Raw genomic sequence first — 288,358 nt, forward strand, 5'->3', positions numbered from 1 at the left:
ATTTAGCGGATTTCTGGAAGCTGCAATCTGAGGCTGCAGTAGAAAACCCAGTGGTGTTTTTCTTGGACTTTGTTCACACCAAATTGTGCTGGATTCTGAGGAGAATGTCAGTGAATAAGGAGTAACACATTTTATCACCCAAATACCATGAAACTTGTCTATTTGTAGTACATTTCTCATGAAATCAAGCAGCACAGACTGGCACTCTGGTTAAAAACCAGTCATCATCACTCTGACATTGGCAGTCGGTCAAGCATTTGGTTCAGCTCCAGACAGCCTCATGACATCAGCCTTCTTGGCTTCCACTGAAGGTGAAACCACCAGAGGTGAAAAATACAACTCAGGCATCTGGGCTGTGAGGACAGATGAGCCTTTTAAGATTCTCACAACGCAACATCCCAGTGACATTTATTGTCATTCAAGTCAGCAAGACTGAGCACAATGTGTTTCCAAGAGAGACAGGGGGAAGTTGTTTTCGTTGTTTTAGTCAGTGAGAGATTGTGTTCTCATCTGGACTGACGTCGGTGCCAGATGTGATTACATTGCTTTTGGTAGTGGCAGATTCGGGCCACCAACCTGTGACTCCCTGTGATTAGGAATTAATTCTGGCTGTCCTTGTAGCTGCACGGCCAATTGACTGCAAGACAAAGAGATGAGATGATTTTTTTTTGTTGTATCTGCGTCAGACGAATCAAGGACACTTGCTCATCATTTGTTCAGTTCTATTATTATGTTCTATTAACGTCTCATTATTGTCAGCATAACTTCAAAAAACCTCATGGTGAAGCTTCAGCTTCTCACTGATGTCATGTTACTTTCGTAGTTTAGCTAGCGTGAATGGGCGGGACATCATGAGAGACTCCGCCTTCAATGTTTGTGCTGAAAAGTGACCACAACCTTCTGCACCGAGTCATTGGGACAAACCATTCTCACGCTGAGACGTCAAGTAAGGACTCTCTTCAAGTGAGTTTTGTGTCCAATGTTCACAATGAAGTCAGCCTTCCACGCTGTCCATGTGGACACACAGGAGTTTCAATAGAGTCAAAAGTTCCCCTTCCCATGTGACGTTCCACAGGGAGGGTACTACAAATTTGACGTCACTTGGCATATATAGTACCGTATGCGGCTCCCCACCCTGAATGACGTGCAGTAGAAGTTTGAGGTGCCTTATTTACCAAGTGACTCGTATACAGAGCGAGACCATGCCATCCAATGTCTAACTCTAAACCCAACCACTGTCTTTCTTTCACGAGACACGCTACCTACGGCATCAGAATATGACGCAGAAGGTGGACATGTCCATCAATTGAAAGTCTAACTTGTCAACATGTCATGCTGAAGTCTAACTTCATAGGAGGCAAAAGGAACTTGAATTTCATGCCTTGGAAGTGAGAGAGGGTTGGTCTGTGTGCATACCACTTTGGTGAAGGTGGATGAACCCTCATCATGCAACTCCTACTGTACTTCTCTGCTGGGCACAGTGAAGGAACACAGATGAGATAGGGTGAAGACTGAATAGTTACTATAGCTAAGAATACTGTACCACAGAAATTAATGATATGTACTTGAGTAGACTTGATCGTTGTTAGCCATTTCATACCTTTCCAGAGACCAGAAGCAGTTCCTATAGAAGCTACGATTGAGGAACCCAAACTTGTTCAAGGATCTTAAGTTCCTTGGAATGTCTTTGCTTGGTACTTCTTTTTAGGCCCCTTGACTTCCTTCAAAAAAGGAAACCTTTCAAGCTAATGGCAGAACTCCAAAATTGCGGGAGGAAACCATAAGCATGGAGGTGCTACCAGATCACTTCCGCCCACCTGGTGTCCACTACTACTGCCACGCGATGATGTCACATCAGGCAAGTTGTGATCGTATTTTTTTGAAAAAGATTTCATGAGTAAATTAAACTTCCAATGAAGAATTTGATGGCACCTGCAACATTCATATGAGCAAAGCCAACAAAGCCTTCTTAGATACAGCCAGGACACAGTCCACAGCCGGAAGAAAGTGAATCGTTTTATTTTTTTCCCCGAAGCACCCCTGCGCGTAAGGTTCAGTTCCATTGTTCTCTCCGTCATGACCAAAAGCTACAGGAGAGAGATTTAATCTGAAAATGTCTGGCAGAAACATGTTCACTTTTCTGTGGCAGTGGGAAACAAGTAGTCGATCTTATGAAGCTGCATCTCTACAGAGCCACACAGAGCATCAGAATGATCAAAAGAAATAGGGACGGATGTCCAACCGAATGAGGGCCGTGTGGTCAGAAAGGCAGCAGCCTTGTTTGGAGAAAAGGCAAAAGAAACTGGCACAAAAGAGCTGTACAGGCAGTGCAACTCAGTCATTAACCTAACCTCCCACTGTGGAGGCCAAGCTGAAGGTTGACACATGGTTAACATCAATAACCCTGTCAGGAATTGCTCGGCTAATCAGGGCGACTCTTCATTCCCCACCCAGGTATTGATAAGATTTCGTCAGGGAGTAGTTGGAGTTTGAAGAGGTAGTGCAGGAGGCGGAGCTCATTCCAGAGCAAGCGTGTAAATCATCTCTTCCCACTTCTCATCTGAAATTCTCAGTTGCCGGAAATGTGTGTTCTAGCATCCATTATTAGTGCAGTATTCCAACACCCTTTTTTTTTTTCACACAGAAGGTGCGGCTCTCACTGCCTTAGAGGGAACCTAACAATTTTTTCTCTTGTTTAGTGGTTGTGACATTTCAGATTGAAATGCCAGACCAGGTTCATACAGGTGAATGAACGATCAGTCTCTTTCTGGTTGCATACCTTGCATTGATCTTGCTCAGAAACCCAAACAATCCATGGCTTGCCCATCGTTCCACTTTTCAAGGTCCGGTCTAGAATGGGGTCACATGACCCTGCACTCTGTCATGAAGGTGCCCTGCCAATATCTTCCAGAGTGATCACTCCACGTCAGAATCTTAATCGAAGGTCCTCCTGATCCACCACAGGACGGTGGAGACGGTGACGAAGAACCAATGGGTGAAGAATGACCTGAATCACTTGAACTGCTGACCCCTGGTGGACAACACCACGCTAAGAAGAATTGGGTGCCAAGCATGACACTGTGATCTCAAATCATGACACTATATCTTGCAGGAAAAGCAGCTTCATCTGGTCTTGCGAGTTGAATATACTCCCAAGAAGAATGTGCTTGTCTAAAGTCGCCTCTGCCCAGTTAGGGGTGATGCACTTGCAGAATAGGTTTTCATTCTGACGCCAACTTCCAAAGAAAGCGATTGAAAATGACACCTAAATGAACACCAGCTGGTGATTGACGCTGATAGATTTGAACGTTTCAATAAACTCAAACTTCATTTGGACTTCTGTTTAAATGTGCGTCATTGGTAGAAGCTTTCATCACCACCTAACCCCAAATCCAGGTCAGTTTGCAGTGAATAAACGTCATGATGATGTTTAATTCACAGTCTCATCTGTGTTTTGTTGTCCGTGTAAACAAGCACTGTCCAAAAGGAGCTCTAATTTAGACTCCACCTGGAGGCTCTTGAGAAAATGAGGTCACACTTTCCATCTGTGGCACTGATGTTTGAACGCTGACATTTCTGGATGAAAAAAAAAGGCGAGTTGTGAGGATGAGAAATGTCAGCGCGGAATCAACGGCAAATAAAAATGCAGAGCGTCTGACTTCCCCACCACGTCGGACATATTGGATGGCTTCCCTTGTCGTCTTTGTTATCGCCAGATTCTCTCCCCCTGCAGGATTTTAATGGTGCTATAAAAGAGCTCTATTAGGTGATTGTGCTTGTGAGGAAGAAATAGATATCATGTGCGAGGTCACAGTTAACAGCTGAGGTGTGACAAGTGTGTGTCTCAGCTCGACGGGCGATAAAACAAACCTTTTAAAAACGAGACAACTAGAAAATGGATTTTTAAAACTGTCGTACATGTAACTATTATGTTTCATAATTTCTCTTTTTTCGATTTATGATTCAAAACAGGGGTGAAATACAGTCGCAGGGCCAGCAGCTAAAGTGAAGAGGTCCCCAGAAACCTGAGTCAGCACCTAAGTTTCAGTGGTTTGACTATCTTTTGACTGAAATGAGTGAGTCCTTGTGGTGGTATGTTGAATTTCAGCAGTCGGTTTTGCCGGTCAAGAGCAAGGTCATCTGGAGTCATGTACTGTGATGCCCTGATTTCTAATAGTTTAAAGAATTCTTGGACTCCTCTTGATGTGGAGGAGCCGTGGTTCAAGTTTAAGTTCCACCCAGATAGACATAGAAAATGTGAATATATTCCGTTATGATTAAATGAATTGTCAGTCCGTGTTTTATTTTGAAAGCGTGGTCGGAAGTCTCACCCGCAGCACTGCGCCTTGACAGTGTAACATTGACCCACTTCGAGAGTGTTTGAATGGGCAGCGCGGGGAGCGCAGAGGACACGCGTGGAGTCAGGGGTCCCCGCCTGTCCAGCTCGCTCCCGCACTTCCACACCATCATGCTGGACACGTTCCCACACCATGAATCCCGCCAACGAGACCAGGACTGAGAGGAGCGCGGAACCCTATCTGTTCGCGCTCGGCACCTATAAACTTCTGGCGTTCACTATCGGAACCATCGGCGTGTTCGGCTTCTGCAACAACATCGTGGTCATCGCACTTTACTGCAAATTCAAGCGGCTGCGGACCCCGACGAACCTGCTGCTGGTCAACATCAGCCTGAGCGACCTGCTGGTGTCCGTCATCGGGATAAACTTTACGTTCGTTTCGTGCGTCAAGGGAGGATGGATCTGGAGCCGGGCGACCTGCGTCTGGGACGGATTCAGCAACAGCTTATTCGGTAAAACGCACAACTCATATTTATGATTGGTATGATGATCGTATACAAACTACTTCAACTAAATAGCGCAGACACACATTTTAAACAATGCGCATCTCATAACGATGGAATGAAATGTAGGTCAGTGTGAATATTGAGCGTCTATTATTGTGTTTTTTAAACGACAGTCCGCTGTCTGTTGCCAACCCTGAAATTAGATTTCTAATCTTCCAATTTGTCATCGAAGGCGACACACGCGCATCGGCACGCGCGCGCGCGCTTTGGCACACTGAAACGCACAAGGATGAGACAGTATATCATTATCGAGTAATAACTGTGGAATTAACTGAGGATTGTTTTTCCACTGAAAGACAGTAAACAAACCCTGCCCTCGTGTTTCCTCCGTTTACAGATGGATCATTTATGAGGGTCAAGTCTTGGCAAGCACACAAACATAAAAATGGAACAAGCTGGCTCTGGTTGAAACTGTGTGAAACCTACTCATCCCATGCATAATATCACAGATATTATGCAACTGATAATCATGATACGTTTACACAAAGCTACTAAAGAAGTTACAAGCAACGGAATATTTATCATTTATAATTCATCAGACTGTGTTTTTGGCTGTGTGTTTTCAACGTTCATGCTTGTGCGTTTGAAACACCAGCACCGATGCCTGTCCTCTATGAAACTGTGACAGTCTTGGACACTGCTGATCTATTCACAACTCATGCTAGCAATCTGTATATGTTTCACATCAGACATCAGAACTTCTGAGCTAAAATGTGTGGCAGTGGGGAATGTTCAGTGTTGGTTGTTTTACTGCCCCAGGGAGAAGCATTGGGCTGTGGCCACTCAAAAATGCATTTTTTCCTATCCAGTCTTTTACCCCTGATCTTATAAAGAATGTTTTCATTCTGGAAAAAGCTCCACACAATATCTACCTGGCCTGTATTTGGCGTTGTTTCTGGGTACATTTTTAGGTGCACGTCCCTCCTTTTATGAGGAAGTGCACATGTGGTGAGTGTCGATGGTACGGTTATCAGGTGCAACATTTCCTGAATATTGAGGTGGACGATTTGTGTGACTGCGTGCCGGGCAGTGCTGCTGCTTTCTGTGTATTTTGATCTTATTCGGCAACGTTATGGCAGAAAACAGAGTGAAAAGGTGGGTGTTTGACATCAAAAATGTTCTTGAAGGTGCTAAGACAGATTATACCTGAAGCGCTGTAACTTATATCACATATTACTAGTTTAATATTTGGATTTGTTGGTGTAGAAATACTAACCGCTGACTTGCGCCAGCTAGTGGAGAAGATATTTTACTGATCCAGTTCAGAATGTTCTGAGATACTGGGGCAAATGAGCTTGGCAGCTCTAAATATAGTGCATGCTTGTGGTGGTCTAAAGTCAGGTAGTGGTGTTTAAGATGAGTCAGTGCCGTCGGTTGGGATAAATTCCATAGTCTCTAGTGGGCCGTGTTGCGAAGCTCAACGGGCTGTATATGGCCCACGGGGCATGGCTTGCCCGTGGCGGCTTTAAACGATAACTTGACCTGTCAGACCAATGACGTCATGGCCTCCTTGTTGGGTTTGTCTTGTGCTTCCACAGTGACAGCATTTCCTGGTCTCACTGTGACTGACACAATCCTCCATGTACCACTTCTGCTGTGCTCACACCTCGTCATCGCACCGACCGCCTCGGCCCTTTTTCCAGTTCTCAGAGCCGCGGCGCTCTGCAGCAGAAACGTGTGAATGAGAGCTCAGGGGTCACCGACTGGTGCCCCTCCTCAGGGAAGGAGGACGGAGGCGCGGTAATGAGCTCATTAGACGACACTCATTTGAAAGCGAACGCACAGATGTGAAGGCTGGACGTGTCCTCTAAAGGACGCTGGCTTGATCTCGCATGAGACGTCATGAGCGAGACCGACGTTGCAGTGGAATGTTTCGCCAGCTCTCTGACATTGTCCTGTGGATGAGCGGACAAACCCGGGATATGTGAAGAGGCGAATTCAAATTCCAGCGGCGCTGCGTCCCCAGAGTCTGGCTGCGCCTGCTTTGTCATTCACAGCGCGTGCTCCTGATGGGATCTGAGCTCAGGACATCTGAGGAGGGTCCACACGTGTGCTCGGATGCCTGTTTGGTTAGTCAACACTCACTTCTGTGGCCTCTTTTGCAATGACAAATCGTTCCTGCTCGCACCTTCGCTCCTGGCCCACAAACACACCTCAGACAGGAGCCAACCGAAATAATCCCTGACAGTGGTGTCCGTGCACGTCCATCTGAAGCTGCCTCGCCTGCGCAAGTTCCATCGACACGCTGATTAAAGTGGAGATGAGCGAACGACAACAGCTCAGTGTTCAAGGATAAACACACAATGTAGAAAAACAAGCAGTGACACTTTATTGAACACCTGGCAGGATTGATCTGTAGGGACGTCATACTCAGTCATCCATGTGCTGCCTCCATCATTCTGGACCAGTGAGGGAGACGCAAATGTTTGATGTCTCTTGTGCTGTTTCTGGGCAAAAGTATTTATTTCTTTCCTCTAGATTTTTGTCTGTATTCTTTTGTTTTGGTAGTTACATATCGCCAAAAGTAGAAGAAGATTTGCTTGATGCCATGTCTGGTTCCATCCCTCAGAGGTGCGATCAGCACACTGACTTGTGAATTCCAGCAACAATCTGCTTCACTTCTGTTTCACTTTTTTGTCCGGCCGACTTCAGAGTTTTCATCTTCAGATTTGCATACTACAAATGTTGCCGCCCAAAATATGCTGCAGTGTTATCCATATCATTTGACGCCTAAATCGCATTTAACATCCCTTTTGAGATTTGACTGTTTTTGTCAATACATACTTATTTTCAGGTTTATCTCCTCACTTGTGTTTATTTCTGCACGTTTTTGTTGCATTTTGTTCATGTTTCAGTTTTCTATCTGTCTGCTTGTGGTTGGGGCGGCAGAGTGGAGGCACTGTTTTTCCATTTTTTTCATTGGTTTTCATTATCGTGGGACGCCATAATTGAAATTGAATTTGTATTGCGCAGCCATAAAACACTCATCCCTGCTGTTCAATATTCAGCCTCATAATTGTCTGTGTTTTACTATTCCACCATAGGGGAAACATTGTTTTAAATGGAATATTCAATCCATGATGGGGAAAATAATTTGACTGTTCTTAATGAACAAGCTTGAGTATGTAGTGTTGAAGTGTTATTTGACTTGTTATATTTGTGGTACTACAGATGTGGGTTTTTTCTAGCTGATATTTGGGCCAAACGGTCAAAGATCATGTAGAAGTCTTGGAAAAGTCATGAAGTGAAGAAGTGACCCCTGTGGTTGAGAGAAAACCATCTGAAATTCAGGTTTCAGAAAAGCTCGAGGGAGTCTGAGCACCAGCTGCTGCTCTCTGTCAATCTTCAACATTCTCTCAGCGTTTGATGATGGTGCTCTCTGACCACAGTGACACTGAGTAGCCACTGACCCAGATCCTGAGCTTGTACTCTCTCACTCCAGGCATCGTGTCCATCATGACGCTGGCGGCTCTGGCCTATGAGCGCTACATCCGGGTGGTGCACGCTCAAGTGGTGGACTTCACCTGGGCTTGGCGGGCCATCGCCCACATCTGGCTCTACTCTCTGGCCTGGACAGGGGCGCCCCTGTTGGGATGGAACCGGTACACGCTGGAGATCCACCAGCTGGGCTGCTCGCTGGACTGGGCTTCCAAGGACCCCAACGATGCGTCTTTTATTCTCTTCTTCCTGCTGGCCTGCTTCTTCGTCCCCGTGGGCATCATGATCTACTGCTACGGCAACATTCTGTACACGGTCAAAATGGTGAGACGCATAAGACTTGAAGACTTGAATCTGACCAGAGTCATGCTTTAGTGATGCGCAACATAAATGTTCTCAGGCAGATTCAGTTTAGTTTGTGTGAGATTTTAGCTCTTTCTAGAATCTAGTAGTGAATCCCAAAATCAATGACAGTGGTTACGATTGTCTCCATCTTGACTTTTCACTCTTTCTTAATGGTATCGGATGCCTTCTGGCAATATGGTTGACTCATGTTCACATCATGTTATTAATCATTAACGTCCTCAGGAACTTTCTATAGCCGTCGATTATTTTCCATTTACCATTTACTAAAGGGGAAACGCGACGTGCGAGTAGCTGCTCATGTGCACCTGGGAGGAAGGAGGTGAAAAATATAGGGTGCCCTCGAGGCATCCTGCCAAAAAGGAAGTCCTTCCTTCCTAAAGATTGTTTTCAAAATGTCAGTTTTTGAAGTATCAGAAGTAATGAAATACTTTGCTAAGCCCCTCCCCCTCACAAACCTCTCAGGTACCGGTGAATACGGTACGGCTTCACCTCCTGGCGGTAAATGGCTCACGCATGTGCAGCCGTCATTTTAGGTAAAAGTACAGTGAAATAAGCGAATAAATCTTCCAATAGAACAAGTGAAAAAACATATGTAAGATTGTTTTGTCTTAAAAGAAGTCCCTCCATCTTGCTGAAATGTCTCGTACAAGTGAATGTATCTTGAATTAAGCTGGAGATTTTGACTACAAACTTGGTAAGATTTAGAGTTTTGATTGTGAGCTGGCAACACTGGTTGGAAGCTTTCATCTCATGTGCGCATTATAAACCAAAAGAAAGTGTGGCAGACATAACAGATGACAGGGAGCTTGTCCCAGCGAATGGATTGGATCATTTAGCTGGCGATATTTCAGATTCAAGATTGCAGATGAATTGCAACACCATTTCTGTAAAGCTGCCGCTAGTAAATTCCGTCCCTCGGTGGGAGCACAAGAGATCTTTTCTACTATTTGCAGGAGGAGAATGCAAAACTGAAAGATGTTTCTTGTGTCGCTCCTCCAGTCTCTAATCGATCTCAAAACACTGCTCCCAGCAAGTGTCATTGTCAGCCAAACACAAATGATTCACATGTGCAGCTTGTCCATATGACAGACACCAGCACATTCCATTTACGCCATTTTTTATTTTGGTAATGACTTCCAATATTCTCAATCCATTTAACTGCATCACTCTTGTTTGATTCCTACAGACTTTCCGTCCTTTAACTGTGCAGCTGTAATTGTTTTACCCTTTTGTTTTCATTCGCATTACCTTGCTCTTGCGATAGCAGCCACGTCGGACATGTCTGTTATGGACGTCATTTATTGGAACTGCATTCTAACAGGTTTTGAATGCCTTTAAATAACATGGTTTGTGAGATACTGCTTGTTATCAGGTAATTATCACCCAGCCTGAAACACGTTGCTTGCATTAAAGCTGTGACTCTGTTGCCTGAAGCGTGTCGCACACACCGCTCCCATATAGCTGCTCAACACTTTGTCACATGTAACTGCTTCCTGTCTTACAGTGGGGTGTCCCATTTTCGAAACAAGCCGTCCATAGGAATTCTGACATACACTGATGTTTAGATTTTTCTTTCCACACTATTGTTGTTTTTAGCATTATAGTGTTAGCTTGTTCTGCAGCGCCTTCTCCGCCAGGGAGAGTAATGAATCTTGTTCAATGTTCATTTGAAATTCCACCAAAATGCAATTGATTCAATGATGGTTAACAAAGTTTCAAGTGAAATAGGATTCTTCCATTTTGCTGACAGACAGAAACAAAGACAACCAAATAGCCTCTGTGGTGGAGGGAAAAGGGTTTCTGTGCTGCGCAACACTGGGTGTATTACTGGAGACAGGCTTCACTTAAGCTAACTCTGGCTTTTATTGAGAAGAAACTGGTGGACCTGCGCTGACCGACGGCCGCCCTCCTCCGTGCGTTCAATTACTGCCTCTATTATCGCCACCTACCTGCAGGCGTGTCCTGAGCCGCCAGAATCGTGTTAGCCTCAAATCCCTCTGTCAACGAGCGTTCGCGTAAATGTTTTTCAACAAGCGGTGCTGATTAAAATGAATATTTCTAATCTCCGTCGATGTAATTAGTCCCTTTGTGGCGGCGGGCAGATGGTGTTTGAGCAGGAAACTGCAAATATCAGACCAGACTGGGCCGAGCTTAAGCTCCTTCATCCTGTGAAAACCCGCTCACCTCCAAACTGCCGGTCAAAATCCACAAAAGAGCTCAGCAGTCGGAGAAGAGCTTCATCCTGACTGCGAGGCATTATTCATGCGCTACAGTGAGTAATGTCAGAACTCTAAACCTCCTCAGAGTTCTCGTGGCCCACATCTGGAATCATGGAGATTGATGGAAAAATCAAGTCCAAACACTCTTTGAACTAGCCTTTCCTCTACAGTCTCCTGCCCCAGTCCAGACAAGAAGGAGTCCGAAGTTCTTCCAATATTTATTCAGTGACTTACCTGAGATTTATAAGCCAGGAATGTTTTATGGGTTTGTTCACCACGGCTGTGCTGCGGTGTCCTCATCGCTCCTGGTTCCACGTGACCAGATTCCAAAATACCTCCAGAGAAGTGGATAAAAACACTTTGATGCATCAACCTTAAAAGGAAATCTAAATAACTCAAACATTATGCTTCGAATAGAGACGTCTTACATCTTTATTTATCCACCCATCCATCCGCATTGTCTGGTCGTGGGGTAAAGAGGCCCAGACTTCATTCCAGAACAAAACTTCCTCCATGTGTTCTCCATGCTGACTGTGAAACTAAAACTCGCCCTGGGTCTGCCCCGGGTCCTCCTCCAATTTGGATTTAAAGGAGACATCTTGGAGACCCTTGTCCTCCCCTTCCAAACCAAGAACTCCTCTACCTGACAGACCTCTTCACGGGTCTAGGCAGGAGGACCATGGTCTTGGATGGAGAGGAGTCTCCCCTTCATCAAGGCACCTGTGTTGTATTGCCTTGGAAGAGTATAAATGTTAAATATGTCTTAATTCTTGGTTCTCCAGCTGCGCTCCATCCAGGACCTCCAGACCGTGCAGGTCATCAAGATCCTTCGCTACGAGAAGAAAGTGGCCGCCATGTTCCTCCTCATGATCACCTGCTTCCTGGTGTGCTGGACGCCGTACGCCGTGGTGTCCATGATGGAGGCCTTCGGGAGGAAGAGCATGATCTCCCCCACTGTGGCCATCATCCCCTCCTTCTTCGCCAAGTCCAGCACGGCCTACAACCCGCTCATCTACGTCTTCATGAGCCGGAAGGTTGGTGTTCACAGTGTGGTGTTGAACAGCTTTGTTGACAGACGGGCGTCAAGGCTTAAACCCGCCGTCTTTTTCCCACAGTTTCGCCGCTGCTTGCTGCAGCTGCTCTGCTCCCGCCTCTCCTGGCCGCAGCACAGCTTCAAAGAGCGCCCCCTGGCTTCGGCGGAGCGGCCCATCAGACCCATTGTGGTCTCCGACGGCTGCAGTAGCCGCAACAGGCCCAAAAAGAGGGTGACGTTCAACTCGTCCTCCATCGTTTTCATCATCACCAGCGACGACCTGCAGCGGCTGGACGTGCCCTCCAAGAGCAGCGAGTCCACGCGGCTGAACGTCATTCAAGTGAGGCCGCTGTGATCGGCCGCGACTGGACTTCTCACCTCCTGCCTCAGTGTGCTCGACACGTGCGGTCGAGCCCGTACGATTCCGTCTGACCTCCCTCTGCCTTGCTTAGCTTCTACAAACACGGGCGCATTCACAAGCTCCAAAATCCCAAGTACATTTGTAGATTTGAAGATGAGCTTAGAGAGCTCCTTCCTGCACAGTAGATATAGATCCAACTGTACCGTTTCAAATATTAGGTGCTAAGATGTAGAGTAGTTTGTAAAGTTTCTATGACAATATTCAAACTCATGAAAGTAGCAGCTCCAAATCTAATCAGATATGACCTCATCAATACTGGCAAAGAGCCATATTACTGTCGCACAAGGTTCCCAAATATGTAAATATTAGTTTCACTTCATAGCAGCCGTGTTTGTAAATTTCCATGAGTAGAGAACCTGTGAGGCTCTTTTCGATTAGATCGAGAAAAACTGTGGAAAATATATTTTTTTATTTAGTCGATTATTTTTTGTCAAAGTTATTTTGCACTTTTTAACCCTTTTTAAATTTAATTTAAATCAATTAATTTATCGGTTGCTCTTATCCACTTTTTGATAATAATTTTGATTTTTTTCAGAATTGTTTTGTGTTTATTTATCAGTAATGTTTAACAAACATTGTATTATAAGATTATTATTATTGCAACATTAATAATTGATAAGAAACTGAATTTTTATGATGACAGTGTTTTCAAAATGTATTCAATGTTTTTTTTAATTTTGATAAATTATATATATAAATGTTAAAATAAAGTAAATTTTGAATTGTATACAATTAACTTGCAATTTGTATTTTAAACTGAATATTTGTGTTCTGTTATTGTAATATCAACATCCAAAATGTTCATGTCAACATGAATCCATACAATGTAGAAAGCAAAAATAATATTTTAGGAGACGATAAAAACATTTTTCTTTTGGTCAGAAAACAAGGTATAACAATGTGCAATAAGGTAATAAATAATTTAACCAATTTAAGTGGAATCTACAACTAATGCACAGCTCTGTATTTGTTTTATGGTGTTATAGATTTCCTCCATCTGTTTTATTGCTTTTGTAGCATTTGCTTCCAAATCACAATCCGCAAGATCAGAGTGAAGGAAACACGTATTTTCTTCAGTCTGAGATTGTCGTTTTTATTAGGAATGAATGTGTCACCTCGGTTTCAATGAGACGGCGCCTCCTGGTGGGTTGTCCTAAACCAAACCTTCTCCCATCTTGGTGATGGTCCTCACGTCCACTTTCACCACATACATGAACGTTGTTATCTTCCTCTTCGTCATCTCCAACCTTCTTGGTGCAACTTTGTCTCCAAGCTTCTCCACATATGACCCTCTGATATACTCATTCCTGGCTCCCAATAGTCGCGCCAATGTATGGATCACCCATTAAAGCCTCTCAACAAGGTGGCGCCAAATGCTATCTGTTACTTCCGTTTACCTGTCTACTTGATTTTGCTCACTATGATGGCAAATCAAGTCCAATCTTTCAGACCTTAAGTTTGGACGACAAATCGCTTGTGAAAGTGCCCTTATTGTATATACTCTGTCAGCTGCAGCCTCAACCCAAAACCTCAGTATCACAGTCTTTTCCTGATGGTACAATCGAAGCAGGCAGTATGAGAGTCCTCATCTGCCGCCAGTTGTTGTGATCTAGAAGTACATGTGATGATGTAGTAGCCCACTTGTGAAGCATATTTAGCACGTGTGTGACAACCGTAGGCCGAGTAGCTGGAGGGCGGCGGGAGTTTTTCGTGTGGTTGGTACCCAACTGTGTGGGATATAAGCCTTAGCTCACTAGCCATATTAACCAGAGACGGTCTTTGCTGTGGACGGATTCAATAAAGAGATATTTTATCTACCTAGCTGGTGTGACGTGCCTCATTTCAGCTGACCGAGAGCAGTTTGGCGGAATTATACATAAGAGGTGTAATGAGACGAGAGGAGAGAAGTCCCGGTGAGATGCTGTCAGCTATGAATAGATGTGATGAATGGATTCCCAGAGCTGTTCAAATCTTAATGAGTGTGGACATGTGTGTGACCAAGAGTGGCAGCTGTGTTGATGCCGCTTCTCTTGAAAGGTCTACCAGCCCTGTTTTGGCTGGTTTGACCCATTTAGCTACTTTAGAGTGGCCACAAGCAAAGACTCAAGAAATTTTTAATCCATCAAATTGGACCGACTTCTAGGGGGGGTAACTAGGGGGAGGCCGCGGGGTGGACCCGGGACTCGCTGAAGACAATGTATCTCAAGAAAGACCTCAGTTTTCCTGCTGAAACATCAAACAGCTTGAAACATCTGAGCCATATTTTCAAGTACATTGATAGCACATGAAAGAAACGTACTTTGTCCCAAACGTTGGTATACTTGCCCTTCCTTGTGAAAAAATGAAATAAATAAACAAATTCCTGAAATATTGATCTTTCCAGGTTTAAGAGCCTTCACAACATCATTATAAAATCCGATGTTTTTGGAATTTTATTTCCCATTTACTGTATGTTACTTTTGATAAGACGACTGACTTCATTAAAAACCAACACAATAGATTATATAAGGTGAGAATATCCTTTATTAATCTCACAAGTTCACTTTACTGGGACGCAAGTACTTGGCAGCGAGATGGAGTTGTGGTCAATGCTTCAGCCTCAAGGTAATCTGGTTGTTGGATGAACTTTTGGATTGAATTTCTTTATTCTGTCAGTTTTTTTTCGACATAGTTCGCTCCAAATGACTGAATAAAGTAGGAAGGCTACGTTATTATAATGTGCCTTTGCTGAATGTAGGTATACTTGACCTTCCCTGTAAATACCAGTTGTTTGTATTTGCTTTGAAATAAACAGTAATGTTGCATCAGCATTACTCATCTTTTCATCTTAACATGATCAAACTGTATGATTCCGACAGACACAACCACCGGAAGTGGATTTCTTCCCGTCTTGGTTTAACACGCAGCTCTGACACACTAGCTTGTCCACGCCGAAGTAAAAAGTTGTAACTATTTTTCCAAGAAACACTTTACTCCTGACACAGTTGTTTGGTAAACTTGGTTTGTGCCAACGTTGGAGTTGTTTTCCGCCTCAGTGGGTGACAGACAAAGTTGAAATCCTGCTCCACAGTTTCTCAGCCGAGGCGTTGAGTTTGCTGAGATCGGGTGGATTCTTCACCAGCACGATGGAACCTCCCACGACGGACGCAGCAGCGCAGAGCAGCAGGCCTTTGTTGATCACCTGCCGAGGACGTTCGTATTCATTCATTGTTGCTTTATCCTAGGTATATTGAATTGTTTTTTAAATAAATTGTGCATTTTGTGCATTTTATTTTTTCATGTTCATGTTCTACTTCTGTGTTTCATATTGAATATTTAACATCACACTCAAACATATTCCGTTTACAGACATTAGGCTTCCATGGTGTAAGCTGAGCTGAAGCGTCACCTTAACATATACATGTAACCAGTGCCACTGCAAACTACTAACTTAGTGATAGTAACTAACCTAGAAACAACAAACATTTAAAAATGTATTTTGATGGGAAGCTACTATATTAGCTTCCCATCAAAATACATTTTATTTGCAAATAGAAACTCCACCCTGGTTCACTTCAAATTCCAAGATGCCTGAAGGGAATAGACCGTATCACCCTCTTTCTGTGGTAGGCAAGGCATGAACACAGTAAGTAGATTTAATGTAAAATATTGATAATAATCAGCCTAAAATATATGCGTCATCGCAAAGATTTCGAAAGCACAGAAACCCATCGTACAAGTCTCATAATGTACAGAAACAGTTTAGGTTGGTTTATTGAGTTGGTCACCGCTGTTTGAGAGTAAATAAATAGCTCTGGTTTCCTCCCCAAACAGGTGCAGTGTTGCCCGAGTACAGCAGAGTTTGAGTTCCAGATGACCACGCCAACACTGATCTGGCCATGTACAACTACATAGAGTAATAACTTAGTAATAGTAGTAACTAACCTAGAAATTACAAACATTTAAAACGTTATTTTGATGGGAAGCTACTGTATTAGTGTATGAGATTTGTGCAGCACACACAGTAGAAACTCCACCCTGGTTCACTCCAAATTCCAAGTCGGCTCAATGGAATAGACCTTATCACCCTGTTGCTGTGGTGCTGCAGCACGAACCATTACTCCACCGTGCTGCTTCTTTTCACTCTAATTAACAACACATTGTGGAGTCCTCTCATCGTGCTCAATGCAAAGTGTATTGATTCCCTCGCAGTTTTGTTTCTGTGCGTGAAACTCAATCCAGGACTTTCTCAGAATGTGATCTGTAACTCTCCACCAACACCCGGACACTCAGAGCCGGCAAAATGCATTTTTAATGGGATGAAGATTCTCCTAATCAGACTCTTAGGACCAGGCTGCGTCATTCGGAGGAGTCGGAAACACCTCGACGCGTCGGCCTGCTTCCCTCTCAGGCTGCATTTTCATCCAATTCCAGTCAGTTGGAAACGACTCACATGAAGCGGTTAAACCCTGCCTTGAGTCTGACAGTGAGTCAGTAGCAGAGAAAACCTCACTTCCAGACATGCAGTTCTTAATATCAATGAATAAGCAACTATTTGAAATTCGAAAACAATAATTTTGTCTTATTATTGTTTTATTCTTATTTAACCGAGGCCTTAAAACGTCTTTTTTATATTATGTTCTCTATTTAAATATATTGCCTGTTAATGCGCATGTCCTTATTTGTCAGACCACATTTGTTATTGTGTAAATAATTTTTCTCCCTTTCTTTAAGCAGAAATTGTCATTTTTATTTTCTTCCTACAAATTTGAATTTTGGCTAAAGGAAAAATGTCTTTTTCATTTTATATATCACCTACATCATACTGGTAATTTTTTTTTTTCAAATACATTTAAATATTACAAATATTTAATGTATTTTTGTTATTATTATTATTATTATTATTATTTGAGGTTTTAATTGAAAGGTGCATTATTTTGCATAAAAGCTCTGATTAAATTATATTATTTATTATATTATATTTAAATATATTTATTATTTATATTCCAAGTATTCATTTCAGTTTAAACATTTTTAAATGAGCAAAAATGAAACAGAAAAATACAAAAAGAGACTCATTGTTTTCCTAAAACTTACTTTCTCCAGCTACTTACAGTCATTCACTAAACCACATCTTGTGCCATCAATTGGAGCTTAAACATGAACTGTTTTCTTTTTTATATAGTTTATTCCTCAACTTAGAAGAAGAGTCTACATGAAATCCGCACTCTCACTCACTTTGTCCTGCCAGTGCCAGCGATCCACCGCCTCATGGTACCTTGTCCTGGTGAATGTGACCTGAGCACAGAGTGGAGGAGTTTCAGGTGAATACAAAGGCCAGCGACATGTTCACGGACCACTCACCATGGTGTAGAGAGGAATGATGGTCTTGGGCATGAGAAAGTGAAGCAGGTTATCCACGTGCTTTCGGAATAAGAACCACTTTGAGTTGACGTGAGCGCGCATCTGGAAAACACGCACCTTGTGTTAATGAACTGAACCATCTGCGTGGCGACTTAATGGGAGAAAAACGGCAGAGAGAATGAATCTGAAAGTGCTGATGGACGTCATCCACCTGTCAGACATGACAGAGCGTCAACATCTGCGAGTAATTGATGCGTACCAGAACAGAAACACAGACACAAACTCTGGATTAATCGCTTTAATTCACTGTCACCGCCGGAGTTCTAGCTGTCATTTCACTGAGAGAGGAGGAAGTTTGCACGCACCACCAGAGAGATCAGTTAAAGACGTGATAAACAAAGTACCCAGTACCTCTATGTAGTTGTACATGGCCAGATCGGCGATGGCGTGGTCATCTGGAACTCGAACTCTGCTGTACTCGGGCAACACTGCACCTGTTTGGGGAGGAAACCAGAGCTATTCATGTAGTCTTGAACAGCGGTGATCAACTCAATAAACAGAATTTAAGTTTTTGGACTCATTTGAAACCATTTAATCATGAACACATCTGGATCTAAACTCAGACTGTTGCAGTACATTATGAGACTTGCACGATGGGTTTGTGTGCTTACTGAAATCTTCCTTGAACTGCTCCATGATTTCATCAAAGACGATACAGTCCTCGAAGCCCTGCGTCAAACACAGATATTTTAGGCTGGTTATTATCGATATTTTACATTACATCTACTTACTGCGTTCATGCCTTGGCCATAGAAGGGCACCACGGCGTGCGCTGCATCACCCATGAGGACACACTTGTCGCCGATGTGGTATGGAGAGCACTTGACGGAAACCATGGCCTGTGCAGGCAACCTGAAGAAATCCCTCCTGAGAGCATCGCTGCGGCACAAACGGGAACAAATAACTTAGAGAGTAATTGTGTTTTTCACTTTCACTTAAACCATCTGTCTCATGTGAAGAAGAAGAAAGAGTCCTTGATGCGCTCTGCACTTAAGAACAGCCAGACGGAGGAATGAAAGCACTTGTTTATGCCTGAACGCTCACAGTAAATTCCTGCAAAGTGAGGGAAAGAGTCAATGAAAGCCTTCAAGCGTTTTCACGTCTTCTCTATCTCGGCATCGCTTCACCTCGAATTAAAAAGCTGCAGCACATGTAACACTGCAATTTCACACTTCACAGGCGACGGCCGCGAATACGGCCGAGTCGACGGGATGGAAACGTTTGGAGTTGGCAGGTTTGGCCGAAGTAGATACTGGCCAGAGAGAGGGAGAGAGTCACTCACGCTCCGATCAGCGGAACCGTGTCGGGGAAGTATTTTTGGAAGAAATCCATGACCTCATCTCCCGTGGTGATCTTCTCGAAATCATCAAAGGGCATGAAGAGAGTGCAGGTGAATGTCTTGTCCTGGAAATGGAAGTAAACACAGAGCATTTGTGGTCAAAGACTCCTGAACATCAACACATCTGATGTGATTAAAAATACATTTGTTCCCAGCATCGGTTGGGAGGAATCCCCAGGGCAGACCCGGCGATACTGTATCCCTCTCAGTTGACCTGAAAACAAAACTGAAGAGAAGCCTGGACCTCTTTATTTCAACTGCTGCCCCTGCGACCAGGTCTCGGATAAGCGCCCGAATATCATTACATTCATTTCCATCTATAGTATGAACTTGTTGCCCTGTGACCTATTTCTCACCAAAATGATGTATCATTAGATTCAATCCCCATTACACTGGAATAGTGGGTCTAAGATGGAGACGACAAATTTGAATTTCCACCGTGCTTTATATGATCCACAAATAAAGCTAGCTAAAATAATGTACCGCAACATCGACAAAAGGTTGTAATCTGAGACGATCTGACTGATCCTTCTATGGTTGAATATCTAAATGAGGTGCAAGTTCGTGGGGGACACCGCAGTGTACTTGTACTTGACAGGTTTGGTTCATCGAACCCATGATGCGAAACTACGGTTGTTCTGCAGTTGGCTATATTAGAGATATCTATTCAGAAGTTCAAAACATAAAGTGTGTTTATTGGTATGGAAGTATATCTGCGCCATCAGATATTGAATATGAATTACTACTATTGAATTTTTGGCAGTATTGAAAACACAGTTTGAATTTTAAATGATGTCAAATTTCAAAAACTGCATTGGGATTGTTGGGGTCCAACAGTATTAACAAATGACATTTGAATATTGAGCTCAAAATGTGCATACACTAAATACATGTTTAAGGTGAGCAACCACGACAGTGAGACATTAAATCCTGATGCAAAAAGCGTCTTCTTTTTTTTTACTGTGGATGCTTGACAACACAGCCATTAACAAGAAAAATGCTGAGCAAGCGTTTCTACATAAAGGGAAATGTGTCCCAAAAATGAGATTGTTTATACCTAACGTTATGCTTACAGGAAGTGTTGCATACTATAACTTCTGCTCTCCACTGTTCATCCTTCCCAATTTTTCGAGGTCATATAGTTTGTTTTACCATAATGAGAATGCAGCTTTGTCCCCTGCAGCTCACCCTCTCTTTTCTCCAACCAGCCCCAAGCCAGCAGCAGGTGTTGTTTCTGTGGTTCCTGTCAATATTCTTCTATTTTTGGTGGTTTGTTGGTCAGTTTTAGTACTCAGGGTTTTTGTCCCTTTTGTCTTTGTGTTTTGTTTGTGTTAAATCCCTCAATTTAAGTTACATTTTCTGAATTAAGTTCTATGTAAAGAACTTTTTTGTTTGCTCGCTGTTTGAAAATGTAATGTGGTCATCTTCGTAACCGTAAATAAATAAATAAAGAGATAAATAAGATAAATTCTATGAAGATGAGGACAAAAAAGATGATGCAGCTTATCCATCAAAGCACATAAATCCAAGTGATGTATTATAGCAACTGGCATCTTGAACAACACATACCTGTACTGTATCATCGGATATCTTTAAGTCCACCATCTTCTAAAATGTTGCATGTAATTCAATAAAGCCTCAATATCTTCCTATGATTTAATATTTCACCCTTAGTATCCGACCGGTCTGTTTCAAATCTGTGCTCAAACACTTTTTTCTCTAGCATTGACTCATCATTCTTTCTATAATGTGGCACCTTGCTTGAGGTGTTGCCATGGTGAATGGTGTAACCATTGTATTCTTAGAATTGTGTCCACTGTATTTGTGCGGCGTTGGCTGGCGACAGTCGAAGTCGTGATTTCAGTTGGATGTCTCCAGTTCAGATGCTATTTTAACAGCAGAAGTCACATGTACAAAGTGCACACGCAACTTCCGATTGGACACTCGCTTTCCGAACTCAGCGTTCTGACAATACATTTTCCTCTCAATAATATTTTTTTGGTCTTTCCCATCGTGTCCCACTGAATCTGTTGGCCAAATGATGCCAAACCAGATGCATAAGGGTTTTCGGCTTTACGAGGTCGTGCCTGTGCAGTACCATGAATTACGTTAGTATTTGCATCAGTATTATGCATTAGCTCATAGATTCAGGAGTTAACTTCCACAGCCCTTATTATTGTTTCATGTGAAGCGATATAACCAGTGTGCAAAACTGAATCATCCTTGAAAGTGCTGACTGTTTGGGCCATTATGACCATTTCTGAATTTCAGGTTTTATCTGTAGTTTATGGTGAACATTGCTAGTGACGGCCCCATGAAATACGATCAAGGGCGAACGGCCTCTGGCATGACTTTTCATATATATATATTCCTGACTTGTCAGTCCAAAATACTTGGACATGAGTGAAAGCAGATTCTTTCGATCTCCCTTTCTTCTCCACCCCTTTTACCACTTTCATGTTGGTCTTTGTTGTGGGCTCGAATCAATAGCTCAACCCCACCTGAGACGACCCCGCCGTCCCATTTGAAAGTGTTTTATCGCAAACATCACTAAGTCGTCCGCTGGGACCTTGAAAGGCTGTTTCTGTTACCATGGTGCCCAGAGGAGCTGGAGTGTTTGTTCTGAGGAAGTGGGGCAGAGCCTGCCAGCGCAAACGCACTCCAAAGTCAGCTGTCTTAACCTGGACTCACAGCAGACCAGCAGCGGCGCCGGCGCTGAGTCAGCCAAGCCCGAGGAAATCATTGCAGGATTAAAGAGGACAGGAGTGGCAGCGAGCCTGCTGACAAAAGAGACACGGAGTGATGGGACACGAAGAGAAACTGCTGCGTGGAAGTAGGTTGAGCCCCAGGACTGGGTCGGATGTTTGATGACTAAGACTCCACCGGCTGAGGAGAGTCTGCAAATGAGGCTAATTACCTGGACAAGGACTCCTCGGAGGTCAATCAAGGCTTTGAGATGTGCAGTAATTCATTTCCCGCTTACAGTGTGAAAAGAGAAAAGTCCATAGAAAACAAATAAATGCAGGAAAATGTTGGGGGTGGGAGTCGATTAAAAAAATGAATCTACTTAATTCGAGAATTTTTGATGAATTAATCTCAATTAATCGCAGTTCAATGCAATAAGAATATTTGCCACAAGAAGCCACATTTTTCTATTTGAATGGATTTGGTATATTACTGAAGCAAATGATGGCCCATCTACATATAAGCAACAAAATATTCATATTTAAAATATTTTGCATCAGTTTGACAATAGCACGATAAATCACCATGGCGGCTATATTCAAGTTTTTATATCACCTTATTTAAACTAAAGCTCCTTTAATGTCTTGAAAATATTTGTATAAGAATTTCAATTTTTTTAGAATTTCAAGTACATTCAGAGTAGTGGAAACCCTGGACATTGTGTAGTGAAAAACCTCCCTGAACAAAAGCAAACAGATGCTTTTGTTTGCTTTTGTTCAGGGATTCCTCCATGTTTGTTGTTGTTGTTCTCATCCTAGCTGCCACATGTCTTTGGACCAATATAAACCAGTCCAAAGAGGATGAATGGATGAAAGTAACGGTGAAGGCAAATAGAACCAGAGATGGAAACAGAGGTCTTGGGACCAGCAGGTAAATAGCAAGGAGATGAAGCAGCGCAGGAAGCAAACTGCCGACCAAGGGAGCGCTGACATGAGGACAGGCCAAGCTTTCAGGTACACTCGTGCCCAGGACTCTTGAGAAGCCCTATCAGGTGAGATGCTCAGGACACTGCCATGCAGAACTACCTAGGAACCCAATGACCCATAAAAAGTTCACCCCTTACCCCTACCCGGCTTGATCGCAAGTGTCAGGTTGCCGCCCATCTAACACCCTTGATGTCTGTTCACAATCTCTGAACGCTGCTGCAACCTCCACCTAATACTGGCCTTTGGTCCAGTTTTTCACGTTTGACTTGCCCTTCCTTGTACTGGTCACATGGTTGTGACCCCATCATGGAATATTCGATTAAGACCACTTACCAGATTAGGCAGAGCGATCATCATGAATGTGTTCCGTGGCCAGATGTGTAGGAAATTCGGCTTCATAGCAAACTAGAAGGTAAAAAGAAAGTTAAGACTATACCAACACCGGGCAGCGGACGGTGGACTCACCTCTCCATCAATGGGGGGCATGGTGAGCTCCATGTAGCCGTGAGGGATATAGGTCTGACTGTAGTTGAAGCGGCTGCGGCGCATGAACTGCTTGCGGATGGCGGAGAACGCTCCATCACAGCCAACTATCAGGTCCGCTTGGATCTTCTCTGTAGACCCGTCTGACCTGAGGAACATAGCAGCAGTATGAATTATAAACTCCAGTGTCAGAGCTACTTTGCTTCGACACAGCACTATAAATAATTGAAGTTTTATTGTTAATATCTCTGGCCAGACTTTCAGAGGGCAAATGTGTTTTGCAATGTTGGTCCTTAAAACTGAGACTGCCTGTTAAATATTTCATTGTGATAAACATTCAGGTATTAGAACTGTGACCCAGGCGAGTATGAACTTTGTGAGCCCAGTTGGAACGTGGTCACGGCTCTTAAACTGATGACGTTTTTAAAACACCTGACTGCAACAATCACAATTATGATGTCAACAAGAAAAGCACTGAAACAGCGCGTACCTCTGCCAAGGAGCTCATTTCACTTAACTTAAATAAAAAGCGCAGTGTACAATTAAACAAATAAAACAAGTGAAAGATTCAAGAATTGTTTTGGAAATATTTTTAGTGGAACTTAAACTTGGGCGATATGGAGGGAAAGTCAATAGGCCACATGGCCATGAGGTTAGCAACCAAAAATAACGTTGAACTAGCAAAGCACTTGTTGCACCAGCGTCTGCTAAAAAATTATATTTAAAGAACTGATGACAGAGAAACTTAATTCTCTGACCGAGACCCGAACAAAGGGCCATAGTGGTGAGTGCTCCTGTGAGTCTAGAGACCTTTAAAGTGCTTACCTTGTGCACTGTACGCCTGAATTGATGGCTAAGAAATGATCCAAAAAAATGTAATCATTTGTTCCTTTTCCCATTTTACACATTTCATGAAATCTGCCCATGATCCAGTCAGGTGAAAGATTGTAGTAAACAGTGCAAATACGCTCAACCACTGGCGCACAAGCAGCCTTCAGAAGCCATTACACATTTCCATCAGAACCTTCAACCCATCATCCTCATTTCCTGAAAATAACAATTTAAATAAATTAAAGCCAAATCATTTTGCTAACTGACAGAGATAGAAAACTTCTGATATAGAAAACAATTGTTGCCGCACCTTTTATTACTACGTAAGGACTAAAATTAATATTCACACCTAGTGTTTTTGTAGTCCTGTCTGCCAGTACAGTGTGTGCTTCTCATGTAAAAGCGACATTGGCGTCACACAGGTCTGACAGTCAAGTTTGCGCAGCAGGAGAGACGAGCTTTCCTCCCTTCATGGTTGATGAAACACCTAGAAATGTGTGAGGGTTTTTGCCTCTTATATAGAGTAGCTTCGTGAGATATTTTTACGCTCGACATCCTCTTACCAGGTAAAGAATATACCAGAAGGAACATGAGTGAGAGACATCAAGAGGGTCATTAGATGGACCTTAAAAATTCATATAGAAAGTATGTTATATATTTATAAGCAAGACACCGGATGGAGAGTTTTCATAAACTTATTTACTTCCAACCTTCTTTCTGAGATTTTCCTCGACTTGGGGCACTTGTTCAGTCTTTAAGTCAATGAAAAAGCACTTCTTTGTCCATTTACTTTTCGGAATAGAAAGTCACGAGGAGCTGGTGGGGAGCTGAGTTGTGTGTGCTTCGTGTGCTTGAGAGAGAAAGATGGTGGAAGTGATGGCTTTCAAAGTGAGAAGCAAATCCAGACAGAAATGTGACTGAGACAAATCTCTCCACTTCTTAAAGGCTTTGTGAAAATCTGCATATATGAGTTCATGGGGAAAAAAAGAGTCATCATCTGCTCAACAACCAACATGTTTCCAACTGAGGACTTGATCGTCTCCAACACGTCACAAATGTACAATGCCAGGTTTAGTTGTTTGTCTGCAGTAAAACCTATCTGCTGGTAAATGGTGCTAAGAAAAAGCAATCTTTTCAAGTCAAGCAGGGTGAAGCCGAACATCAGTCACTGCTGAACCCCATTGACTTAAACAACTCAGCAGCTCATGAGACTGAGACACCAAGAAAGAAGTGAGATACAATCTAAATTGCCCAGCACCCACAGACCTTTTCCGGTCACAAGGACAACGCAATCTCATATTTTAACTTCTGCAGTATTGAACTTTTCTATCTCTTCCATTGGCTTGATGCCCGATCCCCTATTGAGCGGCAGCTAACATCCAGATGCTTTGAGATTTCCATACCATCAATGGTGTTCGGGTCCGGGGGCAGCTAAGTAAATGATGGCGCAGAGAGTGCTGCAGATGGGTCTTTTGCTAGAACGCACTTTTTCTGTTTCATTATACAAGACACATCTCATTCTAGTTGAACTAGGGGCATGTCATTTAACAAAACTTCAGTCCCACAAGCTCTTTCCTCTGACAAAGGCAGATGAGATGTTTAAAGGCAAAGTGCTCAAGGTGACCTCCATCATCCAAAGGCCTAACACAGTTTCCCCGTTTGGTTAGCGACTCCAAACCCTTCTTTAAATCTTCCTCACTTTTCAGGCTGTTGAACTGACGCCACTGTTTCACCTCTTGCAAGGTGGGCAGTACAGTCACCAGCAAACTTGGCAATGGAGGTCAAGCAATGTTGAAGACTCTAGACTCTAGAGCAGGGGTGGCCAACCAGTCAGACTCTAGGAGCCACATTGTTTTACTGCTGAAAAGAGCCACATCCTGCAAATATGTCAGGCTATAAGGTTCACCTGAACAGCTGGTGACTGTTCATGTGATTTAGTGGCAGTATAGCGGTTGAGGACACATCCCTGTGTGTCACAAGGTTGCTGGTTTGTGTCCGGCGTAGGTCTCTCTTGTCCAAGTCTGAGGACCGCGACTCACATCAGCATGGAACGTGCTCCTAGGCGATGTTTATGTTTCAGGTTAAATGCAAGTCAAAGTCTTTGAGCAACATTTGGATATTTCGCTGGAATAGCTCTTACTTTTTCGTCTTATTTCCTGTATAAACAATCATCTCAATAGCAACTTGACCAAAAACGCACCCAGTTCGGCGGCTGATTTGGTGAAGAGCCGCATGAAACTGGGGAAAGAGCCGCGGGTTGGCGAGACCTCCTCTAGAGGAAGGGCTGGAATTAACATATGAATAAATGGCTGGCAGCATTTCAATTACAGCATAAGAGCCACTATGTCACAACCTGCCTATTCAGCATTCATGCAGGTGATAATGTTGACTGCGGCGTCTCTGTCACACAACTGGACCTCACACCAGAGCTGGTCATCACGGAGGGAGAGCTGCTGTCACTGGACCATCAGCCTCTGGGTGAGCCTTTCATAAAAAGAAGCCGCCGAGAACAAACATGAGCGGCTCAGCCTCAGGGAGGGAAATATCCTCGCTGCCACGCGCTCCACTGACTTTTGGATTCCAGGCACACGCGTCGCACTCGGGATTCTGATGAAATTAACGTGCATTAAAGTGTTTTCGCACGTCTGCACACTGACTCATCCTTTCATCCCCGAGCTTCACCGGGGATTTTATAGAGAACGCGGCGACACAAAGGCCAGTTTTTACAAATTGTGGGTAAGCGAAAACTTAATTAGGCAAACTGTGATTCAGGTGTAACAGGTGTTACCTTGTTAGCGCTTGTATTACACCGTCATGATGAGGCGAGGGGCTGTTTGGAATGGAAAACAAGCTCGCCATCACTCACCATGGAGACGGAGAACAGAGACGCTCTCCCTTCACAGGTCAGCTGTTTACCACCATGGCTGCCATCTTGTATTGAACATGCACAAGGTGACATGTTTATTTAAATGCAAGATTAACGGCAGTCAGATCAATGCGAGCAGAGGCACAACACAGAATCCAAATGAGCAAGTGTGTGTGTGTGTGTTTGTGTGTGTGAGCCTGCAAGTGCTAATGTGCGTCTAGCGCTGGTAACGATTTACCTGACAAAGGTCATCAGCCCTGTTTCTGCGCTCCAGTCCTGAAGCTTGTGATCAAAGTTCAGCTTCGTATTTGGATACCTCTCAGCCTCTGTGGGGAGAGGAGGTTAGAACAGGAGATTTTATAACAATCCATCAGGTCCTGTAACTGGTCTCTTTCCATTGAAACCAGACGACACTTTCGCATCAGCACAACATTGTTTTCTCTACATTGTGAAATGTTTCTCATCTCTTTTTTTGTGAAGAAAAACACCATTGGAACCAGACGACATTTTGCATCAGCACAAATGCAAAATTGTTTTCTTGTCATTGTTAAATTTCATCTTTTTTGTGAAGAAAAAAACACTAAGTCTTCTTCTTTGTTGCAAAACATAGGTTACTTTAATTTCATTGAAAGGGAGGCGGAAATGTGGAAGAAACTGTGCCAGAAGTGAATCACTGTTTCTATCTTCAGTAGAAAATAGATTTGTCGGTGAGAAATTAATGACACATGGAGCATGAAGGTGATGAATACAGGGTCATGACTAAATAATAAAATGTAATAGTTCTAGAAGGGTGTTTGTGGATGCTGTGGCATCGGCTCCTGTGGCATCCCGTTTTCCATAGTGACCTCAGGTACTTCTTAAGATATGCTCACACCAAACGCAACCTGGCAACACCTGACAAGTCGCTGGTCTCTTTGAAAAAAAGTCGATCAATCTGCTGGGGGTGGGTCTAAAGTCAGTGGAAAGCCCATGTATCGGAGAGGGAGAATTGTAGAGCTTCACCTCCGGTGGGAAAATACAATTATGACCACACCAACAGTGACTTCTCCTCCTTTTTAACTTCTTTTCATGATGTGTTTTCCTTCACTGCATGCAGCACTGCCCTACGACATGATGCCAGTGTTCAGATTTTTCAACACTGTCATATTGTTGTGTAACACATAATCGCAGCTCTTCATCGATTTTACATGTAAATAAGTGGCTTTTGTCTTGGAGTCACATTTTGTGTTATTGTATTATGTTATTGCTATTTCAGTGGCGACAAGATGGCAGCACTGTCGGGAAAAACAGATACACCAAAAAAAAATCATGAGTAATAAAAAGACAAGAATAGTAATAACAGCATTAAGCCAACAATCAAGGTCATCATTGGAAAAACTTTAGGAAAAACTGCCTTTTGTCCAAAGACAGACTTCAGTTATTATAGCATCCATCTTTTGACACATAAAATGGACAAATAGAATTTTAAAAATACACCCTGGACAAGCTCAACTCCCATGAGGCTACGTGGCAACAGTGGAGTAAGAAAATAAATCTTTATTGTAAGGCCACCCCAGTTGTCTGCACTCTCATCACTGCAGCTTTAAAACAGAACAGTCCAAACACATTGTAGTGTTACAAGCTCTTAATTCAAGAAATAATAATATGCATGTCAGCTGAGTCATGATCTAATACCATCTTAAAAGGCGGGTCATTACAATTCACCATCTGCTCTTTTACCAGTTTAGACAAGATGCCATAGACGACTCTCAACTCTTTGTTAGAGTCAGGGATTTTGATGCACCTTTTTGCTTCACCTTCATAATATTACATGTGGTTTCCTAGCTCTTCAAGAGAGGAATGACATGCAATTTGTCATGGACTTCTCACGACATTTGAAGGCCCACAAGTCCATCACACATCGCGACAAACCACTCTCATGGACTAATCTCAAAGCTCGTTTCAGAATCTTTTGAAGTGTGCGTCTGTGTACTCCGTCTGAGCATCTGCATACGAAAAGTTAAAAGACTGGAAAACAACCAAATCCGAGCAAAAAGGACCGCCAGCTGAGAGGAGCGGCTCTCGCCAAAACGCTCTGCAATCAGCGCGCACACACTGCTGTGCATCAAAGTTCTGAGCCTGATAACTCTCTAAATCTGCATGTGGGTATCTGGAGTCTGGATAGTCTCTGATAAGAGCCGTGCGCTTTACAATCTGCCACTTTCTGCGAAATCTAATTAAAGACACGCCTGTGCTGCCACACGTCTCCCAGCGAGCGCGCAGACACTTCATTAAATATCAGAGCCGATCCTTTTATCTGGTGCAGAGCGTCTCCTGATATCCCCCACATTCTCAAGTTTAAACACTGTTTAGTGCCCATCCATCCAGTGCGAGGCAGAGGCGGCTGCGTTTCAGACTTCAGAAGATTGAAAGGCAACACTTTAGATTGGGGAACACACATTGATAGATTCCACATAGATTGCAGGGTGAAATGTAGCCAGGATACACAAATGCTGTGAATACAACACAACAATAAATGTTCGTTCATCAAAGGTGTGACTGGTTGAAGCATTAGGAACTGGATTAACCGTGCAAAGGTAACAGCAAGAGATATTCTGAAGAGGTTAAGATTCAGAATGACACACAAAAATTGTTCTCACCTGTCAGCAGCTGCTTGTTCAGGTTGGCTCGGTCAATAGACAGGATGTACTGCAACACATGACAGCTATCAGAACAGCAGCATTTTTATCTGGTCTTGCTACATTATCCCTCCTTATTCCTGGTTCTACTGGGTCAATTCATGAGTGGCGCCCTCATCCAGCCATCTATAATCTTCTGGTCCCATTTAAGATGCACAAGAACCTTCTTTAGAATTTCAGAAGGTCTCTCTAAAGAGTCGCCATGGAGACATTCTGTCACCGTCTTCTCCCAGCTTTAGTTCAGGCTGAACAAAATTTCTCTTTATTGAAGAGCATGTAACTCAATATACCATCATGAGCTACAGCACCTGGAGCCTTGGAGTTGATCTAGTTTTTGCACATTGAAGTACCATTGAATTTATATACATTTTATGCTGACTAAACACATTGGAAGGTATGGTGGGCTGCCGAGAGTGACTGGGCCAAATGTAGCCCCTACGCCTTGAGTTTGACACCTGTGACCTGACCCAGATTCTGAGAGGTGGCTTTATCCGTGAACCTGTTTTGATCCTGGACTGTGTATAAACACTGTCGCCGTGTACGAGTTGTGCACAGGGTTCAACTGATGTTTCATCGGAGGGTGACAGTAGTCAAAACAAAGCTGGGGGAAAGACCATAAGACATGCTGATAAAGTGTCCGAGCCAAAGAGAAAACAGTCCTTATGTGATGTTTTATCATAAGACTCTACATTTGTAAGATCATCCTTAGATCTCCATATCCACTAAACCATGAACGTCTGAGTCAAAACTCGAAAACTATCCTCTTTAAAACGCTCAATTGTGTTTATGTGAGAGCATTTTAAACTGTATATATATTGCTCCTGACTGATCACTCACCTGTCCTTTCTTGCCGTACGGTATCGGTGACTGTTTCCCATTCAGGGCATGGATCATTCTGGCATGCATCGGGATTCCCTGAGACACAATCTGAACAAACACCTCTCTTCAAACATCATATATTCATTCACAACAGCGTGCTCACCTGGCACAGAAGGTACTTTGTCAGGCGTAAAGTGTGTAAAAAATGCATGGTTTCCACAGTGCAACAAATAAAACTGCTGACCCCAGCCAGCAGAATAAAAGCTCAGATGTCGAGCAGTCGAAGTCAGTTACTCAGGCATGGATACGCATTTCATATTGATTTCTGAGAAAGGTGTGCAGCCTGCACTCGTGTGTTGCAGATGGAGCGGCAGCGTACCTTCTCCTCCATCCCAACGTGCTTCAGTGACTGCCGGCCTCGGTAGGACAGAGCCAGGTTGATGCTTCTGCCGCGGACGACTTCAGCCCGTCGAATGTCTGACGAAGAACGGACGAAATATTGTTGAAGTATTGCTGATTTTGCTAGAGATTCTCAGGAAATTTAACACTGCATTACCTTCCCGAGTTTCAAAAACCTCCACTTTGAAACCTCTCTTGGAAAAAAAGCAGGCGTTCAGGGCTCCCACCTGGAATAGGATCAATGTCATTTCATAATTCGGTTGTATGGCTGAAATATACTTCCCCCAAAAAAGTATTGAGAGGAACATGCAAGGCAATAAAATATTGAACTTTTATTGGCTTCACATAAGTTTACAGTGGATTCCTTTCATGCCACTCATTTATCCACTCATCCATCTTCCACTTTAAAGTCGTGGGGGCAGCAGACAAAGTAAAGAGGTCCATGATTTCCCCTTCCATAAAACCCACCTTCAGCTCCGCAGGGGAATAACAAGGTGAGGACAAAATTCCGACCTGCCACAACCCACTTTTCTCAATGTGGGGGAGCAGCGGCTCTAATTTGAGTCTCTCCCAGGTTGCTGAGCTCCTCAGCTAAAATTGGAGATGGTGATCTGTTGGCTTTGATTTCGATTTTACCAGCAGGTATATGTGTTTATTGCTCTTGCAGGTCACATAAAATGACTTTTGTTGTGGTGTGTCATGCTCTCATGACTACTTCTGACCACCACGGCAGACACATTCAGATTCTGAAGAGTCTCAGTCATTGGGCTTCTGCACGGCTTGAGAGAAGAGATTAATAAATCTTTGTACCATTCATTATGATTGACATGTCGAGACCTGTCCAACGTGCTCTAATGTCTGTTTCCTTTTGTGTGTTCATTTCACTTTCATAGGAGCTGCATGACCTCAACATTACAACAGAAGGTCCAAAGGCCAAACAGAACAAACAAAAACCATGTTCTCCACAGGCCTGTACAGCCACATCAGAAGGGCCGTGTGACCCCGCACCCTCCACCAATCAACACCTTTAACCCTGGGGCCTCAGTCCAAGACTTTGACCCCTGAAAGACACACACTCTTACATGTTACTTACATATACAACAAGATAACATGCCATGTGAAACCTCAGGGGATCTGATAAAGTAATATCAATATATCCTGGCCCAACTATGTCAGGAAATGCATGTACTTCACACAATACTGTATCATGAAAGCCTCTTTTAGATCTGCCTACATTTAAATATCAAATGAGGCGCCTCGATCATGTTAAGGGTGAAATAAACAGTGAAATAATGCTTGTACAGATGCATGATTGAATCTGCTTTTAAACCTTTCACGGCCACATGTAATTGCTTTTTTGTGTCGCTGTAGTTACAAGTCACCAGATCAAAGTACAGTTGAGAAAAATACTTTCACTTCTGCCTTACCAATCCACCTCCTACTACCGCCACGACTCTCTCCTCCTTGGGTTTGGAAGTCTCCATGGTTCTGTTAAAGGGGGCTTCAGGTGGTCTTGTCTGCGGCTCCACTTTAGAATGACAGAGAGGAGAGGAGGGTAAACGTTAAAGATGGGAGGAGCAGTGCAAACACCCCGTCAGTCCTCCACTACAGGTCACATTATCAGGCTGGAATAAATCTCTGCACGTCACCCTCCACATTGTTCCATGTTTATCTCTTAACTGATTTGATTTTACAGCAGCAGCAGGTGAAATGGTATCATGACCCACATCCCAATATTTGTTTCTCCTCTGTCTGCTTTCATTTCCATATTGGCGCTTCCGCAAGTCCAAAATGAAGACAACCTACTCTCTCTAGTGGCTGCTCGATGTCAGTGGCAACATGGATCTAATATTTACCCTGAAATGAAATTGCACAGGTTTTCCATGTATGTCACATCATTTGCATTTAATTTAAAAATAATAACACTAATGAATAAAGCATATGAAAAAAAATCCATTTTGTATCCATTTCTTGGGGAAGATTCTTTTATTCTCTATTTTTAACAGGTCTTTTTTACCATCTCGTGTCTCATACCATTTTGGCGCCTATTACTCCCATTTCCAGGAATCTATTGAGGAAGCATTATAAAATTAATATAACAATAATAATAATTGTAACAATAATTGCAAAATTATTTTGAAATAAAAACAGCTGTCCCACATGTCTTGTGCATCCTACTTTGGTGACAATTACTCCAATTTCCTGCAAGCTATTGAAGAAATATTAGAAATATACTAGTTAAAATATCAATATTAAAATATTGAATGCTGTTCCCTGATATGTCTCATGTCAGTTTACAGTTTAACTTTGGACCCATATCCTGGAAGCTATTGAAGAAATATTACCAAAATATTAGAAATATACTAGTTAAAATATCATTTTTAAATATTGAATGCTGTTCCCTGATATGTCTCATGTCAGTTTACAGTCCTGGAAGCCATTGAAGAAATATTACCAAAATATTAGAAATATATTTATGATTGATTTATGATTCATGCTACACAATTACATTGACATATCAACTACTGTCTCCGATGTGTCTCATGTCTCTTCACACTTTACATTAACTTTGAACCCACCTGGACACATTTCCCGGAAGCAACTGAAGAAATAGTCGAAAAATATTAGTAAAATGTTCATCATAAAAACAGTAAGCCGAATAATGTAACATAAATGTGTAATGTGTGTTTTAATATTATGTAATGTGTTATTATATGTTATTATAATATATGTTATGATAATAAAATATTAATAGAATGCCCCCTGACAGTTCACAATATATTTGGCTCCTTCTGCATTTATTTTTTTGAAGAAACCTTACGAGGACAAAAATAAAGCTTCTGATTTGTGCATCTTTCCCTGAGATTCCACATTCATCCTCTGCTCTTGAGATTTGGCAGCGTCTGCGAGTTGACCTCCGCTATTCTGACCACAATGCACTGCTCTGTCCTGTTCTTCTTTGAGGTGTAAAGTATTTGCAAAAGTGCATTTCATAATGTTCAAGTATTTTTAATACAATAATGACCCCATATTCTCCCCACGACGCGTTTGGGTAAAGCCATTGAGACAAGACTGCCACTAGAGGGCAACAAAACCCTTTTCATTCACGGCAACACATGGTAAATTTAGGCCTAAATTAAATGAATCAGCAATATTGGACATAAATGACGCATAATATCCTTAGAACTTGTTCTGTAAAAATAATCTGTCAAAACAGATAAATAAAAGACGCACATTAGAATCACTTAAATGTACAATTTTATATCAGTTGGCATATGTTGATCGAATTTTGAGATTCAATCGTATTTTATCACAATTATTATTTTATTTTTATTAGAATCTCTGAGTTGGATTGAACAAAGATTTGAAACCAGAGCCGACTGTGTAAATCCTCAGGCAGGCATGTTAATCAACTCCAGAAACAATGACATGACATAATTCCAGAATATGGCAATATAATGATTTCAAATTCAATTAGAGATGGCCTAAAAATTGAAACAGTGTATTGTAAGTGCAATCACAGATATTCAACTTTGAATGGCGATCCAACAGTTCCAGAACCGACCTTGTGGGGCAACAATTTTATCTGTGCTCGATTAGCTGCGTCTGTCAAAGATGGACGGTTTGTTTTCCATGAGTGCAAAGTATGTTTAAGTGCATAAGCCGAACGGCCCAGTTTAGAAGATATCTCCATCCTGCCGACACCACGTTCTATTGCCACCAAAATTTTCGGTAAGTCCCACTTGGTGAAAGAAGGTTAACTAACGGTTTAGGTCATCGTGGAAGTCGGCTTGTGAAGCTAAGCTAAAGTAAAGCCTTTAGCATTGCTGCTAGTTAAGCTGAAGGCTTCACGTCTTTCATGCATTGTCCGTCGATACTATAATCCATTATTCCACAGGTATTTAGACTTGATACTGTTACGCATACGCTCAATTAAAATGGATATGCTTCATTTCATGTTTGTTTTCGATCTTAGGCTAGTTTTCGTTGAGCCGGATTAGTTGGTCTTCTAGGAATAAACAGCTTTTAAAATTGAGTTTTTTCCCTCTAAATGCAGGGTAACATTTGAACTTGACTATTTATTCCTCCGCTAAATTTCATGATATATATTTCTGAAATTGTTCATCACAAATCGACGAGCCATTATGTGTGTTTGTTGTTCAAATCGACAGCACATTATGGATTGTTCCGGGTTCGAGCCTTGCTGTGACTTGTTTGTATGGCCTGATTGGGTCAGTTTGCCCATCCCTGGCTCGTCACACGGCGCATAGGCGTTTCTGTTTAAACGGTTCCACCTGTTGTAATAAAGAGCAACGCGATCTCGATCTGAGCCTCTTGATAAACTGCTCATTTGAGTCAAACAAAGCCACATTATTGCTTTCTTTCCATTATCAGTTTACAAAGCTACTCAAAAATGGTCAACTAAAATCACCTTCGGGTTCGAGTTTAACTATCACATAACATGGCAGAATCTAACATTTGGCTTCAATTTCACTGAAAGTGATCTGAAGTTGAAATGCGATCTAACTGTCTCTGCCACTGCACGTTTTCCTTTTTGTAGTGCGATTAAAATCTCTCCCGCTACAGGCTGGTGTCTTCCCATCCACTCAAAATGACGGACCCAGCAGTGAAGAGGGTGATCAGTGACATCATTCGCTCTCCAGAGGACAAGCGGGTATATAGAGGATTGGAGTTCACCAATGGCATGAGGGCCATGCTCATCAGTGACCCAACAACAGATAAATCCTCCGCCGCTTTGGATGTTCACATAGGTATTTAAGCCAGTTTTGTGATGTGAAAGAGTATACAAGTCTGTGTCTAAGATGATTGTTATAACCTGTGCATTTCCTCCCAGACTGGCATTTGTTTCTACTGTCCAATGAGCTTCCTACCATTCTTTTAATTAAACACCTGCATTTTATTTTATTCGCTTTATTCGTGTGACTTGGAAGTTGCCCTTCAATTTTGTAAAATTGTTGTATTATAATGAAACTTGTGTTGGCAACAGGGTTAGATTAGATAAAGGTAACTTTAACGTGAAGGAAATGCTTCATTGAGATTGTCTTCTCTGTCCCCTCCCAGGGTCATTATCGGATCCTGCGAACATCTCAGGTCTGGCACACTTCTGCGAACACATGCTCTTTTTGGGAACAGAGAAGTATCCCAAGGAGAATGAATACAGCCAGTTCCTGAGTGAACATGCAGGCAGCTCCAATGCCTTCACCAGTGGAGAACATACAAACTATTACTTTGATGTGTCTCATGAGCATTTACAAGGAGCCCTTGATAGGTATTTCCCTTCCTTCCCTACCTTAATGTTGTTTAGTGCGATTAACAATTTTGTCTTGACATAAAGTCACTGTGGCCTATTATGTCTCTTTTTCTATCTGATCCAACCGCTTGAGTGATTTTTTGAGGTCCAGCCATTGGTCTGTGTCTGTCTCCTTGTGAATCCTGTAAAAACGACCACTCTACTGAAGTAGCGCGTTAGTGGTCAACAGTGATGACAGGTTCTGACCACACTAGCACCAAAACACATTAGCCTGGTGCCAGAGCTGTGTCCTTAGCTTTGCTGAGTCTCAGCTCACTTGTCAGCTGTGCTGCTGCGGGAAGCCGGTGTCAGAATGTAACCACTGGTGTAAGATTACCAATTTATAAATGGAGAGCCCTGGAGTAAGCACCTGTTTCTCATGGGCTGATTGTTCTCTTGTGTCAGTGAGTAGGCAGAGATATTTACTCAACTAAATACTTCACTTACTAAATATTTAACATTATATTTAAAAAAAGTCAAGGTGGATTTTGCTGATGCAATACACTTCAGTCCAAAATGCAACAAAATGTCCAACTTTATCAAATTATTCTACAGTTTGTTTTAGATTTATTTGTAGTCATTTTCATTCTGATTATTATTTTTCCTCGGACATGTAATTTGTTAATCAAAGTTGAAACCACAGGAAGTGGAACCTCCTTTGTCATAAACTTAAATTTGCCCCATTTCTTCATTTGCATGTCAGTTGCTCCCACCTGAATTTCATGCAAATGTCTATCATTTATGCCATGTTTTCTTTTCTACCTTTGGTTAAACCTCCTCCTCATGTTGAGTTTACCGCCACACACACTGAGAATCAAAAGTACTTTAATTTTAATATATATATATAATAAATCAACGTAGAATCTCTTACTGTGTCTTCTTTTGTTGCAGGTTTGCCCAGTTCTTTTTGTGCCCTCTGTTCGATGAGAGCTGTAAGGACAGAGAAGTGAACGCTGTAGACTCTGAGCACGAGAAGAACCTCATGAATGATGCCTGGAGACTGTTTCAGTTGGAGAAAGCAACTGGCAACCCAAACCATCCTTTTAGTAAATTCGGAACAGGTACTGCTCTTAGTACTGTTTCCTTATCTTTGTTACGTTGTTGTTGTTTTAAACATCCTTTTGCCAGTGAGGAGGGAAAAGCTGGTTCATTCATTCATAAGTCTTGATTAGGAATGATCAATCCAGAAATACACTCTCATTTGAAGTACTTTTAGTGAACCGTGGAAATGTTGTACACGTGTGAAGTCCCTGAATTATCTTGGTTTTTTTATCTCCAAGTCCTGCGTCAGTCGGTCTATTGAGTTTACTTTTCTTTTCAGGTAACAAGTTGACGCTCGAGACAAGACCATCTCAAGAAGGCATCGACGTCCGACAGGAGCTGCTGAAGTTTCACTCTACGTTCTATTCCTCAAATCTCATGGGACTGTGCGTGTTAGGTCGAGGTGAGTTTTCAGTGTCTAAGAAATCAAACAATCTGAATATAAAATGTTCAGTGTGGGACTCGATGAAAAATAGCAAATTTCATATGAATCAGTGTAAATATGAACATGATTTGATGATGTGAACTTTTTGCTGCATAAAGAGCTACATAAAGTTTTTTTTACTTAAATTTTCCATACATCACATGTTGTAATGTTGTAAGTCAGTGCCCTGAAGGATATTCCCTGTGGAATAAAGTTATTACACGAATGATCTGTTCCATTTGGATCAATTGTTTATTTTTCTGTAATTAATTGTTAAAGACGCACCTCAGTACATTTAGTTAATTGTCTGCGTTCCACTCACAAACAGTCCTTTATTATTCAGTCAGTGACTTGTTTTTTTCCATCTACAGAGTCATTAGACGAGTTGACCTCTATGGTTGTTAATCTGTTTGGAGCTGTGGAGAACAAGAACGTGCCTATCCCAGAATTCCCTGAGCATCCTTTCCAGGAAGAACATCTGAAAGTAAGCTCCTATTTAATCTTCACCGTGTCTCCTGAAGTCTATTTTTCCTCTACTCTCATCAAGCTAGTACATGAGGTCAGGTTCTCATCTTTGTTTGTTTGCATCCTCACAGCAATTCTACAAAGTTGTGCCTATCAAAGACATCAGGAACCTCTATGTGACGTTCCCCATCCCAGATCTGCAGAAGTACTACAAGTCAAACCCAGGACATTATCTGGGACACCTGATTGGTCATGAAGGACCAGGAAGTTTGTTGTCTGAGCTCAAATCTAAAGGTAGAACTCGAGCTTGAGCTCTATATTTTGTTAGTCTTAAAAATGGAAAATAAAGTTATTGAATGTTTATCTAGCACGTTCGGGTGAAATTCAGATCCTCAAAAGAGAGGAAATATTTAAGTATCAGCTGCTTACAAGTCCCTGTGTCTTTTCTGTCCAGGCTGGGTGAACACACTTGTCGGGGGGCAGAAAGAAGGTGCTAAAGGATTCATGTTCTTCATCATCAACGTGGACTTGACAGAGGAAGGACTCTGTAAATACTTTTATTTCCTTTAAAAGTCTTCAGATTTGTTTCTCAAAGGACATGTGTTTGTCACGGCAGTGCACGTGGAGGACATCATCTTCCACATGTTCCAGTACATCCAGAAGCTGCGGACAGAGGGGCCACAGGAGTGGGTCTTCGACGAGTGCAAGGTACTGGATAAACGTTTATCTCATTTTCATGCCGTGAATGGTGTTTATTTTAAGTTTCCAATTTTGTTTGTGTTTTCATGTCTGTTTTTATGAAATGTTGAAGTTGTGGTTCTTTTGAAGAGTTACTGGATGCTGTCAAAGTACTTTATTTTTCATAGCATTTGAAGCTGGTTTATCAAGGATGAAAATTTCAGTCTTACAAGTGAGAATTAGGCTTTATAGAACAGTAACGGAGAGATGAATGAGAGGAAGAGTCAGAGATTAAGATACTGAGGTTGGGTGTGACTGGAAAGGACAGTATCAGAAATGAGTACGTCGGAGGGACATGGGGAGAAGTTTGGTGACAAAGTTAAGGAGGCCAAATGGTTTAGGCACATGGAGAGGAGAGAGTGTTGGAGGTGAAGAAGAGGAAGTGAAAGTCATGAATGTGGTGTATGAGGACATGTACTGTATGTGTTACAAGAGGACGATCAAGATGGGCAAAGGCTGTCTTGCTAATATTTATGCCTCCTTGATGTTGTCCTGTAAATGCTCTGACTAAAGGTCCTTATCCACTCATGGGTGGTGACTCCTGTTCGCGGCTTGCAGGAGGCAGTGAGCATAAAACTTTCTCCTGCTGCCACTCACCCATCAAGATCACAATTATCACAGGTCTATTTAGAAGTGTTGCGACAACCTGGCCTTAGAGCAGGCACACACACTGTTGGTGAATAAACATTTACATCACACCAGTTCATATGTGAATTCAACCCAATACTTCTGTATTTTATGTGTCCGGTTCGAAGCGTGTTATGCAATCGTCATTCGCTCAATTTGAAACACACCACTCACCATGCTAATCGTCATTCATTTGTCTTTCCAGGATTTAAATAAAGTGGCGTTCAGGTTCAAGGATAAGGAGCGGCCGCGTGGATACACATCCAAAGTGGCTGGTTTGTTACACGTACGTACTCTTGTTTCCAGGGAAACGGAACACGCCTCATTACTTCCTCATCAGCTGTCGTCACCTGCTGCTGTGGAAAGATTTTGCACAGTCACGCTCTGAATTTACTTGCCACCATGTTAATGTGACCAACCCCTCGGTTTCCTCTGTATATAATGAAATATATTTAAAGTGCATACTTGTGTGTCACAGTACTATCCTCTGGAAGAGGTCCTGGCAGCCGAGTACCTGCTGGAGGACTTCAGGCCAGATCTGATCGAGATGGTACTGGACAAGCTGCAGCCACAGTTTGTCAGGTCAGTTAACAACCATCGTCCAGTGAGGAGTTTGCCACATAGTAGTGAAAGAGATATTTCAGACTGGCACGGTCGTCTTCAGGTTCGACAAGTGTGACTTTCACACCAGTTCATTTAATGAGATTCTCCTGTAGTGTCAAGCAAACAGCAGTTAAGATGACAAATGCTTCACGATTGACTGACAATGTACGTGCCAGTTCTGTTTTAGAGCTTTGACCTTGAGCTTGTGAGGATGCTGTTGCCTCTTGCAAGTCCAGTTCTGTATCGAGTCCAAGCTGGTGCCTGACCTTGTTCCATTTATCCTGGTTGTGTAGCAACTACAAAAAAAGTCCATGAACCAGTCCAAGTTTGATGGAGTTATTCTTGCTTCCAGAGTTGCTGTTGTGTCAAAGTCATTTGAAGGACAAACGGATAAAACAGAGGAGTGGTACGGCACGCAGTACAAACAGGAGGCCATTTCTGAAGAGACCATAAAGGTTAGATGGATTGCGGCTTCCATACACAGTGTTATGTTGCGCCATAAGAGCATAGGTTTTATCTCAAAGATCCTGCATGTTTTGGTTTTTAGAAATGGGCAAACGCAGACCTTAACGGCAAGTTCAAACTACCTATGAAGAATGAATTTATACCGACCAGCTTTGAGATCTACCCTCTGGAGAAAGACTCTCCTTGTGTCCCAACACTGATCAAGGCAAGTGCTGATCATTACTGTTTTGGTTGATATATTTTGTGATTTGATTCTCTTTATATAATCTTGTCTCTTTCTTGTAGGACACTGCAATGAGCAAGGTTTGGTTCAAGCAGGATGACAAGTTCTTCCTGCCCAAAGCCTGTCTGAACTTTGAGTTCTTTAGGTAAGTAACAGTTTTGTGCTTTGGTTTTCAAGTAAAGTGCTTTGTTTTGTTGGTGGTTCTAAGGTCAGTAGGTTGTGTTTTCTTGCTTACAAAGAGTCAGAGTAAACATGTTTTAGAGAGCCTGGTAACGTAGAGACTTTTAGATTCTGCAAAAGTGGAGATGTTTTCATTTACCACTGCGATTTTCTCTGCAGCCCGTTTGCGTATGTGGACCCGTTGCATTGTAACATGGCATATTTATACCTGGAGCTCCTCAAGGACTCCCTCAACGAGTATGCATATGCAGCCGAGCTAGCTGGCTTGAACTATGACCTCCAAAATACCGTCTATGGGATGTATGTAAGTATCGTCTCCCCATCGCCCTCTCGCTACATCCCTGACCCTTGATCTCTCATCACTTCTGCTGCGGCTCAGTCAGGTCTGCGCTGAGGGACACATCCGTCTCCACTTCAATGATATGGGCATTTCTCTTTCTCTTGTAATCGCTAAAATCAGATTTGTCATTGAAGAGTTCAGACCTGGCTGCTCCCCCGTCAGCTTTTGTTCTGTTTACATCTCCTTTTCATCCTTCATTGATCGGTTTTCTCTTTACCCGTCCACCTCCTGACAAACTGTTACCAACAGATGGAAGTGTTTATTTCCTCTTCCAGCCTAGTGGAGTTTTACTGTTCTTTGTTTTATTGCACGCGTGCCCTCGGGCTGCAGTCCAGTTAACACGTTCAGAGCGGTACAATCATCATAATGGCATAAAAATTCACGAGGCACCAGCTAAGTCACAAGGCTGCATATTCATACTCTTTTATCATTCTTGTTTGTGCTGTTTTGTCTCAATCTGAAAACGCCTCTTTGCAAACAACCTTTTTTTTTTTTCCCTTCCCCTCCCATCAGTCGCTACCTATACGCTGACCCCCTGCACTGCAACATGACCTACTTGTTACTCAGGTTACTGAAGGATGATTTAAAAGAGTATACATATGCAGCCCGCCTGGCCGGGCTGGTGTATGGCGTAGCCTCGGGGATGAATGCGATCCTCGTAAGTAAGCCGTGTGGAGGGAGGCGGGGGCATTGTGGAGCTGTGCGAGAGTTTGACACTGGCTTGATATAGAGGTGCTGCGATTTCTCATTCTCCAGCTAATGCTTTGGTGTGATTCACTTAAAAAAGTATAATACAAGCGTTGCCTGTTTGCTACTAATCATTTAAAGTGGTTTAGTGAAGGTGAGTGTAGTTATAATCCGTTGGCTGCATGAGCATCTGATTTGCTTTCTAACATTTAATGTGAAACTGAATCGCCCACGTTTGAATTTCTGTTTTTGTGAGGATCATAACCCTTTTCATCCAGCCTCTCACCCCAAACCTAACCACCCAAAACAAATAGCTGAACTTAACCAGGGCTCTTAACCAAACTTATACCCAATTGTAATGACCCAGTTATTTTGAGGTTTTAACCCTCAAAACCTAAAGAGGACTGGAATGTCCTCACAAATCAAATGTGCTCACAAGAATGGTTTCCTGTCAAAGATTGGTCCTCACAACAATACACGCATTAATATCACATGCATTAATTCAGCCACAATTGTCTAGTCAGCAAACCCAACAGAAGCCTCTCCTGGGTCACTGATTCACTCACTCATTTCATGAATAATGTTTTAATTGCTTGAATGTTTCAGAGGTATTTTAGTTGCGCAGCATGTTTATATTTTCTCATGTTTCCGCTCTGTCATGCTGGATTAACCCACTAACCTGGATTGGTTGTTGCAACACTAGCTGTGTGCAATTTTTCCGAGTCTGCAGAGGAATTGGGGCTGGCTCCCGTTTTGTCAAGGTTAACAGCGTTAGCAGAGATTAGCTTCCCAGGTGCTGTCGAAGGGCGGCGAGCGCTTGAGTGGGCTGAGTCAGGGAGCAGAGCTTCTGCTGAATCATGTTAGGAACTAAGGCCATTTCAGAATTGTGCTGTAAACAGCAACAATATCCTTGAAGTACCTATAATACTGCATGATTAAGTTATTATTTAGCTGGTGTTCATGAAAGCCTCCGTGACTTTCAGTCGTAAAAGTCATTTCTATTTCTCTCCAAATCTCTCTGTAAGTGACCTAACTAGAAATCTTCAAGTCCTACGGTGAAGTTTAACCGACCCTTGCCAGGAAAGACCTGGAAAATACAATGGAGAGAAAAGGCGAAAGGTTAATAATGTAAATGTTATAATGGTAATTTCTCTTGTTTTCATATTCGTATGTCCTTTCACTTAGAATGGAGGTGTCCTGCTTAAATTCTGCCTTCAACATTTACTGTACTTGTTTTTAAACGGTTGTGCATTCGAATCAATGAGCTGGATTGTTTCTGAACTGCAGTCCATCTGTCCTTGCAGCTCTCTGTCAAAGGTTACAATGATAAGCAGCACATCTTGCTGAAGAGGATTATTGAGAAGATGGCCACGTTCGAGATAGACGAGAAGCGCTTTGACATCATCAAGGAAGCGGTGAGTTCAAGGGTTTAGGGTCAGATCAATCTGCTGAGTGGTTCCTGCTGTATGTTTCTCAGGCTCAAACGGCCTCAATATTTGTGGACGAAACTGTAGTTACTTGTCTGATACGGTCACTCAAAACTCTTCCCTTTCAGTACATGAGGTCCTTGAACAACTTCCGAGCCGAGCAGCCGCACCAGCACGCCATGTACTACCTCCGTCTCCTGATGACTGAGGTCGCCTGGACCAAAGACGAGCTCCGAGAGGCTCTGGATGGTGAGACGCCACTGTTCGCCTCTGCTCCCTGCAGTCATGACAAGATTTCATTAGAGATGGAGGCGATGTCACTGAGGCGCTTCGGAGAGTTTTATTTATCCCTCCTTCATTGCTACACTTTTCCTCCTCTGGCGGTGTTCCTGCAAAAAGCCCTTTTTTAAATGCGGAGGTAGTCCTCCAGCGGCTGCCTCGGTCCCTCCCTCCCTCCCTGCAGTGATCCTTTAGTGGCAGACCGAGAGCTGAAGGGCAGACTGGTCTATTTTTAGCCGGCGCAGACTATCCTCTGATGAGATTCGATTAACCTGCAGGATGCGGGCCTGCAGCACCCTCGCCGGGGCCAAGTTATTCTCACTGATCAGTCTCCGCAGCGTCTCCTGGGCTGTGTGCATAAGTGCTCGTATAAATAGACATCACAGAGCTGCAGTGTTTGTGTATCTGCGATGAGGTTTAGTGCCAGAATCTGGGTCAGACATTGCTTGAATTCAAAAAGGGCCAGACGACGTTCAACTTGCGCATCTTTGAATGGGTGGGCATATTTTTGATGCATGTGAGATCAAAGGGCTGTAAACCTCAGTCTATGAATTATAGGTTTGCTTCAACAAGAGTTTTCTCGTAATTCTGGTTTGCAAAATATGAAACTGCAGTCAGCATAAAAAGAATGTGAGACACGTAATTCACACAAATATTTCAGTTCAAGTAAAAGCATGAGCAGTGGGAACCAGACTTGGTTATGAGTGTGGTGTTGTCCTGCAGTCACGTAACAATTTGCTCTTTTGTCTGAATTAAAAGGGGCAATATTTTATTTTGCAACTTGTATTAGTCATCTACACGAGTTTGAGCTACGAAAACTTTGTTGGACTTGGGGTGCTTTCTTTGTTCATCTCTCTTCGATTGACTTGCTTTTGTGTGCGTCCTTTATTCCAGATGTAACTCTCCCACGCCTCAAGGCCTTCATACCTCAGCTGTTGTCACGGTTACATATTGAAACCCTTCTCCATGGCAACATCACCAAGGAGGTTTGTCTGCACCGTCTTTGCTGAGAAATTGAATTCTGTTTCACTCCTCCACTGATGTCGTGATGTGGAGAGCCGTGGAACAATAGATGCCCCTCAGCTCGCCGGGGCTCCCAATCTTATCACCCAGCCAAATGCCAATTATTGGGCGCAATGAAATCTCATAATACAAGAGTCTCAAATGTCACGGCGCTCGCCTCTCCCTGGGATGATGATGTTTCAGCCCAGTGGGGCGGAAATGGCAGTCGGCCTGACGTCAGCACCGATGGTGGAGATGTGCACTGCTCCATTTCAGCTTTTCATATTGTTACGGTTGGTTTTTCGGATGAGTTTTGTTTTTTTCATTCAACTTTATTATCATAACACAAAAGTCTTTCTCATAAACCAAAGGTCCATGAACCAGAACAAGCAGTAGGACATGAACCTGAATGAAGTGAGGGCCCTTAACACATTTAATCTGCATTTGAAGGATTTACTTTTTGAAGCATGAATACTGATTCCTGCTCGAGGCCACTCTGGGTCCATGTGGAATTTGATGTTCTCCATGTGCTTGTGTGGGTTTCCTCCCACGGTCCAAAAACACCCAGTGGTTAACAGAGGGCTCTAAATTGTCTGTCGGTGTGAGTGCTTATGGAAGATGATTGTCCACTGCTCACAAAAAGCAGAACACTGGATGAAAATAATAAGATGTTCTGCAACTTCAAAAAACAAAGTGAGATGTTTAACTCGAGTGTTATCATATTGTTGAGCCGCTGCAAAAAAAAAAGCGGAGTGGAGTGTCACGCAGCCAATCAAGAAGAGATAAGAGGAACAGAGCGGCACATCATTTATTGAATTGGTGACCGAAGTAGAGATAGATTGAAGTAAATCTGCCTCCAATCCAAGCCATCCTCAAGGGTCCGTCTCTTTATATGGCCGAACTTCAGACATTACGATGTTTCTCTTGGGATTTTTCAGTGGCACAGCGAAAACCGTCATATTCATTTCCACCGTTTGTTTCGCTGGTTCCACTTCTTCTTAATACATTTGATCGCGTGAGATTGTTGGCAGAATGCGCAAAGAAATCCCTCAAATTAAAGATGAGTAGAAGTGGGATAGCAGTATGTTTTATTACCTAAAGTTAAAGTACTCAGCAATGAGGTCAGAAGGTCGCCACAAATATGTTAATGTGGAGAAAGTTGCCCTATGAATCCATGAAGGAAATCGATGTGAGCTGGGTTTATGTTCATGTGGCACAGTCACAGATCCGTTCTCCACCTGTCTTTGTTGCAGTCGGCCCTCGGTATGATGCAAATGGTGGAGGACACGCTGATCGAGCACGCTCACACCAAGCCCCTCCTGCCGAGCCAGCTCATCCGCTACAGAGAGGTGCAGGTTCCGGATGGTGAGTTCCTAATTTCCACCCCGCCACGCACACCTGTTTATTGCCAAACCATCATGAGTCAGTCTCCTCCGCGATGGTGCAGAAGAGTCGCCCATCTGCACTCAGGATATAACTGCTGCTGGGGGACCCTGAGTCACTCAGAGCTGATGGATGTCAGGAGATTTGAAGTAAAACAGGTTCATTGATGCCACAAAATAATATATAAACATTCGACATGCAATTCTGAAGGCGTTAATGAAATGAATAATAATAAATAAAACACTTGACTCTCTCATGAAATTTAAGTCCAGATGGGTCCAAAATAGTTTCCTGGCTCTGCATGACTTGAACATGACAAGTCCTTTTGAGCAGTTCATTTATTCCACACGGGGCTGGGCTCTTTCCTTCCTGCGCACCAAACCTCTAATCTTCCAATAAACACTGATCTGTTTTGGCGTCTCCTGGGTAAAATTTGGTTCTGGAAACTCGCTCAGAAGGTCATTTGACACCAACTTTGGGGAACATGTGCAACCGGCTCCTCTGTTTGTAGTTACGCAAGCAGTTGTTTTGGAAAAGAATAAAGCATCAGCTGGTGTTTCCCCCCTTCAGGCGGCTGGTACGTGTATCAGCAGAGGAACGAGGTGCACAACAACTGTGGCATCGAGATCTACTACCAGACCGACATGCAGACCACTCACGACAACATGCTGCTGGAGCTCTTCTGCCAGATCATCTCCGAGCCCTGCTTCAACACACTGAGAACCAAAGAACAACTTGGTGAGTCCCTGAAACTCTCCAGCGGATGAGACATGAAAAGTTTTTTTAAGAAAATATTGTGACACTTGGAATCAAACTGGTGTTAATAAGGGTAAAATAACAGTGAAAATAGATTACGATTCCTCTTTTGTTTCTGTCAAAATGACTGTATTCATTAAACACTGTCCTGGTGAAGTGCTGCAGTCTTTTTAAGTTGCTTCAGACCACAGATCTTCCTCTGCTGTCGTGGATGTGGCTTCTAATTAAAGTGGTGTCTACTCCTGTGAGAAAAGCTCCGTCACACTGGCTAGAACACCGAGTCTGAAGCCCATTCGTCTCCCTCTGCTGACCTCAGGCTACATCGTGTTCAGCGGCCCCAGACGGGCCAACGGCGTCCAGGGCCTGCGCTTCATCATCCAGTCAGAGAAGGCGCCTCACTACCTGGAGAGCCGCGTGGAGGCTTTCCTCTGCACCATGGAGAAGGCGGTGGAGGAGATGAACGAGGAAGCCTTCCAGAAACACATCCAGGCTCTCGCCATCCGCCGCCTGGACAAACCCAAGAAGCTGTCGGCCGAGTGCGCCAAGTACTGGGGCGAGATCATCTCTCAGCAGTACAACTTCGACAGAGGTGCGCTCGCTTCACACTCTTCCTTCTCCTCTGCTGTATTTACATAATTGACCCACTTTCTCCTCCAAAAAAGTTCCATGCAGCAGTGGAGGTTTTATCAATATTTAAAGGCTCCGCGGGGAGCTGCGTCTGTTGCTCAGGGTTGCATGAATCTGGATCGATATGGTGCTGAAAATCTGCAGCACACCTGGGTCTCCTGAGGGCCACAGTGAAGAATGGTGGCTTTTTTTAATCTCTGGTAAGACGCCCCGAGTGTAGAGGGATGGCATGCTGAGACGCCGCTGCTCTCTGATCCTAGCGCTTTGTAGCGGCCCAGGCAGATGTTGCTACTTGAAACAGTTTCCAGCTCTGCAGGTAGGGAGCAGCCGCTGAGAGGGCGTGATCAATTTAACAATATTATCAGTCACCGATCATGATCGGTGTGATTGGGGAATGCGATCACAACCTGTCATTGCCGATCACAACTGATCACGTGTGTCTCTGATAAAGCCCTGCTGGATGTGATGCGTCCGCTCCTCCCTTCTGGCGCCTCAGTAAGCAGCGGCATGTCTGCTGTGGAGCTTCTTTCAATCTGTCATGTAAAGTTTGCATCCTGCAGCACATGCACACATGGGAAATGCTGTGCAGGGAAGCACCTTCAAATTAAACACGCCATTGAAAGCGCCACAAGCGCACATGACGGAGAGTTTCCTGGGCTCATGAAAGTGAGACCGCTGGTTCCTCAGCAGCAGGCTGTTTGCGCAGCTGACGCTTAGCAACACCCGCCGGTCCGAGCGTGACATTCGGAATGACAAGAAATAATTATTCATTTCATCGAACTAGATGAGCAGCTTTTCTCGGGTGTCGTTCACACGGAGACAGAAATGACGGAGTCTGTCGCCGTTTTGGAGTCAGGCGCAGCGTTCGTGAGCCCCCTGAATCTGAAACTTCTGAAAATGTCCAGAGTGGAAACTTTCATACATGCTGTCTCGGAGTCCTGCTACAGTATGTCAATATTTCACAGGCATAGCACAGTCTCTAGAGAGTCACCTGCGGCGTCTCACGTTGAATTAAATGTTTTTCAGTTGTCCTTTTGACAGAATAGTTGCTGCATTCAGCAAGGTTTTTCAGTTTTTTGCTACCATGAAGAGGTATATAAAAACGTGTCTGAATTAAAATGAGTTAAAGTTCATGTTTTCACATCATGGACACAGAAGGTCTACAAATTCATTGTCAAACCATGTGATCTGTATCAGTAATTGGCAGCAAAAACCCTGATCGGAGCATCTCTATATATTATTATTTTTCTCTATTTGACTTGGCGTCAAATCTGGTTCTGGGCAGACAGAAGGTCCCGAAGAGTGCGATTGAAAGTCAGTTTCTAGATAAAGGAAATACAGACATTAAATAGTAAACACAATCAAGTCACACCAGTAGTAGAATCACAATGGATGAGAGCTGGTGTATCAGCATGGAACTGGGTCGGGACAAAAGCACATTGTGCCTCTCTTGGATGCAGTCATGGATGAGGGTTTCTGCTGAGTCATGAGTGTGTTTGTTTGTTTGTTTTTAACGCTGCCTCTTGTTCCTCTTTCAACCCAGATAACATCGAGGTGGCCTACCTGAAGACTCTGACCAAGGACAGTGTCATGCAGTTCTACAGGGTGAGCTTCGCCAAGTCTACACAGAAATCACACCTCAGACATTCATGAATTACAGTCTCTGCATTTGTCTGAGTAATGTGGGGCTAATGCCTCTGCTGTGTTTGTCTGGGAGGTTAATGGGATCTGCTGATGGGTGGGACGTGGACTCTGCATGGGAGCGAGGGATGTAGCATGTTTTACCGACAGTCGTGTTTGTTTTCTGCCCCCTCTATTTGACATAGAAACACATGTATTCCAATGTTGCCATTCAGCATGCTCCGAGGTCTCCTCCACTTCAGTGTCATGAAGCTCAAACCACTAAGATGAGCTGGAAATCCCTGCAGAGACCAGGGGTCAACTCACAGGCCATTAACAGAAAAAAATAATATCGATCTACTTACACGTAAACCAACCAAAACCTTGTGAAATGACATGAAACCATGTGATCATCGCAAAGATATTTGTCATGGAAAAGTCCAACCAGCAGCAGAAGCAGGTGCAAGTCATGTCCATCACATTTACTAGAGAAAAAAAAGAAAGAAATACACTTGATGCAAACAAATAATTTTATTTAAACTTCAAAGATGATAAAAAAAAAAAGTAAAGTGTAATTGAAAGTATGGGTTCTAAATTTTCAAAACTGCTTCAACAGGTGCTTTCATGTACAGCTTTTACTGTTTACTTTCTTTGTCATTTTTTTCCTTTACAAGAACTTCTCCATAGTTGGCAACTATCACAGATTTGCAGCTGTCAAGTCAGTGACACACTACTGCCACCATATGTGGCTCATGAATTAAAACTTTTTTGGAAACCAAAAAAAAAAACTTCAGCGGCCCACTAGGTGGCGCTCGCGGCCCAACCATGGACCCCAACCCTATGGTTAAGAAGCACTGAGGTGGGTGATGTCATTCATTCTGATGTCTGGAGTGAAAACCCGCTAGGAGGCGCTGAATGGTCATGCAGGAGGCCACTGTGGCGCCACCAGCTGGTGAGGCAGGTGACGTCTCTTTGCCATCCTCCGGTGATGTGAGACAGAGGCGGCCGGTCAAAGTCAGACGTGAGCTGCAGGCAGGATTCCCCAGGATCCATCGTGGCCCAGAGCCTTCATCAGTTTGGGCGTCATGACTCGGTGTATTGGCGGCCACGCGCCTCCGGAGCCTGTCAGTGACAAGAATGGGTCCATCAGAGCCCAGCTGAATCCAGCTCATGCATTTGTAAAGTGCCATCAGCACCACACCGTCTTCAGAGCCTCCTCCATTCACACAAGTCTGAAACAGATCTGTCGCGTATACAGACTCTATCTGCAGGTTTCCTGCTCTGTGCACTGGATCTGGAGAGTTGTACAGCCGCGCTGATATGTTCATTGTGTTGCTTTTCTTGAGTTTAGCAACCAAAAGAGAGAAAATGTAAGAATGGAACTAAAACATTTGGAGAAAAAAATCAGGGGGGATGGATCTTGCATGTACCAGGAAACTGTGTGTTGGTGTTTAAAGATGGCCGCTGTCCCGCAGGAGCGGCTGACCGTCGGTGCTCCGAAGAGACACAAGGTGTCGGTCCACGTTCTGTCCAGAGAGATGGACTCTTGTGAGTAGCTGACCCGCTTCTGTCAGAGCCCCAGTTCTGGTTCTGAGAGTGTCGCTGCATGTGCGTCTGCAGGTCCCATCGTCGGAGAGTTCCCTGCGCAGAATGACGTCAACCTGGCGCCCGCTCCATCTCTGCCTCAGGTAGCACACTGACACACTTGTGTTTCTGTCCCTTTCCCCGGCCTCTCACCCTAAACCTAACCATTCAAAACACGTAACCGTAAGAGGCGTAACCTTGTGGGGTCCAGCCATGTGTTCCGACAAAGTCATACAGTCCTCACAAGGATAGTGTCTTTGTCAAGAATTGGTCCCCACAAAGTAGGCTAAACAAGCGTGTACACTTTTTAAACTTTTGGATTTTTCTTGTAAATTATTCCCTCAAGGCCAAAACTATCCATTGAATATGTATTTTTATTACAATGTAATATTCATTTCCAACAAAAAAACTGAACAGTTTTGTTTGAATTTATTGCAGAATTGTTTTGGATCATAGTTCCATAGATGATTTTCTTTTTTTGTCTTGTAATGTTTATTCAGAACATTATTTTGTCCTTAATCCTTGTTTTTTTTTACATATGATTCTAAATATTTTTCAACCATGTTTTAAATATTTTTTTTAATTTTAAATGTGACAAGTGACCCTTGATTTATTTTAGCATTATAGATTTTTTAAAAAATAATTCCCTTTTTATTATTCATTTTTCTGAAGTTTTGGATTTTGAATCAATTTTATAATTTAATATGCAGTATATATAATTTGTTTTTACTTTAATACATTGTTTTCCATATTTGTACTTATTAAACTTATATGAGTCAAGATAAAATATTTTTATTTATCTCGCCTTTCTCCTTTCATTTTTTTTTCCCATTTTTTTTCTGTATATTTTTCACAAATAATCTCCCTTTCAGTCGCTTCATTTATTAGCCTTATTTATTTGGACAATTTTCCCAAATGGATATTTGATGATTCATGTGTAATATTTTGAAATATTGTTCAGTAAAAACTAACACGGAACTGGTGTGTGTCGCAGCCGTCGCTGGTCCAGGACATGACGGAGTTCAAGCGCAGCCTCCCGCTCTTCCCGCTGGTCAAACCTCACATCAACTTCATGGCGGCTAAACTGTGAGCGACAACTGGCCGCGGCGCTCGGATCGTCGGGACGACGGAGCGAGCGCGAGCAGGCACGTGCGTGTGTGTGTGCATGTGTGGCAGGCTGGAGCCACCAGAATCAAACGTGTTTGAATTTCAAGTTAGTCGTGGCCGTAGCAGTGAGGTGGGCGGCGGGCAGGGAGCGTCGCCGCCGCGCCGCCATGAAGGTTCACCCGTCGGCCTGGTAGCTCAACTGTGGAAATATTTTACTGAGACATTTTAACGGATGCATCCGAAGACGGTCTGCCTTATATTTATCCTTTTTTTAGTTTTCATCACCGCGCGGCAGCCGTTAAAACGCTGGAGCCTTTTAACTCCATCCTTAAATCCCGCCGTAGAATCTCAGGGTTTGACTTCAGTTTCACCCCCAAATGTTCCTTCTTCACCCCAAGAGGTTGCCCATATATGCACTTCTGTCACTCCAGCAATAAACCCGAGTCCAACAGCGCCCCCTGCTGAGTAGCAACCGGCGGCTCAAGATGATGTCAAAAGTTCATCGCTCACTTCTTCCCCCCCCATTTGACCGTCGCTCCAGCGTTTTAGCGTCTCACCGGGATCCACACTTTTAATGACGACTCGACAGGTTTTTATATTTTATTTGAACATGACTTGAGTCACAGGCCGCTGTCACCGATGTTTTAAGATTGTCTTGTGTTTAATAAAAGACTGAATGTAAAAAAAAAAAAAAAGTTTGTTTGACTCATGGGACGAGTCCACAGGAGCTGGCGTGTCCTAACAAGGAATCAAGCTCTCCGTTTCATGAAGTGGCTATTGCCGACTACACTGAAGCGTAACATTATGACCACATGCAGCGTTAAGCTTTTGCCTGATACTGATCTGACAACTAGTGATGGGCTTATGAGGCTTCGTGAAACGGTGTCCTCCTTTTCCCAGGCCACTAGATGGCACTCTCTGCTCAAAAAGCATTTTTAAATCGAGAGCGCCACCTACTGAGCTCTGAAAATGAGGACAGCGTTTCTTGGAGCCTCATAAGGCCATCACTACTGGCAACCACTGACCACTTCTGAAGGACAGTTGGTCTGTATTACAGTGTGATACTTCAGGGGTGTTTGTCCTCTTCAAACTGAGACGTGAACTGTTGTTTGGGGCGAGTCATTCTGATGACAGAGAGGAGTGAAACTTGTAGAATCCAACATTCAAAGTTCAGTTTTTGGCTGTCTGAGGTCCAGTGAAGTCCTCATGTAAAGGCCCTGGAGGAAGTCCTGACTCCAGTCCATAGCTTGGAGAAGACCGTCAACCTTCTCAAGGACACAGCTGTCAAGATTTTGGAGAACAGTTTGGTGTCTTGATATTGGGACCTGAATCCACATGGTGGTGGGGAAAGAACCTTGAATGCAACTGTAGCAGAGTCACACAAAATGTAGATCTTAGAACCGGAGCTCTTTGTTTCATCCTGAAACCCCTGACCAGCCGGACCCCAGAGTTGAAGTGGAACGCACCTCTAATCCAAGTCACGTGACCAAACACCAGCACAGCTTCTCCACTGGAGTGAAGCGGATCCCATCACAGCTCAGAATCTTTATTGATCATCAGGATACATTCCACAGTGAATCTCTGGCTCCAAAAGCAACGTTAGAAAACTCTCCACAACAACATGCGAGTGTCAGCGTCCGAGCGCGTCGGGTCAAAAGTGAAAGTTTGTGAGGACGGTGGAGGAGATGACAGTCTCTGGTTCTCACTCCTCAGGCTTCCTCCTGCTCCGGGAAGTTGAGGATCTTGCGATGGGCTTGTCTCAGGTACTGCTGCTGCTTGAAGTAAACTTTGAAGGCTCCTTTGATGGCCACGAACGCGATTCCTCCCTGAACACAGCAGCACACGAACGCGTCACGTGACGTCATACATTGGTGGCTGGCGCCGCACCCACCAGGATGGTCCGCTGCAGGTTGGAGTTGACGCTGCTGAACATGAGCTTCCCCACGATGGTGGCGATGGTGGGGAAGACCAGGGCGCCGCACAGGATCCGAGTGGCTGAGACATGGTCTGCCAGGGGACTGGCCTCGGCCGGGATCCGGGGGACCGGACAGCCGATCCCTGCAGGGAGACGGAACGTTGGGAATTATCAGTTCAGTGAGCGGCCATATTGGATCACACCACACCACAATGAGGATGATCCGACGAGTATCTTGGTCCATAGTTCAAGTCAACTGTTCAGAGACATGAGATACAGCAGCCATTTAACCCCTAAATAAAGCTGGCAGAGCAGCCTGTCAGACACCAGCGGCTTCTACCAGAGACCTGAAACATTGAGTTTCTCATCTCTACACTTAGTTCACTGTTCTATTGAAACATCAACAAATAATGATGTTGGAGACAAACTCCACTGAGAAGTTTCTTTCTTAAGTCTTACTCAAGCAATGGGGTGACTTGACTCTGAAACAGGACTCTCTTCGGAGCAGGAGGGGCAACTACACTGCTGTAAATATGTTAGCGTATTCCACACAAGGTGCGAATCGTGGGGTTTCATCTGGCGCCGGCAGCTCATTGGCCAGTGTGCAAGCGGTTCTGACCCGGGAAGATGGTGCTGAGGATCTGCAGCTTGTTGCTGTACTTCCTCCACAGCCGCAGCACGTAGTCCTCCCAGCGGATCATCTTCCCCAGGATCAGCATGACGGGGATGGTGGGCAGGCCGATGAGCAGGAAGAGGGGGTCGGCCCGCTCCATCACGTCCAGGCCCTCCTTGTGACCCACCACCTGCAGACCACGGGACGTCAGAGTCGGACCGCAGGGTGGGGGGATTCCGTCGCGGCTCTCTCTCACCTGCATGACGGTCACCGCTCCATAGGTGACGGCTGTCCAGTAGATGGAGCCCACCATGATGCCGGCGGCGGCGAAGGGTCCGGCTTTTGAGATGAGTCGGTCTGAGAGGTCCAGTACGTAGACCACAGGACCTGCAGGAGGGGAAGAGCAGAGTCAGGACCAAAGGAGGAAGACGGATGTGGGTCAGGGTGACCGCGGGAACAGGAAGCCCCGGCGTCGCAGGTCGCGCTCGCCCCGACACTTCCTGACCATGTGACGGAGCTCAGGTCAGCCGGTTCAGGTTTTAGTCCTTCAATCGCACTCTGTGTTGGAGAGTAAACCGCAGCACAAAGAGCTTTGGTTCCGTAAACTCTTCCACTCAGAAGCTGCTGCTGCTGAACAGCTGAGTCATCTAAACAGCATGAAAACCTCACGTCTCCTCCAGAAACACTCATTTAGCCTCAAAAAAAAAAAACTGTCATCACGTTGTTAAGTGAGCAAGAGCAGGGTGTGAGGTGAAAGCGCTGAGTCACTGCGTGTTGTGAAAGCTGCCGGAGCACTTTGGGACCACGTCAGCAGCCGACTGATGGATGGTCCTGTTCTCCGCCACTGGAGACTGCAGCACAAAGAGATCCAAAGGCTCTGACTCACGGGAGGCTCTGAGTCACGGCTCGCTGCCGTAACTTCATCTCTGGGATTCACTTCATATCTGGGGTCTGATCTGAAGAATACAAGGGCCTGGGTCAGCTCACGAGGGCAGCGCTCGGAGTGAAGAGGTCCGGAATACAAGGCCGACTCCTCGTGTCTCGGGTTTTCCAGCCATGTTTCCTCACTGCTGCCCGACTACCAGCCGGAGGGAAGTGGGTCGCCTCCTAATGTTTCTCTGGTCCAGTGGAAAAGTGACCACTGGCAGCAGATTTCACAATTAAGACCATTACAATGGATGGATGGAGAATAGAAGAGAGGGGGGAAAAGTGCAGCTCGAATTCCTCGGCTAAAGGCTCCGCATGCCGGGAAGGTTCCAGCTGGCACGGCGAGGCGCAAGGACACCGTGTCCTCGGCACCGTCTCTCCTGGCCAAGTCATCAGGACGGGCCGGATTTGCCGGGCGGAAAATCATCCGCGGCTTTCAGCGCTTCAGAGTCAAAGGTCGACAGAGAAAACAATCCAAATCTGCGTATATCTGGATCCACGGGCAGAAGAGGAGGACGGGACACAGGCCAGACAATGGCAGGGATGATTATTTCTGAGAAAACTGTTGCATCCTTTGTATCACCAGTTGAGTAGTTTCATCGCAACTTGGCTTCAGAACCGTCTTTACGGCACCAAACCAAACAGACAGAGGAGTTTAGATTTTTTTAACTCCAGTGTTTGATAGAACAAATGTCGCCCTGAACTGTCGTACCCCCAACTCTATTTTGTAGTCAGACACGTTGCACGTAGCGCTACTTTTGCAGCTCCAATAGTCCACTAATGCGAACATACAGTTGGTGAACCGCACTGTAACCGGGTCGGTCCAAGCACTCAGACATAGTGCAGAGGGAGGGGCTATGACATCATCGTCTGATTGTACAGTCAAAGACGGGTTGTTGATCCGCTCCTCAGCCCCAGTTTCAAAAAGTTACAGTTGCAGCGGATAAGGCCCGGCCCCACCTTCACACGGGTGGGTCTTTAAAACCTGCTTTCCACTGTCTCCTCACGGTGGCCATCGACTTCTCTCGAACCATGGACCACATTCCACATCTAGAAGCTTTCCAGCTTCTCACACAAGCACCTGGAAATTTCCACTGTCCACTGAACATCCTGATGCCACTCGAGTCACTTTCGGTGTTGAAACACGACACGTCTTGTTTGTATTCAAGAATACATCACAGGCATCTCACAACAGCTCTCTCTCTCTCTCTCTCCCACACACTGGCAGCACTCAGCCTCAGACTAGAGGAAGAGAAGGAAGCTGGTCCCGTCCGTCGCATGACTTGATCATTGCTCACCAGACTGTGTCTCTCTGCCTTACTCCAGGACACAAACACTTGTGAGCAGCTGATGTGGTGAACGGTCACGTAACACGTCCTGTGTGCTTTTGGAAAAAAAAAACATCAGCTGGCAGCTTTTGGAATGTAAAGTTTACAACCAAAGCACCTGGTCTTAAGAATGTCTATGCCACAACTCCAGATACTTTCTATTGATCAATACTTGACTTGATACATTTAAATTTACTACTGACGGCATCAAATCCCACCATTTCCATGAGGCTCATAAACCGTTTCTGCGAAAACAATTCCATACTTGTAGACCAATATGACTCTGAGACTTTCATTTAGAGTGACACTTGAGAGCTGAGGGCTGTGTCTCTTCAGTCCAGACTTCCCTTTAGAATGTTGCCTGGCAACCAGTCCGCAAGCACAGTTTCAGTGAATGACTTGTTTGACTTCTCTCCGATGTATATGGATGGGGGAGCGTCATGTGACCAAAGTGATTTACCAAATTCATGTCACTTTTCTACATTGACTTTACTGTTGACCATCTTCATCGCCTTCCTGAGTCGCCACTCGGTTGATCATCTCCCTGATATAAATGTGATTGAGGAAGCAGTTTCTGCTTATAGCATCACACTAACATACATGAACCTGTTTACCAGGCAAGCCTGGCCTCCTGCTGACTAACACTGATCTGTCAAACATCCTCTAGGGTAAAATGAACCAGAGAGTTTGTACGTAACAGACTGACCAGCTGAGGAATCACAGTTGTACAAGCTTCCAGAAAAATCCTTGCTGGTGTTTGGGACCAGCTCATGTCCCTGTCACAGTTGGGTGGGGGGGTTAATTGAGGTCACTGCTTCACAGAGCAGCCACCATCCAGGACCCTACTGCTCCCCATCAGAGCGAACAGAAATATTTACCCGATTCACCGCAGACCTGACGCCTGTGTGGAACACAATAAACTTGTATAGGAGAAATTCAGTCACTGCTTCTGGAGGGTTTTCACATGGCAACGTCAACATCACACGACAAACACAATCTCCACGATGACAATTCTGCATCTCACGAAAAATTCGATGAACAAGTGGCACTCGCTGCATTGGACTTAAACACGTGAACATGACGAGACCGTAACAGCGCGCCGCGCTCTCCAGCTCCGCGGCAGCCGACACCGGTGTGTGACAGTTGTGGAGAGTGTGGTGGACTTTGGTTCACCATTGTAGTTTTAAACGTATTTTTAATCCAGGGAACCTTTGATCATGACACTGGTCGACTCTGAGTCTCTGGATCCGTGTTTATTTTATTAGATGGAGTGGTCCTCATAAGTTCTCTGACGCGGTTGTCTGCCTTGGTTCACATCAACGCATGCAGGTCTCACGCTGTGCTGGTGAAAATAGTTGGATATTGGCGGTGGCGTCCTCTTCCGCGTCCCCATTAGGGTTCACTGATCGTGGACACACTCTCACAGGCAGCGCAAATGCTATGAGCCGGGATCAGTTAGGGACCATCAACAAATTCTAAAGCGGTCAAAGTATTAGTGAAATCTTCAATAAGGCCATGGAAAACAAGCATTTTAGGAGAGAGAATTGTGAAAAGTTTTTTCATAACACAAGACCAAGCACTGACAGTTTGTATCATGAGAATATGACTAAATGATCAAACTCCACTGATAAGTTTCATCGTGAAACAGATTCAAGAGAGACTGTAGTGTCCAACACATGGAATAGGATGAAACTGTATTTAGCGTGATCATTATCGTTACCACCAAATTCATCGCAATAACTTTTTTGGTCCATATCGCCCATCCCTAGTTGTCACCGTGACGTCATTGAAGGCAGCAGGAAACTCGTGCGCATGAGTGGGCAGGTGTAAGAAATGTCCTCTGAAGAGTTACAAACTATACCAGGTAGATAAGGAATGAACCAAAGTCAGGGGCTGAATTTGACACAACAATATCATTGGTAAATGACCACTGAAAGAAAGTTGCGACCTTGTGTTTTCAGTCCTTCTGAGGAAACACCAGCAACAATTGAAAGGCGTTTCATGTCACAAAGCTTCGACAGAGATCACTCTGCACCTGCTGCTTCTTAAAAAACACCAGGACACGGCTCCAGCAGCCAGGAAACGCTGAGTCACCAAACTAGCTCCAACAAAGTGCAGGAAATTCAATTAAAAAAAAGGGGAACTGTGTTTCAACTTTTCCTCAAAGGAGCTATTGTGCGTCTGAAGTCTCAACTTTCGTCAGCGCTAGAGACTTATGAGCGAGGCAACTGTGATATTGGTGAGGCCAAACCTACCCAGTTTAGGAAAGACAATGAGGTATTCTGCGTTGCACTGAGGGCAGGCCACCCGCGCTGTACTGTTGCCCCGCTGCTTCTCGTCCACCCAGCGCTGCAGGCAGGATTGGTGGACCCACTTTGTTGAGCCGCGGCAGCGACATGGACGCACCCACTCTGCAGTGCGGTCGTCCTCGTCTGTGGCGAAGCAGACCCAGCAGCTCCTAGGAGGACAGTGAAGAATGAACATGGCTTATAGAGATTGTACAGTAAACACATTCCTAGTAAGCTTGAGGTTGCTTCACCACCTCTCCCCTCATAGCTACACCTGTCTGCCGGTAGCAGTATTACTCAGCACGTTTTGACTGTGCTTAAATCTATCTGGCAAGTACATTGTCCGCAGTCAGGAACGTCGTCTGTTTGCGCAACTAGCTGCTTCACTGGTCCCCAAGTCACGCTCAATACCAACTGGATGTGACATCCATCAGTAGACTTGGGCTTCAACCACCTTCACTCCGGTCCAGTTTCAGGCAGTTAGTCCCAGAGATGTGGGACGCGAGTCAAGGGACTCAAGTCGCCAGATTATGGACTTGTGACATGCTTGACAAATAGTGGCAAATGCCTCGACTTGACTTGCTACTCATGACTTGAGACTTGACTTGCATGCAATGACTCGACAAGTTATTGCTTTCTTAGTTATTGAGGGAATCATTAAAAACATTCGAATGTACGGATGTGAGCCAACCTGGCAACCTGACTGTACGATCATGTGACGTGCACATCAATCTCGCACAGGGAGAATTAATATTTTATTTACATTTCTCTCTATCTGAGCTGTTGTTCATTCTTATATGCAGTGTTTTTTTGCACTTGTGCATTGAAATAATTTTGCAAATTAAAGTTAACACGGCTGTCATGCAGCTTATGATAATTTAATAACTTGACCTGAGCAAAGCTCTGACTTGACTCAACCGTCACAAAAAAAAAAAGACTTGACTCAAGACTTGCACATGTGTGACTTACTCCCACCTCTGGTTAGTTCTCAGGGGCAATATTAGAGGATGACGTTCAGTGGCGGCCATTTTAAATCCCTAACAGTCCTCCTTAAAAGCCAAAGAACACATCGACTGTTGAAAATCTCAGTGCCAAGGCACTGGGAGAACCTGGTGGACCTCTTAAGTTACAAGGGTTGACCATTTGGCACTGAGCCCTAAGGAGTGGTCTCAGAACATCTAGCTAGATCAACTATTGACTGTTGAATCGGAAGGTCCCAACATCGCCCCTAATCACTCGGCAGTCAGGTGACTACCTTTGTCCGTCTATTCTCTGTGTGAAAATGTAGTTGTTTTGTGGATGCAAGATTATATCACAATGGTTTTGACAACTCTGGAATACTGTTGAGCTCACGTTGCTTGGTGGGTTGGGCTGAGTGCAATGAATGAATGAGATTCCCGGTCAAGACACTTCCTTTTTGCCGTGAGGCAAACCAAATTCTTGAATTATGGAAGATGTTTTATAAATCTATTGTGTATTGTTTTTAAATTAAGAAATGTGCAAACGCGCCGGGCGGCAGCAACACCTCAAGGCACCCACAGGAAGTCAAGAAAGCCTGGGACCAATCGGCTAAGCCGACAGGCAAGAGTCCAGGAAGCTGAAGCAGGGAGTGTTATACAGGCCTTCCATCTGAACCAGGCCAGGAAATGACTGAGTTAACTTCGAGAAGCAGCAACTGTTGAGCAGGATTGGGGTGTTTGAATGTTCAAAGAACTCAAAGAAACTCTTTAACAACATGTTTACATAGTGGAACTGGCTGATATGCCTCCCTCTCAGAATGTGAGATATGTCTGGAATGGGAGCGCTCTCGCTCAGACACGATACCAAATGAAGACTCAAGAGGAGCTAAACAATGTATGCCAACATTTTTCATTGCTGGGAGTCCATGATCACTGTTTCTCTGGGAGTGAGCAGGATGGATAGGATCAGGAAGCAGTAGATCAGAGGGACATGTCAGGTGTTTAGGAGACCAAGTCAGAGAGGCTAGATGGAGATGGTTTGGACATGTACAGAGGAGCCAGTACATTGGTAGATGAAGATGTTGAGGTTGGAACTGCCAGGCAGAAGGTGGAGAGGAAGGCCAAAGAGGAGATGGATGGAGGTGGTGAAGGAGGACATGAGGTTTGTAGGTTTGAGAGAAGAGGAAGCAGAGGACAGGGGGAGATGGAGGAAGTTGATCCACTGTGGCCACCTCTGAAGGGAGAAGCCGAAAGAAGAAGAAGAAAAAGAAAAAGAAGAAGAAAAAGAAGAAGAAGCAGAAGGACATTGGAACTGCCAGGCAGAAGGTGGAGAGGAAGGCCAAAGAGGAGATTGATGGAGGTGGTGAAGGAGGACATGAGGTTTGTAGGTTTGAGAGAAGAGGAAGCAGAGGACAGGGTTAGATGGAGGAAGATGATCCACTGTGAAGGGAGGAGCCAAAAAAAAGAACAAAAGAAGAAGGAAGTCGATAAAAACTGGCATTCTATGAAGACGTAGAGTCTTCTTTAAGGTGCAGGACATGAATCTAATAGCAGGCTCAATATAGTTCACCGTGTACATCTCCAGCCCCCCTGCTGTTTTAGTTGAATTATAAATGTGAAATGTATTCGCTCTTCCTGTTATCAGTTTCCGTGGCCACCAGAGAGAGCTGAGGTCCCAAACGTACGTAACTTTGCTGCAATTTCTCTTTCTTCTTTGGCTAATGAATAAAACACTACAATGCTGGAGATGTGTTTAGCTCTCGGGTGACAACAACAAACTAACAAAACAGACAAGAGGAGGAAATGTTCTCACGCTTTCACACTTGACTCTTTCAGGAAGTATTTAAAGGATCGCGACAAAGTTAATAGCCACCTGCATCAGGCAGCACTACATGTGAGCACAGAACAATGGATGTCACTCTGAGCCGAAGACAAAACTGTTTCCTTCACTCTAGCATCTCCGATTCCAGTAACCCAGCTCCACACCATGACAGGACCAAATAGGAGAGCTCCGAAACGTTAGCCTCACTGCGAAACCCTAGTAGAGATGAGCCTCCGGCGAGCACACACTCCAAAAGTTAGCAAGATTTCATGGCAATCTGTTGGGTTGTATCCCGTCATGTGAACATATCCAGCTCAACTTTAAATTATGACCAGTAAGGAGCTCTTAGCGTGTTTAAAAGAATCCACTCAAAAATGTTCCTTTTCATTGACCTAAAAACAAAAAAGAAAAAAACAATTTCCAACTTCACTATAGATTTGAAAACACAAACATGTGCTGTGATGTCTAAATAGTTCTCAACCAAGTCAGGCTCCAAGAAGCTCAACACCCAAGTAAAAAAGGATCTTTTCACCCAGCTTTGGTCATGTGACTCTGGGAAAACTGGAGGTCTCCGAGTACAAATGTCAAGACGAAGCAGATCCCAGCCCACAAAGACCATAAAGAGAGGTTAATAAACGCCAGAGAGGTTGACGGACCACACTTCATTCATGTTCTCATCCACCCCATGTGGAGTGTGTGGCCACGCTGAGCAGTTAGGCATGATCCAGCCTGAAGTGTAAGAGCTGTAATTTTCAGGGAGAGAACAGGGTTGACCGAGTCACAAGGTAACAAAGTCGCTTGAATGCTGCACAGAGCAACAAGATGACATGCGTAGCTCATGGTTACGCGAGGGTCACATTGGGGTCGGTCGACCACATCTTGTGAAACTTTGTAAAATGTGCTGAGCGCAGATATGAACCCTGAGACTACAATCGACGTGATGACGTGCACTGACCTGCTATCAGCTCCACGAACACAACTGGGGTCACGCGGGCTACAGCAGAACTAAGCTAACAAGTGCCTCCCCCCCCCCACAATTCTACCGTGCCACACAAGGTAAAGCAAGCTCAACGGCCAAAGTTTAATATTGACAGAGTCGGGTCATACAGTGACAAACGCCTTGTAGCGCTCCACTGCTCACGCCGGGACCACGATAAGAGGCTCCGACCTTTCTTGAACCAACATACAGGAGTGCTACTTTGATTTGGCTGCCACATTTCCACGCCAATCATTCCGGCAGTGAAACCAGTAAACCTTTATAATTGAGGGTGTGAGAAAAGCATTAACAAGCTATCAATCAATAAGAACATTCCAGCAAATTATAGAGCGCAAACTAGTCATTCAGCCTGGTGCTAATATCGTCTGTAATTGAGGGGAGTGTTGCCTGAGAAACTTCCAAATTTGAGAAACCATACAGACCATCTTTCTTCCCGTTGTTAGGATGGCAAACACCAGTCCAAGATAATCGCTGGTTTCATTTCAGGATTCAGATCATGAATTGTTTTTGTGAAGCTGACATAAACCAGTTTGACCTTCAATTTGAGTGACAAATAAAACACACATCAAGAATGACACAGAACACCCACGCAGAAGAACGTATGTACAGACTGGGAAGGATTTACCCAAAGATGCTTTGTTTACAGTTTAGTATGAGATGGAGACAAAACAGGTAAGAGACAACAGCCCTAAAAGAAAGGAGGCATCACAAGATCATCATTCCATGAGCATGAGGTGCCTGGTTTGACTCTATGACTCAACAACTTACCCACAAGTGACATGTTTCCCCGGTGAACGTCACCTAAAATGTTGTGTGCAGAGCAGTCTAACTCATAATATTGACTCATTCAAATTCAAACAGAAATAAGCTTCAGCCTAAGAAGCCGGTGTTTGATTTGTGCAGCATAACGCTGTGTCATTCAACACAGGGCAGTATTAAACACACACACACATTACCTCTAATGGGATCTCCCAGTTTAACAAAGGGTAAAATGAATACTGAGAACGTGTTCACAGCGGCACATAAAAAACGTCACTGCTTATGGATGTGTATGTCTGTGTGTACTTGTTTATTTGTCCTTGTGTGGACCAATCCCTGACAAAGCACTTCCTTGCCGGTTCCCACGAGGTAAAGCCGCAATTTGAGGATGAGTACTTCAAAATAACTGGGTCATTATAATTGGGTTTTAGTTTGGTTCTGTTAAGAAGGGTCCTGGTTTAGGAAAGCCACTTGTTTTGGCTGGTCAGGTTTAGGGTGGGAGGCCGGGGAAAGGGTTATAGCAAGGAGAAACCTAAGATAGAGATACAAACATAAATATGTGCGGCAGGGCGGCTACAACTACGACAGCTGCTGAGGCTTCGGTACCACCGGGACAACAAACTATACAAACCACATTTTCAGCAGTTAAAAGTTTCAAAACAGCACTTAACACTATACAAGTGTTAACTATTTACAACACTACAATCAGAAGAGTCTCACGTCAACCAGTACATAACATATACCAACAAGTTCACCAACTGTTTAAGTTGTGAAAAGTCAACTGTCAATATGGCAATAATTAAACACACACCTAGTGTTTTACGACAATCTACAGATAGTTTTCTGTTAATAATAATAACCGGGGATGTGTGTTGGGTCAACAAGACATTGACAGGTTCACTATTAGTTAAGATAGTAGGTGAACTATCTAAAATAGTCGTCAGTTGCAGACCCAGTGTGTGTGTATATAGAGAATGTATGTGGGTTGGATGGGACAGTGTTACATGATTGTTGTGCATGATGTTGTACTTGAGGAACAGCGTTTACATGATCAGAATTTTTGTACAGGTTGAGTCAAGACAAGACATGATGGAAGATTTTGTGAGAGCCTTTTGGGCTTCCATTTTAATTTACCTCGACCGTGGATCAAGGATCAGAACTGTCAGTAAAAGACAGTAAAGCTTTAACTGGATCGTGTTTACACGAGATATGTTTGCTCAAGCTGCCAAGTTGACACGAAGATTATGTTGTCATATGTCTGTTTGAGTGACTCCACAACTTCTGGGAACATTTTGGATCCACTCACAAAAGCTGGACTAAATAGGGGGTTTGTGTAAACGCTCGTTGTTTACACTATCCACACCAGCACGAGTGTCAGTTAGAGGGTTAAAAGTCGAACTTGATAGTCAATGTCGTGTCAACTCAAAAAAGGCGGTCAACTTTCTGTATGCGGCCACTTGACACAACGAAACTAATGTTTCCGGTGCTGGACGTTAACCGCCAAGTTCGACGCGGTAGAACCAGTGTTGCTCACAGAAGTTGAGGTGTTCCCAAACAGGTGATTTGCTAACTGTTACTGCGTTATATGCAGCCGTGGCAGAAGGTTTCAGAAGACACAACATTTGGATTTAACTGGGATGATTAATAAAGACTTGAATGTCCGCCATCGCTCATAAAACATGAGCTAACTTTCTACTTCGCTGACCGATCGTGATTTTAGCACTAGCACCTACGTCGATGCTAATAGCAAGTTAGCTTGAAACTTGAAACTCACCTGTCCAGATTCTGTTGCATGGCCACCGCCGTCTCTTCCGCCATGTCCTACGTGAAGGGAGCTCGATTTAAACACAGTTTTTCCGCAGAAACGTGGCTCACCGGTGCAACATATGAGAGATAGAAAGCAGCAGCGGAGCTAACGTTACCGCTACAACAGCACAGGCCTCCTTGTTGACACGGGGCGTCCGCTGCAGACGACGCGATCACTGGGTCCGGAACTGTTCCTCGGCCATGGCGGATAGTCTGTCAAACCTAAACCTTGGTTGTTCTAAAACCACTTTCTTCGCTGAGAATGCTCTTGTCTACCTTCAACATCAGTGTGACCGCTTGACTCCATTGACAGTCAAACTCCTGACGTAACGTTTAAGAGCTCAGCTGTGCACTGTGACGCCATCACAACAACGCCCGGCCTCATGGGAAGTGTAGTTTTATTTCAAACGCCGCTTTAAACACTCTGTGCATACATACGTAGCTTCCCTGTATACGACGCAAAATGTATTTGATTTAATTTAAAGCTCAAACCACAAGGTTTTCAGTCAGTGTTGAGTTTTGCTTTTTGCAGTTTGTGAGAGGAATTGGATAAAAGGCGTGATCACTGAACTTTTGCATGTTTTGTTTTTGCGCAAAACAATGTCTTTGTGTTTTAGATTAGACGTTTTTTTTTATTTGTATCAACAATGCTGTTATCGATAATAATGCCGCAGTAACTATAATATGTCAGACGGAAATCTCAATAGAATTTCCTGTCCTGCACTGTTTGTACGATCTAGCACTACGCATGAAGGAAGCCTGAGGTGGCTCAGGCACCTTTCAGAGTGTTTACACTAGGAGGTGAGGTGTTCAAGCCACTCATCAAACATTTTTGTATTATTGAACAATCTGTAGTGGTAAATTAAACATTTATATGGTCTCTGTGTTGCTCTGTCTCCTTTGCCTGCACAGCAAAATACAATAAACCATCTGGTTTTCACCTTAAAATGTACCTCTGTTTGAAACATTTCAGATTCAAATTTATTGCCATGGTCAGTGGGGATCCCACCAACTAGGAAAGTGTTTTGGAATAAAAATTAAAAAAAGGCTATTCACGAATTCAACAGTCTGAAAAGCACCTAATGCTGTATGTGATTCATGTAACCATTAATCTTTTTATTAGCAGGTGATTATTTTGTTTCATTTATTTATTTATTTTTGTTCATTATTGCACAATTTACCAAGACACTTTCCTCGGTGAGATCCTCACTAACAATGGCAATAAAGCTGATTCTGACAGTTGTCAACATAAAACCATGTCGTGGTTTGACTTTGATATACACTCTAGGCGTCTTTGTCTGTTCACTCTTTTGATAAGCACTTGGAGCAGCATACAGTACTCGACCCCCTCGTCTTATCTCACTGCAGCAGCTTCGCCTTCCGACGAGAGCAGAGAGTTCACTACAACTACCAGCAGCCTCTGCGCCATCATCCATGCGCCGCAGTCAATCAGCTGTTGAAGCAACTGCTGACTGTCTCGGCACCAGCTCGTTTGTCAAACCCAAACCCCGGCGAGGCGAGCAGGAATATCGCTGCTTTCAGAGTCCACAAAGGGGGAACGATAAAGGTAATGCAACTTGACTTTCCGCGCCATCGCTCGTGCTGCGTTGTGCGTGTCGTTTGGTCGCTTTTTGGAGCCGCACACATATGGATTAAAGAGGGGGATTCGCGACATGAAAGGCACCGGGAGACTCGATCAGTCGCTGGATGGGTAAAGGTCATGTTTTTGGTGTTGTGTTGAGGCAAAAGGGCAGGTGTGTGGGTGTGGGGTGGTGGTGCTGTGGGCTGCCGATAGTGCTGTTTGGTGACCTTGGAAGGAAAAAACAACAACATGGATTAAGCAGCCAGTGTGTTCACCCTCGTCTCCACGAATCGCCTTTTAAACTGTTAATAGTATATTTGTCATTACACTGCTGTGCCATGACACCGGCCGTTTGCTTGCCGTTTTACTACTTTTAAGGCCTGGCTGGGTGTTAGCTGCAGGGTGATCTCCTTATCAACACTTTACAGCCTTTAACAACTTAATTCTTACTTAACGTTTAAAGGTTTGTTTAATAAAAACGCTACAACGTGGGTGACCCTCGTTAATACGCACCTGCTGACTTGTTAATAAATGTAATAAATGTAATGCGATGCGAGTAACTCAAGTAATCCTTCGTTCGGACTTGAAAATTCCTCTTTAATGTATAATATTTATGTAGTATATCGCCGTTTTAGTTCTGTGGGTGGGAGAAGTGCTGACTACAGTGCGGGACTCTGCCTCAAAATGCGCAAAATGTACTGTGTTGCAAGGTATTTGTACTCGTTTTGATCGTGATAGCTTTTAATATTTCGATGATTCCTTCGTAAAAGTAGTTATTGGTGCGCGTCGAAGCGCATATAAGTGCGTCACCGGAGCGTGTTATTTCTGGAAGTTGTGTTAAAAACGTATCTAATAGTGGTAGAAGGTAACCTTGTTGAAGGACAGCTGTATTTACTGACGTATGCAAATGAAGGCAGGGGAGGTCCCTGAGCAAAACACACATGAAATCAGGTTCACATCGCAGCTCTTGCGTGGAAGGAGAGAAGCCGAGACGTGGCGTGTTTTTTTTCTTGGATTTTTTAGTTCTTACTCGTCTCTTCGGATAAATGGGAGATCGCGTCTTGTTGTGCGGTTACCTGCTCCCTCTGACGTCATAGCACGATAGCGTTATAAGAGCTCCGTGTTTCCACTCGTTGCAGCTCAGCAAACCATGCAGGATGATTTACTGATGGACAAAAACAAAGCCCAACCTCACCATCAGCCAGATCAATTAGACCCTCCTCCTTCCACCCCGACCCCGTCACTGGAGCCGTCTTCCTCTTCGTCGGGATCCGAGAGCCCTTCGACGAGCAGCAGCAGCAGCAGCAGCAGCAAGGAGAAAGTGGCCATGGAGTCGCCGATCCTGCCCGGGTTGAACTTCCACCAGCAGCCGCAGGACGCCAGCAGCGGCTCCCTCTCCTCTCCTTCCTCTTCGTTCGGCAGCACTTGGTCCACGGGGAGCGCCAACGCCGTGGACGACAGCTTTTTCCAGGGAATACCGTCGGTGAACGGGACCATGCTGTTCCCAAACTTTCCCCATCCTGTCAACCCCGTTTTCGGGGCCAATTTCTCCCCTCAGATGGGTCTGGCTCCCCAGTCCCAGCAGCAGCAGCAGCAGCAGCAGCACAGACGGTCCCCTGTCAGTACCGGCCAGGGCCCCTTCCCCCAGAGAAACGCTTATCAGACCATCATCAACAACAGCAAGGGCTCTTCTTCTGCTGCTGCTGCTGCGTCCTCGGCTTGGAATAACCACCAAAACGCCGCCTGGAGCTCGGCAGCCTCCAACCCCTGGAGCGGACTACAGGCGGGTCGAGACCCGCGCCGAGGAGTCGGGATGCCGTCACCTCTAAACCCGATCTCGCCGATGAAAAAGCCCTATTCGAGTAATGTCATCGCGCCCCCCAAATTCCCGAGGCCAGGTCCGCTCCCGACCAAGCCGTGGATGGATGACGGCGCCTTCAGGAACGACAACAACGTCATGCCTTTTCAGGTGAGACTCATTCACTTGCACTTAGCTTTACCTGCTGCCACACTTTGAGTTGACGTGTGCGGAGGACGGGTTTACAATGAAAAAAAAAACAAACTCAGTTTACTGATAGGTGTGATTTGACTTGAAATATACAACTCCGCTTCCCCTGATTTTATTATTAATAGATAAATGAATATCAATTACTTCGCGTCTTTCCCAAATAAATATTAATTCTTTCTAACGTCGAAATTGAGGTAATAGTTCCACAGTACCTGAACTTCCCACAGTTACTCGTATCCTATTGGACGGGGGTGGAAAGTGGGCGGGCTAAGCACCAGGAAGCGGAAGTCGTTGTTTATTAGTTTTTAATCTTGAAATGTGAAATGCTACGTTGTTCGTTTTTCAAGTAAAATAAACATTTTACACACTGGCCCACGTGTGAAGCGCAAACAAAATAGAAAAAAAAATGGATAAAAAATGAATCAAAGAATGATTTCAAGAACGGCAGTTTCCTGTTTTTATATCACACGTCATTTTGTGTCACTTTTTCACTAAAAAATAAATGAAAAATTGATGCGATAAAGTACTCTTACTGGTAATGTTTGGAAGCAAGTCATAGGTCAAAATGCGGTTTTAAAAAAGTCACAAATTGGGTTTAAAAATGGTTCCTTTTATGTGTAGAGAATTTGTTTACCTGACAGAAATGGTTCTAATGTAAATTTAAATTTATGGAATAATAATCTAATCTAATCTAGTACTGAATGAGTCAAGCGTATGTTGCGCTACCTAGAAATGCTACACCACCGATGATGATGTCAGTGCTGCTGGGTGGTGGAGGAAATCTAAAGTGACCCGGGCACTCCAGCCTGTGGAGGGGAAAATAATTGTGCACGTCAGTCAGCCCGTCTTTATTCTCCTTCCTCCGCCGCAAGGTTGGATGTCTTCCTCTCGACTTGGCCAGCAGCTTGAAGTATCACCAGGGGACTGGGTCAGGAGGTCACCCCCCCCGTCTGTAGTGTTGTGCGTTTACTGAAGTGAAAGTGTGACAAACAAAGACGACGGTGAAAAGTGGCTTCACTGTGGCACTTGTGGGTTCTACTTGAGAACTTCTCATTTTAATAAAATTCTGAGTAAAACCCGTCCAGAAAATAAGCTACACCAATTACCGGTTCAAAGACAAATAATGATTGAACAACTTTCCGAGCTGTGGACCTGGCTAGACTTATCTTGTCCGGAATACCTCCAGAAATTGGTCGTAACATGCAAACAGGCATGTGTAACCGACAAGTGCAAGACAAATTAGATAACCATCTAACATGTCAGAATCTGTTCCCGTCTTGAGTCATGTCATGGCTCTGCTCAGTCCACATGCAAGGATGTGATGTTGAAATACTGTATATCTGTTGATCTCAAAAGTTCCCCACAGGTGAAATCCAATTTAATCTAACTTCTCTCCGTTTATCGCAACTACGGCGTTACGATAAAACCTCCTGTCTGTCATAAAAAAAGCTACCAAGAGGTTATACTAACTCTCAGTTAGCTAACTCTGTCTGTCTGTGATGAAGTGAGACTTGTACTCATACTTGTGCTTGACGTTTTTAACTTCAGTAGGAAGTTCTCTGACCCTCTTTGAACAACTCACAATGCAGACAGACCAAGAAAGTGAGCCACAATCTGATAACAGCTGTAGTCTAATCTGTCGCAGCAGCTTGACCAGTCTGGGGGACATAAGTTTAAGGATTGTTATTTCAGGCTAGCAGTTTTGCTGTGGGAAGGGTTTTTCTTCTGGCAACTGCAAGATGCTGCTTTTTTTTTTTGGAATGTCCTGTCCAGGCTGGAGAAGAGATCCTTCTATAGCAGGTGAAACTGAAGTATCTTGAAGTCTTGTTCAAGAGAGAGGGCAGCAGTGTCGTCTGAAAGAACAATGTCTCAGATTCAAGCATTTGAATCTACTTTTAACCTCCAAGTGTCTTGAATTGAATTGAAAAGAAAATCAAGTTGCCCTTCTTGAAACGTCTCACCTTGAAATCATGGCGCTAAACTTCAATTTTGGATTCAAAAAAGCATGCTGTCTAACCCTGCTATTTTAAAGGTGAAAATGGATGAGCTGGGGTCAGCCGTGGTGGCAGCCTACTGCTAATGAAGGCATGTTTCAAATGACATCATCCTGAAGAAGCTTCAAGAGAAACTGACCCATATGCTTTGTACTAATGTGCAAAATATGGAAAACCAGCTAAAATACAATTTACTCAAGAGCTTCTTGTGATGCTGAATGAGAAGGCAAATTGTGCGATGTCATCCTCACACGGAGCTGCGGGACAATAACAGCCATAATTGGTGAAGAGTTATCACCAGCGTGTGAGGTCAGGGTGCCACATGTCAACCTTCTTGTTTACTGAAGGGAAGCAAAGTGCTGAGCCAGGCAGCAGGCGCTGCATGCACGGCACCGCCCTGTCACGTGGCCGTGGTTGACAGGTGACACTTGTTGTCATTCCACACAGGAGTATCCTTCAGATTGTACCATCCGCTCGGCGTCCACATGCTGGTCCGTGGCTGTCTGTGGCTGAGAGAGTGCGGAATGTGAGGAATTCAACTTAACATGTCAGCGTGAGGCTTAAGACAGCAGGTCACATGACAGTCTGGGAGAGATTTGAAATGATGATGGGCGTTGCGATACCTGCCTCTGGGATCACAATCGCTGCGTGTTGAGCGCTTAAGCTTTGCAGTTTCACGGATGACCTGCGAGTCAGGGAGCTGCCTCATGGTCATGCAAAACAGGAGGTTGTTGAGGGTGTAACCAGGATGACTCAGGGTTGAAAGTGAATGTGGTTAAGCTTGTTTCTAGAGTCAGTCGTCCAGGAATCCCTGAATGTGTTGCCTTGACCTCTAAACCTTGGCAGGGTGTTGAATGAACCCAATTCTATAAGATGAGATGCCTTAACTTACACATTCAGAAAATAATATCGTCAGCTTTACTTCCCTTAAAAGCTCTACTGATTTTAAATGTGGAAACTTAGACATGAATGTGTCATTTTTACTGTAATTTCCGTACTGTTGAGCACACCTGAATATAAGCCGCACCCACCGTATTAAATACGAAAATAGAGGGTTACCCCAGGAGGGTTGGAGAAGGTTTCTGGAGAGGGGTGCTGCCCCGTGATCGGACTGAAGTACACAGTACAAGTAACATCCGACTTCCGACCGGGATCGGTTCCAACCAACCGGTCGTAAGTCAGATTGGACGTAAGTGGAATGCCATTCAAAATAGCCGACGCGAGGGTTATAGGTGCAAATGTAGTGGTGGGCATCTGCTGAACATGGTCGTAAGTAGGGGTGGATGCAAGTCGAGCAGGTCGTAAGTCGGATGTTACTTGTACTAGCAGTAAAATATGTAAAAAATGGACACCCAGTTTTTTTCAGCAGGACGCCCTAAATGTCCCATTATTATTACCTGCATATTGCCCTACTCGTAGTGTCATCACACTGGTTTCCATGTAATCAAAACTCACCGATTCTCAACCAAACCTTCAACAATCGTTTCCAAACCTAACGCAAAGCTATTTAATCTGAGGCATATTTTGGCTTTTTTTGGCACGAAGCCTGGAGTGGAAGGGAAAGAATCATTATAAAAATATGTTAAGTCAGTCATCAGCGTTGCGTGTTGGGAGGGGAATGGATTGGGGGCGGGGCTTTGCACACCCCGTTTCACAATCCTAGCTAAAAGCCTTTTAGCAGGACACTTGAAGCAGAAGTTCCTAAAAACTTTCCTTGACGTAGCGCTGTTATAAACTCAGTTGTTCCGCTTCTTTGTGTGGGAACGTGTTTCCAATGAACCATTCCAAGCCGGTCCCAGATTTCAGTCCTGCCTCAATGAGCTAACGTTCATTCACTGCTACACAAGTGAACCGTGCCCGGTCAGTCATCTACAGTGCGCTCTGTGACCTCCCCCCGCCCCACAATAAGCGTCAGCGTGGAGCTGATGGGGGTGAGGGGACGAACACATCAGCACTTCATCTGTTTACTGTTCACACTAAGCGAGCAGATTTTTATCTATGTGGCGCTGTCGGCGTCAGAGTCGGGGGAATAACTGTTTTGAATGCTCAGCCGAACGGGCAACAATAGCGCTGGCGTGCAAACAATGCGGCCGTGGCCGGGGCAGCGGATACAGGACGCAGCTGCCGAACCGGCAGCCTCCAGCTCCACGAGGCCTCACCTTTGGCATACATGTCACTTTCATGAATTGAATCACACATGCTGGAAGCCTTTCATTCAGGGAGTGATGCCTCGGCTTTGAGGTCTTAGTTGTAGTATTGGTGATGCAGTTTCAAGTCATTGTACAGTGCATTCCGGCTACGCCTCAATGTGAAACTCGCTCAGTGTGTGCGGCGCAGTCTGTGTTGTAGCTGGAATTCTTTTGACTGGAATTTTCATGGAGATATTTTAAGCTGCTCCTTGATGGTGCTTCAGTGAGTCATGGCTGTCTCTTATGAGCCTTGATTTTCCAGTTCCATATTGGAAGGAAGATGTGAATGGTGTGGGAAATACATACTTATTTTCTTGCTCAGGAGACTCAAAATTTCCTGCGAAATTGGTCAGCAGCTCGTAGTCCCGCCGTTTCATGTGGAACAGTGGCAAAAAAAATGCAAACGTCTAATTTAAATTACATTTTAACCACGCCTTCCTCTCTGTCATCATGTTTTGTCATGTGTTTAATCTGCATTAGGTCGTCATCTAGATTCCTCTTTTGGCCATACCATACCACATTTATCTGTAAAGCACTCAAACAACACAAGCTCATCACCAAGTACTGTAGAGACCTTAAAATCCCGATAAAACAAAGATTGAAAATAATACATAAAGGCTGCAGAACCCATTAAGACTAACACACGAATCAAAATCTACTACGTAAAGTCGCCGCCCTGTTAAATACACTTTGGTCAGGGGTTTCTTCAGTGGTACAAAATGGAGCAGCATGTCCCTCCGTATTTTGTTCAACCGAATCTCCAACCCCTCTGAACATCCTGTTGTTTTTCTGTCTTGCAGGAACGGAACCGGCCCTTTGATGCGTTCAGCTTGCACTCTTTGGAGAATTCCTTAATGGATATGATCAGGACTGACCACGACAAAGGTAAACCGGTGACTAGGAGTGTCCGCTTTCCTTACATGTCCTTGCCTTCCGTCGCAGCGAAAACAAACATGCTTCAGTGTAGTTCACCGCCAGGAGCCTGTCTTTTTATGTCTCCATTTGATAGTGAGCACAATCCATTCTTAGTACTTTGACCTTCTACCGGGTAATATACTATCAAAGCGGCGAAGCAACATTGTATGGAACATAAAGTGACTCGTGGCTTTCGAGGTATGTTTGTGGCGTGAGGTCATTTCATTTAACCTGCTGTTCATGAAGGCGTTGTTGAAGGAAAACTGACTTGACTGACTTTTGAACCGTGTGGAGTGGTGTAGTTGAGACCACTTAACCCCAGACTGAGTCAACCAAACTGAACTCGGTTCCCATTTGCCAAGGCTTCAGAACTCCATTTCCAACCAACTCCGAAGACTTTATTGATACACATGCATCTGTTTTAGACGGATTCTGTTTGCTAATGGATGGACAGAAGCTCTTGAAGCAGAACTTATTGATCATTTATGTTGCATTAAGAGCTTTTAACACGAAGAGTCAAAGCTCTCTTCCCATCACATCTCACATCAAGGTTCACTAATGGAAAAAACAGCAAACTTTCTTGTGGTGGTATGTCAAAGACTTCATTGATCTGAACTTGAATAAAACTGAGAGTGTCAACTCATCACGATCCTTCCATCTTGTCGTTGAGTTGCCGCTAATATTCTGCCGTATAACTTTTAAGCACCACCGCCATCTTCAGAGGAACCTTTCCTCCAGTGCGTGCACTGAAATAGCCCCATCACAAACCAATGAGTAATGCAGTTGTAATGCCACCAGGCTGCCGGACTGGCTCTCGAGCATCCTAACCTAACCCTAACCCTACAGCCAACCAGTTTGCAATTCTCTGGTTTCATTTTGGAGACTTTATGGCTCGGTATGAAAATGAATCAGCGGTTAATGACTCATTTTCTCCCAATATTTACTCATGAAGAACAAGCCAGATGGCCTGTCAACACAAGTGGCTGATAAAGAATGCACTCAAGCATCTTCATCTTTATGACACAAGCATCAATTCAAAGTCACAGACCACCCGCGGAGAGGTTTCAAAACAGCCGGCTGTACTGGTTCCCCACTGCGCTGAGGTATCATGCATACCTGCTCTTCTTGACCTTTTTAGTGATGCTAAAACCGAGGCGTGAGGCGACCCCACCCATGGGGACCCACTTCTGTGAGGGTCAGTGTATAGGGTGGGGCCATTGTTATTTAAGTCGCGGTGCGTGTTTCATGTCCCCCCCCCACCCTGACAGTTTTAAAAGCTTTCGACTCTTGTGTGAGAAAAACAAGGGCCACGAGGGACGCCTGAACAAACGGACCCTTTCTGCAGCCGCACACACACACTCTCACACGCGGTCCGACATACTTTGGCATGTTATTCTTGAACTGGGTCAGCTGAGCGAGGCACCCCATACTCTTCCTTTATCCCTGGAAAAACAACATCAGCTTGACAACCGCTCACATGATCTGCTCAAACACTTCCACGCTGTACCAGTATGAACTCATTTTAGCGTCTCCACACATCCTCACTTGTGTCTTACAGTTAGCCGTGTAATCTTCCACGCCTCAAACATCCCAGTCACAGTTATCAGTAACCACTTGAGGTACTTGAAATCTCCTAATACGACCCTAGAGATGTGGCCGAGCTGAGATCCCACTTTATCCTCATGATCTCTCCACTCAGCAGCTGTGACTCACATGACTTTAGTCAGACAGCAGTTCTAATTGCAATTTGATTTGCCTCTTTAGCGACGTGAAATCGGTGCATATTCACATTGTTGGATCCTTGACATGTCTGGAGGACATTATTCTCCTAGGAACTCGCTGTTTTCATGGATGTGAGGAGCGCTGTTTTGCTACTGAGCTCAACTTGATGCAGCATTCCTGGCAGCACTATTGAATCTCTGTGATGCTCTTATATTTTCACCAACCGAGGAAGGACAGCGCCACCACAATAAATGCTTGAAGAAGTGTGGTAACCTAATAACCTAACTTTATTGACATCCAATGCTGACACAGAAGCCTCTAGCCTGTGCGTTTGACCATGAGGTGCTATGTATACCAAGTGACATGAACGTGAATTTCCAGCGCGACACCTAAAGGTCACCCACCCCGTGGCACCGTCCCAGTTGTGCTCAGAACTGGAAAATTCCCAGTTACACCTCCTCGGTGATGTCGCCCGATATTGGATTTCCCAGTGGGAGAATCCTCACCACCCCGAACATGCAGTCCAAGATGGCATCGCCGATCATAAACAGGAAGTTTCGAATCACAGCTAAGGAAGCAAACCTGCGAATTTGTGTTTCCTCTTCCTCCTGCCGGTTTTCTACTTGCAAATGAAGCCAGTATTTATCAGGACCTTGCTTGTATCTGATTCATGGCACGTGTGAGGTTAACCTTTGTGGACATCACTATCTTCTTTTACAACTTTGATAAGTGGAATACACTGATCTCGGCTCTGGCGTCATTCCCAGCTCCCAATTCCAAGATAACTAGAATGCAGTGGAATACCTAATGCCTTACGTCTTTTTACATGAGGCGCTGCCTATGGCCACAGAATGTGTCATGAAAAGTGGATTCTAATGTGTGAAACTCTCCCTACACACATAAAGATCATGACCGCTGACTGTTGAGAGGCGGTATTTGGGACAAATGAACCCACCACAGACACGAGGATCCTCTTGTTGGATCTCCTTGTAGGAGTTAAGAGAATCTGGTGTTAGTCAGGAAGGGGCAAACTCTGAACAAAAACCCGAATTATCCTTATGTGTGTGGCCCCCTTTAGGAATCGGCATGTGTTGTGTCGGTGGGTCACTAAAATGTTCCCTTTTTTTGTGTAAGAGCACTCAATAGATAAAGGGCAACTCTTCATTGTCTGTCACATTGTTTGTATTCTTCAACTACCTCCGGTTTGGTCCCAATGGCACATTATGAGCAGAAGACCTCGAGCTGCAGATACAGCCGATGGAAAGTTCCAACGATCGCTGTGATAACTCTTAGATATTTGTCACTTATTCTCAATAACGTAGAAGCGTTGTGCAGCACAACATTGACCCCACAACAAACACAACCATCTTCATTCCTACGGTAGCTGAGGAAGTGCTCTTGTTCTGGTTCAAAGCAAAGTCACTCAAGCAAACTTTTGGCCCATAGTTCATTGCTTTAGACTGTTGGGCCAAAGTGAGGCCGACAAGCTGGATTTGACCCATTTCCAAACACACAATCGACTCCTCCTGAGAGGCGGCGGGATGTCCCTGCTCTTGAAACAGCCAGTAATGACAGTTTTCAGATAACAGCAAGTGCTGGTTGGCCGTGTTAAAAGTTGCCTCCTTAAACAGCGCTGTCCGACTTTGTTTTGGTGGAAAATCCTGCAAGCATGACTGAGCTAATTCAGTCCAGGCAACAGGACAAGTCTCGGCTTGTTTTGACTATTAAAAAACACATCCATCCTGAACTCACAAGCCTGGCAATACTATCGCGAGCGTCAGTGCCAAGCGGTGCGTGAGGCTGCTCCGGATTCAGGGAACGTCTGTGCGTTCTGTGCGGTGCTGGTTTTACTGAAGGTTGGATAGCGGTTTGATAACGCTGTGGTGTAATCTGTGTGTAAATTCAGTGGGGCGCTGGAGTTCAGCGGGGGCTGGTGCAAGTAGGCCACGGTGACAAAAACACAAAATCATTCCCTCAGCAGGTTCTCTCTCAAACTTTCCATTCATCTGTCAGGTGCGTGAAATACACTTTCCTCCCAGGGCTTATTGTAATCTTATTTTTCTGTCGCCCTAAACCTGTGAGAAGCGTTCATTAGTTTATCGGGGAATGGTCGGGCAGCTTAGAGGCACCCCACTGACGTGTTTTTAGTTTCACAGAGGCTAATATTTCCACACTTTGCTGTGGAAGGTGTTGGCACACCCCCTCTCCTTTCATAACTCCAGCGCAGGCTTTCACCTCCACTTGTTATTGGGGCTTTAGTGTGAACAGAAGCAGAGAAAACAAGCGAGTTTGAGGTCTAACCCAGGAATCGAATTAGTTCATTGGGGTGGGATCCTCCCGGTGTTGTATGGCCTTCATTCATCCAGTCATTCCCGCTACCTATATCCAGCTAGTTTTGCCTAGAGCCGAGAAACACCCTGCGCAGCAGTGATGTGCTAATGTGCTGATCTTTTTTTTACTTCAAGTAGCTGCATTTCAGCCCTGAGAGTTGGAGGGCGTTCGCTGATATTGCGTGACTTCAGTCGTGCTTGTTTACACAGTTATGCTCCACGAATGGCCACCTGTCTGCATCATAATACAATTCATGGTAATATATGGAAGCAAAATCTCATTGAGTTGGGCATGGTTGACGTCATGTCCCTTTAAAAGTGTCCTTTATCCAAGAGTCCAGCTACTCCCAACAACTAGACTCCCTTCATTTTCTGGAGTCTCACTCAGGGATGAGGCGAGTGCTGACTTCACTTTCCAGCAACCCTTGTTCAAGGCTTGTTCTGCTTCCGTACGCCTCCCTTTTCAATGCATTAGACTCTGTTTGTTTCCTTAAGCTCTTGTGGGGTCAGCAGCCACGGTCCCTTCACCCTGAAACATTACAAGGAAAATAGTTGAAAATAGACAATAAGGTCTTCTGGATATGCCTTAACTTGACTTGCTTACGAGATGCTAAACCTCAGATGTTTCCGCTGGATTCTCTCGATGCACAGGAGCCACTCTGGGGGCCAAGCTATGAAGAAACAGCTCACTGTGGACACCCTGCGCAGCAGTGGTGTGCTAATGTGCTAATCTCATTTTTACCTCAGGTAGCTGCATTTCAGCCCAGAGAGTTGGAGGGGGTTGAGAATTGAGGAAATGTCACCATAACAGCGGCGGTAGTAACAGCGTCTCAGGGCCCCTCCAGACCTGCCACTCAACTCCTGGAGGGAGCAGATGGCACAAGCTCAGAGCTATTTTAAGGCAATAGGAAGACAACTGTCCCCCTCTGTCACCCTGAGTGACTAACTGGCTCTGAAAGGCAAGCGAAGGCCGCAGTGTTTGTTGCGACTTCTGCCCTCGCATCAGCAGCTCTGGTGGCGAATGTGTTCTCTGACAACATCCTCTTTCCCCGTGGGTCAATAATTGATCAGTGTCTGCGGACCAAACATGACCAGGTTCAGTGGAGGGAAGAGAAACTTTTGGGTGATCATAAAGACTTTTAACTAGAACAGGAGATTTGATGTCGTGATAGGGACGTGCGTGGTGAAGAACAGATGCTCTCCTGTAGAATTGTTTGTCTGGTGGCACATGTGAGGGCAGGCTCCATAATGCCACGCATGCTCACGCGAACCGACAGTATGTAAGTATTTATGTAAAGGCCTGACTGTGTTTGCCCTTGAGCCCGGCCGTTTCCTCGATTCTCACTGGCTGCCCTCTCATCCTCCCCCCAGCCGGCCGGTGCGGTTCCCAACCAGGTATAACTGGTAGCACCATCCACTCTTGTTTGCGATCCAGGAGGGGGGCCTCAATCTGTCCCACCGTTTCCTGGCTTAATGCAAAGCTTGACTTTTTTTTTCGTTGCTCAATGCGTCTGGTCTTTATTTCAAAGTCCACGTCTCCTCCAGGAGCACCTGCCTTTCACAACTCTGAACACTCCAGTCCGCTCTGAATCTGAAGATGAAGACACGATTGCGAAATGAGAAGGATCATTGTTCAGACAGACCTCCGCTCTGGCTTAAACAAAGGGCTTAGGAAGACTTTATCAATACATGGGGCTCAACACAGTTATTGCTCGACACGTGAATGAGCTTTGAGGTTTTGAGATGACTCATTCTAGAAGCTTCCTTTAGTCATCAGCCCCGCAAACAATATCTTCAAATTGATTTAAAGAGTCACTGACACGGCTCTGGAACTATGTAAAAATATTTACCATAAAGCTGTTGAGAATAAAATGATACATATTCCGTGCGGTGTTGCCAGAAACCTGCCTCGGTTACATGACATGAATCTGCTCCTGTCGCATCTCATAGATGCAGGGAGACTAGCTCTTCAGCTTCAGTGTCAGAGAAGAGATGCTGAACCGTTGCGTGGTGGCTCAGTGTTCTATGCCTCTTCTTCTCCCCAAAAGATGTAGAGCCTCATGAGGAATGGGTGAAGTGACTTAAAAGAACGGGTGGCGACTGTCAGCTGTGTTTCGGAGCCATCATTTCGCTGCCTGTGGAGGAACCTTTTGACCCGAAAGTTCCCATCAAAAGGATTCTGCAACAAAATAAATGTAAAATAACAGTAACATATCATCAAAGTATCAGTGCTAAAACTGTCGTAGAAAAGAATAAATCCCTCTGTTTGTTTATTTAGTATAACACAGTGTTTTTTTCATTTTTATTTGATCATTCACTGTTTTTTAGCCGACCAATGCCCCTTCACCCTGAAACGTTACAAGGAAAATAGTTAAAAAACAGATAATAAAGTCTTCTGGATATGCTTTAACTCGACTTGCTTACGAGATGCTAAATCTGAGATGTTTCAGCTGAATTCTCTCGATCCTCTCTGAGGGCCAAGCTATCAAGAAACAGCTCACTGTGGACAGAACACGTGATGTGAGACTCTCCCTCCCATTTATTTATTTAAAAGAAGGGTTTCTATTAAACTCGATATTGGCCTGATCCCGGCGAATACCTTGCGTCTCCTCCTAAAGTCGTCTTGTATGCGTCTGTCTGCCGGTGTGTCTAAACCAGCCGGTGTAGGCGGATTTTGACATGGGGCCCTGTTTGAGGTGGTGAGGGATGAAGGGCGTGCCGTGCCTGTGTGGCTGCAACTGTTAATGATGTTGACTGTGAGGCCGGGGGAAAAAAAAAACCTTGTCCAGGCAGGGTGTTTGTATCTCAGTTTTGGTGGTGAAGCAGGAGATAACCACGGCGCTTCCTCTGGGCGACGCCACACCCGCCCACTCCCTGAGCCAGCGCTGACAGATGGGCCCTTGTGACACGCAGACATTGTCACCGCAGCAGAATGCACACTCTGTTGGATTCCAAACCTTTCAGCTTCATTGTTTGCGTGTGTGTATGCATATGAGCCGCGTGACAACAGAGGAGCCAGTGTTTTCATCATCTCCTCTGCCGCGCTAATAGCTTCAGCAAATGTGTTGTTTTCCCGTTTCAAGTAAATGTTGCAACACTGAATGTCTCCCATCTATCATGTTTTATCTTCAATATATTTACGTTTCCCCCCCCCCGACAGGACGAATGGGCATTAACTTTCATCATCCAGGAGCCGATCACATCATGCCACTGAACAGTAAGTCATGCTCATTTTACACTGTCGCTTATGGACGCTTTAAACTGGATTTTTCCTTCTAGTATTTCCATCCACTTTCTCAGGGAAGGCTTTGTTAATGGCTTTAGTGATGCATGTTGTCACTATCTTTCACTTTCTGTTCTCTTTCATTCTATGTTGAACTCAAACCAGGTTTCAAATTCAACATGAGGCTCCAATCTCCAAAGAAAGTTTGGTTTCATAGTTGGATTTGTGGCTTTTCTACCCCCGGAATTAGGACAGACCAGGTGTCAAACTCCTGGCCTGCAGACTGTGTTTGACCCCGGTATTCGGGCCGCAACGATTATTTTCGTTGGCGACTCATCTATTCATTATTTTGTCGATGAGTCGACTAATCGCGATGACCTTTGTTTGGGCCTAAAATTTCTTAAACCAACCACTGTAATACTCCAGACACAATACATTATTAAACAAGTATATTAAAATTGTGACACATCATCCAGGAACATGTATGAACCCTGTGAAGCATGAAGCATGAAACAGTGGACAGAGAGCTCCAGTTCTTTAAAACTGAGGTCTTTACTGGTCCTTGAGAAGAATTTAAAATCGTCACTCTCTGTTGAAGCGCAGATGTGACGTGTGTGACATCATTAAAAACAAATCAATATCCTACAGGTTAGCATCGTGCTAACCGATATGCTAGCTTTTAGCTCAAGCTCAAGACCAAACACGGAACACTCTTTCATCATTCTACCATGGTGTCTGAATGACAACCAGTTCTCGATGCCCATCCTGCGGCTCATGTGTGTTTACACCGACAGCGACACGACACATTGACGCACAGATTTTGACGTCAACAAATTGTTGTTGTCGACGTTATCGATGATAATTCCATGTGGTCCTCAACGCTCCTGAAATCTCAAACAAATGACCCTCTCAGGAAAATCCTCCAAACGCGCTCACATCAAGCCTCATGAGGCACTGCAACAGTCAAAGAGCGCTTCTAGTTAGTTGAAGTCCATATCTGCTTTTTTAACAGAAAGCGACTGAGACCATAGACACTGTGCATGGGACCAGAAAGGACGTGTGAGGCCATGTGATTAGCAACAGTCAGCAAACACGTATCATGTCCCGACATGTGCCACTTCACACATGGAGCGTTGTGTACTTTGTTATCAGCCTTGAGGGGGTTAAGGTGTAGCTCAGCGAGGCTCAGTTGTTGCCCCTCTGCTAGATAAAAATATGTTCCGCAAGTCAGGTGAGATTTCCCACTCGTCGTTTCAGGATTCTGAGGGAGGGTCAATGACTTGCAGGAGTCTTCCAGTCACCCTACTCCTTGCTTTATATTTAAACCCGCGTGCCTTCGGTTTGGTTTGCTTGTTTTAACGGTGACGTCTCCAGCCGCTTCTCAGCATGTGTTGAGTTTCAATGTGGAATGGCTGGTCAGCCACTTCAGGCTCCGGACATCAGGTGTTACTGCGATATTACATCCTGGAGCCTCCTAAAGTCGTCTTGTATGCGTCTGTCTGCCGGTGTGTCTAAACCAGCCGGTGTAGGCGGATTTTGACATGGGGCCCTGTTTGAGGTGGTGAGGGATGAAGGGCGTGCCGTGCCTGTGTGGCTGCAACTGTTAATGATGTTGACTGTGAGGCCGGGGGAAAAAAAAAACCTTGTCCAGGCAGGGTGTTTGTATCTCAGTTTTGGTGGTGAAGCAGGAGATAACCACGGCGCTTCCTCTGGGCGACGCCACACCCGCCCACTCCCTGAGCCAGCGCTGACAGATGGGCCCTTGTGACACGCAGACATTGTCACCGCAGCAGAATGCACACTCTGTTGGATTCCAAACCTTTCAGCTTCATTGTTTGCGTGTGTGTATGCATATGAGCCGCGTGACAACAGAGGAGCCAGTGTTTTCATCATCTCCTCTGCCGCGCTAATAGCTTCAGCAAATGTGTTGTTTTCCCGTTTCAAGTAAATGTTGCAACACTGAATGTCTCCCATCTATCATGTTTTATCTTCAATATATTTACGTTTCCCCCCCCCCGACAGGACGAATGGGCATTAACTTTCATCATCCAGGAGCCGATCACATCATGCCACTGAACAGTAAGTCATGCTCATTTTACACTGTCGCTTATGGACGCTTTAAACTGGATTTTTCCTTCTAGTATTTCCATCCACTTTCTCAGGGAAGGCTTTGTTAATGGCTTTAGTGATGCATGTTGTCACTATCTTTCACTTTCTGTTCTCTTTCATTCTATGTTGAACTCAAACCAGGTTTCAAATTCAACATGAGGCTCCAATCTCCAAAGAAAGTTTGGTTTCATAGTTGGATTTGTGGCTTTTCTACCCCCGGAATTAGGACAGACCAGGTGTCAAACTCCTGGCCTGCAGACTGTGTTTGACCCCGGTATTCGGGCCGCAACGATTATTTTCGTTGGCGACTCATCTATTCATTATTTTGTCGATGAGTCGACTAATCGCGATGACCTTTGTTTGGGCCTAAAATTTCTTAAACCAACCACTGTAATACTCCAGACACAATACATTATTAAACAAGTATATTAAAATTGTGACACATCATCCAGGAACATGTATGAACCCTGTGAAGCATGAAGCATGAAACAGTGGACAGAGAGCTCCAGTTCTTTAAAACTGAGGTCTTTACTGGTCCTTGAGAAGAATTTAAAATCGTCACTCTCTGTTGAAGCGCAGATGTGACGTGTGTGACATCATTAAAAACAAATCAATATCCTACAGGTTAGCATCGTGCTAACCGATATGCTAGCTTTTAGCTCAAGCTCAAGACCAAACACGGAACACTCTTTCATCATTCTACCATGGTGTCTGAATGACAACCAGTTCTCGATGCCCATCCTGCGGCTCATGTGTGTTTACACCGACAGCGACACGACACATTGACGCACAGATTTTGACGTCAACAAATTGTTGTTGTCGACGTTATCGATGATAATTCCATGTGGTCCTCAACGCTCCTGAAATCTCAAACAAATGACCCTCTCAGGAAAATCCTCCAAACGCGCTCACATCAAGCCTCATGAGGCACTGCAACAGTCAAAGAGCGCTTCTAGTTAGTTGAAGTCCATATCTGCTTTTTTAACAGAAAGCGACTGAGACCATAGACACTGTGCATGGGACCAGAAAGGACGTGTGAGGCCATGTGATTAGCAACAGTCAGCAAACACGTATCATGTCCCGACATGTGCCACTTCACACATGGAGCGTTGTGTACTTTGTTATCAGCCTTGAGGGGGTTAAGGTGTAGCTCAGCGAGGCTCAGTTGTTGCCCCTCTGCTAGATAAAAATATGTTCCGCAAGTCAGGTGAGATTTCCCACTCGTCGTTTCAGGATTCTGAGGGAGGGTCAATGACTTGCAGGAGTCTTCCAGTCACCCTACTCCTTGCTTTATATTTAAACCCGCGTGCCTTCGGTTTGGTTTGCTTGTTTTAACGGTGACGTCTCCAGCCGCTTCTCAGCATGTGTTGAGTTTCAATGTGGAATGGCTGGTCAGCCACTTCAGGCTCCGGACATCAGGTGTTACTGCGATATTACATCCTGGAGCCTTCAGTGCTCTTTGCACGGCGACTGCTTACACCCGGAATAACTGATAAATCGTCTAAAAAGGAGCTGTTGACCATGTGGTGTCGAAGGAATTTGCCCACCATAGGCTTTGCAGAACCGTGGCTTCCCTGACACCGTAAACCCGGACAGACCTCTCACCACAGTTGACCCGTAAATAGAGCTCCCCAAAATACTGCAGCGTGCCAGATTAGAATTCCCTCAGTGTCCCAGCGCCTGTTGACGTTGAAGTGAGGTTCCTGCCACACTAACGCGGGGCTCAGTGCTGCCCCCTGCAGGATGGGGCCAATTGAAAGCCACATTAAATGTATGAGCATTTGGTAAGGATTTTATCATTGTTAAATCGTTGAAATTGTGAGTATTACTAGCTGTTGTCGCAGCAGTAGTATATTTTTCAATTCATCTAAAATGTGAATATTAGATCAGCATTACTTCATCTTATTAGTATAATACTCTTAAAAGTAAAACACAAATGTGTCACAAAACAAAAGAATAAAATAACAAATTTTAGTTTGATATTGGTAAGTTGTCTGGAAAAAAAAAACGTCCCATGATCAAATAAAGAAAAAAAAAAATCTATTTTTAGAACCTTAGCTATTAAATCTTAATCCAGCAAAACCGTCACTGAAAGAATAACAAGCTGCTCACAGCGGCACTTTCTTTTTGCTTCCATCCGTCTTCATTGTCGGGAAAGGCGTCGTGTTTGAAGTAAAACTGTGGTGTCATGGGATTACAGCAAGACAAGCGCGCCTCTGCCAGCATCTCCCAGGATCTGTCACAACCGCACAGATAAGGATACAACTGAAACTCTGAGCTTCTTCATCAGCTTTGTGGCTCCAGGCTGCGTAACTTCCCTGATGGGGGTGAGAAGGAAAGTGTCCCCACTCTTTGAAGAGCCGCGGTGCCCGGAGGAATCTGCTTTTAAACTCACTTAAAAGTCTCCTTCTTCGCCCTCTCCCGTTGCCTCTCTGAGGCCCGGTTTCCTCTGGTCCCCCTCGTTGCTAGGTGACGCGTCTCTGCACCCCGTTTCTCCCCAAAATGGAGCTCCATGTAATGAAAAGTTAAAGAGGCGAGCGGACAATTTATTCCAGGACAGATAGCGGGGCACAGCAAGACCCTCATGGAACCTTATTAGTGTTGGAAGCTGGAGTCTCTCCTTGGAGACTGATCGGTTTCCCTCTCCTGCTGAGTGTGAAGCTACACTAGCTGTGTGTTTTGAGGAAAGGTTCCGATGAGAGTGAAGTGTCTGAATCTCACGTGGAAGAAGAGCTGACCTCGGCCTCGGCGCTTGCCCTGGGGCTGCAGCCGCCCACTTTACCGTCCTGCGTGGGAAGTTTCCACCGGCTGCCGGGGGCTGCGCTCAGAACCTCTTAATATTTCACCGCGGCCGTGACGATAGCTAACCGGGCCGGCCCTGAGCGCCGCGTGCACCCGCTTCATGGCCTCATTTGCCAATGTTCGCAGAAGATTAGCACGGACGCGAGCCACCGCCGGCTCATTGAGCCCAGATTACCATCTCCGGCGATGAGGCGTCGCATTATGCTGCTAGATATCTCGACCGTGTCGGCGGATAAGACCTCACCGTGCCTGGGCAACTGATGCAGGAGGTCGGCTGCCAGACGTGAATCATCTCCAACAATTCTCTTGCCTCATTGTTGTCCGTCTTAGAGAGGATCCTGGTTTGATTTCTCCAAAGTCCATGTGTGACTCTTCCTTCTGTGTGTTCCTGCTCTGACCCTCTGTCTCCCCTCTGTCTCCCTCCTCTCTGTTCTGATGACCAGCTCGAAGTTTTGGCCGCAGACGAGGTAACGTGTTGCACTGACTGACAGGGTTCTGCTTGATATCTTACTTAATGATATTGTAATAAAAACTGAATTATATGATCACCCAGAGCAGTGTTTTTCAACCTTCTTCTAAACTTCTAGAAACAATCCCCACCAAAGGAACCTGGGCCAAAGCGCACTTGTGCTTAAAAAATAAAAATTATTTGTGAAAAACTGTAGCTACTGACACTCACACTTGCCAGGATATTTGCAGAAACAAATTGCAGAAAATGTATTTGTTTCAAATGTGTCCAGAAAGAGGCGGGCAATATGGTGACATATACTGTGATTTATTTATTTATTTACTTACTTTAAATAACGGTTTAGATTTTTATATAGTTTTTAGCATTATTTTCCTGAACTTGCTTCATAAAAACAATGATTCTTTCTCTCCTCACATTTTGGAGCACATTTATTTTGTTGTGCAGTTTTTCGCCAACTTTGAAACCACAAAGCAAACTTTGACAGTCCATGAGTATCAATGAATTTTAGAAGTGAAACGCCAGGTTAGCTCTGTTAGCTCTGTGATGCAGACAGTCTTTGGCCTGGTGGCGGCTCCGACAAGGATCCCTCCCTCCCTCCCTCCATGGTTCTGTGGTGAAAGTGTGTGGTCAAGTTAGAGGCGCATCAGCTTTTAAAACAGCTGGAAGTTGCGCATGTGAGCGGCTTCTTGGCTGTGAGTGTGTGGGAAGAGGAGCGCCGCGCACCACAGCAGCGCTGCTTTGACTGACGGACAGATCAGCGCATCAACACACTGGAGCTCTACAGTAGAGTGGAGAGAAAGAATGTCACAGAATCCATGTGATCTCCTCACCTTGGTTGCTCCTCGACACCTTCTCATTGCCATGATTTAATGTCATCATATCGCCCGCCTCTGTCTCCAGACACATGAGGTGAAACTGGATCATTTCCCCACGACACACCTGACACCACCCCGGTTGAAAAACGCTGAACTAGAGAAGCACTTGGCAAGCGCATACCTCCGCCAAGCAGCTTCAGTCCACCCCCCTCAACACCATCTCCTAAAGACAAAATATCCTTCTAAATATTTCCTGGATATTACTTGTCAAGTTATTTGGAACGCGAACAGTTAAACCAACGCTGACGAAAACATAACCTGCATGGCAGAGATAAAAACATGGTCGTGTGGACGCAGCCACTGACCAGTGTTTTCTTTTTTTTTGTCTCAATGGAGCTACTGAGACTTGATGGATGAGAGAAATGTGCATGGAGAGGAAATGGTTTCAAGTGTAGTGTGGCACCTTGCTTGACCCTCACCTGCCTCTCTCAGGTCGCTCCTGCCTTTTCCCCTTCGAAGACGGTTTCCTGGACGACGGCCACGGAGACCCGTCTCTGACGCCGGGCCTGAACTCTCCCACCCGGTGTCAGAACGGCGAGCGGATGGAGCGCTACTCCCGGAAAGTCTTCGTCGGGGGTCTGCCGCCCGATATAGACGAAGGTAAATGAAAAACGGTTTGGCCGGTTGTCAAGGACCCTGAACGCATCATCTCAGCTCAAAGTTCTGAATCGCACAAGTGATAAATCACGGTGAAAATCATAAAACGAAAATGTGATCCGATCCACTTGGTTGCTGCCGTGTCTTTGCTTTTAAGCGTCACTGTTTTCACACGCTTCTCTGGAAACATCAGCTTAGTAAAAGCCTCCGCGCCAGATGAGGGCTGATGTGTTCAGGTGCTGTCTGAGTGAGTCATGTATAATACATAGGAAGGAATTTGATATTTATGATTGATTTGGGAGCCTCTTCCTGAACATCTGATCTCAATCATGTTGTTGATACCAGACAAAGTCACATGACCACACAACCACAAGCGTTTTATGGACATGACTGTAAGAGAGGTCACATGATCTGTGCACTTTGGATTGAAATCTGTCTTCCTCGCTGACCCTCCGCAGAAGAGATCACCAACAGCTTCCGTCGCTATGGTCACCTGGTGGTGGACTGGCCGCACAAGGCGGAGAGCAAATCCTACTTCCCACCTAAAGGTAACGGCACCAGTAAACCTGAGCTCTGCGCCTCACTTTACAACCAAGTTCTTGCTCATGTGGAGTGGATGTTTGTATGAGAAGCCTCCGGCTGTGATCCTCACACATGGACCACCGGTGAAGTGTGCTGGTTTCTGGTGTTATTGTTTATATATATGGTATTTATATAGGTCCCAGGGGATTTTTGAAATGTATATATATACTTTTCACTTTTGCATCAAAGGCGAGTAGTAATATTAAAATATTATGCTTCATTAGATTAAAAAAAAATTCAAATCAAAGTTATGTTTTATGGTGAAATATAAAATTTTGACTTGTATATAAATATTATGTATAGATATGATATTAAGTGCGATACATACGTGAAACATCTCAGATTTATAATACACTTTCACACCCTCTTAAAAATATTCATTCATTATTCTGTATAATATATATATCTTTTTTTCCCAATGAAGATTTATTGTCTTTTAATACCTTTTAAAATATTTATATTACCAAGGACATTAAAATTAATAATTGCGTATTGTACCACTTTTATGTTTTTTTTGTTATTATGCTTTTGTAAAAAATTATTTATATTTGTACTTAATGCTCACTCTGGAACTACAACACCATATTTATTTATTTTATATATGTGCTTACCTGTATTCCATATATATGCATATTCTATGTATAATTCAACTTCAGATTTAATTTATCCATGTATTTTTTTGTTCCTCAAATTGTTATTTTGATATAGAATTTAATATATGATAAATGAAATTCTTCATTTTTATGATTTACCTCACTATAATTTAAGTAAAAACACCGTCGAAATAAATATTTAAATTTGAGCAGCTAGTCGTGTTCTGCCTTATTTTTATATGCAATCGTGTTTTTATTTCTGTTTTTCGTCAGAATGACATGAATCATTTTACGATGAAGAACAGCCTCGCGAGCGTCTGCTGCGGCCTCTGGGAGGATATTTGCTGCTTCAGAGCAGCAGCCCTGAGTCTAATCTTTCCCCGGCTGCTTACATCACTAGCTCTTGGCTCGACGGCTCTTCTGTGCAACATTACGAGCGTGGAAATAACAGACATTCTTCATGCAGATGGTAGCGCCGTGCGTTTGGAGGAACTCTGAAAGCCTCCGCCGGGCTCTCCAACCCCCCCGCTTGTTCTCATTTTTCTATATTGGAAGGATTATTTTGAATAGCTTTTGGCTCTACTTAGGCCTGCAGCCGGCAGCCGAAAAAAAAAAAAAAAAAAAAGAAACATCCTTTTAGGGGAATGAATGAGCTTACAGCAGCTGGAGGATGCAGACACGGGAGAGGAGGAGACATGTGGAACTAATCGCAGAACTCATATCCATGTCATCGTATGCGTCCAACTTGACTCCCTGAAACACACAGAAGGGAAATTGCTCCGATCTTTTGGGGCTGCAGCTCCGCCTCTGTTTGTGAACTTGCACTTTAAGACAAGACTGCTGAATGTGTTGAACACCAGCATCAGGCTCAGCGGTGGCGAAAACTCTGCGCCTCTAGTGGCCTGGTCTCGCTCGACCACGCGCTAGCTAAGACTTCCGGGTCCAGATTGGGCCCTCGAGCCAAGAGTTTAACAGGTTGAGATGAAAGTTCCAGAATTCCCATCTCCAGACGGGTCCCTTATCTTGAGGAGCACCGTGGTCGATATTTCTAGTGAGTCCTAGATCTAACCCTCACACCTCACGAAGGCCGATCCGATTTTCAAGGAGCAGCGGCTCTACTTTGAGTCTCTTGATGATTCTATAGTTTAGTTAGTTAAGATACAGAAACAGATGAGGGCGGATTGTTGATGCTCATTTTTTTGGTCCCCATTATTTTCTGATAGTGACATCATCACCCAATGATGGCATATAAATGGGTGCACACACATTTTGGCCACAGTGTGTCAGTGGGAGTACAGGTGTTAGTCAAGCTACGTATAAAAGATCGCAATTTATTTATTTATTTTTTGCTAAAACTCACCCCGACGGACCGGAAATGGACCCAAGTCCCATCCAAAAGAGGTCAAACATCGCTATACTGCACAGTTAAAATACAACTACCAACCAGACATATGTAGCCCTGCCTTACCCGGCTATGTACATGGAGCTCAGAGCATCAACATCAGTCAGCTCACAATAACTCTTTTATTGGGGGAAATAAATACACTTTCACACCCTCTTAAAAATATTTTCATTATGCTGTATGATATAAAAAAAAATTCTCAATGAAGATTTTTTGTCTTTTATTACCCTTTAAAATATTTATATTACCAAGGACGTTGAAATGTCATGTTCCAGTTTTAAGGTTTTTTGTTATTATGCTTTTGTAAAAATGTGTTTATATTTAAATGTCTATTTTATACTTCATGCTCACTCTGGAATTACGAAACCATATTTAATTTTTTTTAATTTTATTTGTGCTCTCCTGTTTTCCAGATATATGAATTTTCTATGTATAAAGAAATAAGAAATACATTTCATTTATCAATGTATTTTTTTCTTGCTCAAGTGATTCATTTAGCTTTATGTGTATGTTAATATGATAGAATATAGAATTTAATATATGATAAACGAAATTGTATACAAATTCCAAACTTAATTTTTATGGTTTGCATCACTATAATTTAACTAAAAACTATGTCTGAACTAATTTGTAGCTTTAAATGTAAATCGGTTCAGTCCTGCTCACTAGGTTGCAGCAACGTCGGTCTGTAGTGCACCTTGTGGTGGTACAGTTGGCGCTGCATGGGTTTTTAGAGCTGCAGACTAAGCGAATAAACCCAACACATTGTGAATGAGATGGACTCACATCCACTCTCTACTACTGTGTTGTGTGGCCGATTATCGTGGGCTTTTCTTTCCACTCTTTTATTGAGGGGGAAATAAAGAGACTGGGCTCGGCCTTGAGTTTAGAGCCCCTCTGTTTTCCGTGAAGTCACTTAGCGACTGCGCTGCGAACTGATGGGTCGGCGTGACGCGGCGGCAGCCCCAGCTTTTATGGCGTTTGCGGTGTGTAATGGAGCGTGGCACGACAGGAAGTGGCTGTCTTGCACCACCTCCTCTGAAGCACCTGTCTCCTCCCGTTTCTATTTGAACTCTGGCTTCCTGCTCTGGCTCTCCTTCTGTCTGAGCCGTCCGCCTCTCTGTCGCCTTCCCTCTTTCCTGCCTCCAGTGATGGTACACTCTGTTCTCTCCTCCGAGCTGCACTAAGCTGCCGACCGGCGCTGACGCGTCATGCTTTACTTCTCACTGATGACGACCTCAATTCAGCGACCGTTGGAGGATGGTTTCGGAGAGGAAGAGGAAGTGATGGATAGTGATGGAGGGATAGACTGAGGGAAGGACGGACTTTCTTGAAGAGGAAGGTGACACTGGAGAGTTGAAATCTCAACAATTTAGTGGCTTTTAGGTTTAAAATGTCATCATTTATTTTGCTAAATGATTAAAAGTGAAAAGTATCTTTATAAAAGTAGAACAGAAACGGTGTGTTGCTGCTCCGTGAGGAGTGAAAGCAGCATTTAGTTATAATGAAAAAAACAAGTCAGTTATATCACATAAAATGGAAACATAAGATACAAGACAAGTTGACTGAACTTCATCTGTCTGCTTAAATTACAAATCTATATTTTTGTGTTTTTATTTTTAATTCTTTGCTTGTAGTTGTACTCTACCATCGGATTTAAAAATCAGAATAATCCTTTTTCTGTGGTAAGGATTCACTTCAAAGTAACATGTACACTCACATGCTTTGTGTCACTACCCTTGTGGGGACCTCTTATTGCCATAACCCTTTCCCCAGCCTCTCACCCTAAACCTAACCCTCCAGAACAAAGGGCTCACCTTAACCAGGACTCTGAACCAAACTTAAAGTCAATTACAATGACCTTTTTTGTTTTGAAATTTTCACCCTCAAACTGAGGCGTAACCACGTGGGGACTGGCAAAAGGTCCACACACGAGAATGTGTTTCCAAGAATTGGTCCCCACAGGTATAGCTACACAAGTACACACACACACACACGCACATATGCTCAAGCTGTGTCTCACTGGGCGACAGCTGTTGAACACACTCTCACTTATGCCTTCTGATTCACCTGCTTTTCCACTTCGTCTTTGTTGGGCTTTTCCTTTGATGCTCTTTTCCATCACACACACACACACACACTTCGTCCGCATACCACAGTTGACTGGTTCTGCTGCCGACTCAGGTTGTTCTCTTCTTTCCCCTCAGAAAACATGGCAGTTGCACATTTTCCATTTCCATGCGACTATGTGTTTGTCAGGTACTGAGTTTTTAATTCCATGACCTGGTGGCCGCTGGCACTTTGGAAAACAGTGACAGTAAAACAGTCGGAGAGGTGAAGAAGTCGAGGCAAAAATCAAGATTTTTTTTAACGTTAAATGACGAACATGGCGTTTCTGCTGTCCGCCTCATAAGATCAAGCAAGGACGGTCATAAAATACCGTCTCCCTACTCGTGGACCTCACTGGTGGTCTTCTTCACCTGTGACATTCTCCCTGTCACATTTTTTGTGCCCAAACTTTCCACAGTTTTCATCTGGCGATGTGAACCCTCGTGGTGAGACTGTGAAACGTGCGTTAAAGTTCCGGGCTCATAAATCGGAGCCACTTTTCCTCCTCGACCCTGGAGCACCGTTGATGGATGCAGCCGCTGATTCAAACCACTTAAGAGCGATGACCTTGGATCAGGTCACCATTCTCCATCCTCAATAATTCACTGGAGACACAGTGGCTTCTCCACCGACCAAGAAAAACCCTGCCCGAGACCCGGCAGAACGTCGGCGTGATCAATTTTGCATGGCTCCTTCAGGAGCCTCTTAATAGGAGCTGTTGCGGGAGCGCAGCGGCAGATTGAGGACATAGAACTGGAGGTTATTTCCCCTTGTGGAGATGGGAAGAAATTAAAGGGATTAGTCATGTGACGATTAGCCCACTTTTAGAGGAGGTATCTCACCCAGAGGACCGACGTCGGAGCATCACACAGACAGATGCTGTTCCTTCGCTGTCGTGTTTAAATAATTCCCTTTTATTTCAATGGACTTCGGGTCCAAGAGCCCATTGGTTCCCTCTTTAAACTTCCAACTGTCCTTCAGGGGTATGAGCTACCTTTCCTCCGTAGGAGTGGCGGTATGATCCCGTGCAGTTGGAGGGGGATTTGTAGCAGTTGAGGGGGAAGGGTTCGCCTGATGTTGTGTTCATGGACGGGACTTCACCGGACTGGTTTGCACCTCACTTTAAAGGTGGCCTGAGGATGCTCCACATATGAAGGTAAAGATGCTGACCCTGGGTTCAACTCATCCCTCTTTCCTCTGTCCTCTTTAGGCTACGCCTTCCTGCTGTTCCAGGAGGAGACCTCGGTCCAGGCCCTCATCGACGCCTGCATCGAAGAGGACAACAAGCTCTACTTGTGTGTGTCCAGTCCTACCATCAAAGACAAACCGGTGAGACCTTTCAGGACGCAAACTCAGAAGGAATCACTCCTTGTAATCTGCGTTGACTGAGAAGTGCATCCCTCTTCTGCTTCTCCCAACGGTTCTCAGGTTCAAATCCGTCCCTGGAATCTAAGCGATAGTGATTTTGTCATGGATGGCTCCCAGCCGCTGGACCCGCGCAAGACCATCTTCGTGGGAGGCGTACCCAGACCCCTGCGTGCAGGTGGGTCGCCCATCTTCCGCCCCACTGGCCGGACGCCTGGCGTGTCGGAAGCAAATGCAAATGCAAATGCAAATCCCGGACTCTGGTTTCCGGGAGGCGTGCCAAGTGGTCCTCATGTCAAGTATTTGTGTCGTAATGAAAAGCCCCTGTCGTGCTGCTAATTATACCAGCTAAGCTGCTTTTGCAATGATTGGAGGAGGACTTTGGCAACAGATGTCTCTGCATTCGACTTTGAGTCAGTGTGGATTTGACTCACAATTTCTGCAGCAATTCGTGAACCTTTGTATTTTCTGCCTCGCTGCGTTGAAGACCATATTTTTATCGCAGACAAGTTGGTCCGACTGCAAATGTGGGCCCTATCTGTGGGCAACCATTCCATTCCCTGTTCCCCGTAGAAGCTAACTTGCCCTTTTTTAAGCTAACCCCTAGCTCTTGAGCTGTGGAGAGCCTTTTTAGCGATAGCGAAGGAAGGACTTGAAGATTGACATTCAAAGAAATGAAAGAAATGGCGCAGCAGAAATGAAGGGTCACTGTCCACTGGGGGCGTTTCGTTCCTTCCTTTTTGTCAGAGTCGGTAGCGAGTTTTGGCGTGAGGAGCTTTTGAGGCTTCATGAAACAATCTCCTCCTTTTCAGAGGCCACTACGTGGCAGTCACTGCTCAAAATTCATTCAGTTTTAACAGCCATTTAAATGAGACTTCACCTCATTTTTAAACCAAGAGCGCCACCTACTGAGCTCTGAAAAAAAGGACACTGTTTCGTGAAGCCTCATAAGCCAATCAGTAGCACGAAGCTATTTCAAATTCTGTTGCTTCTGCGGCACATAGGTTGGTGGATGGATGAGATGCACCAGTCAGTCATGATGAAGTGTTGTGTTTTGAAGTGTTTTGTGTTGCAGTTGTGAGTCACACTTGTCTCTCTCCCTGCCAAATGATTCCGTCTCCTTGTGTTGCAGTGGAGCTGGCGATGATCATGGACCGGCTGTACGGGGGTGTTTGCTACGCCGGCATCGACACTGATCCGGAGCTGAAATATCCCAAGGGCGCCGGGCGAGTTGCCTTCTCCAACCAGCAGAGCTACATCGCCGCCATCAGCGCACGCTTTGTACAGCTGCAGCACAACGACATTGACAAAAGGGTGAGCGAGTCCGTGCCTTTCTTTTCTTACAATCTGACGACGAGTGCCGCAGAGATGCCGGAAGTGCCCCGCGACTCATCATGGTGGGTGCAACGTCCCGGCGCTCGCTCTGGATAATGGAGGGCTGTGTAATGGCTGTGCTGCTGGCGTCGCCACAGATGTTTCAGCGGCAGACACGCGAGGCGGGTTAATTATAGGCGCTCCTATACGTGCGTGTCCAGCCGTGCCGCGCCGCCGCCGAATGCTTATTTTGGCTACACACTCAATTGCAGTGGGATGAGTCGCTCCAGAAAAAGGTGGTTGTTAGCGGATGCTCCGTCCAGCTCAGGTCACAAACAATGTTTTGGCTAAGGTACGAGGCTGATCCAGAGAAAAGGTGCTGCTGTCGTATCTGCCTGGGAAATCAGTTTACAGCAAGCGATAAATGCAGAGTTGTGAGGACCAACGTGACCAGTTTTCAAACACTAACACACTAACACCACAGTTTCTTTGACTGTGTTCCACGTCGGTAAATCACGGGGCACGTGAGGTGCTATCACTCTCAACAGCAAGCTCGGTTACGGTGACTTCCCATGACGCTCTGCAGCCCAGTCAACCAGTCACAGTCGTTGATCTCTATTATCTCTATATTATTATCTTCATGCTGCTTAGATGGCGCCTTGTCACATCAGACCAATGAAGTTACAGGTGTTTTATTGACATTTAAGTGGCCATTTTTGTTTTTGTTATTATTTATTATTATTATTTTAAATATTATTTGATTATTTTAATGTTGTATATATATATATATATATATATATATATATATATATATATATATATATATATATATATAAATAAACAAATAAAATAAACAAAACATACTTTATATATAATATATATATAATATATAATATATTATTTATTATTATAGTGTAACTTTATGTAAAAAGTATTTTAAAAACATATTTTTAAAATATTTTAAAAACTCTCTCTCTCTCTCTCTCTCTCATATATATATATATATATATATATATATATATATATATATTTTTTTTTTTTTTTTAATATGTGGGTTTTTTGGCTCTCTGTCAGAAAGGTTCCCGACTCCTGCTCTAAACATTTTCCACTGTTACTTTCCTGCTTACTTCCTCTCCCCCAGACACGTGCACAAATAACACATGTGTAAATCATATGACAAACACAACTGGAAGGTGCTAAACGCAGGCCGGCAGCAAGCTGCAGCTCCAAGGTCGTCTCAGTCCGGATTGTTCCGAGTGACGCTCCGAGACTTGTTGGAAGTCTGCTAACCTCTGATTTGCGCTGCTAATGACAAGGTTAGCATCTTCTCATGCGGCGTCTCCATGGTGACGGGGCTCTGACGTCTCCTGGCTGTCGGTCAACTTCATTTCAGTCCTGCTTTCGATCTCGCTTTTATTTTTAGCAGGTTTGGATCCGCCGTCACCTGCCGTCAGATTGTTGCTGTTTGTATTGTTGCTCCACACCAGCCAGGTGGCGCTGGCTGAAGCTTCTTCTGCTTCGTCCGTCTCCTCAGGTGGAGGTGAAGCCATACGTGCTGGACGACCAGATGTGTGACGAGTGTCAGGGCGCTCGCTGCGGCGGCAAGTTCGCCCCCTTCTTCTGCGCCAACGTCACCTGCCTGCAGTACTACTGCGAGTTCTGCTGGGCCAGCATCCACTCGCGGGCCGGCCGGGAGTTCCACAAGCCGCTGGTGAAAGAAGGCGGCGATCGCCCGCGACACGTGTCCTTCCGCTGGAGCTGAAACCACCACGCGCCCCCCAAACAAAAAAAACCATGAAGAGAATCTCCTGCCACCCTAGCGCCACCTACAGTCCACCCTGCTACCTTGACGGAAATAAATCCAGGACGGGACTTCGCTCTCACCACTCTGCCCCCCTACCTCCAACCTGCGGGGGAGAGGGGGGTGGAACGCTTCAAATTTGCACTTTCAGCACAAAGATTCACAGAAGGCTTCGTCCGGCTGCTTTCAGTTCCGCTCACGGAGATATTTAAAAAAGTAATATATATTTTGGTTCTGTACCTTTTTAGAACGCTGATGTAGAAGAGGAGCATGCACTTATCGCAAAGCAGTAGCTACGCCGCCCCACAACACTATTACCAAAGGAAGTGCAAGCTAGGTGGCGCCACAACATGTAGCACAGACTGACGCGTAGCGGGCCGCCGGTCCGAACATCACATCCAGATTTTGATAGTAGTTGTACCTCATATGCAGTTTGCTCTGGAGGTTTTTGTTTTCGATAATAATCCAGTGTTGTGTCGATGCTGCCACAGCTTTGCTGCTAACGTCACGACCTGGCGCCACCTTCGGACCCGCGGTTTGGTCAGTGGGTGGATGGGGGGCGGGGTCCCGTCTTGGCTGCATGTTTATTTCAACCAGGTGGCTGCATGCAATACGATACATGTACGATGTTTGCACAGACGGGCGGCAACCGACGCGTCGAAGAAATGACCATAACAACCGTCTAGATAGCTGAAGTACTATTTTTGCAGTGATTGTTGATATAATTGTGCAATTTTTTTCTACCGTACGTAGTTAGGTCTGCCTAGAACTGTGATACGCTTTTACCGTCGTCAACGTCCGACATAGAAGTCCTGTGAAACTTCGTAGATAGTGAACGCACACGTATAAATGTTCTCTTGTACACACACTTGCACCTGTAACCTCCTCTCGACTAACAAAGAAGCGCGGCCACCGTTGTTTACGCTGACGGCCAAATGTCGTAGTTCATCGGGACATAAGCTTGACAGTGACGAATAACAGAGTTTTACTCTTTAGTCTGTGTATTTTGAGGTTTTTATTTAGAAAAGAAACTTCAGGCAAGAAGTATTTTAACTACAAGGTGCATTTCATTTGTACAAATGGAACGACCCACTGCGACGTAGGAGCTGCTCATGTTCACGTAACGTTTTTTGTTTTTTAAACATACAATGCTTGATCAGTTCATTTATAATAATAATCATGAAAGCATTTTTGCTGAATTTCTGTCCACGAAATACACAGACTAACGCTAAAAAAAGTCGTGACGCGACGGGTTTCGGTTTCGTCTAATTTACGTTATTGTTCATCGCCTACCTTTTACCGACATTTACTGGTGTACGGAAATTTAATAATCAAGTAAAAAGGCGTGTTTCTGTGTCAGCGAATTAGAAACTTTCAAATCTCGTAAACACTGTAGTCGGAACTCTGTCGTGTTGGAGTCACGTTTTCAATGTCGGTGTGGACGTCGCGAGCTCAGGCGGAAGAAAAGCTCTCGTGTCCTCGGGTTCACTGAAGCAACCCGAGCTCCGCACACTTCGTACAGGACGGGCGGGAGGTGCTAGCTAAAGTCGCCGATTTTTTTTTTTTTTGTTTTATTTTTTTTCCAGATTTTATTTTGAATTTTTCCTGCAAAGCTTGAAGTTACGAACCTGCTATAGGAAGACAAATAAAAAGTAGATATATATTTTTATTTTAATGAGGTGCAGAGTTCAAACTGGACGAGGAAGCGATGGCTGCTTTGGTCGGGGTGGGGCGGGGGCGGGGGGGAAGTTACACTGGTTTTGTGGACAATCCTACCAGGATTTTTTTTTTTCTCTCAAAAGGGGGCGGAGTCGAGCCCACGCTAGCTTCTGGTTTTAGTCGTAAACTGTTTCTCTACCCACAAAAAAGGAAGTGATTTTGTCTCTCTCCACTCAAACTGGTTTCTCTCTCATCTGTAATGCACTACTCTTTTCACCAGAGTTTTCCACGCACGTTTTTTCTGACTGATCGTTTTCGCAATACCTCAATTTTGAAATCAAGGAGAGACTTTCCTAGTACGGATGATTTTGAAAAAGTCTATATATATATCTATCTATATATTAATTTAATTCAAGAGAAATAATTTAATTTCAGAATTTATTTTTTTTAACAACGAAGGAGCTTTATAACTAATATAATGACATCACGTGACAGAGATTTATTATTTGCGGCGGAGGGTTGAACTTGATGCATTTCCCCTTTCCTTTATTTGCTGTATTTATTATCAGTCGTCGTGAGGTTAAATTTCCCAGCACCCTTTTAAGAAGTTCCCGACCGGATGAGAATCAGCCCCGCGAGGTGCATCAAGAGACTGGTGGCCTTCTTACTCATGCAAGACTTGAATCAGCCCTGTTTTTTTAATAGCTAAAATTCTTTGTCGTAATGTGCAATACTGTTTGTACGTTTGTAGAAAAAAAAGAAAAAAGGAAAAAAAAAAGCCTCAAATCTTTATCGCAGATTTATTTTCATTGCGAAGCATCGTGATTCACAAAAATCATTTTCTACTGTGTATTTACCTGCTAGTACCCTCCAGTAGTGATGTAGCCTTTGTACGGAGAAATTTTCATTATTTTCTAGAGTTTTTTGCTAAAAGAGTTCAACATATTTTTATTTTGTGTGTGTGTGTGCGTGTGTGCGTGTTTTATTTTTTCTTCTGGACGGAAAATTTCATATCTGGTCAATGTCATTAATATTATTTTGTATTTTTACTTAAATTAATTTTAATTATTTTGGAAGAAAAAAATATTTTCCATTTCTTCACCTTTTTTTCATTTTGGAAACAAAAAAAATGTTTGTAATATTGTTACTAAAGTGTCTTGAATTGCTACGCTTGTACGTGTTAATTCGCTGATGTTGCTTACATTAGTGTGAAAATCAACTAGAGGGCAAAACACTCACAATAATAATGAATAATAATGGGGGGGGTGATGTTTGTGTGATTCGTAATGTAAACAAGTGAATGGGCAATAAAATAAAAATGACAGAATGGAACATCCAAGTTGTGATTTTTTTAACTCGCTGTTGCCTGATGAAGTGAGGAAGAAGCGTCCATGGTGTTTGCTGATGAGATAGTGATTCGTAGCAAGAGTGAGGAGGAGGTGGAGGAGGAGCCAAGAGTGCGTGAAAGGGAGCCTTTATGACGGGGAATGTTAACTGAACGCTGGTGGGCCGCAACCAGAATATTTGATCATGTTTTTGAAGGATTATTTACGGTGTTTCCCACATAGCTGAAGAACTGCTTCCTGTCTGGACTACCTCCTCAAAAACTGCCTACAGACTAGCGGCGCACAGCACGCGCAGAGCATACGTTCCATTCGCAGATTCCAGGCGTCAAGACAATGTTTCGTAAAATCAAGTTGAGCCCACCTCAACTTCGGACTCTATAAGGAATAGACATATCGGTGTTATAATATTGTGTGTGTAAGATGTTTGTCCAGGGTGACACTTCAGCGTGTTCAGCTGCTCATTACTACATGAAAGACTGCTTAGAAAAAGCAGTAAAACCAACTCAAGATGGCCACAAACAAATAACAGCCACTGAAAATACTTTACAATACTGTTTTAAAGTATCTGTAACATGAATGAATTATTCCATGTGCATTTCAATATTATTTATATATATATATATATATATATATAGAGAGAGAGAGAGAGAGAGAGAGAGTATTATCTGTACTTCTGCTACACTTCTTGGGGTTTCCAATGAACATTTTGGTGGGAAAACACGCAGCAGGACAGCAGTCCGTTCTACATGCAGTGCATCTAAAGGAAACTTCCTGCTACTACAGGGATGAGGCAGAGGACAGCCACTCCACTCATGTCCCTGGACTTGTGAGTCATCAAGTAAATATGGGGGAGGAAACCGGAGCGCTCAGAGGAAACTAGTGCAGGGACAAATCCCTGGCTGGATTCCAACCAACAACCATGATGCAGCACAGAGCCCGGGGGGCAGAATAGAGTTCAACAGCGCCCTCTACTGGCAGTGAGAATCCAGACAGTGGAACAAAGTTTGCAGAATTTATTCCAATTCCACTTCATTAACAAAAGAAAAAGCAATTACACAAATATGTACACATCTATTATTTATTTTAAAATACTTGCGACTAGTTTGTGGTACCAGTTTGAGCTTCAGTCCCGGGAGGGTCACTTCCTGTCATCGGGAGTGTCAGAAAAACTGCAGGCTTCAAAAGGTTTGTCCATCTGAGGAGGAGGAGGAGAAGGAGGGGAGGAGGGGAGGAGGGGGAGGAGGGAGCGCAGGTCCACGCAGGAAACTGGAGGATGAAACTAAGGAAATCGTGTCGTGGCACTGCAACAGTATAGCGCCCTCTGGAGGCCAGTAGCGGTGACTGACGCAGCGTGGTTTCCCTTTCTCTCAGAAAATAATGCGTTTGCAGGAGGGGGCAGATCCATAACACTGTTGTCTGGCACGTGATCAGGGTTGCATTATCATCATCATCATCATCATCATCATCATCACCTGGACTGCACTGAGCCACAAATCTCAAGGTGAACAGAAACGCTCTTCTTGGCTCGACTTATTGCTTTGGGGCATGATGATCAATGGGAGGTCAGCGTGGTAAAAAACAAAACAAAGGAGCTCTGACCAGGTCCAGCTTGGTCAGTGATGCGGAGGGAGGGGAGGGAGCGAGGGCCACGCGGTGCTATTGCAGGGAGTGCATGAAGCTGTCCAGGTTGTACTCGGTGTCGTACTGCTGCTGGTCCCAGAGCTCCCCGAGGCCGTCCAGCACCGACTTCATGGACGACTTGCCGGACGTGGACGGAGACTGTTCGCTCCTCTCGCTCTTCTCCTCCTGTCACACGGGAGCAGACGTGAGCGCGGCACAACGCTGAGGACCAACGGAGGTGTGGGAGCTCTGACCTTGTCCAGGGTGAAGAGGTTGAGCAGCTGGTCCGTCCCCATGCTCTGCAGGCTGGCGTTCTCCTGGCTGATGATGGTGTTGGCGATGCTCATCTTGAACTTCTGCAGGCCCATGATCTTCTCCTCCAGGGTTCCACGCGTGATCAGCCGGTACACGTTCACCACGCGTTTCTGCGCGCACACACACACACAACCAACAAGGCGTGTCACAACGACCATGACACACAAGCGGACCCAGTTTATTTGAACTGTCCAGCTGGAGAATTGCAGTCTGCTTGGTGATGTTCTCCCAAATCAGCTCAACCTTCAAGGACTTGCTTGCAACTCATTCAAAACAAGCCGATTCATCTAGACGTGCAGCGCCAAGTCACCTGTCCGATCCTGTGGGCTCGGTCCATGGCCTGCAGGTCCCTCATGGGGTTCCAGTCGTGCTCCACGAACACCACCGTGTCCGCTCCAGTCAGGTTCAGCCCCAGGCCGCCGACGTGAGTGGTCAGCAGCAGCACGTCGATGGACGGGTCGTTGTTGAACCTGCGGCGAGACACAGACGTGTCACGCTTCTCCAGATGCAGGTCTGCACGCTCGTGTTTGGTCACCTGGACACGATGGAGTGGCGCAGGCCGGCCTGCACGCTGCCGTCCAGACGCAGATAGGTGACGTTGGGCAGCTTGGGCTTCAGAAGGTCGTGCTCCACAATATCCAGCATGCTCTTCAGCTGGCAGAAGATCAGCACGCGGTGCTGCGCCACCACCGCCTCCGTCCCTCCTTCGGAGCCGGCGCCACCCCCGAGACCACAGTCCAGGAGCAGCTGGGGGAGATGGTGAGTCAGAGGGATGGAAGAGCTAAGCCAGGCAGCAAAGCAAGGCGAGGGAGCGCGGCACACACCTGCTTGAGAGCGGAGAGCTTCGGCGCGTGCTGAATGTCCCGCAGGTTGGAGCTCTGACCCGCCAGCTGCTCAGTGATGCGTCTGTATTCGGGATGCTGAGGGGTCAGCACCAGGCTCGGGTGGTTGCACAGCTTCCTCAGATACTGCAGCGCCTGGATCAGAGAAAACACAGATGTTTCACCACTGTTGCAGCCTCAACAAACAAGAGCCGGCTCACCTGGAAAACGTGTCCGGTCGCCTTCAGTTTGGGCTTCTCTTCCTCAGTGGAGGCGTGAGAGATGCTGTCCTCCAGGCTGGCCTTCGCCCGGGACTTGGCAAAGTCCTCATACAGCTGAACCTGAGCACCAGAAGGTCACGTTCAGCGTCACATCAAGAGTAGTTTTGCAGTGACATCTGTGCTCTTGATGTGTGACGTGCTGTCTGTTTGGCACCTGTAGAGGACTGAGGTTGCAGTAGTAGTCCTGGATGATCTTAGGAGGAAGGTCCTGCAGAACGTCCTCCTTCATCCTCCTCAGGAGGAAGGGCAGCACCTGACGATGGAGCGCCTCCATGGCCAGAACGCCTGGCGGAGAAACAGCAGTCAACACTGATCCACAGAACTCAGGGGAGATCCAGCCGTACCTGCTTCCTGTTCCCGTGAGGAGCTTTTGGCGTCTCTGCTCGCCAGGATGGGCTTCCCGTAACGGGCAGCGAACTGGCGCTCGGTTCCCAGAAACCCCGGCATGAGGAAGTCAAAGAGCGACCACAGCTCCAGGACGTTGTTCTAAGAATACGCACAGCAGGTCACAAAAGAGGTTCCACAGAAGTGTAAACTCGGATCTCACCTGAATCGGCGTTCCGGACAGGATGACTCGGAAGTTGGCAGCCAGCTGCTTGATGGCTTTGGAGAGTTTGGTCTTCCCGTTTTTGATGATGTGGCCCTCATCCAGGATGCAGTAGTTGAACTTAATATTCCTGCTCAAGTCAATAGAACCACCATCAGCACCGCAGGCGTCGCCCTGGCACACTGGGACTGCGGCACAAACCCACTTGAAAAAGTCGATGTCGTTCCTCACGACGTCATAGGAGGCCACGATCAGATTGTGTTTCTTCACCTGGTGCTGCAACCTGCCGACCCAAAACTCATTATGTGTCCCTTGAAATGATAAAGCCGGCATCTCACCTCATCCTCTCGGTGGGCGGGCCAGTGTAGTGGAGTGGGTTGAGGTACTCTCTGGAGCAGAACTTGCCCACCTCGTCCACCCAGTGGCCGGTCAGCGTGGGCGGACAGACCACCAGAGAGGGCAGGGGGCTGCAGTCCGCCGCCTTCGTCCTGGCGTACTCCTGTGCCCTGAACCATCAGACGGCCCAGTTAGTGTTTGGGACACATTAGACACACACGTTAGAGGTTTGGTACCGGAGGTAGTGATCCCCTGCCAGGATGCAGATGGACTGCAGCGTCTTGCCGAGACCCATGTCGTCGCACAGGATGCCGTGCAGCTTGTACTTGTTCAGGAAGGAGAGCCAGTTCACTCCATCCTAGAAGAGGAGAGGATGAGGTTTTAAGGAATCAGAAGCAAAGTTTATCTCCCGCTCAAACTTATGTCAGGATCCAGATAGAGTGATGTCTCGAGCTTTATAGGACAGTCAGTAGGATTAAGAGATGAGGAAGCAGAGGTAGAGGAGTCACAGATGAATCTACTGATGCTCTTCACATCACAAGACTCACTGACCTGCTGGTACTTCCTCAGCTCTGCTTTAATGGGAACCGGAATGTTATAGTTCTCCAACTTTCTTCCATCCAGCAGCTGCTCCAGGAAGTGGCGCTCTCTGGCCTTCTGCTGGATGAGGTCGGCGGACATGGCAGGGGGGTCCGGTATACCCGCCTGTGAAGTGCCAACCATTTTGTTTGAAACACGGACGAGGATGTCAGAAATGAATTTAAAGCCAGTACCTCGAGCGGCAGCAGGCGGATAAGAGTGGCGAAACACTGCGTGGCCATGAAGCGGATGCTGTCGCTGGGGTCGCTCATCCGACCCAACACTGGCACCACGAGCAGCACGATGTAGGGGACGATGCCCACTTCCAGCTGCTCCATCACACCTGACAAGCGCTGGTCAAGGAACCTTGCAGAATTAACCTTATGCAACCTGAAATGCCTCTTTATTTAGCTGTTGTTTACATGACATTTCATTATATTTTACAACTGAATTATTGTTAAACAGCACCAACAAGGGGCAGGTGACCAAAAGAGCGAAGACCTCCTTAATTCCAGTTACATATAGAAAGAACTATGCTGCCAAGTAGGGAGGGGCAACATGGACAGAAAAGTTATTGTGATAAATGTTAATGTAATTTCAGCGATACGTGTAGTTACATACATTTTCATTCTATTCCATGTGTTGGTTACACTACAGTCTCTCTTGAAACCGTTTTATGATGAAACTTATTAGTGGAGTTTGTCTCCAACATCAGTGTTTAAATATAATAGGTAAAGTGTAGAGATGAGAAATTCAATGTTTCAGGTCTCTGATAGAAGCCGCTGGTGTCCGACAGACTGCTCTGCCAGCTTTAGTTAGGGGTTAAATGAAGCCGTCTGTCTGCTGTATCTCATGTCTCTGAACAGTTGATTTGAACTATGGAGCAGTCTGGACACATCCTAGATGCTACTGAAGAAATATTCGAAATCATGTGAAGAAATGATCATTTAGTCATATTCCATTCTTGAAACCATTATACAAACTGTCAGTTTTCCTTTGTCTTGCACAATTCTCTCTCCTAAAATGGTTGTTTTTCATTGCCTTACTGAAGACTTCACTAATACTTTGACCACTGTAGAATTTGTTGATTGTCCCTTCGGGTGCTTCGGGTGAGCCGTGTGTTTATCGAATTTATCGTGAGATGCAGAATTGTCATCATGGAGATCGTGTTTGGCGGTATATCGTGTACGATAAGTTATCGCCCATCCCTACTGCCAAGCTATCATGACTGTCAAGCAACAGTTTGAAGGGTTAAATCCACTCCAGCAACTGAGGCAACATTGAAGGATACAAGCCAAAGCCTCAATGGCGCCCTCTTGCTTCGTACAGTCGTCAATGGCAGCCAGCCAGGGTAGAACGCACTCCAGGAAGTTGCTCATGGTCTCCAGAGTGGCGATCTTGCTGAGCACGCCAACGCAGCGTGCCGCCATGTGACGCACCGCTGTGTACGGATGCTGCAGGCAGGTGAAGAGGTGCGGGAGGTGCTGCAGCAGCTGAGAAAAACAAAAACAGGAGACTAAATGTCAAACATCAAGCAGAGTTTCCTTCTCAGAATTACACAGCACTGCATGGCAGTCATTTGAAACTTTGAACTGAACACTGCAAGACCAATACAACTGCGCAGAATGTTACCAAAGGTTTGAGTTCACGATCCATGGCTCCAGCCATGATCTCCAGCACTTGTAGTGAGTTCACCAGTTCCTGAGCTGCGGTGTCTCCCCTCTCTAATTGGACCTGTCGATCTGCAGCACAAGACGGGAAACACATCACAAGAGCTACAAAAACAATCATCAACCCAAATTGATGGTTAAAACAGGAACATACCCATAATTAGATTTTCATTCACCACAGTCCTCAATGGTCCGACCGTGTTCTCCCAAAGATACGGCAGAGACTTTGTGAGGTCAGCACCAAAGTGTCGCGCTATCGTGGTCAAGGAAAACTCAGCTCCTCTCCTCTGGATCAGAAACGGCTTCTTGGTCTGGAAGAAACCACGAGGATGAGTTCACCTTCAAAGCACCAACACACTGTCATCCAAATCCCAGCAGAACCTCGTCGTTGTCTGTGCTGATGGTGCTGCCAGGAGGAAGCTCAGTGGAAGGGGCTTTGGGGGCTCTCGGGACCGGGCCTCTCTTGCTTGTAATAGCAAAGGCAGCCTTTTGGTGGCGGTAGAGGGTGATGATGCCTCGATTCTGGTTGACCATGTGATGAGTGTCTTTTTCCACACTGCTACCTAATGGAGCGAGAAACGAACAGACTGTGAGCAGAGCACGGCTCCTGGAATTACCTTACCCGACACTAATGGCCTTTAAAGGTGCAACACAAATCTGCATGAAACAACACTCACCTCTCACGGGGTCTTGTGTTGGAGGAACTGGGCAAACAGAAGAGGGAGTGACAGACGAGTCCACGCACGCAGAGGCACAAAGATTCTTGATAATCTTGGAGTTAGGACACGGCGTTCGCGGAGCACACTGCTGGAGCAGCTTTGCGATAAAAGAGGCGGCGTAGCCCTGAATCAGGGTGTTCTCCTCGCGCTTCAGGGTCTCCATCAGAGGCCTGATCAGAGGGTTGAGCTTGTCAGGAAGCACCTGCAGGTTGATGATGGCACAGGCTGCGAACATGTGGACGCGGAGCTGCAGCTGTTGCCATTCCGCACTGGTCTCCGTCACCGTGGACTGAGCTTGCTGCCTCTTGCTCTCCAGTGCTTGAAACTGTTTGGTCTTTACATTCAGCCCGGCCGTGGTTTCGGTGAAGACGGTGGTCACCTAGCACGATTAAAGAAGGAAGAGTAGCCATATGAAACATCACTTCAGACACCAATGTTTCAGATTATATAGGGGAGAATCGTGGCGAGAGCAGGAAAGTCTGTCATCATTTTACTATAACTATATTGTTATGGAACAGCGAGTGATGCGACAAAATATAGCAACAAGTGACTACGCTTACATAATGAGATGTGATAAAGTTTTATATCAACTCTGTCCATCATCTTACAGACCAGATTAGTTCGGATGTCAGATGATTGTCTCACCAGTTCACTGGCTTGGTCGATGGTGAAGACGCTGCAGTTGAGGCGATCTCGAAGGTCGATGTTGGCGTCTGCTAGCAAGGCGATGAGATGTTTGCACTCATTCTGCATACGTGTGAAAGGAATGGCGATCTCGTCATAGTACAGCTGCTCGGACAGAATAGCCAGTAGACGTGGCTCGACCATGGATGAGACCATCTGACAGTCCTGATAGAAGAAGATGGGAACTACACTGTAAAGTGAAACTCAACTGGCAAGTGGACTTTTCTAGTCACCTTCTGGAGAGCAGCCCACTCGCAAAGCACCAAGGCCACAGCAATGCGCTGCAGAGCTGACTTCGAGTTGAGGTGAAAGAGCAGCAGGTGTCCCAGAGATTCAGCCGGCCTCAACTCCTGAGTCGCTGCATTGAGTTGAGGGTCGCAAATACAGCGACACAGAGCCCCGAGCAACCTGCAGAGATGCATTCACGTCGTCGTTCAAAGGGGCAGTGTGCTGCTGGTAAACCCTCACATGGAAACCTACTTAGCAGCCATGAGTCGAGCACGAACCACCACATAGTCCCTTGTTATTGGGTCATCCGTCACAGTTTCTGCCCCTGCTATATACTCCTGGACCGTTTCCTTCACCTGGATGGAGCCCTGACGTGCCTTTGCTGACACCTTATCCTGTCAAAAGACAGCCAGCCAAGTTGAGGTTTCATGAGTCAGATCCAATTTAATTTATCCACATGACTCCAACAGATGTCCATTCTTGACATAACCACTCTCCAGGGATGCAAGTGAAAACAGCACATGGTGCATTACTAAAGAATACAGAGCAGCCAGAGGTCAGATGAAGTCACATGTTCTACCTTGAAGCGTGTCTTCACTTCCAGCAGCATGTTGAGGTCGATGGGAATGTGTGACGCCTGCATCATGAGACAGAGCCAGGCGCCCATCCACGGACAGCTGGCTGCTACAACGAACTGTTGCGGCGCCTGAGACAACAGCTCCATCCACACCTGTAAGTCAAGAGAAGATGACGATGAACCTGAGCTACAAAGTGAGATCATGACAAAGCACAAACCTTTTGGATGAGTTCAAGTATTTCCTCATTACTTTCAAGTATGCAGGATTGGAAGATGTGCCTCAGCATGTCTTGCAGGATCGGGTTGATCCACTGCGCACACTTCTGTTGAACATTACGCCACATTAGTCATGACTGAAGAACCCTGTAGCAAACATCGGCGCTCTGCAGTTTACCTGGTCGGCTTTAGACAGCAAGGTGAACAGAGTTTCCAGTGCTGCTCGCCTCACTGAAGAAATGGTGTGTCTCAAGAAGGGCCACACACGAGGAACCAGGACTGTCAGAGACTCCTGCATGCTAGAAGAGGACACACATGTTCCATCAAGCAACAGACGCCCAACTTGATTCAAACTTTTAAGATTTGTGTCGCTGTGACACTTAAATCATGTCTTGATTCAATACACCGAAAAGTATCGACTCATTTGCCATGGTATCGATCCCTTGGTGCGAGCCATAGTACCACGCGTAGAATGCACATAGCAGCAGCCAGGCCTTCATGACCAATTCCGGCGGGTTAGCCAAGTTCCTGTTCATGACTTAGATCACTCTATTAAACTGACTACGGATGTTGGTCTGGCCAGCGTCCAGCATCACTGTTGGTTGTTCTATTATTAGCTGTGTTTAGCTTGTTGCCCAAGGCTTGGTTGTTTTGTTACTGTCCATTAGCCACGGCTAACAGCTTTTATAACACAGATCTAGTACAGTCGCCATGGCATCCAGAAGACCTGAATGGATCTCAGTGAAACGTGTGTTGACAGACTCTAAAAAGAAAGTACTTGGCAAGAAGAAAGATGAGCTCATGACCAGCAATTTATGAAGCCAAAACCTGCTTTAACGGACAGAATAACCAGCTTTTAATAAGAGCAATGGAGAGAAAGGCTTTGTAGATGCACTCGCTCTTGTAACTTCAGTGTTCAACATCATTTGATTTGTCGGTCTTTCTCAGAATTCCCTCCATGCCACCGACCTGTCGGCTCTTTCCAGACGTGCAGCCTGTGGTTTTGCTTTACAACGTCCAGTTTCAGCCATATTGTTTTGTGGTTAAAGACTTTCTGAAAATGCACTTTTGGGCTATATTTGGCTGGAATTTTTGGGGACCAAATTTTCATTGCATCCCTAGTGACAACCCCAGAGGGCAGCAGACATTCATCATGTCCTGATACCAACCTGCACTGCTGGACTTGTGGATAAGTGAGAAGAGACGACAACAGTGTCATGATGCTGTTTGTGGAAGCGGTGAGGTCGTCCAGATCCAAAAGAGCATCCCACAGTGTGTTCACAATGAAAGGGACCTGAAACAATAACCTCAGGTTAAACAGGACACGGTCAAAGAAGTGCGCCAAAATTAACCAACCTTATTGGGTAGAAGCTTCACTAGCCCATCCACCACTGGGATGAGAGCTGCAGCAGCTACAGCTCGAACGTCATCGTCAAGGTCCTGCAGGCCCGTCGTTATTGCTGGGAGCAGCCTCGGTAATAATACGGAGATCAAGTCCTTGAGAGGAATATTGCAGACACAAAGATCACCAGAAATGTTCAGTGGCATTTGCAGGTCACAGTTGAGTGCTTATTTAACATTTTCAAGAACATTGTGCACAAATCTTAAGAAGCTTTGTCCTCCTACGATCATGAGCAAGTACCTGACGGACTGCCAGCGCATACTTGATTCCGAGCAAGCCTCCGTGTCGGACCTCCCACTGGTCTTCTTGTAGCAGCTTCAGCAAAACATCTACAGTCATGGACACGCCGCTTTCATTCATGTAGCGAAGCGCAACACCGAGTGTCTGAGCACACGTTTCCCTGACTGGCGCAACCACCTGATGAGGGTGGGAGAAGACAAAATCATAGTCAAAGAGTGATGTTGACCTCACACCTGTACATCCCACCCATATGCAAGTCCACTAAGCACCAAGCAAAATGAAATCACACTCAGGCTTTAAGCTTCAATTCCCCATAACCAAGGGAAAAATTCACCAAAACAAACTCCCTTGTAGTGATCCTGTATCTGCTCAGTGATCTGTGGCAGCTGAGGTCTGTGAGTCAGACCAGACCACTTGCTTCATATTAGTGATGAGTAGATGAGGCGACATTGTCACAGGTGAATAAAATGATTTTCTACCACAAACCTCATCAGACACAAAGTCTCCAAATCTGTCCAGGGCGAAGACACAGAGCAGCCGGATGATCAGGTCTTCTATCCACTCCTGGTGCTGCCGCTGCATCTTTAGACAACACAAAGAACCTTAACACCATGATAAACTGAAGGCCACCAGAAGGTAATGTAATAACAGTTACCTGTTCTGCAGTGCTGCCCACCAATTTACCCCCACTGGATCCATGTGACTTGAGGATTTCTCTCAGACCAGTGCCTGCACCGTGTCGGATCTGTACACAAACATGACAACAGCCCACAACTCATAATTCCAAAATTAAGAAACTCGACATTCACTGGTTGATAACTGGCTATTAGCGGTTCAAGTTTGAAGACACATCACACCTCCCAAGAAGGATTAAAAAGGTCATTGCAGAGCTCCTCACAGAAACTCTCCAGGGGCCACTCTGGAGTCTGGTGATGGAACAGAGACGTCAGGATGTTGCCTTTTGGCAAAATGTCAATGACTAATAAACAGAAGGTTTGTTTCCACTTACTTCCTCGAAGACACTGGTGTCATCTGGAACTTTGTTCACCAAGACTTTACGCTCAGTCGCTGGCTGATCGATAACAACATTGGTGACCTTTCTTCGCTTCTCTTCAGGTTCACCATCGAAGCTGTCGTTGCTGCAAGCAAACAATGGGACATTTATGTTTCGAATAATACATGAGATCATTTCAAACTAATCACCTCTTTTCATTCGGATCCATGTCTCTGGATCGTTGTTTTGCGACTAACTTGGCCATCCTCTTAGCCTTGTTCTTCTGACGACTGCTCATGCCTGGCCGGAATTCTGAGTCGATCAACTCTGCAGCTTGCATCTGATAGAGATGAATGAAAAATAAATCAAAAATTGCACCGCCACATGTCTGTGACAATGGGTTAGGGGGGTTTATTAAGATACATGGAGAAAAGAAACAATTCTGGACCAAGAATGGAAGTGAAGAAGAGACAACCAGTGATGCTCATGGATGGTGTAAGCTACAGGTATAAGGCGTCATATGACTGTGGAGGATGAGCAAGTTAGGTCAGGGGAGAGGCTAGCAGTAGCGACATCAGCAGTATCTATATTGTTTTTGTAAGTTTGCAAATGATTTGTGTATAATAAAAGCTGCACCAACAAAAAGGTGATAATATTTTGAAAGCATCACGATGACTCAGTCACCCTCTTCTCGTCAGTGTCTAACCACTTAAATCAATAAGACGGTTATGATACCAGAAAATGAATATTAGAATCAGGAAGTTTCATGAATCGTTTAAGCCCGGCGTAAACACCAGCATGATGTGTCACCACAGGCATGCGGGGTGAAAACAAGGAAGTGCTTGAGACCAATAAATAACTTCCATCACACGCTGCGAAACTGTCGCTATAAACAAGTCAGTTATTACTTACAAGCCAACTAATGTTCATGCGAGTTCACAGTTGATAATGGCAGATCAAGTCATAACAAATGTTGTTAAGTTGTTGCTGAAACTTTTACTGCCACAGGGCTGCAACAGGGGCAGGACAGGATGACGGCATGATCACAGCTCCACGGCAACAACCTCTTATTATCAACCACCAGCCAGGCTCAACTGGACTCACTCAGCAACACTCACTGAGGCGAGAGTGACGTACTTCGGTCATGCAGATAATGGTCCATCTCTGCCATCTAAAACGTTGGTTTTGGTCCTTCAAATACCATAAATAAAATGTGCGTCTAAATCCTTCACATGTTGAAGAGTTGCTCGCTTCATAAACACGTCGATCTTAACAGGATGAAAAAGCATTCCTTACTGCACAGTGCAAGTCAAAAGACTACCAGGAACTGGATGATGAAAATAGTGTGGGAAGGAAGAAGTCTTCTTTCTGGAATTTTTGAATTTAACAAACGCCCCGACAACCTGATAATTTTAAAGGAATAATTCTGATTTATGGATATAAGGTTCTGGTAAAATAATGACGTCTCATTTCAGAGCGAAACATAAAAATGTCAAATGCAGACGAATAAGTGTGTTGCCGCTGTCCTGTCCTACTTTAGAGGAAGAAAAGAGAAAGCAAGGGGAAATGTTTCAGGGCAGCTGTCAGGTGAGGAGTTGAGATGGCTGATAAGGATGAGATCAACAAGCAGGACAAAGATGATTCTAATAAAACCTAAGCAGGAAGCTCACATACAGTAAAACCAGTGAGTATCATGAGTTTTAAATGTGAGTTTGTCAAGGATGGTTGACCTGTGCTGGCGTACTGTTACTGACCGTGTGGTTGCGTGAGCTGTTTCCTACGGGTGCTTTGCTTCCATGGGCTTTCAATCCACTGGGATGGCATGTGTAGTCCAGGTCTTCGTCGTTGAAGAGTTCATTGGTGTCCATGCCGATTGCAGCCCCCATGTCCAAACCCAACTTCTTCTGCAGAAGCTTTCTCTGGCGCGCCAGGCGCTCCTTTGGGTCCATCTCAGCTGCAGAGAAACAACAGACGGAAACAGAGAGGCAGAGGTGAGACTAGATGCAAATCTCTATACAGCATTAATAAAAATACACACAAGAGATTTTTTAAAGTTATGGGAGTCTGGGCATCTATGACAGTGATTCTTAAGGTGGGGTCATGAGTCCCAGGGCTCTTGCAATTATTATGGAATTATTTGAATTATTTTTTACATTAAGTGTATTAGTTGCACTGGTCACTAGTCACATTTTTGGGGGAAATGTTATTTCACAAAATCCAGTGAGAGCAGTGGTATGATGTTTCTCTCTGGATTTCAATGATGGCTTTGAGACCAGCGGCAACCACTGCAAATGAAACCCACACAGATGTAGCTCGGAGCACACTGGCAAAGGCAGCACATCGAGTTAATGTAAATAAAACTCGGGCAATTTCATTTGCGTGCTGTGAAGATTCTAATCATAATGGAGGCATGATGTGCATTCAGAACATCACAAGTATCATCATTAATCAGTCTCAATGCTGGACCCTGTTTTGCAAACTAGTTCTGAAGTGACGTAACATAGCTTCGCCCATTTGAAGCTTATAGACCAGAGCGGCATCCGTGTATACAAAATCTATTTTCTTTTTAAATTTCGTGGTAGAGGCTTATATTTTGGTGCACACTAAAGTTTTTAAATTTCGGTAGCTGTTTTACAGTGCTTTCTAGGCATCATTGCAAGCTATAGGTTTGAATAGTTTTCCCAAACTAGGATGGGTCAAGCCATTGCCAAGTGGATCATGACTTCAGAGCTAGTAAGGTAAGCTTTAAAAATGACCATGGGTGATCAAACATGTGACCAACACAATAATGACTCACTCAGTCAAACTTGTTTTGGGGAGTTTGACTGACTGACTGACTTTTAAATTGATACATCAGAAGTTACCGGTTTTGTCATCTTGCAGCTCAAACTCCACCCCTGCAGACCCCAGCAGAGACGCGCCATGTTTGAGTAGGCGGGAAATGTCAAAGTGGCAGAAACTCAGTCGATCGCACGAAGAATCTGGCGAGAAATCATCTGCAGACTCTGAAAGGAAAACACAGAAAAGGCACTTACAGACACACATCTGACAACATCAGCGCAACAAAATCACAACCCTATGAAGAAACAACAACACTTTATAATCAATATGCCAGGGGTGAGATCAAGCAGAAACATTTTGATAAGGCCCAAACTCAACAGCAAGTAAAATCCACAAAAACCATAATAAAAAAAAATCATACCAATCTAAATATGATAAATCATAAAATGATTCAGTCTAATTCGGATTATTTAAGTCAATTAACAATGTTACGTTCAAGTTTCGTAGCCCAGTATTCAGACTTCTTCACTGTATTTTAACAGCTTGTGTTTCCTCTATAAGAGATACAAATATTTATTTATTGCACATTGTCTTTTTGTACAGTGCCATCTTTTCATGCATTATGTACTAGCAACATTACAACCTTTAAACATCTTTTCATATTTTATATATCTATATATATATATATATATAGATAGAGAGATAGAGATAGAGATAGAGAGAGATAGAGATAGAGAGAGAGATAGATAGAGAGAGAGCGATAGAGAGAGAGAGCGATAGAGCGATAGAGAGAGAGAGCGATAGAGAGAGAGAGCGATAGAGAGAGAGAGAGATAGAGAGCTAGAGAGATAGAGAGATAGAGAGATAGAGAGATAGAGAGATAGATAGATAGATAGATAGATAGATAGATAGATAGATAGATAGATAGATAGATAGATGACCTTTATTCAGTGAAATAGTTCAGAAATGTCAATAAGGAAGAATGAATGTTTTGCAGCTACACCAACCAGTCCACTTCAAAAAGATTTCCTGACTTGACCTAGGTGTCAAACGATGCCAAAATCCAACCATGTAACAGCAGTGGACCCCAAATACCCAACCTCTACACACAGAACACAGAAGCTTGCCAATGCTAAATGGGTGTTATCCAAAAGGGACTGAAGAGGCATCCAGGAAACTAAAGCCTGAGTTGCTCCAATTGGCTTCTCTTGATGTGGATGTAAGACCGGATGGAAGAAAGTCCTCGCATGCTGCATAGAAACGCATTTCAATCACTGGTAAGAGCAAGCTTGTTCATTGGTGCCAGTGAAAACCAGCCCTTTCCAGATGAGCTGAAGAATGAAAGGACAAGTTCAGAACAGCTTGCTCGCACTCATTTGTTGGGGATGAATGCGGTGCAGGTAAGGATTAATGCCCAGTTGACATGCGCAAACTCTGAGGCGCCAGCACAGTTTCCATGAGTGGGTTTACATGGTGAGGAATCCCAGCATCATCACCAAATGTTAACTGAAAGGTTGTGGGATTCCGATGAGAACTAACATGTAATCGAACGTTGCGTTCGACACAAACAGTGTCAGATTTGATCATTTCCAACTCCAAGTAAATGACACCTGAAAGAGTAGAAAACAGCCGAGGTCTACCTTCACCACAACAGACCACGTCCTCATGACTCAGTACTGTACTTCAGCCAGGCTATGGCTCCTTCCCTCACTCATGAGCAAGACTCATCTTGTAATTTTAACATCATTTAAAAAAAAATAATTATATGTCGTATCACCAGCTAGACCAAAGGTCTCTTCTTTCATCTCAAGTAAGCGTTATAAGCGGCACAGAACTTACCATCCTTTGGCTTGGGTGCTGGGTTCCACAGAGGAATATTCTTCACAATGGCCTCAACTGCCTGACCTGCGGCGATGCGTGTGTCCCAATTGGTACTCCGTAGATAACTTAGAACCTAACAGTGAAGATCCAGATAGGCCATTATGAAAATTTCTCATTTAAATATTACAATTTGCTCAGGCTCCACAGACTTGCCAGTGCACAGACATTAGAACAGGTACTACCACATTTGAATACAACATAATTTGTGACTTCACGCACATTAGTGAGGAAAGTGTGGCTCAATGACACCTGAACATATATTTCCTCTGCCGAATCATTTGAATAATTACAGCCACTGGCAATGTAATTATAGCGCAAATGGTGTGACAACTAGTTTATTATTTATTTATTTTCCAAACACTGCTTCAGCTCTGGCTAGTCACATTCATGAAACGCCAAATTCCATGTAACAAACCTTTGAAAGGAGATTGTTGAGTTCATGTGGGTGGAGTTTAACAACTTCCCCGAGCTGCTGGGCAGCAGCCTTTCTGGTCACTGGCGTCGTCCCGGTGTCAAGCAGGATGAATAATCGGTCAAGTCTGAAACAAACACACAGTGGCAACATTAGGTTCTAGTCAACTATTGCAGCATGAGTGACTCTCTCTAACAACAATCCGTGTTGTCAAAATGTAGCATAATATCGGATCATTTGTAATTGAGCGCATTTTATGAAATATATATTCACCATAGGATGTTTGGTTGAGTTTTTCAGCCATACAAGTTTCAATGCATTACGTTATTTTTCTCGAACAGAATTCCTAAGTCTACAAAACTGTGACACTTGATATTTAAATACGATGTTTATTGTACCAGCAGAGGATATGCAAATGTATTCGATCAACAAACAAAGAGGTGAAAAAAAAGTGCTTCATCATTTCACACCATCAGACGGTTGTCTGCTCCATAAACCACTATTTTTTTAAAGCCTAGTGATGAACTCAAAACAGTGATGGTTCAGAATTTGCAAACGTGGATGCTCACGTCAGTCTTGCTGATCGTATTATCATCACTCTCAGATGCAAGCCACATCTGCTTTGTGCTGTATGGACTGGTGGCAATGACACACATCCAGCTCTCTAAACAAGTATACTAACAAGTACATTTTTCAAGTCAGATTGTAGTTATTAGGAAGTTGCTTTATTACATTGTGTTACGTTTGTGCTTAAGGGAAGCGTTACATGTTAGTCCAAGAAATAAGACACTAACTTGCAAGCATAACCAACCAACAGCAGTCGTCTATGACAGTAAATAACAAACAGATTATGCTAGAAGCCATCTATGTTATACTTCGACAGTCAAGTGCAACCTTCAAAGTGATCTTCTTAGGTCATTATCTGTCTGGATTAGAGTAGAAGAGTTACCACAAATAACAAGCAACACTCCAAGCTTCAGCACACGCGCGTCTACTTTGCATTACAAAATAAGACCACTGACACTGGGGTGAATTTTAGCACCCGGTCTTTCAGCTTTTGTCAAATAGTACTATAATTAAAGGGGATATTACGAATAACAATCAGATCAATTCACGCGGTTTGAATTACATTCACTATATACACATTGCTCTAATGGTCTAAATAACTGGGAGTTAGTTTCCTGTAACTAAAATAGTCCACGTGAAAGCCTAGATCTTCATTTAAAACTAACAATGCGGTGTTTCTTTGAAGTTTGAGTGTCGACTAGTGATGTGTACGCGGTGGGTGGCGAGTCGCCACGCCGTGTGTGGAAGCAGGATGGCCGGCTAATGGTTCAGGAAAGTCGGGTGGGGGGGACTCAAAACAAGCTAATACATAACAAGTGTTTCTTTTTTTTGTTCTCAGTTACCTTGAAACTGCCATGTTGACGGAACTTTCACGCCCCACATCCAATAGGCTGTAAGTGAGGCGATAATATTGTCGTTAGCAGAAGGATAAGAGTTGGTGAAGACAAGGCCCGGGCGGTGTGCTTGATACAGCCCGACTCCGTCCGCCGAAGACGGCCGCTTCACAGTCAATTCATCGCTACAAACTTGCTCCGGTTATCTCCTTTGTTCCTTCAGACACGGATAATTGCCCGGTTATCCCTCGGAAGAGGCCGCAGATAAGTATTTCAGCCTGATAAGGTATAAAGAGTTATTTTGCAGCACGTTGAGAGCAACCCAGAAGACTGTTTTTATATGAGCAGCCATCTTGCATTTATTCCTTCCTCCATGGCAGGCGGCAGCTGATTGGCTACGAGCGGAACTTGACGTGCCAATCAGAAACTGTGTTAGAAGAAGAGCCGAATTAAAGGGAGGACATTTTTTTTGTATATATATTTTTGTATATGTTTTTTTCTAGATTAATAGAGTTGGCTTTGAAATCCAATATGGTGCAAAATGGAATTTTACATCGCTAATTTAGAGAAATTAATTCACTCTACTCCAGGGATCCTCTTGGATCACAGGACCATTTTAAACTTTTAAACCTTTGATTGTAAATTAAGAAGGAATATTCTATATCTGAGCAACAAAGGGGATGACACAATGCGGAATTCAACATTTGCATAATAGTTTTCATATTGATTTTAAAAGTGGACTTTAGGAGGCAACAGAAAAAAATCCATGCAAGCACAACAGAAGGGACTTTCCTACTGAAACATGTGCTGCAAACTCATCCAAAACAGTTCAAGCCTGAAGACGTGTTCTAATTTCAAAAATGTAAAAACTGACATTTTAAAATCAATGTAAGTTGTTTAAGAAGCTGATTTGAAACGAGACATTTAGTGAGTGGCTGCAACTTACCAACCGATAAATAGATGTTCGGAGCTATTCAGAACTATTTCAGGGCCAGTCCAGGGGGCCGCTCAAGGAGCAGAGATTTAGGGGTGATAAGCATGAGGGAGTCCCGGTGGACGAGTCAAGAGGAACTATTCATACAATAACACATTTAAATAAACAAGATTTCTTTGCCGTGGGTCACACTGCTTTAGTTGTCTGGTACATGGAAAAGAGCTGACGAGAAATGAGTCAGGCCTTTGTTCATCTTGTCGTGTCGGAAAGCTGAAAAGTAAAGCGAGAACATTTTGTGAAGGTTCACAGCTGCTATGGAAACAGGCCTTGCTCAGAAAAGACTTTTGTCCGTGTTCTGAAGCAGCATGTTGCAGTGGGAGAGAGAGGATGCACACAACCTGCTTACTTGGCTCTTGAAACTTGAATTACTCTGATGAAACTAGAGCCTGAGATGTCACCGAAGCTATCCTGCCGTAACTGTCTTAGAGTTTCCCTTTGTTCATTTTACCAAAGCATTTACAGGTTAGATTTTACAGACCAACTGTGAAAATAGTGCTTGAGAATTTTAACATTGCGTCAGTAAAAATCAGAGCGATTACATCATTGATTTTGTTTCCTCTCCATTTCGCCTTCCAAAAATAATGAAGCAGTGAGAGACAGGCGGAGGAGAGAAGAAAGAAGGCTGTTGCGGCTATAAATGGAATATTTGGCAGCAACGTGTTTGCAACAGTATAACTCACAACTGCTGTTCTACTTTATGATTATTTCTCTCTGCCAGCAGGACATGAAGTTTCTTAAGTCATCGATAACCACAGAGATTCATCCATACATGGTATCGTGTGATCACAAAGTGGGTCCCAGGGGCAACATCCAGAGCAATGTAGGGGAGTAAGAATATATTGATCTGCTCAAGTATCGTGATATATGGTTGCATGATATTGTATTGATATGTTTGCTGAAATATCACAGTTGGCTAATATCAATATTTAATGCAAGATACTTAATATGTTGCTAGATTTGTGACGTGTTGGATACTGATGTTTTCTGCTGGAGTTATTTTACTTATTTAGGAAGCATTCCTTTGTTGGACCGCTAAATTTAACTAGAAGTTTATCTGGACTGAGTTCATAACAATAAGCTTTTTCTCATGTACATAATCATGTATTACATCATGTGAATTTTCTCCCCTGAAATGATAGCTCAAATATGACAATATGAATATGAACTTAAAGCATTGAAATATATAGCAATGTATCGTATCGTCACTCCTGTATCGGGATGTATATCGTATTGCATGATAGCTACCACAGCACAGCCCTAGAGCAAAGAGGCCTAGAGCAGGGGTTCTTAAACCTTTTGGATGTCAGGGCCCAACTTTCCCCGAACAAATGGGCCGCTGGGGGGGACAGCATCACTTTTTTTATTTTCAAGAACTTCTCCATAGTAGGTAACTATCACAGATTTGCAGCTGTCAAGTCAATTCAGTGACTCACTACTGCCACCATATGTGGCTGATGTATTAAAACTGAGCACCTCGTGGCCCTCGCGGCCTAAAGATGGAAAACAAAAAACTTTCAGCAGTCCTCTAGGAGGTGCACAGGCCTAGACATCACTCTCTCCAGTATTTACTGTTTACTTCGATCAACCGAGAAATATATCTCCAGGTAATCTCTCCAACACCTCATTCATAAGTTGCTCAAACAAAATGCTGATGCCGATGCGGCTTTCTCTTGGAGGAGCGGTGGTTGTACTCCAAGCCTCTCAGAGATGACTCTCTATTAGAGAGGCTTAGCAACCCTGAGGAATTGGTTGCTCGAGTAGGAACTGAGACTTTGAGAGCTTGGCTCAGCTCCTTCTTCTCAGAATCATGACTGAACATGTTTCTCTGTGCCAAACATTACTCAATTCCAAATTAAAGCAGCTCCTCCCGCTCTGCTGGCTACAGTCATCTTCTCAAATATATCCCTGACTGATGACCACAGATATGAAACCAGCCTGCAATATGACAAACCCCGCTTTTTCTTCTCCTGTCATGCGCTGCCTTGTATTTCATTGACTTGTGAAAGGCGTGGAAATAATAAAATCTGACATATTGTCCTCATAAAAACCGAATTGGGTGGACAATGTGATTTTTGTGAGACTGTGGAAGAGGAGGATGATGACGCATCCCTCTCCTCAGTCAAGCATGAAAGTGATTTTTATTTGTGCAGCATCCCGAAATAATGAGACAAATGCTTGAGCAGGCCAGCGATTCTGCAGTCCAGATTCAGAGACGCAAACTGGGACACACCTTGGTAATCAATATGAAATATATTCCATTGTTGCCATGCTTTACGTTGGCAGCCCTTCCTGATCTTGGTGAATCTGGAACAGTCAGAGGTAAGGTGTCAGAACTGTGGTTGTGTGTATGTGCGCTATAGTGTATGTGGGTGTGAAAGCAACAGAACATGCAGCCCGAAATAAAAATGCCTTTTTTTTAGAATCACTCCACCTGCACCGTTCTGTAGCTTTATAGTAGTTCCCCTCACTATTTAAAACCACACAAGTGGCCTTGAATTCGACACATCAGTTTTCCCTTTTCAGTTAGGGTTCAAATGTGAAGAAGTGGTCATCTACAGTTCCCTGGCCTCCAGAGAAGTCCAATCCAGTTACCAGTTCATAGGAACATCCTGGAGAGTCTGTCACGACAGGTATATAGACAGTCAACCACTCACGATTTATCAGTTCATCTTGGTGTCTGAAGGACTGTGGGAGGAAATCAGACACCCCTGCAAGTTCACTCAGGCAGCTAAACCAAGAGCTGCCAGACTGGCTAGTTTAAACCCAAGAGCCTTTAACTGTGAAGCCGCACCGTGCTCACTCACAAATATTTTAATCAGAAGACTAAAGTTGCCGGGAACGTCTAAAATATAAACAGTATCGCTGAATTTAGCTCTCAGACTAGTTTTAATTTCACTTTAACAACACCACTACCGTTGTTATAATCGTAATTACTTTTTATTTTTCATTTCCTTCAGGCGTTGTGTGTTTCCCTTTTCTGTCGAATATTTTCCAGTTGAAGTTTTTTTTTTTTATGAATAAATAGTAATAAAATGTTTTGCTTTTTCACCATTAACATGTGTATATGTATATATACGAAATGAAAATTGCCGTTTATTTCTTGGGTTTCTTAAGTTAATACCCAGCAGATGGCGCTCTCTCGGCATTTCAAGTCAGTTTTAGCTCATAAAAATTACATAGAAAGCAGGGAAAAAACAGCGGTGACACAATTCGGAAATAAAGAGAGCAATTCATAAGGAAACAAATATTTGTGGTTACTTTATTTTTTCCCCTCAAATTCTGCCATTTCTATATATTTAAATAAAATGATTGAGATGAAAAATAGCACCAACTCCTGGCGAACTGGAGTGATGTTTCAGTCATTATAATAACTGATCAATTTTAACACATTGAAATTATGTTGTGTTATTGATCGGATTTTTCAAAGACATCAATAAAATGTGCGTGTGAACAGCCACATTCACCTGCTTCACTCTCTCTGTTCCTCTCACGCCTGCTTCAGGAGGGCTCCTGGATGAAGCAGCGAAGGAAAGCGAGTCTGTCGTTCAACAGCAGATTCTTTAATTTAAAAATAGGGATGCATAGCACCGACTGCAATCTTTTGTTTACAACACTGCAAATAAACTTCCATGCGAGGCAACAAATAGTTTCAGAATTGCACAAACCACAAAAGGAAAAAAAAAAGGAAACTTTTACAATCATGGTCCAAACTTACTTGACTTCTCAAACTTATCAGCTACAGCACACGACCTCTCTAAAGACCAACACGTCTGCAGCTAAAGAAAAGCAGGACTGCGGCAAAAACCTGGAGCCATTCAACACTCAGATCAAATCTAACTCAACCTTAAAAAAAAAAAAAGAAAATATTGCACACAAGCATGCCTTGCTTCTGGCAAGCTCATCTCTTCAAGTCTTCAAATTAAAATGGCTCCACTCGTGAAACAGATCACATCACAACCCTGCATGAACAACTGTAGACACCTTCCAATGACAAGGCCGGAGCAAACCCAGATGACGTCTAGATTTCTGTCCTGGTGATGAAGTGGTGGCTCTGGCACGGTCGGGTGTGAGGGACCGTCGGGGCAGGGAGGTAGAAAATCGGCCGGGAAACCTGCCGGGAATACCGAGGTCGCAGCAGGTACTGACCCACAGCGGCTGTCTGGCCCAGACTGTAGTACACGTTCTGCTGCGCCGGCTGCTGCTGCTGCTGCCTGAGCTGCTGGTCCTCCTGCTTGTTGGATTCTTGGACGTCACCATCATGAGCTCTGGGGCGACCAGATGAAAATTATTTTTCACAAAATGTCCTGAAATTTCTGTGCGTCTTTTTTATTTTACTATGTAGCATTTTGCTGCTGCTCCTCATTTTTTTCATTTTTAGGCATTTTTAAAGCAGATTCATACTTCATCACACACATACTTTCAAATATAAAAAAAACCCATTTAGTTTGTTTATTTTAATAGTACCACTTTTACCCTCCTATCAATTGCTTATATGTCACTGAAAAATATTCCTGCATAACTGAATCTAAATGAATCTTTTAAATTCTAATTTGAACTCTGTCTAATCCCACTTTTATTGTCTATTAAAGGGGCACAAACCTTTGTTGAAGTGACAACAACAATGACATAATGTGGCAAAATGATGTCATGAAATCTGGTGAACACCTAAGTACAAGAACTTCACAAGACTTTCATGATATAAGTGACTCTCTGACATCAGAGAAGTTCATTTACGGCAAAGTTAGAAGCCAGGCTTCATGTGCATCTTAAGAAACTCACTATTATACAAGCCTCTGAAATGAGCAGGATGGACCCCTTTTAACTCAAAATGCATACTTACATGAGCAGTTTTTCGGCACATGGAACCAGGTTCTCCCACGTGTAGCTGGTGAGGCGTTGCAGTCGGGGAGGCCACGTGGGGGACAAGTTGAGAATGAGGCGGGATGACCCCACACACGCTGCTGCCACCAATGACGGGGCGAAATACAGGAACACATGATCTACAACGCAACATCAATACAGTCAACATGGTTAATGAATGTCTGCATGTGGGTTGACGGTCAATTCCTTCAAGTCAGAGACCAAAGTTGTCATTCAGTAAAGGGCCGAATTCAAGTATCTTGTGGGGAAGAAAGAGCTGAGCCAAGAGACAAAGCGCTCAAATTAGCAGAGGATCGCTGTCACCTGTGGCTGCCAGCTTTGAAGAATAGCTGAAAGAACAGGATAAAACGTGATTTTTCTCAGCAGGATGTCTCTTAGAGCTCAGTCAACTAGACAAGACTCAAAGTAGGAAGGCAGCTCCTCTCTGGGAAGAGGGCCCCGAGGAAGACACGCTTGAGAGATTATGATTCTGAGTTGACCTGGTAGCTCCTCATTACTCCCACCTGGAGGTGGTTTCTGGTAGGAGGGTAGCCAGAGCCTGCAACCTGACCTCATTCAAGCAGGAGACATACATTACAGAGATACATTGATAGAAATATATTATTGATGGATTAAAAAAAACAAATAACGTCTGGAGTGAGTCTTACCTTGCAAGGAAACCTCCAGGAAGTAGTCGACATACTTGGACATGTAGAGCTGGGCCTTCTCCGGGCTGGACATGGGTAAGCCGTTGTGAAGATCCCCCTCCTGGACCGCGATGGACAGGTAGTAGTCGATGAAGTGAGCCGCAGTGGGCAGGTACAAATTCCATTGGACGTTTCTCAGCAAGAGGAGCTCGATGTGGAGTAAACCCTGCTTGGTCAGGACCAGGTTCATGGAGGTCATGCAGCCCAGGTTGTTGAGGGTCTCCAGCTTCGGCACCTGGTCCTCGCGGCCCTCAAATTTGCCTGCGACAGAGTGGAGAGGATCAGTATACAGGTGAGATAAGGGCGGTGTGGCGTCACTGACTGGCCAGCAGAAGGCACGACAGTGAGATCAAGTGAAGCTGGTGGATGTTGAGAACATAGCGGTCCATGAATAGGTCCAGCAGGTAGACGGCAAGGTGTCTGGCTGCCGGGCAGAGCTTGAAGTGGTTGCTTGTAATGGCAATGAGGTCAGCAAAGTATCTCCTCAGCGGGAGCTGAGAGGACTGGCCCTTGAAGGTAGACAGTTTGCGCTCCTGAGCAGAAAAACAGGTTTATCTTTTAGCAATTAATCAGCAGGAAAATAGATATAGTCGAAATAAACTACTTTGTTGATGCATTGCGTTGGTGTGTTAACGGAAATCAACAACCTTTTCACGCAGCAATGTGGCATGTGTGAGGCGCGATGGAGAACACCACAAAAAAACGCATGAATTAAACGCAATTAAAGAGGTTCAGTTGGACACATCGGGACATTATAGTCACTCACTTTAAGGCGCAGCGCCTGGTAGATGTCTGCAGCCAGCTGTCCCTTCCACCATTGCCCCTCCAGCTCCATTGGTTCCGTGCCGCACAAACCTCTGACACACAGAACACCTTCAGCACCACAGCAGCCCGCGCTTTTTATTCACAACACATCCACGGACAACCGTGACTTTCAGCAAGTGTCATCGTGTCTGCGGCGTCTAAGACAAACCCGAAGAGATGAAGCTCACCCACAGGGCGAAGAAGTGAACGCTGAGGAGGGACACGGGGTTCAAAGTTTTGGGTACATTCTCCAACCTCACATGGATTTACGTGGCTTTTCCAAACACGCCAAATAAGGCTGCTGCATTCAGGGCCCGCGGGAAACAGGAGTGCTTGGCGTGAGACAACCTAATTTATATATAAATTATAATCCGAAAAAAGTAACTTGCAAACAAAACTGAAAAACACAGACTTCACTGTAGTTAATTTGTTAAGGTTCGGGTTAACAGTTAATTAAGTCGACTTGCTATTGAAATATATATTTCCGAGTGTCATTAAAAGCACCTTCCCTGGCAGCTCAAATGCAGTATAGTAATTTTCAAATGAATTCAAATAAAGAAATAAGTATTCAATTATTTTATTATTTATTTGAGACTAAAAAACGCATTTTAACAAATACATTAATAAAAGTGACCCCAACTTAACAGCTCATTTGGAATTATTTCTTGAAATAATTTGTTAAGCTCGAAAAATCACTGTGTCTTGAAAGTTATAGGTGGAAAACTATTCCAGTTCCAACTCTTAGATGAGAGCGTTCACACATGTGGATCATATGCAATTCATGTACACATTTTACAAAATTTTAGACGAGTAAGTGTCCATCTTCACAATACAATGAGCATAAATATTAGTTTCATAAATTAATGAATAAATGCAACACTCTGTATAAGTCTTTTTAAAGCAGAATAATCACGCTTAGCATTTCAAACAATTCAAACCCGTTGTGTTTTTCATGCTGACTACATAACCATCGTCTGCATTTCACACATTAATAAATGGGTCACTTTGTCCCGACTGAAGCGCACAATTACATTTGACCCAATTTTGTGACATAGAAAGCATCGCTGTTCCTTTTGATCAACCCTACGTTGAATGAACGAATGTACATGTGGTATCATAATGTCATCATGAAAGTGCGTGTTTCATTTTCTTTTTATTGTCAGAAAAATCACTTTATCTAATAGGAATAAAGTCCTCATGGGCCAGTAGACTCTCACCTACAGAATCAGTTAGCCGCTGTATGTTTTGGATTCTGGGAGTGCCAAGAGAAAACCCACCAAAGTACAGGGTGAACATACAAACTCCACACAGAAAGGACCCTGGTTCTGCTCAAGATGGAATCAAATCCTGTGTCTTCCTCTTGTGAGTCTATTGTTGAATGTTGTATCAAAAAATGCATTTTTAATTACTGTCAAATCAAACTGTTTAAAAGATATGTTATCAATAAAAATACTTTTGCATCTAAAGAAAGAGTATATTATAAATATTTAAATATATATAAATATATAAATATTAGATGGAGTTTGTATAGATTAGATGTAAATCAGATTTTCTTTGAAACAGACTTGAAAAGCGTGTCCTGGAGTTAAAGTCAGAGTAGCTCAAGTGGACGAGCAATAACATTGTGCATTTAATTGAGCCTCTACTTTGGAGAGCATTCAGATAGAAAGGGAGCTTGAACATGAATGGACCACTGATGCTGTTAGCTGGAACTAATGCTCCGAAGACACAAATGGTGTTGTGAGACGACAAGAGTGCCGCTCAGCCAGCTCTCTTTCTCCTTGCTCTGACATCACGCAGCTCCTTGGTAGGAAGCAGCTAGGGGTCATTGACCCGCTCAGTCGTGTGAACAATCCACTGCTGATCCTGAAAGAGAAACTTGGGCTCTAAATAGGAGGAGAGAATACATTTATATCTCTTGTTAGCTTAGTTTTAAACCTATCAAAATTCCAACTTATCAGTTCTGACAATATGTTTTTAAACCAGGTTAAAGATGACAGATTTCTTTACAGAATATGTCAGCCTCTTGAGGAGATGAGGTACAAACTAACATCACAGTGTAAAACACACAAATAAACAATATTTTGCTTGTTGTTGTCAAGTATTTGGTCAGACCTTGGATTGCCTTTATAGTTGTGTATTAGTCGTCTGTATGATGTCAATGCTTTAGACTTAGACTTTATTGTCATTGCACAAAAACATATCACTGTATTATGGCAATGAAATTTCGGTCTGAGGCTTCTGGTTTCCAAAAACAAAAACTATATGTCCAAAATAAATAAATATCAGATAGGTACTAACAAAATAACTAAATAAATAATATAGAGTCCGAGATGATCCTTTGATTACTGGCTTTACAATTGTCTATGATTAAAGTTAAGACTGTATTACTCTGGATGGAAAACAGTTAATTTATCTGTGGGTATCATCTGGGCCTGTAATAACACATGGGGAGGATGACATCATTACATATGAAATAGTGTTACTTGAAGCCAGGAGTCAATTTAAGGTACATTTTGATCCTTTCAGTTATTGTGTTATTGTCAGCTTTTACTTTACCTTGTTGCATGGTTAGAGACAGGTGAGGGGTTCGCTTCAACATTTTGTGAATATACGTGATGGACAGACGCTGTTCATGGTAAAGAAAGAGCTGAGCTGAGAGACAAAGCTCAACCACTCAATTTCTACTCTCACCTGTGGTCACAGGCTGTGGGTGATAATGATAATTTATACGACCAATTTATACTATTAATAATGATTTAGTTTATATTAGATTATGTTTATTATTAATAGACATATTTTTAAGATGACTGAGGCCTAAAAAGACGTTGTAAGTGAAAATAAGGTCCTTTAGACTAGAGGTACAAACTAACACCACAGTGCAAAACACACAAATAAACAAACCAATATTTTGCTTGTTGTTGTCTATTATTTTTAGTTACAGACAGGTGAGGGGTTCGCTTCAACATTTTGTGCATATGAAATATGGAATACGCGATGGACAGACGCTGTTCATGGTAAAGAAAGAGCTGAGCTGAGAGACAAAGCTCAACCACTCAATTTCTACTCTCACCTGTGGTCACAGGCTGTGGATGATAATGATAATTTCTACAACCAATTTATACTATTAATAATGATTTAGTTTATATTAGATTATGTTTATTATGAATAGACATATTTTTAAGATGACTTAGGCCTAAAAAGACATTGTAAGTGAAAATAAGGTCCTTTAGACTAGAGGTACAAACTAACACCACAGTGCAAAACACACAAATAAACAAACCAATATTTTGCTTGTTGTTGTCTATTATTTTTAGTTAGAGACAGGTGAGGGGTTCGCTTCAACATTTTGTGCATATGAAATATGGAATACGCGATGGACAGACGCTGTTCATGGTAAAGAAGGAGCTGAGCTGAGAGACAAAGCTCAACCACTCAATTTCTACTCTCACCTGTGGTCACAGGCTGTGGGTGATAATGATAATTTACACTACAAATTCTTACCATTAATAATTGTTTATTTTATATTAGATTATGTTTATTATGAATAGAAGTATTTTTTAGATGACTGAGGCCAAAGAAAGTGAAAATAAGGTCCTTTAGACTTAGCTTTGAAACTTAATGTCGCAATTGTTTCCTCATAAAGTCACTACCGACATTGAAGACTTGACGGTTTGTTTGTTTTTCAGGACAGATCAGTTCTAGTGGCCCATCTAACCAGTCAGTAACTGTGTTTACTGTGGAGTGGCCACGCCATTACTACTGTATTATACTCATATCTGCAAAAAAAAAAAAATAATAATAATGGCGTCTCCTTCAAATGCAGAGCATAAACCTCCGTTGAGACTTGGAGCGGCATTTTAACGGAGTTGTGCGTGGAAAAGAGAGCTAGTGGCGAGACAGTGATGCGCAGTAGGCCGGGACAAGGACGAGCAGGCGGCGGCTAACAAGCTAAAGCGGCTCAGCAGCTGTAATCCCCGGATGAAACCATCATGGCTGCCACTCGCTGAGCTGTCAAGCTCTCCACAAAAGAAAAAGGTAAAAACGACACAACCCAGCTAATAACTACGGAATTATCATTGTCTCTCGCCGCCCGTCGGGTTAGTTTGCACCACTCACTCGACGTGGACTTTTAAAACAGATCGATCGTAACTTTGTCGCGCCGCTTTCTACACGTCAAGTTATTTGGTCCTCGTAAGCTCTTCTGTTTAGTGAAATCCCTCGGACGCATTTTGCGGTGAAATGTTTCGGAATGGAAAACCCGTCATGCGGACGAACTTTGTGTCTTGAAAGTGTGGCTTGCAAACGCAGGGTCATCACTTTGTTGTGGTTAAGTTGAACTACACAATGGCCGCCCTGCTCTGTCCTAATCTGTTGCAGAGTATCAGGCCACTGAATTGTCCTTTTGCTCGTGCTACCCTTGTAAAGTCGCGTCGTGCGTGGACGTTTGTCTTTCGAGCAGAAGACAACTTGAGTAGTTGTAATAACAGCGTGGTGCACACCTTGCTCCGTGTTCACCTGAGAGGAATGAGTGGCCGAGCACTCGAAGAGAGATGAAGACAACAGGTGAAGGGAAGGACAGAGTCCATGATAACATCATTCATGCTGTTGCTCACCTCACACACACATTTAAAATGAGGAACACGGATGTTTCCACTCACTGAGCAGGACTGTCCTCAATTCAGTTTAACAAACCACTTGATAATTGATGAACAAAGTTCAGTAATGGGCCAATTCTTATCTTATAGACCCGAATATCTTCAACACCAGAATACGTTTTCTCTACACGTAGCCAAGGTTAGGTCGCGGGGGCAGCAGTCGGGTCAAGAAGAGCCAGACTTTCTGTCTAGCTTCAGCTCTTCTACGGAAATACTGAGGTGCCCCTGGGTTAACTGGGAGACCCAAACTTGTCGGTGTGTTCTAGCGACTCCTCGCAGCTGGACGTGTTCGAAAAACACTTCACGAAGCAAGTGTCCGAGAAGCATCCGACAAGATGCCGTTTTAAGTCATGTGGCTTTACATGAAGAATGTACCTTTTTTTTGGCCGATATTTGGAGGGTTAACATGGTATGTGTTCTAGCGACTCCTTGCAGCTGGACATATTCGAAAAACATCACGAAGCAAGTGTCTGAGAAGCATCCGACAAGATGCCGTTTTAAGTCATGTGACTTTCCGTGAAGAATGTACCCTTTTTTTGGCCGATATTTGGAGGGTTAACATGGTAAAATGTACATTAAACTCAAAAGACACAGAAGATGTAAAATGAAGTGGTATTGACCTCAATCGACTGTTGCTTTTTAATGTTATTTTGGAGTGTAACATTGGTGACACTGTGTTCTTAAATTTGCAGGCAAACTTAGAAAATGATAAGTAAATACTTTAAAGCCACACAGTTCAATGCATTCATTTATTGTTAGTATCTAATGTCAATATTTTTAATTGTGTAAAGCAGTGAACATACAGATTAAAGAAGATGTTGTGTCACATGCGTCTAGTTATTCAATAATATGCACTTTATTATCTTTCTGTTATGTTTGGCTGCTTTACATGATGTCATTTATATCTTTAAGGATTAGTGTTTGTCTTTAATGTCTTTAATGTTGAGTGTTTTGTTGCTATCTCAATAACTAACTGTTGGTACGGCGTTTAAATCATTACCTCCAACACGGCGGCGTGGTGGTTGGTGCCATTTGACTCTCATAGTGAAGTAACTGATAAACAGGACATTGGATTTCTATTACATTTTCAGGAAGTGTTCATAGTTGGGATGCTCTGATACTACATATCACCAATATTCATTAGCTAAAGTTCATATGGATTGCCTGTCAATTCAGTATAATTAAATGTAATATTATTTTAATCGGTAAGTGTTGACTATGCTCTCTGCTGTCTGACTGTTGCTAATGAGTCTTGGTCCCCACCTTTAAATGTCGTATTAAATTTGCTGTCTTGAAATCTTATTGTGCAACCCCAAGGAAGTGTCTTTTTTCCGTTACTTATGTAGCAGCTTACAAACTTCACAGACTGATAGATCGGCTGTGTATCTGGCATAGCTTGCTCAGAGAAGCAGTTGAAATGTGTGAGGGAGTTCTGAATGAAGAAAACCAGATACACATTTTGACAATTTCAGCGCACAGTCTTTGTTCATGGATAGCTGAAATTGAAGTTATTAACAAATGCCTTGTTTTTGTCCTCCTCTCAGAACACAGACTACACATGGATTCTGTGGACGTCTGTGCAGATCCTGCCACCAGAGACGATAAACTGCGAGTCAACACGAAGAATAGAGTTTGGCGCAAACAGCTGCATTGCAGGAAGTCTGCAGTTCAGCCCCCAACTATGCAAAGTAGAGATAAGAATGGACCAAAGAAGATACCAGGGGAGAAGGTACAACGCACAGAGCAGCCTACGTCAAAGAAACCCTTGCAGGTAGCACAATCCAGCCAGCACAGGACAAACAACACCACCAGCAGCACCCTCAGGTTCAAATGCATTAAATGCAAGGACGACGAGGATTATATTCCCAAAGACTTGATGAAACACTTTGAGGAAAAGCACTGCGGGATGCAGCTCGTCTTTCCTTGTCACGTCTGTTCCTTCAACACAGCAGAGCTGTCCTTCCTTCAGGTTCATCTCTTAAGCCACAAAGACACTTTTTCAAGCTGCATCATCTGCAAGGATGATGTCCAACGCACATGGCCGGAATTCAGCGCGCACCTCACCATGTGTCACGGCCAAAACGGCAAATATTTGTGTGAGACGTGTCGAAAGTTCTCCACCGAGGACCCCGGAGTATTTATTGAGCACATGTCCTCATGCCTCTCAGGCCTCGAAGGGTCGCTCTACCCAAACGACAGTGATCTGTTGGGATGTAAAACGAACACTATGTTACGCTGTCAACACTGCAGCTACGAGACGTCTCGGAAATGGATGTTAACCAATCATATTAATACTAACCACGTGAGCCTGAACGGTAGCCAGAAGAGGGACAAGCTCGACCCCAGAGCTAAGAGCACGATCCCCAAACGGAATCACAGATTAACAAGAAGTGCAGTTAAAGAAACCTGCTGGCTGACTCAAGACTGCCTTGATATTGACAAGTATTGCCATTTGCCAGACCCACAAAAAACACTAGAGCAGACGCAGCAGTTTTTGATGAAATCGGTGACGGAAGGAGCCGGCGGGCAGAAGCTAACCAAGGCGCTTCAAAGCGTCCTGTCCAGTGTTCCCCAAGACATTAACCTCCATGCCATGACGGAGAACGGAATTACACTCGACTCGGCCGATCTCACTGTCCTCACCGTTAAGAACAAGATAACTGTGGCTCCCAATGGCGCCACCTACGCCAAGAGAAGGAAAATGATGGCATCGGTGGAAAAGGAAAGCCCGCTCACAGAGAGTGCTATTGATCACCACTGTGTCCCTGCTCAGAATGGATGCCCGGAGAACATTCCCGATCAAACCCATCGTCCTCCGGCGGATGCCAGACTCGGTGACGCGTCGCAGTCCACTCAGGACGTCCTGCTTGAGTGCACTCGTTCTCGAGAAAACGGGGAAAACCAAATATTGAAAACCACTCCTCGTAATCACCAGCGTGCGGCGCCGAAAGATGATGTCATTCCCAGCGAGATGAGTAAAACCCAAGAGCAGACTCCAACCTGTACAGCCTTAATCAAAGCCAAGAGGAAAAAGGGCCGAAGGAAACGCAAGACCAGATGCAAAAAACAAGACCTGTCATCCGATTTAAAGATCGTGTTGAAGAAGAATCCTGTGAAGGAGAAACAGTGGGTGTCGAAAAGCTCACTGTCTCCGCAAGGGGGGCTCTTGAACAGCCACCACGAGCCAGCGGGGGCTCGTGTAACAAAACCGGACTTGACCCCAGATGAGCTGTCGTCGTCAGACCGCCAAAAGACCAAAGCGGAACACCTTGACCCTTCTAAAGCCATATTAGTTCCTCTACAGTCCACTACACAGATTTGTCAGGAAGCTTCCAAGGAGTCACTGGTGACCAAGCGTGCACTCAGAAATGGGCCCGTTGGTCTCAAAACGACAGAGAAGAAACCAGTGCAGGACCACACAGTGCAGCCTGTGGATGCAGTCCAGAACGTCTCGTCTAATCTAGTTCCTTTCCCTGAATGCAGCGAGTCTTCCTACGGCCCGTCTGTTACCCAACCTGCCATTACACCACATGGTAAGACAGCAAATTGCAGGGTCTCCCTTCTCTCGCGCTTTATAGACTCAGGCGATGTTCTCGAATTGGAAGTTATTCTCTCACACAGTATTGTTAAACACAATGGGAAATACATTTCCTAAAGGGCCACATTAGAAACTGTAACTGTTGTGAGGGGCCACCTTCAAAAGAAGGACAACCGTGACGACAAAACATGATAGGAAAATATCCAATATCCATACTTAAGTAACAAGGACGAAATGACCTTAATGAGGTTAAATGTTAGTAAGGATATTAAGAAGTGTAAATATAAACCTATATTTCACTTCATATGCATTAAATTTGAATATAAATGTACACAACTATGGACCAGATGTTTATTTCAAAATGTGTTTTTAATATTCCTTCAATGCATGTTGAGGAACAAGAAAAACGCACAAAAATGGCCGATGAAAAGAAGAACAAGAGAACAAGAACAAAAACATGCTATTTTTTTTAAAATATCTTGTTTAATTAATTGAGAGTTAAAAAAAAAAAAAAAGTTCCAAGTCGTGGAAAGTTACGCTACCATTTGGTCTAGCTAGTAGTTAGTGGTATCACGCTAATAAACGGGCCTTTCTTTCGACCCATTTACAGTTGATGTCATGGAAAAAATACACGCATCTCCATCACCAAAAACGCACATTTGGTAAAAAAAAAAAAAAAAAAAAGTTTTAAATATATATCACCTACTCAGTTTTCAGAACCAATGTTCTAAAGTTCTATTTCTCATTGTCCACTTGCTTATAACCCAAGTTCACCATTGATCCCTCATCCATCAATGTGAATTTTGGTTGATAATATATGCTAAAATTTGTCAGCTCTCACGTAGCTTGACAAACGAACGCACTGCTGTACTTCCATTCCCAAAATGCACCCAAAGACCTGCTTACAAAGTCTGAAGAAGGGTTTGGTTCACCTTAAAGTGGCTTGCATGTACTCACAGAACTAGAGTTACAACAAGGTTACTACAAAGTCATTGTGCACTTGCCCGACGTTGATTCTATTTCACATTAAAGTAAGGACAAGTTCATTGTAGCCATAGTGAGTGAGACAAAATGATTCTAGTTACTCAATAAGTTGCTTCATCCCAAGTGGGATTGTCCTCTGTGTTACTTGAGCTGATTTCTACTTTGTCTCCCCAGTGCCGAGCGACCAGAAGCAGGAAGACGTGCCTGAAGATGGGGAAATACGCAGTAGCTCTGAGGTACGGACCGACCAAGCTGTGGAGCAGCCACCTTTGCCAGGGTTTGAGCGCCGCTGGCAGCCGGCCCAGAAGGACCTGGTACGGACGCTGAGGATAGTCGCCATGAGCCCTTCGCAGCCGGTAAAGCGGCCGTACAGAGATCAGCCCATCGTGGTGCTCAACCATCCTGACGCTGACATCCCAGAGGTAGCAAAGATCATGGACATCATCAACAGATACAGAGGAGATGTGCAGAAGGTGGTCCTGTCACGGAGGACTCTGAGCGCCCTTTCGGCCTCCGGCGGCGACCTGCCCGAGACAGGCGAGGAGACTGACTCGGATGCTCAGCCGACGGTGCAGGAGAGGTTCATTTTGAAAATGAAACTGCGCAGAGTGAACCGAAAAAAGTACGAGGTGGTGGAAGGCGCTTCCCCCGGCTGGAAAGTGGAAAGCAAATTTTGCTGCTGGTTTTGCGGCAGGAGCTTCACATGCCAGCAGACGCTGATGGCTCATCGGCGTCGGCATCTGATGGAGTGGCAAGGTTCTAACTGTGAGAACTTAGGAGCGTCGCTCACACTGGATTAAAAACTGTCTGAAAATGGATACATTTGCAATATGGAAAATTTCTGTTGGAAAAAAAACAAGTCTTAAGATGACTGAAGTTGTCACCAATATGGGGGGGTTCACTTTCTCAGGGTAACTTTTACCTACCGTCTCTCTCCCAGCCCGAGTAGCTTGAACTCTTTAGTTGAGAAGTGATTTGTAAAGCCGCGAAAACGTGGCGCGGATTTAGTTTATTTGTCGTCGATAGCTTTATTTAAGGTGATTTGAGTACACTGTCACACAGTCTTTACTGGAACACTGTATATTTGCCATACCATCATCTAATTGTACGGGTAGGCGTTACAGAGTAGTAGCTGTCATATTTATGTTGGAATGGGATTCGCTCCCACATGGGGCTCAGAGCAACCAAACTTTGCGTTGAAAAGAAAGACTATAAGCTGTTTCATTTTTTATTTATGACTTCAAGAACTTGCCTGCTTTCCTTCCAGCTTCTCTTTTGGCCATTAGAAGTGTCGCTGTATATCTGTTTTGTATCATGTACAAATTGTCTTGAGATGCTATTATTTCCTGTGGGCGGAGTCTCTCAGACTCTATCACCCCCCTCTGCCCCCTTAAACCTGTGTGTGGTCGATGAAGCGAAATCTATTTAGAAATCAGGCCTGGATTGGATGGTGGTGTTTCCTCGCTATAGACTTGAATTGATGATTTTTGTGTCGAATTAAATTGCACTATTAGAGGAGTTTCTATTTCCCGTTACCTCACTGCAGCAGGTCCAAGCCGACGACAATCTCAGTCTCCTCGTGCAGCCATGGTTACTCAGTATTCAGCAAGGGAACTGTGGCTCTGGCTGTGTGCGTGCGTGCGCGCGTCTGTGTGAGTTTGTATGTGTGTGTCTGTCAAGGACCATTGAAGTGCTGACAAAAGTGCTCATCTCTGTGGCTCGCACAAAAATGGAGTGTTTTGTAGATATGCTTTTTTTCAGAAGATTTCTAAGTGTATAAAGTCCTGTTAGAGGTACTGTAGGATGTTTTTCACCAAGTGCCTATTGTGTCCAACTTATGCAACAACACAAGTGGAAGCGTGGCTGAACGAAGAAATGAGGCGACTGAACACGTGAGCAGATTTCAAAAGTTTGTTATAACAAAACGGCGTCGACGGCGAGATGCTTCTTTTTTTTTCCGCTTCATTCCTCGCGTTCATTTCAATCCACTGTTTACTGACTGAACCTGCAGAAGCATTTTAATAAAACAGGAATTCCAATGAGTGGGTGGTCTTGCGTCTGTGTCGAGGAAAACTTTCAGAGAGTGACGGGGTAGCTGAGTAGAGCGGCGTCCTTGCTGTTGTTCTGGCTGTCGATCAGAACCAGGGGGTTCCTCTGGTGGTTCTCGATGATGTGGGCGACGCTGTTGAAGTACTGTCGCGCAAACCACATTTAAAAACATGACGCTTGGTTTCATTTAAAGTAGTTTTCAGACCCACCTCCTCGCCCTTCTTCTCACTCCCCAGGGCGTATTTCTGTGTGGACTCGATGAAGCGGATGGGGATGTTGTAGACGTGGCCGTTGTAGAAGACCACTAACGTATACGGCTGCTGGGCGTCATGACCCGAGCTCTTCCTCACCAGGAACGCCCCGTCCTGCCACCCAAAAAAAGTTTGCTCACTCATAATCTGGATTACACTGAAGACTCACCGGTGATGGGTGATGCTGAGGAGACCTGGAACACCAGCTAATACCCTGCACCAACGGGTGTACAGCAGGGTGGGAGACCTCCCGCCTCCATCCTCATCCATGGTCAGGTGATGAAATGATGAACTCATACGAAGAGCTGAGCATAAACACTGTACTGTACAAGGGGCCAAATATCGAATCACTTTATAGGGCCTGTGAGAGCTTACTGTGTAGATCGGAAAGTGCATACACTTCCTCAAAGGAGTGTCAGTTATAGACTCTTGTATGAACCTGCAGCTTTGACTGGATCAGCAGTAGATGTTCCACCACTTTGTAAGAGCTGGAGGAACTGGTGAAGAAGGCTGGCTCCATCAGTGGGAGTTGACAGAGCGGAGGATCGTGGTGAGCATCATAACAAACCCCACACGTCCTCTCCTTGATGGACAGTGTCCCATGGACCTTCAGCCAGAGACTCATCTCCCCTCAGATCCTCAGACCACTGAGGCCAACACAAGAGAAAGGCCTTCTCCAGGGTTGATGAAACAGTGTCCTAATTGTCAGTGGCCACTAGATGTCGCTCTTAGTTTAGAAATGATGTGAGGTTTCCACATCCAAGTCCAAACATTTTACAGCCGACAGTGCCATCTGGTGGCCTCTGAAAATGAGGACACTGTGTCATGAAACCTCATCAACCCTCCAGTCTTTTGCTGTAATGGACATCTTCTATTTCTGCTGTGTCTTACTTTGTTGGAGTGACTCACGGCGTCGCCCGCAGTCTTTCGGTCACACGTGCTGCTGAACCAGGGCTTCTCACGCACGCCCGCCTCCTGGACACATCAGCGGAGCATCAGCTTTATACCTCCTGCTCCAAGTCTGAACCTCCAGAAAGAAGCCCACCTTGTCCTGGTCTGTCCCACTGTTCCGCTCAGTTCGTCCTGCAACAGCACATCTTACGTTACCAAGCGAGGACATGCGAGGAGTGTTACACAATATTGTGACTCACGAAGGGAGCTGAAGGGAGGAAGCGGGATCCTGTGACAGAACAAGTGATGGTAAACAGACGGTTCAATGCTCGACTGTGGCTTTTCGACTCTTACATGGGTCGTTTGAGGTCCAGTGAAAACAGTGTCGGAGATGGTTTCTGGTCCGTGTGTTGGATGAGTAGTGAGGGGACTGCAGGAAGAGTCCAGATCAGAACCATGACACCATTAGCAGCTCAAATATATGATGGACTTTGAATGTGTACAGAACTGAGTTCCACATGTTGAGGTAATGCTCAAAATGTATTCATTCATTGTTATTTTTGATTTTAGTTTTTCATTTGTCACTGTTTTTGTTTGGCATCCTCATTCTTACTAAATATTATAGTAAGACTTTTTTTATGGGCTGGATTATTTTAGTAATTCATTCAAATTAATAAAATGAAAGCAACAAATCATTGGCATTTTTGTGTACTAGTTGATATATTTCTTGTTTGGTTTATTTTAAGTTTTAAAAACAATATTTGTTTTCTTTCTGTCTTGAGAAAGAACTGAAATATCACGTTAAAGGTTATATTTAAATCGATGAATTACATTTTGGTCGAATGAAGACACACTAGCAGTAAAGAGAAAAAAGCTATTGTATGATTTATTTTTATGTATATTTATTTTTTACAATATTTTCCCATATAATTAAAACTATAAATGAACCAATCCACATGCTGTTTAACTGCAGGTTCAGGAAAGTAAATAAATAATAAATAAAAAATTAAATGAAATATGCAGTGTTTGCATTATGCTTCTTTTACTAGACTTGGAATATCTAAAGTTGATTTAGATATAAATAAAATAAAATGCTTGAAGAGAAAAAGGCAATTTTTGTCTTGGAATAACCAAAAATATTGGAGTTTTTTTTCTTTCTTTGTTACCATCTGCCAAGACATTTTGAAAAACAATTAATTGTGTTTTGAATTTATCTAGAATTAAATAAATTAACAATAGTTTTAAAATGATAACATAAGGAAAGGAAAAACAGAATGTATTTTAGCTTATATTTTGCCTCTCATATACCCAGTAAGTATATTCGTGCATCTAAATTCACACATGACTAACATCACTTACTCTCAGGTTCTCTTCTTGCATCAGCTCGCTGCTGTAACAATTCAAACAAAAAAGAAGTTTGAAAAGTTTGAAAGGTTTTTGCTATCTATAAATAAAACAGGTTACATGGTTGACATACAGGTTTGCAGGGTAGTTTTGGAGACCTCCTGAGGAGAAAACAAAGATCAAAGGTTTTTACGATTGACTGTGCAAAACAGTGCCAGTACTCACTCTGGATGTCGAGGTTTCGGCGGTACATGCTGCCGACGCTCTAAACGATGAGCTGGAGACACGACATATTCCCACTCAGCTTCCCTTCACCAACCCTCCAAACCTCCATGAGGAGTACTCACGTCTGTCCTCGTCGCTGTCATCGAAGGCCCCGTCGCCTGCGTGTCTCTGGCCCTGTGTGACAATCCCTCATCATCCAAATATGAATCACGGAACACAGTCACTTACTCTGGACGGCGAAGTCTTCCTATGCAGCCTGAAAAATTCATCACGTTACCACTCTTGTCTTTGGGTTTCCATAAGAGTCCCATCCTACCTTGGACTGGGTTTGGGAGGAAGAGGGAGGGACATGATGGTGGGATGTAGCCTGTGAATACAGCATCGAATCACAAGTTGCACTTTAAAAGTCTTTTTTTTTTTTTTTGATAGTTGACTTACCTGCTTGTCGATGATGTCATCGAGTTCTCCTGATGAATCAGAAAGGCTAGTTCAAGTTTTCAGCAGCTACTCGATGACTTAGATTGCAACTGAACTTACTTCCATTTCAGGAACCTCATAGCAGTCTGAAAGAGAAACATATTTCCATTATAATTTTGACATCATTGCCAGTCTTTATCCAAGTTTCCTGAGACCCAAAAGCACAAGATTAGGATGGTTTTGTTTCCAAGATTCTACACCAAATACATGAGAGTTTCATTATGAAACAGTGGAAATGGTATGACACAAAAATATTTGTTCCAGAATGAGTATCGTTCACTGTGGTTTGCAAATGAATTTGGATCTAAAATGGTTTTAAGACCCAAAACTAGGGGTGGGCAATTAAAATTTCCTAAGGGGCCTGGAAATATGCTCTGACCATTGAGAGGTGCTGTCAAACCCGAAGAAAGGAGGGCAAGAGAAAATCAAAAATAAATGCATAGAAAATGTTGGTTTGTTGTGTTTTATTTAATTTAAACCACATTCAATTAAAAGATTCTCAATGTGTCTCATACATTTCAAAATCTACTGTCAACTTGATGTATTTTAAGGGACAAGAAATACTCCTAAAATAGTCAACAAACAATTTCAATAAATATATAAATAAAATGAGGAAGTTAAGTTGCATCATAATGAACAAAAAACAATGCACAAGACAAAATGGTCAGAAACATTGGGATGTGATCAGTTTCATAGTGTTTCTATGACTCCAGGAGGGCCACATAAATACAGTCAAAGGGCCGTATTTCGCCCCCAGGCTGCATTTTGCCCAGGTCTACCCAAAACAGTTGGAATCTTAAGACGCAGACGCAAGTTTATCTTAAGTCAGTAGGGGGCGCCTATGCTGCTAAAGTGCAGGGGTGAACTCAGCCAAGGTCTTCTGAGGTCACCAGAGATCGCTCCTGCTTGTCCTGGGGTTGCACCGGGGCCTCCTCCCAGTTGCTTGAGACACCTCATTTTAAGATGCCCACTGACAGGAAACACAAGAATGAACTCCCACCTGCAGCGGGACCCTCTGTAGGTTGAATGTAGTTTTCCTCGTCAGTGCCACCGTCCGGACTGATGTAGTCGCCCTGAGGAGAAGGTGTTTTGACTGAGTGGGATTCAGATGATATAAAGGTCCTGGTATAAAGGTTTAAGTGGCTCTACATCAGTGTCCTCCTCCTCAGCCGGCTGCGAAGGCAGTGGCTTCAGCTCTTTACAGGACCTAAACGCCTTCTTTGGAGGCCGCTCGGGCGGGTCACGGCAGCCGTCTGGAACAAGGAAACGGATCATTTGCGTATAGTTCCCTTCTATTTTTAGCGCGCTTCTGCTTCCTTAAAAACCAAAACAAAACAGTGCCCACCGAGATACTCGCTCTGGTGGAACTGCGTCTGTGGCAAGGAGAAGTCTCGGTGACTGGGGGGCGGCTCGTATTCTCCATTGTGAAAGGGAGGCTCATTCCACGTGTCGTTGTCCTGAGGAGCCATAGTCAGCTGAGCTGCTTCATCACGCATGCTTCTAATGTACTCACGTAATCAGATCCGGAGAGGTCTTCATCGCTTTCTCTGGTGCCCCCTGAGAGGATCATCAGCATCCGCATCAAAACAACACTTACATTATTCAAAACATTGAGTAAAACATGTAGGAATTAAATGGCCCAACCTATTATAACAATTGACACCTATTATCCACATCGATGAGGATTAACCAATAGCGAAGGCCGCACATATTCATAGAACTGCGGTTACATTAGGTAACCAGGATTTTCATGCTGCTCTTCACCAAATGAGCCCCCAAACTAGCTGCGATTTTGGTCAAGTTGCTGTTGAGGTGATGGTTTATACAGGAAATAAGACGAAAAAGTATGAGCTATTCCGGCGAAATGTCAAAATATTGGTCAAAGACACTTAACTTTGAAGCATAAACAATAAAGCTCACTGCAGGTGCTCCAAGTTGGGGGGCCGGATGGCCCCGTGGGAGCATGTTCAGTGACAAGGTGAGTCGCGGTAGTACTCCACGAACAACAAGATTTACATGACTTAGTTCCACGTTTCACTTTGTCATTCCCTAAACTAAAGCTATGGCGTGTGTTTCGCCTGTTATTCATTGTTGATGGTGGTGAAGTCACACACAGACCGGGGCCACGTTATTGGTGGCATGAGCCACGTAAAAAAAATAAATGACGCAGACATTTCTATCTATTTCGAGGAGGATCACGATAAAATGTATGACTTTTAAAAATACGCTGGACACAAACCTTGTGACACACAGGGATGTGCTTTAACCGCTATACTGCCGCTACGTCACGTGACCAGCTGTTCAGGAGAAGCCTCACAGCCTGACATGTTTGTAGCATGTGGCTCAGCAACACAGTGAAACAATGTGGCTCTTAGCCTCTGACTGGTTGGGCACCGCTGCAACAGGTGAATGAGTGAAGACATCCTCTTTAGGAACCTATTTGTGACACCTCCCTATGTCCTTTAAACAAATCAGACATGGATGTGAAAGCAAGAGTAGCCTATACTATTTATTACAATTGATTTACACTTCCCCCTGGTGGGAATTAAATGAAAAAAAACATGAAGTCATTTCTAGAATGCAGCAGGCAGGTGAGGACAAACACCCCAAACGTATAGGAAAAACACACACACAGTATTCAGTGTAGCAGCCTGACAGTCCACAGAAGCTGGACTCTCCTGCAGCAGGCCTGGAAACTGGAATCCCATAAATATAAAGGATTTTCTCACACCTGTGCATTCATTTTACTCTGCACTTTCAGACCACTTCAATGAGTATATAAATAAATAATACTGATGTAATGAATAAATAATAAAATAATGTTTATTTTTAAAATAAATAATGAATAAAAGGGATAAATATTTCCATTTGTGACAGGTAACTGAACAAATAGCCACCTGAGAATCTGAGTTATTGTTAGTCTGAATGAAGCCGTTTGCCCAAGGTGAAAGCAGCTGCGTCTAGTTATGTATCTGGGGATTTCTCTTGAAATGAAACACGGGCAGTGGCCTTAAAAAAGACACGCGAAACCGGATGAAGAACAGATGTAACCAGGCCCTTCAATGAATATTTTGGTGCCAATTCTAATGCCCAGTTCTGCATTAGTTATTGCGATCAGTGTAGTAAGCTCACTTTTGTCTTATACATGCATTGCATTTGCATAGATTACTTGTTCTTTTTGAGAGAAAATATGAGTGTGCTATTAACTGAAACATTGGGAATGACCTAGTGCTGTGTTTATGAGGCTTCATGAAACTGTTTCTTCCTTTTCAGAGGCCACAAGATGGCACTCCGTTAAAAAAATAATTGAATTTGAACAGCCGTTTATATGAGACTTCACATCATTTTCAAAACCGAGAGCGCCACCTACTGAGCTGTGAAAATTAGGATACTGTTTCATGAAGCTTCATAATACCACACACCAAACTGTGTGTTTGTTGACTTCAGTTTAAGAAACACTCCGCTCCCTTTTAAATAAATCCATCTTTTTATCGGAATTTATATTCTATTCCAACTCAAATGTTTGTGACTGATTCACACCGTGGGAAGACAGTTGTTTAGCAACTATGATGACGCATCAACATAAATCGTACTATTGCCAAATGAAAATGAGGGAACTGCTTTTAAATGATTGCTTTTAGCCACATTGTTGATATAAACGACTGAAACTGAAACCTGAACCAAAGCTGGACACTTCTTACCTCTGTAGTCTCGAGCTGGGACCTTGGGAAGAGGTTTGCTTTTCAGTCTGAGGGACCAACAAAGAGTTCAAAATAATGAATCAAGCCTCTTGGGTGTTTGAGCAAATGACACGACTGAGCCATCTGCCCATTGCTACAGTTGTAAAAGAGGAATAAAGATTCTCCGCAGACACACTTTTCAGCTCTGGTCACTCAGGTTCGCATTTCCTCCTTGTAAGCAAGAACTGTAACGGACTCACCGTCGCAGCTTGTCCAGCAAACTGCCGTCGTTTTTCCGGATGTCCTGGACGATCTTCTGTAGCTGCCTGGAACACACACAAGCTGTGTTTGTCATTTGTGAGGCATGACATTCGCCTGCACGTCTGAACTTTATATATATATCCAACTCATGGAAATAAAGTGTTTCAGAGTTACGAAATCGAACCGGAGTCTTTGGAAGCCTACCGCATCTTTGCCGTGGCCGGAGCAGCCAGCTTTCCTATGGCCTCCAGATTCATCTTGTATCCCGTTCGAAAATGTCAGTGACTTTAGAGTGTTTGTCAGTGGTTGTGCCTGAGTGCATCAGACAACTCACTTCTCTTTTCCACTCCTTATGACACATGCGCAAACACACACACACACTCACACAAGCACCCACGTTACAACATTTGTGTTCTTTTCCCACAACTTGTTGCACAGGTGTCGTCAATGCAAAGCTATGCAGAGTTCCCTTTCCGACACACTCCAGTTAAAAATAGAAAAAAAACTTAAGGATTTATTGTGGTTAATATGGAAATATAACACCAAGGCCTTTCAGCTGCAGAGTCAGAATGTGTTTGTGGGTTTTTAAAGTCTGATCTTCTCAGGCAGTCGTGGACACGTCGCATCTTTCTTGAATGAACAGTGTCTGGCGGTAACGATTCAGTGTTTCCCCTTCGGTGTCAGGAGCGATCGGCCGATGTCAGCTAAACATTCAAAACAGTGATGTGAATTTAGCAGTCTGCATAATTCATATTGAGGAATGGAAATGTATCATATGAAATAAAAGCATTTTAAATGTCCAAGAGATGCATAGATTTCTTTAATGTAAGTTTAACTAGTAGATTATATTCAAAATCTTGATATTGAAGTCAAAGTTGAAGACGCTAGACATTAAAAAACATTTTCTCTCTCAAAATGATGAATCCGTCTATTGTGAGACTTACATTTTGTCCACTTGAGGCCACCGTAGCGCTACCTGCCTTAGTTGTTGAGGTTAAAGTGAACTACAAATACGTTTCTTTCACAGACTACACAGTCAATTCCCTCTCAATTTCTTCACTTGACCATCTTGTAGTCCCTGAACCAGGTACCGCCAGGGTGCGTCTCTCTCTCTCTCTCCGTCTCTAGTACCTGCGCATCGCCACCGCGTACACGTGTCGTGCCTCCATCCCTTATTTGCTCAATGTATACGCACATTTAAACCAATCACGATCGACTTTTACAGGAAACGGTGTGTCACATGCGAAAGACTTGAGAGCGCCGCTCATTGATCCGAGACCGGAGAGCGACGCAAACAGAGATCAGCGCCCCCTCCGGAGCATTGTGGGGGAAACATTACAATTTATGTGTAGTTTATTATTGGTGTTTTTTTGTCATTTCTTCTGTTCTACATAGAACTCAATACATTTTGCCCCGCGTTCGCGCCATACAGCCTAGCATCCGACTGCTAACAATTATTAGCATTACTTGACACTATCCTTTATAAATACTTATACTTTGGAGTTTTACGAAGCTCAGCTGGTCCTCACTCATCAAAATGAAAACGCCAGCGTGAAGTCCAAGTCTCCCTCCATTTCGTTTGAAATGTGCTAATAATACGGCGGTCAGGATGTTGAAGGGCCCATCTGGGTGATTCACGCTCCAGAGAACCGGAGAGCAACTTCCTTCCTGTTTAGTCGATTTGTCATTCAACAGCAGGATGCAGTGATGTGAGAGCGCTTTACTCACGGTTGCTGAAGCGGACTGAACTTGCTCACGTCGACGTCAGACATGTTCTGAGGAAGGGAGACAAGTGTTGACATGTTGAGTGGCAGGTTGAGAAACAACAAGTTGGAAAGAGCTGAGGGATGAGGGCCTTGTTGCCACAGACCCAGAAGATGGCAGCAATAATGGTAAATGGCTGTTACGTATATAACATTTTTCATGCTCATCCAGCAGCCAAAGCGCTTTACACTAAGTCACCCATTCACGGCAGTAGGCCGCGACGCAGCGCGCCATCTGAACCTCAGGGACACAGCGGCACAAACGCATCAGGAGCAGGGATTGAACCGCCCGCCTCTCAGTCACAGGCGGAAGAATAACATGTCTGGAAACACTGAAGTGTATTTTTAATTGAACACAACAATGGGTCAGGTGTTAAGGAGCGTGTGCACATTGTGAACCTGAGTTTGAGGAAGAATATATGCAGTCATTCAGGCGTCCACTAGAGTGGGCTCTGGTGCAGAGAATGGATTGGCATGGACGCTCAGATGACACCCAGTTTGCTTCATTCTTTCTGATAAACTAAGTGAATATTTGATTTTGCAGATGTAAAAATAGATGTGGTCACAGATTGATGACAATGCCATGAATAAAACACACCAACAGAGAGTATAACACTATAACTACATAGTAATTCAGAGGCCTGACCTTTGTCAAGCCGCTCAGTTCCATTTGAAACGTCAGCCATGGCATTAAGCAATTGCAAATGAGCTGCTTTGAACACTAGCATTGCAGAAAGATAACCGTTGCAGTGCGACGAATCGGTTAAAAATAATCGTACAGATTTAATGAAATGATCGGTTTCTTTGCAGGAAATGCCTGAACTCTGCTCATTTGTTTTCTCAGTGAGCTTATTCAGATTGATAAACATAACAAATTTAAACAAAATAACGTGAAGAAAACACAAACAGGTGTGTCTTAAAACATATCTACCTGCCTTCAGTTTGATCCGTTCAATCTGCAAAATTCAGTCTTTTCTCATTCGTTTTCTCAAACATTATTTTTTTCACCAATATAATGATTACAGAAACTTGTTTTGGGGGTCATCAAGAAGACTATTAAAAATGAGAAAATCACTTTAAACACACAACGTCATTGTCCCGCTGCTTGTTTTGCATCTCCCCACTCTTCAGGCAACAAGCCATCAAAACACGACACATGAATTAAAAGCAGCGCAGAAGAAAACATTTTTAAAAAGTTGATCTTACTGATTTGTGTATGTTGTTTTTTTTGTGGGGTATTTTCATGTGTTTTGCAGAGCGGCAATTCTAATTCATAATAAATTAGACATGATTACCATAAAATATGCAACAAATCTAGCTAAATTATGCATTCAGCCCTCCTCATTCATAATTCATCACTCCAGGTCGTCCCTCGCCCGTCTCGCTGTTGTTTCAGTTTCGGGGTAACGTTCCGACAACTGGAATACTGCGAGATGTCAGGCGAAGGCGGGATGAAGTGGAGGCTCTGTCTTCAATAGAGGCGGATACAAGACTGAATCAAAGCCTCAACCAAAGGAATTTAGTGGAAGGAGCCCAAGACAAGAGGCGGCCATTCAGTCTCCGGTAACATGAGCGGATGAACCTGCCTCCTATACACATGCTTGATCATCCCACCTGCTTCCAAAATAAATCTGTTTCCCCTTTTAAAAAATCTGGTTTAGCCTTTTGACACCGAGTAAAATATCAAATGGTGCGCCCCAGCAGGATACTCCACTCTGCTCCTGCGCTGAATTATTCATGGGACTGTGCTTCTTCTGCTCACACACAACTGTACAAGCCCTTAGATCATAGAACAGAAACACTGGAGCTGTAAAACCACCAGCTCGTCCTGGAGTAGTGTTACACCAGGGGTGGGAAATTACGTTTTGTAGGTGGCCACGTCATATACTGGTGCCGAGGGGCTGGCGTGCCAAAAAGGGTTTTAAGTTCAAGTTACGTTTTGTAACTAAAATATAATAAAGGATAAAAAAAACAAAACCAAACAGTTCATTCATATTTTATTCTCAGTACGGATCATAAATATTGGAAGATTTTTTTGAGGTGTGAATATCTTGGAAACAGAAGTGCGGGAAAAACAATGATATGCAGCGATAACAAATACTTTATTTTAAGGGACATGAAATACTGCTCAATGAGCATTGTTCATTAAGATCATCTTTAATAGAACTATCAATAATGTTGGTGAAGAAAAAAAAACTGAAATAAGCGGGGAAATACACTCATGTTGGAAACCTGAAAATAATAACTTGCATTGAGAAGTGATTTAGTGAAAAAAAGTAACTTTTTTTGTTCCAATTTTGCTATCGAATATTCAGACGAATAATCCTTTATTCGTTTTAAGCAGCACAGATACGGAGGAGCCGAGGTTTTGCTTTGAGTCTCTCCTGGATGAGTGAGCTTTTCATCTTGTCTCATAACACCGCTGACTACAAAGATTTTTCCATTACTGTGCTCAAATTGAACACAATTTGGCGACACCTGTTGTGCTACTCACAGCAGAGGAGTCGCGGGTTTACAGCCACCAAACCGACTTCTCCACACTGTCAACATGGTGGATCCGAGAGGCAAAATTGCAGCCCTCTATCTACTGTGGACGTCATGAATTCCTGCAACTGCTCTTTCCATTTACTTGTTCATTTTCCCTTATTCAAGTTCCTGCAAACCTCAAAAAAAAATCTGGCTTCTAACTGCCGTGATTTTCTACTTCAGTATTTGCTGAGACAGATGTCGTCTCAAATGTGCCGCTTCGCGTCGCGACCCTGCCGCCATGTGTCTGGACGGCTGTTTGTTGCATGTACATTAATGCCTCCTAAATGTGGATCAGAATTTATCAAAGTAAAGAAAGTTGATATTTTCTGAAATGTAATAAATAAAATAAAATACAATTATATATATATATATATATATATATATATATATATATATATATATATATAAATATATATATATATATATTATGGGAAATGTATTAGAATTTATAAAAAATATGTATAAAAGATATTTTGAGTTATTTTCAATTATTGTAGTCATGATGAAACTTATTTTCCCCTTGTAACATAACAGGGGTTGGACAAAATAATGGAAACACCTTAAAGTTAATAAAGCTTTCAGGTGTTTCCATTATTTGTTTGGTTTTAATTGAAGCCAAGCATTTTTCTGGACGAGGCCATTTGGCTGTTAAATTATGACCGCTTATATTGCGTGGTGTTTACGAGCCAATTCTCTCAAGTGAGGGTGTGAAATTAATGATACAGGACCTGCATGGAACAATGCCCCCGAGGCACGCCCAAGTTATTATCGTTTATTACACATGCATCGTGACCCACTGTTCCTGAAGTGCGGAGGTTATTTCTCAATGATATTAGCAGAGAAGTGGAGTGGCGGTGACTCAACCAGAACTCATTGATGTGTCTCGAGCCTGAACTGGAGGAAGCCTTCGAGTCATGAGAGCAAAGGTCAGGAGATGAGTTAGCAGTGGGTGAAGTGACTGGGCTCATGTCTCTCCTCAGGAGAAAGAGAAACTCGAGATGAAGGTGCGGCGCGATATCTTGACGTCCGCTCACACAGAGATATGTTCGCGATCAAAACAGCTGTCAGACGCTGTGATGTCACGGCGGCACTTTCAACTGCCGTTCACGGCATCGACACTCCAAACAAACGCCACTCACCAGGATGACAGCCGATGCACATCCATGTCACATGAGCACTTTGTAGCTGAAATTGCATCAGCGCTTGTCTGTCAGGATGGCAGCAGTCGGTGCCATCATGGACTTGAAAGGGATTTATCTGACATGTTTATTCATCATTTAAATATGGACAACACATCAAACCTCCGGCGCAGATTTTTCTCCTTCTATTGAATTAGTCTATACAACATCACTTTTCTGATGCCCTCATTCACGACACCACCAAGCTCCACAAGGAATAATGCCATTATTAAGGCTGAATTCCTAAGTCATGTTGCAGGTGGAAACTAGAAAAGGACCCAGACATTTTGCTATTTTGTCAGACAAACATGTCCAGATGACATAACTGTGCTAGTGACTCGGGCCATTGAGGCCTGAGTCACGAGCACGAGACAATAGCACGATAAATCACCATGGAGGCTATATTCAAGTTTTTATATCACCTGATTTAAACTACAGCTCTTTTAATGTCTTGAAAATATTTGTATCAGAATTTCAAGTCCATTCAGAGTAGTGGAAACCCTGGACATTGTGTAGTGAAAAACCTCCCTGAACAAAAGCAAACAGATGCTTTTATTTGCTTTTGTTCAGGGATTCCTCCATGTTTGTTGTTGTTGTTCTCATCCTAGCTGCCACGTGTCTTGTGCATCAGTGGGATCAGTGGACCAGGAACTCCTGCACTTAAGCCACAGGCCACAACATTGGATGAAGAAGCGACATAGCTGACATTATGTCGAAGGTATGGAGTCATGTCGACATGACTGTTGAATACGCCGGTTTCCAGCTGTGAACCAGAAGTTCCTGATCAATTTTTTTCCCCGTCTGAACACCTCGAAACTATGTTTCGGGAACTGGAACCAAAGCCATGCCACTGTGTGAAGGGCCTTCCAGTTGCCACAAACCTAGCTGATGATAGTGAGAAATCGTTGTAACACTGTCAACACTGGACGGTCCTCGGCTATGTTTTTAGCAGCTGGGAGACCAGCAGAAGCTCAGGACCACCTCCACCTGCCTGATGCTGCAATGGTTCAAGTTGCCCGTTTGAGTCCGGGAGGTGAATTTGTCTACTGAACACAAGGGGCAGGGAGCAAGGAAACCTCAGAGACAGTCCATAACACAGCCCAAAAACTGAAAAAACAAAAACTAAAAATATACAATTTTATTTGCTTTTACAGTGAAATATTCAATTTCGACATCACTGTTGCAAAATGTGTATTTGATGACATCACCACTCACTGGCTGTGGCCAGTTACGTAACTTTTGTAGTGTAATTCAGCAGAAGTTTATCTGATTCACATCATCTCTCATGCAACGATGGTGATGAAAACTAAGCATGTTGTTTACAGTGGGACCGTGAACACTACTGTTGTATACACCACTACCGTGCTGCAATTTCTCCAGCAGTTTCCACAATGTATTTCTGCATTTTTTTCTACATTCAGGCTGCCTCTATTACAGTGTTATGATCATGAATCGGCTCCAGAATGAGCTTCTTGTGGAGCTGCCACATTGAACAGATGCTAGACGCCGAAGCACTGCTGCTGACCGCTGCCGTCTCTTTCTGTCACACCATATGATCAACAAAAACCTGAACCTAAAACTTTTCTACTATAAAAACTTTCATAGAAACACACCCTCAAGTGCTCAGATTGAAGTTACAAGTGTCTGATATCCTCTTGTGTAAAGTAGTAACTACATCAGGTACCATATTTACGGGTGACACAACGTTTCCAGTCATGATTTTACAACTTTGGAGCACAAAGGGTTAAATGAATTAAAAAAAAAAACGGTTCAAACTCACCAAAAAAAAAACAAAAACATGCTACTTCCTGGACTCAGTGGTGCAACATTTGGGCCCCAGGGACTCTGCTGTAAGCACTACGCTGACCTTTTTCTGCGCCCTCTGTAGCGCTGCAGTGTTTATATCGCTAACTGTTGAATGCACATGTCGCCTCCATTGTCACATGAAAGTTTATTTATTACAGTGATAATGAGTGGATTTCTTCCTGCATATTGAACATGGGTCTTCACAGCATCCTTAAATTCTAACAAACCGACAGACTCAAACTAGAATCAAATGAGTTGTAAGTTTCCAACCAGCACTGAAAGTATCCGTTTACAAACATGACACACACAGAGAGCGTCAATGCAAAAGCATTCATTGGCTGGTTGGTGGTCATAACCAGTGTGGCCAGCATCGATAACAGTTTGTTATCAGACATTACGATGACGTTTCACCGACTCACTGAAATGTGGTTTATGATCTGGCCATTTCAACACTAGTGCCATTCTCTTTTGTGGTTTCAAAAAGGACCCAAAAACAAAAACCATGATCAAAATTCTAACCGTGAAAATAGTCAATGACAGGCACCTGCTCTTTTGAAAGACATGCTTGTCAGAGAAAGCTGAAAAATGATGCTGAAGTTTCAAACGTCGTCTCAAACAGAACAAAGTACGTCCGCGTCGCCAATGTGTGTGTGTGCGCAGTTACACAAGCGTGAGTTATGAAAACGCTTTTCTCTTGCAGAGGTTATGTGGCAAGAGCACAGGACGTTTCTCCGCCACTCGCCAATGTTCCTTGTTGAATTAGAGGAAGCCGATAGCAGTGAGCAGAAGTGAGCTTTTACCTTTTAGTCTGTCAAAGTTGGAACACCAAACTCACTCTACTGTTTTCTATTTCCACAGTCCACCTTCATTTACACAGCCATGATGAAACTAACTTTTGGTTCCACAACCTTGACTTTGTGAGAACATACAATTCGATTCTGCTTCACTCCAGCTAAAGGACCTTTACTGTGCTCATCTTCACAACACTTGTGTCAGTAGACTACACAATCCTCCACACAAAATACACACTTGCTTATCCCCCAGTAGGGTCTGCTATTTCAGAATGTTCCAGCTGAAGAGAAACACTCTTCCCAAAACTATCTCTGCTCCTGAGAGCCCTGCACCTTGTTATGAGGTTATATATATGCAGGGAACTTTGTGACCACCAGAGGGCTGACTATTGCTGAGGAGAGCCAAGCAAAGTCCTTTCCTAAAAAACAAAATACTGCAACAGTGCTATGTCAGTGTTATTCACATAAATGAGCAACAGGAAGTGAGGTGGACTGTGGACGTTCACACACTGAGTCAGCCATGGAGACCAGAGCTGGAAACTAAACCTCATTTAAATGAGAGCATCTGATGAAGATATCTAATGTCATTTGTTAAAAGACACAGTGGCATCCTCAGTATTCTGGGGTGTAAAAGTCATGTGCTGCATGAGATCACTTTGTGAATAAAAATCTTAAAATATGAAAATACATTGTTGACCAGAGACCAACTCTCGAATTTAAACTCTCCACAAAACCACATGGGTGAATGCTAGAGTTCTGGAGTCCAATATGGATGGTTGAGTCAGCGGGAGTAATCACAAAACTGCTGTTCAACCGAAAGTCAGAACTCACAGTTCTTGTTTATGAAGAAAAAACAAAGTAAAAGTCAAAGTTTATTTAAACAAATGTCTACGAAAGATGGAAAAAACAAACAAAAATATGAAGTCACTAAAAAACTAGCAAGCAAATGATGAAGAAAAGCAAATGAAAAATGCTGTTCAGAAGGGACATATGACTGTAACAAATAATAATAATAATAATAATAACTTTCAACTGCCACAATACAGAGCGAAAGTGACCAAACGTACCAGAAATCGGTGTCCATTGATCCTCAGTCTTATCACGGTGCCGGCGCATTCCTCCATCTGGTTCTGAAGGACATGAAATTCATATTCTCCTTCACACATGAATTCCTGTGTTCGTCAACAACCTCAGATTAAGAAGAAGGAACGAAGGGCGTTCAAGTTGACGGCTCACCTTGTTCAGGAAGAAGGCCACCTGCGTGGTCTCCCAGCTCTCACACTCCTCCCTGGACGGCAGGTTCATTTCTCTAACAACAGAGCGAGCTTGTGTTTCGAGCGGTCCACATGGAGAAGTGCGCTGAGGGAGGTTCCTTCATTAAAAAAAAAAAAAGAAAAAGAAGACATCATTGATCTGTCGCAACTGATTTTCAAAACTCCTTCAATGAAAATGGGAAGTGAGAAGGGTTTCATAATGTAGTCGGACCTTTGACTTGAGGTTAAACAAAGTCCAATGATTTTGGGTCTAAGAGAGAGGAGATCCACGTCTTGTCACCTTCCATCGCCTCATTCTCAGGCATTCAAGTGCAGGAAGAAAACACTTTCAGTCGTAGTAAAAGGATGTTTAAAAAGAAGTTGCGATATACAACTATTACTGTCATCTGCAAGCTGACTGACCCTCACATATGAAGGACTCTTCAGTTTGATCCGATCCAAAGGTTTTTATTTGCGTAAACCTTTTCACCACTTCACATTTATTTTTTTATCATCAAATATTGCCCTCTTGAAAAGAGTTTGTTCTGCACAAAACACCAGCAACCATAGTTAGCATAGCTTTCTTTAGTCTTATATTGGCTGTAAAATATCGCACTGGAGTTTCCAACATTTCTGACAGCTACTGCTTTTCTTCTCAGCATTACTGCAACTATAAATAATCTTATGTCACAAGTGTCTCGGGCTGCGATTGTACTCCAAATAAACCAATAAACAAATTAAAAAAAAAAAAAAATCTCAAAACAAAATGCCCGAAAGCCAGGGGTAAGGGAGGTGTTGGAGTAAATAAATAAATAAAAAATAATAAATTCTAATAAATTTAAACCCGTAAACAAAAACTGACTTTGCCGTGAATAATGCCCATATTCAGTTTACTGAAAACTAAAATCCATCTTACCGGAACACATCACTCGTAGTTCTCTCAGCTAGTCTCACAACGTGAAAACAGACGTTTGAATCCACAAAGAAGGAGATTTGAATTTGAATCTGAATTGAATGAAACAAAAATCTACAATCCTGAATATTAAATTCTATTTTCAGTTCTTCTTCTTTGTTTCAGAACTTTTCTTTTGGATTTAAAACTTAAAACCGGTCCGATACTTTTGATCCAAATTTAGCTCCAAATTTCAAAACTCACGCCTGAAATCCGAAGAAGGTGCTGACGCTCCAGCAGACTTCCCGCTGAGATGCTGACACGTTCAAACAGCACCACCTTTGAATTTATTTTTTCTTAGCAAGCAAATAGTCATGTAGTTAACTTCTTCAGTCGCTCATCCGCTGCACAGATTTTGTTTTATTAAGCTCCTCTTCTAATAATAAATAATTCACGTAGCAGCTGTGTGGTTTTGATGAACAAAGCTTTTAAAGTAACCTGCTTCAGAACACATGAAAGTGTTTATCGCAGGTTTGTTTCCATTTTCTCGGCTTGTTTGGGAGAAAACATCATTAAAATGGAAGACACAACGCGAGCGAAGGAAAACCAGGAAAACCAGTTTTACCTGCAGGCTGTGAATTTGACTCCATTTCTTTTCAAGGTGCTCTGCTGGCGATCGATTTCCAGAGCTTGAAAGCTGAAGCCCTGCTGGACTTGGCACTTTCTTCTGACACCATATGGGAGCCAACCAGACCAAACAGGTCTGTCAAACAGCCCCGGCGGCTCCACGTGGAGAGGATGCGCTCGCGTTTTTGGTGGGTTTTTACCGGCTCCTACTGATGATAGACTATATCAATGAAGGCACAGATGGCTGTTTCGCAAGTCAGTCCACCACTTTTAACTTTTGTTTCACTATTTCTGAGGTAGTACAAGTTACCAGACTCGTGAAACATACACGAATATGTTCAATGTGTTAGTTAATATTTACATTTTTACTTTTAGCTGATGTTCCAGCACCTTATTCATGCACTTTGTGAAGTCTGTAAACCGATTTGTTAAAGCCTGAAGTTTAACACAGGGTTGAAATTAGCACTGTTAAATTCTTAATAAAAAATAAAATAAATCCAATGATGAATCGAGTCTTTAAAAAACATCAAACCCTGAACTGAAAATAAAAATCAAGTGATGACAGATGTTCCTGTCTTGAGACGTCCCAGCATGCCCTGCAGGATTGAAAGGCTGCACAGTCCTTGCGTTTGCATGATTTTTTTGTACTAAAATAACAAATATTTATACTGATATTTGCATTTCAGTTTTTTCTTTGGTCATTGTCACCTGGTCAGCCTGCATTGTACAAAGTAGGAGTGAGTTAAGGCAGGGCTTCTTAACCTTTTTGATCTCGGGGCCCACCTTTCCCAGAACAAATGACCCGGGGCCCATTCAATAGAACTGATTCACGACTCTTGATTTCACTTGTGCTCAACAACCATATTTCATCTACTTACACGTAAAAACAAACCAAAACCACTCCATGCAAACTGTTGAGAAAATTTGAAAAACTGAAATAATTCGGAATAAAATAAATATAATAAAACCATGTCTAAATATCCTAAAATAAAAATTATATATTTTATTTAAACTGCAAAGAAGATATAAGTGAAGTGTAATTGAAAGTATTGCCATAAAACGTCATTAATTTTCACTGCTTCAACAGGTGCTTTTATGAACAGTGTTTACTGTCACGTAAACTACTACTACTTACGTGGCTAATGTATAAAACTGAGCGTCTCACGGCCCAAAGGTGTAAAACAAAAAACTTTTAACGGCCCTCTAGGTGGCGCTTGCGGCCCAACCAAGGGCCCTGGCCCTATTTTATGCAGTGTTTTCTAACCAGGTCACATTGCACTAAGAGGGTGTGTAGGTCATTGTACCAAAATGCTCCTGCTACACAAAGGGTGACACCCTGAACAGGCCTTCATATGGCGCATTCGGACAGACATCTACGCTCACACGCAATTCATAATCATTAAATAACCTCTAAAATGAGTCAACAGACTTTGGAAGTTTCCAGATTCATTGTTTTCACATTTATAATCTCTTCTTTCTGAGAAATATTTGTGGGTCTCAGTAGCCACATGCACATGCATGAGGGGTGATCTAGTTTTTGGTGCACTTCAGATTCATATTGAATTCAATTCATGCCAACTAGTCTCAAACTCTTTGGGACCACATGAATGATTTGGCGGGCTGGATTCGGGCCCCTGGGCCTTGAGTTTGACATCAGTGACCGGGTGTTGTTATTCAACATGAGCTTGAATATTTGCTGGAACATTTTTATCTTTGGTGTGGAGCAAACTTTAGGAGAGGGGTTTCATGAAAGATATCAGTAGTTCATTGGATTTATTGAGGTTTGGTTACAACCTAGAGTGGCGCTGAAGATCAGCCACGTTGCCATCCAGCAACCCTGTTGGTCAGAGTAGCTGAGGAAGTTAGCGGCGGAATGATTCCATATCTGCGGTGGCTGAAGCCTCCATTTGTCTCCGTGATGTTGGAATTTCATGGACCTGGAAGACGGCCAGCTCCTCGGCAGACAGCGTGTCCCGGTCGTGTGCATCTGCACCGCTGTTAACCCCCACGACTCGGTGTAAATGAGAGCAGCGTCATAAACTGTGTCAAGCAGACGGAGGCGAGGAGTGCATAATAAAGAGAAGGGCTGGGCGGTGGATTCCAGAATCACGGTCTCTAATGGTTTTTCTCCCTTCAACAACATCAGCATGTGGTGTATTGTGGTAAATACTTACAGCGTTCTGACATTTAAACAGTTCTTTTCACGCCAGGAATAAAAGCCATGGAGGTGTTTCATTTGCTTCTGAGGGTTTAAAAAAAAGATAACATTTGATTTCAGTGTGCTTTGCGGTGATAAGTGATCATAGAGGCGTGGATCTGGAGGAAAAGCAGCAACCTGCTCTCAGGGGAAACGCCCTCAGAAGCGCCTGAGCTGAGCTGGAAAACTAATTAAAGCTGTGAAGCAGATGGTTCACACCTGATCTGGACAGTGCATGGGAAAGTGGACTTGGTTAGGACAGCTGTGAGCGGTGACCTGACCGCGAGCTTCATCCCAGCGGATGGAGAAACTCCAGCCAGCAAAGTGAGTTTTTCCTCATCATCTCCAGCACAATTCTCCAGGTAGGAGGTGGAATTCAAGTAGCTTTTTTTTTATTATTTTAATGTTCATTAAGACGATAGAATGGATATTCTAATAGGTATAGTAATAGAAACTAGCCAAAGCACATTGAAGCTGTTTAGATTTGGCAAACGGTTTAAGAAGGACAGAGTCACATTGAGGGAACATCAGTCAGACAGGTTGTCCTAGTCTGGGATGAGTCCCAGTGCCAGGCCTGGTGGAGCACCTGGATCCACCCTCTGGTGGTGGGTTCACACTGAGCTTGTGAGCTGAAGGGGGAACATTTGTACAGGCACTGTTTGCTGAGGAGGAAGATGCTTCCACACAAATATAATGATCTTTATTTTATAGCTCACTCTATTGACCACTGCTACAGAGCAGTCAGTTGGCTCTGGATCTTGTCAAGGTGGCGTCTGTAAGTCTCCCTCGTGGGACTTAAGATCAGAAAAAAATAATGGGAGTCTATGAAGGGGGGCAAAATCATTTTCTGGTCCACTTTGCCTCATGCTCTGGATCACACATATGCTGTACCTTAATGTAAATGATAAATAGTGATGTGCGTTTATTGAGTTTATTATGATTTATTTGCTTGTGTTGGACTGCAGGTCATTTATGTCAGAGCAGAATCCGACTGCTCTGGCGCTAACTATCGAAGGTAGAAGATGGCTAACATTAGCTGACATTGTTAAACGCTGACTCTGTAGAGCCAAAATCTAAAGTAACTTTCGATGCCGGCTTTAAAAGCAGTGCTATCTCTGCGTTACAACGTATCTTTCAAATTCACCGACATCATATGTGAGGTCTCTGGCATATCGGAAAATAACATCATTGACTCATGAGGCGGAGGGAGATGGGCGTGGCTTAGCCTCCCCATGTCCAACCATATCGTGGCCCTGAAGCTGATCCAGAACTGAAGTCACTGAAGGTGATGGGTTTATGAGGCTTCATGAAACGGTGTCCTTCTTTTCCGTGACTACTAGATGGTGCTCAAAAATCTTTCACAGCCATTTAAATGAAACTTCACATCATTTTTAAACTGAGCGCGCCACCTACTCAGCTGAACTGTTTCATGAAGCCTCATAAGCCCATCACTAGTTACTGAAATTGGAGTAGGTGGAACAGAAAGGATGGTTAAGGAGGGCAAAGAAATATTGGTCTCGATGTTTACAAGTGAACTGTACTTTTAACAATTCAACGTAATAATATCTTTTCATTTTCACTGGAACATATTCAAGTATATTTTTCTGTAACAGGCATTTGAAGCTAAATATCGGGCCTCTCTTTTTTGGAATTTGACCAAATTATCTGCCAGAAATGTGTCCAGCTTGTGTTTGGGAAGCTTGAGCGCGTCAGAAGAGAAGAGTCGCAATTCATTTAAAAATAGTCTCCTGTCAGAAACTCAGAATACTTTGGAGGAACTTCCACATTTATTTAAATTGTTTCTGTCAGAGTTTCACAAAAGGGAAAACAGAGATGTTTTATACTTTCACAGGCTTGCTGTTTTTCTTTTTTCTTTTTTGTTTGTCTCCCTCACATCGTTCTTTGTGATCGAGGCAGGTGGTTTTTTTGGTAAACACCAAATCATCGACACCTGCTCCCAGACTGTGCCTGTCTGCCAACTCTCACCAGCTCTGGCGCAGCTGACGTCCTGGAACACAGCAAGTCTCAGATAAATAACAGGGACAGGACCAAAGTGGCCTGGTTTGTGAACAACGAGTCCAGAGGAGCCCCAAATCCACGCAGCGCCCATTCTTCAGGATAATAATGTTCCGTGCTCCCATTGTGCCGCGCGCCAGGAAGAGACGGGTCGATGACGGAGCGCCTGGACGTGAGGAGGTGAAGTTCAAAGATGTGAGGCTGTACCTGGTGGAGAGGAAGATGGGACACAGCAGGAGGCGCTTTCTGACACAGCTGGCCCGGTCCAAGGGCTTCATTGTGGACGACCATCTCAGGTGAGGAAATGTCTTGTGAAAAATACTAATTTTCTTTCACCCAATCACCACTCACTCTTCACTACACAATTCTCACTACACTCATTGCAGTTAGAGCCAGGCGGAACATTTTGGCCTCCTCTTTAATGAAAGGATCATTTCATGCTTGAACAAACTCTTTTTCAATTCGCAGAGACTGTTCGAAGTTAAAGATTCATTCTGTTGCTTATAGCTGTCTGCAATGAAAATATGAGGCCACTTTTTAAAGGTGAATAAATAGTATGAATTAAAATTCATATATATATATATATATTGCAATTAAACCATTGCAATATACTATTTTATGTCTTGACATTTTGTGTTCCCTCATGTAGATGGAATTTCTTTATTGCGTCTCCTCAAACATTTTGTAAGCACCTTACATGATAAATTATAGAACATTTGTATGTCCATCTTATGACGTGCCTACATTATTGCATAGCAAACAACTTTTGACAGTGGTTGTGTACTGGTGTGTGTAAGCTTGTGTCTGTGTGAGGTCCTTCATGTTGAGTTGTGTGTTACTGTCAGTCAGTGTGGACAAAAAGAGAAACATTTAACTGATAAAAAGTGTTTGATTCCAACATTTCCTCTCCCTCAGTTTGTTAAATGTAAAGAGAAAGTGTGATACTTGAGTCTGTGCCCACAACATAGAGAGACTCTGGGGGTGTAAGATGCCGAGGGGGCGTGACACACCTGTACGTGGGAGTGGGAGGCATGGTCGTTTTGCCACAAACCTAGTCCCTATTTTTAGCATACGGTGACACATCTAGATCACTTCTTCCAGACACAACCATTGTTTATATTCGCATCAACTTTTATACACAGAACTGTCTCGATTATCGTGGGCCTCTGAGCCTCCCCCTGGTTTAGGAATTCATCCATTTATAAACCATTTCCTCTGCCAATTCAAAGGATTAGAAGTTCTTTTTGAGTCGCTGGAGTCTGCTGGATGACTCACGTTACGCTCTAAGGGAGAGAAGAGCTAGAGGAGCTTTGTAAGACCATTGGTAAGGTTCAAGATCAGGGGTGGGCTCTTCAGCTTCCTTGTTGCGGCACTTTTCAGCACTGGCCAGTCACCACCTCTTGACAACAGTAACCACCTCTTGTCTGGAAGCTGCTCCAACTGTCTCCTGTGTTGAACTTTCACTGGACACCTCCGTCTCTGTACCTTTGCTTTGTTTAACACTGGGTTCATTAAATGTTTGCAACTATGTTTCAGTTAAAAAAATAGAAAAACATACGCCAAGCATCTGAAGTCCACCTCCAACACGACCTTTGCATGAAAATTCCTGGATCCAAAAGCAAGTCTCGCTTGAAAACGAAATCTCCCAATGCTGAAGACTCCTTTAAAACATTCCTGGATCCAGATGGTGATCCGGATCACTCCCAAAACTGAATTCATGGGACAGACCGTGTCCCGTTTCACACATTTCCTTCAAATGTAATTCAAATCCGATCATAATTTTTCAAGTTATTTTGACAAATTTTAACAACAGACTGACAAACAAAACTAACCTACTTCTCGGTGGTCATTATTCAAATATGGGAGGAGCTCAACTTTTCCAATGTTTTCAAACAAAGCAAACAAACAGAAAAAATGAACAAAAAGCAACAAAAATGGCAGTAACAAAACGGCTCATTTGAAAGTAAAAGTGGCCCAGCCCTGCTCCAGATGCTGCCCCCACACTTGGTTCAAACGCACTGCAAATGCATTCCCTTCATTAAACTATCCCCTCTATTCAGTGAGAGCACCTTCCTCCTCCTTCTTCTTCTTCCTTCACCCACTTCTACTAAAGCATATTACTGTTTACACGGTGATCAATTTCCTAGCTGAGAAAATGCAAATTTTAAGGCTGACAACAGCCAGAAAGGTGAGCTGGCGAGGGAACCTCTTTGTTTTGCAGCGTTGCTTTCACAGGCTCTTGTATAATCCGGGGGGAAATAAAACAATATTTTTGCCCAGTGCTTCATGATGCTTTCACATTTTTGTGTCCATCTGCCTGTAAGAATTTCACCATTGTTCTTTCTCGCGCTGCCAGAATTGAAGCATGAAATGTGTTCAATTGCGTGCGGGCGCAGACAAGCATATTCAGATGAGATACACAAAGTTTTGTTGACGTTGCTGTACGGGGAATTTCTTCCATAGGAGGCAACACAGCCGCTCTTTAAGTCACCTCACATGACTCTGCACTAAACTTTTCTCTGCTTTACAGAAGGTTGTGGACGGAGCTCAGTAGTGAAGTGGTGGAGGGGCGACGCTCTCAGCTGATGTTCATATGTCAAGTTCATCTGATTCAGCAAGAGCACAACTTATTTGTTGCTTTAAAGTTCCCAAACTTTATAATGAGTTGCTGAAGTTTTGTCTCAGCGAAGGCAAACTTTTGGTTTGCCGCGATGAATCATCTATTGTGCGCTAATTACGGAAGCAGCACGGCTTCATCCTTTGTGTGTCGCGTACTTGAAAGTATCTTTAAATCTCGAAGCTCACACTGCGAGCTCAGTGGACGTCCTCGGCGTGACATCCACCACGCCCTGCTGGCGGGTTCCTTTGAGGCCGGCGACGTGACGGCATGTTGAATAAATTGTGTTAAAGCTCAAATGAACTGACTGATAAAATATGGTCGGAGCAGGTCCCCGTCAGTGTGTTAAACAAGTACACAACCGAATGCGCTGTGTGTCGTCTGAGTGTGGCCATCGTGGCAGCATTCCCAGAAACACAGCTTGAGCGCGACTACGGTTACACTCGGCTTGATACGAGAGTTTGAGAGCAACAACAGGAAGTGGAGCGTGGCTTCCTCAAACTGACAGCGATACTGCACACTGACAAAAGTGATATCAGCTGCACTGTCACTGCAACACCACACATATTTGATCCTACACACCTAGCGGGCGCCGTGCCTCGAGCATATGGCCACACGTAACGTGCGCATTCCGGTGTGGATAATGAAGGATGCTGCTACACACTCACTCAGACACACACACACACTGGTTTGGAGTGTGACACCAACATGCATCCAAACAAAGACATGTTTGTTTCGGGAGATTGATGAGCCACACTCACATTGCGAGGCAGACTTGGCTGCTAAACCCTAATAGTTCATTGAATATTCATTCCACTCATTCGCGGTGCATTTCTTTTTCTTTTCACTTTGTGTTTGAATAGATGCTCGTGTTCACCTTACTGCGCTATTCTGTTCCACCCTGACTCAAATGATGCAATATGCTCATGTTTGCTAGCAGACTTTTGTGTCTGAAGTCAACCATCTGCGTTGCATGTTGAAACATACGTATTTCAGTGGAGTAAAAGTTTTTCCGTCCAAGCGGGGGACACAACCAGAAGCTCAAATATATGTCACAGATCACATACATGTCACACCTTATGTGGCTCTTCTCCATGCTGACGGTGCAGTCAAAGTGACCAGCACTGATACCATACCATGGCCAACCCCGACCTCCTGCCCCGCCTCCACATGGGGTGCCAGGTAGGCGAAACATGTGCCCCAATAGAAAGTGTCTGTCAACATGCCACATTGAGGACTGACTTGGGCATCAGCAGCAAAAATCCACTTGCAAACATCAATATATCAAACCATGGGAGTGAGAATATGTTGTCCTTTTCTCTAATGATATTTCTCTTAGAATACCTTTTTGTAGTCGACACGTCTTATAGTACTTGATTCCACTGTACAAAGGAGCTGCTCACAAAAGTGTTCAGATCAATGAATACTGATCCCACTGATGCACAAGACACGTGGCAGCTAGGATGAGAACAACAACAACAAACATGGAGGAATCCCTGAACAAAAGCAAACAAAAGCATCTGGTTGCTTTTGTTCAGGGAGGTTTTTCACTACACAGTGTCCAGGGTTTCCACTACTCTGAATGGACTTGAAATTCTTATATCATTGAAAGTCTTATACAAATATTTTCAAGACATGAAAAGAGCTTTAGTTTAAATCAGGTGATATAAAAACTTGAATATAGCCACCATCGTGATGTATTGTGCTATTGTCAAGCTGATGCAAAACAAACAATATTTTGTTGTTGAAATGTATATATAGGTCCATCATTTGAAGTGACTGAATACATTCCTTTGGGAAAGGATGGCAAAACATATGCAGGGATGAAATATATCATTTTATAGGTTATTTACAACGGTCAACTGTTCACATCACTTTCAGCACAGATTATTTTATTGAATAAACCTCAAGGAAGAAAGCTAGATCTTGTTGTGGGTTGGTGTCATATCTCCCAGTGAGTCACTGTTGACTTGAGCTCAGAATTTCTTCTCCTCTGCAAATGGAAAAAAAAAGACTAATTCTTTTTTCTCTTTGTACTTAAGATCTAAATCCCCGCATGTCTCATACCTTGACCCCGACATGGTGATGGCGACCTCTGCGATCTTCGACGCAGATCAGTCATAGTTATTTATGAGAGGCAGCCAGTCCAGCAGGACAGAGACAAAGGTTTGGAAGCCTCTGCGTGTTTATCTGGGAGCATCCTTATCGCTTTGATTTATGTGGACGTGGAATTGCTTCTCTGGTATTTCCGCCAATTAAGCATCTCTGAAGGGACGCGCTCTAAAAAACCCAGCGCCCCAGATGACCCGCACTGGGGCAGAGTTATTTAGCGCTGCAACTTGGACTGCAGGGAGGGTTTGTGGAGGAATTGGAGGAGGCACTGGTTGAATGGGTTCCACTGAAGGGAGGAGGTTCATGTCGGAGATCAACAGTGTCAAACTCAATCATCTGAGCGGCCAAAATGGTAAACGCGTTCCAAGTCCGGGGAGAACAAAATGCATATTCACTAAACAGTCTCCAACTGGCTCTCCTTTCTCAGGAAATAGCTTGATCAGAGTAGAATGCTGCGTCAGCCTCCCCTTGAATAACAGATGCTACCTTTAGCACCACCATGTTTCCAACTTATAACACACGGGACACGCCTCAACTGACTTTCCTATCATTTGGTTATAGTCCAGTTTCCAAATAAATGGTGGGCATTTATAGACTCTTGTAAGACGAATGAACATGCATGAGCGCCCTTTTCTTGGTGTAGCAGTCCATTAATTTAGTGAGTTTGAATTAGTATTATGGGAATTTAAAGTACTTGTGGGCCGGATTTGGCCCCTGTGCCTCGAGTTTGACACATTACAGAGCATATACTTTTCACATATCATGCGACTTATGACCGGGATAGTTTCCGACTAACTAACTACGTCGGACTGGAAAGTAAGTAAGTCAGATGCCATTCAAAATAGACGCAATGGTTATAGGAACTACTATAGTGGTAGATTGCTGTGTGAGAGTGTGATGCTGGGATACTGTGCTGCCGTAACTGCGTTATGTTGCCAGACATTGAATAAAAAAATAGCATCTGCTGGCATTGGCTGGCATCTGCTGGCCGCGGTCGTAAGTATGTGTGGACGTATGTTGAGCTGGTCGTAGCAATAGCTGCAATACAGTTTATATATATTATAATATTATTATATATATTTGTATTTATCTGATATTTATTTATTTTGGACATATAGTTTTTGTTTTTGGAAACTGGAGGCCCCAGACCGAAATTTTGTTGCCATAATACAGTGATATGTTTTTGTGAAATGACAATAAAGAAAGTCTAAGTCTAAGTAAGTCGGATGTTACGTGTCCTTGGCTTTACAGGTGAGAGAAGAGAGAAGGAGGTGGTAGCAAAGAGAGGACGGAGAAGGCCTCGAGGTGGGCCTGGATACACAGGCCAAGTGCTGCTAGGGCTGAGGCTTGATCAACCTTTGCTGGGTTGCTGAGGCAGGGTGTCTGAAGATGAGCCCTGGCTTCCAACAGACGATGTATCAAGAGAAAAAAAAATGTAGTGCACAATGACCTGGTGGTTGGCTTCCACTGGTATTAGCAATGTTTTGGTGTTTGGAACTAGGCAAGAAAGGGACTTGCGTACATATTTACATAGTGTGTGTAACTATTTACTGCTTCACAAGCAAGTTGGTCGCACCAAAGCTTGTCATGGAGCCCAAGGTGCTAAAAATCTAGGGTGTTTTCATCGACTTTCATGTTTTCCCCAACTCTCTCACCCTAAACCTAACCGTCCCAAACACATGGCTAACCTTAACCAGGACTCTGAACCAAACTGAAACCCAATTAAAATGACCCAGTTATTTTGAATTCTTCATCCTGAAATTGAGGCTTAACCTCGCGGGGTCCAGCCAAATGTCCCCACAAAGTCACACAGTCCTCACAAGGATGGTGTTTTGTCAAGAATTGCTCACCACAAAGTAGAATAAACAAGCCCACACACACACACAGACAGTTATGTTCCATACGTCAGTTGTCAGTGGATTCCATTGAACAAACCTAGAGTGGGAACTTTGCCGCGAGGCTTGTGAATTTTCTTCAAGCATGATAGAACTATTTTGTAGGCCTCCCTTGAAATAATATACCGCTTGGTTTGTCTCATACATTTCTTATTGCTGTAAGAGATGGAGGTTCGACTGGGGGGCCATGTAGATATCCTATTCCTCTGAGTGTTCCTGGGACGTCAGGGAGGTCCTGCTTAATATTCAGAAACCACCGACTCCTGAAGAACGTCTGGCCATGCTCGGACCAGACTGGAGACACAAATATGACACTGCACTTCAAGCAAGTACCAAACTTAAAAGCCTAAAATTCCCTTCTTGTTAATCGACATTCGACAAAGCTGAATGCTAATGCACTCTTAAACCTGGAGCAATGAATTCTGCTTCACTCAGGAAAGTTATGTGACCGACATCTACATCCACGTCAGGGGCACACAACTGTCACAACCCTCACTCATCGATGTAGTAAAAACAAGGCATGCGAACCCTGAAGTTCATTTCAATTTTGGGATTTTAACCATCACCTTAATTCCCGAATTCCTTTTTGTGCTGAGATTTTTTTTTCCATTTCAAAGTTTCCACAGCCTTGAAAGTTCCTTAATAAGTTTAAAGTTTGTAAAAAACAAATTATTTTTCTTTTATTCACAGATCACAAAGCCTAGAATCATAACTGACCAGTCATTTCAGCCAGACTGAAGTATTATTAGTGGTTATTCTAATATATATACATAGATTTCTAAAGTTTTTCCCCTGTGAAATTGATTATCTTCTATTATTAAATCCCTTTAAGAATGTTTTTCCTCTTATATTTCCCTTTTTATTTCCGACTTTCATTCCCACGTCACCATGAACTAGTCATGTAAACATTCATCACTGAAAGCTAGTAGTGATGGGTAGCTGAGGTTTCGCGACACAGCATTGAAGGGTTGATTTTCAGAGGCCACCAGATGACGCTGTCTTCTGAAAAATATTTGGACTTGAACAACTAATTCTATGAAACCTCACACCATTCCCAAACCTAGAGCGCCATCTAGTGGCCTCTGAAAGTTACATGATACAGTTTCATGATACCCATCACAACTGAATGCTATACTTCATATTTATTTAACATGATGCGTTGGTGCATGGTTGGCGTTGGTGCATTATGGTGTTGTTATAAATCTACATTGTCATAAGGCGAACGCTGACCCTGATCCCTGCCATATCTTGCAGCGATGATGTCACTCACGTGGTGTCGGAGGAGAGCCACGCGTCGTCTCTCTGGTCCTGGCTGAAGGGTTGTAACCTGAAAAGTCCCTCCGTGGCTCAAGTGCTGCACATCAGCTGGTTCACTGACAGCATGAGGGCCGGGAATCCGGTTGCCGTGGAGACCAGACACCTCATTCAGGTCCGTGCGCATCATATATTAGACAGAACCGTCAAGCTCGCAATAAGCTAAACGCTTGAGGATACTGGCGCTGTATTTCATCGCATTTATTCACGAAGGAAACATCCGGCGCAAGACAAATGGCAGAGACATAAAGTTAATGGAATAATTCCTCATACATACATATTATGAAGTTATTTCCGCGGGACAACATGATTGTATATGCTTGTGCAAATTTATGGTGGTTGCCCACGGACAGCAAGACCTTGTGTAGACATTCACCGTTATTACAACAGCAATATTGTATCATAATCCACGATGCGGCGCGGAGGTCGCGGGAAAACACATCAGCCTCCCATCAGGGTCCCAAGAAACCAAAACATTTCTGAGAACACAGAAAGATACAGTGTACAATATCACGCACAAGGTGCATACATTTCTTACACCTAACTTGAAATTCCACTCTCTGGGGTGAAGACAGCGTTTTGGCTATAACTCTCCTCCTGGTGTTTGGGTGGGGATCTGGAGATATGATATGTGTCCCGATGCAGGAGGGGCCACACAATATATTGTGCATATTGTATGTGTCATACTGCAAGCAATATTTTTGAAGAAGCGCTATTGTTTTACTAGCAAAAGCCAAAATAATAAAAGACCATTTAAATATCCTTTCTTTTTCAAACTTTATTTTTCGTTTTTAGAGACAGCAACAACAACGGATAAACAGTAGAATACAGTTAGACACAGACAAAAACAATAACTCCTCCCCGCCTCCCACCACTTCCCTCCCTGTCCATTCTCCCACCCACCTCTGGACCAAGCACAAAAAACAAAAAGTAAAAACAAAAATCATTAAAAAATGAAATAAATAAAATTAATTAAATAATAATATATAAATATAATATATAAATAATTATACAAATAAAAAAAACATGTCACTTGTCAAAAGGCAAGGCAACATTGCTATTAAATATCCATTTACCACACTTAAATATGGTTACAGTTTTGGCTCATCAAATATCACGATGGTTTCTGTCCATGTGGGATGGTTACAGATATAGACGTGTCCTGGAATGCTAACAACAGAAGCTATCAACAAAGCTAGCCAAAAAATTTGCGAACAAAAGCAACTATTTTCAAGTTACTTTTCGTCATTTTGGGAGTGACGATGTGTTGTCAAGAATAACTTTATTCAGAATTTAAGAAACGGACACTCAGTTTTTCCTCGAGGGAAGTGGTGGAAGACGATCGTGGATGGAGGGAGAGAGTGAGCTTTGACTCAGTATAGCCTTGGACTGTGTTTCCCTTCAGAGTCTGGAGAGAAATTTTGATAAAATGAAATATAAAAAAAATGGTCAGCATCAGTTCCAACAATAGAACCAAATTTGGCAATGCCACCACGTTGTAGCCCTCTGCTTCAGCGCACATGCGCGTCATAAGTGCCGAAAATGTTGACCCTCCTGTTGAGGTGACGTCCTCTGCAGCACAGTGTGAGGGCATGTGTGCGAGTCTCTTCGACTGGATTGTTGTTATTTGAGGAGATAAATCCATTTAAGAAGCTACAATGTCGAGACAAAATAGATTCCCTCGCCAGGCTCGGGCACATTTGCCCGTGGCTCCTCTTGATAGTCCGGAAAGCCGCCGTGTTATACAGTCATAAATATTCCGAAGCAAGTCAGCAGAGAATTTTAAGCATCAAACACCTTGAAATGCTGTTTTTCCTGCAAGCTTGGCGTGGGGAGGTAACAAGCCGACGCTGCTAGCAGAGAAGCTACTGCTCTACTCTGCATGGGGAACACTGAAGACACATTTGTGTATCGCAGTGACCTTCCGGAGAAGACTCAGTGATGGCCTTTGCCCTGTTTAGTGTCCATGCATGATTGCATTTACTCACCTGAGTGGCCTGCGTTCACTCCAAGTGACGGAGACGAACATGACGGCGGCAGCAGACCTTGAGCAGAGGCGGGTGATGGCGGCCACTCATCATCTCAGCAGATGGTTGGCGGTGAAATGAAGCACATTACTTCAGTGACATCTAATGCTTGTCATACGCTGCACGGCGGCAGGAAGAGAAAAGTCTTGAGGCACAAAGCTCTAAACTCAATATCGCAGGCTGGTGCGTTTTCAGACTTGAACTCGGGCACTGCTGTGTGCAGTGGTGCGTGACCAGAACTGTAAACATGAAGCACTGTTCTGTCCAAGCAAACAAACAAACAAAAATAGCACAGTTCCACTTCTCTTAACATTACATGGACATTAAATACCCATCATATATAAACAAATGCCATGACAAAATAAATAAAATATATGTGAAGATAAGTAAATAGATCCTACATTGATAATGATACATTATATAAATGATATATTCTATATAAAAAGATCCTTGCAACCCCACATGACCTTACTCTTCCATCCAGTTAACCAAGACATGACCTGTGAGGACATTTCTTTTCTCATATTTCCCCATCAAAGTACCAACCCACAAACCATAAACCTACCAAACATATTTCCATCCAACTATCTGACCATTCGTCCATACATAAAGTCAACCACGCAACCATCCAAGCCAATCTTTCCTGCATGAGCTCCCACCACACCAATAATCTTTACTCAGTGTAGCTTTGTTATTTTTTTTTTTTCCAATGCAGGTCCTTCAACTCGACATCCCCCAACACTGTACAGAAAACAATCCCATTAGTCCCACCACTTTAGCAGCCATAGACTCAGGAGAAATCGACGGCGTGACAGGAGCATTCGAGGGCAACGCTGTGGCTTCCTGTAACCTTTTCTAACCTAAGTCCAGTTCTAGCATTTTCATGCTTTGGCTCTTTAAATGTTTGAGAAGAGAAAGCGATTGTCAAATGACATCTGAACCTTTCCCTACTTTGTCCCGGCCCTTTATCACCACATGCCGAGACGGAAGAGCTGTGATGTCCCATAAGACATCGACAAACGACAAAAATAAGACGCCTACATGTTTGAGGCTAAAGAAGAACAGTTTTGAAATCCCCCAGAGACATTCTCAGCTCTTAAAAAAGGAGATCATCTGCCCCCCTCAGGCAGTGCACGGCACTACAACTGTAATCCAACAGTTCTTCTTATTTTCCTTCGGGCTTCTGCCTTCAACGGTTGCCACAGCGGATCATCTTCCTCCATCTAACCCTGTCCTCTGCTTCCTCTTCTCTCAAACCTCATGTCCTCCTTCACCACCTCCATCAATCTCCTCTTTGGCCTTCCTCTCCACCTTCTGCCTGGCAGTTCCAATATCCTTCTGCTTCTTCTTCTTTTTCTTCTTCTTCTTCTTCTTTCGGCTTCTCCCTTCAGGGGTGGCCACAGTGGATCATCTTCCTCCATCTCACCCTGTCCTCTGCTTCCTCTTCTCTCAAACCTACAAACCTCATGTCCTCCTTCACCACCTCCATCAATCTCCTCTTTGGCCTTCCTCTCCACCTTCTGCCTGGCAGTTCCAACCTCAACATCTTCATCTACCAATGGACTGTCTCTCTCTCCTCTGTACATGTCCAAACCATCTCCATCTAGCCTCTCTGACTTGGTCTCCTAAACACCTGAGCACATGTGCTCTGATCCTATCCATCCTGCTCACTCCCAGAGAGAAGCTCAGCATCTTCATCTCTGCTACCTACAGCTCTGCCTCCTGTCTTTTCCTCAGTGCCACTGTTTCCAAACCATACAACATTGCTGGCCTCACCACCCTTTTGGACACCTCCCCTTTCATCCTTGCCGACACCCTTTTGTCACACATCACACCTGACACTTTTCTCCAATGATTCCACCCTGCCTGCACCTGCTTCTTCACCTCTTTCCCACACTCTCCATGGCCCTGGACAGTTGAGCCTCAGTACTTTAAATCCCCACCTTCTTTATCTCTGCATCCTGTAACTTCTCCTTCACTTGGCTCCGTCTCATTCACACACATGTACTTTGTCTTACTGCTGCTCACCTTCACTCCTTCATACCTCCACCTCTCTGTAACTCTGTAAATGTGACTGATAGACGTTCCTGCAAAAAGATATATTGGAATAATATCATCGTTTTTGTCATTGCCAAAAGCTTTTGTTGACAATTCCCCCCAATTGAAGTTGATCTGAAGAAGAAGAAGCCATGGTGGGGAAGTGATGGTGATGGTGGGAGGAGGTCTCCTCACTGAAAGTCTACCAGATGCCTTCAGCTTCTCTGCCAGCTTTGATGGTTTGGAACATGCAGGTGAAGCTGCGATAGAGACAGATGCTGAAGTTTTTATGGCTTCACCGCAGCAACAGCTTGACCATTGACCTCACACTTGTAACTGACGTGTTCCAAAGATCCAGTGACACACAGTTGCAGACTGACAAAAGCCACATTTCAAAATGGGCAGGCAAACTGGGTTAGGAAACACACTGGGGATCAAACCTCTAACAGAATTAGTGTCGCTCCAAAAAGAGAGCGGATGAAGGGAACCCAACCACAAGATGCTGATGCCACTACATTTATCTCCACGAATGCACAATCCGGAGTCGGGTGAGATGAATCATTAATGCGCAGTTGGCGGAAAAGTGATGGAAAAGCTCTTTTATATTATGTATTAAAGAGCAGCACGGTGCGGAAAGTGGGTTCTATTCAGATTGCGAGAACTGAGCCAAGCAACTAAGTTTTCACACTCGGAGAACAGGATGGGCTTCTGGCCACGAAAAAAAAAAGAAAAATGATGAATTTATATTTCGGAATCTTGCATTCAGCCCAGCGGCGTCACAGCCTCTCCGTCTTTTCATTACCTTTTTCAAGAAAAAAAAAGAAACGCTACGCGGCTTCAATCTCCCATCCTGCCGCTCCTGTATCATATCCAATCCACAACTAATTTTATGGACACAATGTTCCCTTTGTGACACCTAATTGTCGGCAAGAATGTTATTATAACGCTGGTAATCCTTTTGACACGTATGTCACAAATTGGGAGCCGTTTCTTCGCAGAATGAAAAGGCAATTTACAGGAAGCAAATTGGATGATGGCAAGCAGATTTGTGATGCCATGGGTTTCACTGCTGTAATGGATTTCATGCACCAGACTGTGAGATGAGTGCCATTAGCCGCTGGCTCTGGAGACTCGCGGTCACTCCTCCGCGGCAAATGGCAGCATTTCGATATAATTCAATTTGAACTCACCGTGTCCTGCTGCTCGCTCACAAGTTTACGCGTTTAACCCCGCTAGTCAACAGGTTCAGCGGTGTCCTTAGCACGTGAGCGCCTTTACTGCAGCTAATGGACGTCTGTGTTCACAGGAGCCTCCCGGGGCCACCAGAGAAGCCACCCAGCTCAGCCCAGGGGTCAGCGTTTCTGAATATGCCTGTCAGAGACAGACAAGCCTGGAAAATAAAAATGATATCTTCACGGTGAGCTGCTCATTCTCCACTTTAAGCGTGTGCTTTGACAGTGACCTGCTTGGAAAAGGAGATAATATCTGAAGCAAAACAACCAACCACCACCCATGCTATGGTTTTCATTGATTTTTATTTGGTACTTAGTGTTGAGTTGTTTATTTGAAGGAATCAGATGGTGGCACTGTTGTTGCTCTTTTTTTTACATCGCTTTACTAATGGGCCTGTGAGTCAATGAATGAACATGGTACTGTAAAAGCGCGGATCTGATTGGTCAACCTGCCGTGACCTGTCGCCAATGTTAGGATATTTCAGCTTGATATTTCAATGGAACTAGTGATGGGTCTATGAGGTTTCATGACACAGTATTGAAGGGTCGATGAGGTTTCATGAAAGAGTATTGAAGGGTCGATGAGGTTTCATGAAAGAGTATTGAAGGGTCGATGAGGTTTCATGACACAGTATTGAAGGGTCGATGAGGTTTCATGACACAGTGTTGAAGGGTCGATGAGGTTTCATGACACAGTATTGAAGGGTCGATGAGGTTTCATGACACAGTATTGAAGGGTTGATGAGGTTTCATGACACAGTATTGAAGGGTCAATGAGGTTTCATGACACAGTATTGAAGGGTAGGTGAGGTTTCATGAAGCAGTGACCTGGTTTTCAGAGGCCACCAGGTGGCACCATCTGCTGTATAATGTTAGGACTTGAACAACAAATTAAATAAAACCTCACATCATTTCTAAACCAAGAGCGCCATCTAGTGGCCTCTGGAAATTAGGACACTGTTTCATCGACCCTCCAATACTGTTTCAGGATACCTCATCGACCCGTCACTACTAGAAACTTGTCGGCCTTGTCCAGACTTGTAGGGTAAGTGGTGGGACTGAACTGAATTGGCGTCACGTTGAGGACCATTTATTTGGGTCATTTATATATGTACAGTATCATGGGCCATTCAAAGGGAAATCAGTTTCACAAACTGAGCTTTATGCTCTGTGAAATATTGGGCAGTAAACTGCTCCCCAACCCAGCCGTCTATACACGCTAAAACGTTGGCCCATGAAGGTTTCGCGGCTGGCCTTGTTCAGCTGGTGTCTGGAAATGTTCAGCCCAAGAGAATGGTCGAAGGTCAGTGGCCTCCGTCAAAGCCCCTGAACCTCCAAAACAGTCTGACAGCACTGAAGTGGTGCGACGAGCGCGGCTCTTTTCTTGTCACATCAAAGTATCTGAAGAGGAGATTTCCGAGGCCAAAAAGTCTCATGTCTGCGTGACGTTGGTCCCCCGGAGGCCAACCTGTTTGTGATGTAAAAATCTGTTCTGCTCTAATTGGACGGCTGGTCAGCGGTGCGACACCGCTCCCCGCCAAATACGTGAACCTGCAAAGGAGCGGCATCTGCAGCGGCGACAGCTGACGTGCCCAGCAACCCTGGCACCGCGCTGGCACGGACGAGCCTCCAGGCGCCGCTCTCCGCACCAAGATGGACGACGGACAGACGTGACACTCCCCTCGAGCTGCCACGAGTCTGTCCCTCCGCCATCTGCTGGGCGTTGAGGGAGAATAATAGAGTCCCTGAAGTGTTGTTGCCGCTGATTGCTTTGGATGACGGCGGCGTTTGCTAGGAAAGGAAACTTGTGTTATTAGACGAGCGAGGAAGCAGGAACAATAGATCCCCGCAGGGCCACGATGTATCAGTCAAACAAACAATGAACCTCCCCGCTAATCCTGGAGAGCAGTGATTAAATTAGGATGCAATACCGAGCGCCATTCTGATGAGCGGATTAGTCATCGATGGCTGAATTCTAATGAACACAATGTTCAAATTTGTCCAAACGGAGGATGGAAAACACTGTGATCTTGGAAGGCGGTGATGGGGAAAAAAAAGATATTTTTCACTGTTTGTAAATGTGAATTTCCCACAACCCAGCGGGGGTATTTTAGGCGACTTGAACAAGCCGTCACCTGGTTAATAACTCATACAAATTCAATATACGAAAACACAATGTACTTCTGTACAAATAACTTGTTACGTTATATTGGAGAGAGCGCGCCAACTTGTTTCATTCACGTGCAAAACGGCAGAATTCAGATGGAGAATTGGAAAAAATGTTCAATTCAATAGTTACATTTTCTTTTTTTGACACAACAATATCTAAATAAAATAATAATACAAAATTTTTTTTAATGCTGTAAGTGTCAGACTCAGACCTGAGTCATGTCTCAACACAATCTAGCAGGGTTTGCTCTGGACCAATTACAGCAGAGTGGGCGTGCTGTTGGTGGGCGGGGCTTAAGCAACATTTTTTTTTCAGCAGTATTTTCAACAGCCTCTCTAGCAAAGCATCTGTATACATCCACCTGTAACCGCTACGTCTCCCATGACTTCGTAACGTCAACGTGTGAATCACTGTCTGCAAGTCAGAATATTGCGGACGGCAAAGTCTGTGCGCATTTAACGCTGTGATCAAGTGCCTTCTCCTCAAAATAATACCACATGTGGCTAAGCTATACGTTTTACTCAGCCCTCGTAGTACGGAAGTGACATGCATGTGTTTATTTTTTTGGATGTCACACACATGACTTAGCTTTTTTTTAGCCCGGGAGAACAGTTATCTCAAGATAACAGTTGTCTGGTGATAATTCTTATCTCATCATTATCAGATTTTGCGATTAAATGTCGTAGGAGGACAAGCGTCATGGACCGAGAGTGGTTGATCAGCTTTTTACTTCATTGAGGCGTGACTCATGACATGACATGGATCATCTATACGCCTTAGCCACATGTGGTATTATTTCGAGCAAAACGCACTTTATCAGATCCTTAAAGCGCAGCGACTTGTTCTATATTCTGACTTCTAGACAGTGACTGAGAACAACTGATGATCAGTTACGAAGCCATGGGAAACATAGTGGCTACAGGAGGATGTCTATAATACTTTTCCAGAGAGGCAGCTACGGATGCGCTGATATTTGTGGTTGTATCTCGAGATAAAAATGATCTCGAAATAAAAATTATCTTGAGATAATTGTTATCGTGGGAAGTCATGCACGTCGCATCCAAGAAAAATAAACACATGCATGTCCCTTCCAGGCCTCCGTAGGCTTCCATGAAGAGTAAGAAAATGATTTTTTCAACAGTAAGAAAAGAGCAAACATCTATTTACAAAATGTGTTCCATTTATCCTGCGGGAAAAATAATGACTCTTGAATGCAATAGACAGCATGTTTCCCAGCACACATAAATATCCGAGCCCATGTAGGAAGTAATCCTATTTAAATTGGTCAACCATCAGATCAGCCGTCACCGACTGACCTGCAGGAATCTCATTAAAACGGAGGGGTATTAGCAAAAACACAATTTGGTGCCATTCATTTGTATCGCTGCGCTGCCAGAGCAGCATGCTGCGAGTGGCGTATTCCGCGTGAAACATGAGAAATGACGGTGCGTGGCTGTGGCAGCGTGGAGACCTGCTGATGACTTTCCCAAAGAGTTACTAAGCAGAGCCCAGGGCCTGTGAGGCGTCAGGGCTGCGGCCACGTCCCTTCCTACAAGAACGACGGCTGTAATAACTGTGCGCACCTTGGCACGTCTCACCTGGAAGGGAGCGCTTCTTTCCGCGGCATGAACTCCTTAATAAGCATGTGGCTTCTCCAGCCCCGTGATGAAGGCGTCCTGCTGGAGACGACACCAGCGGTTGATCAGAAAGACCCGCTTTTGCAACAGGGAGAATCGCACGAGAACCAAACACCCAAAGGTCAGACGTCCCTCCCGACTGCAGCCGTCTGTGAGAACATGATACGGAAAGATGTCGTGCTACATTTCCGGCTGCGCTAATGAGACGTCGGCTATTGATCTGTGGTGGGGAAACATCCCTCATCTCTTCTGCGGGCTGCTGGCTCCCGCCGTAATGATTTAGTACATGTCTAATGTGTAAACACGACACAGTTGACATTGTTGTTTTTACCTCTCTCATCACTTAATAGCCTCTCAATTAACATTTCAGTAAATCAGGGGAACATATCGGAGCGGATATCTTCAACCAGCACAGTCAATGTGGCGCTGCTTTACCGGCCTGGTGGGATAAATAAGGACAGAAAGTGAAGCAGGGGCAACTAGGATCCACGTCTCTGTTAAACCGGCTAAATCTTAGCCTCAAGCCAAGAGCACGCTGGTGGGTAGGTGTAGAGAGTGACAGAGCTGCAGTACCGGTCACATTCTTTCGGCAACAGGCATAGTAACACTGGACCTGGATAGATATCAGATATCAGAATCAGCTGTATTGCTAGTGTCCGTGTGTCAGTGAGGACCCCACCAACTAGGAAAGTGCTTTGCTATATACAGTGGTGCCTCAATCTTTCTTTTGAGATTTTTTTGCTTCAGATTTCGAACGAAAATCCAGAACTCGAACGCCCCCGAAAAAAGCGGAAAAACATAATGTGTGCAGACCGATCAGCTGACCCACGAGGCGCTTTGTTATTGTGTATGACGCAGCCTCTGTATGCAGACGTGTCCCGTTAGCTCCTTTTACTGGCTGTTTTTTCTTCATACTGAGGTGTAAAACCTTTCCTGTCTCCACACTGGACCGTGGTAGAGTGTCACAGGGGAGGTGCTGGAGCTCCACTCCAGGGTTTGATGTCCTGTTGTGGGCTGGAGCTGGGACAGGGATGAGGCGAGTCTGGGACAGAGCGTGACTTGGTTTATGACTTTGTCACAGCCAAACTGCACAGAAGCGCACATTCAGAGCTGGACACGCACCGGGCACCTCTTCACTTCTGGAGAGACGTCACTCACTCGGCAACCCCTCCCACATGCAGCGGCCACACACATAGAGGAACAGCCACCTGCAGCAGACACTCTACTTTCACTCCTACAAAAGCCTAGTTTAAGGCTCAGAACACATTATTTCTTCTTCCATTCATTGTAATGGGAAAAATCCATTCAGATTTCAAACAATTCGCTTCTCGAACGGCCGCCTGGAACGGATTGTGGTCGATATATATATATATGGGGATTCGATTACCAACAATAATCTAGTTAATTTTGTGATTTGTGATTAATTAATCTCAGTTAATAGCAGTTTAATGTATAAGAATATTTGCCACAAGAAGCCACAGTTTTCAATTTGAATGAATTTGGTACATGACTGACCCATACATGCATTTAAACAACAAAATATTGTTTGTTTTGCATCAGTTTGACAATAGCAACATAAATCATGATGGTGACTATATTCAAGTTTTTATATCACCTTATTTAAACTAAAGCTCTTGTGTGAGATATATTCAATATGTAAATATTTGTATTTGTATAAGTTCTTCAAAGGTGACTGGTCCACCAGTGTTGCAGTTCCCTGCAATATTGCTGTGAAATGCAACATCATCTTGAACGAACACATCCTCAGACGTGATGGTCTGGACTGGTGCTTCCGCAGAAATTTCGCCTGAGAATCAGACCAAACGTCCCCTGAGGGCGTGGACATGTCAGCCATCTTAACAGGGGGAAGCACGTGTTGATGGAGGAGGCAGCAGAGAAGAGTCATCCACACCAGCACCCCGCGATGTGTCAATCACACGCTGCCCTTTTTTCCCCGCAGCAACACACAATCGATATCCTCCTCCGTGCTCCCGCCGATAGCCCCGCCCCGCCTCTCCTTCATGCTTGACAACACAACTTTTCCCGGATAAACTCAACCCAAAAAATGGAGGTTTGTGTCTGGTTTGATTGACGGTGGGAATCGAATTCCTTTTCTATGGCAGCACGGACACGCGGTGCGAGCCGGACTAATGAAGGAGGCGAGACATCCTGAATTTGCTTCCCTTCAAGGGTCGTATCGATAGATCCGGCATCACAGACGGGGAGCACTGGAGCTTACATGTAGGACATCGATTCCCACCGTCCCCCCGGGGAGTTCACATCTACTGCTTAAACTGCAGCAGGAAGTTGAGCGGAGCAGCACAGGCTTCGCTCTTCTCTCCAAAGTCTCATTTATTTAGACGTGAAACAGACGAGCCACGAATTGACTGCCGAACATTAGATGTATAGTCTTTTATACAAAACAAGGAATTGCTGTCAATGGACAAGAACTATGTCCAACACACAATTGCAAGTAATATAATATAATAACAAATAATTACAGTTCCATCATACACTTTTTAGTCTTAATACATGTTACTTTAGCTCTCAGGTTTTTTATTATTATCATTATTTTTTGTTTTGCTGGTGTCATCTGACAAAAAAAAAAAAAAATTTATATATATATATACGAGAGTTTCAGGCTTTTTTGTCATCAATTTTCAGTTGTGAAAAAATGTGGTCATTTTGTACTTTTGCTGCTGTTTTGTGCAATGTTCCCTGCAGCTTTGTTTAAGAAATATATATAAAAATGAGTAATGCATTTTAGAAAATAAACAGACACATATCCTTTTTTAAATTATGCTCATTATTAACGTCTTTTTTTCTTTGAAAGTCTTTTTTTCATACAGTAAAAATATGTTTTTCATCAATGCTACAAATCCGTGCCATGTTAATACGTTGAAAACGTTTTTTTTCTTTAAAAAAAAAAAATCATCATTTAACGTATATTTTTTCATTTTCTCCTCATACCATATGTCATATTACAACTGAATTATTTATCAATTTATGTTTCATATTTAGTTACCTCCACCTCAAACGTTGTCAGGAATAGAATAGTCAAAATCTGAAGAATGTGTTGTGTTGATGACACATTTGTTGTTCTATTCCTCCCCTTCTTTCAACTTTATTAGAAAATTTCAAAAAAATAAAACTGATACACATATATATGAAGTATTTTAAAGTATTTTTTAAATTTTGAATATCATCGCATTAATGTATTAAACATTGAAGTATTTTCCCCCTGTTCTGCAAATCTGTGTCATGTATGTTTTAAATACTTTTTAAAAATTATTATTTTTTGTTTTACAAAAAATAAGATTAAAAAAATCTGGTTTGATGTGATGCACACCATACGCCATGTCAAATTTGAACATATATCTAGTTTCATATCCAGTGGTCCCCCCCCCCTGCCCTGTTTTCGTGACCGCTCGTGGAGCACAGAACGAAGCGGTCGCTGTGCGAGCGTGACTCACTGGCACAGCCCTGATATTCGGTGGTGGGGGGTAAATCGGAGCTCTATATCAACGTCTCCTGGTGCCGGTGCTCCCCAGCAGTCTTAACTCCTCATTAATTTAGCGAACACATAGACGGGCGGCTCATGAGCCTGCAGCGATGACGCCATGCGGCTGCTGCAATAACAGGACAGTTGACAGACTAGCAGGGCCGCGGAAGTGTGTCTCTGTGTGTGTGTGTGTTACAGCTACAATTATAATTCCAGCAACTCGTGAAATAATTACCTGTCACACGTTCAGCGTGTTAAATGTCCCGAACATGGCGGGTGGGGCGGCAGCAGCCGGGGAGAACAGGCTCTCGGAAATGAAGAGAGCAGTGGCTCGAGAACTCTCTTGGATGAGACCTCTGATATCACATCCATCTCTGTGTTTCTATCACGATCTCCATCGCACTGAAGTGTGGAAAAGATGCAGAGGTCAAGAGTGTGTTTGGTGAGGAGCTACTTGAGAATGGTGTCGGCCCCGGGGCCTTGTGGCAGTTTCGACCACCAGGGAGGAGACATCCAGACCTGATGACTAGATGCTGGAGCCACCTCAAATGATTCCTCTGAATGACTGAGCATCTGTCTCTCTACCCTCAAACTCTGGTCAGAAAACAAGCCGACTCTGATCTCATCTCCAACCCAGACGGGACATTCCATTCTTTTCCAAACTGGGATCCTTGACTCGGTTCATCCTGGCTGAGAAACAAAACTCAGTGCTGATGCGACTCAATACTCAGTTAAAATCCCACTTGAACTTGGGCTCCCACCTCGAATCACCTGCGCGGACATCAGCGCGCCCTCTCCCCTCTCGCCCCCTTCTCCCTGGTGCATGCAGGGCAGGAGGCGCTGCTGCGTGTGTGAGCTGCATGCGGTGTGCGTTTGTCTGTGAGGTAAAGGTCGGTCTCGCTCCACGGGCCCTAGCAAGCGGGTCAGCGCTTCTTCTGGTGAGCTGCTGCACAGTCTGCTTCTCAGATGAGAGTCTGTGTGGCTACACTGACCTCCGAGGAAGGCCGCTGCACAAACATGACCTCGGCTCACTCCCCGTCAGTCCAGCGCAGATGAGATCTCACATTTCACACTCTGTTGGTTTCATTACTGTCATGGATCAGCATCTGCACAATTGCTCAGAAGACTCCCACCCAGATGGGATCCCACCATAGACGTTCTGCACAAGGACATTCAAATGAAAAAGCAGCCTGAATGTGTGACAGAGCAACTCATTGACTGATATGAGTGTCTTCTAAAATGATACTGGTCTGCTATTGAACACAAAAGTATGTGTCTGTTAGGAAATATTTACGTTCGAAAATATGCCCAGGCCCAGTCTCCCCAGGCCCCGCCCACTCTACTGAGATTGGTCAGGAGGAAACCTTCAGCCAGCCTCTGCTGCTGCCGCATAGTCACACGTTTGTAAGTTAGAATCATTCGCAGCCAAAGCCCCACTTCCATGTCAGTGCAAACATGCTGTTGTCTCCTGACTCAACACCAGTGATAACTCCAGCATCGATCTTGGATTCTCTCCCCCAAATGAATAAAGACCGCTTTTGAGTTTAATACCGGTTAAATGAAATGAATGTAAATGTTTTCTTTGTGGAATATATATATTATTAAAAAACAAAACAATACAAAAAAAATCCACAATTTCTTCGGTCTCATTTGAGAATGAATCCAAGTTTGGAAATGAGTTTCTTTTGTATTATTGACATTTTCTGTCTGATTTAGATTTTTCAAATTCTTTTTTTAATCACTGGAATCTTTTATTGTATTTTTTTGCACATCCTGTGTTTTACAGAAACAAATTATTGCAATAATTTATAACACAATTATATATATATATATATATATTTTTATTTTTATTTTTTTGCTGGTATTGTCATGAGTTCATTTTTATTTTATTATTTTAGAATGACATTTGATACAAATATTGACATGACTCAACTTGCTAAAATATATACTAATTTTGCTAAATATTCTTCTGGTTTATTTCACAAAGAAATATTTCCCTTTTATGTTTCTAATGAGGAGCATCATTGTTTGGTTCATATGGTTTCATGTTTTTTAAACAGTATCCGCCTCATACATCTTTTGCCCTTTAGCCACCTACGTCTCAAGTGCTCCCTCGACCAGTTCACTCATATTCAGCTTTAAAAAAGACGGAGCTGAAATGTTCTGTATCTCTTCCTTTTCTGGCATGTTCAGGTTATGTTATTGCATCTCCTCATATTCAGGACTCAGTACAGTGTCTCCTTAACAGCTACATCTGGGCTGCGACCTGAGGGCAGCAGCTCTTCTCACTGCTCCGGGATGATCATTATCACTGTGAGTCTCAGTTATGGAAACGTAGGCGCAATGCTAAAACTACCTTAAAGCAGTTTTGGACTGGCTCCAGCTCAGACATTGGCTCAGCGAAGCCATACTGGAGGTCGAGGTGTATCTTTGGAACGTTTTCTGCAGTTTGTTTTGTTGTTGTTGTTGGCTTGCTGCTACTCTTCTGCAGCTCACTTCTTACATTCTGGCAACTCAACTTATCCATCCCTGCCCTGCATCTCGCCTGGTAGTTTGACGTATTCCCGTCACACTCCCTGTGAAGCGACTGGTTCAGGAATGACAGTAGGGCGTGCGATAGCTCTGATTCCTAAATCCCTTGCGACGCTGGTGGTGGCGGAACACGGGGCACATCGGGGGTCCAGAACTGTGCCAGAACGCTGCGTGAGTCTGCTAAGTGTGACAAATATAATCCCAAAATGTTCTTTGTGAACAAGCAAAATGCGGATTTAAGGTGTGCTGCTCTCTGTTATGGAATTACAGTTATTCCCTTTGAACTGGCATCTGCGACACACACATCGAACTTTCACTATCTTCTGTAGATACATTAGTAGCCTGTATGTGGAGGAGGACAAGTGAGGAGACAGAACAACAGATAATGGATGTTTCTTTTTCCCTCCATAACCTGCAAGAGTTTTGCCACACAATGATGCGGACGTTGCGCCATGTGTGCTACAGTACTACCTGATGTCTCCGCAAAACAAAAGATACATGCCGCTGCTGAGAGATGAAAGAGTGGTCGCAGAGATCGGTTCAAAGCTGTAGTTCACAACTACAGTATTTGGCACTAGATATAATAAATTGCTGACTCAAATCTTTCATTTTAATTCAGATTATAGTAAAAAAATGCCCCAAAAAAGAAAGAGAACAGTGCACCAAACCTCGGTTTCTGCCATTTCACGTGAGAAACCTGTCGTAGGAGGCTGGAAACCAGACATATTCTAGTGTGGAGCATATCAAAAATAACTCCCACAAAACACAGCAGCATTATCATAATAACCCACACAGGCTTGGAGAAATACACCTCAGGGTTTTTGGCAAGGCTTAGAGATATTCGACAATGAGCCTTCTGTAATGAGAGGGATATTTTGTGCAAACAACAGCTTCATTTTTTAATTGAGTGCATTTATTTATTTCATTTGTGGGAGACACATTTCGCTCTTCACGGCAGCAGCCGGCCAAAACGGAGTGGCTCGCTCCCTTGGAGTGCTTTCCAAAGTCAACATACATATTACCTGTTTCATTAGCGCCGGTGGAGCAAATCCCCCACGGTGGCTTGTTTCCCCGCCATTGGATCGCAGCTTATCACTCTTCTTGGGCCCAAATCAGCAGAGCGGCCCGGCAGGACTGGCTGCCAAATGTTCGGTTCCCTGCCAACGGTGTGTTTGCGATAAGTGTGACACTGAATTTGTTTTATGAAGTGCACGTCCTCACTCCTGCCTCTTCAAGTGCAATAGCTGTCCAATCTTGGTGGAGCACATTCCGAGCATCTGTCAGACTGTTATTTTCTCGTCGCTCGAGAGTGAAACTCCAAAATCTAATCTCAGCGAAAGGTCAGGGTTATAAAACAGTGTTTCTCTGCAAAAACTTGGCTTCGACGCCGCCATTTCTGATGACATTTGGCTCAATAAAATGCATATAATTCATATTTGAGATGATCCAAACAGCAACATTTGAATGTTCGAAATAATTTAGAGCAATACATTCCAGGTGTATTTTTATTGATGCAGAACCTGTCAAAACAAAAAAACAAAACATCCACACAGATGGATGGAGAGTGACGTTGCCAAATGAGGTGTTTGAGCCAAATGAGAGACAAAATAATAAAAAAAAAAAAACAACCATGAATATAAAGAAAAACGCATTTTTAAAAAGAGCGGAAACTTTGTGATGACATATTCAGCACTGTAGCAAACTGAAAATGAAAGTATGAATCAAAATAAAATCATAAAAATCCATTGCCACTTAACACTTGCATATCACCAAAATTGATTTCATTTTTTTCCTTAAGTTAGCAGCTAGAATATCTTTAATAACTATGTCAACCAGATGCATTTCACATTGAACAGTTAAATATAAGGTGATGATGTGATGATGGACATATACCATACAAGCTCCGCCCCTAATCTTCTGAGTAAAGCTAGGCATACACTCTGCGATTTTTGGCCCATTTTTGACACTTGATTTTTCACTATTTTGGAATTATTTTTTTTTGATCAAATGAACATTTTGCGACGAGAAGCGATTGAAGCAGCCTCACAATCTGATTCACCTCAACCTGTGGCAAGTCGACCGACTATTTTCCAGGGTTTCCTGTTAAATGAGAGGCACCATGCCCTCAGAATTGTGATGTCTTTTAAAAGAGGAAATTTCAGGTGATAAAACAAAGTACAAACATCGAAATAAGTGGAAAACACGATGCACATCATGGAGCTCTACGTGGTTATGATGGTTTCCGGCATGTTTGTAATGAAAGAAATCCCAGAGGGAACGTCATGATAACTAAATGGCAGGAACACGTCCTAGCGGAACTAAAGTTCCTGGACATCTGAAGAGATGGACCAGGTGAAGACAGCTACAGAATAGCATGGGAATCAATCCTCATGATTTGACATCGGTGTTTTTATTGTCATCAATGCCAAAACTCCCCCTTTACTTCTATCCTTTTGTTGTTTGTTTCTCTATTGGCTTTCTTCCGTTCTAGTCTCCAGTTCTTCTGGCTACTTCTGCACCTTGCACAAGAGTCTGACATGTCGTATATGGACTTAGAGTGTGAGCAGTCAGATCACTTTGCAGAAGAGTGTCTGAACAGGAATACAATTCATGCGTACAGTATGAGCAGCAGCTGAATACTGAGATTGAAAATAAGTGTATACTGGTGATGGGTCAATGAGGTATCATGAAACAGTTTTGAAGGGTTGATGAAACAGTGCTCTAATTCTCAGTTCTAATTCTTAGAAATGTTGTGAGGTTTAAATGAATTACTTGTTCAAGTCCAAACATTTTAAAGCAGGCAGCGCCATCTGGTGGCCTCCGACAATCTGGACACTGTTTCATGAAACCTCATGGACCCATCACCAGTGTCGACCCTGCTGTGAGAGGCTATAGAACAGTGATCTTGTGCAGAACCTACTCCAAGACACCAGGTGTCACTTCTATCAGTCGAAGCCACTGTAGTGAAGAGTGTTTGTAGCAGTGAATTCAATGAGTAAATGAGGCAGAATGAGGCAAAATGACAGTCTCTGTATTGAGGCAGTGAACAAATGAGTGGAGGATGGCGACGGAAATCAATGTCCGTTGCCACGATCGGGTGAGATCATCGACAAAATGATCAAGAGGTCAAGTAAAATGCCTCCCTGCGATGGTTCATCACCTGAAGACACGTCTTAGAGCGAATGACTCACTTCCTGTTCCGACTCACTCTCATGGATGAAGGATCACGCGCTCCTTGGAACAACAGTAGATAGTTTGGATCACTCACACCCCAACATATCGTACGACCACTCGATGGTCAGTGAATGCATCATCTAAATGAAGGTCGCCTGAAGGACAAGCCTGATGTGATTGAGGGGATGAAGCAGTCATTTTCATCAAGTGCTGCAGCTGCAGTTAAAGAAAAAAGGATGTAGCTCAAAAATCCACCACTTCATTTGTTCATATCTCTTGAACACAAGTAGCTTGGAGTCTGACTCTTGACTATTTTTTTTGTTTTTGGCCTGAAAACATCAGACATGAATGCGAAACTACTTCCATATCGCCAACTCGTTCTCCTCCTCCACCAGCTACTTCTCTCTCAACCTTCACCTGTCCTTGATCTTTCATCCCTGCAGGACGCTTTTGAAGTACTGGCCGAGAGCTACGAATTCAATGAGATGGAAGGACCATGTTTGGCCTTCAGGAGAGCCGCGTCCGTCTTGAAGAGTCTGCCCCGGGCGGTGAGGAGTATGGGGGCCACAGAGGGCCTGCCCTGCCTGGGGGAGCACACCAAGACAGTCATGCAGGTAACTCGCCGACCTTTTGGATCAACAAACACGACTAAGTCATTCCCTTTTGTTTTCCACTTTCTTATTCCCTCATTTAATTCTACAGCATTAAACGTCCTGTTTATGACATTTCAGCGATGTGTGAGTCTAATTTAATAAAACACAAAAAGAGCAGACCAAAATATATTACAGAGAGACTGTCAAATGTACATGTTACTGTGACGTCCCTAAAGGCACCGTAGCTACATCCCATTCAATTCCTAAATAACATAAATATCGGCAAACTGTAGACAAACTTAGCAGGCCATCGTATCTCAGCAGAACGTACGTAAAGAGACAGAAACGAGAGGGAAAAAAAACAGCGTAAAGAAAGTGCCCTGACATGCCTGTGAACATCAGAGTGATGCTTTGTCAACAGCTGCCGAGCTGCTCACTTCTCACTGAACATTCAAAGAGATTTCAACCTTGTGACATGAAAGACTGGGATCACTGAGTTGGAGATGACTTGTTGGGTGTGTGTGTGTGTGAGGCGTGTGTGTCAGTGTTGGCTTGAGCGTGGAGCACGAGTTCAGAAAATCGAATTATATGCTCTACATGTCTACATTGAATAGTCAAAATACACACACACACATGTATATATATATATACTGTATATATATATATAAGAAGTATGTTTTTGTTATGTGTGAAGTTCATGAAAATTCCTTTCATTGTTGTTGGTTTTCTAGTTTTATTTTGGGAGCTATTACTTTGTTTTTGTTCGGGGACTTTTATTTTGAAGGGCAACGCTCTGCATTGTGATGGAAGTTCTGTCTTTTTCGCTGTGGGTGAGCAGTGGTTGTGTTGAGTGTCTGGTGACTGTGTTGTCACCTGAAACCTGAATGGACACATTCTGTTGGAGATAAATTAAAAAATAAATAAATAAATAATAAAAAAAAAAAAAAATATATATATATATATATATATATATATATATATATATATATATATATATATATATATATATATATATATCCCTCATGACCTAGCCAAAATCCACCTTTTGGAACATTGACACCAGAAAGGAAGCATTTCACTTCATTGAAACACCAAAGTCTGCTTGCAAATAGTCGTTGTTTGACGCTTGGGGAGTGAAACTGTGATGTTTTTAACAGGTACTACAGGTGATGCTACAGTTATACACCAAATAGGATTTACATCGAGGAGCTATTGGTGCTGTTGAATCTCATTCTAGTTTGATTTGATGCATTTACACTCCCATTACAGACTCCTGTCAAGGTCATGGTCAAGTTTATTTATATTGGTTGGGGTTGGGGACAAAAAAACTGATGTAAAATAAAAGTTAAAGTAGTAAATAAAAAATAATACTAGAAAAAAGGTGGGTCTTCAACTTGGTCTGTGCACCTCCAATGTTCGGAGGGAGACAGTCAGGAAGCTGTAGCAGGAATGTTGAGCAAACACATGAGTAAAAGCTGTAATTTCAACACTGAAACACTGAATCTCAACATCATTTATGCTGAGTGACACAATTCAAAAAGTGGAGTTTGTTGCTTGTTTAGGAGTGATAGAGAAGTTTCCTAACATGTGGCATCGCAACATAAGGATCTCTTGATGTTGCATTCAACAACAATCAGACATGTTGAAGTTGACTCTGATGCCTGATCTTTGGCAGGAGATCCTTCAGTACGGTCGCTCCTTGAAAGTGGAAAGCGTTCTCACCAATGAGAGGTATCAAACATTGAAGGTCAGTGGAAAAATCACCCGTGAGCTTTGCCACCTTCTCTATACTTTTCCTCCTGGTTCCTATCCCCATCATGTATCTAACTTGGGAGGCTCGGACTCTCTTTGTTCCTCCGTCAATTCGCAACGTCAAAATGAATGTCTGGCACTCTGCTGCTGGACGACATCACCTTCATCAGAAACAAGAGGGTCAGTCTGTCCCCAGATCGTGGGCTGCAGCATCTCCACTAGGAAACCCGGCGGACCATTATGCTCTGCGATGAAAAACCCCACAATTCTCTGTGACGTCTGCAGGAGAGTATGTTCAAAAGTGCGCTGCAGGAAAACTGTATATTTGTGTGCTCTACTGTTTAGACAAGAAAACTATTTTGTCTCTGTTTAGCTTTCATGGAATTTCTGGACCTCTGCAATTGGTCATGTAGGGGACAACCAAGTTGGAAAAACTGAAGCTTTTGTTTGGCGGAAAAAGCGACTCTTTCCTCGGACTCGAGGCAGCATCTGCACCCAGGCTTATCACTGCTCTCAGGTCCCCCTGGAAGCCTGCTTGAGACCAGAGTCCGCTCAGCTCTGACAGCCAAGACCCCTTCTTGGAGGCCAGCTGGTCCACATGAGCCCTCGCACTTCCCCTGCTGGCTCCTGCAGCACCCAGCTTCCCTGGAGACCAAGGGCCGAGAAGCCACGTTCCTCAGTAGAGGGCCATGTTATTCCAAGCCCAAAACTGGAACTTCATGAAGCCAAATGGCATGGTTTATAGTTTTGTGAGGACTGGGGGACCTTCAACTTGTCTGGGCGCTGGTCCCAGTCCCGGGGCCGTCTGCTTCAAACAAAAATGCCAAAGTCAATGACACAGAAATCCTAAAGCCCCTTGAATTGTTTGAAAGCAGCTTCTTTTCAATAGTTTTCTGGTGGATGGAATCAGCTTACCTTCATATGGCTTCTGCTTTTGCTTTGCGTTACATACAGTGCTGCCATGAGTCTTGATTCTGCTTGAAGTTTCGCCTTTCTTGCTCCAATTTGGAAGCGCCAGACATATGTGATACAAGGGATTAGATCCTAGAGTTTCTCTAGTTTTTCATGTTGCTTCTGTGTTATTTGTCTGTCTCAACACCACCTCATTTCCTCGCAGCTGTTCACAAGCGTGTTCGGAGTCGGACCGAAGACGGCGGACAAGTGGTACCGCAGAGGGCTTCGCTCCTTCGCTGACGTTCACTCTGAGCCCACCATTCAACTGAACAAGATGCAACAAAGCGGTACATCATCATCCGCCGCACAAGCTTCAACACTCAAAGGCCTAATTGTTAAAACTCCCCGGGGTTCTGTTCCTCATTCGGGGCTTTGTCCATTCAAAGTCCCTCTGGAGGCTTTCGACACTGGGCTTTAGCAGTGATGTGCGTTCTCTGAAGTGAGATGAGGCCTGTGGGGAGCTCGACAAAAGCACAATAAAAAGAGCAGCGGGGCGTTTTTGATAAATAAAAAGTCAATAAATGTGTTCAAACGCGACCGTGAAGGGGAAAGTCAATGTGAAATTTACATGAACACTCCTGCTACTGAAAGACCACCAGAGGCCTCACAGATAAAGGGAGTTAAAACATTAGCGCCACAAGTTAACTAGCAAAGAACACAGTTTGCTTATTCAAGCAGTAAGATTTGAGGTGATTCTCCAAGTCGACAAGTTTCCATTCAGAGGTTTAGTCTCTACTTTTGGTCACACTAGATTAGGGAACATTTATTTGCCTGAATATACAACTTATTCATATGTGGCATATTGGTCAATAATTGATAATTCTATAATGTTGAATACTGTCTTGTTAAGTCTGAGTAGACTTTACCCTGGAATAGTCAACGAAAGTACACTCTGAACAACACCATAATACTTATGTACTGACCGTACATAAGTATGTATGCAAGTATATGATTTATGTATGGACATTGATGTGAATACAGTTTCATTTTTGAACTGCAGTTGTAGTTCTTTGAGCCAAAACAGTTGCCAAATTTGCCAAAAATCGGTTGTGGATGAGCTAATTTCTTTTGAACTCAAACTGAGGTGAACTCAAACACAAACATCGTACATCGTAGCAGGTCTTTGTTCTAACCGATGAACTCCCTCCCACCTTGTGAATTTAGAATCAGCTGTTGTCAGTCTGCTTGTTTGTGGACTGGTAACAGCAAACCCAACAGTTGCTTCAAGGAGGAGTTGAACCCTCAACCCACTGTGGTCACTACCAATCCTCACGGTGTTGTGTCTACCACCCATGTGTGAACAGCTCTTACTATTTCAGGGATGATCTGCTGTGTTCAGTGACCTCATGCTAACAGACAGATTGGTGTTATAAACACCCTCTGGAGAAAAGCAGATGTCTGCCTTTTAAAATATGAATTGAATTGCGCTCCCTTGTAACGTCTGCTCACGCTAAACAGCAATATTTAGCGTGGAATCCATACATCAGATTTACAGCAAGATATGAGAGTTAAAATCATCTGAATGGGTCGACATGCAGCGATGTCAGATGTGTCGCTGTCATCCGGTGACAGAGATAGAAGGCCCGTCGAGGATCATCGACGGAGAAACGACTTTTCATTCATATCTCTCTTCTGCATCTGCTTTTGCCTCCGAATGTAATGCATTGTATTTCATAAAGCCCCGCATTTTGCATTCATGTAATTCCTCCACTTCCTGTTTGATGATAAATCATGCTGACAGACATTTTCATCAAACCTAGTCGCTATCCATCATTCCGGGGCGGGCACAATGCAAGATCTTGTATCAACCAAGCCGCGGCATCTTCTGCCCGTATTAATGATTTACTGTAGAAATGGAAAGTCAGAAATCAGCAGGACTGAAAATGACCCATCAGTCACGCGCGCGCCGGCAGACGTGGCTTCTGTATCGCACGTTTTCTCGCTTTTAATTCACCCCGACGCACCACTTCCCCAGAACAAATGGCGATGATTGATGGCTGGCTCCCAGACTAATGCCTGCGTGTTCGTCTCCCCGCAGGTTTCCTGTATTATGGAGACATCTCCAGGGCTGTCAGCAAAGCGGAGGCCCGGGCCCTGGGGGGAGTTATTGACAAAGCTGTCCGCATGATCACGTCCAGTGGCGTAGTCTCGCTGACAGGTGGCTTTCGCAGGTACAAGACTTGTTTCCTCCTTAAATTGCTGACATGTTTGTGGGAATGGAACCTCACTTTTACCAAACCAGTAATGCACAAGGGAACGGTCTCTTGAGATCCACCTCTTCAGGAGCACAAGACGCAGATTGCTGTCGTCCATTCACAGTACCAGCGTTGGACTTTCTTTGAGTGATTCTCCTCATGTCTTTTTAAGGCATTAGCTTCATTTCACTAAGACAGAAGGGATTATTCTGGACTCACAAGTGAAACATCAGCTCTGGTCTCAGGCTTGAACTTGACCTGGTCCAAACCTTGGCTCCAAACACGCAGAAGTGCACTAGGATCCTTGTCTCTTTGAATATCAAAATAAGAACAAAAGACGGATCAGTCCTTCCACAAGGAGATCTTACATTTGCTTTTGTCCTAATGCGTTTTCAGTCACCGTCTCTGACAATAAAACAGGGTCCAACAGTCGGGAAATTTGAAAACGGATCCATATCTCTGCGTGTAAAACAGATCCACATCTTTCTGTAAACAAACCGCCGCCACGTCTCTCTCTGAAGGTCGACACTCCACCACAACAAAGGCAAACTACACAGTAGTGCTTGTTCGGCAACAGCTGTTCAGCTTAACGTCAATATTAACATAACATTTTGAGATTCTCTTCCATGATAATAAACAGCACACGGACGTTTTGAACACAGTCGTGCTGTGGACTTAACAGTTAAAGCACACCCTCGACAGAGAAGTCGGTCACAGACAGGAGCTTTCAAGCAAACGTTTATGACGACTCAAACCACTGTCAAGCAACACTTTATGGAATTGAAATGCATATTAATTCATTCTGGTGACCACCAAAATGCTTCTGACACCACCGGCATGGAAAAACATTCAGAAATGTATGGCTGTGTGTCCCAATACTCCTCAGACCACTTGAAATGATGCCTTCAAAACCGAGGGAGTTCCGGAGCTGACTTGAAACCAAGTGGGAATATGAAGTGTGGGGAGATTCCCAGAATACCAAAGTACTTTATTTATGAACAATGTTGGTTGGGACAACAGGGACATTTTAGTAAGGAGGACTACTCTCTCGTATCACACGTTAGCGAGCCAAATGGTCGACCGTGTCCCACAACACGAACAATACAACATGTATGTTCAACAGTATGTTTTTACTTCTTCTTAACAAACAACAGTGTGCTAGCATCCAGGCTAACGTTAACATCCTCACACCTCTAACTGATTTATCAAGTAGCGGCGAAGCCGGCTTCGGCTCCGCCCATTTCTTCTCCGTTGGTTCACCAAACCAAGTGAGATGATCAGCGCTGACGCAAGTGGTTGCAAAAGCGTTGGAGTTCGCATTTCTCCAACACTTGATATGCAGGAAACAAAACACAGCACGGCAGACAATGACACGTTGTCTTGTCGTGAAGTGTCCCAATTCTTAGGGACGTCAATCACTTCACTTCGTCGTCGGAGGACACTTCATAGTGGAGTGAAGTGCTAGTGTTAAGTGCTAGAGTTAGGGGGAGAAATGGTACACAGCCTAAAGCTCCATATGGATGCGACTGACAAGGTGTCACAGATCAATGGACGAGAAGGAACCTAAAAGATGAACAGCTAACGTCTTTAAGGAGCACCTTGATCAAAGATGGTGGTGCTGGAACCTACGCCATCAGGATGAAGACCAAAAACATTGCAACTGAGCGAACTGAGACTCACATAGAGCAGGTTCAGTGACAAGGACAGAAGACGAGGTTGGTTGCAGGGGATCAGAGGAATAAGCAAGATACCTCGTGATCATGTCAAAGGTGAGGAAACCAGGAACAAATCTGAAGCAGGTTGGCAACAGGTGGTCTGTCTGAGGACGGGGGCTGGACTGAGTTGCATGTCAGTGAAGATGATCTGTGTGAGAACGGTTGGAGGAGTGGGCAAGACAGCTGAAATAACAGAGTAAAATGTGAAGACTGTCAAGCAGTGCGACTGCTGCGTGGATATACAAACATGCCTCACGGACTACCTTCACACAACATTAGCATTTGTGTTAAAATGTCAAAGCAGAGCATGTGCATGTCGGGAGTGAAGCTATTTCACTTCTCATTCTGCCTTTTCTTTTTGTAATGTGCGGCGCTTTGAGCCTGAGTAAGCTTGGAACTCTCCGCTCTGTGGGGCTGTAAAAGTCCAGCCATAACCGCCGGTGTGTGTGTGTGTGTGTGTGTGTGTGGTGAATAATTCAAAGGCAGTCTGGCAGCGAGGACAGACGCTTGCCTCTCTACAGGGGTGACAAGCAGCCCATGCTCTTTAACAGCTCCTGGGCCACAGACATTAGCCTCTGCCTGACTAAGTGTCTCCTCCAAAAAGCTTTAGGACGCATTTTGCGTTTACTTTGATTTGTCGATCAGGCTATATGAGCGTGGGGGTTTCTGCCAAGAGAAGGAAATAAGATGCAAAATTGGCTAAATAAAGTAATAAAAAAAACAAAGTTAAAGTATTTTGTAGCTTATTTTTTGAGGTATAGATAGATTTTATTTGCATCATGAAGTCCGGGATGAATGAAAAGCGTCATATTAATTATACAGTACAACAATTTCAATAAAGGTTATGTCACTTGGCAGCAGGGTACAAAACAAAAAAGGAGAATCAATGTTTATCATTGTTTTAAAAAATCCCCAAATTGTCAGACAAAAAAAATCATATAGATTTTTTTGTCTTCTCCACAATTTTTTAAAAATAAATTTCTGAAAAAAACTAAAATAAATGGACAGAATGAGTGGGGAAAACATGACCTCAGAAAAAGGCAGATAAGTAAATCGTGAAAAACCATGAGACCATGAAAGTCACACCTCAACTACGTCTTGGAATGGAAGCCGTCGCTGGCGTTTTCTATGAAAAAGAGGTCTTGAATTTCAGGTCAAAGAAGGTCAACGAATGTGGCGTGCCTCTAATGGAAATGTCAAAATGAGCCTCCTTTGTTAACTGCATGCATAAGAGCCATTTGAATAATTCAACATAACATTTGAACATAATGACAGAAGCTAAATATCTCCCGAGTAGAGCGCAGACAACGCTGTTAAAAATAAAATCCCCTGGGCTGATTATGAGGCGGCTTTTTGCCGAAAGGTCAGCGGCGTGGGCGCGGCTGGAGAGATGCCTCTCAGGCCTCGTCTCACTGCCAAAATGACATGCCATCTAATAAAGAAGCAATAAACCTGAAGCCGCAAAATGCTCCTCTGCTCTTCAAACAAAGAAGTTGGCTGGTGTATATATAAAGTCAAATACCATTCGATTCTGGGAGGACGGGATAATGCCTTCTATACTGACTTTGTTTACTTGTAGTGTTGAGATAGAAACTGAAAAACAGATTATCTGTGATCATCGCAGTTATTATCTTCATCCGCATGGAATTTATTTAAAACTGCTTTTCGATATTGAGTCACTGACAACCCGAACTGATGGATCTTTCATAGTTGTGTGTTTCTGAGTTCCCTTTGTTGCTAAAATATTCTTTAAAGTTGGCTACGGAAAGCACAATGTGGATTCCGAGAATTCAAACCGCAGAGCAGAGACGTACATTTTCATTTACTGGTTGAAGAATTCAATTCACAGATTTGTAACATATTCATTCACAACATTAGTCAGTGCTCCAATTCCAGGTATTCTGATAGTTGTGAGGAAGAAACTGTTCTGGTACCTGGTGGACTTAGTCCAGAAGGTCCTGTAGCGCCACCCAGAGGACAGGAGGGTGAACATTATACAACATCGCAGGCCAGCCTGGATTCTTGTGATTTCAAATTGCTTTACGTATTTATGATTTGATCTATTTTTGTCTCATGTTTATTCGTTCTTTATTCGTCTTCTTTTACGTTATCATTGTTTTTTCCCCTTCATTACAGTATTGTTCCAACTGTTGCTACTTACTAGTTTCTTCATTGTTTTACAGAATATGAAGCAATGATTCTGCTTGATGTAAAAAGTGATCCTTCATAACACTCGTAACTGGGTCTAAGCATAACATAAATAAAGAAATGACAGTCAAACAAGTGCAGAATGGCCAGAAAAAAGTCACTATAAACTTTTCAAAAGTTAAAATCTTTTCACTGAAATTAGCAAAAAACAAAAAAAAAAAAATAGCAGTGACAGCAGAGACAGAGGAAGATTTTTGGTTTCGACATTACATGAGAAAAGATTGTGATGACAAAGATTCAATTTAATGACATGAAAACCAGACATACGGCCTCAGAGGCTAACATGCCCTGTTACGCTCTCGTGTGAATGTTTTTATATTGTGAGCTGAATTTTTATTTCACTGTTTTGACTCTCTCACACGACGCACGGTCATGTTTTTATGTTTTTTCATACTTCATACTTTCCCCAGCCTCTCACCTTCTCACCACATAACCATCCCAAACAAACGGCTAACCGTAACCTAAATCGCGCGTAAATAAAATACCATAATTTCCGGACTATAAGCCGCTACTTTTTTCCACAGTCTGCAGCTTATACAACAGTGTGGTTAATATATGGATTTTTACAGGCTGGAATAGATGAAATCATAGGCTTTTTATTTACCCTTGAAGCACTTGCGCTGTTTTTGCCTGCGTGTCCACATCTCCTGGAGGTCTGGAATCGAGAAGCAGCCGCTGAGACCGGCAGAGGTGCCGGAAGTTTGGGCACGCGGGCGAAAACAGCGCATTTTGAGGGCTTTAATGTGAATAAAATATGTGAGACGCTGTCTCCAGACAAAGTGTGTCCGGCTCAAAGATCCGACGTGAACGCCAGCGAGTCGGGTTTTGGCCGCGGACTTGATCCCGGCTGGATAGCCGCACCATGTCTATTGTGAGAGCAGCGTGGATAAATCATGACGCTCCGTATTACGCAGCTTGTTTCTGCTATTTCCTCACTCTCGATGCTGGACCCCGTTTTCAAAACTAGCTTTGAAAAGCGTTTTAAGCCGGAACACCACTGACCTGTCCACAGCGCAGACAGCACAAGTGACCACAAGTGCAGGTATACAAGAGTGCACACACACTCACACAAACACAGTTTGTCAGTTTATTGTTGTCGGTATATTTCAGCAGTAGAAAAGTTGATATTAACTTTTTTATGAGGTAGCTGATGCAAGAGAAACTCGCTGTTGAATGTTGGGTTGAATTTTTAAAGCCATCACAGACCACTTCTTGCTTCATGTGTCGAATAAAGCAGTTAAATCACTCAATACCTCGACACTTGAAAGGCATAAATGGTGCTGCGATGATATCTAATTATGTAAATACAGTATGCCGTCCTCTCGGGGGAACGGCGGTAAAAGCGCTGAGGAAAGTGATGAGAGCATCATGGGTGGTTAGCATCAAAATACGGGGGGAGGTGAAGCGCAAGATTTATAGGCATAGAGTCTGCTGCCGAGCCAAAAGAGGCCGGAGAGAGTGTTCACAGCTTCGAACTCGGCGAGTACCGCACATTTGGCTGCTCTCATATCGGGCGGAGGCGAGGGAGCAATAGCCGAGACCTAATTGGAATCCAGCGTAGATGTAATTGAAGAACACAGACTGGTGCGGCACGAAGCAGCGAGTGAATAGTTTACCTTTATTTTGTTGAAAAGCAGACTCTCCAGACATGCTCCGCACTAAGCAGCCGCTCTTCAAGTCCCACTTTGCAGAGACACCGAGGCAGCACGACTAATAACCCACTTGTTCTCCTCAGCGCGACGCGTTGCAAAGTGCTCCCCGATGAAACCCTGTCAAAGTTCATGTAATTACCGATAATTTTCGAGCCGCTTATTAGCTTCATCTCTCCCGCGATAGCCCGGCTGAGGAATGAAGCATATTGCTCTTGAAATAGAAGCGCGGGACGCACCAAAGTCTTTCATCTCGGCATAAAAACACACAAAGGAGAGAGCCGGCTCCCAAAAGTTTGGTGGAGCAAGTGCTGCGGTAACTCAAGCTGTCAGCCACTTCAGAGGGAAGCTGCATGGTGAGGATTTGTTGATGCCACTGACATTAGCCTTATTGAGAGGACAGCTGCGAAAGTGGGTGACAAGTCTGAAAGCGGTGTTGTTGCGGTGTGGTGGGGGGGATTAAAAATAGATTAGCCTTGAGAATACAGCTTCTGGCAGCAATATACGCCAAAGGCTCCAGCGGTTATCTGACTGGAGCTGCGCTGCGATCTTATTTAAAATCACACAAACATGACTCAAAGTGACACTGATGAGGAAGCAAGACTGTCTCCCACATCCTCAAACGGCAGCAGCCTTTGCAACTATTGTTTTCCCAGCATGACAACCAAGTCATTGTCATCACATCACTTCGGTTTACTGCTTGCCTTGCTCCAAATAAACTGGATTACGGGATATGCTGCTAAATACAAGAACAAAATACGTGTTCTATATACATCACTCATGACTATGTAGCGCTAGATTTTTCTTTGACTTTCGCTGGTGGTTATAAAGTTGACAGTGGCTGCTGTTTTCTGAGACCTTTTCTTCTTTCATGTCTGTGTCTTGATCTTAGGTTGTATCCCATTCCTCACCCTAACACTAGCACTAGGTTTTGAGTGCCCTCCGACGCCGAAGTGTAGTGATTGACGTCCCTCAGAATTGGGACGACACTTCATGACGTCACGCGTAGAGACAATGTGTCATTGGCTGCCGTGCTGTGTTTTATTTCCTCCATATCCAGTGTTGGAGACGTTTTGGAAATGCCAGATCCGACGTTGTTGCAACCTCTTGCATCGGCGATGATCATCTCTCTTGGTTTGGTGAACCAACGGAGAAGAAATGGGCAGAGCCAAAGCTGACTTCGCCGCTAAGTTGCGTTGACAGGCATGAAGATGCTAACGTTAGCTTGGATGCTAGCACACTGCTGTTTGTTAAGAAGAAATAAAAACATACTGTTGAACATACATGTTGTATTGTTCGTGTTGTGGGACACGGTCGACCATTTGAGTCGCTAACGTGTGACACGAGAGAAAGTCAACAAACGGAAGAGTAGTCCTCCTTACTAAAATGTTCCTGTTGTCCTATCCACCATTGTTTTTCAATAAAGTGCATTGGTATCCTGGAAGTCTATCCACACTTCATATTCCCACTTGGTTTCAAGTCAGCTCTGGAGCTGCCTCAGTTTGAAGGGATCATTTCAAGTGGTTAACGGCGAGTGCCTTCGGTCTGAGGAGGATTGGGACACACGACACCGACACATGAACACGCAAAACCCAGTGTTAGGGTGAGAAACGGGACAGAGCGTTATTCTTCGCTCATTTCCCACCAGGATTCACCGCTGCACCCCCTCTGTCCAGATTTGGCTGGTCCATTGATGATAATGTTTTTCACTGTATCTTTTTTCCTCACATTGTAGCTAGTTGTTATATAAACAAAATGCATTAGTCCGAATCCATTAAATAAAGCAACCAAGCAAAAAAATGTCCATTATCTTTTCCTGTTTCATGATGTCAAATGGTCCAATGAACCCACTGGAGAAGAAAAAGAACAATAGAATTCTCTTTTTACATGACACATAGTTGAGTTTTCTGCAAAAGCCGATAGCATAAAAATAACTTCAGCAGTACTAGTGTACCATTTTTGCTACCCAACTTCACTGACTGGACATATGTGAACTGCCGAACCACCAAAAAGAGTATTGAACTCAGTAGCATTTGGGGGAAAAGTCCCGACCTGACCTGAACCATCCTTTTATTTTTTACCAGATGTTTCTTTATTTTTCCTTTTTTTAGGATTATTTTCCTCATCAAATCTTCTTCTGCCATATCTTTGATCCTCCTCAAGTCACACCTTTACGTCCTCATTCATTCATGAACCTCAGCATCATCATCTTGGTCCAGCACTCTCCACTCCATGTGTCCAAAACTTCTACCCTCCTTAACTTTATCTCCAGAATATGATCAAATTTCAGTTAAGAAATAATGTGACTTCAATGTACACAACAATGGAGAATGAGAGAACGTCTTGCGATCTTTCCTAAAACCCTCTGCGTTCATAGTATTATGTAAAACATGGTGATAAAACGGACTCTGCACTTGTTCCTTCGTCAGCTACTTTTAAAAGCTGCTGAACTTCCAGTATTCTGTGAAAGTTCCATGGGCCTGACACTTCCCACTCCTGCATTATTCACTGAGCCGCCCTGTTGTCCACACAAATTTGTAAATAACCATGTATATTTCATGGGCCGTGTGCCAAAAGCACTCAATAATTTACACATTTCCCGCACGCAATAATAAAGTAGCCAGTCAGAGTCACACCAGGTGTGTTTACTTCCACTTTCATTTGACCGAATTCAAGCATCATGCATACATTTCGTGTCTGTTTTAGCCATCAGGCAGATGAAACTATTAAGTTGTGGCTGACTGTGACTGTCCTCGGTTTGGCCTCATACTTTAGAGGTGTCCGAGAGAAACTGGCTTCTCTTCCTGTGGAACAGTGGTTCTACTATGAGTGATGACCGATGACTGAACTGCTTGCCATAATTCTGAGAAAACTAATTCTCTTTCAATATTTACCGGAACAATATTTAGCTGATCTGACCCAAGGTCCCAAAACAAAGGTTTTTGATGGATTGGAAATTCCTGATCCAAACAGCAGAGACCCAGAGTTTGGGATGGGGGTAAATTCACTCATCTACTTGGTATGTATTATGACATCACTGGGCCTTTTTGAATTGCAAAAAACATACTGGAAATACTCTTCCTCATCTCTCAACAACCATGATGCTAATCGTCGTCATTGTCAGTTATGGTACGACTGTGAACACCTTGGCTCCTAGAGATGGGTATTGACTCCGATTCCATTATCAATACTGCAGATTTGGTTCCGTGGTGATTTTCAAAACTGTCCTTTAGAGGTTCAAAAGCTCAGAGTAGATCAGCATCAGTGAAACAAGAAGGGAACAATATCAGGCTTCATATTTGCAGCTGGGCTTGCTCAAGTGCAACAACCCGAGTAGACGCAATTTTGCGACTTTTGTCTGGAGTACGTGACAAGGAGCGCTGTTGTCCGCAAAAGCCCCACCCTGGAGAGCAAGCTCCATTGGTGTCATATCGGAATAATATTGTTTTTCTGTAGCTAGCATTCACATTCAGGTCGCAGATCAGATTGGCTCGCTGCTTCCCTTATTCATTGTAATTGTGATTCTGCGCTTTCACTCTTCCAGTAAATTCTGAGCCAGGCATCAACTGACATTAACAATGGACCTTTATCACCATTTACCATTAAAACCAAACCAAACCAAGTACCGAGGAAAAAACACAGTCTTCAGCGTAACATGTTACGCATAGGTGTTTCAATGGACCGAAAGAGTGGATTCTTTCCGTAGCACTACAGGTGGGGTGGCGAGAATCGTGCAGTGCATGGGGCCACATGGAGCATCACGCACAGAGAGTAGAGAAAAAAAAGGTTTTACATCCATAGAGCCCCAGACGAGGGTTTGGATCATGCACGTCGCGGAGCAATACACGCAGGTGCGTGACCGTGCGAGCACAGGGAGCATCGAGAGGAAATAGGGAGACACTGAAGGCGAGTGGATGGACCCCTTACGTGGGTGGCCTCACCTCACCATAGAATGAATGGACTACCATCCTATGACGTATCCCGACCTCCATCTTATTTTCACGTGTGGCGCAGCCAATGCATCACTATGTTGCCTTTTTAGTCAGCATATGACGCAGAAGGTAACTTTCCCAAGGTCAAAACATGACGCCATGGCAGTGTTGCCACAAACAAATTGTGTTGAATAAAAAAAAAAAGGTTATTAACAAACATCTGGTGGCGCTAAAGTTCTTGAAAACTCATAGTTTTTGCTGAAGCTGGGTAAAGCTGAGCTGTGAAGGTGCTTTGTTAGAGATGGATACCAGGAGGAAAACACTCCAGCCTCACTCAGCTAACTATATATTCACCCCCTCATATTGTGCTATTTACACCACATCTTAACATTAGCAGTGTCCCTGCAGCTGCAGAGAGCTGCCTCGCGACGGAATGTGTCGAGAGCTTTTGCAGCTTTTGCCAATTTAGAATGTTTTCGCGGAGGAAGTTGCTCTCTCAGCAGATGGGAATCTCTGATGCATCCTCAAATAGCTCTGTCCTACCACTCAACCCATGAAAGGAGTGTCAGCTTTTCACAGACCTACATAAATACAACCGAGCACAGAGCGGCGTGTGCACATGAATCTCGCCTCTGTCGTTGCCCAAATGAATTATGGTGAGGTTATTCTCCTGAATGACATGGAAAATGCTCTTTGCCACCCTGAACACGCGCGTGAAGCTTCTGTCGCCGCTTTCTGTTTCTTTCAAGCTCCCTGAATTAGCAACGCTGACCTTTCAAGTATTCCCACAAGCTATTCACGGGCCTGACACGCTCGCTTGCTCGCTGGTGTCATTCATTTGATAAAAGCAGGGAGGGAAATTGAACAGAGTGCCGGTCAGACGTGCGCGCTCCCCCTTGTTAGGCCGGACCTCGGTGCGGACGTAGAGTTGAAATTGGAGGATGGCACCTATTTTCAGTGTCCACCCTTTAGATCAGGGGTGGCCAACCAGTCAGAGGCTAAGAGCCACATTGTTTCACTGTGTTGCTGAGTCACATGCTACAAACATGTCAGGCTGTGAGGCTTCATCTGAACAGCAGGTCATGTGACGTAGCGGCAGTATAGCGGTTAAAGCACATCCCTGTGTGTCACAAGGTGCTGGTTCACGTCCGGCGTATGTCTCTTGTGCATGTATTTTTAAAATGCACACATTTTACCGTGATCCTCCTCGAAATATCAAGCGGCGTAGATACAAATGTGTGCGCCATATTTTTTTTTTACGTGGCTCATGCCACCAATAACGTGGCCCCGGTCTGTGTGTGTGAGCGACGCTGCAGACTGGAGCGTCTCATCTTCACTCCACTGAATTCAACAGACTTCACCACCATCAACAGTGAATCATAGGTGAAACACATGCCATACGTTTAGTTTAGGGAATGACAAAGTGAAACGAAGAACTAAGTCACATACATCGTGTTGATCATGGATCTGATGACGCTCCAAGTCTTAGGGCCGCGACTCCAACGTGGGGGCTTGGAGCACGTTTTGTTGTTTATGTTTCACAGTTAAACGCAAGTCAAAGTCTTTGAACAATATTTTGACATTTCACCGGAATATCTCTTACTTTTTGGTCTCATTTTCTGTATAAACCATCATCTCAACAGCAACTTCACCAAAATCATAACCAGTTGTGGAAGAGCCGCATGAAACCGAGGAAAGAGCCGCAAGCTCGGTGTTGCATGTTGTTACAACAACCAGCACTGGAGGTTGGTGTAATCCCAGCGACTGTGAAGCTTGTGCAAATATTGTGGCAGCTGAGGTAAAGATACTATCAACGCGGTAATCAACCACCAAAACTCTCGGTGTTTGATATCGGTCTTCCAGAATCACAAGTGTCACCATCAGAGTCTGGGAGCGTTTCACATTCCGAGCCGGATAACAAGCAGATAAAGACGAGCACTGCTGCAGCCGTTGAGCTGACGGGGAGAACGTTTTGTGTTATACGTCCCAGACGCTCCGATTCAAGAGGAAAAATGACGATTCCCTTGAAAGTTACAGCTGAGCTAATGGGAAAAGATCTTTTTACAACTTGGGACAAATGAGTCATTTGAGCTGTGAGAAAAAGTACCGTGTGTGCTTTTAATAGCAGCGGCTGCCGTCTCCACTCTTCGTCACTGAAGGGCTGTGACTAGAACATCATTCGCCTCATTATCTCCTGCACACACTCAGCGCTTATCATCTTTTTCATCGCCAGGGGGAAGGAGTTTGGTCATGACGTGGACTTTCTAGTGACCACCACCGAGGAGGGGAAGGAGCGGAGTCTGATACCCGAGATCATCCGCAGACTGGACAAGCAAGTACGTGTGTTTTCAGAAATGATGCTGAGGCGCACTCATGCCTTCCCAAAATGGAGTTTCCAAACTTAGAAACACTATTGGGGGGGGGGACCAGGAATCTTTGTCATAAATATATATAATAAATATACAATGTGCACACACTGAAGACGGAATTTCTACATGGAAAATTGTCTCAGACCTCCTCGAAAGAGCTCCTTCCACATAACTTCAAGGGACCCGTATCGTATTTTATTTTGCAATGGAATCTCACGTACCAAAGTAACTTTGCGTACAAACATTTTAAATGTTCTTTTTCATCAAGCTAGATTTCATTTAGGTTTAAATGTAATGATGGCCGCACTGAAAAAAATGTCGTAACTGGCAAGGACTACAAGAATATGATGCGGTGCGCTACCTCTGGGGTCCTAAGGAAAACCAAAAAAAAGGAGTGTACTGTAGTACTCGAGAGACCGAGACTGCATTGTTAAGGTCCTGGTCTTGTTCTGGTCTGATGACAGAATGCAGAGGAGCGTTGGTGCCATCACTCTCAATGACAAACTCAGTAATAGTGACAAAACAATTGTACAGTCAAGCACTCACAGGAGTTGGTCACGACACGACTACATGGTTGTAGTGATCAACCATAGTGAACAGAAGAGAAGTGGGAAGAAGAACTCGCAAACGTATGTACCATAACTGCGTATTTTATCAATTTAACGCCTGTAATTTCATTGGTCTGATATGACAAGGCTCAATCTGAGCAGCATGAAGCTTGTTTGCATTCCATGTTATAGTGAGCAACGACTGTGATGGGAAGTCACCGTGACTGAGCTTGTCGTTGAGGGTATTGGCACCTCACGTGCTGCTTCACTTGTTATTATAGTGGTTGAACAAAGTGGACTGAAGTCAGGGAAACTACGCTGACTGACTCATTTTGTCGTCTGATGTCAGTGAGTCTTTCAGAGAGCGTGAGAGAGAGAGAGGCGCGTGAGCCATAGGTTCCCGACACCTGCTCTGGAACTATGCATAAATCAATATACAGTGTGAAATGATCATATATCGTCTGCAAACGTGGTTCTGAACTTGGTTTAAAACAATTTCTAAATGAATCAAATTCCATGGTTGAATGAAACATTTCCACAGCCACATGGAAGTTGTTTTGTTCAAGTGATTTTAATTCAAGGCGGGTTTTCATTTGGGTGCCGTACAAGTCAGGAATGAATCCTGCTTCACAACGTGTCCAGAAAACTACACGGAAATATGTTAAGAACTTTAAAGCCAAAGCAACAAGAGAGATCTGTTGAGGCTATTTTTCCATCCAAGAAATACATGAATGACTTACGACAGTACAGAAACAAGGACGATACAAAACCTTCTCCGTCCTTGGTATCAGGATTTTATCGAACTATCTATTTGTCTCAGTGCAGATGTGAGATAAAGCACCATTTGCATCTGTCCTTGAAACACTGTTATCAGCTTTCTTGACCTAAATATGTAAAGATACCACACTTTTGACCACATAAATGGACCTTTTCATCCATAACTTTGCCTCTGCAGATATAGAAGGTCACAGAAATGAAATAATCTAATTGCTTCTTGTAAGAATATTTTTCCTGGGTAACGTGCAGCGCTGAGACTCCAGATATGGATAGTTTCATGAGGGAAGAACCGTGTTTGAGGCGAGAAAGAGACGTGTGGTCGGGTGTAGTGGTTAGTGCTGCAGCCTCACAGCAGAGAAGGTTATAGGTTAGACTCCACTTGAAGCAACTCAGCGGTTGCTCTGACTCTGTGTTCTCTGTGTGGAACTTGGAGTGAGTGAGTGAGTATTTGTCGGTTTATTTGTTCCCTACTTTGTGTTCAGAGCGATTGCAGATGAACGTCACTTGAACTTGGGTGGAATTAATGCTGAATTTCTCCATATATTCTGAGAAGCTGCATGACGTGATGGATGTCGGTGCAAAAAAACACATACGATCGATCATAAATGTGCAAAACCCTCTTAGATTTGATTTATTTTTGGCGTAATTCTGAAAGAAATTCTGTCAGTTTTCAAGAACTGCTATTAGGCGAAACAATTTATTATCTCGCTAAATACGTTCTATTGTATTATGTGTAGTAATTTAAATTTGCATGATAACACTATGATTATAATGGAAATGAATAATGGATGCAGGTCAAGCCACTGAAATACCATGCAAAATAAGTTAAGATGAATGCATTTTTTTTTTATTTTAACACTGGTGATTCAAAAAACTTCAAGGAAAATTGTGAAAAATATAAATTCATGTTTACTAACTCATATTTTTCCCCTTTTATAAAGAAAAAATATATTTCAAACAGTTAGTTATGTATCATAAATCATAATTCTCATGTGATACAATAATTTAAATGGGGGAACATGATTCTCAAGGAAAAAATGTGGAAGCAAAGGAACATTACAAGGAAATAATATAATAAATTAAAATTTATTATTTTATTATCATGGACAGCATGTTAAACGTAATTGTATGTATTTATTTGAATTGCTGAATTCATGAATTATGTCAAGCAAAAATGATAATAATAAAGAGCAGAAGTACAACAAAAGTGAAAAGAGAATATTACATTAAGGGGAAAACAGCTAGAGTAATAGATTCAGAAGACGCTCGGAAAACCATCAGAAAAACGTGCCAAATTATGGAGAAAAAAATATTTTGATCAGAGAAAAAAGTGAATTCACTGCTACATTAATAAATGATGTATTATTCCTGTTGAGAAAGTTGAGTATCACTCAAAAACCTTTACATTTCAGAAATGTTTCACAGGTTTCTCTTGACTGCTGGAAACTTGAAAATCCTCTCGGAGGGATCGGCTATATCTTGCATACGGTGACGCTCCCTGCAGACTCTGACGAAAGTCTGCTCAACTTGTGACACATTCCTGCTCATATTGAGGTTCTTTCAAAGACTTTAAAAAAGTTTCCCGTCGCATTACAGACATTATCCTCTGTCACCCCTCCACCGCCAGCCCTGCCTGTCGCCCCCAAGAGGGATATGTCCTCATGGCTCCCTAATATTTACTGGCCTTTTCCTCTTTATCTCATCAGCTGCTCAATGTCAAACCCGTATTTATTGAAGGTTCTCCATTAGTGTCCTGTTCAACTCTGCCTCACTGTTGAACTGCTTGGTTCCAGACTTGCTTTGCAACATCACAGGGCAAAGTGCGATCTTGGATCACTAGATATTGGTCGGCGTGTAAACTTGTTTTATTCAGTCACGGTTTCCCAACCGATAAAAAGTTGTGTTAGGCGTTATGAGCTCTCCACACCAAAACACCACAACTATGAAATCCTAATTAAAAACAGTAAATTCTGCACTTTTTTATTGCCGTTTTTTGACGGCTGTCTTTTATATTGCTGTCGAGTCCTGTAGTTCTTACTTTTATTTGCCCTTTTCACCACATTTTCTCCACTTTTATGGGGCATTTAGTTGCTTTCCATTGAAGTTTTTATTTTTCAATTTCCATAATGTAACTTTTTATGAGCTATCTGTGCCGGCTACAACTAACCATGCGGTGATGAATAATATATTGAGTTTATTGCTTTATTCTCTCCCCCTTTCATATGTCTGGTGTATCCCAGTTACATAGTTAGTTACACCCGAGCCATCACAGGACACAAACACACGCCATCTTTGTGGGAAACAACTTTCCCCAGCTTCTCACCTTAAACCCAACAATAATGCCCCAGTTATTTTGAAGTTTTAATCCTGAAACTGAGGCGTAAACTTGTGGGGACCGGGAAAATGTCCCTGCAAATCCATAAGGTCCACTCAAGTAGGCGTGTTTCCAAGAATTGGTCCCACAAGTATAGCTATAGCAGGACCACACACACATGTATTTCTATCCTTGTTGGGACATTGTGGGGTTTTCCGTTAACATAACCCTTTCCCCAGCCTCTCACCCTAAACCTGACCATCCAAAACAAATGGCTAACCTTAACCAGGACTCAACCAACCTTAAGCTCAATAATATATATAAATGACCCAGTTATTTTGAAGTTTTCATCCTCCAATTGAGTCTTTACCTCGTGGGGTCCAGCCAAAAGTCCCCACAAAGTCATGCGGTCCTCACAAGTATAGTGTTTTGTCAAGACTTGGTCTCCACATAGTAGGATAAACAAGCCCACACGCACACATACCTACAGTCCATATAGAGTCACTGACAGATCTCTTTTTGGTTCCGAACTGGAGGAAACCAGAGTGCACGGTGGAAACCCACAGACCACACAAACTCACGACCTTCCTACTGTGATGCAGCAGCTCTGACCACTGCTCCAGTGGCTGTTTTCTTCACACAAGAATGTGACTCTTATGGAAAGGACAAACACCCATTCTTCCATACCAGCCTAAAACCTACACGGTTTAGCTACCTGTGTTTTAGGTATCTCTAAGTTTTCAACTTTCAGGAATGAGGTCAGCGGGAAGCGTGCGTCATCCCGCCTTCATTTCAGTGGTGATCAGTTTGAGCTGGTGATGTAAATCATCATGCAGTATCCCTCCTTCTTTGTGCCTGTCCCATTAGCCTCCACCACCATAACACACCTTGATCATCCTCCCACTCCTTCTTCATGTCGTCACAACTGATTCAAATGGGGTTTTTTTCCCTGTTGTAGCCCTGAGTGTGAGCGGATGCCGCTGTAATATGAAGCAACTATCTTTGATTTCACATGAAATTACCGCCGTAAGAGAAAATGAAGTGACATTCATGAAACAATGGAGGGCAACATGAAGGGCTGTTTGTCTTCCGCTGCGAGATAAATGTGCAGTTTGGAGAGGGTCACCACCGCGGCGACAAGCACGTGATGAAGAGCAGCTCGGCGCTGTCTGCTCCTTGCTGCCGGCTTCTTTTTGTCATCGTCTGTTTTAAAAATACATCGCTCCCCTTCACACTCGCGGCTTCACTCCGTCACGGCAATTATTGCCTTCTAGCGACTGTACAGCGGGACGACTCTTTTGTTCGCCACAGGTAGAGGGAGTACAGTGTGAGGGGCTGGTGTGAACGTGCGGCGGAGAGCCCATAGACTGGATGCGAGGTGGCAAAAACCAGCCAGACGGGGGCCGACGCCAAAAGGGATTCGGTCGCCGAAGACAGCGTGTGAGGCTTTCTTCTCAGCGGGTGGGATGTAGGACGGTTGGAGGGGGGCGCGCTCCGTGGGGACGAGGACGCAAGAGACAGTGATTAAGTGGAGGTAGCAGAGGTTGACTTTAAGTCGTGTAACCTTGTCATCCGCAGTAGAGCCTCGGGGGGCCCACGTGTCTTCACTCAGGCCGAAAATCACCCACACCAGCGCCTCCTTCAGGGAGTTAAAAATACATCCATCCTGAAACGTCCTTGGAAAAAAAAAGGGATGTATCATTTCCGCCCTCCGCTGATACTCTGAAAGCATAACTTGGGGGCAGAGGCAAGGTCAGCGGCGACTTCAGACAGATGAGATGCAGCTCGCCCGTGGTAATGGCACCAGAGAAGAGGAGCTGGTCCTCCGTTCATCTATCATCTGTGGCGCTAAATACTCGCTCTACCCTTATCCCCGTATGCGGAGCCATTGTTTTAATCCGATTGGACTCGGCTTTATTGTTCCGACAATGCAGTTACCGCGCTCCCTCCGGTCGAATAAGTGATTCAGGCGAGCCGGGAACAGCTTTTGCATTCACGCACTGTTAGTGACTTTGAGATGAAATCAAAGTGGTTGATATGACGGATGCTGCTGGAATACTGATCCACACAGGGTGGTGATGGCCACGTCAACTTCTCCGCTCGTCCTGAACTTTCACCCAACGTTGGATTCATAGGCAGCTTCTTCAAAACTATGACTTATCACTATTAGTTTGTTGCTTGTAAATATGGGCAGCGTTTTTTGTCAACGATGTCGAAAATATTCCATTACGACTATAACATGACGATAAGTAAACTAAACATAGGTCTGCGTAGATGAAAATATGACTATTACGTCTGTGAGTTTTTGTTGACATGAGATAAGAAAATATATGTAGATGGTCTGTCAGACATTCAAAATATGCGACATTCCTGCCTGTGTAATATCTTTCAGATGACCCACCCACGTTTGGACACACCCACCAGCCACACAGCTGCTTACTGACTCTTGCGCGTATACACTGGTAGTTACGGTAAAGCCGTCTCCAGCAGCATCCTTGCGGAAAACTTCAAAGTAAAGGCACTAAGATGGATTTTAAAGTACAATTCCGTGTTTTTGCGAATAGTTTGGCTGCAATCAAACTCATACACACTTACAGTAGAGGACCTGATGAAGACACACAGGAAGTTTCATGGCATTCTATCATGTACTTTCAGAATAAAAGCCCTATGGCTCATAATTTGTATTGTGTTGTCCTAGACTACGGTGGTTGAAAACGTTGCACTGATGTGTGGCGGTGGTTTGTTTACAATCGTTCTGAAGCGAAAACTGAATGAGCAGTGGAATAACAGACTGTTGAGAAATGTGATCCTCATGTGGCACCTGAGGCCTAACCATGGTGAGAGTTGTTTGTAGGTGAGTTACAAAACGTACCGTAAACACGCCATGTGTTGATACTGTTAGTCGAGCGTTAGTTGTGATACATACACAACTTTTCCCGCATAACTTTTCGGTGCAAATGAGCTGCTGATGTACTTGAATTAGCTTGGTTCTCGCTGCTGCACTCCAACTTAAGTTAGCTAGCTAACGTCAGTTCAGCTGCTCATGTGTGATACTGCATCTAGAAAATGACAAAAACAAACTCATAATTTTGGCCACTGTTCAATGTGTTGTGCGCCATCATGTGGTTAATAAGCAAACGATCAAGTGTATTGTTAAAGCCATTCTTTCCTGAACATTGTTGTATTTGAGCAGAATGATGTGTTGAAAGACATGATGCGATATGTCATAAATGTGTGTGTTATATACATACACATATTCTCCTGGAATGAAATTGACTAAAATGTCTTTGACTTTAAAACTCGACAAAAACCTATTACAAGTTGACTTAAATGTGAGTTAAACTGAGCAGTATTTGCGTCCAAAAGACTAGAACAAAGACTAAAACAGAAACAAGACCTGGGTGACGTGAGACCTGATACTTGAAGGAATTTATTCTACAGGACTGTTTTACTTTCACATCTGTAGCCGCGGATCAGCCTGCAGAAGGCTTGTAAACAAGATGGACATGGTCAAAAACCGTCCAAAATACTGCTAGAATCAAGACTCCTTTAAGGGCCTTCGTCGCACGTCTTAAAAGACCGTCTTCCCAGACCACGCCCGCCTCCAGCTCCATCTCCCATGAAACTCCAGGTGGCACATTTATGCACAGAGCCCTCCTCACAAGGCTTCGTTCGGTGTGTTCAAAGGGCGCGTTGTAGGGATAAGCTTATGTCCCTGCTGTCCTCATCTGTAATTCTCCCCGTAAACAGCTCCACTCTCAGCGGCTCGCTGACATTACCTGCTGCGTGGGAGATGATTACAGAGCGCTACCGGGCTAAACAGCCTCGAGCCACACTTAGACAACAACTTCATGACATCGTGTTTTCATAGTGGTTGTGTGCGACAGTGACGTAGCAGTAGCTCCAGAAGCCTGGACTATCTCTAATTCTACTCCTCCATATATGCAGAGGTGGTCGTAGTGACATCATCACAGGAGCTGAGTGGAAAAAGAGGGCGCTTGTCTTCATGTGTCCTTCTGGTGTCCCATCCAAGGTAGTGTCATAACGTGAAGTTTCACGTACCTAAAATGTAGTATTAAATTAGTACGTAAGTTCCTTCCATCTGACTATAGTGTTGAAGGCTTAACTACTGTTATGTTGAATATCAGTGTAATGGCTGCGACTTTGCGAGTTTTGAGTTCAATGAACATTGTTGGTTTCGCAACGCTAGCTAGCGAACATGAACTTGACCACACTGGTAGCCGTAAGCATACAGTAATGGGCCCCATCTGGCAGGACAAGTGTTTAACTTTTATCCGGTGAGGGACGTCATTAAATTCAGTAGTTTTCAGTCACCTTCAGATTAGCATCACAGCTCGCAGCAAAAGGTGCAGCCATGTTTTATGACTTCAATAATGCGACGGATGTGATGTCACCAACTCCAGTTCTAGGTTCCCGCGAGTAACAACGCAACAAAGTAACAAAGGAAACCAGTACATGTTTTATTGAGTGTATGCGGTGGAGCAAAAGTAAAAGTTGCAAAAGGTCTGCGGTGGACATAATAAGCAGCTGAAGAATGTCGATTTCTGGACAGTTTCAAGTGTGATGAAAAGGCAGGTGATATTGTTGAAGTCAAATAAAAAGATGACAACTCAATAAAGAAGAAGAAAACAACAAACATCTATTGGCCAAAAAAAAAAAACCTTCAGCCAATTGAAAAATGTTTCCAATATGCAAGAGAATTATTTTTGTGGTTTATGGATGTTTAACCACTTGATGGAGTCAGAGGTCAGTGACACTCTAGAGAAAGTGTCAATAAGAAAGACAACTATCATCTGTCCTCAACATCTTAAATAATAACTAGTAATCTACATTAAGTACAATTGCAGTTGATGATATTATACACTGCCTGTGAAATTGGACTGGAATGAGCTCGGAAAAGGATTCAGTTATTTCAGTAACACACAGTGAGTTGCACAATCCGGCGGCGCTGCATCCATGTCGGTCGCTTGAAGTATTTTTAGATGCAGATTCTCTCCTCACAGATGAACGTGGTGAAATAAAAACAAAAGAAGAACACCTCTGCTTGTGTTGTGAGCGCGGCAACAATCGCGCGAGGACACAAACCCTGAAAGATGGGAGTGGTAATGAGAAATCAGAGTGGGGTTTCTGGCCGTGTTGTAGTTTTGATGAAAGTCTGTCATCTCGCAGCTCTCTGGGGTCACATTAGTCTGGAGGGTTTGTGTTCCGAAAACACAATCCTCCGACGCGGCGTATTGACTGAGCCGCGTCTGACTTTCACTAAAACATTGATTTTTAGATGAGGACATAAAGAAATGGTGACAAATTTCGCTGCAGGGGAAATTAAAAGCTGATTCGTGTGTCCTTTGATGTGCTCCACTCAGATGTGCTGATGAGCCTGTGATCATGTGATCAAAGGGCGCCGAGCAGTCGAGGAAATTAAACATGGTTAAACGTCAGAGACACTCATGTGCTCTTTGTATACCCACTCATAATTGTATTTTTATTTTTTGAGAGAAGGAACAACAGAATAAATACATAAAAAAACAAGTAAATTATGCCATCTTACACTGTGGTTTGTTATATGCATTTTTAAATTCTATTATTTTCAGTTTGTTATGAGCTTGTATAATTTAAGGAAAATGTTCTGATGTAAATCATACAACTATATAAAAAAGGGGAAGTCAGAGCTGGGACTGATGCACGTTCCAGATTCCAAAGCTTAAAGAGTGTCGGAGGCATTGACCATGCTAGCGCTAGCCTCTGTTAGCACAGTCTGCGTTGGAGTTCGCATGTTAAGTTACACTAGACTAACATCGATATAGAATTAATATAGGATAAAAAATATGTTATGGAAGTCAAATACATGCAATATTACCAGAGCACTAGTCATTTACACTCCAAGCAGCCATCTTGATTTGTGTGCTCGGGGGTTGCGACAATTCTGGAACACAGCAAACCTGTCCTAGATCTGAACTTTGAACTCAGAATCTGAGCATCTCTTCACTGAAGATGTGAACGCTGTAATTTTGCCAGGCACTAAAACACCAATAAACCTCTCCTGGATGAATAAGACAGACTTTTTGGTGTCCTTGGCTAAAATGACAGTACATGAACTGAGGGAGCAAGACAAGCGCTCATAAAGAGGTGCGTTGGACTTCATGTTTAACTGTTGCATCTTTGTTGCTATTTACTGACCACATTGGAAGTGCATGCATATACAAGTAAGTATATACAAGTAACATCCAACTTGCGACCGGGATCGGTTCCGACCAATTTTGAATGCTATTCAAAATGGCCAACGCGAGGGTTATAGGTCCTACTGTAGTGGTAGATGGCTGTGTGAGAGTGAGATGCGGGGATACTGTGCTGCCGTAACTGTCGTACACGTTGGTGCCAGACATTGAATAAAAAAATAACAATAAGCATCTGCTGGCTGTGGTCGTAAGTATGGGTGGACGTTATTTTTTTTCTGACCAAAGGTGAATATTTCATGAACCAGAAATGACATATAGATTATTTGGAAGAAGCTGGAAGAGAAATTGAGATATTTCGTAACATTCCAAGTTCAGAAATACTCGGTATGAAGCGACCTCAGTCGAACTGCAACTGAGGGAAAATGAACTGCCGGAACACAGCCTGTTACTGCGGGGGTGAATGGTTATCTTTAATTGAGGCGGCGGCCATTGCTGGGCATTTTGCCGGTTGAACCGGGCGATAATTAGTGAGTCGGTACCAAACAGGTCACTTCTGTCTCTTCACCCCCAACACCTCCTGTGCGTGCCCTCCCAGGTCCTTGTCTGATGCGTCTTCCAGGTCAGTCAGGACACTCCACTTAAGACTTTTTACTTCTGCTGACATAATGCTTTATGGCTGGTGTTTAACCTCGCTCATCGGCCCGGACAAGACGAGCTGCTTCCTTCTGCCTCTGCTCTCCCAATTATTGCTCTTTAAGGAGAGGGCCGCAGATTTATAGCCACCAAGAGGAGCCTCGTATCCCAACAATTACACCGAGCACTAGAATTAAACAGACAATTTGTAATCTTAATCGCCTTAAAACTCTCGCTTCAGGGAGAAGCATAATCAGCCGGAGTCAGGCCCAGAGGAAATCAATTTCTGCCTCTACCCTGCTCTGGCTGCTTCTCCCCCGGATTCCACGCCCGGGCTTTTTCTCCACTTATGGCTTTGTTTCTCATCAGCGGGCCTCTTTTCCTTTCACACTTCACCACTCTGCATGACAACTTACTTGCTGGAGACTTCCATTATCTAAGGAGAGGGGCCATTACCAGAGCATCGCAGACTGGAGGCACGTCTCCATCCAGCCTTGCACTCCGCCATCCGCATTTTCCCCGCTGTCGGCTCAAACTGGACCGATGACAAGTCTGAGCAGATGTTCACCAAGAGGTCCTTTCTCCTGACTACCTTTGCTCTGAGCCACGACAGCAGTGTCTGCCTGCACAAGCTCCATTACACACATCATGTTTGCTTCTCTTCTGGATTCATCACCGAACAGCAAATATCAATCCCTTATGCAACGAAAATAATGAAACTAAACCTTCTGAAAGCCAGCAGTGCTGACTCACGTCCCTCAGCCTGCTCCGGCAACAACACGCTTGTCGTTATGGCAACATCACTGTGCTGCACTGAACTCCACCTTGAAAAGGTTAAGGTTAGGACTGACTTATTTTTGAGGGTCACATGCCAACAAGAATGAACGTTGAATTTATGTGATCAAAAATCCAATATCTAATGTGTTGTGAAGGTCAGGTTGTACGAGTCTGCTAAGTGGAGCCATTAGTGGAGGAAACACGATTTCTAAAGAGAAGAGAAGCGAGTTTCTACCGTCTTTCTCTTTGAATATGAATCCAGAAACTCAGCGACTCCACTCTGTATTTTAGCCCGAGGTCTTTCAAAAGACTTCACTTGAGTGCCTCATCCAATTTTTGAAGACTTCAAGATCGCATTATTGATTTTAGCGGATTATGCAGAGCTGTTTGCTCCAGCAGACAGAGACTGTAACTGTTGCACGTCTCAGCCAGGATGAGGGCTCTGAGTCAGAGACCGAGGCATGTCCTGTCCGTGTTGGAGGAGATCCTTCTCCTGTCTTGTTCACGAGTGAGGGACGGATGGAGCTAGAGGTTGACAGACGGCTCAATGGAGGGGCTTCAGACAGGAGGATCAGTCTGTCACAGTGAAGAAAGAGCTGAGCCAAAAGCTCTCCATCCAGAGGGTTTCTGCTCCAACCAGACTCACTCGACTCTGCTGAGTCATCCAGGACAGAGGGCAGAACCACTGCTCTCGGGTGACGCCTCACCTGATAGTACCTGAGGCGTCTGAGCAGAGGCAGCCAAACCTCAGAAAAGCAAAAGAAAATGGACGTGATTATTCTTAGATGACAAATTTTCTTGAGTCTGGCATCATCACAGTAGCCAGCGGTGCAGCGTGTGTAGAGCAGCTGAAGAAGTTTGTCATTTAACCAGTGCAAAGTCAAAAGGATTTCATCTTAGTGAAAAGTCATCTGTCCTGGCCGGTAAATTCTATTTCAGTAAATTCTATCTAAGTTCTATTCTCACACCAGAGCAGCCCCAAATATTCTGATTCACCTCTTTCACAGCCACAAAGAGAAGGTTGTGGACGTTTACCTGTTGCTTTCAGGAGAACTAAACCATATTAAAAAGGTTGACGAATAAAAGGAAAATTCAAAGAATGAATCTCGGGGGTCATTAATGTAGGAAATGTAATTTCTCTTTGCAGGGGATTCTGCTTTTCTGTGACTACCAGGAGTCCACCTTTGACCTTTCAAAGCTGCCGTGTCGCAGGTTTGAGGCCATGGACTTTTTTGCCAAGTGTTTCCTGATTCTTCGATTGGATGGGAGCCTGGTGGACGGTGGTCTCCACAGGGCTGAGGGGGACGACCGCGGGTGGAGGGCAGTGCGCGTGGACTTGGTGTCTCCACCGATCGACCGGTATGCCTTCGCCCTCCTGGGCTGGACCGGCTCAAAGGTAGGGCTCATGTCGGATACTAGAACCCGGAGAATACATGCAGCAGCATCTTATTGGGGGCATTTTTGCAACCATCTAGTGGTCATTTTTTGAGGAACCTCAGATTAAAGGACTTGTGTTAGTCTGACATATATTTGGAGGCTAATGCATTACAGAAGAGACAACCACTGATAAGTAGAAGAGGTATCATGAAACAGTATTGCAGGGTTGGTGAAACAGTGTCCTAATTTTCAGAGGCCACTAGATGGCGCTCTTGCTTTAGAAATGATTTGATGTTTCATTGCATTAGTTGTTTAAGTCCAAACACTCACACTGCAGAGAGCGCCACCTAGTGGCCTCTGAAAATCAGGACACTGTTTCATGAAACCTCATCGACCCTTCAATACTGTGTCATGAAACCTCACCTACCCGTCACGAGAGACAACACACATACATACCAATTCATCCTGCAAACACAGCAACAACCTGCTCAACGGCGCATTTAGGGAACCTTGAAGTTCATGAAGTTGAACTAAAAAAATCATTAAATACAAAAACAAACACTAGTCTAACCTGTCTGATATGAAAAAAATATTTTAGTCGACTTTTTATTGAGGTTTGAATTTTATTTCAGTTTCCCTTCTCAATCTCTTCACCTGTCATATGTACCTGCTTCCACACAGGTGTTAAATTTAGGATTCAATTCTTGTCTCAACAGCAGTTTTTAAGGGACCTGAGGAGGTTCGCAAGGAAGGAGCGGCGGATGCTTCTGGACAATCATGGGCTCTTTGACAAAACAAAGGTACGACTCAAGATATAAGCCATCATTAAAACACACACTCGACTCCACAACTCTTGCTTGTAGATGAAGTTTCAATGATGAAAGTAGTTCATCACCTTCTCAGCTGTCGACACGGCACTTTCACACTCGAAGGCAGGTCTCGTCGCACAGTTGAAAACAGAGGATGTGTTAATCTTTAATTTACTCCAGCTCTACATCACACTTTTCAGATCAATCTCTGCTGGAGCCAATTACGATGGTACTGTCAAGGAAGGTGCAGAGGAAACGCTGCTGTCTAGCAAACACTTCACATGTTAATCATTTTAACTGAAAAGCTGAGATGTTGGTCAAAACTATTCTGCAGCTATTTTTAATAAGTCATAAAGTGAAATAGGTTTTGAATAGAGTCACTTTTCATTGGAAGCAGAGAGGAGTGGATGTCAAAACTATAACAGATTGGCAATGAAACATTTTTGTGTTTTCCACAAAGCTGTTTTCTTTTCCGCTGATCTCTTAACGCTCAACAGTTTTGTTGCTCATCTCTTTAGATATAATATGAGAAATGTTTTGAGACAAAAAAGTTTGGTGAAAAAGCTATAACTTACAGATAAAATATGTCAATGATGAAAAATACATTTGCAACAAAGTTGGCAGATAGAATAAATACATTTTGTTGGTCGTCTCCAGTTTTTTGAAGGACATTCCATAGCTGGAATAAAGTTTGACCAGATTTTTTTTTTCGATCTACACACTATATAAGAGTCATCTGACTGGCTGTCCTGTACATCAGTCAAAGCTTAGGAATTGTGCAGTTGAACATGCGGCAGACGTCAACCTTAAGTTGTGACAACTGGAAAGTTGCTGGAAATATTTTTGTGAGCATGGTCCGCAAATTTCACAAGCAATTGACTGATCATAATGGGCTGTCAACAAGTTATGAATTTATTTAACAAATGATTTGTTTTCCAAAAGGTGTACTCAACATTACCTGTGAGAAGATACACAAATGTTGTCTTGTCCAAAAGCTTCCTTGGTTTTTGTATTATTTTTAACTTGGGGAAAAATGAGCTCTGTGACACCAACAAATGAAAAAGAAACAATTTTTTTGTGTAAAGTTTCACATTTCAAGATGTTTTTCCAGCTGCAAGAGAATTAGGCGCATTAGGTTTTCAATTGAAGCACGTGTTCTGCCATCCACGGCAGTGCAACACCTGAATAAAGATGGAGGTTGGGGTTAGGATCCATTCATTTAAAGCCCGTCAGAGTTTTAGTCAAGGTGACTTCCAGCACTGTCACTGAGGACCAGAGCCATGTAAGGGGTTGTAAGTGGCAACCGACATCCAATATGTTTCAGAGAAGCGAGCTTCCGCACGTCTCCCGGTCACATGCAAAGCTGGAGGCTGCATTTGTCGCCAGTATCGGATGCAAACTTCCCATGCTGAGTGAAGTTTATGCAGCATTGAACAACAGTGCTTACTATGTAGTTTCCCTGTACAGAAGCATGGCTATGCAGTATCCATAAAGTGGCCATAATGTTTTGGCTCTGTCTCAAACATCAAGGAAGAGCTGATAGTCAGTGACGGCCGTCACTTTTGTTTCAAACTATTCCTGTGATTTATCGCCGCCACAGAGCGAACGACGCCCCTGGAAGCATCTGAGCGTAAACTCTCGAAAAAGATTGACACGACTGCTCAGCTGGAGGATTCAATTATTCCGCGGAGGAAGGTTTTCCGTTACTGACAGGACGAGAACAATAATACCAGGGAGCCATCCATCTTTACGACAGCCGTCTCAGTGTTTATCCCAAACCCTGCGACCACACTTTGCATGCACTTTTGATGGCTCTTAGTCGGTGCGCCGACAGGGGTGAGATGCGCGCCGCTGATCGACAGGAGGGACTCGCCTGTCAGTGTAACATCCTGTCAGGTCCTCTCTGGGGACGCAGGTCAGCGTAGCGGGGTCACTGGTTAGCGCTCCGGAGTCAGATTTGATACAGAACCGCGCCTTGGTTGGTGTTTATTAAAATGCAGAGCGAGCTGTGCTGACAGAGCAGCCATCCGTGCACCGGGTGGACGGGAGGAGGAACACACACTTCAACACACACACACACTTGCATCTGGTAGCTTGAGGAAGTTGTGCTTGAGCAGGAAGGTGACACCACCTGACCCATGATAGGTCCGATTTAATGTCTAACTACTCTGTATTCGGTGCCGCTGCGTTCCACACTTTCAAGGTCAGCAGAAGGCGACAACCATGAACCCGTGTTTCATATCGCAACCATAATTACCATAATGAAGATCAATGAAGTGTCCCGTTCTGTCGCGGCGCCTTCACACTGCTCTGGCTTTGCTGTGGGCAGGAGAGAAGGGCCCGGCTCCCGCCAGCAGCGCCCCTCCCCCCCGCTCATATTTTTGCTGCTGTGGTCATTAATTGGGCCGACGTATGGCGCGAGACAAAGTGATAATGGCAGCTTCATCTTTTTAGTGTCTCTTCTAATTGGCCGGCGGTTCTGTGCGACTGGTGTCGGAGACGAGGATCGATGTCAGATTAGAGGAGAAATATGTGGAGTGAGACGCAGCGACGGTCACTTAGAGAAGTCTAATCTTGTGGGCGACAGCGGGACTCGCAGTCTCCCACTCATAATCTAACGCTGAAAAAAGGATTAGAGAGCGACACTAAAACTAATGATCTCCTTCTCATTAGAGACAGGCCTGAGGGACATCCTTGAATCATTTCACCCGACAAGCGCCTTCTGGAGCGTTTAAATCTGAAGGCTAATCGCTGATTTTGTTTTGGCAGGTTAGCAGGATATCATGTCTTTCACCACAACCTTTTTTATTCTCGCTCTATTACCAAGCTTTGGTCCACCCATCTATTTTCCCAAAGTAAACTGCCCGAGACCTGGTTCTAAAGAACCCACACCCCTCATCATGGACTTGTCCCGCAGGGGAAGTGAGTGTCTGTGGAGGAGCGGGTGTTCTGCTGCGAGTCTCTCCTGGATGCCTCAGCTTCTACAGTGTCTCAAGAAAGTCCAGGCAACCTTGTAAAACTTGTATCTGCAATCTCACTTAGGTGAGAGTTGAAATCCTCCGGTCAGTGGGGAGAAGAAACAAGACTCAGACATCACAGACAGAAACATCTATGCATGGCTGAGAAAACAGTGAGAACAAAGGGATAGTAAACTGAGTGTGTGGTAAAACGGAAGTGACAGATGGAAAATCTAACTATTCAAACTCAAAGATTAGTGTCATGGTGGCTCAGGAGAACAGATCCAAACGCTAATATTGCTGCTGGCTTACAGAGGACCAGAAACGAGTCTAAATTTAACAAGGTTTAATGGGCAGATGACACAAAAAACAGGGCAACACAAGAAACTTAAGGCCACCAAAAGGCAGAGCGAGGGAAACACTCAGGGATGGGGGAAAAACCTGAAAGAGAAAATTGGCGAATTACAGTCACGTAGTGATGGGTCCCGCGAGAACGGTGCACCGGCGGATTTTTAATGTCCAGCAGGTGTTAGTATTCAGTGACACAGTATCAACTCAGCATCAGCATAGTGTGTCATTGTGTGAAAACACTTCATGATGCCTCATTTATCCATCACTACAGTCAAGACTAAATAATGGGGACAACCAAAACGCACTCGGATAAACTCACAAGGCCCAAACAACGAAAAACGCTCTGTGGTGGAATGCACACAAAGGAGGAAGAAAAGCCAACAAGAGAAAACAAAAGGTGAGCTACTAAAAACTCTCACACAAAGCACAAAGGCTGATGGGAAAGGGCAGAAAACAAACAAGGAAGAAACCAAGGAGGCGGCAGAAAAGGGACGCACAATTGAAGAGTATCAAGAATGCTAGGGAACAAAGTCTCGGGCCCTTTTGCCGGACCCCACGCGGTTACTATGTATAATATAATGTCAAATGTAATTCGGTGTAAGTTTGAATCAGATTCCTGGTTAAGTTTAGCCATTTGTTTCGGATGGTTGGGTTTAGAGTGAGAGGCTGGGGAAAGCATTGTGGCAATGAAATGTCCTCACAAAGATAGTGGTACAAATATAAGTGTGTGTGAATGTCACGACAATATCTTTTTAAAAAACATTTTCCTGACATTATATGATGATGTCAGAAGAAGACACGGTATGAAATGAAAAGAGGTGAATATATCTGGACCAGCAGACACTCTCGAACGCTGTTCTTTGTCGCTGTTGAATAGCGCTATAAATACTCGACTCTTGACGCAGTGAAGTGGCCTCAGTGAAATCCTGAATCAGACACATCTGGATCTTTTCAATGTTCCGAGCTGACGATTAGTTTGGAGCTTCTCTGTTTTTAATGACAAGTACCACAGGCTCTGTGCTGCTCAACAAACCACTTAATACAGCCTTCTATACACGCTCCATCCTCCACCACTGTCTTGAATGCAAAATTCTAAATCCTCAACTCAGGACAAGAGGAACTTCTATGACTTGTGAAGACTCCCTCCAAGTCTGTCCACTACTGATGATGTCATCAGGCGGCTCCAGAGAGGCTCTGACTCGTGTGATTATGCCTCATTTCAAACCAAAACACAATTTGAATGTGGCCTCAAACCAGATTGAACGAGGCCTAGAAATGTTTTGATGTTTTGCCGAAGTAGTAATTTAAAAAACTCATTCCACAGTGAGAGAGGAGGACTTTTGATGTGCGTGTCTGTGTTGAAGCTTCTGTGTCCGCGTGTGTATGTGTGTGTGTGTTGCAGCTGCGACCTTGTATGTCTCCTTGTGAGTGTGTGTGGTGTGGATTTGGAATGCGTGTCTTTGTGTGTGTCCAAATGTGTTTCCTTTTATGTGGGATTTTGTGGGGTGTTTGCGTCGCCAAGTATCTATCTGCCTGTGTGTCTCTTTCCATGCGAGTTTGTGTGTCTGAGTGGGTGTGTGTGTTGCTATTAATTCTCCTCTTTTTACTCATCATTTCATACTCAGTGACATACTTTTTTTCAATGAATATTTTCATGTCATATTTATGTTTTAGTGATGGGTAGATTTTGAAACAATCTAAATACTGCACAGCAGACAGTGCCATCTGGTGACCTGTGAAAATCAGGACAGTGTTTCATGAAACTTCATCAACCCTTCAATACTGTGTCATGAAACTTGAGCTACCCATCACTAATATCTTTACTCCTTTAAACCTTTGAGATTAGTTTGTTTTTAATTTCCCAGATTACACCTCTGAATTGTTATTACATATATATATATATATATATATATATATATATATATATATATATATATATATATATATATATATATGTGAAGCATAGCAACACATTTTTTCCTTTTCCTTTACCTGATCCTTTATTAGATATCCAAGATAGAAGTTCAGAATATTCTCTAAATTACAATTGCAGTATTGCTCCTCAGATTTTTTCCTCATGCTTTGTTATCACATATGTTGAGGAGGCAGGAGTTTAAAGGTCCAGATGAAGCCAGGTCTGCTGCAGCGATGAGTCTGTGAAGCCTCAGTGGCGTCTGGCTCACCTCGGAAAACACTGCTGAGTTGAAGCGCTCCAGGCACTTACATCAGCATCCGGGCACCGCGGCTGAATTTTAACTGAAGTTGCGGTCGGCTGGCAGAGCGAGCGACTCCCCTGCTCTTCCCGTGAACGTGTGTGTCCTCTGCTGTACGTCTGAAGGTTTGTGATAATTAATACGTGTAGCTGCTTTGATGAATGAGGACAGCTGGAGGATTTCATCATCCCAAGACGGACGGACTCCCTCGCCGGGCGGAAGGGATCCGTGACCCCTCGGAAAACACTCTGCTCTACATGCGCTGACTTCTACCCTTGAAACTCTTGGAGCGCGTGTGTGAGCGTGCAGCCCCACGGGTCAAGTGCCTATGATAGAACACGCTCATGTAAATCTAATTCATTCCGGCTCGTCCTGCTTCTCAATGCGAACCTTCATGTATGTGCGAGCGTGAAGGGACGCGTCGTTCCTGGCGGGTAATTACTCTTTGTCACATGTAGGAGGGTGATTAATGAGGTTCTGGTCAAAAGGCTGTGAGCGTCGATGTCCTGGCTCTGGCGCTGAAGCCCACTTACCGACATGAAGGTCCATTCTTACGCTTTCTACTGGACACCGTTTGGCTGCACTCCCCTCTGAAACGTGGACAAAAGTTGTCGTCAACAGAAGAGTATCGCAGATCAGAATCTAAAGCTAAAAATCCTTCAACAACTGGAGTGCAACAATCCACATCAGGGTGGTTGAGAGGCACACTGAAGGAAAGCTGGATGCTACAAATAGTTGACAGATACTCATTTTTAAATGTCAAATTGAAGTAGGAATCAGAAATAGTTTCTCGCCCACTAAAGTTCTGTCTTGAATTTCTCAACTTCCTCTGTCCCACCTGTGCTTGGAAGCAGGGTCACACATAGTCTGGTGTTTATGAGAAAAACCCGTCTATTTACATCCACTTTTCCAAGGTCAGGTCAGCAGAAGCTCTTGGTATGGAATGCTGTGTGGTTTCCTGGTCAACCAACAGCTGTAGACTCCCCACAGTATCTGCCTCCTTTCAGTTGGACAAACCCAGAGCACATTATTACAGTAGGAAGCTGTTTTAGGAACTAACCGCACATAGCACAGTATCCGCTCCTCTTACTTCTGCATTTTCACACCAAAGGCATAACAAATTGGTGATCGCAAGTGGACTTTAGTGTCCCATAGTGACGCAGAACTCAGCCTTCGGTTGGGTTTCAACGAAATCATGATTTCCCCTCCAAGGAGTTTCTTGACTCCGTAAGCAGAGCTCCTCAGGATGGACCAACATATCCAAAATGGCGGGCTCAGGATTTGTCCATGGGATGGTAGTTCTTGGCGTTCTGCTCTTGAACTACCTCATCTCCCCCGTGCGACCTCATCCCAGCCCCGACCAAAATCAAGAAATGTAGGGGGAGGGCAAACATGGGATTCAATTTTACGACTGTCCCTCAACATGCGACGCGGACGGCTAACATCTTTCTGAGGACCTAGAATATCACAGGTCATTGGTTGGGGAAATGTGATTCAAAGACCTCACCTCTCTCATCTCTCACCATTGACAGAACAAGGATTCATTTTGGATGACGTTGGCGTGCCACCATGTAGTACTACTACCACCGGAGCTTGAAAAGCATGAAGCGGCTCTGCTGTCTCCCGGTGTCGGCACCTGGCAGAGGGGTCCTATCTCAGACCTGAGAGGCCCACTCCGCTATAGGAATATCTTGTATTCTAAAAAGGATGCTTGTGTCTGCAGCATGGGAAGTTGCAGCAGTTGTTTTGTAAAACGAACCTTCTCTTTTCCGTGCCATCTCTTCCTCCCAAATCATTTCCATCCCTCCACTCACATCCCTGCTCCGTCATCCCCCTCCTTCCGTCAGGCAATAGCTGTCAATATGATTTATCGCTGATGCCGACAGATGCAGTCGTCCCACTGTGAAGGCTGATTAGATGACCAACCCGCTCATGCCCAGGCGTCTGCAGGAACCATCCTGTCGCTTCCATTCTTCTCATGCCTCGCTTTGTGCCGGGTCCTTCGCTTTGCACGCTGAAAGTCTCGCCTCGTCGGCGGCAGTCACTTCAAGCCACATTTTTATAGCGTGCCGAAATGAAACAGCCCGTCCAGCATGAATAGAGGCAGGAATTTAAACATGAATTTGTCCCTTTGACTCAAAATATTTGTTCTACTTGACTCTGACAAACTGCAGCTGCAGACATGGGCAATCTTTTCTGGCCTACAGGGAGTCATGAATAAAAACATAAGATATGGAAGAGGTCAAAGCACTCGCTGTGGCTGGAATGAAACGTTCCCTCACCTGGAAAAGGCACTTTGCATGTACAGTACATCATGCTTTGAAAACAGCAGTTGCTTGACAATGCTTTTTTTCTTTTTATATGGTCAAGATCGATGGGCTCCAAACCTTTGCCAAAGAGGCTATGTGATTGTGAGCATATAACATTGGTGAATTGACAAACCATCTGAAGGATTTGTGACTTTGTCGGCGCTTTCTTCTCCATGGCTACTGTGTGTTGCTTTTCAAGTTTTAAACTTCTCTCATTGATCCTAGTGCTGTCGGCCCAAGACGCACGCCATTGTTCCATTGCAATGTCGCCGCATCAGTCAGGTTACATTCACAAAAACATTTACAATCGATGAAACTGCACCGTCCTCTCCACCTCTTTGCAGCAAGGCAGACATTTTTTCTTCACATTACTGTGCAGAAACCAGCTAGAGAGGTTAAGCTTTAAAGCAGTGATTCTTAACCACAGGGCCGGGGCCCATGGTTGGGCCGCAAGCATCTCCTAGAGGGCCGCTAAAAGTTTTTTGTTTTACACCTCTGGGCCGTGAGACGCTCAGTTTAAATACATGAGCCTCGTATGGTGGCAGTAGTGTGTCAGTGAATTGACCTGACAGCTGCAGATCTGTGATAGTTACCTACTATGGAGAAGTTCTTGGAAAGAAAAAATGATAAAGAAAGTGATGCTGCTGCCCCCAACAGTAAACACTGTTCATGAAAGCACCTGTTGAAGCAGTCTTGAAAATTTATGAGAACATTTTCATTTACACTTTTCTTGTATCTTCCTTGGAGTTTAAATAAAATATATAATTAGTGATATTAGACATAGTTTTGTTATATTTATTGAATTCAGAATTGTATTCAGTTTTTCCAATCTACTTTTCCACCCTTTAACCAACGTTTTTTCATGTGATCTAGGAGCTCTTTGTCTACTGTTTGCGTTTTAAGTAAGTCAGACATTTACAGTCAGCTGTTCAGCTCCTTTATATATTGTTTATTAATGGTTTTCTCAGGTCACAACGTCATTAAACTTGCTGGTGAAAATAAGAACTGATGCCACGTGTGACATCTTGTACCGACAGAAGCTTTATGTAAGTGAATAAACAAGTGTTGAGCGTGACTCAGAGTGAAATGTGACTGTCCTTCAGGCTTGCATGAGTTTTGCTCGTATAATTGAGTAAATGTTAAGAATCCGAGACCACAGTAAATTCCTGAGGCGCCAATAAATTAGAGGACACATCTATGTAAATCAGCAGATTAAAACTCTTCGTCCCTCCCCCTCACCCACCCTCGTTATTAAAGTGACTTAATTGCTTTTGTGACCTCGGAGTGCAACGACACACTTGAGACTTTTTCCTCTCGCCGGTGTCTGTTTGTGACACGTTCTGTTTTCCTTCGCCGACACATTCCTGCGACTGGATGGAGGAAGACGTTTGCCTCTTTACCGTGGCACCTGCTGCTGCTTCACTTCCATCTGGCTGCCAGAAAGAGCCGTGTGTCAGGTGCTGCGAGAGGAAAAGAGTGACTGGTTAGCACCTAGTGTGAGACACTGAACTGTCGCGGAGTGGCCTTGCTTGTCAATATCTTTTGCCGAAAGTCTCCCTCGAACATTTTTGTTCTCTTTCAGAGATCTTAAACGTTTGTTGTAGATGGTGGGCGTTTTGAAAACTCACTGCCCAAGTCCTCACATATGATTCACCAGTCAATTCCTCTGCTTTGGTTTTACTGTCTGAGCTTGTCTAACACCCAGCTGCACGAGAAATGTCCAAACCCAGCCTGATCAAAGCTAATCCCCGGGATGAACAAACTTCCGAAGCCCCTTTGACTGGCAAAATCAGGAAGAAAATGTGCGGCTTTTGTGGGAGCCTCGCAACTCCTGTCTTTGTAATGCTGAGTGGCAGCTCGCGCAGGAGAGTCGGGGATTTTTAATCAGAGCAAATGCGAGGAGACGGTCGTACTTGTTGCTCGCGCTTCCGTGTGGGATAGTAGACGAGAGCAGACGCTAAATCGGTAGCTAGGTTAGACTGTGGTAGCCAAAGATGAGAGACAAAAGGCAGGTGGAGAGGTTGATGCAGGACAGGTTCGTCTTCCGCAGTTCTGTAGCTGCAGCCTCTACATGAACACCACTGAGGATAGGACCATATTACATTATACTTACAGTATAATTACAGTATATGATCACGGGTCAGGGAAGAAGCTCTGTCTGCCTTGGATACCATTGCTACATTGATCTTAATGTTCTGACTCCAATATTCTGCAACTATGAGACTGAATCTTTCCGTCCATCCTTCCTTGGTTTTGAGGCAAGTTCCCTCCCCTCCCTGCAGTAGCATTGACCCTTATTCTTTGTCACATACAACAACATTCTTTCATCATCGGCTTGATCTAAGCGATCGAAAAAGAGCAGAGAGAAGAACAGTTCTTATCATTTGTGCCACAGGTTAAGGTGTCTCACATTGAAGTCCATTTTGATTTCCATAGTCCCGTAAATAAATGTAAGTGCAGAGAGTTGAATAAAGTAATAGCACAGACTTTAGCATGTGAGTGAATCATGAATCCTTTTGACCGTGTTGTTTGCTTCCTTGACCTTTCTTCATGACTTCAGAAGGCTTCTGAACGTGTAGCGCTCGGTCAATGATGCGGCAGTAGCCATGTAATTCCACCTCTGGAGTTTGGTAGATAACCACACTACCCTCATGGAACCCACAGCTTCTCGGGGAAGAGAATGTGTGCCTCTGCTTTCAATTCCATGAACCTCCTTCTCATTGGCACTTTCTTCTTCCTGTTGTTATTAACCTTCTGTTGACAATGACGTTTCTGGCCAGCCATGCAGTGTTGAGAACCTTGAGGAAGTGATGAAAAACGTCATCACTTCCTGTAGGAATTTCACAAAGATGGGTGATGGTCTTATATTCCACCTTGTTCTTGTTTAGGTCCTCTGTGAAGCGCGTGATCTCAACAGCTTCCATGTCTTCTGGCACTGAGTATTCTCTCTCCGTCCAATGAGATTGATGCTGTGTTTTGTGATCTTCTTTATCATTCAGAGCTGAGATCTACTGAAAGATCTACTTTTATTTTGACAATTTCCTTTGCTTCTTCCCTGAACTTTTCAGCTTGTCTATTTCCTTTTGTTGACATGGAACTTTATATCGTATATTGTTGTATACTGTATACTGTTTTACTGTATTTTTCCCGTCCCTTCCCGATCATCTTTGGATACAAGCATCTGCATGAATATGTTCAGTTTTGCCATTATGGCTGAATCTTCTGCGGAACATTTCGGAGCTCTGGCTCCTTGCAACGGTCCCCTCTGGTGTCTTTGATGATGACACTTTTAATACTGTCGAAGTAAATCGCAGCATTTTCAGTGACTCAAGTTTGCTCATGCGCTACTTCTCGATGAGGTGGGAAGCCTTCTGTCAACTGTGAAAGTTCCAGGAGCAAGGCAATGTGTGAATGCGAGAAGCTGTGTCTGGTTAGAAGGATATATATCTCCGCTCTCTTCTGCCAAAATGTCTCTAGGCAATAATGCTGTTACACAATCGCACAATCATATCTTTCATTCTACACTGGCGCGTGACCATCGGACCCGGCGAGGGTCTCATTGTCTGCCGGGTTGAGATGTGGTTGGGCCTGCAGTGATGACATGGATACCCACAGTGACAGCGTTTATATCAGCATCACCCTGTTTGCACCCACGGTGATAACAACATTAGGCTTTTTTTGACACCCATCATTGGCTCTCTATGGTGTTTGGGCTTGTTCCAAACAGTTTTGCTCTCACAAAACCTAAGGTGAGGGACAGAGCGAGTGGGGAATTCATACCTCAGCACAGCACAGTAGAAGTCGACTTCCTGTAACAACCTATGCAAAGTTGTTGCACAATAATTTGTATATCTGAATCAGACAACACTGAAGCACAAGCACAGTACTTCAACAAAGGAGGTGAATTCTGTGATGGCAGAATCGTGACTGTGTTCATCTATTCAGAAAGTCTTCATTTAATTAACCACCTGTTCTCCATTAAAAAAATAGAATTCAGATCTTATGATTAAAAACAATTAACCCCTTCACCCACAGAACTTTGCTTCTGTAATTAATTTATATGATAAATTATGATAAAATATAAGAGTTCGTCAAATGGCACGACGGCCATCTTGGTGTGCAGTTTATTAGCTACTTGATTATACCAGATCAGATCAGTCTTTCTACTCTATTGGTGTAGAGGTGGTGGTGTGCTGCCAAACAGAAGGCTGACTGGACAACACATCCACAGTATTATCACCTGGGTTACAGAGGGAATTTGGAAGTTCTCTGACTCAAAACAAGATTTATTCCCACAAAGAAAAATGTAAATGCCGCCATCAATATAATAGAAATATAGATTTCTTTTTTTAAATATAAAATTGGATGAGGATTGGAGCTTTTTTGACTTCGTCCCTCTGTAACCTTCAGCAGTTTAACATGTGAATTATTAGAAAATGTACAACGCTCAACTCAAACTGAGAATCTAAACTCTTCTTTTAAAAAGAATATACAGTGGCACCTCGGTTTTCGAATGTCATGAAATTCGGAAAATCGGAGTTTGAACAAAATACCTTTTTTGGCTTCTGATTTTGAACGAAAATCCAGAACTTGAACGCCCCAGAAAAAAGCTGGAAAAAAACATAACATGCGCGGAACAATCAGCTGACCCACGACGCACTTTGTTATTGTGTATAACGCAGCCTCTGTATGCAGACGTGTCCCGTTAGCTACATTGACTGGCTGTTTTTTCTTCACATTGAGGTGTAAAACCTTTCCTGTCTCCACACTGGACCGTGGTAGAGAGTCACAGGGGAGGTGCTGGAGCGCTCACTCCAGGGTTTGATGTCCTGTTGTGGGCTGGAGCTGGGACAGGGATGAGGCGAGTCTGGGACAGAGCGTGACTTGGTTTATGACTTTGTCACAGCCAAACTGCACAGAAGCGCACATTCAGAGCTGGACACGCACCGGGCACCTCTTCCCTTCTGGAGAGACGTCACTCACTCGGCAACCCCTCCCACATGCAGCGGCCACACACATAGAGGAACAGCTCACCTGCAGCAGACACTCTACATTCACTCCTACAAAAGACTATTTTAAGGCTCGGAACGCATTAGTTCTTTTTCCATTCATTGTAATGCGAAAAACCGATGCACATTTCGAACAATTCGCTTCTTGAACGGCCTTCTGGAACGGATTGTGGTCGACAACCGAGCTACCACTGTACTTGAATTAGATTAGAGTGCATTAGACTTCCTTTATTTTTCCCACAGTGGGGAAATTCAACCTGTCACAGCAGCAACAGTAAAGACATTAAAAGATAAAATACATTTTCAAAACAAAACACTTTCACTTCTTGGTGTTCATATAAGCAGAGAGGTTTTTCGTGATCATAGAAAGAAATCAGCTGGGTGTCTCTGACTCTGCAGTGGTCCTCCCCAACCAGCAATGAAACAGCTTAAGACAGCAACAAGCAGCTGACTCAGACTTACCTTAGACTGCAACCACAATATGCATCTGTGTTTTGGCAGTGGAGATAGAGCACTGAGGCAAAGAGCACGACTCTTCATCCAGTAATTCAATTGGAGAGCCTAATAAAATGTCGCTTGTTGTTTGTGCTCTTGTAAAACAAAAAGGGGGAATAAATCCTCCCTTTGGCTCGTGTCGCTCGACCTGCGTTCATCTCGTCTGTTTAGATCCAAACGTGACGCCCGGAACACCGCTGGGTGCGTGTCTTATATTAGCACTTTGATTATGCTCCCTGCTTGGATTTGCTGCGTGAAAATACGGGCAACAAGCTGGAATAATTTAGCATTCATTAATGCGTATGCTAATCGGCGGTGGAGCGAGAGCGAAGCTAAAGGTATGTCATGGAAACAGCATGGCGGAGTGCAGTCTTTAATTGGCGCGGTTTAATTTTATTGTGGTGTAATTGCTGAGGCCTGGGTTCGCTACTTTCAATTTTCTCCCGGCTGGAATCGGTCTTGCCGCAAATGGCAACAAGAAAAAACATTTAAAAAAAATGTTCTTTATCGTTGTTTATTATTGTTATTTCTGTGATAAGTGGATTCAAAAAGCACTTTTCATTCGGCGCATTCTTCTGTTGGAGTGGCAGAGATAAATGTCACCATTTAAATATTCAAATACTTGTAAGGCGCTTGCTCTACTTGCAGAAGTGCTGACCGTTGACAACTCACTTGGTCTTCACGGTTATTCTCATGAACTATTAAGTGTGTGGAGTTTAAAGGTTTGCAGACGTATCTGAGCCGCCTCCCTCAACGAACACTTCTTTTTATAGATTTGATTTCCCAGCTCAGCCAGGATGTTTGGAGGACAGAAGCTGCTCCTTCCACAGCCCGCTTGTCTGTCACGGCGTGTGAAGTATGAGCGCGCCAGTGTGTTTTACAATATGTGTCGCCCTGAGGGGCCATGTGCCACCATCCGCTAAATTAAACCTCTCCCTCTCTCTGTCGACACGCGGACAAGGGTCCCTCATTGTGGGTGGCTCCCATCCGCCAGGAAGAAAACCCGCCGCCTTCCGAGCCGTTGCATGAAACGACGGCTCCCCAAAGCCCAGTGCAATTGCCCTGTTATTGTCCACTCATCCACTGCTCAGATGGTGGGGGTCGACGGAGCTGTGAGCACTTCGATGTATTTGACAGCAAGCTTCCCCTTCAATTCTCTGATGTGGGAAGTGATGGAGAGCTGAACGCTTGTGGTCAAACGTGGATGAATTAGCACCTTGACGCGTTTCGCTCACAACTATGGTCTCAGTGTCGGCAGGGGTGAGTGGCGGGCTCTGACCCCAATTATCAGTCAAAGCAAGTTCAAACATTGCATATCCAACTGGTTAAATTTAGCCAGGAGGCATCATTGAAACTGGATTTCATTCCGAGACTCCATGATGCAATGGTGAGTGACTCAGAGGCGACGGGACAGTCTTGCTCTTCCAGCACTATTTGCAGTTGTTTTAATCCCCATTTATACTCCCTATATATAAGAAAATGTACCCGTTCTTCTCACTGTCAGTGATCACATACATCCATGTGTTCCTTACGTTGGCATTGCTGTGCACCAATAGACTTAGACTTCCTTTAATTGTCATTGCACAATGAAACGCGACAGTGAGACCCGGGCAACGAAATGTTGCCCAGGTCCCCAAATGTTGCTTGGCATCCGGATCAAACAATGAAATACAAATAAGTGCAAAATTATTATATTACATGATATTATATTATTGTACAATTATTATTATAAGTGCAAAGAAAGTCCAAGTAAGTGATGTAAAGTACGAAATAGACGTAGCCGGGTGCGGCTCCGGTGATGGCGTCTGCTGGGGGGAGACTCTGCTGTTCTGTAGACCGCTGGATCCGAAGTCGTGTAGAGTGGTCAATGTCTCCAGGCTTACGGTATTGAAGTTACTGACTGCTCTCAGATTAATAATATCCTGTCGGTCATATAGTATTCCTGCACTGTTTCGCTTAACTTTTATTGGTTTAAATGCGAGATTGCCGATTAAGTCTTACCGAAGCCGAAGCAGCCGGACAGGGCGCCGCCATCTTGGATTTCAAAAAGCACTGGTATTAAAAAAAATATGGTACCTAAGTTTTCGAACGTCCCGGAATTCGAACAAATCGAAGTTCAAACAAAAATTTCAAGATATTTTTTCTTCTGATTTCAAACGAAAATCCAGAACTCGAAAGCCCCCGAAAAAGGCTGGAAAAAACATAATGTGCGCTTTGTTATTGTTTATAACGCAGCCTCTGTATGCAGACATGTCGTGTTAGCTACATTTACTGACTGTTTTTTCTTCATATTGAGGTGTAAAACCTTTCCTGTCTCCGCACTGGACCGTGGTAGAGTGTCACAGGGGAGGTGCTGGAGCGCTCACTCCAGGGTTTGATGTCCTGTTGTGGGCTGGAGCTGGGACAGCGATGAGGCGAGTCTGGGACAGAGCGTGACTTGGTTTATGACTTTGTCACAGCCAAACTGCACAGAAGCGCACATTCAGAGCTGGACACGCACCGGGCACCTCTTCACTTCTGGTCACTCACTCGGCAACCCCTCCCACATGCAGCGGCCACACACATAGAGGAACAGCCACCTGCAGCAGACACTCTACATTCACTCAAAAAAAAAGAAGTGTTGATAATGTACCTCTTGCACAAAAGAAGAAACAGAGGCAGCGTTGTAGGAGGTGGTGGTTGGTGGTGCGACTGGAGGACGGAGAATTTCCGCCATTGTTATTGTTGTCTCAATTAGAGTATTGGGTAGCAACAGCAACACCTCAACGGTTTCTGGGGCTACTGCTATCTGTTAGCTTTGTGGAAACATACAAAAATATTGACAAAATGAACACAGAGCACAGACAGAAGGCTCCGTCTGGATCTGTATGGAATGAGCATAGGGCCTTTAAGCCTCAATGGGGGTCACCACCCAGTTAAGTCATCCACTGCGATCATCCTGTCACAGCTCTGGCACGAAGTTCCTCAACAAGTTGTTTCTTTCTCGTGAGTTTCTTTTCAATGGGGGAAAAACATCCAATGTTCATGTTGGGGTTGCTAAGTGAGACATATGTTCAAGAAAGAAACAAGCTAGTTTGCGAGGCAACAGATGAGTCGAGATGACACTGACTACAACTCAGGTCCTCCATATAGTTTCAGACAAAGTGTTTCCATGGCAGAACTGAGAGGGCACAGGCCACGTAGAATTATCCATACAATCCTGGAAGCAATGCCAATGAAGCATAGACACCATTCCAAAATGAGATCTGAAATGTCTCGGCTGTGTGAAGCTGGGATGTCACCTTGAGGTTTTCAAACTGCTTCAGTCCTCCTCACGACTTCCCCCTTCAACCTCTCCCATGAATACCACGAGTATAATTAGTCTAATTGCATGGATATTATCCGTCCGTTGTTTGAACTGAAGCTCTGCCACTTCATTCCCTACAACCCTCATTTCAGCGCCGCCACCTCCAGCATGGCCTTCACATATCCCTCCACCCACAGCCAATGCTTAATGGGTGGAAATGAACATGGAAATGTATTTATAGATTCCATTTAGCGAGCACCAGGCAAATGGAATTAAACGCGCTATTATCTCAATCACAATATCGAGGATGAAATGAGTCGACTGAAGTTTTGGAAGGACGGAACAGAATGAGAGCAGAGGAGGAGTTGGATGAAACCCGCTGAAGATTCCTGCTTCATTATTGATGAGGCAGAATGGGAGAAGGTTTGTGGAAGGCTGCGTTCATGCGTCATGCCACAGGAGTTCACCTGGCTTCTGCAGGCACTGCCTATCAATCCTTTGACCCAGGATTTGTTCATTCGAACCAGAATCACAAGGCCGGTTTCTGGATCCACAAGACCAAACTGGTCATTGTCCACCATTGAAGGGAAATATTGAGGTTGGTCACAGCTGCTCTTCTCAGACACTTAAGGAGCAATGTTGAGAGGTTTCATGCAGTTAGAAAAAAGATAGTCATTCATTAATATATTTGTTTTGCTTGTACACAATTGTATTTAAACCAAAATGGCAGCCATACATTGGATTTTCATCTGGAGTTGACATTGACTGATCAAGAAAGGGTCTAATGATAAGTTGATGTTTCAAAATTCATTGTTAATAATCATTATAGGAAAGTTGTTGTTCACGTTCAGGGAGGTATTTTGTGTTCTTTAGACATCTGACAACTAAAGGGGGTCCAACAAGATGCTAGGACAATATGGACGGTCTTGTTGGGCCATTATTTCCTGAGATAGCATTGACATGCTAATGGCTACGACCAAACCAACAAACTGTCTTTTGTAGAATATCATTCGTAAAGTTTTAACTTACATGCTATTAATGTCCCGCCAGTGAGTTGGTCACACAGGTAACACAATCTGGTTTCATCGATTACGCATGGAGATACTGTAGCATTGATGCGCTAATGGCGTCATTTTTGTTCCGATTTTATTCGTCAGGTTTTGACTTGCGATGTTGATGTTGTGTTTACACGGAGGTATTGTGACACAGCAACAGTGAGGCCTGTAATATGTTACTCACTTACTCATATGTAGGCACTACTTTCAGTAACAAGTAAACACGTTACAATTCCTAACTCAGGAATCGGGTTAAAATCACTTATCCAAGTCACTGTGCGTTACTTTTTTGTCGTTATTTTCTAGAAACAAAATATTTATATTTGCTTTCTCCTACTGTGACTTGGGCTATTGTGGTGTGTTTTGCAAATTTTTGAACGTTCATGAAAAAAGAGAAAAAATATTCATGTTTATGGCTTTCACATGGAGAGATTTTTTTCATACTAGTTTTTTTTTTGTGTGCCATTTTAGGTCCAATGTGTTAATATAGTACGTCAAAATAAAACATTGACTCATGGTCAGGAAACCGCTTTTAGCTCAGATATAAAAACTCCACCTCAAAATATCCCCTGTGTTAAATGTAACTTGCAAAATGACTTGTAAGTAAAGTAGTAAAGTAGTCCTAAAAGTAACTAAGTTACCTTTTAAGGCAGTAGTCAGTAGTGAGTAGTCAGATTACTTTTATCTGCCGCAACATTGCTTGACAATTACGATTTGTAAATGGTGCAAAAGTCCGCCGTCATGACAGCCTCAGCTCCAAAATAAAAGGTTTGACATTGTTGGGCATCTAAAAGCTGTGTGTTCCCTTTGAGCCAACATAGTCATCGCTGTTCATCGCACTGTTAAACAACTGTAACAGTATCAGCGTATGACAAAATGCTGATGGTGGCATAATGGCGGAACCACAGTTCCCCTCCAGGAACAACCGGTCAAACAGATCCATTTGGGCTGACAAATTAGTGAAGCAAAATAGAAAACCAAACAGCTGGAGGTGAAAGACATTCCTTATGAGCGACGGCCGCTCAGCAGATAAGCTGTGCACATTATCTATTATCAGGAAACCAGGAAAAACTGCCACCAATAATTCGCTAATCCTGCGGCTAGATGTTGCGATAAAATAAACGACTGCCTGCTGTGGAAATATAATCTCTCAAATCCTTAATCTTCTGTACATGTCTGCGAAAGACAGTAGTTGAGGAAATCTGCTGCCACTCTGTCCGTATTCAGCATTTTAATGAGCTTCCTATGACTGGATGTTTTTTTTTTTTTTTTCGGTTTGTTTAGACAAATGTGAGGCCGAAAACGATAAGAAGGAAGAGTTCATCAACGACTATTTCTGTCGCAGTGTTGGCACAGGAGATGGGGCATCTGAGATTCTGTCACTTTGCGGACAGTGTGCGGCACAACACAGTAGTCAGCTGTGTGAGGTTTGACATGAGGGAGCGTCGGAGGGACCCATCTTTCTATAGCTACACCGAGCGATAACAAGCTCATCTCTGAAGAACAAGACAACCTGTGACAAAGCCTCTCTCAAAGGGGCACTTTCAGAGATGGCCAGTAAAATCCATGTGGGAGTTGTAGATATAGATAAGATGATAAACAAGTCTGTCATTGTTTCCCCTCACTTCTATATTGAAGTCCAGTCACATTCTTTTCTTTCTCTGTTTACTTGGTTGATGTTAAACCATTTAAAATGCTGTGAAAAACATACGTAATAGTCAACAACACCAAGCCAATTGGGCATTTTCTTCTCTGTTTAGTCGAGATATACACACCCCAAAACCACAGTAGCCCTTTTCTGCTTTTGTAGCTCTTCACATGTTCATATCTACTTCAAATGAATTCATGAGCTGCTTTTGCCATCTGACTGTGAGGGCTCATTTAATGAGCTGATCTTGGTCGCATCCTCTCAGTCAGACGGTGGCAGTTTAGATTCCAGTTTAGGGGCTTTTGAGGTTTAGAGGTACATGCACTGGCAATTTGGGGGGCAGGTGCTGAAGACTGAAAAGAGGCCACATGTTGCAAAAAATGATTCTAAACTTCAAAACTAAATAACTCGGTTTTTAATGACCATATAGTAAGTAAAAAAAATCAGAAAAGAATCTTATTAAAAGTATAAAAGCTGTTGCTCTGCATGGCATGAGGAGTAACAAGGGCCATGGCTTGGGGCAGCTCGAGGAAGAATTCTCACAAGAGGTCAAATAAACGCTCCATGAGTCAGCAAGATACATTTTGGGTGAGATTGATCTGAGTAACTTTTTTCTCTTAAGACTTGGGCTCGGGCTCCAGCGAAATGGGCACTTTTCTTGTTCACAGAAAAATGGAAAAATGGACTTTACCCTTGTATCTTCTACATGCACTTGTGTTGGATCCCTCCAGATACTCTGGTTTCCTCCCACAGACCAACAACAAACAGAAGTGACTGTTAGTTTTATCCCTAGGTGTGAATGTATCCATGTCTGTTTATGCAACTCGTCCTCACTCGAATAGGGAAATATATTGTCGTTGGAAAAGTAGACTTTGGTGTCCTACACTGAGCCGTATAGCATTTCAGGCTCTTTTCGCTGAATCATACTGGTTGTCAGTTGCCATTTCTAACCCCTTACGTGGCTCTTCTTCTTAGTGGAACGTTCCAAATGAATGGAACGCCATCCCATTGCTTCCCTAACCCCAACCTCTGTCTTTTTATTACGTGTGGTGCTGCTGCGGAACACGTGCTTCATTTGAAACATAAAGTGCCAACGTGCATCACTGAAGGCTGTTTTTCTCCACAGTACAGTACGCAAATGTCCATTTTTCCGCCGTCATGAGAGTGAAGGATGTTTCCTGGGTCTCACCCAATGTAACTTTGTGGGACCCCATTAAGCGTCTTCCATGTGAATCACTGTGTTTAATTATTGGTCACATCGAAACCAAAGTGCTGATAAAATAGAATAATCAGCTAATAAAATCTTTTCTGCTCCTCAGCTAATTAACAAGTCTGATCTATTTAAATAAACCGCTGAGTCTCAGTTGTCATGACTGATCAAATAACACGAATGTAGCGCATTCCCGGAAACACATTTTTCCGATATTCCACTTTAATTGAGTGTGATGGAAGTGCTGAGGTGGGAGCATCCGATCACAGCGTGACCGGAGCTCCGGTCACGTTGGAAGCAGCCACTCTTTATCGGGCCCCTTCATTATTTATGGCCATAAATGAAGCAGAGAAAGTTAATTCATTGTTATCATGAGAAGTGTTCTGCTTGAGTTCAAGCGTGGAATAGTTGAGCCGTAATTACAGTCTCCAGAATTTTATTAAGTGGTTCTCTCACACTGAAAATCTTAGAGGAAAAAAAGACTTAACAAAGATAAAAATTAATTCTTATAGTAAATAAAAACGATGGATACGTGCTGAACAGGTTCACAGATGAGGTTAGATAAGAAGCCCCTTGGACGATGATGTTTGCAGATGACATTGTGATCTGTGGTGAGAGCAGGGAGCAGGTGGAAAATAAGCTAGAGAGGTGGAGGTTTGCCTTAGAAAGGAGAGGAATGAAGGTTAGCCTCAGCAAGGAAGGAGAGGGAGCCAAGTGGACAGGTGAAGTTACAGGATGCAGAGATAAAGAAGGTGGTGGATTTTAAGTACCTGGGCTCAACTGTCCAGGGCGTTGGAGGGTGTGAGGAAGAGGTGAAGAAGCGGGTGCAGGCAGGCTGGAATGACTGGAGAAAAGTGTCAGGTGTCATGCGTGACAAAAGGGTGTCGGCAAGGATGAAAGTGTCCAAAAGGGTGGTGAGGCCAGCAATGTTGTATGGTTTGGAAACAGTGGCACTGAGGAAAAGACAGGAGGCAGAGCTGGAGGTAGCAGAGATGAAGATGCTGAGCTTCTCTCTGGGAGTGAGCAGGATGGATAGGATCAGAGGGACAGCACATGTGCTCAGGTGTTTAGGAGACCAAGTCAGAGAGTCTAGATGGAGATGGTTTGGACATGTACAGAGGAGAGAGATTGGTAGATGAAGATGTTGAGGTTGGAACTGCCAGGCAGAAGGTGGAGAGGAAGGCCAAAGAGGAGATTGATGGAGGTGGTGAAGGAGGACATGAGGTTTGTAGGTTTGAGAGAAGAGGAAGCAGAGGACAGGGGGAGATGGAGGAGAATGATCCACTGTGGAGAAGCCTAAAAAGCCTAAAAGCCAAAGAAGAAGATACGTGCTAACATGGATTGAAGTTTGGTGAAAGAACTTTTGGCTAACTTCCTGACCAAACTCTGGCTGTGAACGGCACAGTTTGTTCACTGATATGCCGACCGAAGTCGAACCTGTACCAGTCTAAATATTTCTTCCTCGCACAGACACAGACACGTCCATCACCTCTGGGCAGCCTCATCAAGGAAAGTAACTTTGATTCGCGAATGTTGACTATTCTGAGGGACCAAAGAGCCGTAGCAGCGCGACGAGAGAATCTCAGCGTTTCTGATTAGAAATTCATTATTTGCTTGGCGCCCGCCTCGGCCAAGCGTGCCGGGCTGATTAGCTGGCTGCAGCAAGGAAGATAATGACGATAAGACTGAACCCGATCGCGTTTTATCGGCGGCGCTGCTTTGCCACGCCGGCGCTAATTGCTGCTGTGATTAGTGAGGTGTCTGCGCCGACGATGGCCGCTGTCGTCTGTGCGAGGGACGTGTGGGTGTACAGCAGATCACTGCTGCAGAAAGTCACCGAGGCATCTTCCACTTTTTCTTCTTTTTTCTTTTTGACTGTGAGCCACAATAAAGAGAGAAGAAGAGTCAGCTGTTTCCAAATAGTAAAAGGAGAGTTAAATCCTTAGTTGTACACACCAAAAGATTATGACCCTCCTGGGTGCTATTGTGTCCCGCAGACACTGACTCCTTGATCCACATGGGATGGTCTCTTTACAGTTGAACTCCAGGATGTTCTATTGTTTACAGTTCACGGCGTTATGAAGCACGAGTCAGAAGTCAAACACGCGCTCAGAAGAAGTCGCTGTGTCGCTTCTGGAAAGATTCCGAGTTGTTTGTTGAGATACATTCCTGCAGTGTTTGAATAGCTGCATTTGCATAGAATCCAAGCCGCATTTGCATTCTTCCCCGTCTGACCTTTCGCTCCGCGCCAAACTTCTTTTCCTCTTTGTGCGACCGCGCACTGGGAGCAGCTCATCAAAGCGGTTATTGGTTTTGAGTTCCGAGCGTCCTGCTGAGTCGCTTGTGTGTTTTTCTTCCGCTTCTGTCTTGTATTGTTGATTTGTTTTCCCCATTAAACGTGTCCTCATACGAGGGTCACCGGATACCTGGGGTTTGTTGTCAGCCATTTTCAAGACTTCAAGACTTTTCCATCATCACCTTCAGAGAGCTGTTCTGAACGCGTTCCTCCGACATGTCCGCCTCTTTGGTGGACGATTTGTTCCGACCCTTGACATCAGTCGTATCGATCGCTGCACAAGATTTCTGCAGAATTCTGTTCCCAGACTTTCAAGGAGACTCTAAATTAGCCAGCGTTACAATGGATCGTCCCACTTCTTCGCTCGTGGAGACGAAGTGTAAATAATTTAATTCAAATTACAGCCTTTGAACATCACTGCCCCTCTTCTGTTGGCCCAGCTTCAGATATATCATAGTTCAAAATCATCTCAGCTCCAGTTGCAAACCAACTTTTTTCTAAGGTGACACAAAGTTCATACTGTGGTCATATTATTAACTCAAGTTTTGGTGTATGTAATGGGTGAAATTTGAAAGTCTTTTTCACCGCTGCAGCTCCGTCTTATGATGTAACCACTGAGGTATTTATAACATATAAATGCAGGCAAATCCTTCTGTTAATGATGAGGCGTGTTCTTGTTGCTAAGCTAATGGGTGGCGTTATCGTTCTGCCTCCTCACCTAACCACCTGTCAATCAAGTCTAGCCGAAGTTTGGGCAGTCCGACACGTCTCCATCCATCATCTGGAGCTGACGGTGTCAGGGTGATGACAGGCAGCAGAGGCTGGGCAGACGTTGAGCAGGGAGTCATATCTCTTCACAACCACCAGCGATGTCGACGTGTGGCAGGCGGCAAAATGCGCCGCTGATTAGCCGTTTATTAAGTCAAGGACACCGGGCCTGAGTTACGGCTTCCGCTTCTGGATGCCTCAGCAGTCTCAGAGAGGCAGACGGATCACCTCCATTTCCAATTACCCACTGCCCTGTTCCGAAACAGTGAGCTACCTCTGATCTCCCCCAAAATCTGTGGAATAAAAGGAGGCTTTGGACAGGCCGAGTGTAGCCTTTCTTTGTGTACACCAGGGGCTGACAACTGAGTTTTTTTACCCCTCATAGGATCACTGGGAAAGAAGGCAGGGTTTTAGGAGTTGGAGAGTGAAGACGGAGGGTTTGACTCTGATCTGGACAAAGATTATAGAGCTGATATTGGAAACAATCCCTGTCCTTTTGTCGCCAGAGTAAACCTTCACCTGACTTTAGCAATGACAGCAGCAATTCAGGTTCTTGCTGTCTTCGCCTCTGCGACACGTTCAGTTATTCCCATTCATTTGTTCTGAGAGGTGGGATCATTGACAGCCCCTGGTTTGTGTCAAGAACATTACTCGTGTCATTTAATACTGGGAGCTGGTGCTCAGGGTGGCAGTGCCAGATAGAATCAGGTGATGCTGTCTTGGTTTAGTGTGTGGTCCATAGAAGGCAGCAGGTAATGATGTCGGATGCATAGCTCCCATCATGTGCCGCGACAGGCTTTCTTCATGAAGAGTCTCCTGCTCAGGCGGCTCATGACTAATAACAGGAGCCTCAGTCGGGATGTAGAGGTCAGTGTGGTTGCCTCCGTCAAGTCTCCCACAGAGAGAGTGCAGGGTCCATCACAAGGTCTGTGTCCGAAGGCTTGTGGTTGCTGACGTAATGTCTTCAAGATTGTGTTTACCAACCCCCTGCTGCACGGCTAACCCGTCATTTGTATGAATCTAATCGGGTGTTATGGTTATGCCTCGCAGTCTTTCCTCTCATGGTTGTTCTCGGTTGCCGCTGCCTCCCTCTGACACAGAAACCCGACGTGCTCTCACTTTTCCTCCCATCTCTTCGCGGCACGTCGGGTCCAGTTTAGCATTTGAGGGTGGAATGTGTCAGAATGGCAGAGCCGCATCTCCCTGGGCCGTCTCGCTACCAAGGTGAGTCAGCCCGCGTCACCTCTCCTGCAGAGACACGGCCCGTCATGTGGCGTCGGTGGACTGCCGGTGTTTAATCGTGCTGTCGTCATTAGTCAGGGAAAATACCCGAAAATACCCGCGATCACTTGGAGCAAGGTTGGAGTGTTTATGGGTGCAAGAGGTGTTCGAAGGTGAATCTGCTCACTCCCTGTGCTTTTGGTAGCCTCTGCCAAATAACCTTGACTGAGCAACAATGCAATTCTCTGTCTGAGCCCAAACATGACCACTTTTATAATAAAGCTTTATTTACATAGCACCTTTCAGAACGCCATTCACTAAGTGCTAAACTAGGATTTAGACAAAAAAACATTCTCAAAACATGCAAAGAGACATGAATGTGGTTGTTTAATGTCTCAGTGAAATAGAAATAAGTAGAAGTTCTGACTATCATACATAAATGCAAGGCCAAAAAATGAGTTTTTAAGAGTTTTTTGAAGGGGGGCGTGTTTCGGATCTCCACTGGAGAGTGCAGAGTGCCGACTGGTCAGTGGCTGTTCAATTATACTGATATTATATATATTTGATATTTATTATTATATATAATATATTATATTTGATATTTAAACGATTTTTTCCAAGTAACTTTTTTCATGTCTGGGGGAAGGATGGAGCGTGACACTGAAAGAAAAGTCAGCAGAGCGTCCTGAGTCATAAGGTGATGAAGAAAGAGCTGAGCCAAATGACAAAGCTCTCTATCTACAGTATATTCTGACTCTCAGTTATGGTCATGAAGTTTGAGTTGTGACTGAAAGACCAAAATTGAAATGAGTTGGACTAACCCTTGCAAGTGGGGTCAGGAACTCAGTAACCCTGGAGACGGTCACCCTATAACTGCTGCTCCTTCACATCGGGAGAAGCTGCTGTAGATGAGTCGGATGCCTCCTGAATGACACACAGGTGAGGTATATGGATATGTCCAAGGCTGAAGGATTCTTCTTTCTCGTTTTCTCTTTGCCTTCCAAAACATATTCGCAGAAGTCTCAGAACTGATGAGCAGGTGAACAGATATTCAACATTGTTGTTTTATATTAGAATCATAACTCTCCATGAGGACAAGTGTCTTTGCCAAAACAGACAGACTTCAGCTCATCCGTGAACACCTTACACACTTCATATTTGTTTGTCTGTCCTCTAGATCCGGTTCCTGGCAGCCACCACCGAAACCGACATATTCGCCCATCTGGGTCTGGAGTACATTGAGCCTTGGCACAGAAACGCGTAGACATCAACTCCTCCTCAACTTGATGACGCCTCGCAAGTGCAACTTGGTTGACCTGTGATTCACTTGTTTGTTATTCTGCTGTAAAACAACAACTTGTGTTCTTGTTGCTTTGAGTGTCACGTTTCTGATGCGGCTGATTCGCGCTTGTTCTCAGGCAGTAAACACATTTCACTTCCATTCAAGGTTGCTTGTCTCCGAGTCTCATAATCACATCCAACAGTGGAAGATGAACCAAGCGAGCTGCTGAAGAGGAGAGAGGAAAAAGGTTGCGATGATGGAAGCAAGCAGGTGCAAGGAGGGAACAATTTTGTGGAGCGAAATGTTGGAATCACCCCCCTCCTGGCTGGGAAAGTGCCTCTCCTGAAGCTGAGCCAGGCCTCTGGGGAGTTGAGAGGTGTGGAATGAGCTTCAGACACAGGAGCCCGTCTCTTTTCTATTGAGCTACCGTTTATGTCTGCATCCGCTGGAGATGGCTTCGCTGCTGTCGAAAGTCCTGTGGATTCTGCTCTGCCTCCACAATGCAAACCGTTCCCCAGATGCGGAGCCCGAATTAGAGGCAACCAGCTGCATTGGGAAATCACCCGGAATTAAAACAGAGGCTAAATGACTGGCTTCAGCCGCTCCACGGTGATGAACACACGTAAGCAGTTACAGCGCCATCGGACTTCTGGGTGCCTCCACAGCAGGTCGCTTCAAATCTGATGTTGAAAAAGGAACCAGCGACTGAGTGAGTTCTGTCAAAACAAGAAGAGGAGCTAATAACAGACCCTCAGCACCTGTTCAAGACGCCATTTGAATGATGCAAAATTTATAAAAAGTGAATCAATACATTCCTGCTAAAACAATGTAAAATGTTCTGTAAGACGTGAAATGAAATTTAGCTACAAAAGTGCCTCACATCCCTGAAATTCACCTCGAAACACTGTTAAATAAGCTGGTAAGCCATCACTTTTCGCAGCCTGTGCTTCCTCCAGGTTTATCCAGAGTCAGACTCCGCTACAGTGTAATTTCAGTGCAGCTAACACAAGATTGAGGAAGCGTTTCATTTCAGGTCTGTGCCGAGTTCCTCTGAATGAATTCCTCTGACGGAGTCAGAGTGAAGTGAGTCATGTGAAATCTGTCATTTAAGTTACCGTGACATGACACAGCAGGAGACATTTCACTAGCATCTCTGTCACCACGCATGCTTGTACTGGTTCTGACCCTAACTAGTTCAGTTTTCATAGGTCTTTGTGTTCAATCTGGATAACAATATTCGAGTGTATATACATTTTTAAAAGTCCTCCTTCTGGTGTGTTACGGTGTCAGGGTCTAGCGGCGCCGCTTCACACCTGGTGCCCCTGTCCACTTGCCCACTTCAGCAAATGGATAATACGGCCTTGTTGAACGGACTGAATTGAGAATTGAGAATAAAAATTCCATTATTCTAGTGATCGAGTCTGGTCTTGGATCTCAAGATCATTTTTTTGGGTCTTGTTCTTATCTCCTGGTGGTGGCCGGTGACCACAGGTGAGCTTTGTCTTTTAGCTCAGCTCTTTCTCCACATACTTCTCATGAATTAAGAAACTGCAGCTGGAACAAGACACAACTTGAACTCCTCCATTTATTGCTCTATAACAGCTAGCTATCAATCCATATCCATAGACATATGGATATGGATTTTGACTGGACAGTCCAGATTCAACGAAAGACTCATTCGCTCGTGGACCTATTAGCCTCTCTTCGTAAGTTCGGTCCAACATGCTCCTAACACAACTTCCTTGGGAGCTTCTGCGTCATTTAAAAATCATGGTATGTGACTATGGTGCTCAGAGCTGACCGAGCCTGCTCCGCCTGTTACTATTGTTTGTGCTCTCTTTTTGAAAGCCGAAGCCTTCAAGGGAACGACTCGAATTAAAGTCCTCAAACTACTGCAAGGACTCAACCCTCCTCTTTCCATCGCTCTTCCTTGATTCCACTAAATGCTGAGCGTCACCATCTTCAGCAGGCGAGGAAAGAAAGTCTCCTGAGTCATTTAATGTTTTCACTTTAAGAGAAAAAAAGATTGCAGGAGCAAGAAAAAAAAAAAGAAGACCAGAATAAATTTACACTTGTCCTGTTCTCATTTCTGCAATTCGATATTCCAGAGGGCTTCTTTCCACTCTCACATTAAATATTTACCAGTGTTGGGGGAGTAAGAGTCTGTAGCACTCGATTTAAGCAGAAAATACTTGTTTTTGCTTTGCAACAGTTGGAGACTCTCCTCTCCTGCTCTCATCTCTTCTTTGTAGTCAAATCTTGTATCATTTCAAAGGCGTCTCGACAAGTATACACCCAGGAAGCCATTACAATTAGGCATCTTTTGCATGAAAAATGCTCTTCTTGTTATCCCAAATTATATTTTGACAAACGTCTGCTGCCTCAGGGAGCCGTTGTGACACAGTGGGAACTTTTTAAACTGTTTCTAATTGATTTAGAGTGAAGCGTCGCAAGCTGCGGCTCATTGATTGAATTCGAGTGACAAATCTGAACCAGCCAGGCTTCCTGTGTTTCACCAGACCACTTCACCCTCTGAAGACTGGAACAGAGGCTCCTGGTTTGGTGGTGTTTATCATTTTAAAAAGTCTTTTTAAAAAGTATTTTTATGGAAATAAAGTTTCACCAAATAAAATAAACCAAAATAAAATAATGAAAAATTAACCTGGAAAAAAATGTTTCAAATTATATTAAATTTGAAAGAAAATAGTCTAGTTGAAAATAGTCTAACAGCCTTGATAAAGAACCAAGAGGACAATATGACAAGAAGAAGGGGACCGTTAAAGGCTGGAGCCCTCTGCTTTACTGGTCATCTGTGAGCAAGATGAGACATCACCGTCACATATGGAGAGAAGTGTGAAACAATGCAGTTTATTTCATCCATTTTGCAGTAATATAGCTCTTAAAAATAAGCCTGCACGACATGCTACGCCTAACAAGATCTGTTTGTGTTGACAGAGCAACTTTTTAACCCGTGCTAAATATTGTGTATCTGTGAGGAGGAGGAGCATCTGCAGTCCTGGATCTGGACTGTGATGTCAGAATCAATCTCTTTACTGAAGCTGTTACTGAGGTGAAAACTCTTATTTTACCAAGTACTAAAACAATGAACTCCATTTCGATTACAGATCAGAATCAATGCTGGTGTACAGATGACTCGAAACAACGGGAGTAGAGAAAGCGAGAGATTTAATACAAATACACAAAAATCAAACACGAACAGGAATGGAGAAAAAAGGAAATCAACACTAAAGCAGAGCGAAGAAGACAGCACACAGGGAAGGGGGAAAACCTTAAACAGAAAATAGGCGAATCAAAACTCAAGCCTAAATAACGGGGACAACAAAAATACACTTGGATAAACTCACAAGGTCCAAATAACAAAAAGCACTTGGTGGTGAAATTGACACACACACACGAAGGCTAACCAGAGAAAACAAAAGTTGAGTAGCAGAAACACACATCTAAGAGTGAAAGGCAGAAAATAAAACAAGGAAGAAACTAAGAAGGCGGTAGATAATAAACACACACACACAATCCAATACTATTAATCACAAGGGAACAAATACACGAGAGGAAGCTCTTTATCGGTGGACGCGAAGTAACCATCTGGCAACACTGTCTAGCACCGAGGTAGTTGAAATCCTCGTGGCTTGAATGGAGGATTGGTGTCAGGTGTGTTGCTGTGAAGCTGGAGGAGGTGTGACAAAGGAGGACAGGAAACAGAACAACACACAACTGGGAAATGCCAAAATAAAAGCCTAGAATAACGAAACATGACACTGAGGAAGAGTAGCTCTTGGCTCAAAAACGGTGACAGCAGTCCAATTCAGTGCTGTTACACTAACTACTTGTGACTTGTGTGCTAAAATGCAGCGACAAATGTCTCACCCAGATGACACTTGTCGGTTCTGAAGAAACAGGTTCATTTAAGCTGCTTTAAATGCTTCGTGATTGACATTTGTGATCACTTGAAACCAGAATTGACTCAGAGCTCATGGCCCATGTTTGTAGTTCTTTGCAGTTTAATAGAGCGTTTTGAGCGAGGCAGCCATTTTGCAAACTTTAACTTGTTATAACTTTGAAATTATGAACATTCTCAAAATGTATTTTGATGTAAAGCCCCTCCATTAGTCTGTGAGACTTGACTACTGAGCTGCACACGAGGTCCTGAGAATCCTGAAAGGAAATGCAATTTCAACACAAAACAAAACTAGATAGGTTGAAAAAAAAAAACCCACTAATTTTGAAACTGTCTTCAGGTTTGTAACACAGTGACATTCCATTTGGTTATTCATTACCTCCGACCAATCACATGACTCCAGTCTCAATGCAAATCCTCGGTGTTTTGCTGGCGGCGCTGCTGGCACACTCTTACCTGCTTTATTAGTTTGCATACTTGATGTATCTCAGCTCTGACTTCAGTGACAGATGTGCGGGTATGAAAAATTGCTCCCAGGAATTTGCATAAGAAGTTGAATTCCATTCTGCTGTCCAATCGGCTTCCCTTCCTACACATGTGACGCTTCTGGCTTCGTCGATCCGTCTTTTTTTTGACGTTCCTCTCGCCGGCCTTCAGTCAGTCCCCATCTGACACCGATTCTTTATCCGTCATAGCACAGAGCTTCACATTGACACCTAGTTGTGTACGCAGACGACGTCTCACTCATCGTGTCACACTCTCACCACTGACCTTTGAGCGAGCGTGATATCTCAAATGTCGTTCTGTAGCTCTGTCACGTTGTCATGGCGGATATTAGGAGGATGACGGAGCGTGTGTGATAAGGTGACACTTTGCATTGACAGGAAATGTTGAAAGACGAATGTGTTGCTCTTTGAGGGCGACGTGTGCACCCGCGGGACAGGCGTCAATGTCTAAGTCTCTACGGAGAGGACGCACAAACTATTCTCGCAAACAAAGTTACTAAATGTCAGATGAACACTAAGTGTGAGCGCAAATGTGACTCACTTCAGAGGCCTCCCATGATCCTTTTCAGAGCCCAGCAACTGAACTAAAAAGTCACGACGGTGCTCACATTTAAAGACGAAAGAACCTCTTTTACAGGCTTCAAAATATGAAAATAGTTTTATCCTATTTCTGTCCTCATCAGACAGAAAGTCCTGATCCACTTGTGTCCCGAAGCTCCAGTCCACAGCTTTCTCCTGCTGCGACTGATGAACTGAACTGAACTGAAGTTCCATAGAGCAGTGTCTTCATTGTCAGAGCCCAGTGGCAACATTTTCTGCTCAGACATCTTTCGCTTGGCCACCTAATTCAATAAAACCTCTCCTCAATACATTATTCATGAATCTAGTTTAGAGTGCCACCTGCTGAGCTCTGAAAATAAAGACACTGTTTCATGAAGCTTCTTTTTTATCTGAAGCTTCAGTTTATCACTACCAGCTGCCACCTTTGTTCTCAAATACGCAACTGTCACCCAGACATACATACATTCAAATGTATACCTGGTTAACTTCATGTAGATAAATAAATGAACCAAAAATGACAGCCATAGCATCTTTTGCGATGGAACAAATTCTATATAAAGATGCCAAATACAGAAAAGTAGATAAGCAACTCAAAAATCATCATCGTAAAGAATGCCAGACGTGAGAATAAAAGAGGTGCGTGAGTGACAAAAATATGTGTGCTGGAAAACAGTCGACATGTTTTAGAGTGATGTAGAAGAAATGACAAGAGGGAGAATAAAACAAACATTGAATAAACTTACAGTTCACCATTACAGATGAAAGATAGAAGAAGTTGAAAACGATGACAAAAAACATATCATAAAATATATATATATATATATACGTTAAAAACAAAACAAAAAAAACAAAACAAAAGTCCAATGAAGGAAATAGTAATGTAATTGTAGAAAAGATTTTTTTTTTTTTTAAATGAAAAGAAGTGTGTGGTACAAATACCGAGAAGTAAAAAAAATCCTCTTTGGAATTCTGTCTTCTCTGGCTTCTAAGAAAAAAAGTTGAAAATAGAAGATAAAAATCAAAACATTTCACCGACAGCAGCATAAAAATGTGGATTGCTGTAAAAGGTTGACATCCTTTTCGGCTGTAAGTAAATTAAGATCAAACTCATCAAGTATTAGGGACATCTTCTGACAAGGATCAAGTTCAGGAAGAAGTTGGTGACATGATATATATATATATATAATCAAACTTAAAAATCTCAACTATCGATCATTGTAAAATCACCTCACAATACTCTTAGAAATCTGTGTAATTGAAATAGTGACACACATACTAATGTGACTCATAAAAGCTGGATGGAGAAAGCAGGAGCTGCCAAGGAGAACTTTCTGCCGGATGGACAGTGATTTATTGGCTGTGCTGTGGGGGCTTCGGTGCGCATGCTGGGTCCAGTCAAAACTATCGGTGGGAAGGTGACAGAATAAGGACACAATGTCTCCTTGCTACTCCAGGCCTGTCACAAAGTCAAGTGAAGCCAGAAGGAGAGAAGGAAAGTGGCAATGTTTCTAAGTCACCAGCGTGATAATGTGTTCACAGGTGATATGTTGAAAAGTTATCATTGCGATTACAGCGATGAGCTTTAACCCTTCAACAGCAAACGCTTTAAGAGTCAAGAAAAGGTGGAAGCACCTGCTGCCACACTCATTTATTTGGACAGAGAGGTCAGGGTGGCTCTTCCCATTAGCTTGCGTGGGTTAACGGTAAATATGGACACTGGCTGCCGTCAGCCTGCAAAGTCAAACCCCCACCGGCGCCTCGGTGACTTTCAGGCTCATTTAGTCTGACAGGTTGCGGCGGGACGTGAAGAATCAAAAGAGGGAACAACAAACTTTCAGCCGAGGTGAGCGTCTCCTCCTGGTGATAAATGACCTGCATCCTTTATTTCGGGGAGGGTGGGCGCTTTCGGAGCACGCCGTCCTCCACAGGTGGCAGGAGAACATGAGGAGATGAGCCATCTGCTGCTCGCGCTCAAACTCTCCACTGGTTCCCTGATTTACATCCACTGTGATCCAGTGTTTGTAAATATGTTTTAACGTGTTAAGAAGAGAAGCGACCTTGTTGAAGACGTTATTTCTGTTCTCGTACATGAACACCACGCGTTTTATGTGAGCGTTTTAGTAGAGATGAAACAATGCAGTGTGAATCTGGATTTACCACCTGGAAGAACAGCGCTCTCTTACATAGGCCAAAGGTTATAGTACCTCATCTTTGATATCACTATGTCGACCATGTCGACCCACAGACAATCTTTGAAGTGTTGCCTTTGGACCTCCTTCCTATTAACGTAGAGCAACATAGAGCATGGTTATACGTTGAGTCAGTCCTGAATGACAGACCTTCTGTCTCTATGGGTATGTTCACAATTTAGTCTTTCATGAAACAGTGTTCCCATTTTTAGTGCTCTGTAGGTAGTGATGTGTAATGAGGTTTCATTGACACTCCTGCTGAAATCCAGCCAGTGGGCTATGAATATAAGGACACTGTTTCATGAAGCCTCATAAGTCCATCACCAGTTCGCATCAAACACAGCTTCGATTTGCAGTCGTGTGTAGTCAATGCTTTCCTGCAACCAAAGCTGGTCAAAAGTTAGAGGTCAGTAGTGATGGGTAGATGAGGTATCATGAAACAGTATTGCAGGGTTGATGAAACAGTGCCCTCATTTTCAGGTACCACTCGATGGTGCTCTTATCTTAGAAATTATGTGAGGTTCCACTGAATCAGTTGTTCAGTCCAAACATTTTACAGCAGACAGCACCATCTGGTGGCCTCTGAAAATCAGGGCACTGTTTCATGAAACCCCATCAACCCATCACTAGTGGACGGTCAACATGGCAGATCAGCGTGGAATGGTATCAAAAGCAAAACAAGACTTGGCCACTTTCAAAGGAGCTATCAGCTTGGTGAGTGGTGAAGTCCAGTAACTGATAAGATCAGCTTTGCCTCCATTTCACTGCTTCGTCTTGATGAGGAATTTTCCCTCGCTGCATACGTCGCTGGCATTATGTCGCCTAATGTCGCCTGAAACACACCTGAGCCCCAAACATGTCGCAGCCCTTGCTCCTGTATTGTAGCACGATAGCGTGTCGCACGCAATCTCACCTCAACAATGATCTTACTTTCAAATCTCTGCACCTTTGGGGCAGTGATCGTGTGTGAACACACCTAAAGAGGGAGTCCAGACTCCTGCAGAGGAACTCTCACAGGTGAGAGTAGTGGTGAAGACAACACAGATACCGTCCGCATGACTGAAGACACTGCATCACACATCACAGCAGGAAGTCAGTGGAAGAGAGTAGAAGCTAAGAGCGTTAAGTTGACTGCATTCAACTGGCAACACTGAAACCAAAGGCCTTGCCCATGACACCATCAAAACACTCAAACGTTTGGTTCCGAGTGCAGTGAGTTGTACGTTTCAAGCCGTGTGTTCACCGTTGACCCCTCCCCTCCATTCCATGATGGAGTCCCAGCGCCCCTCCTCGAGGACGCCCTTGTGAACGAGCCGCCATATCGAGCGGCTGATGGGGCCGAGTTGTTCGTTCTGCTGCTCTGAATGAGGGTCCAACCATTTAACCCCCTCCCTGGCCGCCTGTATTTTCAGACTGCTTCCCATTTCATGCGATATAAACACCTTCACCTTTCCGCGCACCGTCCCAGAAGATCAAGCGTGGAAGAAATATGTTGTAGTACAATGTGTGTTTACTCCAACACCTGAGTGAACTCAGCTTCGAGGTAGCACCAGAAAATACTGGGAGTTGCTTTGATGATCAGTGACTTAGGACGCTAGCTAGATAGCTAGCTAGCCAATGAAAACTGGCCGTGACCAGAAAGGTCAAGGTCAGAAATGAGGATGTCAGAGACGTTGGGAGGCAACGTTAGGGGGGAGAGATGGTTTGGTCATGTGGAGAGGAGCGAGGGAGTCGGACTGAAAATGTCGGGGACAAAGGCGAGGAAGACAAGCAGCGAGCTTCATGGCTATAGTAAACAAGGACAAAGAATATTTGACTACTTACATATGGTCAATATGCAAATAGTCAATATTATTCTAAATTAAAAATGGTTCCAAAAGCTGAAAGAGCTGGAGATGTTTTCCCGGCGAGCGCTTATTGTGTCACTCACCCCGACTGCATCCACTTAATGGACTTTAATGAGGAGATGGACTTGACCACTGAGGACTGAGAATCCATTTTTAATCCGTCCGTCTGGCACCAAATGAGGTCCCGTCCTCATTTAGGCCACTCGTTCCAACAGCATGCTGCTTTGCCGTCAACCACACTGGAGGATTTTTCTTCTCACTGAGGGCAGCACCAGTGCTCCATCCTCTCCCGGAGAATCTGTGGCAGCGTGAAGCGCCGCAGAAAAGTCAACCGGATCTGTGAGAACAACAAAATATCGCCTCATCTGTGGAGTTCATATTAAGGAAATGAAGTTACTGTTGTAGAGCACGTCCTTTTCTTTTAAAAGAGGGGGAAACGCGTGGCTGTCTCCTGATACTTTTATTCCTCCTAGTCATGGAATGGACCAGCTGTTCCCCCTCTGCAGGAATGGAAAAGTAACAGGTGCTTCCTATGTGTTTGTGCCTGCCATTCGTGTAGCCCTGCGCAAAGGGTGCGCCTGAAGTTTGTGACCTAAAGTGTGAACAAAGGCTTTTCTCTCCTTTCAAGGCCAGTGGTGGCGCTGTAGATTCCATCAGGTCAAGACCTCCATTTCTGCCCGGAACGGTTAGCGTGACAGAACCATGGTTCAGAGTCAGTAAGGGGTGGGAAGTGCTGTATGTCGTGGCTCTGCTCATGAGATGGATGGACTGTAGCTGTCTGTGGTGAAGAGAGAGCTGAGCCAAAAGACAAAGCAGTGGATTCCCCCTCTCAGCTGTGGTCACCAGCTTTGTGGAGACTGATGAGCTTTTCTCTGCTGGACTCGCTTAGCGTGAGAAGCTTAGTCATCAAGGAGAGACTCAGAGTAGAATCTCAGCTCATCCGAATAGTGTGAAGCCAGTTGAGGAGTCTCTGCCATTGAGGCTGGATCTCTCCCAAGCAAGGAATTTATTCTAGGGCTGCAACTAACAATTATTGTGTTCAGTGTAGCTCCCTAGTTCAGTTATGGTTATTATTCGGAGGAGGAGAGAGACCGAGGACACTTCACTACGTCTACAACTTACAACAAGGTAGCGCCGTGCAAACCGACATGCTAGCTGTTAGCTCGAGGGTGTGTGGCGTCACAGACCAAACACTCTTTCATCATTCTACCATGGTGTCGAAGGGGTTTGCTCATCCTTAAGACGCGTTATCTTCGCAAACAAAACTCTACGACCCGTCGGCGCTCTAACTCCTCCGTGACTGAGGCGGCCAGTCGGAGGTGGTGAGGCGGACCTCAGTCAGGAACCAATGAAAGGAACAGAAATGAACATATCTCAATGATTCCAGAGAATGTGATATTTTCTCACTGCTTCTGAATAACAGCCTGTTCTGGATAGCCATCCTGCGGCATGTGTGTGTGTACAGCAACATGACTCATTATTCATTCACGTCCAACTGGAGGAGACACTAGAATGGACTTGTTGAACAAGGAAGTCCGCTGTATTCCTCCTGTAAGAACAGGGGGAGCTTTCCAGGGAAAGGCCTGGTATTTTGCATGTGGTCATAATCTAATGGCTGCAGGGCTTGTAATAAACCATCAAAGAATGAAAATATCAATGCGACAGCTGAAGCGAGTCCCCAACTGTCGAGTGCGTGCCTGTCTGTCTGCGCACAATGCGTCTCTGTCTCCTCTTTGTTTGAGTCCACGGCGCCTTGTTCAGTCACGTTCACACTCTCCGGCTGAATTGTTGAGGACACAAGAAAGCGCAGACGGAGTGCGAAGTTGTTTTGGATGATCACATCAGTATGGAGCTGCTTTTATCGCAGCTTCTACAACACGTTCTCAATGGTTCTTTTCACTGCCGGGCCATTTTAGAGTTTGTGTGCCGACAAGTTCCTCCCGAGCTTGTCGTCCGCAGATGTCATTTGTGGAGTTATGTGAGCCGACGACGCCTTGCCTTAAATGTCATCTATCTACAGGAAGTATTTGACTAAAGAACGTTTCCAGAAGATGGTACTGAACAGTGTGAGTGTGAAACTTGATGCCTCCAGAGCAAGACTGAAGACTGCAAGGTGTTTTGGCAACAACCATGCACACACGCCAGGTGCTTCTCTAACACTTCATTTCCACCATAAGAGTGTGAAGATAAAATATATAGCATATAAAAAACCCTTTTTTTCTCAGTAACACGATTTCTGTATCCCTCCAGCAGCAAGACTGGATTCTGTATGGTGTTCTGGCTTGTAAAGAAGAACAATGTTTGACACTCTCTGCTGTTATTCTTTACAGAAAACAATAAGATTTCATTACCAAAAATGTGCTGGGCCTGAATGTGATCTGTCATTATCTGCGTCAACAAAGGCTCGCGCGTGTTACGGGCCCTTGACTGGGGGTCTGCGGGCTACGCCGGGACAGCTGGAGGTAATTCACTTTGTGGGCTGTTAACGGCTCATGGGATGATAACGGCGGCGCGAAGGCTTTAATCATATTCAGCCGCTTTCATGAGAGATATTGCTTTTTCTCACCGTTTACTGAGAGAGGAGGGGAGGGAGGTGCACATGAAGCTGTGTGAGACTGTCTGGAGGGGACAGGACGGAGTGTGTGTGTGAGCCGGGAAGACTTCAGGCTCTGGCTCGGTGTCTCGGGTGGTGAGGGACATTCATCATCGACCCGCGACTCAAGGCTTCCTCTACATGAGGTGGCATTAATATGATCCGTGGCCACTGTGAAGCACAGCTGGTATTAAGATGTGAGACCATGGTCTTCTGGCGACAGACACACAAGAAAGAAAGTCCTGAGTCTTGTGATCATTTAGAGGAAGGTGGTCCACCAAAGAGTAGGTGCTCAGGCAAGTGATGCCAGGCTCCTGGAGAACCACTGTCACAGAAGTAGGCACTTCCCGTCACAGCTGTTTACCCGCTTAAACCATGGAAAATCGATGGAGAGTCAGACAGTGCCATCTGGTGGCCTCTGAAAATCAGGACACTGTTTCATGAAACCTCATCAACCCTTCAACACTGCAATAAAACCTCATCTACCCATCATTACTAAAGGGCTCTGAAAATCAGGACACTGTTTCATAAAACCTCATCGACCCTTCAATACTGTGTCATGAAACCTCATCGACCCTTTAATACTGTGTCATGAAACCTCATCTACCCTTCAGTACTGTGTCATGAAACCTCATCGACCCTTCAATACTGTGTCATGAAACCTCATCGACCCTTCAGTACTGTGTCATGAAACCTCATCTACCCTTCAATACTGTGTCATGAAACCTCATCTACCCTTCAATGCTGTGTCATGAAACCTCATCTACCCATCACTACTAAAGGGCTCTGAAAATCAGGACACTGTTTCATCAAACCTCATCGACCCTTCAATGCTGTGTCATGAAACCTCATCGACCATTTAATACTGTGTCATGAAACCTCATCTACCCTTCAGTACTGTGTCATGAAACCTCATCGACCCTTCAATATTGTGTCATGAAACCTCATCGACCATTTAATACTGTGTCATAAAACCACATCAACCCTTCATTACTGTGTCATGAAACCACATCAACCCATCACCAGAGCCAACTAAACTGAAAACTCTGAAGACTCTGAAAGTCAGGACACTGTTTCATGAAATCCCACCGACCTTCATGAAATGTAATCTACCCATCACTAGAGGCAACTAAAGGGCTCTGACAAAGAGGTCATTGTTTCATGAAACCCCCATCGACCCTTTAATAATGTGTCATGAAACCTCATCTACCCATCCCCAGAGCCAACTAACTGAATATTAGGACACGTGTTTTGGACACACCAGTGTTCCTTAAGGCCTCAAAACCACCACTTCTCTCAGGTGAATTCTTCACCAAGCACTGAAGCAATATAAGCCGAAGAAAAAAGTAAAAATTCCAGTGAGGATTGAAACGCTCTCTCCGCCTCCCTTGAATAAAAGCATCAAATAATGAAAAATAATGTCATAAAAATCACGGCAAAGATTCCTGGCACCTCTCTGAAGTACTCGATGAACCGCTGGCGTTTAAATGTTGCTATATCACGCTGGCCCAGATCATGTCACATGATGTGATGCCTGGGCACATGTCTTTTGACAACACAAAAATACCACTAACTCTGGATGCCTGCCGGAGGTGACGTGCGCTGGCTTCACATCGATGACTCATGCGTCTGTCAGAGGCAGGATGTGGGATGCAAACAAGCTTTGATGAAGAAAAACAAAGAGCAGCATTTATTTACTTTTGTCCCTCCTGTCCTGGTTTCTACTGCACAAGGTCCTTAGACCAGGTAATGAAATTCATTTTCCTGATATGCTTTCATCCCTCCGATGAACCCGTATTGATTTTTGGGCGAAGCATGTTCCATTACGCCGAATTACTCATCCATCGATGGGACGGACAGAACATGGATCAATGCAACCTTTGTAAGCTGCAGCCTTGTTGTCCTATCAAAGCCAAGCAATGGGAGAATTTGTTTCACCAGAGGCTTGTTATTAAGAGCCGAGGAAAGCAGACGTTATATGATGTGATCGATCACGGCCAGACCAGCTCCAGCAGTCAATAATCCCACCAGAATGCAAAATCTAAGTCTGTTCTCATCATGAGAGACTGCCGAGGTAAGCTGCATTTCATCGTGAGGTTCGTGTGGTGAAAAACATCAATGTGTTTAGTTACAGATGCTTAAACAACAAGCGTAAATCTGTGATGTGTGTAGTAGGGTTGAGCAGCTACATGGTACGACGTGCATCTTGAGACATACCTGATCTGATGCGATGTGAAATTCACACCGAAACAGTGCACGTGGTGGTGTGGGGATGTCTGTTTATTAAACCAATACTTTACAGCAGAATCACAGTGCAGTGCCATGTTCAAAAACATGACTAAGGCTAACCAGGAAAGTGAATTCTTTCATGGGCTTTGAAAGTAAGAAAACATAAATTCACAAATGTGATGTTTGGATACTGTGTTGATGTGTATATTTACCATCCCTCAGATCACTCAGAGACGCTCCTCTTGACCACAAACCCTCTCTGGGCCTCGGTTTCTCCCAATACACTCTTGGTAAAGCGGGCAGTGAAATTGTTTCAGGTGTTGGGACTTGTTTGTTGCACCGCTTTGCTTCACCACCTGACCTGAACACCTGTTTTTGAATCCAAAATGGCGCCATATTTTGGAAGACTTTTTTGGCCACTAAATCCGTTGAATGAGCTCGACTCCGCACCAACAGTATGCACCACGGTCACTGCTCACTATGTGTGAGCTGCGCTCTTTCCCAAGTGGTTGTCATTGGCTGACTTCCTCTGTCAATCACCGGCAACCTTTAAAGGAGGTTTATGGTTGGCTGGTCTGGCTGCCGCTGTACATGGCAGGACAAACCGGGGAAGGTTTGATATTGTTGTTTTTGTGATGTTAATATGGTGAATGTTTTGAGTTTTTCATACTGCGATATACAGTCCATCATTGCCATCGACTGTAAAAAAAAAAGTGAGCTGGCTTGGGTTTTCCTGGAAAAACCCCTGTGCGTTTAGTCCATTCTAATTCTGTGCGTTCTGCTGTGAAGGTGATGGGTTGCAGCCTGCCACCTCTTCAGGACCTGTATGTCTCCAGGAGCCAGAGACGTGCAGGTCGGATCAGAGCCGACCCTTCTCACCCTGGACATGGACTGTTTGTTCCTCTTCCCTCTGGCAGGAGGCTGTGGTCGATCCAGACCAGAACCTCCCGTCACAGGAGAGTCACAGTTTCTCCATCCCCTCTCATGTTGGCTGGTTTACCCATTTCCATTGTAGACTCCTTCTGTTACCCGGGAACCACCGTCACTGAGGACCTCAAATGGGAGTCGAACATCAGGTCCCTCATCAGGAAGGCCCAGCAGAGAATGTTCTTCCTGAGGCAGCTACGAAAACTACCACTGCCGACGAAGTTGCTGGTGGAGTTCTACACGGCCATCATCCAGTCCATCCTCACCTCTGATACAACAGCGCCTCCTCCAGGGACAAGAGCAGACTGCAGCGCATCGTACGTCCTGCTGAAAAGGTGATGGGTTGCAGCCTGCCACCTCTTCAGGACCTGTATGTCTCCAGGAGCCAGAGACATGCAGGTCGGATCAGAGCCGACTCTTCTCAATCCTGGTCATGGGCTGTTTGTCCCTCTTCCCTCTGGCAGGAGGCTACGGTCCATCCAGACCAGAACCTCCCGTCACAGGAACAGCGTATTCCGCTTGGCCGTCAGGCTGTTAAATTTGTGATCAGCCTTTGTTATTTTATTTTATTTTATTTTATTTATTAACAGCACTTTATTTCGTAGGACTTTCCTGGTTGGTGGACCCCCCACTGACCATGGCAATAAATTCTATTCTGATTCTGATCTTCTTCCCCTCGGCTGTCAGACTGTTGAATTTGTGGTCAGTCCTTGTTGTTTTTTGGTTTCGTTTCTTTTCTTCTATTATTGTCTTATGTTTTTGTTCATGACACCACATTATTCCAAAGCACTTTCCAAGTTAGTGGGATCCCCACTGACCATGGCAATAAAGCTGATTCTGATTTATGCAACAATTTTCTGAATTCATGTAAAACAATTGTTTATACTAATTCATTTCAGAAACTCCCATTGAGCTGCATGGTATAAAAATAAAGTTCCTTCATGGCTGCAGAGGAAGAGACCAAAGCACCCAGGAACACTGTCATGTGTCTTGGGTTTGGCTGCATGAACCAACCCAGAGTTTTGTGCGATATTCATCTCTGACAGAACCATTGCAGGAAGAGTGAATGATACATGTTTCCAGGGGCTGTGGGAATTAATTATCAGCTTTCAGCAGCGTTAATACAGAGTTCCGCCTTCTGCCGCCATTTTACTCCGATGGGATCATGTGAGTGTAATTAATATAACAATGACGGCTTTAAAGAACCGATAGCTCCTCGTGTTTAATGAATTATGGAGATTTCTAAATGGAGCTTTCTTCATGAGTTCATCTGCACACCGACACAAAACGGAAAGAGAATTTATGAACTAACTTTTGGAACAGTGGCGGCAGACTTCTCTCCCTTATATTCGATTGACTATTAATCTTTATGAAATTTGGGTGTCGATTTCTGCGATTCTCCTGCTCCTGACGCCGGCAGACACGCCAGAGGAGACTCCGTCTTCTCGCCACCCTCCCTCTCTGTCGAGCTGTTTCTAATTCATACCCCCCACTGCCGCTAAAAAAGAAGCTCACTCCGACAGTCAGGGTCCATTATGGCTTTAATTCAATAGCAGTTTGCCATATAAGTGGAATAATTACATCATTGCTTCCCGGTTTGAGAGTCATTAGCGATCTGCAGACAATTGCCGGGCCTCTGGTGACGCTCAGGATGGCAATTTGAACTGAAGTGAGAAAACAGCAAGCGGTGGCGAATTTAATTTCACTGTTGTTTTGCAGTTTGCGAGTAAATGGCAAGAAAATATTTTTCAATTTAACTGTGTGAATCCAGTGAGACTGTAATGCGGTTTCCATCTACCAATGGTTGTTCGAAGTTTCACATCAATGGAAATGCTAGAAATTTGAAAAAAAAAGTTGCAAAAAAAAGGGTTCTATGCTTGGAAGTGGATTTGTCAGTGTAGTGATAAAAAAGGAAATTCTTGCTATGGAAGCAGATAACGCTGACTGGACCGGATATCACCTCACATGTAAACGACGTGGTCCAAAAGATGGAGGTGGATGGTGAAGTGAGATATGTTTGGCGGGGACGAAGAAACTGAAGTTCGTGTTGCCTGTCAGTCGAGTTTGTATCTTGGCAGAGAGAGTCGCTCTCAGATGACATCATCTGATGGCGCACTCCGCTCTCTGGAAAAATGGTCTTTTTCTATGTTTTCACCTGACTGAGTCGGTATGTAAAATGCGACTTCCGTGAAAGTCAGTATTTTTAGCGCTAAAAAAGTATCTTGACGTGTGTTGTTTAATAACAACCTCATGTAACTATGATTTTCAGAGACTGTGCTGAGTCTCTAACAGCTGACCTGTCGCTGTAAGTTCACCAGGCGCTGAAAGTGTGTGGTTTGCATGAAGTCAATGGCGAGGTGTGAGGGGATGTGACTCACAGAAGCATGTGAGTGGAGGAATGTTTGAGGGTCACATATGCGTAAATCACCCACGTCACACTCGTTTGGCATCATGCGCCTTTCCAGCTGTCGTCTCCACAAACGTTGGATATCAAATTTCAAATCTAAACTGACTGCCTCATTTCCTTTAAACCAAAATGCAATGACTCACGTGGAACAGCAGGGTGTTGAGGGCTGGACTCAATGACAGCTACGTTGGGTGAGAGGCAGGCGGCACACTGGAAAGTGTCATGGGGGACAAATACAGCAGTCACGCAGGAAGTGCCACCATCATCCATGTCACGACAAAAAACTAGTCTAAGAGTCGTACAAAAAAAGAGTTGCCACCTGGAGGATACCACTGGCAAAGATCTCTGCTCCAGAGCTGAATTTGACAAACTATCCTCAGCCGTTAATATTGTGATTTTCTGATATTTGAAAGATACATTCTAATACTGTGAGAGCCATGATTCAGGTTTTATGTGACATGTAGTAGCGAAGCACAGTGCTTGTCGCACTCGGTGGTGGGTGGAGTGAGACCCAGCACGCGGGACAAGCTCTACAGAGTCAAGGGAAGTGTGACGTTTGTCGTCCCAATAAGTGTTTTCACAAACAAATAAATCATAACTTACACGAAAAACATTGTGAAAACTCACATCATTATTGATCATTTCAATTGAGGTACAGCATATGTGTGATCCAAGACGTGAGGCAAAGCAGACCAGAAAATAACTTTCATTTCACCACAGATATCTGTTCATTGACACCGTGGACTCAAGGAGAGACAAAGTGTGTTCGGCTCAAAGGTCCGACATGGGTCTTGATCCTGGCTGGAGAGCTGCACCTTGTGAGAGTCTGAAACCGCCCTCTGGTCACATGACATATGACATGACATCTATATTAAACAAGCTCACACTGCAGCGCACTCTCAACGGAACATTCCAAACTATGCTTTCATCCAGATTATAGTCACTGAAACATACTCTTCTTGTCCTGCGGTGAACACATCCTGAAAATGCCATTCAGTTTTGCAATGCAAAGAACAAAGAAAGAAAACAGTAAAAGGACCTGCTGAAAGAATAAATGTCTTCAGTCAAGACAAAGTTAAGTTTGAAACGAAAGAGAGGAAGCTTGTGGATGGAGAGGACAGATGAACAATGAGTTCGGAATAGTCAACAACAGTGAGAAAGAAGGGGGACACCCTGGAAAGCTACAACCTTGTGGTTTAAAAGGAAACATTAAAAAAATGGTCACCGTATTTTTTTAAAATTCTCTTTTTAAAAGGTCGATGGCTAAAAGGAAGACTGTGAAGTCGCTGCTGTAGTTTGTTTCCACCAAACAGGTCATAATATGTTGAAGATGAGAAGTCGAACAACAGTCCCTGTCGGTTCTCTGTGCTTCAGACTGAAGTCTGCAGACGCTCCCTCTCTGAGGAAATGACCCAACAGTCCACAACAAGCTCAGCGAAGTCAGCCTCACCTACTTGCTTCCACAGTGAGAGTCAACGGAATAAAACCCGACCGTCCCGACGACTTCATCGGTGAAGCTGATGATGGCATCACCTTTTTGAGAGCGGAGTGTGAAGAACTTCAATATTTAATGGATCACATTAGCAATAAGAGGCAGCATGTAATGATGTGATGAGGACGTATTAAATTAACAGGCCACTTAGTGAATAAACATTACTGGCTCAGGCACACCTCCGTATCACATTAGCGCTCGCCAGATTTCATCGCGGATGAGATGAGCTCAGCCGTCTGTTTTGAAGACCCTTGAACGAGCTCGGCTATTCATCTTCTGAGGGTGGAGCGTGGGCGGCTTCTTCAAGTGTCTTCAGCCATTTGCGGACTTTTGAACTTTTTTTGAAAGTTTATATCCAACTGTTCCCGAGTCAAATGAGCCTAAAGTGGTGAAGAAAGAGCTGAGCCAAAAGACAAAGCATGGCAGTGTATCTCTGCTCTGATCTGTGGTCACCAGCGTTGGAAAGACTTTTCTTCACGGGGTGATGGTTTTCTCTCGTAGAAAAACTGTGAGAAGCTGTAGAGAAGAGTTGAGTGGACGTCTCCTGGGAGGAGACACCGGAGGGATGACATCACACAGTAAGTCTGGAACTCTTTGTTTAGCCTGCTGCCCCTGCGACCAAGCCTCAGATGAGCAGTTGATCATGGATGGATGAGAAACAAGCGAATCTCTCCTATGCTTTTTGTTTTTCCATCTCCCTTGCCTGAGCACAGGAGGAGGACATCAGCCAACATATGTGTGCAGACTCAGCAAAGTCTCCCGGAAGGTAATTGGGAGCGTTCTCGGGGGTGATGCTGAAAATTAGCTCATCACTGAAGAGAAGAGACGAGCACATATTATGAAGTCCATCCACTTTTCCTGCCTAATGTAGCGGAGAAAACACTGCAGCGGGAATTCCAGAGGCGGACGAGTGAGCGTGCTTGTGTTGTCCTCGTGCAACTGTGCTGTTGCCGTTTGTGGCTGGGGAGGAAGGGAAATTAGGAGAGAGGCTCAGGAGAGAAGTTCTGAGGAGGCAACTCCACTTATAGAGTCACTAGTTCCCTCCAAAACTATCAGGGAGACGTTTAATGAGTGGAAAATAATAGGAAAAAAAAGAGGAAAAATACTCTCCTACACAATCGTAAAGCTTCACTGGCGATATTATAACAATGGCCAAAGCCTTAATACATGAAAAAAAAAGAAAAAATAACAATAATAATAATTATATATATATATATATATATATATATATGATCGCAGGGGTATCATATTACAATGTCAACACATGAAAATATTACTTTTCATGTGTTTACACATATATATATATATATATATGATAAAATAATAAAAAAGGTAAAAATGTAAATGTAATGTAAAAAAAATGAAACAAAAATCTGAGGAAAGTACAAGCATAATTTTATACAAATGTGCATATATATATATAAATACTGTCTATATATTTTTTTTTGTGGTGAGTGTGTATATATATATATATATATATATATATATATGTAAATATTTTCAAGACATGAAAAGAGCTTTCGTTTTAATAAGGTGATATAAAAACTTGAATATAGCCACCATCGTGATTTATTGTGCCATTGTCAAACTGAACATATTGCAATGTCATCACACAACTGAATATGACCTCAAATGTAGGTTACTTTTAATCAACAAAATATGACTTTATCATGGAGCTTCACCGTCGATATTATAACAATGGCCAAGCACAAAATACATGAAAATATGTGCGAAAAAAAAAAAAATTATATATATATATATATATATATATATATATATATATATATATAACTATATATATACACACTATTATTAATGTAAATACACAAACCCAAAATAATAACAATAATAAATAACGGTCAAAAAAGCTGACTACAATCTGGGGAAATTTCTAGATTAATTTTAATATGAATATATAGATACATTTCTTTTGCAGGGGGTATCATATTACAATGTCAACACACGTGAAAATATTACTTTTAATCAACAACAGCTGTGACAAAACACTTACAATAAAGCAGAAAGATGTGGGATAATGATGAAAAGGAGGTGTTTTCTCCGAGAGGAGATGAAGAATGGTGTTCCCTGTGACATAAATGTGCAGCATTAATAAATAAGCAGTCATTATATCTTAAACACTGGAATATGTTTGACTGGTGGAAAATGAGATGGAGCATAAATGATGGTACGGCTTTGTTGTAAATGGTGATAAGATTTTCATGATTAGCAGAAAAGCCATTTCCTGAGTGCGGCAGAAGTTCAGCGTGAATATTCCAGAGGCTTCTGCATCATTCAGCTGGGCAAACATCAGGGAACAGCAACGCCATTGTATTGAAATATGCATTTTGCCGGCTGCCTTTGCAACAGGAGCCGTGGTTCACACACAAAGACGCAGCAGCACAACAGAATACGCTCGCAGCACATGTCTGGTGAAGGCATTCTCTGCTGTCGCCCTCGCATGAGCAGGGCTCAGGACCTTGACTCCATCTCGCTACCACGCACACCTCATTAAATCTCAAAACTACATCAATAATTTAGCACAACAAACACGGCGCCGGAGCAGGCTGATGTCAGCGGAGCCGTGTACTGCAGACTCTTGTCTGTTTTCTCGGCTTCCTCCGGAGGAAATGTTCATGTCACCAAAGAGAAAAGCCTCAGATGTCACCTATAGTTTAGTTAAACAACAGCTCAGCCATGAAAAAGTTGACGACAGAAAAAAAAAGATGAAAATGTGAAAAATGACTGCAGCTATATCCAAGACTGAACTACCTAATACACTTAAAAATGAATGAGTTTTAACAGCCGAAATATGGCAGAGAGTCAACTGAAAAAATACAGGTATAAAACAATCATAACATTAAAATAATTATTCTTTCATAAGAAAATTTACTGTAGAATAATTCGTTTTAAAATAAAAACTATAAATAAGCACCTGTCTTCTTTATTATTATTATTACTATTCTTTTAGACTCAGTTAAGAGATAGTCAATGAAGGGAGGAAAGCTAGACTTTCAAAAAAGAAGTTGAAAGTAAAGTTGATGCAAGTGAAACAAAGAAAAGAACAAAAGGTCTTCATCCTTTCAAAACATCAACCGGAAAGTTTCAAAAAGCAGTTCCCACAATGAAGTACAAAAATACTTCATTTACACTTAAAGAAATAAGTGAATAGAAAAATAATATATTATAATATAATATAATATAATAACTACATGGTCACAGTTGTATGTGCAAAATACTGTACTTGAATTCCAGAAAACCTTTTAGAAATAGCAATAATTGTATCTTACTCGAATGTAAGTAACGTCATTTTGTTTTATCATTGTTAGGTGTTCATGATAATGATGAATATCAACAGTCTAACTAAGCAGTGCCCAGCGTCACAAACCTCCACACAACCGGTTGTTGACCAAGACCAGATCTACTCTTCCATCTGACTCAGGTTCCAAAAAGACTCAGCCTGCATTCTGTCTCTCTTGTGTGTTTGCCAGAGTTGTCACTTAGCAACGACATTCTGCAACTCTGTCTGGGGTGAGAATGTTCCGTATTTGAAAAATATCCTAAAATAGAGAGCGAGGCGAGGCAGCAGCAGATATTTAACTTGGAGCTCTTATGGGCTCATTCTGCCGCTCTGGCTCGGAAGAGAGACTCGCGTTCCCTCTTTGTCACCAAATCAGATGGCCATTCATTTTTAATGGAAACAGCTTTCGCTCTCCTGCGCTCCGGTGTCCGGTGCCAGGCCGGGCAAAGTGGGAGATATGAATAAATTAGCAGCATGATTTGATTTTCTCCTGCTCCGGTAATAAGACGTGTTAATGTGGACCTGGAGGCAGCCCGGGTTCTCTCTCTCGTGCTTTCATTGCTGGCCTGACAGCGTTCAATCGCTGGTGAGGGATGTAAAGCCGGTCTGGTGATGAGCTGTATTACCAGGGACAACTGCAGTCTTTGACCCAGAAGATGTGTTAACTGAACAATTCCCTGTCTCTACTGTGGCTCTTCTGTTGCCTGGAGACTGGTCAACCCACCTCAGGTCAGTTATGGACCTGTACCACAGATTAGTCCAGGTTGCCGAAGTGGTCTGGGGGCATTTTAGGGGAAAAGAAATACCTTGGGGTCTTGTTCTCGAGTGAGGGGCTGACGGAGTTGGAGATTGGTTGGCGAATCTGTGCAGCAGGGGCGGTATTGCGGTCGCCCTACCGCACTGTTGTGTGTAAGAGGGAGCTGAACCAAAAGGCAAAGCTTCCCATTTACCAATCCATCTTTGTCCTGACCCTCACCTGTGGTCATGAGCTGTGGGTTATGACCGACAGAATGAGATCCCGGATGTAAGCGGCTGAAATAAGTTTTCTCCAACGGTGGCGGGCCCTAAGAGAGCTCTGTCATTCGGGAGAGACTCGGAGTTGAGCCACTGCTTCTCCGCGTTGAGAGGAGTCAGGCACGGCCAGCTGGAAGGAAACCAAGGAGTCGACCAGGTGGAGGCATGAAATCTCTACACTGGCCTGGGAGCGTCATGGGGTCCCCCAGTTGGAGCTGGTGGATGTTTCCCCGGAGAAGGCTGCCCCCGCGACCTAGCAACATATAAGCAGATAAGGATGGTTGAATAATTCTGAGTGGACAAAAGGTGACAAACTATCACTACGTTTAGCTCAGTGGCTCAAATAAATGTTTTTTAACTTTAACATTGGGGGCATCTTAACCTGACTTTCTCACACTCCACTTTATGACGTGGGGATTGGAACACCACATGATGGGTGCTTCACTATTTCGGAAGCTCAGAGCTGCCAGCAGGGCGAAACTGTTTTCTGAACAGTATTCGTGACATTGGGTGCATGGAGCACCGGGACGCTGGGCGAGAGGCAGCCCCTGCCAAGGTGACGACAATGGAGATGGACGCTCTGGAGGTTCTGGTGAGTCACTTCTCAGATAGAAATGAGGAATAATTCACAGGCCAAGCGTCGTCTTCCACACTCATATTTAGACAATATCTAGTTTACTGATGATCATAAAACACTCGAATAGATTTAAGAAGTGCAGATAAGATGAGGAGAAACGGTGGACAGGAACTATCTGTGTTCTTCAATTTTCAGTCTAGTGAAGTGGAAAATAAAAGGTGGCTCTAGTTCGTCTTCTCTTTGACCATATTTGGTTTTGTACAAAACTTGACTAGATGTTGTCAGGGGTACGAAGGGACGAGGGAGCTAAAGCCACGTATAGGGGACGTGGTGTAGGACCCAAGTGCGAGTGGTTATAGGCACAGGAGGCAGGAGGGAATTATAAATAATATTTAATAATTAAACAAACGAGAAAACAACTGAAAACGTCACCGAACCGGGAGTTAAATGAGCTAGCTAGCATAAGAGACCGAAACAATGACAACCGGGATTTAACTGAGCTGGCTAGAAGCAAATTAGAAATAATATTTAATAATTAAACAAACAAGAAAACAACTGAAAGCGTCACCGAACCGGGAGTTAAATGAGCTAGCTAGCATAAGAGACCGAAACAATGACAACCGGGAGTTAAATGAGCTGGCTAGCATGAGAGACTGAAACAATGAGAACCGGGAGTTAAATGAGCTGGCTAGCATGAGAGACTGAAACAATGAGAACCGGGAGTTAAATGAGCTAGCTAGCACACACAACAAGAAGCTGAACAGAGAGGGAGAGACGCAAAAACCAGCTAGCTAGCATGAGAGACGGAAACAATGAGAACCGGGAGTTAAATGAGCTAGCTAGCATGAGAGACCGAAACAATGACAACCGGGAGTTAAATGAGCTGGCTAGCATGAGAGACTGAAACAATGAGAACCAGGAGTTAAATGAGCTAGCTAGCACACAAAACAAGAAGCTGAACAGAGAGGGAGAGACACGAGAACCAGCCAGCTAGCATGAGAGACCGAAACAATGAGAACCGGGAGTTAAATGAACTAGCTAGCATGAGAAAACAAGAAGCCGAACAGAGAGGGAGAGACACGAGAACCAGGAGTTACCAAGGGGAACGAGAAGTCCAAAAAGCACAGGAGCGAGTGGACACATCACCGGGAACATGGAAAACGAAGAACAACACTGGGAACAAACCATGGGAATAAATATATAACGGTCTGGCACACGTTGCTGGAGCCCAGGTGTTTTTGAAGTCAAGTCATCATGTTAATCGGCTCCAGCCGTGTGCCAAAGGAACAGAGGGGAAAAAAGCAAAACCAGGACACTAATCCAGGAAGCGGAGTCATGACAGATGTATCCCACACCTCAGTTGTGTACGACACCTCCGTGAATCAACTGAATGTGGTTGTAAATGAAAAAACAAGTTGATTAGAAACAGGACCTTGGCCACTTCAATGGTCACAAAATGATGTGATAATGATATGATTGTGTAATAACATGGTAATAACATAAAACAACATAATAATGCCACTAAATAATGTGGCACTGTCCAGTATTACTCTTGCCCTGCTAGCAGCTCTGAGCCCCCGTACACAGTGGACATGAAGAGGGACCAATAAACAAATGCTTATGGCATTGGCGTGTTTACTATGGAATGTCCTCCTGATGTATGTGTGTGCATGCATGTGCGTGTGCATGAGTTTGTGGAAGTGTCAGAGGCGCATGAAAGCGAGGTGAGATGGAGTGCGGCGATACGGTCGCTGTTCCAGCTGTAATATGTTGCAGCTGTGTGATTTACTGATGAATCACTTTACTTTCCTTTTTTTCAGCATGTGGGGAAGAGTGTGCGGGCCACTTCATGTGGCTTCAAAACAAGGCAACACTCTGTGTCTGCAAGCGATGACTGACCAGCAGCGAGACCTGAACCTGCACACACAAAAAAGTGCCACTAAATGGGCTGCGTGGTCAAGAAAGGTTAGGGACATTTATTTGTATATCGAGTCCAACATTTGGAGAGCAGACTTCCCTCATATCAGGTTTGGGTCTGGGGCAACATGAGCACATCATGGATGGTGAAAGTCATGACAACTTCCTCCGAGTCCCTGGGTGAGGTGGCTATCACTGGCACCACGACGGCGTGGAAGTTGTTCCCACCAACATGGCCAACAGAAGCCTTGGGTTCCACAGTGGCAGAATGAAACCTATCTCTCAGGGGTCCATGCTCCCTTTACATACAAATCGTATCCGTCCATTTCGAACAGTGCTACTATCACTGGTCACACGCTTCCATGCGCTCTTCACATAGTCTTCTTTACACATCACCAACATATCCACCAGCGGAAGCAGCCTGCAGTTAAAAGTTCATGACAAGGACAAGGCAACATGGCGACTGGACGAAGCATTGTTGATGTATATCAAGTACACAAGTATAAAACGGAAGCGTAATATATCGCAACTGGAGGACGGAGAATATCCGCCATTGTTATGTCTTCTTCGTGTCTCATTAGAGCTACATATCGAGTAGTAGCAGCAACACTGCCCCCCATGGTTTCCAGTTGTACTGCTCCGTATCTCTAAGCTTTGTGGAAACAAGCAGAAACACCGAAGAAATAAGCGCAGAGCACAGACTGAAGGCCCTGTCCGGATCCGGATCTGTACGTAACGTTGAACATAAATGGGCTTTAAGTCTGGCCTCTCCACATCCTATAGTGGACCTTGGTAAGCAGCTGAACCTCCCAGCCAGGATAACAAAATACACATTTCAACAAGGCTAAAACCTACTGAAGTGGGATGCAGAGAAGAGTCCCTCACTGGCAGAGACGACCAGATTTGTACCTGCAGCAAAAGCAGCATGAAGAAAGATCAGTGGGCCAACACTTCTGAGACACAGGTCAGGGTCTGATCAAGTTCGACCCACTGACCTAAAACACCCCAACCAACCAACACAACATACTTTCCAGGGAAGAAAGAAGAAGCTGAAGATACAAAAAGGAAATGCCATAGTGTCATAGTGAATGTGTGAAGAGGAGGGCAGGGGAAAAAAGAACACCAGATGAATACAGATGACTGGAGAAAAAAGTCGGTCTGTAAATAAAAACACTACCAAATCTTACCCTCAGCTTCCCTGTCAAAGTTGACGCTGCGGTACACTAAAATGTCTTTGACTGAACCCCGGCACAGTGGACGACCACTCCGGGCAACACCTAAGTCCTTTTCACGAAGCCATGCTTTCTGCCGCAGACACACAAATCACATTTGTGATTACAGCACAGAAGACAGAGCCTTTCTCCGTCATTGCCGCTGTCACTCAAGAACACTGCTCAAGGAAGCATGATCCGTCCTTGGCTGTTGTTCTGCCGCGGGAGAAGAAAAAACATCCATGCAGGACAAGCTGTTCGGCAGAAGAACGCTGTCGTATACATCCTTGACATGAATAATTCACCAGTGATGTTTGCACTGACCTTAAAGTGAGCTTGTACATGTGAAGAGTGTCGTCTCAGAAAAGGATCCTAACTTGTGGTGTCAGAAAGACTTCAGCGATACGGCCAGAAACATGTCTCAAGGGGTACAATCACACAGCGGTGCCAGTGCACCCGTAACATATTTAAAGTGCAAAACACAAATCTGTAAATATCTATTTGCGCACGTAATTTCCTAACTATAAGACGCTACTTTTTTTTCGCGGTCTGAGCCCTGTGGCTTTTACAACAGCGCAGCTAATATGTGGATTTTTACAGGTTGAAATCAGATTAAATCCGACGCTTTTTATTCACCCTTGAAACACTCAAAATGTTCTGTTTTCGCCCGCATGTCCACATGTCCGTCGACAGAGTTGATGTCCTGGAGGTTTGGAATTGAGAAGAAGCCACTGAGACCGGCAGTGCTGTCAGAACTTTGGGCACTTGGGCGAAAACAGCGCATTTTAAGGGGTTTAATATGAATAAAAGATGTGAGATGCAGAATAGGATCATAATGTCACGTCCGCGTTTCTCCTTGCATTTATTGTTATTGTCATGTCGACGTTTTCCATGGTTTTATTTTTGTGATTCCCGGTTGTTCCCTCATTTCCTGTTCCTTGTCTCTCTCCAGCTGTCTGAGAGACACAGCTGGCGTGCATTTGATGATCAGACTTTCCCAGATATCAACTCCTCGATGCCAGCTTGTGTTGCCAGATGGTTTCTTTGCATTCTAATGGTAACTCTCCTCAGACTCCTCTCTCTCTCGCTAAACTCCCTCGAATATTCTAAATTCCGTGTGCGCTTGATTTCCTTTTCAGCCGCCTCCTTAGTTCTCGTTCTTCTCGCTTCGTTTCTGCTTTCACTTCCCTTCTCCGGTAGATTTCCGCGTGTCACTATTTTGTAGATCACACTTCTTGTTTTCTCATTGATATAGTTATTTCCTCGTGTGTGTATGTTTTTTCCACCACGCCTCGCGAGTTACTTCCGAGTGCGTTTGTGTTCTCCCCGTTTGTTAGGCTCGATTATAATTCGCCTCCCTTTTGTTCCAGGTTTTTCCGCAGCCCTTACGTGTAACTCCTGGTCCGTGGTCTGGTTCCGGCACCTTTTGTTTTTCGTTCCTGTCCGTCCGTGTATAACCTCGTCTTTGTTCATGAAATCGTTTATTTAATCTTGTCTTCAGTTGTCCTGCACACACTGCACCTGGGTCTAACCTCAGACAGCCATGACACTTAACAATATGCATCTTGGTACCAACAAAATGAACCGGGTTCTGTAGTTAACAGCAGCCGTGGCCCTCTTTTCTCTGCGTCTCCCGCCGAACAAGGCACTAGGGACAGGTGTGTTATGGCACTGAAGGAACTGCCATCGTATCCAGACACAGATCTATTACCCAATGTAGTTTTCCTTTAAAATATTACACCACCATGGTCTATTTTTGACAGCAGCAAACAAGTGAATGAATATCTTCAGCACAGTAAACCATGTCACCTCAGCAAAGACTCTCGCATGGTAAATGAAGATGAGCCAAATTCATTCAGAGCGAATGGAGATTGCAATGTTCAGGGCAATTAAACTTGTGTTCAAGCTTCAGCGGCAATCGTCCGGTTTTCTCATATGAAATGATGGGGCATCTGAAATCACGAGTCCTTCGGGATGGATTTCTGCAATATAGATTGGCGAAACTGTCGAGCGCAATTGTAGCAGGTAGCGGAATTGTGTTCATTCCGAAACGATTAATGTTGATTGTGCACCAAATGGGGTGTGAATCCAACGTTTCCCAGAAAGCGGCGGCTCACTGGAAGATCAATGTGTGAGTCTGTGGAAGCCGCAGATGGCAGCCACTTCCAGACAGGTGGGCGAGTCTCTCTTCTAATTAATATCCCCATTGTTCCTACTTGGTCAAGCGTGCGGCAATGATCTCAGCGGAGAGAGAACTCTCCACTGAGCGTCACAATTCACAAAGCATAAACACACCAGCGCTTTATATCTTTCTGATGTATAATCAGGGCGGAGGAAATTGACTGTGGTTGTATGAAGTTATATCTCACCGGGAGTCTAAATCTTTTATTAGCTCTTCATCTTATGGATGAGTAATTTCTTCATTAATATTTCTCTCTTCGTAGTCTCCTAAGTGCCGTTGTTGCCGCTGTCCTCTCAAGGGTATCTTAAAATAACAAAGGATAATTCAAATGCGCCGGATTATACGAAGATATTCGCCACCACTGCGGTTTGATGTCGAGCGGGCGATGACGTACAACTGACGCAGACCTCATTTTGGGGAAGAAAGTGAGAGGATGGATGGCCATGGGTGGGCCGCAAATCACAAAGACGAAAGAGTAATGTTTCACTTATGAACAGCAGCAAGCTCCCCGAGGAGTTTGGCGAGTGTTTTTGAACCCGGTTTAAGCTTCTGCAACATCAAATAATGCGGATAGATTTGGATCTGGAAGTCGACCACTACTTTCATCAGTCAGAACTTGTGATTCATGTTTGATGTGTTGGGTGCCGACTGAGACGAAGGATGAAGATTCGGTTGAGCATGTGAGAGCTGGTGCCACCGTCAGTGTAGCCCTGCTTCTTTCAGGAACGTGGACTTCAGTGTTGAAGTTGTGTTTCACTGGATGCTTGAATATATATCAACCTATATTGCAGTGGTGCTTAACCAAGGTCAAACATGAACGAACTCTAGTGATGGGTAGATGAGGTTTCATGATGCAGTACTGAAGGGTAGATGAGGTTTCATGATGCAGTACTGAAGGGTAGATGAGGTTTCATGACACACAATTGAAGGGTAGATGAGGTTTCAAGACGCAGTACTGAAGGGTAGATGAGGTTTCAAGACGCAGTACTGAAGGGTAGATGAGGTTTCATGACACAACATTGAAGGGTAGATGAGGTTTAATGACACAGTATTGAAGGGTAGATGAGGTTTCATGACACACAATTGAAGGGTAGATGAGGTTTCAAGACGCAGTACTGAAGGATAGATGAGGTTTCATGACACAACATTGAAGGGTAGATGAGGTTTCATGACACAGTACTGAAGGGTAGATGAGGTTTCATGACACAGTATTGAAGGGTAGATGAGGTTTCATGACACAGTATTGAAGGGTAGATGAGGTTTCATGACACAACATTGAAGGGTAGATGAGGTTTCATGACACAGTATTGAAGGGTAGATGAGGTTTAATGACAGTATTGAAGGGTAGATGAGGTTTCATGACACAGTATTGAAGGGTAGATGAGGTTTCATGACACAGTATTGAAGGGTAGAAGAGGTTTCATGACACAGTATTGAAGGGTAGATGAGGTTTCATGACACAGTATTGAAGGGTAGATGAGGTTTCATGACACAGCACTGAAGGATAGATGAGGTTTCATGACACAGTATTGTAAGGGTAAATGAGGTTTCATGACGGCATTGAAGGGTCGATGAGGTTTCATGACACAGTATTGAAGGGTAGATGAGGTTTCATGACACAGTATTGAAGGGTAGATGAGGTTTCATGACACAGTATTGAAGGGTAGATGAGGTTTCATGACACAGTATTGAAGGGTAGATGAGGTTTCATGACACAGCACTGAAGGATAGATGAGGTTTCATGACACAGCACTGAAGGATAGATGAGGTTTCATGACACAGTATTGTAAGGGTAAATGAGGTTTCATGACGGCATTGAAGGGTAGATGCAACCTATTCTCACACTAAAGGCGTAAAACATAGACTATTTTCAAGTGGAACCGCATCAAAGAGTGACGCAGAAGTTAGCTGTCTGCGTTGCATGTGGACACACTGGGTTTTCTATGGAAGCCGAGACACCTTCCACTGTGTTTTCCATAGTCCTCACCACAACATGTTTTTTTTAACATCAGACGGGAAAACAGTGAAACTTTTCCACATCAATATGCATCAAGAAAACGTCAAATTCCACTCGACAATAGTAGGCGTGAGAACCTTTGGTTGGAGAGACGCCATGAAGGTTCTTTGTTCTTAGTCCAACTAGCTGGAGAAGGTAGGTGGGAAATGCAGGACTAGACCATTACCATAGTAGCAAGCCTGCTGATGTGCATTAAAAAAAATCTTGAACTAACACATTGATTGAGATACACCTGGCAGCACTGTGGAGAACCAGAGCGATGGTCATGGATCGCGGTGACCTTTCCAAACATCCGCTCCCAACCTGAAGGCACTGTATGAATTGTTGCACAAGTGCGGGAAGGTCTTCGACTAGATGAGCTGTTAGCATCACAACGCAGCAGAATGGGTACTTAACACCAAGAACCTTGTCAAAGTGAAGCTTGAAATACCAATGAGCACTTCATAATCTGCCATAATGTATTTAAACGCATCAGAAACACTAATGCGTCCCATGATCCCCACATCTTTAATAGTAATAGCACTTTACATGCAGCGTTGAAAACACGTGTGACATTTTCCAGCCCTCGGATTCACTCGATTCCCTGGACAGACGTCACTCAAACAACACTGTTTAAGAGCTGCGTATTACTTATTGACCACGTGCGTATTTGCAAAATCATGTCACTTTGTGACCTTGTTTTTCCCTTTCGTCACGGCGGCCCCAGATGTACGAGGCGTGGAGCAGTTGAGATTGAAAAGCAAAGTGCATCTCTGAGGGGCTTGAAGGGCCATTTAGCCTGGTTCAGCTGGCAGCCCACAAATTATTCAGGGATGGATGGAGAGGCACATTCACACGTCGGTGTCACCGAGAGTTCACAACCTAGCTCCACTACACAGGTGGATAATGAAAACCCCCACAGACGACGTCGGCACCTGGTAGTTTGAATGCGAGCGCGTGGGTGTTTGCATGAGTTGCACTGGGCTGTTTGTGGTCAGCGTGAGGCTGCTGCGTGAGTCACTGTGGCTGGAATGAAACCTCTGGGTTTCAGGGCTGAAGAGTTGAACTGTCTGTGTGTTTCTTAGATCAAGCAATATTCGGAGAAATTAAAAAAAAACATAAGGTTAGCATCGAACCTGCCGCATTGGTCAGTCAGGTGATTGGTGGATACTTTGAACCATGGAGCTTCTCATCTGATCTTCACCTTCTCCTGCTATGACTGAGCCAGACAGTTTGGTTTTTATAAATTATTTTAATTTTACTGTCTCACTGTTGAGCTCATTGACCTTTGAACATCGACTTCGACTTGGTGAAGCGACTTGCGATGAATTTAGCGGCTTATTTGCGTGTAAAGTTGGAGGAACTCCTCCTGGCTTTATATGATTTGCACATGCGGGAATCCATTACGGAAATTATACCTAGTTGACACAGTTGAAACAGGTTCAAAGGCGAAGGACGTCTAAACCAGGGGCTCTTAATCTTGATCTCGACGCCCAACCTTTCCACGGCACATGGGCCCATTCAAGGAAAAGAACTGACTCATGACTCTTGATTTCATTTGTGTTCAATAACCACCTACTTAGATGTGAACAAACCAAAACCTTGTGAAGTGACATGAAACCGTGGGATCTTCGCAAAGATATTTATTTGTCATCAAAAAGTCAAACCAGCAGTCAGTCATGCAAACTGTTGAGAAAATTGGACTGAATAAAACTCAACTGAATAAAATTCTGAATAAAATAAACCATGTCTAAATAAAATGAAAATAATATATTTTATTTAAACTCCAAATAACATACTGTAAGTGAAGTGTAATTCTAATTAATTTTCAAAACTACTTCAATGGGTGCTTTCATGAACAGTGTTTACTGTTGAGGACGGCATCACTTTCTTCATCATTTTTTCTTCTCAAGAACTTCTCCATAGTTGGTAACTATCACAGATTTGCAGCTGTCGACTCAATTCAGAGACTCACAACTGCCACCATACGTGGCTTATGTATTAAAACTGAGTGTCTCGCGGCCCAAAGGTGTAAAACAAAAAACTTTTAGCGGCCCTCTAGGAGGCGCTCGTGGCCCAACAATGAGCCATGGCCCTATGGTTAAGAATCTGCATGTATGTTGGGTGTTGTATTTGTCCACATCCATCCATTTTCTTCTGCTTATCCAAGGTTGGCTTGGTGAGCAGTTGAAATAGAGCCATCACGACTTTACTTTCCCGCTTGACACCTCCGCTGCTGGGATTATACCCAGCAGTTATTGACTTTACACTTGGTCTTGTCTTGGTCTAGGCCACGTTGGACTCTGGAATTTTTGTTAAGACTATGGCATCTGTGATTTAAAAAAATCAGAATCAGAATCAGAATGAACTGTATTGCCATGGTCAGTGTGGATCCCACCAACTAGGAAAGTGCTTTGGAATAAAGTGCTGTCATGAATAAAATAAAATAAAATAAAATAAAATAAAGCTTCACAAAGGTGAAACTACGACAGCAGCAACAACAGAACTAGGTTTCCACAGAGGCTTCTCCAATGTTCTATATGTTAGATTCCCTCAGTGAAGCACATAACCACCAAAATCCCAGCCGAGTTCCTCTTGATGAACCAAATCTTTTTTACAATAAAGTCATTACCTCCTGACAAACCGCCTCATCCGTGTCAGCACCTGGGTCTCGGCGACCACGTCCCAGTTTATCAGAATTTACTTGGGAAATGAGGAGACCCATCTGTTATATCTGTGTTCCAGCTCTGCCTCTTCACCATTTATTACATTCACACACATTCAAAGAGTTGCTTCTGACTCCACATTTGTGGAACATGGGACAATTGTTCTGAAGCCTCACACCAAGAAGGTCCATCTGGGCGCGTCTTTGTCGCCGAAATTATTCTGGTGCATGAATCATTGGCTGAATTAATGGTCCGTTCATGGTCATTTCATCGAGCCTGTGCTTGTTATTGATGCTGCAAGGTCCTCCTCAAAAGTTTAGTTGAGGTGTTTATGAACTCCCACTGTGAGCAAAGCAGAGCACCAGCAAGGATGCAGATGGTTATCATGGAAGTATTCAATAAAAAATTATTGACGTCCCTTTTCTCGACTGTCACTGTCCGTACAGCAGCCGCACCATATCTGTGCTGGTGCGGGAGCAACGTCACTCCACATGGAAAACATGTCTGGGGTCTCTAATGCCAAATGATTTGTCATAATAATAACAATAATAATTTCAAAAAAAAGTTGCTACCCACTGATTTCAGTCAGAAGAGTATTTGATTCTGACTTTGACATGTCAATTGAAGCAACACTGTGGAATGTCCACACAGAACCATGTCTTTTCCTCTCTGATTTTTTTTCCAGGAAAAATCTGTGTCCACTTGTAAATTACTGAAAACAATGTACTGCAATACATACGCCAGGCCAGTATGCGGCGTTGCAGTGGCCTTCAAAAGTGGAGTTGACGGCCGCTGAACACATGTCGCTCAAAATGAAAACCACATTTGGAGCTGAAGATTCTGAGTGAAAGACGAGAGTCAGAAGTCCGAGATGTGAACCCAAGCGAGTCGGGTTTCGGTCGCGGACTTAATCTCAGCTGGAGAGCAACATTGTTCAAAAACGACTTGTCAAAATCCCAGAACACTGAGGTGTGCAGCTTCAGCTGCAGGAAAATGGTGCAGGGGAACGGGAGCGCAGCGGTCCATCCGCGATGTGTGCGCATGTTTGATAACTCACATGTTTTTGCCATTATTACGCAGCTTGTTTCCACTATTTCCTTGTAAAATAAACATGACTACACTCTTCCATGTTTAGTTTTGGCAGTGAAACGTCTGTTACGTTCTGTTACAGCCATGGTGGAAGTCCATCGACAACTCGAAGAATAGTTCGACGACTAAATAGGTTGACGACTTCCTTGAGACATGCTTCATCGTAGGTGACAAACCAGCTATTTTGCGCACAGCGCCCCCAGCTGAGGAGAAAAAAAAAGGACATCGCCTGAGGCTCAGACGTGCGAGGCTGCACAGCAGGGGGCGAATGAAACTCAGGCCACCTGAGACAGAACCCGCAGTGTGAAACCGCTTGAAGATGTAAGTGCTTCCGAAAAATTTTATATATATATAAAAATTATATATATATATATATAAAGTTTATAGATAACTAGTTTCAAAAAGTTGTGGTTTGTTTTTTACGTTTGTGGAACACATTGTGGACCTTGGGTCACAGCCTTCATGTGGACCGGGGCTCTTGGTGCGACTTGCTCTCTGGTGCCTTTAAGCAAAAAAAAAAAAAAAGCCACTGCCAGAAGTTGAATAACCTTTACCAGGCTTAGTGAATGACAGCGTCGTTATCAAAGAATCCCATTAGACATAAATTAACGAGGGGACTCGTGTGGGGCTAATTGTTTTCCTGCCTCTTCAATGAATGAGTTCATTAAAAGCTTTAATCGTTTCAATTCAGTTATTTTGAAGTTGCGGTTCCGCACCTGCAGCGAGTCACGCACAGCGAAGGGAGAACAATTGAAGCTGAATGTTTCGGATGCTAATTCAAGTCGTGCACATATGGTGGACTTGACTTGACTGTCGCCGGGCAAAAGAGACACATGAGAGTGTTAGGACTTGTTTTGTGGTTGAGGGAACAATCGCTCTCATTAAGTCGATTGTAATTTTAGTGAGTCAGACTTCGTTGGCGGCTCCGTGTCGTGAAAGCGTCGTGTGATTATCGAGTTCTTTGTGCACCACTTTCTTTGTGAGATCCGAACTTCGAGTCATTAAATCAAGTCATCAGCGAACGTGAATATTTTCCTCTGCAATACAATCTGGATAAAGAGCAGGGAACAATTCTGTTTTGTAAAAACACTCAGTGAGTGCGCGGATCAATCTTCTTTACCGGAGTGTCCCACCAATCCAGTGTGACTCAGATGAAACAAGCCAGTGACGCTGGCTGCACTGAAGCTCCACCACGGGTTAATTCCTGTCCCACTTGCTGAGCCTGGTTCCAAACATCCACCTGACGTATGACCATTTGCATTGTCAGGGTGAGTCACAGCGATGTATGGATGTTCTGGCAGCTCTGCTTCCACCCTGCTGTGAGATAAACACCATGAAAGAATCCAGTCTGTGTGTCGTTTGTTCTACAGTTCATCTGGAAACTCACAAGCAAAACACAAGTTCGGAGCAGCTTTAGTGTGAGAATACATAATTAAGAGCACAGACCAGGGACACAACTCAAATTTAAATATTGCCGCTGGCATTTTTTTTTTTTTCGTAGCTAAATAATGCACATGTTGATGTCAAAAGTTATTTACAAATGAGCAGATTTTTGTCTCTGTAATTCTGAATCACTTCTTGAGTTAAATTTGTCTCATTGTTTTTGTCACGGAAGACAGTTGTCGCCGTCTTTTGTTGCAACATTCGACAGGTATTTTTGAACCTCTAAGTGCAAGGTGTTTATTAACAATGAATTCGGTGACATTGAAATGTCAATCTCAAACTTGTTTTGTGTTGTTTATTTTCAGCACTCTGTAAAGTCAAGAAAAGCTGTGCTATAAACAATTGCCACTGTATCAGGGCCCGCACAGACTTGTAGATCTGAGTTGGGAAAGGTGTGCAACGCTGTGTGGGAGCAGTGGTGTCAGAGGTAGGATTGCGGAGTGAAAAATTGTGTGCAAGGAACCCAAGAGGTGAAGAGGTCTGAGGACCAGTTGATGGTGAACTTTGGCTGATATCATATCCGGTGAATGAACACTGACTGTGTACAGTACGTACATTTCAAGGATACAGGTACTGACTGCCACACCAAATGGAAAATATCGGTATATTCAATATTCAAATGAGCTCCAGTTTCAACAGACCAAACTGACATCAAAACAGTGGTGTTGAAATGTAACATCCTCTCATCGGGCCCCTCACAGCCCTGAAGGGAGCCTATGCTCAACATTCCCAAGTTGTTTTCCACTAAGTGTCTAAGGCCCCGTCCACAGGGAGATGGAATTGGTCGTATGTTTCAGACAGGCCTTCTGTCCACACAAATCTTGCGTATCCAGTATCTGACACTTTTTGAGACCAGGTCCCAAGGTGAATAATCTATACTGAAACAGAAACTTCTGCGTGTGGACAGTGTATCCGGATACTTTTGACAACAATGATGTCATGGCCCTGTCTGCTTTGACTGTGACCCGAAAGGTCGGCACCTCACAACAATACCAGCGAATAAGTGAGTAGTATGTCTGTTCAGGTTACTGTAAATATTAACAGGAGTGGTTAAACTACTCTGCCACGGCAATGAGCAGCAGACGACCAGTGTGATGCAGACGTGCTCCACAGAGAAGCCAGTCACAAACGCGTGTGTTACGAGTCGTTTATTTTCTCAAACCAGAACCAAACAAGACGTTATGGAACCGAAGTTCCAGTGGTGTCGATGAACACAGCTCTGCTAAAAACACTCAAAACACACGTCCACATGACTTGTAGTTCAAAGTTGACTATAATCAAAGCTCAGCCACGTCACCTGTAAACTCCAAAGTCTCTTATCATTCGATGCTTAATAACTAGCACAAGCTTCATTTGCACATGCACCTAGTTGTCTTCTCATTTGTTGCTAGAGCACTACAGCGCCTCTACAGTCCTGGCATAAGTACTACATCGTTTTCGACCGTTTTAGCGGATCCATGTGTTTAATTTTTACAGAGCACTTTATTGAAACTGGCACGTAAAATGTTCAGATATCCACCTTGAATTTGATGCCAACAGATTTTGCTAGCAGTAGTGCACCATTTGTTGTTGACAAAGGGAAGAGAGACTTGGATTTTCCTGCAAACATCACATTCTGCCGTACAGCATTGAACTATGAAGGAGTTGGATCAATCGATTCATTTCGATCTGAGCTGTAAGAGGATCTGCATTTGGAAAACCAACATGAGCTCATAGATTCAATGCAGAGAACAGAAACTCATTGCTCAGGTATTGACCAAGAGGATTGTTAGTTTGCGAAGACACTCACCGATCAAAGGCGAGAGACAGGTGATCAGAAGCTCTTTGTCTCACATCATTGGTGCTATTTACTTTCGTTGTCTTGGCTCTGAAACAAGAACATAGCTTCAAGGGCGCAGTAGAGTCAGTAATATCGAGCTCCCCGTCGTGGGAGAACTCAAAAATCAACCTTGAGTCGATCTTTGTTTTTTTGTGTTCAGCAACACAAACGGTGAGGAAGTGCTCTTGGGAAAATGTGTTGTGTAAAAATAGTGTTGGAATCAAAAACACTCTTTTTGTCTTTTGTGTGAGCCCAAACAACATGCTTCGCTCCACTCAACCGCTGAGTGTCTCTTGAGCAGCGGAGGGCACCAAGAGGATTTGATGTGGTTGGTGTGGAAGTTATTGTCTCATAAAGGAGCCGCAAACAAAAGGGAGACTCGCTAATTTGCCTGGTTTAGCTGATATTGCTATTTCCTGTCCATTTATCTGACCACTTGATCCAAAGAAGCGGAGTCGGCAGGAAATCTGAAGGTCCCTCAGGTTAAACTGTCACCCCCGTGTCTAAAATATGCTGCCCGGCAAAATTAAGTGTCGGGATTCCACACAAAACAAGAGCCAGATCTTCCATCGACGAGCGAGGCTTTCACGCTCAGTACTTCTGGGTTAGCCGGGGGATACAAATAACTTCAGGGACATGTCAGAGGAGGAGCAGAGACAACGGCAGAATCCACTAAAAGCAGAAGATCCCTCTCTGCTGCTTGTAATTCGGGGGATTTGGGAGGAAACAAAGAGCCTGTGTTTGGCCATTTCTGCGCGAGTCAAGGAGCTATCAAAGCGCATCTCATCGAGATTCTAATCTCCAACCATCGAGCGGTTCCAGTCGCAGAGAGGAAACAAATAAACCATACGATGCCAGTGTCTGCACACGTTCCTTTGACTCCCACTGTTAATCCTGCAGGCGAAGCAATTAGCATGTTTCCTGCGTTTTATAATGTGAATCCATCAAAAAGCCTCGGCTAAGTATGTCGGCGGCTGCATTATGAGTCGTTCATTGTGTTTTTGAAATGGCAGGCGTCGAAGCGAACTGCAGCCACTGTAGAGTGGCTGATAAATGCGAGGAAGCCATTTGCCAAAGCCCATATTTCCACGTAATTACAACTTTATTGAATCCACAGCGCGCACTTGTTTGTCAGGTCTTAAAGGGAAATGAATATGCAAAAACTGCATACCCAGGGGGCGGAAAGAAAAAAAGGCCTTTATGTGCCATTAAATATTTAGATGCTCTGTGTAAAGTTTTTGACTAAGTCAACAACACGGATGCCAAAGCGCATACATGACTCATCGAAGGGAATTATTTTCTCTATCGACGGTGGTTTGTCATTATGATACGGCTCATTTCCGGAAAAGCTATTATGTTTCCGGTGTCATTCACCGAAGCTATGATGTCGACCGCCTTGGCACAGTGTCCAGTGGCTCACTGGGGTACAATATGGCAGAGATCAGACTTTCAAATTGCATTACCGGAACCACGTTCCTCAGGCTCGTGTCATTGTCTGTTTTGCTCTGAAGTCCAATATGTCCAAGTCCAATATGTGAACACCAGAACCCGATGTTCGGAGGCTAACACACCACGCGATCCGATATCCAAGATGTGAACAAAGGAGAACTGGGCTTTAGCCTCTTGAGTCTACCAGGCGAGGTGGATTTCATCCCGAACTTCACTATCAAGCGAGTATGGAAATGATGTGACCAGGAAAAATTCAACCTCCCATAGTTGAGAGTGTTTCGGCCGAGTCCTCAACCATTTGGTGGAGAATTGTTTCTTTTTCTCTGGTCCAGACTAACATCAGTTCGGCGAACACAAAATGTGACGTGGCACAGATGGATCTGCAGTGTGAAAGCGCTCATATTAGGGTACACGGATGTATTTTGCTACAACAAAATACAACAGAAATGTTGTTGAAACTTTAACTCAAGGGCCACAATGCGTAGTACGGCTTGAGGAAAGGCCAGGCTCTCGGTGGGAGCAAAGTGTTCCATTCCTCGGCTCAGTCATCACTAGACGGAGTACGTAACTCATAGAAGTCAAGAGTAATACACCCTTGCACATGTCAACATGTCTAGAGTTTGCCATCCGGAGAGGAAAAAGCACAGCAGGGCGAAGAAAAAGAAAGTCAAAGTGCTGAGGTATTGTGGTTGTGCTTGGAACTGTGAAATTCCAAGTTATCCAAAATAGGATTTCCAAGTTGGAAAGTGGGAGAATCTTCACTTCATCTTCCACTCTATGGAATCCAAGATGGCTTCCCTGGATGTGAACAGAATGGAGAAGTTATGAATCGATAAAGTACGCCAAAAAAGAACACATTTCCCCTTCATTTAGCAGGTTTTCTACTTGCAAACCAACTGTATTTATCAAGAAATACCTGGACAAGACACACATGAGAACAGCTATGTGGACATCACTGTCTTGTTTTCCGACTTTAATAACACACACTGGACATAGCTGTGTGTCATTTCCCACTACACTACACAAGTAGCAAATACACCGGATTCCTGAAGCCTCACGTCCCTTGTTTGCACGTCTCTCTGGTCAACCACACTGGAAAGTGACTTGACTTGAACCAAATAAAGCATCATCATCATCTTCATCACACCGCGACAGCGGCCTTTAAAGATGATGACATCACATCCTCCGCTGCCAACTCACCGACTGCTTTATTATTTAACCATCACATCTTACTATCTTACATCTAAATAACAGCGCTTGTTAATGCCAGGGAAATGTCACGATAAAACAAGCCTGCTCTGCGGGGAATGAATCGTCCGGGAGGATCTTACACCAATTAATTGGCAATTAATGCGTTTTAGGCGCGGTGGAGTAAAGACAGCGGCAAGATTGGGCTCATCAGCAGCGATTACAAATCTTCTGAACCGCCACTTACAACTTGTCATTTCATCAAATGAAAGTAAAACGCAGCGCTAACACTACGCAGGCTACACTTTTATCCCGTAATGAAATGGATTTCAAGCCACAATTAGAATGCAGGAGTCTTTTTCTCTGGTGTATTGTGTGTGTGTTTTTAATGTCCCTCTCCCTCCTCCTCTTATTGACCTACTTTTAGGATGCTAATAAGTCAGTGAGGAGACGTTTGGTGTAGCCCTGTCAGATTTGCTCACAGTGGGTCTGCGTCGCACTCCTGTCAGCCTTTTTATTGTCGGCGAAGTGCGTTTCGTCGGGGTGCCGGGGGTTGGAGGAGACGAGGATGTATCCCGCTGAACCTGCCATCTAATATTTGTTTCATGAAACCAGAAGTGTAAGAACGGTTAGAGGAGATGTTCAGGTGGTAGAGAGGAGCATTTTCAGCGAGTTGAAAGGAGAAGGAAGCTTCACACGCCGGCTGGAGTTATCCTGCTGTGTCTTGTTAGGAGTGGCTACAGAGTAGAGTTAACTTTGTCCGGCTCTGCAGTCGGCTTTCTGAGACGGTCCCTGACCTCCTCTGACTCCACATTAACTCACACAAGATAAAAGAAGTAACCACTATACTTTTTTTTTTTTTTTTTTTTTACTACAACTATGAAAAACAAATTTGGATCAAAATCTGAGAGACTGAGTGTGTCTTTCTAGTTCTGGGATGTCAAAGAAAAAGGCCAAAATGTGACAGAAGACGGATCCTCCCAATTGTAGTTGATGTTTCTCGTCACTCTGTGACGTAAATACCGTCCGCTCTCGGTTTTCGAATGTCCCAGACTTCGAATTCGAATGAAAATTTTGAGATTTTTTTGCTTCTGATTTCAAACGAAAATCCAGAACTCAAACGCCCCCGAAAAAACACGCACAGCCCGATCACCTGACCCATGACGCACTTTGTTATTGTGTATAACGCAGCCTCTGTATGCAGACGTGTCCTGTTAGCTACATTTACTGACTGTTTTTTCTTCATATTGAGGTGTAAAACCTTTCCTGTCTCCACACTGGACCGTGGTAGATTGTCACAGGGGAGGTGCTGGAGCGCTCACTCCAGGGTTTGATGTCCTGTTGTGGGCTGGAGCTGGGACAGGGATGAGGCGAGTCTGGGACAGAGCGTGACTTGGTTTATGACTTTGTCACAGCCAAACTGCACAGAAGCGCACATTCAGAGCTGGACACGCACCGGGCACCTCTTCACTTCTGGAGAGACGTCACTCACTCGGCAACCCCTCCCACATGCAGCGGCCACACACATAGAGGAACAGCCACCTGCAGCAGACACTCTACATTCACTCCTACAAAAGACTATTTTAAGGCTTGGAACGCATTATGTCTTTTTCTATGAATTGTAATGGGAAAAATCGATTCAGATTTTGAACAAATCGCGTCTCGAACGGCCGCCTGGAATGGATTGTGGTCAAGAACCGAGGTTGGACTGTAAAGTGTATAAACCTCGCCGTTCCAAAATGCTGTTTCGCGGAAGCTTGGTTGAGCTAATGGCTGCTGTCAGGTACGCCTCCCATGTGGAAACTCATTCGGAAAAACATGATGATTTGGTGTTGTTCATGTGCACACACAACAGGTGTTGAACTAACCTGAGTCATGCATCACATTTCTGCTCTGATGCAAAGCTGATACGTAAGGAGGTGGTTTGTTCTTGTTTTTTTTTCTCCTGAAAGCACAAATATAGACATCTTCCCACTTGTTTTTAAAGAGCTCCTACTACGATTTTCCACCGTTTCTGAGTCGCACTCCCAAACATGTACTGGAGATTGATAGAGCAATGTTTGTCAATTTCATATTACCTTTAAAACAGTTTCTTGGATTTTGACAATAGGTCCCATTTGAACGGCTATAGAACGGAAGTCACATAAACATATTCTTAACAGTGGGTTTTAACCAGGACTACTGGCTTCAAAAATGTGTTTTTTCTGCTTTTGAATGTGAGTGACATGTATTTGCCTCTGTGGATTAAATTCGTTTTTCAGGACGGGCCAGAGCCAATTGGTACAGGACTCTTGATGCAGGGCAAACATTTCACGACTCAATCCCGAAGCTTTTCCAATGATTGCTCCAGGAACCCAACCTCAAAGTGTTGTTAGCATGGCTAACTGTTCACCATCCAACCCTGCATGAACACTAACTTAATAACAGCACAAATACCTCTGTAAAGAATTGGATAGACCAAAAAAAAGGGGTGTATCTATCAATTCTGGGTCGGGATCGAACACATACAGTTGAATTTCACCTACTTCTAGTGTCACTATGTTTGTTTTTTTTGTTTGACAAATGTTTTGTTTTGGGAATAAATATGGTCTACATGGACAGGATTTGGAGGCGCAGCCCTGGTGAAGAGGGTTTGCGGTTTGGTGGCCTGATGATGCAGTCTCTACTTTTTGCAGATGATTTGGTTCTGATGGCTTCATCATCGCGTGACCTACAGCTCACGCTGGATCGGTTTGCATCTGAGTGTGAAGCGGCTGGGATGAGGATCAGCACCTCTAAATCCAAGACCATAGTTGTCAACCGGAAACAGATGGATTGCTCTCTCCGGGTAGGAACTGAGATCTTGCCTCAAGTGGAGAAGTTTAAGTATCTCGGGGTGTTGTTCTCATGTGAGGGGATTAGGGATTTGGAGATTGGACGGCGAATTGGGGCAGCAGGGGCAGTATTGCAATCCCTTTGCCGCACTGTTGTCCATAAGAGAGAGCTGAGCCAGAAGGCAAAGCTCTCTATATACCGATCAATCTTCGTCCAGACCCTCACCTACGGTCATGAGCTTTGGGTTATGACCGAGAGAGCAAGGTCCCAGATACAAGCGGCTGAAATGGGTTTTCTCCGAAGGGTGGCAGGCGTCCCAGTCGGAGCTGGTGGATGCCGCTCGGGAGAAGGGCGTTTGGCGTGACCTCCTGAAGCTGCGACCCGGCAACGGATAAGCGGACGACGATGGATAGATGGATATAGCTTAAGAATTGCTGTTAATCCTAAATTCATCTGTCTGGAGTGCGCTAGAGGTTTCGGTCATTACTCAGCAGTTTGAGGGAAGTGGCCAGTTTTGAATAGATATAACATCAAAAATAAAGTTTCATTTCGAAGCCAAGCTACTGCACTAATACATGAGAGCCACTGTTTCCAAGACAGTCTTCAGTCGAGCTTCAGCTAAATGAGAGTGAAATCTTCTCTTCTCTGAAAACAGCACCAAGCTAACGTTGCTAGGTTCGTGGAAGCTTGTCGCTGGCATCACTCTTCCGCTATCTATAGCACTAATGAGCACATTTGCAAAACATCTCTGCATAATGACGGAGGTTGAAACGAACGTGCCTCCGAAACGATGTGTGGAAAAACACATGGCGAGCACGGGCGAGTGTATTTTCACACTGCGGCAGGTGGTACATCGACAGCCGCGGAGGTGCGAACAAAAGCACAATTATAACTTCCACACATCACCTGCTTCAAATTAGCTCAGCTGAATCGCTTGAGTCAGCCGCCGCGCCGGACTCAGAGGGAGAACAACAGCTTGGGAATACTTTCATCTGCTGCTGTCGGAATCAAAGCTTTGAACTCTCTGAGTTGTATATATATAATAAAAAAGAAAAAAAAAAGACACGCGTGTTCAATTTTAAGAATAAAAGACAGAAGAGAGAGAAGATGGACTCCTGTACAGTTTGATGACATAAAATGGAATGAAACACATATGACATTTGGACGCTGAGATGGTTGAAGACTCACTACAACCACAAAGATTGTTTTTGTTTACAGGACTTACTCACCTCCAAAAGAACAACTATGAAACATCAATGAGAGTAAAGCGTAGAGTAGGAAGAGTATTGACTTGCTCTCAGATCCTCATAGCAAAGACATTGCAAATAAACATGGGAGCGAATGCTACTTAACTTGCCACTACAATGGCGATATAATAGAGTATTTCTTCCTCTATTGTGCAGACCTGGCTCCCGAGCCGCATGCGGCTCTTTCCCCAGTTTCATGCGGCTCTTCACCAAATGAGCTGCCAAACTGGGTATGATTTTGGTCAAGTTGCTATTGAGATGATGGTTTATACCGGAAATGAGACGAAAAAGTAAGAGCTATCCCAGCGAAACGTCAAAATGTTGTTCAAAGACTTTGACTTGCGTTTAACTAACCGCGAGCCCCCAGCCGGCTTGGAGCACGTTCAATGCCGATGTGAGTCGCAATCCTAACTTTGAAACATAAACAATCAAACGTGCGCCAAGCCCCCACGTTGGAGTTGCGGTCCTAAGACTTAGAGAGTCATCAGATCCACGATCAACACGATGTACGTGACTTACTTCCATGTTTCACTTTGTCATTCCCTAAACTAAAGGTCTGCCATGTGTTTCACCTGTTATTCATTGTTGGTGGTGGTGAAGTCTGTTTCATTCAGGGGAGTGAAAATGAGACGCCCCAGTCTGCAGCGTCGCTCACACACACAGACCGGGGCCACGTTACTGGTGGCATGAGCCACGCAGCAAAATATATACAAGTAAAATAAATGGCGCACACATTTCCATCTACGCCACTTGATATTTCCAGGAGGATCATGGTAAAATGTATGAATTTTAAAAATACATGCACGAAGACATACGCGAACCAACAACCTTGTCTCTCACACAGGGATGAGCTTTAACCGCTATACTGCCGCTAAGTCACGTGACCAGCTGTTCAGGTGAAGCCTCACAGCCTGACATGTTTGTAGCATGTGGCTCTTTCCAGCAACACAGTAAAACAATGTGGCTGTGAGCCTCTGACTGGTTGGGCACCACTGGAGTAGTGGATCAGCATTTTGACGCACCTCATGAAAATCAGAAATTGTGTCAGTGAAAGATATGAGTTCGCCATTGATGGTGCTTCACCATTTGTAACTGTTAACCTTTAAATTTAGGTTAAAAATGACATTGTTCTTGACAGCATTTACAACAACAGTTGGATTTCTCGACAACCCTGTGACTCTCTTACCCACTGGGGAAACAAGGAAGCTCCCCCTCAAACTCGGAGCAATTCAATTTGTCAAACAAACACAATGGAAAGCAAACCCTCCCAGCTGATGTGAGCGCAGCTTCAATAAAGGCCTGAGACCCTCAGCAGTTGGGGTAAATAAAAAACACAGCCAGTATATGAGGAAATACTGGGCGCGGAAAGTTCCCTCAATCTTCCCACGAAACTTTCCGAACTGAAAGCATTTCTCACCAACATCTAAAACCTGAATATCCAATTAGCATGAAGTTTGCTTCGGCCGATTTTAATTGATCTTGGGGATACGGAGTCGGCTATAAACACACCTCACAGGAGAGCGGCTCGCTCCGATTCGGCTTTGTCAGAGGTTTAATCAGAGCGCTCCGCATTCCAAATCATTAGCGGCAGGTCAATGAGCAATAGAGTGAGAGGTCACGCCTCTCCATTGCAGAGCGCCAAGGGTTTTCATGGCGGCGGCCGGCGCCTCTTCTGTCACAAAGACGATGGAGTCGCCTCGCACGCCGCGTTCCATGTCTGAGGCGGAATTGTTTCATTAAGCGGCAGACAATCAGTGTAAATGAAACGCAGACTTTTGGCCTGTCCTGGCGGAGAAATTCATTTAGTCGGAAGGGAGCAGTGCGTCGCTTTGATGGCTTGGAATCAATGAGATGTTGAGGCTATTTAAGGAAAAATGTATGCAAAGGAAAGGCGTGTCATTTCTGACAGGACACGTAAAAATAAAAAAGACGTGAAAAGCCCTGGTCTATGAGTGTTTTGGGTGACAAGCGATGTCTTGGGTTCTGAGCAAGTACTAGAGGTGGGTCATTATTGCCCCTAATACTGACTCAAAA

At 44.0% G+C, this 288,358-nt stretch overlaps 10 protein-coding genes across 17 annotated transcripts; 5 read left to right on the forward strand and 5 right to left on the reverse strand.

Annotated features, from left to right (window-relative positions):
- Positions 1 to 4,372: 4,372 nt before the first annotated feature.
- Positions 4,373 to 14,146, forward strand: opn3 (opsin 3). Its single transcript, XM_053875230.1, has 4 exons — positions 4,373 to 4,809; positions 8,306 to 8,625; positions 11,669 to 11,920; positions 12,002 to 14,146. The coding sequence occupies exons 1-4, from the start codon at positions 4,491 to 4,493 to the stop codon at positions 12,272 to 12,274; spliced, it is 1,164 nt and encodes a 387-aa protein (XP_053731205.1). The 5' UTR covers positions 4,373 to 4,490; the 3' UTR covers positions 12,275 to 14,146.
- A 573-nt stretch (positions 14,147 to 14,719) lies between these two features.
- Positions 14,720 to 32,461, reverse strand: LOC128764958 (kynurenine 3-monooxygenase). Its single transcript, XM_053875260.1, has 15 exons — positions 32,257 to 32,461; positions 30,987 to 31,056; positions 30,810 to 30,907; positions 30,449 to 30,538; positions 29,573 to 29,621; positions 27,172 to 27,259; positions 23,219 to 23,384; positions 23,087 to 23,158; positions 19,026 to 19,147; positions 18,475 to 18,622; positions 18,355 to 18,412; positions 18,095 to 18,177; positions 17,684 to 17,785; positions 17,558 to 17,617; positions 14,720 to 15,521 (listed from the first exon to the last, which is right to left on the reverse strand). Exons 1-15 carry the CDS (start codon positions 32,311 to 32,313, stop codon positions 15,372 to 15,374), a joined length of 1,413 nt encoding a protein of 470 aa, XP_053731235.1. The 5' UTR covers positions 32,314 to 32,461; the 3' UTR covers positions 14,720 to 15,371.
- A 1,971-nt stretch (positions 32,462 to 34,432) lies between these two features.
- ide (insulin-degrading enzyme) lies at positions 34,433 to 52,593 on the forward strand. Its single transcript, XM_053875558.1, has 25 exons — positions 34,433 to 34,561; positions 35,417 to 35,601; positions 35,912 to 36,119; positions 37,032 to 37,201; positions 37,462 to 37,584; positions 37,977 to 38,089; positions 38,202 to 38,364; positions 38,525 to 38,617; positions 38,687 to 38,778; positions 39,641 to 39,721; positions 39,914 to 40,017; positions 40,391 to 40,493; positions 40,586 to 40,708; positions 40,789 to 40,871; positions 41,066 to 41,210; positions 43,238 to 43,348; positions 43,489 to 43,609; positions 44,534 to 44,625; positions 45,895 to 46,006; positions 46,595 to 46,762; positions 47,097 to 47,369; positions 48,951 to 49,012; positions 50,503 to 50,575; positions 50,648 to 50,715; positions 51,606 to 52,593. Exons 1-25 carry the CDS (start codon positions 34,476 to 34,478, stop codon positions 51,699 to 51,701), a joined length of 3,048 nt encoding a protein of 1,015 aa, XP_053731533.1. The 5' UTR covers positions 34,433 to 34,475; the 3' UTR covers positions 51,702 to 52,593.
- Positions 52,594 to 53,248: 655 nt separating this feature from the next.
- marchf5 (membrane-associated ring finger (C3HC4) 5) lies at positions 53,249 to 66,515 on the reverse strand. Its single transcript, XM_053875565.1, has 7 exons — positions 65,249 to 66,515; positions 65,101 to 65,147; positions 58,757 to 58,959; positions 54,503 to 54,633; positions 54,253 to 54,436; positions 53,610 to 53,776; positions 53,249 to 53,544 (listed from the first exon to the last, which is right to left on the reverse strand). Exons 2-7 carry the CDS (start codon positions 65,142 to 65,144, stop codon positions 53,428 to 53,430), a joined length of 846 nt encoding a protein of 281 aa, XP_053731540.1. The 5' UTR covers positions 65,145 to 65,147; positions 65,249 to 66,515; the 3' UTR covers positions 53,249 to 53,427.
- cpeb3 (cytoplasmic polyadenylation element binding protein 3) lies at positions 66,484 to 100,197 on the forward strand. 5 transcript variants are annotated; one of them, XM_053875559.1, is made up of 12 exons: positions 66,484 to 66,699; positions 67,854 to 68,683; positions 73,706 to 73,790; positions 81,033 to 81,089; positions 83,118 to 83,174; positions 86,450 to 86,473; positions 87,783 to 87,950; positions 88,406 to 88,495; positions 93,844 to 93,962; positions 94,062 to 94,176; positions 95,131 to 95,312; positions 96,847 to 100,197. In XM_053875559.1, exons 1-12 carry the CDS (start codon positions 66,567 to 66,569, stop codon positions 97,072 to 97,074), a joined length of 2,088 nt encoding a protein of 695 aa, XP_053731534.1. In that variant the 5' UTR covers positions 66,484 to 66,566; the 3' UTR covers positions 97,075 to 100,197. The 5 variants fall into 5 exon arrangements, with proteins under 5 accessions (XP_053731534.1, XP_053731537.1, XP_053731535.1 ...); XM_053875562.1 differs by lacking the exon at positions 83,118 to 83,174; XM_053875560.1 differs by lacking the exon at positions 86,450 to 86,473 and having other exon boundaries at positions 66,485 to 66,699; positions 96,847 to 100,196.
- A 919-nt stretch (positions 100,198 to 101,116) lies between these two features.
- On the reverse strand, positions 101,117 to 118,996 carry btaf1 (BTAF1 RNA polymerase II, B-TFIID transcription factor-associated). The gene is made up of 39 exons (XM_053875763.1): positions 118,768 to 118,996; positions 117,831 to 117,878; positions 116,425 to 116,548; positions 115,968 to 116,082; positions 114,212 to 114,352; positions 113,102 to 113,301; positions 111,557 to 111,687; positions 111,363 to 111,492; positions 111,211 to 111,279; positions 111,009 to 111,098; positions 110,840 to 110,935; positions 110,354 to 110,530; positions 110,068 to 110,208; positions 109,881 to 110,005; positions 108,890 to 109,010; positions 108,714 to 108,818; positions 108,499 to 108,648; positions 108,171 to 108,313; positions 107,924 to 108,098; positions 107,652 to 107,855; positions 106,965 to 107,385; positions 106,669 to 106,850; positions 106,442 to 106,598; positions 106,250 to 106,359; positions 105,909 to 106,110; positions 104,812 to 104,960; positions 104,591 to 104,743; positions 104,275 to 104,396; positions 104,041 to 104,208; positions 103,908 to 103,985; positions 103,703 to 103,832; positions 103,500 to 103,641; positions 103,310 to 103,440; positions 103,096 to 103,215; positions 102,878 to 103,030; positions 102,589 to 102,800; positions 102,364 to 102,523; positions 101,993 to 102,163; positions 101,117 to 101,924 (listed from the first exon to the last, which is right to left on the reverse strand). Exons 2-39 carry the CDS (start codon positions 117,842 to 117,844, stop codon positions 101,775 to 101,777), a joined length of 5,562 nt encoding a protein of 1,853 aa, XP_053731738.1. The 5' UTR covers positions 117,845 to 117,878; positions 118,768 to 118,996; the 3' UTR covers positions 101,117 to 101,774.
- Positions 118,997 to 122,343: 3,347 nt separating this feature from the next.
- Positions 122,344 to 125,467, reverse strand: ccnj (cyclin J). The gene is made up of 6 exons (XM_053875344.1): positions 125,375 to 125,467; positions 125,149 to 125,239; positions 124,705 to 124,915; positions 124,344 to 124,643; positions 123,656 to 123,815; positions 122,344 to 123,080 (listed from the first exon to the last, which is right to left on the reverse strand). The coding sequence occupies exons 2-6, from the start codon at positions 125,215 to 125,217 to the stop codon at positions 122,834 to 122,836; spliced, it is 987 nt and encodes a 328-aa protein (XP_053731319.1). The 5' UTR covers positions 125,218 to 125,239; positions 125,375 to 125,467; the 3' UTR covers positions 122,344 to 122,833.
- A 3,423-nt stretch (positions 125,468 to 128,890) lies between these two features.
- LOC128765235 (zinc finger protein 518A) lies at positions 128,891 to 136,424 on the forward strand. Of its 2 annotated transcripts, none has more exons than XM_053875764.1 (3): positions 128,891 to 129,224; positions 131,389 to 133,377; positions 134,541 to 136,424. In XM_053875764.1, exons 2-3 carry the CDS (start codon positions 131,403 to 131,405, stop codon positions 135,164 to 135,166), a joined length of 2,601 nt encoding a protein of 866 aa, XP_053731739.1. In that variant the 5' UTR covers positions 128,891 to 129,224; positions 131,389 to 131,402; the 3' UTR covers positions 135,167 to 136,424. The 2 variants fall into 2 exon arrangements, with proteins under 2 accessions (XP_053731739.1, XP_053731740.1); XM_053875765.1 differs by lacking the exon at positions 128,891 to 129,224 and adding an exon at positions 130,696 to 131,049.
- blnk (B cell linker) lies at positions 135,587 to 152,950 on the reverse strand. 3 transcript variants are annotated; one of them, XM_053875767.1, is made up of 23 exons: positions 152,848 to 152,950; positions 152,679 to 152,741; positions 145,273 to 145,319; positions 143,544 to 143,609; positions 143,305 to 143,351; positions 141,117 to 141,160; positions 140,949 to 141,060; positions 140,753 to 140,856; positions 140,604 to 140,676; positions 139,664 to 139,689; positions 139,565 to 139,593; positions 139,443 to 139,493; positions 139,355 to 139,382; positions 139,249 to 139,300; positions 139,127 to 139,178; positions 139,035 to 139,062; positions 138,917 to 138,944; positions 137,912 to 137,987; positions 137,818 to 137,846; positions 137,712 to 137,749; positions 137,558 to 137,641; positions 136,625 to 136,780; positions 135,587 to 136,559 (listed from the first exon to the last, which is right to left on the reverse strand). In XM_053875767.1, exons 1-23 carry the CDS (start codon positions 152,914 to 152,916, stop codon positions 136,443 to 136,445), a joined length of 1,419 nt encoding a protein of 472 aa, XP_053731742.1. In that variant the 5' UTR covers positions 152,917 to 152,950; the 3' UTR covers positions 135,587 to 136,442. The 3 variants fall into 3 exon arrangements, with proteins under 3 accessions (XP_053731742.1, XP_053731741.1, XP_053731743.1); XM_053875766.1 differs by having other exon boundaries at positions 138,917 to 138,947; XM_053875768.1 differs by lacking the exons at positions 145,273 to 145,319; positions 152,679 to 152,741; positions 152,848 to 152,950 and adding an exon at positions 143,749 to 143,874 and having other exon boundaries at positions 138,917 to 138,947.
- Positions 152,951 to 158,681: 5,731 nt separating this feature from the next.
- dntt (deoxynucleotidyltransferase, terminal) lies at positions 158,682 to 242,001 on the forward strand. The gene is made up of 11 exons (XM_053875462.1): positions 158,682 to 158,892; positions 166,475 to 166,649; positions 171,905 to 172,015; positions 185,289 to 185,459; positions 187,114 to 187,185; positions 188,308 to 188,431; positions 190,183 to 190,315; positions 202,077 to 202,179; positions 214,606 to 214,854; positions 215,552 to 215,635; positions 241,640 to 242,001. Exons 1-11 carry the CDS (start codon positions 158,705 to 158,707, stop codon positions 241,724 to 241,726), a joined length of 1,497 nt encoding a protein of 498 aa, XP_053731437.1. The 5' UTR covers positions 158,682 to 158,704; the 3' UTR covers positions 241,727 to 242,001.
- The last annotated feature ends 46,357 nt before the right edge of the window (positions 242,002 to 288,358 follow it).

Source organism: Synchiropus splendidus, chromosome 9 (assembly GCF_027744825.2).
Source record: "Synchiropus splendidus isolate RoL2022-P1 chromosome 9, RoL_Sspl_1.0, whole genome shotgun sequence".
Taxonomy (NCBI): Eukaryota; Metazoa; Chordata; class Actinopteri; order Syngnathiformes; family Callionymidae; genus Synchiropus; species Synchiropus splendidus.

Bases quoted from the DNA above. Each gene is read 5' to 3' on its own strand.
- marchf5 (XM_053875565.1), bottom strand. From the start codon at position 65,144: ATGGCGGAAGAGACGGCGGTGGCCATGCAACAGAATCTGGACAG. The intron at 53,777-54,252 runs GTCAGAACCGCT...GTCTCCCTGCAG, and splicing joins CCTCAGCACCATCTTCCCGG to GGATCGGCTGTCCGGTCCCC. The intron at 53,545-53,609 runs GTGGGTGCGGCG...TGCTGTGTTCAG, and splicing joins ACCTGCAGCGGACCATCCTG to GGAGGAATCGCGTTCGTGGC.
- LOC128765235 (XM_053875764.1), top strand. From the start codon at position 131,403: ATGGATTCTGTGGACGTCTGTGCAGATCCTGCCACCAGAGACGATAAA. The intron at 133,378-134,540 runs GTAAGACAGCAA...TTGTCTCCCCAG, and splicing joins ACCTGCCATTACACCACATG to TGCCGAGCGACCAGAAGCAG.
- cpeb3 (XM_053875559.1), top strand. From the start codon at position 66,567: ATGCGCCGCAGTCAATCAGCTGTTGAAGCAACTGCTGACTGTCTCGGC. The intron at 86,474-87,782 runs GTAACGTGTTGC...TGCCTCTCTCAG, and splicing joins AAGTTTTGGCCGCAGACGAG to GTCGCTCCTGCCTTTTCCCC. The intron at 93,963-94,061 runs GTGAGACCTTTC...AACGGTTCTCAG, and splicing joins CTACCATCAAAGACAAACCG to GTTCAAATCCGTCCCTGGAA.
- btaf1 (XM_053875763.1), bottom strand. The intron at 114,353-115,967 runs GTAAGTTCTGTG...TTTTCCTTTCAG, and splicing joins AGCACCCAAGCCAAAGGATG to AGTCTGCAGATGATTTCTCG. The intron at 104,744-104,811 runs GTACTGGCTTTA...GGCACTTCACAG, and splicing joins TCCGCCTGCTGCCGCTCGAG to GCGGGTATACCGGACCCCCC.
- LOC128764958 (XM_053875260.1), bottom strand. From the start codon at position 32,313: ATGGAGACTTCCAAACCCAAGGAGGAGAGAGTCGTGGCGGTAGTAGGA. The intron at 23,385-27,171 runs GTAAATCGTTAC...TATGTTCCTCAG, and splicing joins GGGCTGATGACCTTTGTCAG to GTCAGACGGGTCTACAGAGA. The intron at 18,178-18,354 runs GTAAGCACACAA...CTCCCCAAACAG, and splicing joins GCAGTTCAAGGAAGATTTCA to GTGCAGTGTTGCCCGAGTAC.
- ccnj (XM_053875344.1), bottom strand. From the start codon at position 125,217: ATGGAGCTGGAGGGGCAATGGTGGAAGGGACAGCTGGCTGCAGACATC. The intron at 124,916-125,148 runs GTGAGTGACTAT...TTTTCTGCTCAG, and splicing joins ACCAGGCGCTGCGCCTTAAA to GAGCGCAAACTGTCTACCTT. The intron at 124,644-124,704 runs GTCAGTGACGCC...ACTCTGTCGCAG, and splicing joins GTCGTGCCTTCTGCTGGCCA to GCAAATTTGAGGGCCGCGAG.
- ide (XM_053875558.1), top strand. From the start codon at position 34,476: ATGTTTAAGTGCATAAGCCGAACGGCCCAGTTTAGAAGATATCTCCAT. The intron at 37,202-37,461 runs GTACTGCTCTTA...TTTTCTTTTCAG, and splicing joins TTTTAGTAAATTCGGAACAG to GTAACAAGTTGACGCTCGAG. The intron at 49,013-50,502 runs GTGAGCTTCGCC...GCTGTCCCGCAG, and splicing joins GTGTCATGCAGTTCTACAGG to GAGCGGCTGACCGTCGGTGC.
- dntt (XM_053875462.1), top strand. From the start codon at position 158,705: ATGTTCCGTGCTCCCATTGTGCCGCGCGCCAGGAAGAGACGGGTCGAT. The intron at 166,650-171,904 runs GTCCGTGCGCAT...CTGTGTTCACAG, and splicing joins AGACCAGACACCTCATTCAG to GAGCCTCCCGGGGCCACCAG. The intron at 187,186-188,307 runs GTCAGTGGAAAA...ATTTCCTCGCAG, and splicing joins AGAGGTATCAAACATTGAAG to CTGTTCACAAGCGTGTTCGG.
- opn3 (XM_053875230.1), top strand. From the start codon at position 4,491: ATGAATCCCGCCAACGAGACCAGGACTGAGAGGAGCGCGGAACCCTAT. The intron at 4,810-8,305 runs GTAAAACGCACA...CTCTCACTCCAG, and splicing joins ATTCAGCAACAGCTTATTCG to GCATCGTGTCCATCATGACG. The intron at 8,626-11,668 runs GTGAGACGCATA...TTGGTTCTCCAG, and splicing joins TTCTGTACACGGTCAAAATG to CTGCGCTCCATCCAGGACCT.
- blnk (XM_053875766.1), bottom strand. From the start codon at position 152,916: ATGAACCTGCCGTCCAGGGAGGAGTGTGAGAGCTGGGAGACCACGCAG. The intron at 140,677-140,752 runs GTAGAGCCACTT...CCTTCTCCTCAG, and splicing joins CTGAGGAGGAGGACACTGAT to GGCGACTACATCAGTCCGGA. The intron at 139,594-139,663 runs GTAAGTTCAGTT...CTGATTCATCAG, and splicing joins ATGAGGTTCCTGAAATGGAA to GAGAACTCGATGACATCATC.